General features: G+C 41.6%; 4 protein-coding genes across 8 annotated transcripts in view; 2 read left to right on the forward strand and 2 right to left on the reverse strand.

Moving 5' to 3' along the window:
• The first annotated feature begins 1948 nt into the window (after nucleotides 1-1948).
• On the forward strand, nucleotides 1949-173716 carry MCU (mitochondrial calcium uniporter). The gene is made up of 8 exons (XM_089670731.1): nucleotides 1949-2105; nucleotides 161182-161251; nucleotides 163390-163560; nucleotides 165413-165517; nucleotides 165618-165778; nucleotides 167867-168070; nucleotides 169759-169875; nucleotides 171325-173716. The coding sequence occupies exons 1-8, from the start codon at nucleotides 1995-1997 to the stop codon at nucleotides 171403-171405; spliced, it is 1020 nt and encodes a 339-aa protein (XP_089526857.1). The 5' UTR covers nucleotides 1949-1994; the 3' UTR covers nucleotides 171406-173716.
• Nucleotides 173717-203919: 30203 nt separating this feature from the next.
• On the forward strand, nucleotides 203920-241004 carry OIT3 (oncoprotein induced transcript 3). Its single transcript, XM_089670751.1, has 9 exons — nucleotides 203920-203977; nucleotides 206776-207150; nucleotides 208503-208613; nucleotides 216145-216267; nucleotides 219197-219319; nucleotides 223799-223959; nucleotides 226813-227228; nucleotides 230023-230122; nucleotides 239110-241004. Exons 1-9 carry the CDS (start codon nucleotides 203920-203922, stop codon nucleotides 239281-239283), a joined length of 1641 nt encoding a protein of 546 aa, XP_089526877.1. The 3' UTR covers nucleotides 239284-241004.
• A 3510-nt stretch (nucleotides 241005-244514) lies between these two features.
• On the reverse strand, nucleotides 244515-282796 carry PLA2G12B (phospholipase A2 group XIIB). Of its 2 annotated transcripts, none has more exons than XM_089670733.1 (4): nucleotides 282495-282796; nucleotides 275452-275528; nucleotides 250603-250768; nucleotides 244515-247288 (listed from the first exon to the last, which is right to left on the reverse strand). In XM_089670733.1, the coding sequence occupies exons 1-4, from the start codon at nucleotides 282724-282726 to the stop codon at nucleotides 247170-247172; spliced, it is 594 nt and encodes a 197-aa protein (XP_089526859.1). In that variant the 5' UTR covers nucleotides 282727-282796; the 3' UTR covers nucleotides 244515-247169. The 2 variants fall into 2 exon arrangements, with proteins under 2 accessions (XP_089526859.1, XP_089526858.1); XM_089670732.1 differs by having other exon boundaries at nucleotides 275440-275528.
• Nucleotides 282797-286242: 3446 nt separating this feature from the next.
• The window catches only part of P4HA1 (prolyl 4-hydroxylase subunit alpha 1), an 86059-nt gene continuing 83943 nt past the window's right edge, over nucleotides 286243-288358 (reverse strand). For all 4 annotated transcript variants that reach the window (XM_089670737.1, XM_089670738.1, XM_089670734.1 and 1 more), the window contains exon 15: nucleotides 286243-288358. This exon is cut by the window's right edge and continues 1778 nt beyond it. The gene's annotated coding sequence lies outside the window, so the exon portion shown is untranslated.

Below are 288358 nucleotides of genomic sequence, written 5' to 3' on the forward strand. Positions count from 1 at the left end.
CCATTTAACACTGACAGGGGTGCTTACAATGGTCAGTTTTTATTCATTTATGAAAAACCTTTATCCCATAAAGAAAAAAATAACTTGCTGCAACTCCCTTGTTAAAGTGTTAGTTGAACTTCAGCTTTATCTTGTTAGTCAAGTCCATCTAAATCCACCACCACCCATTCCCCACACTGACAGTGCTGCTGTTGAAAGGTGTTGCTGTGGTTCCTCAAGAGTCTCTAGGACAGAATTTGTTTTGGTGACAGGATCACCGTGTGAAAATAAATGAAAAAGACCTAAAAATGAAAACAAAAGCAGCCGCCACATGTAAGAATTGGTATGCTGCAACATATAAAAATGTTGTTTTTGGATTCAATACTGCTTTAACCAGGGGCGTCCCTAGGGTTGGTGTCACCTGGTGCGGTAACACTTGGTGTCACCCCTCCGACGATCCCCGCAGGATGGATCAGATCTGCGGATTGAGCATAATGGATCACAGTCCGATCCATTATGCTCCCCAATCCGCAGATCCGATCCATCCTGCGGGGATCGTCGGCTTGCAACTTATACAGGGTTAACTGATCTCTCCACAATCTCCACCTAAAGGTAAGTTTTAAAGCAATCCGACGATCCCCGCAAGATGGATTGGATCTGCAGATTGGGGAGCATAATGGAACGGACTCGGATCCATTATGCTCAATCCGCAGATCTGATCCATCCTGCGGGGATTGTCAGCTTGCTTTAAAACTTACCTTTCCGTGGAGCGGGTCTGGTGTCACCCCGTGCGATAGGTGTCACCCAATGCAGTGCGCACCCCCTGCACCTACCAAGGATGCCACTGGCTGTAACTTAGACAGAGTTCCTTCTCTTGCTATCAGCCTCCTCCAAATTCCCAGATTTCTTTTTTATTGCAGTTCTCTGACTTCCTGTCTGAGGGTGGCTACGTTCTTTTTCCATGACTCCGCTGTGTATAGAAATGTGGCCATCCTGTATTACTGGCTCCCAAGATGGACTAGGGACTAGCGACTATGGGAGGTATAGTGTGCAGAGCAGGGGCGGACTGACCATTTGGGAACTCGGCACTGCCCAAGGGCTCAGGGTCAGTAGGGGGCCCCATGAGATGCCCCTGGTACCTTTCATAGGCTTTTTTGGATGTGGTCTGAGTGTGGGTGAGGACACAGGAGCCCCATGATCCCCTATTACCCGGGGCCCCCATGAGTTGTCAGTCCGCCCCTGGAGCAGAGAGCAGTGCCCATGACCACAACTAACATACACTGCTTGTTCAATACAAACACAAGTCAGTGGAAAAGGAAAGGTTCTGGAGATCATGAAGACAAAAGACACAAATGAGTTCATGTAAAAGAGATTTCGGGTGATTAGGTAATGGATGTGTATGGATTATTTGGGCAGAATGAGAACATCGTTTAGTGTCACTATAAGGTCATCAGATTCATGTTGCCATTTGCCGATCTCTTTCCATCCGATCATATCAGCCGATTGATCTGTGTGTGTGTGTGTGTGTGTAATATTTCCAGAAAGCTTTGCCACCCAGGGGTTAAACCTGCAGGAACGGAGTGCGTGGACACGGCACTTGTTGCCGAATGTGGACGATGAGAAAGCACTTCTGTCCACCCAGAGAGGACATGCATGTGTGGAGAGGTCCGGGCTACACTTGCGATTCTAGATGGGACCCTGTCAGCCGGCATTCTCCGCTAGGATCTGCACTAACTCCCCGTCTTCCTTCACACTTCACCATCCCTGGCCTCCCCAGACACATCCCCCGGTGGGCGGTCCGCCCGATGACAGCCTCTGCTCCAGCCCCGCCCACTTCACTATAGTCCCAACAAGCCTCCCAACACCTTCACCGAGCGAGTTTCCCCACTTCGGCCACGCCCCGCTGTCACTGCGCTCACTCGCTCATTGGCCCCAGCACTTTTGAGCGGCGTGTTTTAGTCCCGCCCCAGCCAGCGCCGCTGCGCGCCCAGGTCCGGAGCGCTTCCAGTTGAGAGATGGCGGCCGCGGCAGGTAGATCTCTGGTGCTGTTGCTCTCCAGGAGCGGCGGGGGGCTGGCGGTGCGCTCTCCCGGACTCGGAGGCAGCAGGCACCGGCCTGACAGGACGGTGAGTGAGGAGCGGGGCTGTGACGGGGGAGCTCCGGGCCGGGGACGACGGTGCGGTCTGCTGTGTCAGGACGAGGAGGGAGGCGCCCCGGGGCGGGGTGTCCAGGGAACTCCCGGCTTGTGCTGCAGCGGTTGCTTTAGTAACTCGGCGGGGCTGCTGCTGACAGCGGGCAGGGAGCCTCCCTGACTGAGGACACTTCGTACTGCACGGCTGTCCATCCATGTGCCGCCCCCGACCTGCTCTGCTACTAACTTTACCGATCCCGGCCATGGCACAGTGCTGCAGTACCGGGCTGTCCACCTGAGGGGGGCTCTCCTCCCTGGGATGGGGGGCAGACCTGGCATCCTTCACAGGGATCCCTGCAGTCTCAGCTGTCACTGCTCCCTCCATCTCCTCCACTGCAGTCCTCTCCTGTGATGGGGATCCAGCAATGTGTGCCCCCAACATTCCCTGCATCGGGGGTCTATGGGGGAGTAGACATTGATCGGGGGGGGGGGGGGTGGCAGGCCCCCCTGCACACAGCCGGCTCATGCATGGGCCCCAGGACATGGGAAATCAGGAAGTATGATTGGCCCTCCCAGGAAGGGGCTTATGTTTGCAGATCATGTGCAGAGCTCCCATCTCCCTGTCCTGGGATCATTGGATCCAGTGCTGCTTCCTCCTCTCTGTACATGGAGAGCTGCACCATGCCTGCACTCTGCTGGGTGGATGGGAGACATCTGATCACAGTGCTACTTGTGTCTGACAACTGTTATTATAGGTGCTCATAGCTGGCGCTTCTGTGTAGTTTGGTTTTTTTAACTGGATGATACTAAAAGATACATTTTTATTTTTTGCTACACTGTTTCTGTAGCTCAGTACATTGGTGTGGTATGGCCGGCCAGAGAAGTGGACACAGTGTTGGTGTCATGTGATGAAATCATGGTATTGCTGGGTTGCTACACATTTCTGTATTGGATTGAATGTAATGTCTGCCTGTTCAGTTACAGGTATAGGCCCTGGTCCCTCTTCTACCTATTCCTGTAAAAAAAAAAATTAAAATTAAATATTGATATGTAGAAAAAAAAATAGAGGTATATATCAGCAATACACTAAATTAGCCAATGCCTGGCCCCTACTAGCAGTATACTACGAGGCCAATGCCTGGCCTCTGCGGGCGCCGTGCAATGCGGCCAATGCCTGGCCTCTGCGGGCGCCGTGCAATGCGGCCAATGCCTGGCCTCTGCGGGCGCCGTGCAATGCGGCCAATGCCTGGCCTCTGCGGGCGCCGTGCAATGCGGCCAATGCCTGGCCTCTGCGGGCGCCGTGCAATGCGGCCAATGCCTGGCCTCTGCGGGCGCCGTGCAATGCGGCCAATGCCTGGCCTCTGCGGGCGCCGTGCAATGCGGCCAATGCCTGGCCTCTGCGGGCGCCGTGCAATGCGGCCAATGCCTGGCCTCTGCGGGCGCCGTGCAATGCGGCCAATGCCTGGCCTCTGCGGGCGCCGTGCAATGCGGCCAATGCCTGGCCTCTGCGGGCGCCGTGCAATGCGGCCAATGCCTGGCCTCTGCGGGCGCCGTGCAATGCGGCCAATGCCTGGCCTCTGCGGGCGCCGTGCAATGCGGCCAATGCCTGGCCTCTGCGGGCGCCGTGCAACGCGGCCTCTGCGGGCGCCGTGCAACGCGGCCTCTGCGGGCGCCGTGCAACGCGGCCTCTGCGGGCGCCGTGCAACGCGGCCTCTGCGGGCGCCGTGCAACGCGGCCTCTGCGGGCGCCGTGCAACGCGGCCTCTGCGGGCGCCGTGCAACGCGGCCAATGCCTGGCCTCTGCGGTGTTATCCTACATAATAGTCTGACCCAGTGATTTTCTGCCTTACGCAAACTGATTATAATATGTACAGATATACATATATTTATGGTCCTCATGTGTAAGTCTGAAATTCATTGAGTTAGTCTTATGCGTGGTGTAGCCCGGCGCTGGCGGGGGCCGGCCAGTGGCCACGTAGCCCGGCGCTGGCGGGGGCCGGCCAGTGGCCACGTAGCCCGGCGCTGGCGGGGGCCGGCCAGTGGCCACGTAGCCCGGCGCTGGCGGGGGCCGGCCGCTGGCCACCTAAGCAGTGCTGGTAGAGGCCACACTGTGTTTGCAGTTTCCTCTTCTGGCACTTCTCAGTCTGCACTCTGCCAGACTTGCATTTCAGTGCTATTTTTGGTAGGAAGCATCTCATTAATAAAAGATGACAGTGTTAATATGGAACATCTTTTTGGAAACGTCTTTCCGTGAATGAGCAGATTTAGTGTTTGCTGATGGAGTTGCTGGCTGCAGCGTACAGGAAATGACATTTTCATGACCAGGCTGGGTCAACAGACGCTTTGCTGTGTCTCTGCATGCTTATATGTCATTTTTTTCTCTGCCTGTTCAGATGATGGTTTCTTTTATATGATTCTTCGTTTTCTTAGACTTGGTAGAGAAGGATGACAGGTCAAGTCTGCTTGTATAATAGAATTTTAATGTTGAGCTATCCAGTTTTTGTTCTTTTTAGCTGGTGATGGAGGTCAGTGTGGTCGGCTGTGTGATATATATAATTGGTGTGCTGATATATGCCATAGGTTGGCAGGAACATGCTACTTCATGGAACTTGGTACTTTATTTTAAAGCTGGTGATTGTTCAGAATATTGCATACTAATATTGTATTAATAATCCTCACATGCTGTAATGTGTTGGCCAGAATTTAGCCCCCCCCCCCCCCCGAAAGCTATTAATGTAATGTTTTTCATGTGTTTTACAGACTGAATAAAAACTGGACATGCAAAATATAGAAGATGCTCGTGCTTATTTTCACTTTTTCTGAAACTGCTAGCTCCCTGGCTGTCATGCTGAAGCCCTGGCTTCATTGATTTGTTTTTGTTGTTTTTTCTGGGGCGGGGGGGGGGGGGGGTCCTCATTGATTTGAAAATCCTATGTGGGTCATAAAAGCTGAAAGAAATGGCCAGAAATCTTTATCTACAATCCTGACCAGATCAGTGGCTCAGTGTATTGATGCAAGAGGTTCATTCCAACAGCCAGATAATTGGCTTTGTCAGTCAAGCAAGGGTAGCATTCATATTCCTCACATGAACATTTAAAGTGAACCTTCGTGTGCTAGGTTTGCTTTACTCCCTCCCCACCCTTCATTCCTTAGTAGTGAATACTCATCTGTACTTGCCCCCCACTATGTTCATCTGCAGGTAGTGAAGAAAACACCAGGTACTTCTGGATATAGAGGTGCATGTGACTCACTTCATGTGAAAGTACTGGCCATTTGGGGAGAGTTCATAGCCCTTTATAACAGGCCAGTTGATTGAGTTATGGTTTACTCAGGTCCAGGGGCAGACTGACAACTCATGGGGCCCCCGGGCATTAGGGGATCATGGGGCCCCTGTGTCCTTGCCCATACTCCAAAAAGCCTATGAAAAAGGTACCAGGGGCATCTCATGGGTCCCCCTACTGACCCTGGGCCCTCGGGTCGGGCAGTGCCCGAATTTCCAAATGGTCAGTCCGCAACTGCTCAGGTCAGCTTTGCCCTGCATGAAGATGAACTGGAAACCTCAACCAGGTGTAGAAAATCCAGCCAAGGGGTGATCTGCACCAAACTGCAGAGAGGTGTGTTGGCGTTTACCATAGTTGCAGGCCTTAAGTGACTGCCATGCTTTCCTATATACTAATCAAGGAATTTGGTCCCTGTTGAATGTGGTGGTTATAGTCTAGCTTGGACCTTCAGTTGTACATATTTTAATAACTAAGCATGTCCAGAACATTACTATGACTAGTAGTTGGCCACATTCAGTTGGACTTGTTATGTGAAATTGAAGATGTTTTGCTAGTCATCCAGGAAGGCATCCTCATCTCTTGAGACGGGTAGCAAAAAGTCTTCAACATTGCAGAAGAAGTTCAGTTGACTTGAACAAACTACTTCCAGCTATACCATGACCTGGATAAATTAGAACTTTCAAAGACATCACTAAACTGCAGTTGTAGAATTGATTGGCCTAACACAAGGGTAGACCACTTCGGCACTCCTGCTGTGGTGAAGCTACAAATCCCACCATGCCTCTTCCTCTGGGGGTCATGCCTGTGGCTGTTAGCCATGCAGTGTCCCTTTAGATTTTCACCACAAATGGCTTGCTGAGGTTGCCTACCCCTGGCCGTAGTATATTTTCTATCATATCTGCCCACATTTTACTAGTAGCACTTAGCCCAAATGTTAGGGAGCTCAACCAACTGGATTCAAAGTGAAAATTAAACCAGAGAAGTGTACAGAATAGTAAAGGTTATTGACCAGCAGGACTTACAATTGTATGAATTTGCTAGCAGGTTCACTTAAAGGGTAAGACACCTTAAAAAAAAAAAAAAAAAGTGAGGCTAGTCAAGAAATATGGATATCCGGATGATGACTATCTCTGCCCAGGGGTGGACTGACCATTTGGAAACTCAGGCACTGCCCGGGGTCAGTAGGGGGCCCCATGAGATGCCCCTGGTACCTTTTTCATAGGCTTTTTGGAGTTTGGGCAAAGACACAGGCCCCATGATCCCCTATTGCCTGGGGGCCCCATGAGTTCTCAGTCCGCCCCTGTCTATGCCCTTAATTTTTTCTGCTTGGTAAGAGAACATTTTTGTGTCTTTAGCACAGAAGTCTTGGATTGTGGAGCACTATTTGCGTATCTTACTTTTTCCGAGAGAGACTGTCATCTTGGCCATTCAGGCTACTTTCACACTGATCCTAGTAAAAACATTTAAGTGTTTTTTTTTTTTCCACGTTTATACCACATTTTTTTTATTGACCATGACTCAAACGCACTGCAGGTATGTTTTTGCTGCATTTTTGCTGCATTTTCCATTTATTCAATGGGAAGGTGTGTTTTTTGGTGCTTTTTATTTTTGCACACCAAAGCTGCACTAAAAATGCAGCAAGCAGGATGCAAAATAAAAACACACCTAAACTGCAATGGATCAGTGTGAAGATTTCCATAGGAAAAAAGTGGGGAGGAAAACGAATCTGTGTGAAAGCAGCCTAAATTGACAGTTTTTATGAAAGTTTTTGACTCCACTGAAAGTACATGCTCCTGTCATTGAAGAATGAGTAGGGATCAGATGTGCCCTTTCAGATGCTTATGGACCTTCTGATGGAAAGTGAAGGAAGGATGTGTCCTCACCTGTTCCTCAGATATGTGAATTGGCCATATTTCATTCTAGGTCTAGTTGGTGAGACCTATTCTGTGTTAATTCAATGCTTTAATATAGGCTACTGTATAAAATGTTAAACTATTGCTTAGTAAAATATTAAACTACTATATGAAATATTAACATTTTCTGCAGTTCTCATTCTTCATATTAGTTATGTAATCGGCCATTGTGAAGTAAAATGTATATTAAAGAGGACATGGGAATGTGTAAGCCTAGATCCGCATGTGTTTGACAATCCAAGTTTGGGATTTTGTTTTCTATTCTATTGTGTGAAGTTTTGACTTTGTTATAGAAGAAGATTGTTACTTGAAAATATCAGTAAAAATCAATGAAACATTGTTTCAACCTTAACAATAAATACAGGAAAGTGGAGATTCTGATGGCTGCATGACATTTGGAAGAAGATCCTAAGGTTGCATCTTGGTGTCACACACCAGCAGTTACATTTAAGTTGACTTTCTTCTTCACCATGATTAAGGCTCTGTTCACACTCTTGCAACATAAGATCTGACTTGTGAAACCCAAAGTCGCAGGACATAGGAAATGCCATGTATCTCTGAGAGCTGTTCCAATTTTCAATTCTGAAGTCACTGCGACATAAGGTTTTCCGCACTACTTTGATGCGACATTGATACGGCTTCAGTGCCAGTAGGTGTAGTATTATTATTATACAGGATTTATATAGCGGCAACAGTTTGCTCTGCGCTGTACATAATAATGGGAGACAGTACAGTAACAATACGATTCAATACACGAGGGGATCGAGGGCCCTGTCCCTTGAAGCTTACAATCTAGGAGGTGTAAATGTCTTAAAGTCGCACTGAAAATTGTGCGACTTTAAAGTCGGCTAGTGTGAACTGAGCATAGGAAAGCATTACTCTCTAGTAAAAGTCTATAACAATGTTGTTTAGTATGAGCAGTTAAAGCAGAACAAAGCCTTTTTTTTTTTTTTTTTGTTTTGAATTGCAAACTATCTAAAAGTGCGAGTTAGGCTCACTTCACACTAGCTTTGTCAGCAGGCGTCAGACAGGCGTTTGGGAAGCGTTTTTAACGCTTCTCAAATGCCTGTGAAAATTCTGCACATGGCAGCACACAGTGCTGTTCACACTGAAGCATTAGTGTTGCGTCCTGGCCAGGGCGGACTGACCATTGGGGAACTCGGGCACTGCCCGAGGGCCCGGGGTCAGAAGGGGGCCCCATGAGATGTCCCTGGTACATTTCATAGGCTTTTTTTGGGTGTGCTTTGAGTGTGGGCCCGGGAGCCCCATGAGTTGTCAGTCCGCCCCTGGTCGCAGCAAAACTGACGCCTTGGGGTTTATTTACTAAAGCTGGAGAGTGCAAAATCAGACTCCCTTCTGCATAGAAACCAATCAGCTTCCAGGTTTCATTGCCAAAGCTTCATTGAACAAGCTGAGGTTAGAAGCTGATTGGTTTCTATGCAGAAGGGAGTCTGATTTTGGACTCTCCAGCTTTAGTAAATAAACCCCCTTGTGTCCAGTCAGGAGGAGTTGAAGCCTCCCATTCAAGTCTATGGTGCTGCTCTGCAAACGTCTGGCAGGCATTTATGGTGCGGTTGCAGAGCGTTAATACCATTTAACTTCATTATAGGTGTTTGTGGTGTGGTTTTAACGCTTGGCAAATGCCTATCAACCGCCTCAAAACTGAGGGAGGTGTTCTGTAATCTTAATACACTTCCTTTCCTGGATCACAGCACTGATCCTCCATAAACCGTACAAAGAGTGAGTGTTGTCACCCTTGGACAGGAAGTGAATTAATGTCAGACCGGTCAGGTGAAAATAAAAGGGTATGGGAGCCTAAAATGACAACTTCATGAAAACAATGCAGTGTCCATAGCAACCAGTAAGATTCCACCTCTTGTGTTTCTAGGGCAGGCAAGCTTGAAAAGTAAGTTTTCATTGCTCTGGGCAACTTCAGTCTGGAGATGGTGGCCAGCAGCGTCTTACAAACCTTGATCTGGATGCCTGAGAGACTTTTGGTGAATCCTGTTGTGTTCTCTACAGCAGCGTTTTTCAACCACTGTGCCGCGGCACACTAGTGTGCCGTGAGATATTGTCTGGTGTGCCGTGGGAAAAATTCCAATTTCATCTGTAACATGTGGCTTCGGCTCACAAATAGACCAATCATTAGAATCTAATGATTCAGTGGTCGGCAAGCCGCGGCTCGCGAGCCACATGCGGCTCTTTACCCAGTCTAATGCGGCTCTTCTGTGTGCCGGGCGCCTGCTCCCCTCCCTCCTCTCGGTCGGCCGCTCCCCTGCCTCCTCTCGGTTGGCAGCCCCAAAAGTCCGCGCGGACCTTTTAATCCGGCTTGCGGATGTGGCTGTCAGGATGTGTGTAGGCGGGGCAGCGTGCCGAACGTGAGGGGAGGGGAGCTAGGCTCCTCTCACAGTCCGCCCTGAAGACCCGAACGGCGCGGGAAGACAGCGAGAGGAACGCAAAAGGTAAGTGAATTGACACGGGGGACTTGGCTTACTAGAAGGGGGGGGGGGAATAGTACTGTGGGGGATGAAATACTATATGAGGGATGAATTACTTTATGAGGGATGAAATACTATATGGGGGGATGAAATACTATATGGGGGATGAATTACTATATCAGGGATGAATTACTATATGAGGGATGAAATACTATATGGGGGGATGAAATACTATATGGGGGGATGAAATACTATATGGGGGGATGAAATACTATATGGGGGGATGAATTACTATATGAGGGATGAAATACTATATGGGGGGATGAAATACTATATGAGGGATGAAATACTATATGAGGGATGAATTACTGTATGAGGGATGAAATACTATATGGGGGGATGAAATACTATATGAGGGATGAAATACTATATGAGGGGATGAAATACTATATGGGGGGATGAAATACTATATGGGGGATGAAATACTATATGAGGGATGAAATACTATATGAGGGATGAAATACTATATGAGGGATGAATTACTATATGAGGGATGAAATACTATATGGGGGGATGAAATACTATATGGGGGGATGAAATACTATATGGGGGGATGAAATACTATATGAGGGATGAATTACTATGGGGGATGAATTACTATATGGAGGATGAATTACTATATGGGGGATTAATTACTATGCTTACTATGGGGGAATATTACTATACTTACTATGGATGACACATACACATCATTCATCTACTCTTGGTCCGGCCCCCGGGTCCAATTATAAAATACTTTATTATTTCATAATAAAGTAATTATAAAATAATTTCTTTGTGTTTGATTCCTATTCAAGAGAATTACTTTATATATAGTCAATATAGGCACAGAGGTAAATTTTTTTAACATTTTCTAATGGTGGTGTGCCTCGTGATTTTTTTCATGAAAAAAGTGTGCCTTTGCACAAAAAAGGTTGAAAAACACTGCTCTACAGAGAGAGGCCATGGGTCTAAAAGAAACAAAGTGTCCATCTGAGCCCCATGTGTACATTTGTAGCATGGTTTCCCCACAGTAAGGGAGTGTTAACTATAGAGAACAGTTTGCAGTAATCGCTTCCCATTTTTTTTTTAGACTTATTTTTCTATTACAGAAAGCACTTAAACAGTAATGGCTTTAATGCATATTCACCCCTAGGGACTAGATGGTGCCAATTTATCACTGCTAGTAGAAATACTAAACTGTACTTTAGTCATATATTCCTTTTTGGATTAACTGTGTCCCACATAGTGTTCCTCCTACATTTGTTTGATACTAAAAATAATTTTTTTAAATGAAAAATGTGTTCCTTGCCTTCTCTGAGCAAGCATGTAGACCCAATCCTCCTCTTCTCAGGTCCCCTGCTGGTTCTGGCTCCTCCCTCCTGAGTGCCCCCATGGCAAACCACTTGGTGTGGGAGCACTTGTGCATGCTTGCTTCTGAGCCCTGATCTGTGTGTCCATAGACAGTGTGGCTCAACCCTGCTCCACCGCTTCCTCCTTACTGGCTGTGGTTGACACAGCGGGAGCCAGTGTCTGAGCCAATGAGGAGAGAGAGAGTTTCTGCACTTGTGTACATCACTGCATCGAGATCAGGCTCAGGTAAGAGGGGATCTGGGGAGCTGCATGCAGAAGATGCATGAAGCTAAAAAAAACTTCAGCCTTTAGAGTCACTTTAAAGTGGTGCTAAGGCCTTTTTTGCTTCTTCTGCACTGCTTTCCCAAACTTACAATCAGGGAACATGCTTTAATAGCATCATCCCTATTCCCATCTTACTACTCTGGCCTACAAGTCCCATCGTTTGTTGTGCCAGTGTGCATACATGTCCCTTCATTCAGACCCAAGTATGGGAGTACTTCAAAAATAAGACGCGCCTCCAAGAGAAGTCATTGCCGCTGTCTCCTGAGGCAGCATGGTCTGTCTCTACCTTTAGTGGAGGAACAAAAACTTTATGCCCCGTACACACTAGAAGAAAATCGTATGAAAATTTTCATATGAGGACCAATCATCCAATATTTGGATTGTTAGTACACCGCTTTCGAGAGCCAATCACAACAATTCATGCGACAATATCCGAAGGGATAAGTGCGAAAATTTTTCTTGTACGATACACATTTAACCAGTACAGTAGTCATCCAAATATTCAATACATCACTGTCGAAATTCTTTTCTTTCATAGGAGAATGTTCGTATCTTTAGTAACCTTTTCACTTTTGATGGGAGACTAGCAGGCGAAATAAACTGGTGATCATTTGTCCGATATTCTCTTCGTGTATACGGGGCTTTACTCTTGGGCTGCCAGAGTGTGTCAATACAGGTAGTAATCTTAGGTCTCCCTGTAATCCTCTCCTGGGAGTGTTCATGAACAGGTGAATCGTTTGGTTGAACGGTTTTGGAAAGTAAATAAAGACTAAGCTCTGGATGACTATGCCGGACATTACTGTAAGTTGGTTAAACAATATGAAGAGAGAGGCTGGGGTCAGAAACACACTGTTGCTAGGATGCAGAATTTGTTACCCATGTAGAAAGAAATGACTGTTTCCTACATCCTAACGAGCTCAGCATTGCACATTTAATGGTTTCCTTCTGTATAGAGGAAATAATCCTAGTACTCCTTCCGTTCTTGATACTGTTAGCGTATTCCTTCATCGTGCATGCTATTCCACTACGGTCCTAATACATTGAGAAATTGCCCTTTGCCTTTTAATGCAATCATGGTTCACATAGTTGGCAATCAATATATTAATCACAGTAAGTAATTGATTTTTGTATAATGACTGACCAACCACTTCTTCTAAACCAGCCATATGTGTAAGAGGCTTTTCTCAAAATTAGACTCTTAGGAGCAGACGTCCAGCTCACATTTCTTTCATATTGCCTGTTCTTCATTAGCAAATAGTGGAATCAAAATAGACCAGAAATGCCCGTATGCTTTGTTCTCCCAAGTCTATGTGCTGTTTTGGAGTCTCCAGCTGTCCAATTGCTATTGCTTTGTAAATTGAGAAACACTATTTTTTTTTTTTTTACTGTTCCACCAGTCTGGGGGCTATAAATATCTATTTGATGACCCTATTTGGGATCAAAACGAATATGTTGCATGCCTAGCAAATATATCCATCTGTGCTACTACAGAAACAAAGTGCATCTGAAGCCTAACAATAAACGTCTCTGATTCTTGCTCCCTTTTGGTCAGTTAGGCCTCATTTACACGGGCACTGGGACCCATAGTCCTTGAATGGGTTGAGTAGCTTGAGCTACCAGGTACTAAATACAGGCAGCCTATTCAAGTTTACGAGGGCTCTTGTCCATATTGACAGGCATGTGTAAACATCCTCAAGTACAGTGTCTCCTTTAATGGCTACTCACCTGCACACCTGTCAAATTTAGATGAGTGCCTGTGTCCAAGCAGCTGCTGCATCCCTATATCCATGGAAGGACTGCCTGTATGCAGCACCTGGTGGCTCATGCTGCCTAAACACACGGGACTAGTCACTGACTTACAGGTCTTGGCAGCCATGTGAATGAGGCCTTTAAACCATCGAAAGTGTTTGATTATATGTGTTTGATAACGGAAAATACCTGTTGACCATGTCAAAAAATCAGTGGTGCTACAACCCTCATAGCATGTTTTCCATAAGGAGTATATATCTCACCGTGCAACTCTTGCAGTTTCCATCTGCTGAACCAGTAAATCAAATCCTATGCATCTGAATAAAACTTTCTAAAATTCATCTTCACCTAGTTGCAGATCCTAGAGTACAAATAGTTCCAGAATGCAGGCAACACTAGAGTACAAATAGTTCCAGAATTCAGTCAAACAAGACCTTACTCATAGCAATCATTACTATCAGCCAGCTTAGGCAAAAGATAACTGGGTAGGGCTGACACCTTTCAGTCCACAGAAATGCTGTGTGTTATCGGCCCCCAACAGAACTTTAAATTCTAAGTGCATTTCTTGTGGATCAGCATGTATATTTCTGTAGCTGCTGGGTCTTTAAATGAATAGAACACTTTATGGTCTTGTGTGAATTTCTATGTATCCATGTTCATGAATAATGTGCTGCGAAAACATGGTAAAGATCCCCATAAACTGGTAGTACACAGTTCAGTCTGATTGAACAGGTTTTTTTTGTTGTTTTTATACAGCCACACTAATATCTCTACTTAGACCAGCCATTGTCAACCAGGGTTTTGTGGGACCCCAGGGTCCTCCAGAAGTTTCTAGAGGTTCCCTGAGCTGTGGCTGATTGACCTCCCATTCGAAAGTTCCTGTGTAGTTCCATAACCAATGCCATTTGAAAAACCAGCTGCATAGCACCGGTTATCTTTTTGGATGTAAAGTGGTTTTCTTCCTATTGGCCACCAATGTAAGGGGCATGTTCCCTATAATCTCTAATAAATTGGTTTTAGCAGAGGTTCTCCAAGACCTAGAGATTATTCCAAGGGTTCCTCAGAGGATAAAATGTTTGAGAGGCTCACTTGGACCAAGTAAAGTACTGTGTGGTACAGGGAAATATGCACAAAGAGTGAATAATTTCTATCAGGGCTGCTTTGTTCTTGTCCAAATGCTTGTATGTACAACAGTCCTGTAAATGAGCAAAATTGGATTTGTATGGGAAGTTCTAAACTCCTGATCCCTGAGATGATCACTGAAAACATCTGCCTGTAAATTGCTCTAAGCATGGCATCGCTCAGAGTATCGGCTCAAAGCTAGAGATTACCATCACATAGCTAATGTAAGGATTAGTAGCACTGTGCTTCAAACCAGACCTTGTGCAGACTGCTTAGTCTCTTATGTTTGTGCATGACCCCTCTTTTATTAATTGTTTTTGAATGTTTTATACATTTCAGCATCTGCATACACTAATCCAGGGCTTGACAAGTGTGCTTTGAATCTAGGAGCCAGCTAAAAGTTAGGAGCCAATTTTTTTTTTTTTTTTTTTTTTTCATGGGTTGTCATCACCTGGGGTAAACCAAGTAATTTGTGCCTCATAACTTACTTGCAGCAGACAATAAAACCTTCTTCTAGGGGGAAACTCCTTATTATGATGTTATGCTGTTTGCCTTCTCACCAATTTTCACAAATTCCCCCTGGCATTCACCTCTTTGCAAATTCCTCTTCCCCACTCTTCACAAATCCCTCCATCTTCTTCACAAATTTGGACCCTACTACAGACTTTGCTCAGCTTCCATGGCTCACTCACTTCTACTCCTAGGCCGTGGTAGTCGGCTGGCCATGGATCTTCTGCCTTCTGCCAGATCCACTCCAAAACAGTCTGGGCATCTCGATCGACCAACACCACACATGCACACACCCTGATCTCTGACCCAGACCTGATCCCCAGTGGGTGACAGCAGGAACAGAATGGGTACTCTGGCACAACCTTTTTTTTTTTTTTTTTTTTAAATGCAGACAACTTTTATTGCCAAGATAATAAAGAAAATGGAACAGTCCTTACAGATACCACAATGACATTACTGCATCAACAGGATTACACATAAATAGAACAATGTGGATACGCAGATCCCGTAATGGACAGAATAACAGAAATAGCAATCAAACAAAACAGAGACCACAAGGATCCAAAGCCTTCTTGACAATACCATGCTTTTTCCTTTTTTTACCTTTTATTCTTTCCCGCCAAGATGTAAACATAAATGGGGGGGGGGGAGGATCAAAGCCAAAAACATGCCTTCAAACAATAAAAAAAAAAAATATCAACATCATCTGGTTCACCCGAGACATCTCATCAGAGAAAATGGGGAATGCACATGATCTCTCCTAAGGGGAGATGTGGATCCACACACCTGATATAAAATGTCACTCCTGCAAAAGTCGGTCTGCTATCAATTGAAGAGGGGCGAGCCCAGGTGTATCCAGCCAACCCTGCCATACCTGCTGGAACTTACGATAAGCATTGCGATGTTGATACGTGTGTTTTTCCTGCGGGAGTAACGAATTAACATAATCTATCCGTTGCTTACTAGTCGGCAGAGCCGATGATAACCAGCAGCTTGCTATCAACTTCCTAGCCAGATATAAAAGTCTCAATACCATAATATACACTCCTGGTTGGAACAGTTCTTGGTCCAGTGCCCTCAGTAGACATTGCAAGGGATCCTGGGGAACAGTATATTGCCGGCACAGCCTTTGAGGAGAGTGTAGGGAGGTCAGAGCCCGCACTCTTCTCTCATCGCCCTGGAATGGCTCTGGAAGAGTTGAGAGCTATCAGTCAGGCTCGTCCTTCTATCCCCTATGTCCACCATCTTGTCACATCTGTCCACCCCCTGGAGTGGCGCTCATAGATTGGTTGATGGAGAAGCAGTGGCTGGGAGCGGAAAGTTCCCAGAGAGCCTACACCAGTGTCGTCACTAGGGTTGGTGTCACCTGGTGCAGTAAAACATGTCACCCCCCCGCCCTTTCCCAATCATTTTATTTCTAATAAAACATGAGTCCTGTCTAAGTGAAACAACTACCCTGCGTTGTGTATAAAAAAGTAGTCAACAAATGTGTGAATAAAATGACTGCACTCACTGTGTTTTCACCAAACTAGGTGAAAAAATTTCAATGAACTGTGTTGTGCTGTTAAAGATGTTACATCAATACATAACTAGAATAATCTGATGAAAGTGCCTGTGTGAAATAATTCATGATAAAAATAAAAAGAACATTCATAATAATCAAGTGCCTAAGTAAGAATTCATAACAATAACAATTTTCTAAATGTCACTCATATTTAAATGTGAGTGGTTTAATGTTAAGGGTGCATACATCCCAATTCCTAGCCACGTTGTTCCATTATGTGACCTCACCTTATTTCTATAACTCCCCGGTAGCCTGGATAATTGATGGGTAGGTTATGTAGAATGGAGAACTGTGTGCATCTATAGTGACATCTCTAGGGGATATGGATGTTCACTAAATGCACTCCAGGGAGGGAAAACAAGACGCTGAGCTCTCTGTATGTTAATGGTTGTTACCAGGACAAGAAGGGGGAAAATCAGCTTTAAGGACCTCACAGATGCTCCAAATCTTCCCTGCTACTGACCTCTCCTTTTGAAATATTTTATTTGGCTGTTGCACCAATCCTTCTACCTTTGATACTGAGTCACTGGCATGTAGAGCAATCCTGAATTCACTTGCAGTATAATTGTCTCTGGCTTGAAAACGTTCCTATTCCTAAACATTGAACAGCTGAACATGGATATACTGTGTGTGTATAATATATATTATAACATTTTTTCCCCTAGAAGAAGGTCAGCAATAACAAGTTTTACACTTATTACAGTATTGGTTTTCTTTAACTCTCAGCTTCTCTAGTGATGACAGAATACACTGAAGCTCTAAGACTTGCACACCTGGAGCAGCAATTATGAGAATTGTCATAGAGCTGTGGGAACTTCTAAAATCACGGGAGACCAGACTCTGAACCAGGAACCGTAACAGAATTTGCCACTGGAGTCTCTTAGAAATGTAAAAAAAATCAAGGGGTTACTTAGACTACATTTTTACTACATAAGTGAAAAACCGCTAAAGGATCCTAGCTTTTTAAAGCAGGTCTCCAGGAAAGGAAAATAAAAATGTTGTTCTATCCTAAATTAAGCGTCTTCTGACTGGTCATGTGACATACATGGGTCGTCTCTCTCCTCTCACTGTGATGGTGGTGGGTGGTCTTCAATATTGCACTGGAAGGTGGTAACATAACATTAGCTCTGCTCTCTGCAGTTCTGTATTTTGAGCCAAGGCCAATGTGGTTGTGTTTTCCTCTTCCCTGGCCACAGAGTTCTGGTGCTCCTCTGTCGACAAGGCAGGTATTTCTGCAAGAACTTCTTTGTTTTGTTATATACATGGATATTAAAGTGGAGTTCTACTTTAAACTGCGCCATCCTTTTTAGCACTGGTCACCATTTTCACACATCACTATTATGACCTTTCAGTTCCATTGGAAAATCCATTCTAAGCTTCAGCACAAAGTCTAAAAAGTGGCTTGTGGTTGAGTACTCCACTAACAAGCAGTTTGTTTCTTTTTCGGACAAGTAGTGGCTTATTCAGAGGAGCGTTGTATATTGCACTGTACTTTCCTGCTATGCAGTGTACTAAAATAGGTGTACAGTTATTGAATAGTGCACTGCATATAGTTTGGAACACATTTACCTCTACTGTAAGCTGCTGTTTTGGATGTGTGTATGTATGTGTGTGTGTGTGTGTGTGTATGTGTGTGTGTGTGTGTGTGTGTATATATATATATATATATATATATTGTATTTGTATGTACAGGTCATCCAGAAAGCTCACAGCGCTTAACTTTTGCCACTTTTTTTGTTACAGCCTTACTCCAAAATTGAATAATTAATTTTTTTTTTTTCCTCAACATTTTACAAACAATACCTCATAATGACAACATGAAAGAAGTTTGTTTTGAAATCTTTGCAATTTATTAAAAAAAGCACATGTACTTAAGTATTCACAGCCTTTGCTATGACACTCAAAATTGAGCTCTGGTGCATCCTGTTCCCACTGATCATCCTTGAGATGTTTCCACAACTTGATTGGAGTCCACCTGTGGGAAATTCAGTCGATTGGACATGATTAGGAAAGGCATAAACATGTCTATATAAGGTCCCACAGTTAACAGTGCATGTCAGAGCACAAACCAAGCCATGACGTCCAAGGAATTGTCCGTAGACCTCCGAGACAGGTTTGTATTGAGGCACTGATCTGGGGAAGGGTACAGAGAAAATTCTCCAGCATTGAAGGTTCCAATGAGCACAGTGGCATCCATCATCCATACATGGAAGAAGTTTGGAACCACCAGGAATCTTCCTAGGCCAAAATGAGCAATCAAGGGAGAAGGGCCTTAGCTAGGGAGGTAACCAAGCACCTGATGGTCACTCTGAAAGAGCTCCAGCATTTCTCTGTGGAAAGAGGAGAACCTTCCAGAAGAACAACCATCTCTGCAGCGCTCTACCAATCAGGCCTGCATGGTAGAGTGGCCAGACGGCAGCCACTCCTCAGTAAAAGGCAAATGGCAGCCCGCCTGGAGTTTGCCAAAAGGCACCTGAGCGACTCTCAGACCATGAGAAACAAAGATCTCCGGTCTGATGGAACAAAGATTGAACTCTTTAGCTTGAATGCCAAACGTCATGACTGGAGGAAACCAGGCACCGCTCACCACCAGGCCAATACCATCCCTACAGTGAAGCATGGTGGTGGCAGCATCAAGCTGTGGGGATGTTTTTTTCAGTGGCATGAACTGGGAGACTAGTCAGGATTGAAGGAAAGATGAATGCAGCAATGTACAGAGTCATCCTTGATAAAAACCTGTTCCAGAGCTCTCTGGACCTTAGACTGGGGGACGGTTCATCTTTCAATAGGACAATGACCCTAAGCACACAGCCCACATAACAAAGGAGTGGCTATGGGCCAACTCTGTGAATGTCCTGGAGTGGCCCAGCCAGAGCCCAGACTTGAACCAGATTGAATATCTCTGTAGAGAACTGAAAATGGCTGTGCACCAACGCTCCCCATCCAACCTGATGGAGCTTGAGAGATACTGCAAAGAAGAATGGGAGAAATTGCCCAAAAATAGGTGTGCCAAGCTTGTAGCATCATGCTCAAAACTATTTGAGGCTGTAAGTGGTGCTAAAGGTGCTTCAACAAAGTATTCAGCAAAGGCTGTGAATACTTATGTACATGTGTGGTTTTTTTTTTTTTTTTTTTTTAATAAATTGCAACGATTTCAAAACAAACTTCTTTCACATTGTCATCATGAGGTATTGTTTGTAGAATGTTGAGGGAAAAAAATAAATTTAATCCATTTTGGAATAAGGCTGTAACATAACAAAAAGTTAAGCGCTGTGAATACTTACTGGATGCACTGATATCTAAACACTCGTAAATGTGTATACATTCACATTAAGAAAATCAAAACCTGAAACGGTGTGTAAATCATTTATTTTGTATGAAATGCTTGTTAGTGTATTCAACTGGATTCATATACCTGAAGAATGGAAGAGGAAATTCATTTAAATTTACATCAAGAGAAAAAAAACACAATTTGTATGCATTAGCCACCTTGCTTTTTATTAACTGCATCTAAGTGTATTCCTGTTTATTAATATATTTAAACACATACATGGAAGTGGAAATGCGTATAAATTCAAATGAAGAAAATAGAAAAAAAATCTTCATTTGTATGCATTCGCTATCTTGTTTTGTATTAAATGCGTAAACGTGTACCCTTATGTATTCATGTATTAACAAATCTTGTATAGTCACATCAAGAAAAAATATTAAAAAAATGCAGGCTATGCAAACAATTTATTTTTTAATTTTCCTTTTAACATGCTTTTATATAACGAGGATAATCTTGTTTAGAAATCTTTTAGGTAGACAGATATAAGAAATAATGTTGTGTTGCAACTTTTATTAAAAATACATCAAAGAAGTTGTTTGGTTTTTGTTTTGTTGTTTTCCATTTACGTAATGGTGACTGGAGCAGTGACCTGTGTCTGGGTCCTAGTATCTATTCTTCTGATTAAATGGAGATGGTTTAGCAATAAAGACTTGAATACATTATTCTCAATGGGAGTCTTTAGTGGCTCATTAATGTCACTTTGCTTCTGTGTGCTCCCATTATTTGTCATTTAAGGCCTTATTAAATGACACGGTAAGGATTTTAAATACAACGCAGTGTTCTGAAAAGAAATCACACAATAGCAGAACGTCTTGCAAAATAACTTTCCAATTGTGTTCCCTGGACAGGCAACTCTGTCCATAGATTGCAATAGCTTTCCTCTAGATCTCTCCTGACCAGGGGCGGACTGACCATTTGGGAACTCGGGCACTGCCCGAGGGCCCAGGGTCAGTAGGGGGCCCCATGAGATGCCCCTGGTACCTTTCATAGGCTTTTTTAGGTGTGGTTTGAGTATGGGTTAGGACACAGGGGCCCCATGATCCCCTATTGCCCGGGGGCCCCGTGAGTTGTCAGTCCACCCCTGCTCCTGACTAGTAGATCAGGCTCCTTGCATTGCGTTGCGTGCTGCTGTCTGTCTCTCCTCTGTTTTCAGCAAAATTGTATTCCTTTCTGGAAGCTCTCTGATGTGTGGGTGCATTGTGAAATGCTTTAATAATCCTAGTGGGATTGAATTTGAATAGAAAATCTGAGCAGTGCAATTATACACTAGTGTATTGGATTCTATGATACTTTAAACAGTGTTGACATAACGAGCATATTGGAAAATGTACATTTCCTATCGGTGCAGCTTATTGCAAATCAGATTTATCATCTTTAGGGCTTGCACTGGGCCATCCTCTAACGAGACATCACTATGTATTGGCACAGGCAGTTAACAAATGGATTCTAAGGTTTAAGAGATCCTGCCACCAGCTTGAAAACATTGAATTACAGACATTTCCAGTAATTTATGAGCACTCTCAGCATTTTATTTTTTATTTCCATAAAAAAATGTTTGCTTGACTGCCAATTACCCTTTGTACTTGCTAGGGAATTTACATTCCAGACACTGTCAATTATTTAGCACAACCCCCTCCTTCCTTGCACATCCTAGTTCTCTCCTCTTCTGGGAATGTCTGGACCAACCTGAGGCCCAGGTGCTATGTGCAGCCCTTTGTGACTTTTTGTGCAGCAATTGGAGCCTTTTCAGACATTCATCTGTGCTTTTCTTATTGCCCTGTAAAGTAGTGATTTTTAGCAGCCTCATATAATTTCCAGTCTGTCTTCTGAAGCGTGTTCCCAATCTGCAGCAACTCCTATATCATGTTCAGTCTCTTGACAGTCTCCTACAGCATGTCTGCAGTCTCTGACCATCTCTTGTATCCTCCATTGCCTGCAGTCTCTGACTATATCCTAGTGTGCCTCTGCAGTCTCTGACCATCTCATGTATCCTTCATTGCCTGCAGTCTCTGACCATCTCTTGTATCCATTGTCTGCAGTCTGGCTATATCCTATTGTGTCTCTGCAGTCTCTGACCATCTCTGGTATCCTTTGTTGTCTGCAGTCACTGACCATCTCTTGTATCCTCCGTTGTCTGCAGTCACTGACCAGCTCTTGTATCCTCCATTGTCTGCAGTCACTGACCATCTCTTGTATTCTCCGTTGTCTGCAGTCTCTGACCAGCTCTTGTATCCTCCGTTGTCTGCAGTCACTGACCAGCTCTTGTATCCTCCATTGTCTGCAGTCACTGACCATCTCTTGTATCCTCCGTTGTCTGCAGTCTCTGACCAGCTCTTGTATCCTCCGTTGTCTGCAGTCTCTGACCTTCTCTTGTATTCTCCATTGCCTGCAGTCTCTGACTATATCCTAGTGTGCCTCTGCAGTCTCTGTCCATCTCTTGTATCCTTCATTGCCTGCAGTCTCTGACCATCTCTTGTATCCATTGTCTGCAGTCTGGCTATATCCAATTGTGTCTCTGCAGTCTCTGACCATCTCTGGTATCCTTTGTTGTCTGCAGTCTCTGACCAGCTCTTGTATCCTCCGTTGTCTGCAGTCTCTGACCAGCTCTTGTATCCTCCGTTGTCTGCAGTCTCTGACCAGCTCTTGTATCCTCCGTTGTCTGCAGTCTCTGACCAGCTCTTGTATCCTCCGTTGTCTGCAGTCTCTGACCAGCTCTTGTATCCTCTGTTGTCTGCAGTCTCTGACCCTCTCTTGTATCCTCCGTTGTCTGCAGTCTCTGACCCTCTCTTGTACCCTCCGTTGTCTGCAGTCTCTGACCCTCTCTTGTATCCTCCGTTGTCTGCAGTCTCTGACCAGCTCTTGTATCCTCCGTTGTCTGCAGTCTCTGACCAGCTCTTGTATCCTTCGTTGCCTGCAGTCTCTGACCAGCTCTTGTATCCTTCGTTGCCTGCAGTCTGGCTATATCCTGTTGTGTCTCTGCAGTCTCTGGCCATCTCTGGTATCCTCGGTTGTCTGCAGGCTCTGACTATATCCTGTTGTGTCTCTGCAGTCTCTGATGAGTGTTTACTGAATTTTATATGCAAGCCTTTGGTGATATTGGGGGACGTACTTGAGTAGGCCACACATCAAGAAAGTTGACCACCACTGCTGTAGAGTGACAGCTCTGAGCCTGCTAGAGCTGCTAAAATGACATCCAAGATGACAGTACCCAGGAGCCATCACAAGGCTTTTTGAAAACTAAACAAGGAAGTCTTTTGCTGGTAAATTCCAAAATACATTAAAGGTACTGATGGGAAGATTGTTGTCGAAATGATCTGTTCAGTGATAGTCTCTTGTGATACAGGCAATATGTGAGTTTTCATTGCTGACTTGGTTGCTAAAGAAATAAAGCAATTTGAATGTACTATCTAGAGCCAATTGCTGTCTCCCCTCACTCTAAACAAGTTTGTAATCTACTTGTGTGAAAAGGCCCGGATTACCCAGGAAGCCCTGTTTCAGAACCAGGCACTGTTCCAGGCGACATCTTGTAGATGCGTTGGGCAGAAGTGCTTTTACTGATGCACATGTGTGCAGCCTCACACAGACCAGGAGTCTGATAGGATATTAAGGCAAACTGCTTTTCTTCCCCTCTCCGTGATCATGTGACCTGTCACATGACTGAAGAGACAGGAAAAATGGCAAGCAAGTGCTGGCCCCTGGCTCTATCTTTGCCATTCTGAGAATAGATGCTGAATGTACTCTGGTATGGTGCATAAAACACGCAGTGCACCCAGAAAAGGTGCAAAAGAGACTTGCATTTCTATTTTGATGGAGATCATTGGTCATTTTTAGTTTGAGAGACTTTTTCTCTTTTAAAGTTGTTTGGTAAAGCGAAGATCTGTCATTTAGCAAGGCCAGAAGCCCATAAGTTCCCTTAAAGAGCACCCAATAAGGAGCCATTGACATCTGTAGAAAGTGTGCCAGTCAGAAGTTTAGACGTATCGACTACCAGGATTCTGGCATTTGTTCAGTCCTCCTTGTTATGTAATTGGAAATTAGATCTAATTGTATTTGTGGTTAATCCACCTCCAAACTCATTTAATGGCCTTTTTCAGTCCTAGACAACTTGTGATGAGCCATCTTCCATCTCCTTGACCCACTCATTCAGTCATTAAATTTAATTATAGACCTCAGATTCAAAAGACCTGTTATTGTCATTGCTGCAGCCTTCTTCACTGCCCAACAGTGCGTAACACAGACTTTCATTATACACCGTGTCCAGGCCACGCAGCTGCTGAGGGGACACTTCACGGTGTAAACCTGCCAGGCAGTCAGCAGGCTGCAGATGTGAAAAAATCTGGTCGCATATATCTGGGGCATTTTTGAAGAGAAAGGGAGCCAGGGGCAAGAATGCGGTTTTTTAGATTTGATTTCTTTTTTCCTATTAAGGAACTGGGATTATCCTTCAGTACATACAATTTTATAGAAGTGTTATCAATTGTATTTTTATTTCAGAACCACTACTTGGTCTACTAAAAAGCCAAGATAATTATGAAAATGGAGCTTGTAGATCTTCTTTACATGATCTGATAAGCACAAATGATAAAGAAGCTATGGCCGTTGCTTATGACCGTTCATGTTTTAGCTGGAAAAAGTGCTTATCACATGCAAAGTTTGTTAAACTTGATATAATATTTTTGCATAACTATGTACTGGTATGAAAGGACGGTCAGTACTACATCCTGACTTGGCATTAAGTTCAGCATGGATCTTCTGCCATCGTTCCATGCGAGAGATCTGCTTGTATGTAGCGAACCCTAGTTCTTGAGGGATTGTAACTGGTGTAAACAATGTCTTGTGTAATACTGAGTAAACTGAGCCTATGGCATTGTACTACTAGGTTGTTGAATTAATAAGCCTGTCACAAGGGATGTTTGGCATCCTGGTGTGTTGTGTTAACACTTTTTTTTTTTTTTTTTTGTCACAAAACTGTGTTGCATTAAAGAAGTATAGCTAAAGCTATTTTGGCTGAACTTCTTCTGGGGATCATAAGAGCGCCGTTCATTCTTCACTTCTGTGACCCATTTTCTGTGGGATTCACCTGTTTTCAATCAGGATCCACCCAGATGCTTGGACTGGCAGCTGGCTCCATAGTCCGGTGCTCCAGTGAGTACTGGAGGGGAAGAGAGCCGGTGACTTGACAGTCACCAGCTCTCTGCTAGCTGAGAACTGAGAGATCAGTGCTCTTTGATTGCTCCGTTCTCCGTCTTGGAAGCAGCGGTGGACAGATGCAGCATCGGATCAGTGCTGCATCTAACTAGATGAGTGACTTTTTTTTTTTTTTTTTTAATTCAAACCCATATTTCTCTTTTAATGCAAGATATTCAAATGAATGAGCTAGCAATTCACTAAAACATGCACCATTTTTGGTCAAAGCACAAAGAATAAAAAATTTTCTATACATTTTTTTCATTGGTTCTAATGTGCTGGGTTGCCTTAGAGCAATGCATGTTTAATGCTTGCCATAGCACAAATTTACTTTAAATGCACAGCCATGGAACCCTTTAGTTGGAATGGGCCTTAAAGTGACTCCTTTACAAAAACAATTGCTGAAAGTTGTATTTTTAGAAAGTAATCTTTTTCTGTAACTTTTTTTTTTTTTTTTACCTGAGTAACATTTAGATTTCACCTCCACATTTTTTCTTTAGATGCTATGCCCTTGTTGTGATGGTAATTTCAATACCGGTTTGTTGTCTCACTCTAGTCTGCACATGCTACGTGTTATAATTGATCTGCTTGCTAGATGACTTTGGAAATGATAAGCAAATGGATGAAGTGTAATGTGTCAAAACAAAATGCAGTATAATATATGTTCTGTGCAGGGAAGAAAGTGAGAGCCTTTATTTCTATGCTTTTTTTGGCACTCCTAAAGCTTTCTGGTTGTTACTAACACATAGGTGAGAACAGAGGCGTCTCTAGGGTTGGTGTCACCCTGTGCGGTAACACTTGGTGACACCCCCTCCGATGATCCCTGCAGGATGGATTGGATCTGCGGATTAAGCATAGTGGATTGAACGCCGATCCATTATGCTCCCCAGTCTGCAGATCCGATCCATCCTGTGGGGATCGTCAGCTTTCTTTACAACTTACCTTTCCGTGGAGCGGGTCCGGTGTTACCCCCGTATAGGTTCCATGCCGACTATCCCCGCAGGATCCATTATGCTCCCCAATCCGTAGATCCGATCCATCCTGCGGGGATAGACGGCATGCAACCTATACGGGGTGACACCGAACCCGCTCCTCGAAAAAGGTAAGTTGTAAAGAAAGCCGCCGATCCCCGCAGGATTGATTGGATCCATCCTGCAGCGATCGTCTGCTTGCTTTACAACTTACCTTTTTTGTGGAGCAGGTCCAGTGTCACCCGTGCACCCCCCCACACCTGCCTCGGGACGCCACTGGGTAAGCGCCCACTATTTTGTGCATTCATTTTTCTTATAACGTAGATTATAAAGCTTAAATTAGATTTTAGTAGTTGGGTTTACATGTTGTCTGGAGGTACCCCCGATGACGTTACATTTGACAAATCGTACGTAGGGTGGAGTCAGAAGTCGTGCTGTCACAATGCATGTGTGGCTGCCATTTGTACTGTTGGAATTGTAGTTTGCTGGATGTTGATTGTTTACACATTTGGTAAGTGCTTTTACCATTCTAATAAACTTTTCACTATGTGAGCCTGGCACTCCTTGATTCTTTGTTGTTTTGCAGCCTCAGTCCATAGATGTCTGCTTAGACTGAAGTGGCGGTGATTCCTTATACATTGCTGACAGATTCATTTGTTTAGCACTGTTTGACTTCAGTCATTTGTATTGTGACTTTGTATTGAGTCATCCTGTTTCTGGTACTCTCATATGTGTGGTGAAACAGAGAGCACTGGGTGATCCACATAGGAAGAGTGCTGTATTACATGGAGTGTACATCTTCAGTTTTATAGATTCACTTGGTGTATGGACTTTTGTTGCTGGCTTTAATGATGATTTACCTTTATTGGCATATCGCACTTTATTTAAAGTGATTACATTTTATTTAAGTGATTACATACATTTTTATCATTTCCATGTAATATATTTTTTTCTCCTCCTTTTGTTGCATTTTAGCATGGCTGAGCATGTGCAGCATCTTTGCATCCATTTCTTGTTTACATGCGTGCATTATAGTGAATATCATCTCTCCAGGATGGTTTTTCTGATGGTGACAACAAGAGAACATGCCTAGACATTGTGTATTGCCACTGCTGGTTGCAATGTTTCTTTAGTCTAGGTTCACACCTATGCATTTTTCAGAAACGCACAGCAGTCCATTTAACATGATTTCCTATGGGACAGATTCACATCTCCGCGTTTTCACCCTCTGTGTTTTTTGGAAAGGGACAGGGACTTTTTTAAACACAAAATGTTGCATTTGTGGTTCTATAGACTTCAATGGAGATGCTGCAGAAAAGTATGTAGTGCATTTTTGATCCATTTTGCGTTTTATTTTGCCGAGCAATAAGTGTGTGTGTGTGGGATTCTTCATGTTTTTTCTCATGGTTACTGTGAACTTGTGTGAATGCATCAATGCAGTTCATGTTATCTCAGCTTTCGGAGCTTGGATTCATTGAATGAGTTTACCAAAAATGTAAATATTGCAGAATATACAGCCTCATGCTACATAACTAAGCTCTGTTTTCATGCTGAATAAACTAAATTATTAATTTATCTTAAATAAAAAAAAACTGTTTAGATAGATTTATACTCTAAAAGCATTTTATTAAAATAAATTTGATTACAAATCTGGATTTTTTTTATTTTTAAAACCGCTTCCCGACCATCCTATAGCAGAAATAGGGTGGCAGAGGTGCGCAAAATCACGTCTGTGTGTGTGTATATGTATGTGTATATATATAATGTGATTTCGCATTTCCGGGTAGGGGTGCACGCGCGCCTTACCTGCACCACCATTTGTGGCTGTCAGTCATCGGGTCCCGGCCCATGATTACTGAGGATCACCGATGGGGAGGAGAACTGTTTTGTTTACGAACAGTTCTCCCTGTCAGCTCGGGCACACTGCTTTGGATGGCTGTGCACAGCATAGCCATCCAAAGCACTGTGCTTACAGTGAAGCACACAGTGACACCAAGTCAGTTCCCCCCCAGTGTCAGAATCCCCACTGCAGTCCCGCTATAAGTGGCTGATTGCTGCTATTACTGGTAAGAATTTAAAAAAAAAAAAAAAAAATCCCAGTGTATATGCCGCCATTTTGTAAATGCTGTAACTTTCACTTAAACCAATTAATTTACAGAATACATTTCGGCCTAAACTTATGACTAAATTTTATTCTTTTTTTTTTACTGGATATGTATATTAACAAAAAGCAAAAAAAAAAATTATATATATATATATATATATATATATATATATATATAATTTTTTTTTTTTTCATAGCGCAAAAAAAAGCAGCATTGCATGACCACGCAATTGTCAGTTAAAGTAATGCAGCACCATAACGCAAAAAATTGTCTGTTCAGGAAGGGGGGAAATATTTAGGAGGGCAAGTGGTTACAAAAAAAAAATAATCGATTTTTATCCACCCTGAGAATTGCTAACATTTAATGTGATTGGGTTTACATACTGTATATTTTTGTATACTGGTACTGCATAAGCTGTAGCTTCCCTAAATTTCATAATATTTCTCAAATGTTTTTCTGCTCTATTTGGGTTGCTGCCAACTTTTTAGAGACAACCACACATAAACATTATGACATATGTAGTGAGAGTGTGGGAATATAGGTTATTACTGCCTCCCATAAAAAATCATTTTCGTACATTCTCGAGATAGTAAGATTAATGCAGACTCTCCACTAGGAGTAAACACTATATTATACCCTTCCCCATAGAAGCCTATAATGTTTTTGTACTGTATTCTGATTATTAAAATGTGTTCTGATTGGAGCAATTTGTTCATATTCTGTGGTACGTTTTCGTTTTTTTGTTTTTTTTTCCTAATGTAGCAATAGAATCACTCGAACAGCAGACTAAGACCACATTCACAAGGGCATACTTAAGCGTACACCCTTGTGAGGGTTGTGTTTTGCCTTTATGAAATGCACAGCTGTTCAATGCATCTGCATGGAGGCAGTCCCAGTCATGTTTATTGGGATGCAGCAGATGCAAGGACACAGCCGCTGCTCCCAATTTATTTGTGTGAGTTCAGCCTAGAATCACTTGTTTGACCACATGTCTAAAATTTGATAAGGGCTAGTGAAAGTTACCTTGTGCTCCTGGCCTAGTGCAAAATAAGAATCTTTGCTTCTCACAGGACTCCTCACAATAAAATTTTATATATATATATATATATACATACATACATACATACATACATACATACATACATACATACATACATACATACATTTTTTTTGTAGTGTGTGTGTTTGTAAACCCTCACCTTGTAAAACATCCCATTCAGTTTACAATAGAAATGAAAAGCAAAACAATTGTGTGTGTATATATTAAAAAAAATCATACTTTTTCCATTTAATATAGGTGATCATATACCCTCAGCAGCACACTGATATTCCCAGTGAAAGGCTGTGCATGGAAGGGGGGGGGGGGTGCTGTCTGGAAAAGTCTGATCATTGGAGGAGAGACCTGACCAATGTGTGTTCTCCTGCTTAGTGTGGTCAGTTTTTAATAAGAAAGCAGAGGGACTGGCAGGAGCATCAGGATACATGGTATCAGGAATATGAAATGTTGAGTTAACATTATTATTCTTTAAAGCCAGCTTCTAGAAGTAGTGATTTGTATACTGGACTTGTATCATCCTGAAATAAAGATCATGAACTTCTAGAAGGCAGACCCTGCGTACGTTTAGCTCTTACATGTCTATACCCCATTGCATGTGATTCTTTCCTTGTCACTGTTCTGGTCTGGAGATGTATTGCATACTGTGCAGTGCCATCTTAAGGCAGACTAATGGCAGTCCTCACAGCATAATGAAAGAAAAGGCAGACATAGGAGGTAATATTCACAAACTGGTTTTTTTTTTTTTTGGATATAATAATAGGGCTAATGCTTAGTTTTAAAACCCAACTTGCTATACCTGCTTTTTTTTTTTTTTTTTAATTTTTTTTTATTTGCCCTGGTGTCTGCTGACCACTCGCAAGACAAGCAAGGTCTTAAAGTGTTTGTAAACCTCAAACTTGAAATATGAACAAAGCATACCCCTATAGTGTGCGCGTATCTCAATCTAGAGCACGAAGTGTCATTTCTGCCTGCTGCCTTGTTCATCTGCTATCTGCATGAGTCACATCTGATGAGTTTTCTTGACACCAAGATAAAAATGGTGACAGGAGGGCACGGCCTGTGATCGACAGCCTCAGGTCTTTCCTTGGGGTGTGTTTCATCCTTCAAATCAGCGCTCATAACTCTTGAACAGTGTATAACTGCAGCTCCTTGCCCCTGCTGTTCAGAGATGAGAGATTCTGTACTGTCCTAATTCTGCACTTTGAATGGATGAAGCGGACAGACAGCGGCAGATAAACAGGTACAACTTATGTAGGAGGATTTGTTTCATGTCTGTGTATCACCTGAGGCCAGTCACTTCCCTGGGTATATGTGAGGGTTTACAACCACTTTAATCTCCATTGGTGGGTTGTCCTAAATACTGCAGAGAGTCAAAATCATGTTGTGCCATTAGTGCCGTTTTCTGCATCTGTGAGCCCAAGTCGATGTGATGATGCATCCCCAAGGTGGGCCGTGTCCATTATGCCCTGGGCTCCCATAAAATTGATTGTTACACTGGGCATTGTTTAACCCACGGGTGTCAAACTGGCAGCCCTCCAGCTGTTGTCAAACTACAAATCCCATGAAGCATAGCAAGATTGACAGTTACAAGCATGACTCCCAAAAGCTGAGGCATGATGGGACTTGTAGTTCCGCAACAGCTGGAGGGCCGCCAATTTGACACACTGACTTTGGAGTCACTTTGGGTGGGGGGCCCATGGAACCCAGCTTACTTTGGAGAGGTGGGGAGACCCCTGTCTCGGCTCGCCATATCCCTCTTATGTGTAAATCACCCTGTGCATGTTAGGGGTACAGGGTGATCTGTCCTAATATTGGGGTGGGGTTGTTAATTGTTTGTTATATGGCTGCATCCCATTGTTCTATTTGTCTGGCTTGGGAGCAAACTATTATGTGTTTATGTGTATTAGCTTGGTGGGGGGGGGGGTGTCTCCAGCAGCCCTCCCTGCTGATGGGACTGTCTGCTGGTGTGTAGTTTGAATACCTGTGTGTCTCTTGTTACTAAATGTAGATTCCCTTCGCCCTGTGTCATTATGCAGGGGGGGGTTGTCCCCTGAGTGTATATATCTTGTATCTGTGTTCAAATAAAGTAGTCTACCTCCTGATTTGCTTCAAGACTGGTGTCGTTTGGTCTTGTATGGTCGGCTGTGGTGTCTGTTGTCGGTGTTCGGATGGGGAAGCGGTATTCCAACGGAAGTACTCAAGTGCAGTGTGGGTCGGTTCCATTACAGACACCCCTGGTTTTACCCCAAAAAGGAATTTTAATACATGTTAGGCAACTTAACTTTAATCTTTTTTAAAAAAACAAAAGCTTTGGAGTTGAGCTTAAGCCTGGGTTTACACCAATGCATTGCGGGAAACGCTGCAAATCCTGTGTGTTTCACTCACCGCATTGCAATCACATCGCATTCATGCAATCTGGTGCTGGTGTCAATAATAAATTATGATACCACTCATCAAACAGATCACAAAATGAGATGCGATCACATCGCATGGGTGAGAACACCCTTCAATTCGGGTGCGGCTTAAAAAAAAAAAGGGGGCCCTGCACTTTTCTGGTGTGGATGTGATGCGATTTGAGCCATACAAAACGTGTGGCTCAAATCGCAGTGCATAGACATCGCATGTAATTTGAACAGGAATCAGATGGCATTTCTATGTGAATTACATGCAGTGTCCTGCACCGCATAGTGTGAACCCGAACTTAAGGAATTTCAAAATACAGTTTCAGATGTCAAATTTCAGTATGCTGCCCCAAATCTGGGAAACAAATGAAATGATGGCTATTATGGACTTCTAAATGAACCTTGTGTAACACTTTAAGTCAGCCTTGTGATGGAGGAGGTGATAGTGAGCAGTTCCAGGCAACAGCTGAAATAAGTCGGTGAGCTGCCAAAGCTGTCCATAAACACAACAATTCTACTATCGTCCGAAAGTTCAGTGTAGTGCTGTGTAATCTCCATAGATGGTCAGGCAACAGAAATGTATTGTTCAAAGCCTGGAATGTGTGACTTCCGATTTGTACATCTCTAATCACACTCAAACCTACAGGGTCAATTTTGGGTCTGATTGGTGGCTGTGACATTTCTATTAGTAGTGGTGTTTTTACAGCAGGCTGTCTTTGAGGGAGGCAGCAAGGAGGATGTGCAGTATCAGTGATAGCATGTCTGGATCCTTACATTACGCACAAGAGATCCGGGAGGACTGGTGTAACATTGGTGCCCAACTGCAATCTATGGATGGAAAACGGAACATGGGGCTGTGATCTCTGATGTGTTTGCTCCCAATGCCAGGATCATTGTTTTGTATCAATTACAGCAAAGCTAAACCCTTCTGTCCACCAAGGACGGTGCCAACTTGGCATCTATTTAGATCAGTGGTGTCCAAGGTGCTGCACGGGTGACCAGCTATGACTCCAGCCATTTAATGTCTTGAAAGACCAGTTGAGAGCGACAGAAGCACAATGACCACTAAGCATCATTTCTGTCTGCTGCTTAGTTCTTCTGCTATTGAAATTAATCCCTTCTGACAAGTTTTCCTGACACCATGAGAAAAATGGTGGTGGGGGGGACCTCCAACAGATTAACAAGCCTCAGCTCTGTTCCTTTGAACTGTGTGAAGTGGGTGTCTTTTCTCTCTAATCAGCTTTCAGAGCTCTCCTTGCTGAGCTATGCTGAGTGTAATTTCAGCTCTTAACCCCCCCCCCCCTTTTTTTTTTTCTCAACTCTAAGACAACTTTAAAAATTCAGCACTTTGGATGTGGAGAAGAGAAGATGCAGATAAATAGGTACAACTTATGTAAGGATTTGTTTCATCTCTGTGTATCACCTGAGGCCAGTCACTTCACTGGCTATATATGAAGGTATACAACCACTTTACCTGATATGAGGCATGGAGGACCTCAGCTATGGGGAAAAATTAGCTGTACTTAATTTATTCTCCCTTAAGAAGAGGCTATTAAGAAGGGGATAGGATTGCCGTATATTAATGCATTAATGGTCTATCTAGAGAGCCTAGATCAAAGTTATTTACTTTGGTATCCTTGCATATGACAAGGGTGCACACTTTGCATCTGGAGGAAATGATTTAACCTGCATGTGGGAAGGATTTTTCATAGTAAGGGCTGTGAAAAATATGGTTTCTAGGGGATGAGGACATTTTTATTTTTCCTTTGGTGGAGCAAATTAGATCATGCTTTTAATTTTTTTGCCTTCCTTTTAGACCAGTCTCTAAACTGTGACCGAGTGCTGGATATGGCCCTTTGCATGCTTTTATCCAGCCCTTGTTCCTACCCATGATACGAGGTTCTGCTACTCCCACTGGTAAGAGGCACGCTTCCTATCACCAACACCAACAATGAGGTACCTTTCCTTCCACTGACACCAATGATGGGGCACTATTCCTTCAACAAATACCAATGATGGGGCACTATTCCTCCCACTGATACCAATGATGGGGCACTATTCCTCCCACTGATACCAATGATGGGGCACTATTCCTCCCACTGATACCAATGATGGGGCACTATTCCTCCCTCCTCCTACTGACCACTAAGTCTGAGACACTGTCTGGTCCCACTGATGCTGGGGCATGTTCTACTCTCAATGGCCACAGTTCGGCTCTCCTAAAGTCTGAGGGACCGTAATCTGGCCCTTTGTTTATAAAGTTTGGGGAACCCTGCTCTAGACCACTGTTTCTCAACCTTTTTCACTCAAGGCACCCTTTAAAAATATGGACAGTCCTGAGGCTCCCTTTAAAATTATGGACAGCCTTGAGGCACCCCATTCTAAAATGTGAAAAGCTATTCTAATAGTTTTATATAATGCAGCAACATCCACACATGTAGGACACCCAACATTAGAGGGGATTTATTCTTCCAAAAGAAATGCACTTCTGTACACTGGTACTGACCAGTATTCCAGTGTTTCTCTTCTCCCTCAGCTTTTCTCCATCACTGAGCTAATGTGATGGAGAGGGGCAGGAGAGGGTCAAACTAGAATGCTGTGCAGGTGGCTGACAACCTCCTTATCAACTGATGATATCATTAGTTGTCAGGATGCCAGTGGCTACAATCTCGTAATGGTGCACAATGAAAACCCGTGGCTTTGTGCAACCAAAAGGCAGGCTTCTTCCACCCGCTGGCTTGTATACAAGTTTTGGGCAATTTTAGGCATTTTGACAAGGCACCCCTGAAGAAACCCCAAGGCACCCTGGTTGAGAGAGGCTGCTCTAGACTGACTGTGGGAATAGGGTATTGTATATGGATATTCTCTATTTATTTCTTCCTGTATTTGTTGATTTTTTTTTTTTCTTCCCCCCCCCTCAACCTTACCTATAACTGTATAATGTAGCATGCTCTAGTACAGAAATCCACATTGGTTTGTTTGATTATAAATGAATAGCATCTATTGAACATTTCTAACTTGAGCTTTCTTTTGGAAAACATTTAAGTCGGTGGGCTTGGTTACACTTTATCTGTAAAAGATCTGTTATCAAAATGCTAAAACCTAACAAAGATGGGTGCTGAACACACAGATCTTTCTCTGCACCCCATGTGTGGGAAAAAAAATGAAGATTATGATTGGGTGTGGATGAAATGTGCAGTCTTTGTAGCCAAAATGCCAGGGGTGTAACCTTTCTATAGAAATACCCGATGGCTAGAGGTTGCCTGGAGCTGTCTGGTAATTCTGTAGTTGTACAGTATGTTTTGTTTGGGTTGTATCTGACTTTATGATAAATCCAGTTCTTTCCAAATTCTAGACTGGTTTGTCTGATACCTCGAAAGTGAAATGAAAGGGTTGTGGATTATAGTGAAGGACTGCCTTCTTAGTGTCACATTATTATCACATGAGTGTTCTCATTTAACACGCAAAGTGGATTTCACTGACAAAACATACGGGGTCATATAAATGATTGATCCAGATGGTTGGCAGAGTGCTGATTGCAGTTTACAGTTTTGCTAATTACTTCAACAGTGTGGTTTTAGTCTTCTTTTCCTGTAAATGATGTCATTGTTGTCCATTGCTTTTCCTTTTTTTATAGCACTTTTAAGAGGCTGTATTTCCAATTGTGGTGATGTAAGAATTTGTAAAATCTTTTATAAAACCTCCAAGTTTAGGCATCAGTTGGCAAATGGCTTCTTGTGCTGCATGCTTAGTCATTTTAGATCCTTTCATAGGACGTATACAAGGGCCTGAGGACTATTCTTTTCTCGCCAGTCTCGAAGATGTGAAATTCAGATTCCAGACTAACGACGTCGTCTGAGTCATTCTGATAAATGAATGTTATGTGGAATACAAGGAAACCCTGCAGCCATTGGTAGTCTTCAGCTCTGAAGTCCTCTCCATGCAATACATTGTATCTTTGTCCAGGAGAGGGTAGTTGTGCCAGAGCTCTGCCCTTCCAGGTGGATTTAGATATTTACATACTGATGCCATGGGTTTGGGAGCTTCCAGAATGGCCTGCAGGAAAAAAAGTATTACATGCATCTCCTAGCTGCTTTCATTTAAAATGGAGCCTCACCCAAAAATAACTACTGCTCAGCATCATTCCTTTCTACCCCCTGGCCCAGGGGCGGACTGACAACTCATGGGGCCCCTGGGCAATTGGGGATCATGGGGCCCCTGTGTCCTTGCCCAAATTCAAAAAAGCCTATGAGAAAGGTACCAGGGGCATCTCATGGGGTCCCCTACTGACCCCGGACCCTCGGGCAGTGCCTGAGTTTCCAAATGGTCAGTCTGCCCCTGCCCTGGCCAATTATAAAATTACGATTTGTGTCTGCCTGGGCCAGGACGATGTATCGTTGGTCCACTGCATGCTGGGATAGCAGCCTCACATCCCAAGAGGCTACAGGACCAGTTTCCCTGCAACATACAATCTCACCCATGTTCAATAGGAGGCTAACAGTGGGTGATAAGAAAGTGACAGCCGGCACCCATATTCAAGATGTCAACGCAGAAGATCTGATGCCCTGCAAACAGTCTGGTGCATGCAAGACATTGCTGGATTTCATGGGCTAGTAAGTATGCATTAAAAGTCAGCAACTACAGTATTCAAGTTGCTGGCTGTGGCTTTGTTTTCTTATAGCTGAGTGAAGTTCCTCCTCCTCCTTCTTCTCCTTCTCCTTCTTCTTCTCCTTCTCCTTCTCCTTCTTCTTCTCCTTCTTCTCCTTCTCCTTCTTCTCCTTCTCCTTCCTCTTCCTCTTCCTCTTCCTCTTCCTCTTCCTCTTCCTCTTCCTCTTCCTCTTCCTCTTCCTCTTCCTCTTCCTCTTCCTCTTCCTCTTCCTCTTCCTCTTCCTCTTCCTCTTCCTCTTCCTCTTCCTCTTCCTCTTCCTCTTCCTCTTCCTCTTCTTTAAACTGGTCTGTTTTCACTTTTTTTTTTTATAACTGTACCAAATATACTTTGTGTTTGAAAAGGCTGCATATTGTAGCTGCATTAACTGCTTCCCGTCCATCCTATAGCAGAAATACTGGACGAGTGTGCATACTCACGGCGTCGTTTGAGGGTTTTGGTGTGATCAGTCTGCCAGGGCTGGAGCGGTCGGAGTCTGATGTTGCGTGTGGTTAAAGGCGCTAGTGAGTCAAGGGCTGCTGACAGCGCGTTGTTGTAGGCAATCATAGCCAAGTCGGGGCAGGACAGGGGGAGGATGCGGTCGTGGAGTTGATCAGCTGCAGAGTGGAGGGGGGCAGGGTTAAGGTTGCGGAGGTTACGGCTGGTAGTAGTGTGACATTTGGAGGGGTAGGTGTTGGAGGACGAGGAGATAGAGAAGGTGATCAGGTTGTGGTCAGAGAGAGGGAAGGGGGTGTTAGTGAGGTTGTGGGGAGCGCAGCGGTTGGAGAGGACAAGATCAAGGATATTACCGTCGGAGTGGGTGGTGGATTGTATGCACTGTGCAAGTGCAAAGGAGGAGGTTAAGTGGAGGAGACGGGCTGTGTCCGGGTTGTCAAGGTTGACAAGGATGTTGAAATCCCCAAGAATGATGGTGGGTAGCTCAGAGGAGAGGAAGAAGGGTAGCCAGGAGGAGAAGTCTTCCAGGAAGCGGGGTATGGATCCAGGAGGCCAGTATATCACAGCAATATTCAGGGGGGTTGGGGAGAATAGTCGGACGCAGTGGGCCTCGAAGGAGGAGAAGGATAGGGAGGGGGGGTTTGGGAGGACTCGGAAGGTGCTCTGCGGTGACAGGAGCAGACCAACCCCACCACCTTTACGACCGTTAGGTCTGGGTGAGTGGGTCCAGGTGAGACCTCCATAGGAGAGTGCAGCAGGGGAGGTAGAGTCAGTGGGCTGGATCCAGGTTTCCGTGATCGCCAGGAGGTTGAGGGAGCGGGAAACAAAGAGGTCGTGGATGGCGGTAAGCTTGTTGCACACCAAAACCCTCAAACGACGCAGTCGTGCCCTGGAGCGACTATGGCGCAAAACAAAATCCCAACAAGCTTTCACCTGCTACAAATCTGCCTTCCGCACCTACACCTCCTCCCTCCACGCAGCCAAACAAGCCTACTTCCTGACCCTCATCAAGGCCCTCTCCTCCAATCCTCGCCGACTCTTCTCCACCTTCAACTCTCTACTCTCTCCACCCCCACCTCCACCCAGCACCTCACTCACCGCCCTTGATATTGCCAATCACTTCAAAAACAAGATTGACACAATTCGCAAGGACATTGCCGCAACTCACACGCCCTCTCAACCCGTCCCCTCTCACACAGCTACCCCATCATCCCCCCTCCCCCTCGACATTACCCGCAGGGACTTCGTCGCTGCTCAAACTCCCTCCAACCCCCTTCCCCCTCACTTAGCTACCCCCTCTTCACCCCTCTCCCACGGCCTCACCACTGCTCTGACCTCCTCTCCCACCCCACCCTACATTCCTCATACTGAAGCTCCCCCAACACTCCGCACCTTTGACCTTACTATCATCGAGGAAGTCTCCAAGATCCTCTCTGATGCCCGCCTCACCACCTGCCCCCTCGACCCTATCCCCTCACAATTCCTACGACCTCCCTCCCCCTCCATCCTACGCTCCCTCACCCACATCTTTAATCTCTCCCTCTCCTCCGGCACTTTCCCCTCCCCACTGAAGCATGCACACATCACCCCCATACTTAAAAAGCCCTCCCTGGACCCCAATGACCCGAACAACCTCAGACCCATCTCCCTGCTCCCACTTACATCTAAACTCCTCGAGCGCCTCGTCTACACCCGCCTATGCTCTCACCTCAACGACAACAACCTCCTCGATCCCCTACAGTCTGGCTTCCGCCCCCTACACTCCACCGAAACCGCCTTACTCAAACTCTCCAACGACCTTCTAACCGCCAAAGCTAATGGCCACTATTCAGTGCTCCTACTCCTTGACCTCTCTGCGGCCTTCGACACAGTTGACCACCCCCTCCTCCTCAAAATACTACACTCCCTCGGCCTCAGAGATTCTGCTCTCTCCTGGCTCTCATCCTACCTGTCACAACGCTCTTTCAGCGTTACCTATAATGCTACCACCTCCCCCTCACTCCCCCTCTCTGTTGGGGTCCCTCAAGGCTCTGTCCTTGGGCCCCTTCTCTTCTCCATCTACACCTCCTCCCTTGGCCAACTCATACACTCTCACGGCTTCAACTACCACCTCTATGCCGACGACACACAAATCTATCTCTCAACCCCCCACCTCACCCCCTCGGTCTCTGCCCAAATCACACACCTACTGAGCGACATATCAGAATGGATGTCGCTCCACTTCCTTAAACTGAATCTCTCCAAAACCGAGCTCCTTGTCTTCCCCCCAGCCCGAACCCCACCCCCCATTGACTTCTACATCACATCCAACAACGCCAATATCAAACCCGCTCTGCAGGCCAGAGTACTTGGTGTCATTCTGGACTCCAACCTATCCTTCCAGCCCCAAGTCCAATCTTTAACAAACTCGTGCAGACTCCACCTCCGCAACATCGCCAAAATCCGCACATTCCTAACCCCAGAAACCACTAAACAGCTCATCCACTCCCTCATCATATCACGACTCGACTACTGCAACTCCCTCCTCACTGGCCTGCCTCGCCGCTGGCTATCCCCGCTTCAGTCGATCCTGAATATGGCTGCCAGACTCATTCACCTTTCCAAACGCTCCGTTTCCGCCACCCCCCTCTGCCAATCCCTCCACTGGCTTCCGATTGCGCAACGGATCAAATTTAAAATCCTAACACTGACGTACAAAGCTGTCCACCATACTGCCCCGAACTACATCACTGACCTAATATCCAAGTACCACCCAGCACGCACACTCCGCTCCTCACAAGACCTCCTTCTCTCTAGCTCCCTGGTCTCCTCCTCCCATGCCCGCCTCCAGGACTTCTCCAGGGTGTCACCCATCCTCTGGAACTCCCTGCCCCAACCCATCAGATTATCACCTACTCTCCTCTCCTTTAGGCGCACCCTGAAAACCCATCTCTTCAGGGAAGCCTACCTCACCCCCTGCTAACTTGCTGACCTCCTCCACTCTTCCTACCACTCATCCATCCCCCACAGCTATCTCCTCCTGTACCACTATCCCATCCCTTCTAGATTGTAAGCTCGAAAGAGCAGGGCCCTCGATCCCCTCATGTTTTGCATTGTATTGGTATTGTTCTGTCACATGTTCTGTCCCCCTTTGTAATGTACAGCGCTGAGTGAACTATTGGCGCTTTATAAATACTGTATAATAATAATATATATATATATATATATATACAGTCAGGTCCATAAATATTGGGACATCAACACAATTCTAACATTTGTGGCTCTATACACCACCACAATGGATTTGAAATGAAACAAACAAGATGTGCTTTAACTGCAGACTCTCAGCTTTAATTTGAGGGTATTTACATCCAAATCAGGTGAACGGTGTAGGAATTACAACAGTTTGCATATGTGCCTCCCACTTCTTAAGGGACCAAAAGTAATGGGACAGAATAATAATCATAAATCAAACTTTCACTTTTTAATACTTGGTTGCAAATCCTTTGCAGTCAATTACAGCCTGAAGTCTGGAATGCATAGACATCACCAGACGCCGGGTTTCATCCATGGTGATGCTCTGCCAGGCCTCTACTGCAACTGCCTTCAGTTCCTGCTTGTTCTTGGGGCATTTTCCCTTCAGTTTTGTCTTCAGCAAGTGAAATGCATGCTCAATCGGATTCAGGTCAGGTGATTGACTTGGCCATTGCATAACATTCCACTTCTTTCCCTTAAAAAACTCTGGTTGCTTTTGCAATATGCTTTGGGTCATTGTCCATCTGCACTGTGAAGCGGCGTCCAATGGGTTGTGAAGCATTTGGCTGAATATGAACAGATAATATTGCCCAAAACACTTCAGAATTCATCCTGCTGCTTTTGTCAGCAGTCACATCATCAATAAATACAAGAGAACCAGTTCCTTTGGCAGTCATACATGCCCACGCCATGACACTACCACCACCATGCTTCACTGATGAGGTGGTATGCTTAGGATCATGAGCAGTTCCTTTCCTTCTCCATACTCTTCTCTTCCCATCACTCTGGTACAAGTTGATCTTGGTCTCATCTGTCCATAGGATGTTGTTCCAAAACTGTGAAGGCTTTTTTAGATGTCGTTTGGCAAACTCTAATCTGGCCTTCCTGTTTTTGAGGCTCACCAATGGTTTCCATCTTGTGGTGAACCCTCTGTATTCACTCTGGTGAAGTCTTCTCTTGATTGTTGACTTTGACACACATACACCTACCTCCTGGAGAGTGTTCTTGATCTGGCCAACTGTTGTGAAGGGTGTTTTCTTCACCAGGGAAAGAATTCTTCGGTCATCCACCACAGTTGTTTTCCGTGGTCTTCCAGGTCTTTTGGTGTTGCTGAGCTCACCGGTGTGTTCCTTCTTTTTAAGAATGTTCCAAATAGTTGTTTTGGCCACGCCTAATGTTTATGCTATTTCTCTGATGGGTTTGTTTTGTTTTTTCAGCCTAATGATGGCTCGCTTCACTGATAGTGACAGCTCTTTGGATCTCATCTTGAGAGTTGACAGCAACAGATTCCAAATGCAAATAGCACACTTGAAATGAACTCTGGACCTTTTATCTGCTCATTGTAATTGGGATAATGAGGGAATAACACACACCTGGCCATGGAACAGCTGAGAAGCCAATTGTCCCATTACTTTTGGTCCCTTATCAAGTGGGAGGCACATATGCAAACTGTTGTAATTCCTACACCGTTCATCTGATTTGGATGTAAATACCCTCAAATTAAAGCTGACAATCTGTAGTTAAAGCACATCTTGTTTGTTTCATTTCAAATCCATTGTGGTGGTGTATAGAGCAAAAAATGTTAGAATTGTGTTGATGTCCCAATATTTATGGACCTGACTGTATATATATATATATATATATATATATATATATATATATATATATATATATATATATATATAAATATAAATGTGTATGGGATTTTTGCATGCCCTGCCGCACTGCCATTCGCGGCCGCCACTGTGAGTCACTGGGTGGCAGCCGGTAATTACTCGCCGGCGCCCGGTGATTTCTGAAGATCTCTGACTGGGAGGAGCACTGTTTTGTTTACCAACCGTTCTCCCTGTCAGCTTGGGCACACTGCTCTGGATGGCTATGCACAGCTATCCAGAGCAGTGTGTTTGATCACCCCTCATGTTAACCCCTTCTTGCCCAGTGCCATTAGTACAGTGTCAGTGCTTTTGCTTTTTTTTTTTTAGCACTGATCACTGTACTGGTGTCACTGGGGACCTCAATGACACCAAGTCAGTTCCCCCCAGTGTCAGAATGTCCACCGCAGTCCCGCTATATGTTGCTGATCGCTTCCATTACTAGTAAATGTTACAAAACTTTTTTTTTTTTTTTTAAATCCCAGTATATAGATCGCCATTTGTAGATGCTATAACTTTCACGTACACCAATTAATTTACACCTATTTGGATTTTGTTTATCAAAGACATGTAGCAGAATACATTTTGGTATAAATTTATGACGAAATTTGAGTTAATTCTTTTACTGGACATTTCTTTTAATAGCAAAAAGTCAAAAAATATTTTTCCTCAATTGTCGTCGTGTTTTTTTTTTTTTTTTAATAGCACAAAAAATACACAGGCGAACAAACACCACTGAAAGAGAGCTCAATTTGTGGGGAAAAAAAGGACATAAATTTAATTTGGGTGCAATGCTGCATGACCGCGTAATTGTCAGTTAAAGTAATGCAGCACCGTAATGCACAAAAAAATCACCTGGTCAGGAAGGGGGGTAAATCCTCAGGAGGGCAAGTGGTTAATGATCAAAAAAACCCGAAAACCTGTAACCTGATAATGTTACCATAGTAACATTGTACTACTTTGGGGAAGTGATCAGTATTTTTTTTTTTTTTTTGCTTATAGCAAAGAATTACTTTGCTTTGCTTTGCTATAAGCAAGCATTTATACTAAAAATCACCAGCGCCAAAAACGTAAACGTTAATTACTAAACAAATGCTGCTGCTCATTAGTGTAAACACCAAAAAAAAATATAAAACATCAAAAACCGCGCAAATATATAAATAAAATAAAACATTTTTTAATATAAACTACAAAAAAAAAGTAGCCAAAAAAAACTTAAATATAATAGATAAGTCCCACTCCAAATCAATAAAGTGAAAATTAAATTCATAGAAGTCCTTTTCCAGAGAGCCTTTGACCCGTGCTGACACCTGAAAACGCCCTGGAGGAGGGGCGAAACATGTTGACGCATTTCCGGCTTCGCCGTCCAATGTACCACGTCATTTCCGGTGAGTGGAGCGTGCGGCACTTCCGGGGGCCATCTTGCTTGAGGGTGATTCTTATGCTGTCATATGTTGCGGACTATGAGATCCCAAAAATACCCTGGTGATGTGGTGGTTTGGCTGATATATTTTAACAATGTGAGTGGTTTGGTACTTGGAAATTGATTCTGCCTGAGTATTGCAGTATTATACTATAGATCTGTTGTTTTTTTTTTTTTTCTCTGCATCATTCATAACTTTTCTTGGCGAGTGGTGTCTGTTGATCCTCGAGGTTGGAGGCTGGTTTACATCCTTATCTGGAGTAGGGGAAATCCATTAATATCCGGTGATTGGAGGCTTATTGACTGACTGGGCGTTTTTTCACCAATATCTGGTGAGTGCGGTATGTTATCTGAGCACTATTACAGTGTCGGCACGGGTCAAAGGCTCTCTGCAGATGGACTTTTATGAGTTTAATTTTCACTTTTATTGATTTGGAGTGGGACTTATCTATTATACCTTTTTTTTGGCAAATTTTTTATTGGAGTTTATATTAATTATAAAAAAATTTAATTTTATATATTTGCGCTGTTTTTGATGTTTGAAAAGCAAGCATTTACCTATTCCGCCCACTGATACCAACGATGGGGCATTGTCCCCACTGAGGCTGGGGCATTTTCTACTCCGTGACACCAATCTGGCTCCCCTAAAGTCTGAAGAACATTAAACTGCCCCATTGTTTAGAACGTTTTGAGACCCTGTTCTGAAAATGAAGAGCACAAGTCACTTTTTTTTTTTTTTTTTTTTATATACTTTGTAAAGACCAACCCAGACATTTTTAATGTGTTGCTGTGGCGATATATCCTACAGTCTGAACACTTCTCCACAAAACAAAGTATCTCCTAGGAATCCTACTTCTGGAAGCATGGGAATATTTTTCACCATATGTGAGGGATTCTACCTTGGAAGATCTGAGCCCTCTACAAAATAATTAGTTGATTAATTGGAGTAGTTATTGCTACCATGTTTATCTATGTCAGTTTTAATTCTGTATGTTTCAGAATTGTGATTAAACCTGACTGGTCCACTGTGTGGGTGCATTGTTGTGCAGAACCATATGCATAGTATTTCAGTGGTGTGAGCACTAATTACCAAATTACCAGCATGCAGTTAAATACATGGTTTGCTTTCCACATTAAACTGCAGGAATACATTTCTAGTGAATTGGCATCTTTTTACTGTCAGGATATACTTATTTTACAGTAAAAATAACCTATCATTTAAGTGCAGTTGAAGCTACAAATGCAGATTATTAGCTGGAGCGTCTGACATGTGATTGCAGAACGGAGGACTTGGGTTTATTTTGTTGGGTTTTTTTTTTTTTTTTTTAAAAACCACCATCCAGCTCACAGCACGCTGGCCTGCAGATATCAAAGGCTGTCTTTTATAAAGCCTGACATCCCTTAATTGCCTCTGATACAGTGTGAAGAAATCTATTAATGACAGTAATGAGCAATACAATAGTCATTTATTTGGCTTTTGGATTATTTTTTTTTTTAAGTTGTTATCCACTTTAAAGAAGATTAATGTCAAGATAAATACTGGCTCTGCTTCTTCACGTTTGTAACAACTTTTATTCTTTATGGAGCTTTGCTGCAGTCTAAATGGCTCTCTGCCTCAAGCTGACATTGTAGTTGTGTATGTGTGAGAACACTGGCAGGCTGAACTATCCATGGGTTCTTATATGATGTACCTAAAACGAGCCTAAGGCTATGTTCACACTGGCTTTGTCAGCAGGCGTCAGACAGGCGTTTGGGAAGTGTTTAACGCTTCTCAAACGCCTATGAAAATTCTGCAGTGCTGTTCACACAGAAGTGTTAGCATTGCCTTGGTCATGGCAAAACTGCCGCCTTGTGTCAAGTTGAAGCCTCCCATTCAAATCTATGGTGCCGCTCCGCAAACGCCTGGTAGGCATTTGCGGTTGTGTTGCGGAGCGTTAATACCATTTAACTTCATTATAGCCGTTTGTGGTGCGGTTTAACCGCCTGAAAACTGCGCATAGGGTGTTTTGGGAGTGTTTGGCAGGCATTTGGAAAGCGTTTTTAACGCTCCTCAAACGCTATAGGGGCGTTTGGCAAGAGTTGGAAACAAAGTCAAGTGTGAAGGAGCCCTTTATAGTGCCTTGAAAAAGTATTCATACACCTTAAAATTGTCCACATTTTGTCATGTTACAACCAAAAACATACACAGTGGCACATTATTGTGTAGTGGAAGGAAAACGATGAATGTTTTACAAATATCTGGAAAGTGTGGCCGGCATTTGTATTCAGCCCCCCAGAGTCAATACTATGTAGAACCATCTTTCACTGCAATTACAGCTGCAAGTCTTTTTGGGTATGTCTCTTCCAGCTTTGCACATCTAGAGTGAAATTTTTGCCCATTCTTCTTTGCAAAATAGCTCAAGCTCTGTCAGATTGGATGGAGAGCGACTGTAAACAGCAATTTTCAAGTCTTGCCACAGATTTTCAATTGGATTTAGGTCTGGACTTTGACTGGGCCATTCTAACGCAAGAATATACTTTGATCTAAACTATTCCATTGTGCTTTGGCTGTATGTTTAGGATCGTTGTTCTGCTGGAAGGTGAACCTCCGCCTCAGTCTCAAGTCTTTTGTAGACTCTAACAGGTTTTCTTCTAAGAATGCCCTGTATTTGGCTCCATCCATCTTCCCATCAATTCTGATAAGCTTTCCTGTCCCTGCTGAAGAAAAGCATCCCTACAACATGATGCTGCCACCACTATGTTTCACTGTGGGGATGGTGTGTTCAGGGTGATGTGCAGTGTTGGTTTTCCGCCACAGATAGTGTTTTGCTTTTAGGCCAAAAAGTTCAATTTTGGTCTCATCTGACCAGAGCACCTTCTTCCACATGTTTGCGGTGTCCCCACATGGCTTCACACAAACTGCAAACAGGACATCTAATGGCTTTCTTTCAACAATGGCTTTCTATTTGCCACTCTTCCATGCAGGCCAGATTTATGAAGTGCATGACTAATAGTTGTCTTGTGGACAGATTCTCCCACCTGAGCTGTGGATCTCTGTAGCTCCTTGAGCATTACCATGGGCCTCTTAGCTGATTTTCTGATTAATGCTCTCCATGCCCGGCCTGTTGATTTAAGTGGGCGGCCATGTATTGGTAGGTTTGCAGTTGTGCCATACTCCTTTCCCCCCCCCCCCCCCCCATTTTCGGATTATGGATTGAATAGCGCTCAGTGGGATGTTGAAACGTTGGGCTATTTTTTTAATAACCTAACCCTGCTTTAATGTTCACAACTTTATCCCTGACCTGCCTGGTGTGTTACTTGGCCTTCATGATGCTGTTTGTTCACTAATGTTCTCGAAGAACAAACCTAAGGGCTTAACAAAACAGCTGTATTTATACTGAGATTAAATTCCACACAAGTGGACTCTATTTACTAATTAGGTGACTTCTGAAGGCAATTGGTTCCACTAGATTTTAGTTAGGGGAACTAGAGTAAAGGGGACTGAATGTAAATACACGCCACACTTTCCACACATTTTAATTTGTAAAAATAATTGAAAACCATTGATTATTTTCCTTCTACTTCACAATTAGACCAACACAAAATTGCACATATTACATAAAATCCAAATAAAATACATTTACGTTTTTGGTTGTAACATTACAAAATGTGGAAAATTTCAAGGGCTTTGAATTCTTTTTCAAGGCACTGTATTGGCCAGTGATTTTGAGGGGGAATGGCAGTCAGACTGGTTCTGAAATTTCCTCTAAATAACCTTCTTTTTTTTCTTTTTTCTCCAGTTGGTCTGCCCACGTTGAAGGGGTCTTCTGCACCTCTTGCCTGTACCTCCACATGGGCCTTGTTACAGTGGCGGTTTTGGTTTTTTTTTTAGCCAAGTGTTGACTGGCACAGATGCATCAAGGAAGTTGGATTGTGTCTGTACATCACCTGCCCTTTAGTGTCTATGGCCTGCTTGATACAAGCAATTGCAGCATGACATAGCACCATAAGCATTCTTGCCTCATCTTTTTGTTGCCATTTTATAGTTGTGAAATTCTTTTGTATTCTACATCAAACAAATACAATACATCAATATCTTACCAATGAAGTCCTTTTCTTCCAGCTGGCATCTACAACAGATCTACGGTATCAGTTATAGGTGGGCTGACACCCCCCCGTATGAAGTGACAGCATTAAAAGACCCATTGATATAGTCTAATACTGGTTCTTCCTTAAACTTGCAGGTATTTTGCTTTGGTGTGTTACAACAGCCAAAAAGACTTCACTGTGTATTTGCTAAACTCAGAAAATCTGATCTTGAACCAGTAGCTTGTGTATATATATATATCTGCTCACGTCAAAACCGATCGTTAAAGAAAACACCTGTCACACTGTCAGTGTATAAATCAGTTCTCGGGAGCTGGCTAAATTTGGGGGTGTTGTACATTCCTCAGACTCCTGAGTAGGCTTGGCTTCAATGTGTGTTAATAAAACACCCTAGATGTTGGAGGCATGCTGATTGCATGCAGGGTGGCTTAACCAGTTTTTCCTATATAGGTTCTAAGTAACAATGAATCGGACACTTATTATAGAACCAGGGTGACTTGAACTAGGCTGGCCTTTATTCTACATTCCATTTTTACTGATTTACATATCAGTCTAATTTTGTTATACTTGTTTACATAGGAAAGACTTCTTTTACAGTGGTCACAAATCCCACCAATTACACATAGTCAAGTTAATACATTTGTGTTAATGAAGAGATAAAATGCTTGTGGATAATGGCATTGTTGAGAATTGAGACCCGGACATGGGGCCTGCATGGTATCACTTCCAACCTGTTATTGAACCAAACAGTTTAGTAGTCTTTCTCAACCTTTTTTTTTTTTTACTGCAGATGGACCCAGTAAATTTTCTAGTCTTGGGGAAGCCCAACTGAAATTAGATAATTGAGGTTAGAGGGAAGAAAGTCCCTTTTTTTTTTTTTTTTTTCTAATAGGTGGTCAATTGGATGTATGCCACTCTTAAAAACGGATCTAAAGATCATTGGTACAATGCTGCCAGCTCTGTCAAGTGGCGTTGGACTAGGAACTATGCAGGCACCAACAGGAGTGAGGTTAATGGCCACAGCTCAAGGAATCGGTGCCAACCTCTGGAGGAGAATGGTTGCAATATAGCATAACTGTTGTGCAGTGCTTATCGGCAGTTGCATGCTGATTTTACTGCCATCATTGACCACACACCACAGCCATGGATGTTGGTGCAAGGTCTGTCTGCAGCACATTACAGTATATGTAAACCCAAAACCTAGATTTCAATATGTATGGAATCATGCCAGAATGGGGCTTTAAATGCATTGCACTCACAAACTTTCACAGGCTAATTCTTTCTGAAAGTAGGATGGGCACAGACAGCAAATTATTATAGTCGTCTATTGCACTTCACTAGATTGTACCCAGTTTAGCTGTTCTAGGTTTAAAGACTGGGATTAAAGTATTAATGGGCTACAATTCAAAATCTAATAGTAATAGTATCCTTTGTATCCTTTTCTTCATGCAGGGTTATGGTTTGCATATTTTGTTTGTGGTTTTTATGACTTGTGAAATTGTAATTATACACATAATACAGTAGCTTGACTGAGTTTTGGTTAACTCCCTGTCCCTCTACTAAGGTCATTGACTGTTCCTTCTGGATTTCCTGTCCCTTCATGGATGTCAATCGCCCAAGGTGGCAAACAGCAACTACAATGGAGGATTTTCTGTCTATTAGCTATTTTGCAGGCCTGGGCAACAAAGGTTGGCTGTTGAGGAATGGTGTTGGGATGTTTTGTTCCATATGTTTTGTGGAATGTGAAATGGAATTGCTCATTTTTACTATCGCTTTTAAGTTTGGGTTTTTTTTGTTTTTTTTTTTGTTTTTTTACAATATAGCTGCAAATTCCCTTTAATATCAACCAGTAGGAGACCACATAAGTTGTTCTTAGAATCCAAGATGAGCTTGTGCTTTTACTTGTGACCGGTGTATAGTTTGTACTGATTTTAAAAAAAGGACAAGAGGAAATCTTGGTTACAGTGGCTATTTATGAACCTGATGGGTTAGGTTTTTACTCAGAACAGAATCCAGTTCCACAGCCTTTTTAGAAACGAGACACCAAGTCCTACAACTTTCTACAAGAACAGCTCTTCAGTGTGACATTCTGTGATTTTTAAAGGTAACTCCTCTTGGTAAAAAAGTAATTGAACGTCGTCAAAGCCTAAGGGATTTTTTTTCTTTTACTTGATTCCCTGGTCTTAAGTTGTGAAAATATTTTAGGAAAATCTAATTTTCTAAGTGGTGTCATAATTTCAATCAGTAGGCTGTGGAGCACTAGTACCGAAAGTTCAAAAAGATTTCCGTTCTTTCAACATGAATGAAACGGAGATTATCCCTGCAAGGGGCAGCTGGCTTCACAGCATGTAAATATAAGCCGAACATTTGGAGCAAGTACCGTGACAGAGCTGACGGCCATATACAAGGTCTTCGCACTGTTTTGTGATGGAGCTTTTACAGCAGAAGTCTTGTTTCCGAAAAGTGATGTTTATTTAGCGCAAATAGTAAGATAAACTTTGAAAAACTCCCCAGTGCTAGTACTTTGACAGTTTGTTATACTGGCTTCTGCCATGTGAAAAATCTGAAGATATTCCCTAAATGAAGATGTGCAAACTGGCAGGTGACCCTTGGTGTGTGTGTGAGGTCGTCTTTCACATTGCGCGCACCTCTCATCATCCTCTCAGGTTCTCATTAGTGTGAATGCTGTGGAAGGCATTCAGCGGAGGTGTGCGCTTCTGCCAGTCTGTTTTACCCTGGCTTTTGAAGTAGCGATTGTAGATGTAAGCAGAGAAACCACAAAGCAGAAAGTATTTTTATCTAATCCAAAGAAGAATGAATTGATCGCATAGGTCTATTTTTTTTTTCTTCACTGTATCTGAATTGAGTGACACACACTTACACACACTTACACTTTGCATTTTTCACCTAATTGTTTGAAAAACTGTTCTTTACCAGTCAGAGAATTTTGATTCTGTATGGCCAATTTTGTGATTTATAGACATTTTCCACACTGTAAAGTCTGCAGGTGAAACATGTAGTACCTAACTGAGCACCTGAGGTTTACTGGTCATCTCTGAGCAGGGAGCTGGCCAAGGAAGCAAAAAATTGAAACCAGAGAGTAACAGAGTCATATTATTGACTGGCAAATACGTATCACAAAATTGGTTGGATGTAACTAGTAACCATTTGCAGCGTAAATACATGCAGTATGTTGTACCTTCTTATTCTTTTTTTTTTTTTTTTTTTTTTTTTAAATGGTTTTTTTCTCTGTGTTCACATATGTGTATTTAAATATTTTCATGTACTTCTTCCATCTGAAGTACCTGGGTGATTCTGCCAGTCACCTTACTTTCTTGTTCTAAACTGACCACACAAAGCACAGAAGCTGATTTGTCTTAGTGTGGTCAGTTTTTATCTTTTAGCTGGCCATTCAGAGGTACATGACACTGTGCAGACACACAGCATGCCTGTATTGGGTAGTTTGATCAGCCAACACTCCTCTGGCCAGTCATCGCCTGCCTCTGACTCATACTACTCCTCCCAATCACAACTTGCCTCTTGAACACGCCCCCTGCTGAGGCACAGCCTGCATCTTGCCCCAGACCAGTGGCGTCCCGAGGCAGGTGCGGGGGGTGCGGTCCGCACCGGGTGACACCGGACCCGGTCCCCAAAAAGTGAAGTTGTAAAGCAAGCAGGCGGGGATTGTCGGCTTTCTTTACAACTTACCTTTTTTTGTAGCGGGTCCGGTGTCACCCCTTATAGGTTGCATGCCAACAATCCTGCGTGGATCGTCAGCATGCAACCTATACGGGGGTTACACCAGACCCACTCCAGGAAAAGGTAATTTGTAAAGAAAGCTGATGATCCCCGCAGGATGGATCGGATCTGCGGATTGAGCATAATGGATTGGAATCCGATCCATTATGCTCAATCCGCAGATATGATCCATTCTGCGGGGATCGTCGGAGGGGGTGTCACCAAGTGTTACCGCACCGGTAACACCAACCCTAGGGACACCTCTGCCTCAGACTGAACAGACTATGGAATATAGGCATGCTGTGTGTCTGCACAGTGTCACGTAATCCCCTCCCCCCACTATTGCATGGGCACATGACAGAAATTTAACCTTGTAAAAAAAAAAGGTAAAGGTCATTCCTTCAACTGAAGCAAAAGCAGTTATGGTGCCTGTATAGTTATCACTGTATTATACAGTGTCTATAACATTGTACAGTATGTTCACAACTACTGTAGAGGTTATCTATACCCAATAACAAACATATACAGTGTATCGAAATTTACTGGCCCTTAGATTTGGGGAATGCTTTTATGCTTCTTTTTTTTCATTTCCCCCCCTCTATTTTCACTTGGTGATTCTACCAACATCATAATTTACTCTTTTGGGGTCTCAAAGCTCTCGATGTACTGTATCTACAGAGGAGTAGCAGTATCAAGCTAGGGGGAGGTGTTCTGTAGTCCAGAAGGGAGAATGAAGGAGTGCAGTAGAAGCAGTGCTACCACAGGAAGTTAGGAGGTCACTGGAATTCTGACAGGACCAACAGCCATTTTGTCTTTTGCTGTGTGTTTAAAGGGATAAAAGGCAAGGAACCATGCGTGTATTGAAGAGATCCTGAATACAGATTATTATCATCAGAAATAGACTTTAGGCAGACAGTGATTACATATCAGTGGATTGAATGTTAAATCTGATCTATTGTTTCTTTTGATGTTTGTGGCTGTCTGTAAGTGGACTATATATGTCTAAACACCTACTTTACCTAAATGTGTGCACTGTTTAACTGTAAATGAAAAGCCACTAAAAAGAAATGAAAACATCTGCACTTAGTGTTACTAAACCCACAACAGTAAAAGCAGTCTGTATATGCAGTAAGGCATGCTTGGTATACTCACTGTGGAACCTAAGGGGTTAATCCTCTGCATTGTGCAAAAAATGCTGTTTGATCCTGACTTCTCTGCTCCTCCTCTTATTCAAATGTACATTTTTAATCTCCTGAGAAGACAGACTGAACCATAGCCATTCTGCACATGCTCAGTTTTTGTATTGCTAGAGAGAGTTAATGTGATCCGCACAAGGCCAATCCGCACCCTCCAGACAGAGGTCAGGGGTTTTACATCCTTCTAGAGCAGAAAGAAATCTCCTCCTACAAGCTTTGACCTGTGCTCTGATGGATACTGATAGAAGTCCCAAGACTGCTGATGAGAAAATGTATTTATCAGTTTATATTTACTAAAATAATTGTATTTTCATGTTCTGTGTACTGTTGGAGACCAGATATAGTGAATGCAGGGTCCTGGGTTTAGTAACACTTTAGTTCTCCATTACGTTTGTGAAGCATTTACTAGTTCCAAATTAAAAATTAAAGACAAAGTATTTTCTGACTTTGTTTGGTTTTTTTTTCACTCATTATGAAGTGTCTCTTGTTCTGCTGGCTCCTGGTTAGTTAAAATCTTCCTCCTGTGATCCTGAGGAAGATTTCAGCAAAAGTAAGAGTCAGCAGCACAAGGGATACTTTGATAGTATTGCCCCTTGTGCCATGCGTGTGTTTTTTTTTTTTTTTTTTTTCCTCTCCTTTTTTTATTTTATTTTTTTGGCACTAAACTTCGTATTTTCAAAATGAGAGAATAATACTGGTTGTCTGCGTATATTACTCAGTAAATGTTTCTTCTAGTCCAGGGGTAGGCAACCTGCGGCTTTCTAACTGTTGTGGAACTACATTTCCCATGAGGCATTGCAACATTACAAAACTGACAGTTACAGCTATGACTTGCAGAGGCATGATGGAACTTGTAGTCCTGCAACAGCTGGAGAGCCGCAGGTTGCCTACCCCTGTTCTAGTCCCTTGCACAGCAGAAGACCGATTAGAAAACTGTCACTTCCAGCCAAGCAACCTATTTTACATGATGCGCTGTGTAATACTTAACATGCACTGCTACTCCTTTACTGTCCTGTCAGGAGGAGTGACAAGAATGTATTCCCTTACTGTAATGGAGAATTTGGTTTTGACCACCTGGCTGTTCTGTGTGACGGGAGTTTGAATTAGAAGAATAGCTGAACAGAATCAGATCTTTTGGTAAATGCTGCACATATATGTATTTTGGGTGTCAGCTTTTTGACCAAGGTTTAAAGTGATATTAACCGCCTCCCGCTTGCCATATAGTAATGACGGACGCAAGGTGGTTCTCTCGTTCTGGGAGGACATCATATGACGTCCTCCCATTCTAACCGCGCATGCGTGGCTACCGGAGCACGCGGCGATCAGCGGTGTGCTGTGTCCCTCGGACACAGCGGATCACCGATCCACGTAAAAAGCCGACTATGTCGGCTCGATCATGTGATCAGCTGTGCCCAATCAGAGCTGATCACATGTAAACAGGGAAATGCCGGTATCGGGGAGAGCCGGTAATCGGCATTCCTCGGAGGGGACATGTACACAGATCATCAGAGCACTGATGATCAGTGTGCCCTGATAATCTGTGTAGCCCCAGCAGCGCCACCTGTCAGTGTCCATCAGTGCCAGCTCTTAGTGCCCATCTGAGCTGCCTTTCAGTGTCGCCCATCAGTGCCACCTATCAATGCCTATCAGTGCCACTTATCAGTGTCCATCAGTGCCCATCACTGCAGCCTCATTAGTGCACATCAGTGAAGGAGAAAAATCACTTATTTACAAAATTTTATAACAAAAACTAAGACATTTTTTTTTTCAAAATTTTCAGTTGTTTTTGGTTTAAGAAATAAAAAAACCCAGAGGTGATTAAATGCCACCAAAATAAGGCTCTTGTCACAAAAAAATTATAAAAATGTCATATGGGTACAGTGTCGCTTGACCGCGCAATTGTCATTCAAAGTGCAACAGCACTGAAAGCAGGAAATTGGCCTGGGCAGGAAGGGGGTACAAGTGCCCTGTAGGCTACTGGTTAAAGGCTCAAGGTGTGGGGGTTTTTTTTCTTATACTTGCCAGCTCTGTGCAATGGTTTTGCACAGAGCAGTCCCGATCCTCCTCTTGTCGGGTCTCCTGCTGGCGCACCTGTCTCCTTCCTTCTAGGTGCCCCCAGACCAAGCCGCTTGCTCTGGGGGTACTTGTGCGTGCTCTGTAGGACCCCCCCCAGCAGTGGGAGCCAGTGGTGTGCCTCAGCAAATGAGGAGAGAGAGACCTGGGAGAACTGAGGCCCCTGTTCAGAGCTGGATTGAGAGTGGGGGCTCAGGTAAGTATTGGGGGGGCTGTGTGGGGAGCAGCACACTGAAAGTTTTTTACCTTCATACATAGAATGCCTTTACAACCACTTTAAAATGGGAATATTACAGTACATGGCAACTGATCAAAAGTCCAGGCACAAGCAGGCACTTCATTGCCATCTTTCAAATAGTGACAGGGTGTCCTTAATGAACTATACAGGAAGATGCATTTTATGGTTTGAGACATGGAGAAAATAATTTCTTTGGCTCTTGTTTTATAGCACAGAATAAACGCCAGTTTTGGCTTAGGAGTTATAGCCTTCATGTAAGGCATTAAAGTGGTTGTAAAGGCAGAGGGGTGTTTTTTTTTACTTTACTGCATTCTATGCAATAAAGTGGAAAAAAAAAAAACCTGCATGCAGCTTCCTCTGTACCCCCTTCAGCCTTAAATACTTATCTGAGCCCCAGCTTAATCCAGTGATGTTCTCAAGAGCCAAGGTTCTCAGCTGTCACTCATTGGCTCAGATACTGTAGCAGGGACCATTGGCTCCCTCTGCTGTCAATCAGAGCCAGTGATGAAAGAGCTGGGGGAAGGAGCAAGCCCGCATGAGTGCCCCCATATCAAGCAGCTTGCTGTGGGGTAGATCGCTGGTGGGGGACCTGAAAAGGGGAGGGTCAGGGCTGCTCTGTGCAAAACCATTACACAGAGCAGGTAAGTATGCCATGTTTGTTTTTAAAAAAACAAAAAGACAAAACCATAAGAAATTAACTTAAAGCTGCTTGCATGGAGAGTATGCAAATATGTGGCCTCTCAGCAGGTGGGCCTTGACACCAAGAGGCTGCATATTTGTGTACCTAAAAGTAAAATAACCTGTGCTGAGAGCTTGGGCTTTGCATATGTGTAACCCAATTGGAAGTTCAGGGAAGCATTGGTGTTTAATTAAATATGTAGGTTCTTACATAAAAAAAAAAAAAAATCAATGTGTTACAGGGCATTGTTATAATATTGGTTAATGCTGTGTTGGCATAAAAAAAATAGACCATTTTATATAAACACGTAAAAGTAGGTGTGTGTGCGTATAATATATATATACAAAAAAAAATTTGGTTTGTTTTTTTACTCCAATCTACCTCCCATTCTGCTCTTGGTGCCCATTAACTTTCGAATAATTGCTTTTCTGTGGGACTGGATACTTGAAAACTGCCACATTTCACTCCCCTTATATAGCAGATACTTCTACACTCTTCTAATCTCCCAGAAGGCAATGCTGTTTTATGGATGGGGGCCCGATTGGGGTGTGGTGGCAGCATTTAGTTGATGTCATCTTGGTGCTTTTGTGCAGATTTCGCTGAAGGGTGTTTGAGTGCATTGAGATCAGGAAGCCCACTCTTAGTAACTCCAAAGGAGGGAACATTCAGTAATGGAGACTTTTGTTGGTTTTGAAAGGAAGATGGCGCAGTCTCCCAGCAAATACGAGAGTGGTAATAGACCATTATACTGAAACAGGTTGGTTGAATTTCAAAAACTGCACAGCTTTTGGAAGCAACACTTAAATTCTAATGATTTGGAAGAATATCTTCGTGTATGTGGATGTTAAGCTCATAGTTTTACTAGCCAAGGCATGATGAAAGTTTTGTGGTTTTAACCATTTGACAACCGCGCTATAGCCGAATGACAGCTACAGTGCAATTGTCCAGTTTTGGGAGAGCGTCAAATGATGTCCTCTTAGAATGCATGGTGCGCACCCGGCACTGTCAGTGATCACTGTACTCTACGGACACAGCTGATCACTTGACTAAGTTACAGGCCAATCACAGCTGCCTTTTGCCACGTGATCAGCTGTGTCCAATGACACGGCAGATCACAAAGTAAATATGGTTGCCGGTTATAGTCGGCACTTTCCTCACGCTGTCCCTGCGTGAGGAAAGTTCTGCCGATAACCGGCAAATGTCAGAGGACATCCGCACTGATAATCAGGACACTGATCATCAGTGCCTACTCAATGCCCACCAGTGCCACCTCATCAGTGCCACCTCACCAGTGCTGGCTATCCGTGCCACCTCACCAGTGCTGGCTATCCGTGCCACCTCACCAGTGCTGGCTATCCGTGCCACCTCACCAGTGCTGGCTATCCGTGCCACCTCACCAGTGCTGGCTATCTGTGCCACCTCACCACTTTCCTCACGCTGTCACTGCGTGAGGAAAGTACTGCCGATAACCGGCAAATGTCAGAGGACATCCGCACTGATAATCAGGGCATTGATCATCAGTGCCACCTATCAGTGCCACCTATCAGTGCCACATCATTAGTGCCTACTCAATGCCCACCAGTGCCGCCTCACCGGTGCTGGCTATCCGTGCCACCTCACCAGTGCTGGCTATCCGTGCCGCCTCATCAGTGAAGGAGAAAAATTACCTGTTTGCAAAATGTTGTAATAGAAACAAAGAAACTTTTTTTTTGTTTGTTCAAATTCTTTTGTTTATAGTGCAAAAAAATAAACCCCAGTGGCAATTAAATACCACCAAAAGAAAGCTTTGTGTGAAAATAAAAATGTTATATGGTTACAATGTTGCATGACCGCGCATTTGTCATTCAAAGCGCAACAGCACTGAAAGCTGAAAATTGGCCTAGGCACGAAGGGGTTGAAAAGTGTCCGATAAGCAAGTGGTTAAAAGGAGTTGATTATCCTGCGTCAGATGTAACTTACTGAAAGCAATGTCACCATTGTGAGTGTGTAGGGAAAGTATTTTTGGATAGTTTAGAGAGCGCCCTTTTTTTTTTCTCATGATGGCCTTCCTAAAAGTACCGTACTTCTTGAATCACATCTGTTATGGAAAGGGTTTGACCTTTTTCAGTTAAAAATAGGAAGAGTCTGCACTTGCTGCTGTTGTAGATGGTTCAAGGTCTTTCAGTAGGAAATAGAGAAAACATTGCTATGATCTGGTTTACTGCAAATACACTTTTGTAAAGTTGAACTTCCCTTTTAGCATAGCTATGTAATATGAATTGCATGTCAGAGCTGGAGAAGAAGTGGTTACAGTGTGGTTTCCAGCCATTGATGTTCACGTTGTGTCCTCCTTGTGCAATGCATTGAGGACATGAGCCACATACAAAGAAGCTACAGGCTGCTAATCTAAGGTGGTTCATGCTGTATTAGTGAGTTAATTTAGTTCAATGACTTTGCAGTGAACTCTGCCAGAGAAGCCCAAGGCTGAAGATGTGGTGGGTTTTTTTTGCTTTGATTGGCTCTGTGCAGCTTTTTGCTATTAACCTAGCTTGCTTGACTTTCAAATCTTTTAGGCTTTAAGGAGCAGATACAATTTAGTTCCGCACATTACACACAAATAGGCAGATTTTTTATGTACAGAAGGACAGATCTAGAACTCTAAAATGGATTTAAAAGCATGTCACTTTTATATGTTGTGTAGTAATCAGCCTTTGGCAACAAATATCCAGTATTCGGTCTTTCAGCTGTTCGCGGCACTGTTTATTGCGATTTCGATGGTGTAAAACACACAGGATGTGGTGGGATTAGGGCTGGTAAATGTTTTGCTGGAAGTTGCAGCTATATCGCTCCTCTGCTGTTAGCTGGGAATGTTGAATCTTCTTAAGGCTCAGTTCACACTAGCTTTGTCGGCAAGCGTCAGACAGGAGTTTGGAAATTCTGAAGGACCCTCTGCACACTGGTATATACCCTTTCAAGCAGACTATGCAATAAATAGGGATATTTAGTTCACACATATTGCAATACATGCTTAAGCTGGCCAACTGCGTCAAAGTAATCCCTCTATGGCCAGTCCTACTCTGCTCTGCCTACGCAAATGCTACTGTGGACACAATGCTAGCATAGGGGAAAAGACAGGAGTTTGGGAAGCGTTTTTAACGCTTCACAAACGCCTATGAAAATTCTGCACATGGCAGCACACAGTGCAGTTCACTGGGATAGCTTTGCATCGTGGCAAAACTGACGCCTCGTGTCGAGTTAGGAGGAGTTGAAGCCATTCAAGTCTATAGTTCCGCTCTGCAAACGCCTGGCAGGCGGTTGCGAGGCGTTAATACCATTTAACTTCATTATAGGCATTTGTGGTGCAGTTTTGACGCTTGGCAAACGCCTGTCAACTGCCTCAAAACCGCGCATAGGTCATTTGAGCAGCATTAACGCTTTCCAAACGCCTGTCTAACTCCTGTCAAACGCTATAGGGGCATTTGGCAAGAGTTAGAAATAAAGTCAAGTGTGCACGAGCCCTTAGGAAACAGTGGGAACCTATGACAACCAGCGCTTGCCTTTGCTGTACAAGCGTCAGAGAAATGTAATCTGGTTATGAGATATAAGTTCACTTGTCAATTTGTACAATTTTTAAAAGGACAGAGCTATGTGGGTGATCATTAATAATCATGCTACTAAAATCGATGAGAATCCATTACAACGTGTAGTGATTGATTACTAAGCAGCAGGCAGTAGTCATTGTGTGATCTGACAGTGCTCCTTCATGCTGTTTATGTAGCTGTCACTATGGGGGGTCATCTTTTCTTTAGCAGTCGGATACTTCCTATGTATTAATCTCCTCCAGCAATTTTCTTAGTATGATTCCTGAATCAAATGAAAGCAGTCTGCTTTATGGCTTGTACCTGCAGGTAAGCCTATAAGAAGCTTAACTCTAGGTACAGTGAATGTCTCCTACAGGTGTACAATTTAGGAAATATTCACATTTGTAGAGGCCGGTGATGTTACGGCACATAGGCACTCTACTCTGAATGGACGGCATACTAAAGTGAGCCGACCACTGAGAGTGCTGTGACTCCGCGTGGGAGTGACCGTCATTGCAGCCCAGCCATTCAAACAGCCAGAGGCCGCAAACTCTGAAGGAAGGCCTGGTGAAGATAGAAGCCCTGTCAGCGGTGACAGCGTGACTTTGGGGGGGCTTCGTTAGAAGGTAAGGCTTTAATAATGTGCTAGTATGCAGTGTGACTTCGACCACCCAGGGCCCCAATTTTTTTTTATTCTTAGTGTTGCTAAACCCACAACCGTAAAATCAGTCTGTATATGCAGTAACGCATGCTTGTTATACTCACTGTGGAACCTAAGGGGTTAATACTACACATTGTGTAAAAAGGCTGTTTGGTCCTGTTTTCTCTGCCTCTTCTCTTGTTCACCTGATTGAACCTGAAGTCACATGCTCAGTTTAGTGTGTATTTCTAGAGTTTTTTTTTTTTTGGGGGGGGGGGGGGGTTTCCTTTGGAGAGTGCATGTGATCAGCACAAGGCCAATCTGCACTGTCTAGACAGGGGTCAGGGGTTTTGCATCCTCCTAGAGCAGAAAGAAAACTCCTAAAAGCTTTAACCAGTGCTCTGCTGAAATCACAAGACTGCTCTAACTGCTGATGAGAAAAGGTATTTAGCAGTTTATATTTACTAAAATAATTGCATTTCCATGTTGTGTATCCTGTGGGAGACCAGATATAGTGAATGCCGGGTCATGGGTTTAGTAATACTTTAAAACCTTCATATTCAAACTTCAAATTCATATTTTAAAAGTAATTGAAAAACTATGAGCAATACTATGAAATGTCTTCTAAACTAGAACAAGTCATGTTACATGGCATTAAAATAATATGGCCTGTTCCGTTTTTTTAGATTTTTTTTTTTTTTTTTTTTTTTTTATGCAAAGAAAAAAACGGTTTTTTTTTGTTTTTTTGTTTTGAACTTTCTTGTGTGCAATTTGCAATCAACAGATAAATAGATATTAGCAGCTGACAAGAGCAGACCTGCCATAAAAGACGGAATATGACGAATACCATGCAGAGTAGTAATTCACTATTCTAGTGGATGCAGTTATTTTTATTAAGATCACATGGATCATGAAAAGGTAGACATTTATATCATGGTGAACACCATGTCAATCATTAAAATAAAATAAAAATATAAAAACAAAAAAACGGTCTGCGTTTTCACTTAGCTGCATGTATGGCCAAAAAAAGCCAAATTTGTAATCAACACTTTTTTTTTTTTTTTTTTTTCTTTTGTTTGTTTACCAACTTGCTAAAATGGATCTTTGCAAGTCAATAAATAGTCTGTTAATGCACTGAGGAAGTCCTTTTGGGTAACCCTGTTTATTTTCCACTGCTGTCATATAATGAATTTGTTTGGTAAATGGGCTTTATCATTTTGTTTCATTTTCAAAATCTCCTTTTACAAGCTTGTCAAGTATCGGTTACATCTGGGTTTGTATGTGGGACATAACTGTGTGTGTCCTATAGATAGGATCACATTGCATACTTTAGTTTGTGAGTGGTCTGCCATCCATCTTCAGCCAAGATCAATGCATTTTTCATGTCTCCATGAGGACAGCACTATTAGCAAGTGAGAAGATGGAAAACTGCCCACCAGACAATTTCCAAACTCTGATGTATGAGCCATGTCTGAATATTTAAGATGCTGTGTTTGATATGTGCCTAGCAAAGGAGACCTAACTGAAGGCTATATGATTTCTTTTATTCTACATGCAGGGAATGTGGATTTACCCAGTTATTGATTCAGTCATTGATATAACTGGATTGCCGGTCTTCTCTGGATGTTGGGGAGGGGGTGCTGTGTAATGTTATATAATGCTGACTGTACTTGTACTGTCTCCCTCCCCCAGTGTCATTTTCTGTCTCCTCTTCTGTCCCTCTTTATGCTGGCACAAATGGGCCTTTTAAAATGTTCTTTATGTTTTGGAAGTGTTGCTGTCCTTAAAGTGGAAATACACTGTATCTGAGCACCACAAACCAAAAATTCTATTCAATTCATTTTTGGTTATTAAAAGCAAATAGCCCCATCCATCCACGTCTCGATGCTTTATTTTGCTGAGGAATCACTTTGAAAGACACCCCTATCATTTCTGGCCATGGCCATCTGGAGTAAGGGCAGATGATTCATTCAGCATTTACTTCCTGGAATCCATCTGCCCTTAGCTCAGGCATACAGGCAGGAGAGTGCTTATCTCGGCAAACTCCTCCTTCCCTCCTGAGGACTCTTGGGATGTATGACATCATTTGCCTATGCACTGAAACCAGGACGTTACTAAGGAAATGTTAGGGAAAAAAATACAACTTTAAAATAAGTAAATATGATCTACTTTCCTCTCGATTTACTAATGCTAGCAGCATAGGGATTACAAATAATCAATGTTGACTGAGAGTGAAGTTCCACTTTTTAAAGTGGAATTAAACCCAAAAACATGTATTATATTGCAGTTTACCAATTCTAAGATGTGATGATGGCAAGTTTTTTTTCTTCTGTAGGCTTGCTTTCTTCTATTTTCATCTGTTGATCTGGCTAGTAAGTCTGTTGCAGATGTTATCAGAGGGATGAGTCAAACCATTCAGTACTGACAGGGGTGCTTACAGAGTCCAGTTTTATTTATTGATGTAAAACCTTTATCCCAAAATGAAAAAAGCTGTTTGCTGCAACTGCTTGTAAAGTGTTCGCTTCTGCAATATACAGCCATCCTGCTGCGTTTTTACTATTACACTTTAGCTCCACTTGAACCTCTTGTCATCCCTGTAACACATATGTGCAGTGGCAGAGGATGGGCCTTAATGTGTTACTAAACCCACAACCATCAAATCAGTCTGTATATACAGTAAATCAAGGTTGTCATACTCACTGGGGAACTTAAGGGGTTAATCCTCCACATTATGTAAAAGGTCTATATAATCCTGTCTTCTCTGATCCTCCCCTTTTTTATTGTACCCGATCCATTTGCTGATATTACAGTGCCCTAGGAGACGCACTGCACATTCTCAGTTTGGTGTGTATTGCTTGAGTGGTTTTTTTTGTTTTTTTTTCTTCTAGGAGAGTGCATATGATCGGCACAGGGCCAATCAGCACTGGTCAGTCAGAGGGTCAGGGGTCATACAACAGTCAGAAGAGAATGAAAACTCCTCCTACAAGATTAACAGCTGCTCAACCAGTCCCTGATAGAAGTCACTAGACTGCTGATAAGTTATTTAGCAGTTTAAATTTACTAAAATAATTGCATTTCCATATTCTGTGTACTGTGGGAGACCAGATATAGTGAATGTGGGGTCCTGGGTTTAGTAGCACTTCAATGCTCACTTGTCACACACATGCATCTATGGACGGCTGAGGCTTCTCTGCTGAAAGCGCACCCCCCCCCCCCCCCCCCCCCAGCGCAGTGAGTTGTCATGGACGGATCCCAGTCTCTTGATAATTGGGAGGGTCATGTGACCACTGATAGCCAATCAGTGGACACCAGATGGAACAGTCTTTCTCACGCATAAAGACCCAGATAAATGGATGCTGGGCAGGAAGGGGTTAATATGGACCTGTGGCAAGGCTGCTGACATTACAATATTTCTAATTTCTTAACAAGCTTCTACTAACTACAGGCACTATGGAGTATGCCTTGTATGTTCACAGCATGCTCTACCACACGGGCTACTAAGCAATATGATAGTGTGACAAGGACACACCTATCTGAAAAAGAAGGTTTCTAAATAATCCACGCGGAGTAATATGAATTCAAAGGAATTTTAACAATACTTTATTTGATCACATAGATCATAGGGAGGTTTAAACATGAGCACGGTGTACATATGAAAAAAATAAAATCATGTTAAAAAACACTACCACACGGGTGCCTGAACCCATGCAACATCGATTCGGACATTTTCCCCCAGTAAGCTTGTACACTATATTCATTTTTATGTGAACACTGTCACTTACCCAGAGTGTAGCCATGCGCAGCCATATGCAGCATATAGGATGTCCATGTGGGGTGTGGGAGGGGGGTGCTGGGTTTTATGTTCATAGGCTTAGGTGCACACACTTTGGTTGGCTGTCAGCAGCTCAGTTACCCCCTCACCTGCTCTGTGGTTACGTTTAGAAAGCTGATATCTGCTGAGTCACTACACTGGAGAAGTTGCCTAGAGGCTTCAGTGCCTCTGGCTCAGTTCACACCACTGTGAATTGATGGCATGTGTTGAGAGAGTACAGCATGCAGTATTTTTTTTTTTTTTTTTTTTTTTTGGGCAGCTTGGTTGCCAGCAATCCCCACAGTGCACCCAGTAGGCCTTAAACAAAAATGTCACTTTGTGACATTTCTTTAAAGTTTAAAAAAGATAGATCTTTATCTATCCCATCTATCTATCTGTCTCTTAATAAAGCTCAAAAACCTTCCAAATCAAAACATGAAGAAAAATATATCAAATTTGTGTTGTTCCTCTAAAAAAAATTAAAGAAAAGTGAATATTAGACTGTTCAAAAAAATAGCAGTGTTTGTATTCTTCTTTACAAACTCAAACATTCACTTTATAAACTGAAAAATGTTTGAAGATTTTGCTTTCCTTTGAATCACTTAATTAATATTTAGTTGTATAAGCACTGTTTCTGAGAACTGCTGTACATCTGTGTTGCATGGAGTCACCCAACTTCTGGCACCTGTGAACAGGTATTCCAGCCCAGGATGATTGGACTACATTCCACAGTTCTTCTCTATTTCTTGGTTTTGCCTCAGAAACTGCATTTTTGATGTCACCCCACAAGTTTTCTATTGGATTAAGATCTGGGGATTGGGCTGGCCACTCCATAACGTCAATCTTGTTGGTCTGGAACCAAGATGTTGCACGTTTACTGGTGTGTTTGGGGTCGTTGTGTTGTTGGAACACCCATTTCAAGGGCATTTCCTCTTCAGCATAAGGCAGCATGACCTCTTCAAGTATTCTGATGTATTCAAACTGATCCATGATCCCTGGTATGCGATAAATAGGCCCAACACCGTAGTATGAGAAACATCCCCATATCATGATGCTTGCGCAACCATGCTTCACTGTCTTCACAGTGTACTGTGGCTTGAATTCAGTGTTTGAGGGTCGTCTGACAAACTGTCTCCGGCCACTAGAGCCAAAAAGAACAATCTTACTTTCATCAGTCCACAAAATGTTGCGCTATTTCATTTAGGCCAGTCAATGTGCTCTTTGGCAAATTGTAACCTCTTCAGCACATGTCTTTTTTCAACAGTGGGACTTTGCGGGGGCTTCTTGCAGATAGCTTGGCTTCACATAGGCGTCTTCTAATTGTAACAGTACTCACAGGTAACTTTAGACCTTCTTTGATCTTCCTGGAGCTGATTGTTGGCTGAGTCCTTGCCATTTTGGCTATTCTTCTATCCATTCGAATGGTAGTTTTTCGCTTTCTTCCACATCTCTCAGGTTTTGGTTACCATTTTAAAGCATTTGCGATCATTTTGGCTGAGCAGCCTATCATTTTCTGCACTTCTTTATATGTTTTCCCCTCTCCAATCAACTTTTTAATCAAGGTACGCTGTTCTTCTGAACAATGTCTGGAACGACCCGTTTTCCTTAGAATTTCAGAGAGAAATGTGCTGTAACCAGCATGTACAACATTTGCTGCCTTCCTTCCTTAAATAAGGGCAATAATTGCCACCTGTTTTTCAAAGAATGAATTACCTCACTAATAGAACTCCATACTGCTATTATTTTGAACATTCCCCTTTCAATTAGTGATTCATTTACACAGAATCGGCAGCATGCATGTCATGACTGTTGGGTCTGTTGGATTTCTATTACTCTACTACACCTGCTAGTAAATTATTTGCTATGTAGAAATATCTTTTCTACCAAAAATCGTGATTGATCAGGTTTGTGATGTCTGACTGCTATTATTTTGAACACAATTGTGTATATAATTTTTCTTTTTTTTTTTTTCACAAAGCATATTTATTATGGTATTTGCATTTTGTCTAGAGAGACCTATTCAGTAATTGAGCCAGTCCTTGAAACAACAAACACCACAATTAGATATAGTTACCCATCAACTGTGATAATTTCGAATTGCCATGGTTGCAGACTTTGTTCTTTTTAAGTAATAAATGTCAAGAGTCATCTACAACTGGATAAATGTGTTGTAAATATGGTGCCAAATGTCTTGTGGAGTAGTTAGAGTTCTACATGGTCAAGTATAAGACAGGTTTTTTTTTTTCTTTTTTTTTGCCAAGAGGTGCTATAGGGACTACATTGTTGTATGTTTTCAAGAACGTTTCCTGGTTGTCCTTCTGTTCAAGTGTTCAACAACCTCCTTGTTTTTTTTTTTTTTTTTTTTTTTTTTTTTGTTTGATTCAAGCTGTGAACATGGTCTCTGACTCTTAACCAGCCAAAGTTGGCCTCATCCTTCTTTTATTCAATTAAAAAGAAAAAAAAAACTGCTGCATTCCTATATCAGCCTGGGGTAGTGTTAACACACAGAAGATCAATACTAGTTCCCTTACAGGCCAACTTTTGAAAGGTTGTTTTTTTTCCGATCACGTATATCATATTGCTAAATTGTACCTTGTACAGCACAAGTTCAGTATGTACTTGTTCCATTTGCTTCTTTCTGAACCACTTTAAATAATTTAAAGCCTTCAGAAATGTATTCTCCATATAGTTAGCAATACTGGCAGGCTGGAGAGTGACTTTTTATTTATTTTTTTTAAAGAGAGTGCATGTCACTATTTATGGGTTGATTTTGACCTCATTCTGTGCTCGCAGTGCAGATTTGACATTCAATACTGTATTTCGAAATTCTAATTTTACGTATGTTTTTTTTCCATAAGCTCAGAGTTTATACTCAACACCAATAACTAGCACACATAACCTTCAAATTAAGGGGACAAATCCATCCTAAATTTACTGGGGAATCACCCACTGACTTGTTTATAATGTTTTTGTCTTCTATAGGGGGTTTCCCCAGCATAATTATTATTATTATTATTATTATACAGTATTTATAAAGCGCCAATAGTTCACTCAGCGCTGTACATTACAAAGGGGGACAGAACATGTGACAGAACAATACCAATACAATGCAAAACATGAGGGGATCGAGGGCCCTGCTCTTTCAAGCTTACAATCTAGGAATGTCTTGCTTTGTTCCAGTCCAATTTGGAACTTTGAATGTTCCCGTCCTGTATGGGCTGTTCCCACTCATCTTGTTTGTATTCACCAAATTCTAAAGTAAATAAAAAAAAAAAAAAAAAAATTCCTACACCACCTTCTCCTAATACCTACTGGAAGATCTACAGGCCTGGAATCTGGAGCACAAAGTTCTCACCATCACTATCCACTAGCTCCCAAATAGTTTTTTGTGGACTGACCCTAATAATCGAAGGGCATTAAACAAGGTATAACTTGGAGTTATTTTTTTGATCAGCACAGGTCTAGTACATATTTTAAAGGACACCTACATCAAGAAGAGAATTAGCTAAATCTGGCTCTCTGAACCAAATCTGAAGATTAATGAATGCCTAAAACATGATTGGTAAAACGTAACCCAGCCAATGGTTGTTATATTTGTTTAATTACTTAACTTACTGGAAGGCTAGCTGGAACAGTTTGGATATGGAAACTGGTCCATACCACAGCCCACACTCTTGAGTGTTCATTACTGGATTTCCCCTGTTTTTTTGGTAGCCGTAGGAAGCCGTAAAGAATACAATCATTTTTATTAGAATCAAGCCTATTCACTGCCGACGTTCAGGTCCGTTGTTTTTAAAGAACAAGACTGAGCACATTCTGAGCAGAAAAGTGAGTTTGTAATTTTAGTTATGCTTCTTCTGCCATCGAAACTTGCAGGGATTTGAATATTTGTTTCAGTGTGTGGCCACATTGCTTAAAATGACACAGCCAAGCATACCCTAAGAAGCAAAAAAGATCCTCACAAAATTCAACCTGAAAAAGATTGCAGTGGAATGCAGGTTCCTATTGTAGTGCTCCGAGTATGAGTGCAGTTGTGAAATAAAGGATGACGTTGATTGACTGGAAGATCACTAAGTGCTAAAACTAGTTTACTACAAGTAAGACAATGACCTAGAAAGCTGCATTCCTTGCAGGGGTGTGCCTTACAAGTTTAGCATTTCATTTCCCTTGAGAATGTCTGTCTGTTATGGATGTGCTTTGTGAAGTGGGTATTCCTTAAAAAAAAAATTATTGCTTTGCTGTGATGACATAGAATATTCTTTGACAGCCAAACAGGAAACCAGCACCCTGCGCTGATTAACATGTTTGTCTTTGATTTATATTTTTGTGAAAAACCATTGATCTCACCATCTTTTTGGAAGGGTTAGATGGTGGGATTTGAACTTTGGCTCCTGTGTATGGCCACTCAGCAAGTCCAGATGTTTCTCCATTCTGTGGAGAAGTTTATAGTATTGTGATATGGAATGCCCCTCATTTGCAACCAAATCTCTGTCCTTTCTGCCTCTTCCTTAAATGTCCCACTTTCTTAGATGTCCCTCTTTCTGGTCTAATTGGACCTCCTATACAAGTGTACTATTTTTAGCTTTGAAAAATATTTCATAACCTTTCATCTGGTCTTCAAATTGATACGCTATTGGTATATCCCAATCTTCTTTTCTTTTTTTTTTTCTTTTGTTTTATGGCATTTTAATCTGCATAACTGTGGCTGTGTCATAGATGTGTATGTTTTGCCTACTTACTTAAATCCCCAATCCAAGCAAAATATTCCCAAGTATAATAGGGACATGTGACACAGTATCGCTCTCTTTTTTGGTCCATTTACCTTACAGCAGCATCCTTCACGTCAGAGTATTCTTGAAGGTCTCTGCTCAGAGACTGTTTAGCTTTAGCTTCCTGTCCAAAGGACCAGACACAAGTGGTTCCTTTTTCATTATCATGGTGGCCAATCCCCTCACTATCGCTCTGTAGTTCAAGCAGCTCATTGGCCAATGTCTATGTCAAGGAAACATTGGGTGTGCTGTTATTGGAGGTGGTGACCAAGGACAACATTTACTCACCATGGTTTGAGAAAGAGAGGCAGCCCTGCCTCGAAACATAACCACGCACCTGACTATCACTTCTTGAGCCGCATATTATCCACCATCAACCATCTTCTTGTCTCCAAGGCTCCCATCCACATCCATAGGCTCCATTGACAGCTGAACCCTGCTCGACTTTCCTACATCTGGATGATTCATGGACAATTGGACCCACTAGAATTGAAATACCCATCCGTTATATGGCTCTTACCCTTTACCTCTGTGAGTTGCTATTTACATAGCTTGCTTTTCATTCACCTGTTGCTACACTTAGTCTGCTGCTCCTGGTGGTGTCTCCTTTGCATTACAGCTACAGGTGTTATAATCCTTTCCAAAGAAGCTCCTCCTGTTATGTGAAGGTTCATTTTATATGTATATGCCTTATTTCTCATAAGTTTCCAATTGTTGTGTTAATACATGAGTTTTTACACTGCTACCCTCTGCTGTCCTTAATCTATTACTCCCCATGACACCCCTCATAGACCTGCCCAAGTAGTACCCAACTGGGCAACATGGGCTGTGTAGTTTCCTGGTGTCAAGGAGAGAGAGAAGGAACTAAGGCATGTCCACCCACATAGACTGGGGGTAAAAGAGAGAATGGGAGGATAACTACACAAGTACCTAATAATATATCCATATTTTATCAGCTTTGGAGGTTGAATGACCAAGGGTATCTTAGTTGGAATTTGGGGGACCAATAGGAAAGATTACTGGTTTTTGTGAAATCTATCCCAAAGTACTAAATGGAGCCCCCCCGTTCTTATCTTTAAATGTTGGGTGGTATGCATGCATAATCCATCATTCATATTTCTGCATGGCCTGGTGAAGGAACTTCTCTTTGAGGTAGGGTAGATTTTTCCTTGCCCATAATTATTAGAAAAATATGTGCTTTTCATTATCAGGATGGAGAAATGGGAACAAAGGGGAAGTTTGTGAGAGCCTCATACGGTACTCTATTCTAGCTATACTCCCTTTTTTATTATAATTAGGGGTTAATTGATTGTGTAGAAATTGTAGCAATTCAATAACAATGCTCCACTTTTTTTTAATTGGACTGGATTTCTTTTATTCTGTGAATGGCGTCCAATATAAATACAACCAGCATGACATGAAGGTGATTTAATTGTTTTTAATTCATATATGTACACTGATTTTGCATAATTAATATGATTTTAATATTTCAAGATAATGCAATTTTTTACTATGGTACATGTTTATAGAGCTCCTCCAGCAGCTTTGTACATCTATTGAAACAAGGCCAAGTTATGTAGTCTAGCAATGTCATTGAAGGAGACAGAGATTCAAATCCAAATGATTTAGTAGAAATCCATTTATTGTTTGTGCATAATTTTACCAAAAATAGATTGCAAGCTCAGTTGTGTGCAAAAAGCTCTGCAGTGTTTAAATTAGAGCGATTTGGAAATGTACAATATAAGGGAACGTTACAGCTGCTCATCTCGGTTTATTTCATGCCCTTGTACTTTTTATTTCTATGCTTCTCAATTTTATTATGCTCTGCTGCTCGTCCCCTAAGAAAAAGAAAATCTATCCTGCAAGATCTATTGTTCAATTTATGCAGATCTAAAGCTTTATCACTTAGTCTGCGATGAAGAATGCTTTTTATTTATTTCCACAAACGGCACTGTTCAGCAGAATTGTTGCATAATTGGCAGCCGGCTGATTTAGTAAAATAGATTTCATCGAAGGCTGTGAAATACAAATGGGTGGAAAAACTTTCAGTTTCTTGAAGAAACATTTAACTTGTTCTTTAATGACCTTATGTTGTCATTTTTTCAAGTATTTGCTCATCTGCGAAGACCAACTGCATTAATAGACCATTGTGGATATTACTTAATCTTTTTATCATTTTCATTAAAATGTTTTTCTGATCAAGGCCTAGATATAATGCCAAGAAGAAGAGTACAGAAGTAGACACAGATTTTGGTGTAGCAATGATCTTTGGATCGTGGAAATGGTATGTTGAAGGGTTGGTCTAGTTTTGCGCATGGTCTACTATCTTGCTTCAGTCCGTTCATGTGCTCTTCTTCCCCTGGGTCAGCCAGTGCTGGAAGCAATTGAAGAAATGTGTAAGTAGAAAAAAAAGTAAATATGGTATACTTTCTTAGCTATTTACTAATATTAGCATAAGGATTAAACATAGTCAATGTTGATTGAGAGTGTGAAGTTCCACTTCATTAGTATCAATACAAATCTCTGTTAAGCTGTGATTTTATCATGACTTGGCTTGTTCTCTTCTCATTGACTGGTTGTATGTTTGGTTTATATATGAAATGTTTCACAGAGCTGGTATGAAACCTGAGAATGAGCAGTAAGCACGTGAACTTGTCCTCATATAACTGCTTGGGAATGTACCTGGATTTGGTTTCATGTGGTCAGGAGGCATGCCATGCTGGGGAACATCAGTCTGTCCTGGTCTTCTCATTAAGACCTATTTTGGTTTTTAAAGTAGTACTTAAGCCTAAATACAAAATACTCTTCTAAATTACTATATGGCAACTGTTTTCAGTGCAAAAAAAATGTAATCCTGTTTAACCACATTTTTTCCTACTGGTATTACAGTGTACAGCCATGGAGTGACACTACCATTAAGATCTGCAGTTCTAGCATCAGCAGCCTTTATTGGTGATGTTGCAATTTCTCCTTAAGGCGTTTAGTGTAAGCTGCCTTAGGCCCCCTTCAGGGGGAATCCTTTCTGATATTAATAAGCATGAACAGACCTTACTAAGTTGAAGGTCAACCAACTCTGGTGAGTGAATTAGAGAAGCATTGGTTTGGGGAACACGCACTATTTGGAGTGGTTTCACAAAAGTGGTGATAATCTTGGGGGATGCAAAGGAAACACTAAGGCTAGGTTCATACCTGTGCAATTTGTGATTGATCCGTTTCTGCATTGAGTTTTGCGTTTTTGCAAATGCATTTTTGACACGTCTTTTGTGTCTTTTTCTTGTTGCTTTAAAACGCAGCAAAAACGCACTACATGCTTTTCTGCAGCATTTCCATTGCAGTCTATAGATCCAAAAACAACTTTTCCAAAAAACGCACCTGGTGAAAACGCACAGATGTGAACTTGTCCCAAAGGAAATCATGTTAAATGGACTGTAGTGCGTTTCTGCAAAACTCTTAGATGTGAACATAGGGTAAGGGCTGGTTAAAACCCGAATGTGCTGCAGGAAAGTTGTGTTCAGCGCGCATTTCCCGCACTGAGCTCAAAATGCACTGCCTTCACAATCTGCTGTGGGTGCTGTATAATAATGACACCCTTTACAGATCTATGCTGCACCTGGTGATCATATTGTAATGATATTTTAAATACCGTATTTTCCAGCGTATTAGACGACTGGGCGTATAAGACGACCCCCTACTTTTCCTGTTAAAATGTAGTGTTTGGGCTATACCCGCCATATAAGACTACCCCTCTTCCACTGCACACCAGTGGGAAGAATCATGCCCCATCATTGGTGTCAGTGGGAGGAATAGTGTCACATCATTGGTGTCAGTGGGAGGAATAGTGTCCCAACATTGGTGTCAGTGGGAGGAATAGTGTCCCATCATTGGTGTCAGTTGGGGGGAATAGTGCCCCATCGTCGGTGTCAGTTGGGGGGAATAGTGCCCCATCGTCGGTGTCAGTTGGGGGGAATAGTGCCCCATCGTCGGTGTCAGTGGGGGGTGGAATAGTGCCCCATCGTCGGTGTCAGTGGGGGGTGGAATAGTGCTCCATCGTCGGTGTCAGTGGGGGGTGGAATAGTGCTCCATCGTCGGTGTCAGTGGGGGGGAGGAAAAGTGCCCCATCGTCGGTGTCAGTGGGGGGGAGGAAAAGTGCCCCATCGTCGGTGTCAGTGGGGGGGAGGAAAAGTGCCCCATCGTCGGTGTCAGTGGGGGGGAGGAAAAGTGCCCCATCGTCGGTGTCAGTGGGGGGGAGGAAAAGTGCCCCATCGTTGGTGTCAGTGGGAGGAATAATGCCCCATCGTTGGTGTCAGTGGGAGGAATAATGCCCCATCATTGGTATCAGTGACACCAATGATGGGGCACTATTCCTCCCACTGACACTTGCTGACCCCTGTTCCAGTATAGTGCTGCTGCAGCCAGCATATGTGGTTGCAGCAGCACCTAAGCACGGCACACTTACCTGCATCTCATTCACTCGATTTTCGTGGGGCTGCTCATCTCTGCCTCCTCGCCGGTGATTTGCCGCCTGTGTGTTTTTCCTGAGCTACAGTTCTGGCGGCCAATCACCGGTGAGGAGGCGGAGCCGAGCAGCCGCGCGAACATCCAGTGGACGAACCGAATGAAGGAGCAGCCGTGCTTCCTGGACCGGATCGTCGTGGGACCGGAGCTAGGTAAGAGACAGCAGTCCCTGCCCACCCCTGTACTTGGTTTCCCTTCTGTTGGAAGGGGGAGCGGCGGCGGCACCGCCCCCCCTAAAAAGTGTCAGCATGCCGTTACCGGCGTATAAGGCGACCCCTGACTTTTGAGAAGATTTTCAAGGGGTAAAAAGTCGTCTTATACGCCGGAAAATACGGTATATTTATTCTGAGAACTTGCTTTTTATAGATTTTGGCATTATTTGCACAATGAATGTAATGCTTTTCAATTAGTATGAATGGCCTTTTATTCTTATATTTGCTGGCTGTACTGTAAGCAAAAAGCTGTATTTTTGCACACAAAAAGGAAAAGGACAAACCTCTAAATGTTCCTCTTTGTCCCGGACTGAGTGCTTCTGTCTGAGCTCAGCTGTGGTGAGGACTAATCCTTTCATTGTGACTGCACATGGTACAACAGGTGTGGAAAGTTGATATTTGACCTTACATACAGGACATTTGACAAATTCTTTGGAGAGCAGGATCTGCCGACTGAATGAATGAAAAACTTGACATTGTGTGTAAATCTAGATGCGGCTACTGCTGCATAAACATCATGTGCATTCGCTCAACGAAAGGGTTTTGTGCATTTTTATCTTTGAGATCAGAGGTTGGATCCTGACATTTATCTCATTTTCATAGGTTGGATAAATTGGGCTGTTTTTTAACTCTCGTGTGGTAAGGCTCAAATTTATTGTGGGCCGGGAATGGGCTGCTGTGCCCACGTTTCCTACACTGGAAGAGGTGATGCACATTTTTAAAACCTCTGCCACTCTTTTTGACCATGCGGTTTTCCCTGCGTGTCCGGAAAGGCCGCTGCAGGCTGAGATGCATGGGCGGTGCCATTCAGAATGAATGGCAGCCTTGTATGTCTTGTAAGAGCAGCATGATTCAGCTGCGGGTAGTTGTGTGCGCAAAAACAGATGCGATTCCTGTACACTCAACCAGCCTGCACAGTGTGAACCAGGGCTTTAAATGTATTATCTGTGGGATGACTATCCTGCCTGCAGTGTTCTCTACCCAAAAGGCTCATCTTAGGCAGGCCAAGCTGTCAAAGTCCACAATCAGAAAGGCTTTTGTTTAACCCCTTGCTGCTGGCACCTCCCGGCCCTTTAAGGGTTTTGGGGGCGGGGTTTAGGGTCATGCATTCACGGCGGTCACATGATCGGGAAAGCTCCTGATTGAAAGAGGAGGTCGGGACCTTTTCCCTTAGTACCGGACATGTGTGCTGGGAGCGCGCAGGGCACTCTCAGCGCGTTTTTTTTTAATAGAACTCAAATGTGCGGCCGCTCGGCGTCTAGGCCCAAACGCCGGGAGGCCACACATTTACGTTCGGCCGGCACCAAGAGGTTAAGATTTGTTGTGTGGTTGCCTGTTTGTTTTATTGGCAATGGACTCCTTTTTTTTTTTTTTTTTTTTTTTTTTTTTTTTTTTTTTTTTCAAAGGATAGGCTCACCTTTCAGAGGTGAGTGGGGGGAAGGAGTGCTAAAATACATGTACCCTGTGTGCGTTTGGGGATGGACCATCAGCAATGGGGGTAGTAGAAAGTCCATGTGGAGGTGGTGCCCATGTCCATCTGTAGTGGGGTGCTTATGTTAGTATGGACTTGTCCTTTGGAGGCAGCCGGCTGTAAGAGCTTGTAGATACACCTAATGAAGGTAGAGAAGAGAGACAGTAGCGCCACTCTAAGTGTAGACGGTTAAAATCAGGCAGATTTGATGGTAAAATTGCACTCACATAGGTAACAGGTAGGCATGTGAAGTAATGGAGGTCCAGTGGGAGCATCAGGTCCTTTGGCCATGCTCTGGGTGTTATCCCGCCGCTGCGGTGGGGTCCAGGGCTCGGGGAGTAGCAGAGGGGCGCCGGGAGGCTCTCAGGGATGATGTCACCACATGGACTGGGTTTCCAAGATCGCGCACGTTCAAAGCAAGCTCACTCTTTCCTAAAGTTATGTTTTACAGCCGTTTTCAGGATGTAACATGTTACAAAAAAAAGTGCATTTATTTTTTGTTAAAAGGTGAACTTTAAACAAACGGCAGAATTCATAAATGGTGGCCTTTAGAATTCTGTCGTGGTGCAGCCACAGTGTATGCGCCTAATTCATGTTCCTGTCATTTTGGACCCTTCTTCCTCCATGCCATATCTCCTGCCCCCCCCCCCCCCCCATCCTCAGCCACTGCGCCTGTTAGACAGGCTTGGGATGGAGCCATAGTGACAAGTTCCTAAAGTGGCAATGCTGAAAAGCTGCCTGAATTTTCAGCGTGTTTCAGTACGGTTACCAATGCTGGTGCAAATTCTTGCTTTAATTAGGATTAGGTAGTTCTTAAGGGGACTGACACCAGAAAATTGTGTTTTATGGCTGTTTTGAGTTCCCCTGGATAACCTGATATGAAATCCCAATTAAAGCAGAACTTTACTCTCAGTCGACATTGACTGACTATTTTTAATCCTTACGCTGCTAGAATTAATATATAGGAAAGTATATCATATTTACTTGTGTTTTTTAAGCTTTTTTTTGTTTTAATTTCTCCAGTTACTAACTGGTTTCCATGCCTCGCAAATGTCATACATCCCAGGAGTATTCATGAGGGGAGGGAGGGGTTTTCTCCACTAAGCACACCCTCATGCCTGAGCTAAGGGTAGATGAATTCCAGGAAATGGTAGAAACCTGTGCCGTTAGGTGGACATGGAGAGAAATGTTAGGGCATGTTTTTCATAGTGAATTCTCACCAAAATAAAGCATGGAGACATGGATGGATGGGGGAGTTTGAGTATTAAAAATGAATTAAACCATGTTTTTGGTTTGTGGTGCTCAGATGCGGTGTAGTTCTGCTTTAACTAGTCAAAGGAAATTTGTATTGAAAATAGGTTCATCTTTTGACATTATGAACATGGGGCAATTATGCAAATCAGGAGGACTTTTGCTCTTGAAATTACTTGGTGAATGCTAGTTTAGAGTCCGTAATAAAATGCTATAACCAATGGCGCCTACACATTTCTCTCGGGTTTCTTTGAAAATGACATTGCTGCAGCTGGCATGTTCCCATGAGATCAGCTTTCGTGTAAGTGTGGTACCATAAGACTTTGGCCTGTTAATCATTTGGCTTGTGTCCTCCTAACTGCTTGTGGTATGTTTGATTTGTTGTCCAGTTAAAGAAATACAATTTTGCTGATTGTATGCGTTTTGAATTGAGACAGCAGGTCTGTTTTCTCTTTAGGTAGGAATCTGAAAATGATAGTTTCCTATACACTCAATATGGAAGGACATTGGGGATGGGGTTTCCTTTTTTAAAGCTTTTTGTTTTTTTGGGGGTTTTTTTCTCTTTATGGTTTTGTTTTGTGGTTTTTTTTTTTTTCTGTTTCAACACACCTGATGTCAGTCTCTGAGATCTAGAGAGACTGGTACTCAACCAAGGAGTTTAGGTTTAGAAAATAAAGATTTGTCAGCTGTAAGAGGGTGATTACAGACATTAGGCAGGTATGGCATTTACCATGCTTGCAATCAAACATACACACATAATGCATTTAGTAAATACAGATTATTTGGAGCCAATTTGATTATGGGTTTAACAGGCCTGTACTTGACTAGCCCGGGGTTGTTATTGCACAGTGGCTACACAAAGATGGGTGGCTCAAACCAGCTTCAATCATTTTCCCTTTACTGCAGTTAAACCAGTCCTGGACAAATCTGACAATCTAGGAGCTAGAACTACACAACCTGCCTGTGACTATATAGGTAGCTGAACCATGGATAGTCCAGCAACAACTAATAGGAAAGCATTTTGTTCTGTTAATTTGGAACTTTATTTTCACAATTAAATTAACAGCAATAAAAATACCAAGCAGATGTTACTACAGGGGTGTCCATCCTTTTTACTCTCCGGGTCCACTTTGGAAGAAGTGGAATTGTCTCGTGCCGCACATAAACACTTACAATAAGGCCCCATTCACAATTTTAAATTGTGCTTCTGCCCGTGATTCAAAATTGCAGTGCAGTTGTGACAAGACGCACCACACATATTTGAATGCCAATATTTCTTAATGACACCTCAAATGCGGTGCAGAAACGCATCATGCAAAGCTGTTGCCCAACTTTTTGGATAACAAGCTTTTCATGGTGTATTTTGCCATGATTGCAGTGCGATTTGGAATTGTGGGCAAAGTCGCAGGGTTTCTGCCCGAGATTCAAAACTGCGACGTGTGAATGGGGCATAAATAGCTAATGAGAAAAAAAAGTTGGGAAGATTTTTGGATTTCAACTTTAGGTTGTGTGTACAGTGCAGGAATCTGAGACCGCTAGGCACAGTGTCAGGGGTAGAGGGGGGGTTTGGGGGGTGCACCCCTAGATCCAGCCATGCTGCATTTACTTGGCTGGTACTAGCTAGTGGAAGTCCCTGCATATGCTGCAGGTACTATTGCGAACAGGTTATCCCCAGCATCCCTCCAGGCATTCCTGGACCCTGCTTGTCTGTGCCGGCCACAGCTGCGGATGCTGAGCCAGTCTTGGCATCTCTCCAGTCGTAAACTGGCCACATTTACAGCCACAAGTTTACAATTTTGTGTTGGGTTGTATTCATATTTCTATTGGGCTGCATGAAGGTCATCGGGTGGACACCCTTGATTTTTTACTTAACCAGTAGAACCACCTTAAGTCAGATAGTACTATAAACCATGCCAAAGGTTCCCATGGTTTCCTCCATCTTTTTAGCCTCATGCACACAATGCATTTTTTTCAGTGACTTTTAGGGGTGTCAGGCGTGGGGTTTCTTTTTTTTGTTTTTATTTTTTTTTTTTTTTTACTGCTTTCAAACGGCTTTCCATATTATCCTATCTGTCCATGCACACACAGACTTTTCGTGGCAGTAGCATTTGCTAGCAGGAAAAAAAACCCAAAGGCCATTGCATCCAGGAGCAGCCGTGTTTTGGTAGTAAAACCACTTGGTGCATGTAACGCGTCTAGATGCTTATTAACGCTAGGTTCGTTTTAATTCCTGAGAGTTAATTTGTTTCAATGGCCAGAATAAATTATAATTTTGGCTAATGAAATTAAGCCCTGATTCACATATATGTGGCTGTGCAGGCTCGGTTTTGCCTGGGCACGAGAGCCCATTCATTTGAATGGAGTCCCGTGACACGCAGGGAAAGTCCCTGCACTTCTTTGGAAACCGCAGCCTGCACGGGAACCTCGGTTCCCAGTGTGGTTGTGATCTCCAGTGCGGGCGGCGTGCCATTAGAATTAATGGCACCCGCCCATGGGTCCGCATTCTTCTGTGCGGGTAGTGCGGCTGCACGGATTTTCTTGTGGATCTGCAGCAGCACCACCCGCACAGATGTGAACCTAGCCTAATGCCCAAGTGCTTGATGCCTGTAAACGTACCTAAATGCTTGTCAAAGTGTCACACTTTGACAAGCATCAGCCAGTTTTTTTCTGCCAAAACGCTGCTGCCAAGAGGAGCATTTTTAAAATGTTCAGTGTGCGTGAGGCCTTACAGTGCATGAAAGTCATAGTCCTGGAGGTGACAAATCTTGTCTTGTAATTGGGGTGAATATTTGGGTATGGGGTTTTACCCAGCATGCTAATAACGTCATGTAAATTCTTGCAGAAAAAAATGCTGCTTATTTCCATTAGCCCATGTACATGAAAGCTTTATAGCAGAGCACGAAAGTTCCTAATTATCTTAAGCAGAATATTTAAAAATTATAATTAAAAATCAAAATAAAACTATTGACCTTAATGCTTTAAATAGTTTGTAGCAGAGCTGTAAGTTTTTGTAGATTTTTTTTTTTTTTTTTTTTTTCCTTTCTCTTTGGTTAGAATGCTTTGCTATGAGAATGTGTAACAATAACGCTGTGGTATAGCAGATGCCAGTGCTATTTAGGTTGTGTTCCTTTATGACCTTCATCTCATACCTGGCTAGTGAGACATTCCCCACCACTCATTTCTAATGAATGTGCCTGTGTTCCAAGTCTTGGCTGAATCTGCCAAGGCAAGGCTAGGGGACCGCAGTGCTACTGGCAGCCTGCATGGTGTTTGCATGGATTACACTTCAGATGCTGAGATTATCAATGCTTTAGGCTCCTTATCCCTCATTTCCTTTGTGAACATCATTAATTTCTTGTTATTTTTTTGGCCTTTAATGTACCAGATGTCTTTTTAGATGTTGCCTTTCCTCAGCCTAATAAATTGGCTATAATTTTCAGCCTCATAAATGTAAGTTCATTTTTACAAATAAGTTGCTTGCAAAATGATCGAATAAATATTGGATTCCCTGGTGGGCTGCTGGTTGACTCCTTCTGCCCTAAGGTTATCTGTGTAATATGGACGTTTGTTTCCATCAGAGGTGATTTTTACTAGTTAATGGTCATAGAAAAGAGCAAGATAAATGCATGTGAAAGCCTGCTGTATTCACCTGTCACCAAAGGAAATGCAGCATTGGACCAACAGAAAAACGTATGCTATAAATACTGTATTCTTTCATTTGTTTCCTTTTTATTTTACCATCTTTCTTAGACTTGTAATTGTAGTCTGTATAAAATGGTGCATTCTGACCACGTTGAGCATACAGGTATCTCTATACCAATGATTCTTTTAGTGTGCTTCTTCTTGGCTCTTATCTCCGAACACAATTAAATGAGAGACAGGTTTGGACATTGGCCTGTTGTGGAGGGGAATGCTGAAGTGATAAAAAATAATCAATAATCCGTCTACATTTCTAGATCCTTGTATCCTTGTCTGGTGTATACAGACATATTTGTTTGATAACCTGTGGGTTTTCTATATGCGTGGCTCGTTTTCACCCCACACAGTACTTATTAATAAAAAAGCATGTTTATAAACGGTCTCCCTGCTTGATAATATTTCACCGTACCGTCTAGTTCCTCCATAATCATTGGGTAGCAGAGATGAAGGAACTGCTGCACCTAAACCAAGAGAGAACACCACATCCGTATGGAATCAACTTGGGCCTATATATAAAATCTCTTGTTGTGATTTATATTTAACTCCAGGTAAACAGCCTAATACACAGCTGAAAATACATATGTTCATGATTTTACTTGCCAAAGCCAAAGTATTTGCAATTTTAGTGAGCCTTTTTTATAATACGCATACCTACCCTAGTTAGGAATTTCACCCTTCTGCATCCCAGGCCAGTCATACTCGTTGGACAGAGCTGTCCCCTCTTTGTAATTGTGGTACTTGGAGGCATTCTGTATGTGCAATGTGTACACAACTCTTCAGGACACTTTATTTTTTACTCATTTACTTCTTCAGCAGGTTTTTTTGTTTTTCAGCAACTAGAACTATGCATGTGACTATAGCATTGAGGAAGAAGGAAGCTACTGGAATTCACCTGCTGGAGCTTACAATCAATTGTGCTAATAATCATTGCATGTATACATTGGATATAAAAAGTCTACACACCCCTGTTAAAATGTCAGGTTTCTCTGATGTAAAAAAATGAGACAAAGATCAAATATTTCAGAACTTTTTTTCCACCTTTTCAATGTGACCTATAAACTGTACAACTCAATTGAAAAACAAACTGAAATCTTTTAGGGGGGAAGTAAACATAAAAAACTAAAATAATGCAGTTGCATAAGTGTGCACACCCTCTTATAACTGGGGATGTAGCTGTGTCCAGAATTAAGCAATCACATTCAAAATCATGTTAAATAGGAGTCGGTACACACCTGCCATCTTTTAAGTGCCTCTGATTAACCCTAAATAAACTTCAACTGTTCTAGTAGGTCTTTCCTGACATTTTCTTAGTCACTTCCTACAGCAAAAGCCATGGTCCACAGAGTGCTTCTGAAGCACCAGAGGGATCTCATTGTTAAAAGGTATCGGTCAGTAGAAGGGTACAAAATAATTTCCAAGCCATTAGATATACCATGGAACACAGTGAATGCAGTCATCAAGTGGAGAAAATATGGTGCAACAGTGACATTACCAAATATTGGACGTCCCTCCAAAATTGCTGAAAAGACGAGAAGAAAACTGGTCTGGGAGGCTGCCAAGAGGCCTACAGCAACATTTAAAGGAGCTGCAGGAATAGCTGACAAGTACTGGCTGTGTGGTACATGTGACAACAATCTTCTGTATTCTTATACAGGATTTATATAGCACCAACAGTTTGCTCAGCGCTTTACAATATAACAGGAGACAATACAGCAACAATACAGTTCAATACAAGAGGGATAGGAGGACCCTGTTCCTTGGAGCTTACAATCTAGGATTCTTCATATGTCTGGGTTATGCGGTAGAGTGGCAGGACAGAAACCTTTTCTTACGAAGAAAAACATCCAAGCCCTGCTAAATTTTGCAAAAACACATCTGAAGTCTCTCCAAAAGCATGTGGGAAAATGTGATGAGGTCTGATGAAATCAAGGTTGATCTGTTTGGCCAAAAGATATGTTTGGTGCAAAAGCAATGCACATCACCAAAACCTTCAAGCTTCTGCTAGAAAGCTGAACATTAAGAGGAACTTCATCTTTCAGCATGACAATGAGCCAAAGCATACATCCAAATCAACAAAGGAATGGCTTCACCAGAAGAACATTAAAGTTTTGGAATGGCCCAGCCAGAGCCCAGACCTGAATCCCATCAAATCTGTGGAGTGATCTGAAGAGGGCTGTGCACAGGAGATGCCCTCGCAATCTGACAGATTTGGAGCGTTTTTGCAAATTTACAGATTTGGGCAAATATAACCAAGTCAAGGTGTGCTATGCTGATGGACTCATACCCAAAAAGACTGAGTGCTGGAATAAAGTCAAAAGGTTCTTCAACAAACTATTAGTTTAAGGGTGTGTACACTTATGCAACCATATTATTTTAGTTTGTGTACTTCTTCACCTGAAAGATCTGTTTGTTGTTCAACTGAGTTGTACAGTTTATAGGTTACATTAAAGATGGAATAAGTTCTGAAATGATTTTTATCTAATTTTTTTTACATCACAAAAAACTGACATTTTAACAGGGGTGTGTAGACTTTTTTTATCCACTGTAAGTCTAATTATTCATTAAACAGGTGTCCAGCAGACTGTTGATTATAAAAGAGCATTACTTAACAAAGAAAACCCCTTCCGATTTCATGGTATCCGTAATGACACCATGTGGAAGAGAAATGTCTCTTCCACAAGGCCTGAAAAAGGAAAATAATTTTTTTACGCACGAAAGGTGAAGGATACAAGAAGAGCAGCAAAGCTTTACTTAGAATATTGTAGCAAAATCTTCCATCTATATGGGGATTATTTTATATATATTTTTTTCCTCACATGGGGCAAAAGTGAGTGAGTCGCGTTGTCCTCTTTACCAGCAGGGCTTAAAGTGAACCTTTTTGCTTTTCCTTGCGAGGACAAAGGTTTAAAAGCTATCACTATGTAATGTGTATCTTTCCAACAGCAATACACATGACAGCAGTGCCACCCTATAAAGAACTTAAAAAAAAAAAAAGGACATTTTGTTGTTGGAGTCCTACTTTAAAATGCCTTAGTTCTTCCTGTTGCATCCAGTTTACCTAATTTTAAAGCCCCTTTTAGTTCACTTACACAGAACTGAGGAAACAAAAAGCAGTCTGTCTCATAGCTGAACAGAATTTCCACTACTGGGCAGAAAATAAATAATATGGGGTGACATCTTTCCAGATGGGATGTCTGCAGTGGTTGCCCTCTTATGCATAGATGACTGTTATACTATTTATTGATTTATCTTTTCTCACGATGTATGATACAGAGAGCGTAGGCTGATGTTCAGTAATGAATAGGAAGACCTTGAATGCTGAGAAGGAGCTTCTTGTGCAGACTCCTAGAAATATATCCTCAAACATGTGAACATGACGTTATAAAACAGTTGTCAATGGAAACAAACCCTCTATAACAATTTGACTTTTTGTATCTGCTGTGTGATGCAGAAAGACTATTACAAAGTGTTTGTAAACCTGGCCACACATGCATTGGATTGTCATTAGATTTCATCTGTTGGGTTTCAAAAATTAACCACTAGCGTTTGTGGTTTCATGGTGTACCTAAACAGTTCATAGAATGTCCATTCTGGTAGGTCCTCATACTACATACACTATATTGCCAAAAGTATTGGGACGCCTGCCTTTATACACACATGAACTTTAATGGCATCCCAGTTTTTTAGTCCATAGGGTTCAATATTGAGTTGGCCGGCCCTTTACAGCTATAACAGCTTCAACTCTTCTGGGAAGGCTGTTCACAAGGTTTAGGAGTGTGTCTATGGGAATGTTTGACCATTCTTCCAGAAGTACCATATTTGCCGGCGTATAAGACGACTGGGCGTATAAGACGACCCCCTACTTTTCCTGCTAAAATGTAGTGTTTGGGCTATACTCGCCGTATAAGACTACCCCTCTTCCAATGCACACCAGTGGGAGGAATAGTACCCCATCATCGGTGTCAGTGGGAGGAATAGTGCCCCATCATTGGTATTAGTGGCAGGAATAGTGCCCCATCATTGGCATTAGTGGCAGGAATAGTGCCCCATCATTAGCATCAGTGGGGGAATAGGTGCCCCATCATTGGTATCAGTGGCAGAAATAGTGCCCCATCATTGGTATCAGTGGGGGGAATAGGTGCCCCATCATTGGTATCAGTGGCAGGAATAGTGCCCCATCATTGGTATCAGTGGCAGGAATAGTGCCCCATCATTGGTATCAGTGGGGGGAATAGGTGCCCCATCATTGGTATCAGTGGCGGGAATAGTGCCCCATCATTGGTATCAGTGGCAGGAATAGTGCGCCATCATTGGTGTCCGTGGGAGGAATAGTGTCCCATCATTGGTATCAGTGGGGGGAATAGTGTCCCATCATTGGTATCAGTGGCAGGAATAGTGCGCCATCATTGGTGTCCGTGGGAGGAATAGTGCCCCATCATTGGTATCAGTGGGGGGAATAGTGTCCCATCATTAGTATCAGTGGGAGGAATAGTGCCCCATCATTGGTATCAGTGGGAGGAATAGTGCCCCATCATTGGTATCAGTGGGGGGAATAGTGTCCCATCATTGGTATCAGTGGGAGGAATAGCGCCCCATCATTGGTATCAGTGGGGGGAATAGGTGCCCCATCATTGGTATCAGTGGCAGGAATAGTGCCCCATCATTGGTATCAGTGGGAGGCATAGTGCCCCATCATTGGTATCAGTGGCAGGAATAGTGCCCCATCATTGGTGTCAGTGGGAGGAATGGTGTCCCATCATTGGTGTCAGTGGGGGGTGGAATGGTGCCCCATCATTGGTGTCAGTGGGGGGTGGAATGGTGCCCCATCATTGGTGTCAGTGGGGGGTGGAATAGTGCCCCATCATTGGTGTCAGTGGGGGGGGGGGGGGAATAGTGCCCCATCATTGGTGTCAGTGGGGGGGGGGGGAATAGTGCCCCATCGTTGGTGTCAGTGGGGGGGGGGGAATAGTGCCCCATCGTTGGTGTCAGTGGGAGGAATAGTGCCCCATCATTGGTATCAGTGGGAGGAATAGTGCTCCATCATTGGTATCAGTGACACCAATGATGGGGCTCTATTCCTCCCACTGACACTTGCTGACCCTGTTCTAGTATGGTGCTGCTGCAGCCAGCATATGTGGTTGCAGCAGCACCTCTACACTGCACACTTACCTGCTGCTCCTGCACTCGATTTTCGCGGGGCCGCTCGGCCCTGCCCCCTCGCCGGTGATTGGCCGCCTGTGTGCCTTTCCTGAGCTACAGTTCTGGCGGCCAATCACCGGTGAGGAGGCGGAGCCGAGCAGCCGCACGAACATCCAGTGGCCGAACTGAAGGAGCAGCCGCGCTTCCTGGACCGGATCGTCGTGGGACTGGAGCCAGGTAAGAGACAGCAGCCCTTGCCCACCCCTGTACTTAGTGTCCCTTCCATTGGAAGGGGGGGCGGCGGCACTGCGCCGCCCCCCTAAAAAGTGTCAGTATGCCGTATACCGGCGTATAAGACGACCCCCGACTTTTGAGAAGATTTTCAAGGGGTAAAAAGTCATCTTATACGCCGGCAAATACGGTACATTTGTGAGGTCAGGCACTGATGTCAGATGAGAAGGCCTGACTCGCAGTCTCTGCTCTAATTCATCTCAAAGGTGTTCTATCGGGTTGAGGTCAGGACTCTGTGCAGGCCAGTCAAGTTCCTCCACTCCAAACTCTCATCCATGTCTTTATGGACCTTGCTTTGTGCACTGGTGGGCAGTCATGTTGGAACAGGAAGGGGTCATCCCCAAACTGTTCCCACAAAGTTGGGAGCATGAAACTGTCCAGAATGTCTTAGTATGCTGACACCTTAAGAGTTCCCTTCACTGGAACTAGGGGGCCAAGCCCAACCCCTTAAAACCAACCCTACACCATAATCCCCTCTCTACCAAACTTTACACTTGGAACAATGCAGTCAGGCAAGTATAGTTCTCCTGGCAACTGCCAAACCCAGACACATCCATCGGATTGGACAGAGAAGCGTGATTTGTCACTCCAGAGAACATGTCTCCACTGCTCCTATAGTCCAGTGGCGGCATGCATTACACCACTGCATCCGACACTTTGCATTGCACTTTTAAGGCTTGGCTGAGTTGCTGTTGTTCCCAGTTGCTTCCACTTTGTTATAATACCGCTAACAGTTGACCCTGGAATATTTAGTAGCAAGGAAATTTCATGGATGGACTTATTGCACAGGTGGCAACCAATCAAAGTACCACGCTTAGATTCACTGAGCTCCTGAAAGCGACCCATTCTTTCACAAATGTTTGTAGAAGCAGTCTGCATGCCTAGGTGTTTTGATTTTATACACCTGTGGCCACGGAGGTGTTTGGAACACCTGAATCCAATGATTTGGAGGGGTGTCCCAATATTTTTGGCAATATAGTGTAGTTTTTGGTCCGTTCGTTCAACAGATGAAATCTAATGTAAGAATTGGTAAAAGAATAGGTCTTGCACTAAGCAAGAGAAATCAAATTCCCCTGCTAAACACGCTAAACAATGTGGATGAAGAGATCTCCCCTGCTGGTTGTTGTGTTTAGACAGCCTCCGCACCTGTGGCTGCCTGAATACCTGAACAGTGACTGTATCTGATACACTACAGTCACTATTTGGCTGACAATTATCCACTTGGCTCCTCCCCCTTTTTTTTTTTTTTTTTTTTTTTTTTTTTTTTTTTTTTTTTTTTTTTTTTCCCTGTCGGTTTTTTTTTTTTTTTTTAAACCCGGTGATCACAAAAGGCTTTGGAGTTTTGTATGACCAGCTTTTCCAGGACATTTTTTTTGGCTGCACGCTTTATGTATATACTTTCTGCAATAATTTCATGTTAGGCTTTAGTCTAGGTTCACACCTGTGCAAGGGGTTGCCACTGTGGGACCCACACCTCTTCCTGGAGCTTCAACCACCTTCAGTCATATGCTGGAGCTGAGTGCAGATGCCATCAATCCTATTGGCATGCTGCCCCCACTGGGAATCGCACTGTAACTGCGATTACCATGCGGGCTTTGATTCTAAAAATAGTGCATGGGCTTTTTTCCTGTGTGTGTGTGTGTGTTGGTTTTTTTTTTTTTTTTTTTTTTTTTTGAGGCATAGCAATCCATTCAAATGAATAGGCTGCCTTGCCCATGCAAACCACAACCCACACAGCTGCAAAGATGTGAACTTGGGGACTCTTTCATACATATGCCAGAAAATGCCATGTTTTTAGGCATTCAGGCTTGTTTTTCTTTTTTAAATGACCTATATGCAGCCAATTGTTTTTTAAAGGCCTGTACACACAGGTGCATATACTTGCACTGCGTATAGATCAGTATGTATGGACAGAAAGAGCCTCGCTGTTGATGCCTGAGTGAGATGGTATGGGAGTGTGCTTTTATAACTGTGGGGAAATGGCTCATTTCCCCACAGGTATAAAAGCACACTCCCATACCATCTCACTCAGGCATCAACATCGAGGCTCTTTCTGTCCATACACCATACATCAGCATCAGAGGTTGGTCATCAGCTCTGAGGAAAGGGATTCGTCCCTGAAACGCGTCAGCCATTTGACCGCACTGACAGTGAGAACACATTGCCCACCGTTGTGGCCATTGTCATTTTTCTATGCTTTTTAGATACATGCTTTGTCTGTGAGTATGTTTTTATTATTTCATTCCTACAATAAACCTTGGATAATGCACTAGGTGTGTGCGCCACCTATTTTCTCTCAATCTGTGATCATGTGCCTAGGTGTAAAGGGCTAATCAGAGTGGCCTTTTACATGTGATCAGCTGTGTCCAATCACAGCTGATCCGTGTAAATAGCAAATGCTGGTTATTGGCAGTCCTCTCCTCGCGCTGTCAGCGTGTGAGTAGAGCAGAGCTGGTTAGCGGCATGTCTCGGAGGGGACATCTACACTGATCATCAGTTCCCTGATGATAAATGTAGCTCCATCAGTGCGACCAGTAGTGCCTATCAATGCTTGCTATCAATGCCTCCTCATCAGTGCCCATCAGTGTATAGCTCTTCAGCGCATATCGATGAAGAATAATCACATATTTACAAAACGTTATAACAAAGACTTTTTTTCTTTTTTCATTTGTTTAGCAAAATAAAAACCCTGGTGTTGATTAAATATCACCAAAAGACAGCTCTATTTGTCTCCAAAAAAGAATAAAAAAATGAATTTGGGTAGTGTTGCATGAGCTTGCAATTGCCATTCAAAGTGCAACAGCGCTGAAAGCTGAAAATTGGCCTGGGCAGGAAGGGGGAGAAAGTGCCCAGCAGGCAATTGGTTAAATGAAACTTTGAAGACTGTGTTCTCTTTAGAGGCATTGCTATGTTAGATTGGAAGATCACTCATGGCTTACAGCAAAAGATCTTACTATCATCAATTTTTGCAAAGGATGTTTAATTCCATGAATTTTCTCCTTTTATGAACAAGCGAATTTCTAGAATATTGGAAAGAGATAAGTGGAGTAATACATAGTAATGAAGAATCAATCCAGTGACATTTGAGCTTGTCACTATTGACTTGTAATAAAATGTACATTATAGCCGTTTTGTAGCTTGCAGACAGCTCAGCCAATGTTCAAGATGCTTATGTAGCCATAGAAACTTTTTTGATTGATTCTATTTAAATGTGTCCTATTTTGATACAGTTGAGTTGTTTTCTAATCGCACACCATATGGCGTAGTGGAAATTCCCTAAAATGCTGGAGGAAATGTTGTGAATGCTTTTAAATTATTGAAGTCCTGCTTGTATTAAACTGCCTCTTTGTAAAACGCCAGATTCTCAAATACGGGACAAACTGGTGTGCAGAATAAAGAGTTGAACATTTTACAAAATTGTGTTTTTTGTTTTTTTCCCTTCACAGAATATTTTTAGATGTGTGAAGCTGATATTGCTGTTTCGATTGTCGTCAACGCTTAGTAGTAGAACGGGTTTCTGTGAAGTATACTTGTAGGGTGTGAACAATATTTAGAAGCTCAGCTGTGGAGGATTGCCAAGCTCAGTAAGTCCGTATTGCTTGGCTTTTATCTGAAGAATAAAATGACAGGCTGCCCACAGGGTTTAGGAAGGTGGTCAGATGAGTGGACATGATCTGTTCATCTTTGGAGAACTAAATTGGAGAACTCGCTATCAGTTTTTCAGATTTCAGACCTGGAATTCACATTTTCTGCAGAATGGTTGTCTTTGAAGCTGCCCTAGATAGAAAATGCTTGGCCTACCCAATAACTACAGCCATATCAGTAGTTATTTCATGTCTCTGGATTACTCCTATGCTTTTTAGTAATACCCACCTTCCATTGTTATCTTTGGCCTACTTTTATGAAAGTTTTTTTTCAAAGCTACTGGAGATCTGCCAAGTGTCAATTCATCTAATACCAGCTTTGGGGTGGATTATTAGTCGGTTACACCATCACCTGGTTTTCTTGATGTATGTAAGGCCAGACAGGTGTGTTTTTGTTTTTTTTTTTATCTGTCTGTGGAGGGAGGTTCCCCTTCACTTCTTGCCAGACACAGGGAGTAACAGGAAATTTCTCCAAATCAATGCATTTCAATGATCCCCATTAAAAGATATAAACCTGTGACAGCTCTAAAAGTCTGCATTTCATATCTTCTGTACTAAAGACAGTGGTCACCAGGGCAAATATTGAGGGGTTAGTCTCCCCAGTGGGGACTTTAAACAGCAATGAAATCTTGACCGGATTGTTCACTTCCTCCTCCTATCCAGTACTAAAGTGTTTTTTTTTTATTTTGACATTTTAAAGTGATGTTAAATACGCTGTTATTTAAAAAAAAAAAAAGTTCTTATCTGTGCTGTGGTTTTGCACAGAGCAGTGTCAATCCTCCTCTTCTCGGGTCTCCTGCCAGTGCTTCTGGCTCCCCCACCCTGAGCAGTGCCACCATAGCATGATGCTTGCTATGGGGCACTGATGCATGCTCACTCCTGTGCCCCAATTTCTGCGTCCATAAGACACAGCAGGATGTGATTTGGCCCCACCCCTTTCCTCACTGGCTATGTTTGACTGCAGCGGGAGCCATTGACTGTGAGTCAGCCAATGAGGAGGGAGAAATCCAGGAGAGCTGGGGCACCAGTACACATCACTGGACCAAGATCAAGCTCAGGTAAGTATTAGGTGGTCTGAGAGGGCTGCTGCACACAGAAGGTTTTTTACATTTATTAATAGAATGCATGAAGGTTTAAAAAAAACAAAAAAAACACCTTCAGCCTTTAGAACCATTTTAAATCTCTCATAGACTCCACTTAACCCCTTGGTGCTGGGCGAACGCAAATGTGCAGTCTCCCGGCGTCTGGGCCTAGACCCTGAGTGGCTGCACATTTGTGTTTATATTAAAAAAAGATCAAGCACACATGTCCGGTTCTCACGGAAACGTCCCGATCTCCTTTTTCGATCAAGACCTTTCCCGATCATGTCACATGACTCTAAACCCCGCCCTGTCTCCCAGCTTCTGAAACCCTTACAGGGCCAGGAGGTGCCAGCCCCAAGGCTACATCTGAGCACCCCAGTCTACCTTCCTGTTGGCACTTTTGGGGCTCATTCCCACCATATGTGATCAGGTATTTTTCTGTCTATTGCATCATAAGCAATAAAAAAATTCATTGTTTTCAGTAGTTCATGTGATGGCTTTCAGTGCTTTATGCACAGTAGATATGAATAGCGCTAGATAGCAGCTTACTGAAGATGCCAAGTACAGTGAAATGCGTTGATAGGATTTTTGGAGAAGTCCACATCACTTCCAGCCAGTGGAAAAAACTCTGCTTCTGGGTTTCTGGAATAACGGCAACTGGATCATACAGTATTGTTGGAACAAGCTTAGTGCCGGTCTATGACATGTTATCATGTGAGTGCAATAATGTGTGGTTAATGGATGCATGTTGGCTAAAGTTTAATAAAAAAGGTGAGTTGAGCTATGATGGTATTTGCGGTCTTTTCATCCCTTTTTATGAGCATATGAGAGTCCAGAAACTGTGGGGAGACCTGAAGTGGCATTGAAAGAGAGGTCCCTATGTATCTGTATGTGATACATATGTAAATCCGGTGAGTCTCGGTCTGCACAGGTGTGTGTGGTGACACGGTCACAGACAGTTTAGGTGGAGCACGTTCACTTATTGATTAATCATTGGCCATGGACGCTAATTATTATTATTATACAGGATTTATATAGCGCCAACAGTTTGCGCAGCGCTTTACAATATTAGGGAGACGGTACAATTACAATACATTTCAGTACAGAAGGAATATGAGGGCCTGGCTCGTGGAGCTTACAATCTAGTGCGCTAATGGTGGACTATAGTCTGTAAATAATGGTGGATTAGACTTTGTTATAGGTTTTTTGGTTCAATAGGTTGGCAATGTTGTTTGAGATACCTAGCACCATTCATATCTACTTTGCATTTGAGCATCTGTGTTTTATGGATGGTTGACACAGTTTGGAGTGGCAGCTGACATTCATAGTTTTTTTGTATTCTTTAGATTTTTTTTTCTTCACGGTTTGGTTTATCCTAGGCATAGTTACTATTACATTTTTTTTTTGTTATCAGTGCTGTATGCTACACTTAGTGTTTTGACATTCTATTTTGTCATTTCAAAGGGATCCCTTCAAAATGCAGAACACGTCCACAAAACACTTTTTTTTTTTTTTTTTTTTTTTTTTCCCCATGCGTTCTGCTGAGAATGAGCCCTCAGCAATATCTCTCATTCCCACTGTTAGTTTCCATTAGAAAGTGGAACAAGAATTCCTTTTGTTAATATCAGAGGAGGCTAGAGAAATGATTTATGGTGAGGGGATCCGACCACTGCAGTGTCCCAAGGATGTATAAGTTTAAGTGCATGATTCATCCCAAGAGTAGCCACCTATTAATAAAAAGAAATGTGCTCCATGCTACCTCTACAACCCCCCCCCCAAAAAAGATGTATTCAGCCTGAAGATGGAAGACTGAAGATGAAGCAATGCACTGTGGCTGCAGATGAACCCTTTATAGTTGTGCAGTGCATAACGTGAATTTTCCCAAACAGGTAAGCATCAATAGCACTTTTACATACACAAAGACGTAAATACCAGATATGGCACATTCCTACGGTAGAAGTGCTTAGCAAAGCATCACTTTTACAGCTCTTCAACTACTTCTGGAAGGTTTTACCCTATTCATCAATGGAGCATTTTTTGCTATTCAGCTCTGTGCTACTTTACCTGGCAATTGCCCAGTCTTACAACACTGTACCAAAATGAAATTTTATATTTTTTAATTGGGCCCAATTTGGACATTTTCACTTCGTGGTGTACTCACTTATGTTGCCAGCTGTTTAGACATTAATGGCTGTGTGTTGAGTTATTTTGAGGAGGCAGCAAATTTACACTGTTATACAAGTTGTACACTCACTACGTCACATTGGAGCAAAGAGTTATTTCTTCAGTGTTGTTACATGAAAAGATAGAACAAAATATTTAAGAAAATATGAGGGGTGTACTCACTTCTGTGAGAATATGGAAAAAAAAGTATGTGTGTGTTTATGTATATATGTGTGTGTAAATATATATTCTAGATGGAAGCTATAGACAGTATACTTGTATTGGCAGTGATCAGCGACTTAATGTGACTGTGATAGTGTGGTGGGAAATCTGATGCTACCACACACTGGCCAGAGGGAAATTGAGACTGATGTCATTGATGATACTGTGGACTGTACTAATGACACTGGTTGGAAAGGGGTTGGGATCTAGTGGAAATCAAGGAGTCCCAGCAGTTCCAAGACTGGCTACTGAGCAATCACATGACCACTGATCGCTCTGTTCTCAGTGTTCACTGAACAGAGAGCGATAACTGCCAGTCACCGCTCTCTGCTCTTGCCCCTCCATCGCTCACTGTCACCCACCAGACTGGGCAGTGGGCAAGAGTGGCTGGCTCAGGCTCTCAGCGGCAAGCTGAGAGGCTGAGCCAGCTGCCTGTCCAGGCATCTGGGTGGATCTCGAGCTCTGTGTTTTTGAATCTGTGTCACAAGTGCACCCCTGTAACTCAGAAGTATGATCAAAAGAGCTTTGGCCCTACCTTTTAATTTCAATGTGGATTGCTGCACCTGAAACCCCTGTTCATCAGCATTGTCCACCCATGCCAGTGCAGCCACTTTATCCAAGAGCTGTTATTGTGTTGTATGTGTTCAGACCTATAGGTTTCTTGGCTTATGTGTTGGTTACCTAATTTTAATGGTGATGTGAAAAGTGTGTCATGGGTGCGGGTACCATTCTTAAGTAGTTTAGTTTAAATTTGTGTTTACTTGGTTAATGCTGAACTTTATGATTGTTAGAAAATCTACCCTTGCAGTATTTAACCTGCACTGTAACCTGTGCCTGTACTGCAAGACTTTACATGTTCATTAAGTCAAGGGGTAAGGGGATAGGTTATAATACTTGGCCCATACCCTGCTTCAATCTTCTCTCCTCTCCAGTGCTCCAGGTTGTGGGTGGGCCCTCCTCATCCTCACCATCAGGGCTATTGGTCCTCCGCTGTACTTGATGATGTCAGCATACAACCACCAGCTAGAGCATCTTAGAGAAGAGCTTTCAGGCTGCCAGGGCTACCAGTCTCAAAGTTGTAGGTAGCTTTCTGGGCAAGGAATAATATACGTATTCTAGCGAATACCAGTAAAAGTAAAAATTCTCCCTTGTAGCAGTGCTGTGCCTGATTTAAATACTTGATTCAGTCTATGGCAGCCTTTATCAGCCAGGGTACCTTGAGGCTTCCTCAGGGGTGCCTTGGCAAAATGTCTAAAAATTGCCCAATACATGTGTACAAGACAGCGGGTGGAACAAACCTGCCTTTTAGTTACACAAAGCCACAGGTTTTCATTGTTCACCATTCCGACCTTCTAGTCGCCCGCATCCTGACAACCAATGATATCAGTTGATGAGGAGGATGTCAGCTGCCTTCACAGCATCCTAGTTTGACCTTCCCCTGCCCCTCTCCATCAGTATTGGGATCACATTAGCTCAGTGATGCAGAAAAACTGAGAGAGAAGAGAAACACTGGAAAACTAGTCAGTACCAGTGTCCAAAAGTGTATTTGCTTTGGAAGAATAAATCCCCTCTAATGTTGGGTGTCCTACATGTGTGGATGTTGCTGCATTATATAAAACTATTAGAATAGTTTTTCATATTTTAGAATGGGGTACCTGAAAACTGTCCATTTTAAAGGGTGCCTTGACTGAAAAAAGGTTGAAAAACACTGGTCTAGGGGATAGGAAAGCATTTTTACCTACCTGAGCTTCTACTCCCCCAATAGATGTTGCCCCCCCCCCCCCCATTCTCTAGTAGTGGACAGTTCCTCAGTGTCTTCACATCTAGTGCAGGTCTATGGGCTGTGCAGTGGATGACATCAGAGGACCTTAGACTGCTGGAGTGCAGGGGAGAAAAGGCGGCCTGGACCAGTCCAGCAATGCAGAAGAGCTCACAAGAGTGTAGGATCAGGTAAGTAGAAGTGCTTTTCTAATGCCGGCCATAGACAGTTCAAAAATCGGCTGATTTTCGCACTGTTAGTGGGTTAATTGGTCAGGCGTTTTTCGGGTTTTTTGCACTTTGAGATTATCGGTCATGTTGGAAAATTTGCGGCCGATTTGGACGATCATCTGATTTCCCGACAATGCTGGCTAAATCGGCCGATCGTTTTTAATAATAAAAAATTGGCGCATGAGCAGTGATCTTCAAGGGACAGAAGTTATGGGGTTAACTTTGATTCAGTCGGCAGATCTTTTTTTTTTTTTTTTAAACCATTGGTGGTAACGGCGGCCAACGAACGACCGATTTTTCGTTTATCGTTTGAAAAATCGACCGATGTTCGACCCATCTATGGCCTGCGTTAGTCCCCTAAATGAAAACTTGCATTTAACCCTTGCATTGCGGATACAGCCCCACTAAAAGGAAGCATTTTTATTATTCTCTGGAGTTCAGTTTTAATTGGCATTTAACTCCCACACAGAGGCCTTCCACAATGTAAGTGTATTTTTTTTTTTTCCTGTGTGGTGCAGGGCTTTAGGGCTTGTTTACATCAAATGCAGTCGGTTGTGTTTGTAGGTACACTGCAAATACATATATGCAAGAAGAATGTATTTCAGTGAGCCAAGTTTACAGCATTGCAGTGCTTTCATACGCATTAAGCCTGGGTTCACATATGTGCGGTGTGGTATATTGTATGTGATTCACACAGGAACCGAAACGCATTCCTGTACAAATCACATGCGTTTTTGTGTGAAATGCAATTGGAGCCATACATTTTGTATGGCTCTAATTGCACCTGATCCGCACCATTAAAGGTGCAAGACCCTTTTATTGGTCCGCACTAGAATTGGATCGCCTGGGTATTCACACCTATGTGATTCGATTCTGCACATCGCACCGTATTTTGCGGACCGCTTTCGGGGTGTTGTTAACTTAACCTACACACCCGCATCGCTTCACATGAACGGGGTGCGAATCTGATGTGGTGCAAAATTCGCACAGAAAACGCTGCAAATTCCGCAAACTAAAAAACTAAAAAAAAAAGTACAGCATGCTGCATGTTTCTGCATTGGGGGACATGGCAAAGGCACATGAATGCACCCCAAGCACATGTAAATGCTACTTGGTAAGAAAAGAAAAGAAAAAAAAGTTTGAAAAAATGCACTGCCAAAGCATGTAAATGCAGAAATGCACTGTAAATAGTGGGGTTGGGTGTAAACAAGCCCTAAGATTTGTATGATTTTAGTATCCAACTGGCACTGTATATAAAGATTTCCTTCTGTCTATATAGTTTCCATAAATGGCGATACGAGTTATTCATTCCAACAGTTTCCAGATCGCACAGTCTGCCTGTACAGCTGCAAGTGGTTACTGTGATTTTTGTTGCTATCGTTACCATAGAGAATCCTATTTAAGGATGTGCGTTGGGTCATATGGTCAGGTTTGAACTTGTGTGGTGATTCTTGACATTGTTGTGGTTACGTCAGGAATACCTAGCTAAAGCAGTGTATGTTTTTACATTTTAACCCTTTGGCGGTATTCCGGGGTGGTATGGAAACAACTGCACACAAGTGTTTCCCTTGTTAGGAAATCTTCTGGAAAGTGGAGCGTCATGTGTTCTTCCAGCACGGTTCTGCAGTCTCTACATATGCCAGTACTGTTCTCAAAACGGTAATGGTCACTGACATTTTTTTTTTTGTTTAGGAGGGACTGCTAAAACTACAATAGCAAAGACAAACGGCTAGGCACTAATGCCCTCAACCAATACTGGGTAACCAGGAATGAAAGAGAGGCAATCACTACAAAAACAAAATCACTACTGAAACTACAATAGAGGCTGCATTCTCTGCTGCTTCTTCCCTAAAGAAAAAAATTTTTACTAATCTTCTTCCCTAAAGAAAAAAATTTACTAATCATCTATAATTTTTTTTTTTTTGCATGGGTAAACACATAACTGAAAGGAAAACGCCTTAAAGTTTATGTAAACCATGAATTCCTCATTTTTTTTTCTCTATAGGTCTGGTAAATGTAGAATATACATTTTGTTTTGTTTATAACTTTTTTCAAAATGTAAAAAAAAGTTCTAGTTTTTGCCAGAAATCCAATAAACTTTTAACTCCTTGTAATGAGATGACAGCTCTGCACTGAAATCCCAAGCCGTGTTAATAGCTTCTACTAGTTTACGTATGTGAACTACAGAATACCCTTCTGCTCCCTGTGCTAGGGTGACAACTCTACTCCTCCATAGATACAGTACAGATATTCAATAGAGAAGATGGGACTTTCAGGGTGCATTAACATGAATACCAAACATATTAAAAAGTTATCTAATTTTTATTGTTTTTTTGTAAACACAAGAAAGGAAAAAATACAGAAACATAAAAACAATTTCAGTACTAAGAGTAAAACTGAGATTCAAACTTGGTTATGTAATTGTTACTCCCTACATGTTTCGCCCTCACGGGCTTCTTCAGGGGAGATTTTTTGAAGAAATTTCTACCGCCGAGGCAGTCCTAAAGGTACAGTACAGGTAGTGAGCATTAGGAAAGAAGTGTTACTGGCAGGATCACCAATTCAAAATGAGGACAAAATCCTGTGGTCCCTTTTCATGCATGCAGACCGTTTTTCATCCATCCATTGACAGGTGAAAAACAGACATCAATGCATCTCTATGGAAAAACGGATGTAAACTGATGATCATCTGTTTTAAAAAAATGGATGTTTGCGTATGTAAAGGATGAAAGCCCTATTTTTGTTTAAAAGAAAAAAACTGATCTGACGAAATACTTATAAACAAAGGGTCAGTTTTTGCATTCTTTCTTACATTAGAGGATGTAAAAAAACTGATGGTGCATTGATGACCTGATTAAACCATGTTTTTTTTTTCTTTGAAAATCCACACGTGTGAAAGGGGCCTAAGGCATAGTGTCCCATCATTGGTGTAATTGGGAGAAATTGTGCCCCATCACTGGTGTAATTGGGAGAAACTGTGCCTCATCACTGGCTTCATTGGGAGGAATTGGGTCCCATCATTAGTGCCATTGGGCCCTATTGGTGTCATTGAGAGGAACTAGGGTCCATTATTGGTGTCATTGAGAGGAACTATGGTCCATTATTGGTGTCATTGAGAGGAACTGTGGTCCATTATTGATGTCATTGAGAGGAACTGTGGTCCGTTATTGATGTCAATAAATGAAATGGTGCCCCAAGGGCTGGATAAAAGCAAGCAAAGGGCCGCAGTTTGGAGACCACTGCTATATACCATAGTTTGTAGATGATCTAACTGTCACACAAACCAATTGTTAAACGTATTGGGTTTTTTTTTTTTTTTGCCAAAAAATTTAGCAGAATGCATTCTGGCCTAAATTTATGAAGAAAGTTTATTTTATTTATAGAATGTTTTATAACCGTAGAAAATATTTTTTCATTAGCCCTTTTTCATTCATATAATAAAAAATAAACACTATTATTTGTGTGAAATACATTTAATTTGGGTACAGTGTTGTATGACTGAGCAATTGCCACTTAAATAGGCATACTTCTGAATAGCAATCAATGCCCTATTCATGAAGGGGGTGAAACCTTCCAGGGGTCAAGTGGTTAAATTCATTAAAAACATTGCACCTGCAGAAGAAATTGCCTAATAGCAATCATTTTTACCCCGCTGGCACAGAACAAATGTACTTGCACTTTTACTGGGCAAATTACTATGCAATTTTCTATAAATACACCCTTTGGGGTTTTAAAGATATGCTTTTATGCTCTATTGATACTCCAGTGATCTGTGTATTATAATCAAGTGCATCCGGTCATGCTTTTTATTGTTAACTTGTATTATCTGATTACATTAGTAACAATATCATTCTGAATGATAAACTTTTTATATTGAGTCACACTAATAATTTATCTGTATGTTTATGGACTATTATTTCTAGCATACAACTATCGCTATATATTTAATATTTTTAATTATCTCATTTTTATTATCTATTTTCTACTCCTCAAGATCTTATTATATTTTATTACTCATTGTGAATATCTTGCTGGGTCTGTTTATATACTGGGTATGCCATGATTATTTTTTATTAAACATTACATTTATAGTATGTACGAAGACTTCTTACAATGCACTTTCTTAAATAGAGGTTTATCTTATGTGATTTTAGGTCTATGTAAGGGGGTATTGTGCCACCAAAACATGTTGGCTTTTTTTTTTTGGTGACCTCCTGTCATATGCATTTAAGAAATCCATTTTACCGGACTTTCATTATATCTTTGCCACTCTCATCCTTTTTTATATACTTTGTACCAGATATTCTCCATGGTGGTTCCAAGGAATTCTGGGATTCTTTGAGCTGTGACTGTGTATTGGGTATGGCAGGCTTAATAACTATTTAAAAGTAGTCTAAAACCTAAACCATTTTAAATTTTAGAATCCATATCACTCCTCCCCCCCCCTCCCTTTTTATACTTGCCTCATTTGATCCAGTGCTGCGCCCGTCTGTAGCGGCTCTCCCCACTCGCAGGCTTTGTTGAGGCAATGGGAGCCATTAGCCCCTTTTGCTGTCAGTCAAATCCTGTGATGAGGATCAGGGGGCGGTGCTAAGCCACGCTCCCTGTGTCTATGGATGCAGGCAGTTCGGCTTATCGAGCCTGCACGAGTGCGTCCATAGCAAGATGCTTGTAGAACATTATTATAAAAAAAAAAAAATCCTTTACACAAAAATGACCTGCTAATTTCTTCAGTGATCGTAAAGTGATAAGAGATTTGACTGCCTGTGTCTGGTCTCACTACTGTGATGTGCAGATGTATTGAACACTCCTTTCCTAGTATTCCATTGCAACAACCCTGTTTAAATTTTTTTGTTTTTTTTTTCTTCAACAGAAGCAGTTATCTGAAATACAGCAGTCTGCAGAGCTCTGACAGGTCTTTTATGAACCGATCTGTCATTGAGAGCCTTGGTATCGCGTGCTTGCATTTTTTTTTCTTCCCTTGTATATTTTGGTAGTCCTTAATATCCTGACCTGCTTTTTCCAGTGTTGTATAGCCCTTTATTCTCTCCACACTTTGAGCCATACACATTATTTCATTTAACCTCTGTCATAGTGCTCAATTGTGTGTGACACTGGTCCTCCAGCCTGCTGTATATACATGCCACTGGTGGTAGCTCAGCAATGACACACTCACATTGAAGGAAATGTTCAGGATTTCCAACGGAACTCACCTGCTGCCTATTAAGCCTGCTTTTGCCCTTAGGAAATGACTGCTTTTTTTTTTTTTATGTCCAGGACACACAATTAGATCAATTACAAGCCGTACCGTGGCTTGGATTTTTTTTTTTTGTTAACAGAACCTTCGGGGTCTTTTTATCCTCCTGGAGGCAAGTGTCTGCTCCCTTTATGTACAAGGGGCATCGGCGCGGACTGCAGATCCATGTTGCGGCAGAGTGTGATAATCATTACTGTGTACTGCTTGAGCTCACCCTTCTTCCTACGCACTGCTTGACTCTAGATGTGATGTGATAGAGAGGGGAAAGCCAGACTTGTCTCATCCTGTAACATATCAGATGACTGATGCTGCTTATGGCTAGAAGAGTCCTGAACAAATAAAGGATGTCATCGAAGCTTGTGTCTGTATCCATGTCCAGCTCTAACCTCACGCAGCTGAAATATTGAGGTTTCCCGAGTAAACAAGTAGTTACTACTTGGATGAACATGCTGAGGTTACATTGCTGCAGCAATCTATCATGGTTACATCTACTGCTTGTAAATATGTATTCCTCATTTTTACTATGGTGTATGCATTGCTTAGAAGCAGGTTAACCCCTTTTTGGCCTTTTCCAGGAAGGCACAAATCACTAATCCTTGGCAATCAGATTTAAAGCTGAAGTTGAGGGCTAGTTCACACCCGAACACGGTGCTGGAAACCCATGTTCCATACGTGTTTCCCATACCTCATTCAGAAATCACTGTACTTGCAGTCTGAAATGGGTGTCAGTGTTAACTTAAAGTGATTCTAAAGGTTCAGAGCAGCGCTATCATCCCAATGTGCAGGATTTCATCCATGATCTATGTTCACTTTAAAGGGGAGAGCAGTTTGGGAAGGAGAGGGGGAGCAAAGCCTACATTTGTACTAGGAGAGGGGGTAATTTGAAGGGATTGAGCACAGCCCACATTTGTGCTAGGAGGAGGGATTTGTGCTGGGAGAGAGGATTGGGGGGAGGCGTGGCTTGCGCTAGGAGGGGGATTTGTGCTGGGAGAGAGGATTGGGGGGAGGCATGGCTTGCGCTAGGAGGGGGGATTTGTGCTGGGAGAGAGGATTGTGGGGGAGGCGTGGCTTGCTCTAGGAGGGGGATTTGTGCTGGGAGAGAGGATTGGGGGGAGGCTTGGCTTTTGCTGGGGGGGATTTGTGCTGAGAGAGAGGGTTTGGCCTGGCTTGTGCTAGGCGTGAGGGATTTGGGAATAGGGATTTGTGCTAGGAGAGGAGATGGGGGCAGAGTTTCCACTAGGATTGTGCTAGGAGGGGGGATTTGGTGGGGGATTTATGCTAGAAGGGGGAATTTGGAGGGGCGGTGCTAGGAGGAATTTGGAGGAAGGAGAGTTACAACCCAAGATCACTGAACATTAAAAAATGCACCATTTTCGAACATGCAAAAACAGCGTGTGCTCAGATGCGCCTCCTGGTGCGAACGAGTTCTTAGACTGGTGTGCCTGGGGATCGTCCACAGTTCAGTTTTTTTTTTTTGTGTTTTTTTTTTTTTTTTAAGTCCAGTGTGCACAGAGTCTACGCTAGCCTGGTACCTCTTAGCAGCAACTTATAACCTCTCCTGAATGTTTGTTTATTTTCTCTTTACTGTACTTTAGAGCAGGGCTTAAAATTTTAAGTCCTGAACTACTAGCCAGGCCTTAAGAGTTACTCGCCACCAACAAACACACAGACACCTGTACACACACACACACACACAAACACACATACAGACACGTATACACACACAGGCACGTGCATACACACACATACAGAAATACACACGCACACACACATGTACGTACATACATACACACATGTACATGCACACACATGTACATGCATGCAGACACATGCATACACACACAGAAACACACACACATGTACACACGCACGCTCTTAAATGCTCTCTCCTCTCCGCTGAAGCCACCACTGGCTGACATAGTGGATCATGTGACCAGAGTGAGCTGAAATTAGGTAGGCACACACACACACACACACACACACACACACCTATAAAAAGTTGCAGTACTTCGTTGTTCACTCACAGAGCCGGGTACTGCAATCTAGGGGGAGGCAGAGAGCACAGCACACTCCTTGCTTTGCTTTCACTGCGCTCAGCTATTGAGCAGTCTGGCTCCCAGTGCCAATGACAGATCTGGCCTGAGCTCCGAGCCTGCTCAGCAAGACAGCCCTGGGGGACACACTCTCCCCCACCATAATTTCCACTCGCCATTGGCGAGCAGGCGAGTGGAAATTTCAAGGCCTGCTTTAGAGAATACAGCATGAGTGACAATGGTCTGCCGATAGAAAACGGAGACTGATTAGGAGTGGCAGTGTTGGAGACTTTAACAAGATGAGCACACTTTACAAAGCCATGGGTGACGGAGATCTGTCCACCAGTAACGAAAAGTTCTAGTTAGGCTAATGCCTCAATTCCTATTAAGGGCTTTAAAGGTACAAATGTCTTCATTTTCATATTTCATCCATCACCAATGATTTGGATTTTCCTAGGAGAAACAGTTTTAAGAATCATAAACCCAACCAGTTAAGAAAACCCCATTGAAAGACACCAGCATAAATTATTTAAAAGGGATGATCTTCATCCTTACCGTTTTAAAGTCCTGGAATGAGTTAAACATGGAGACTGCCACAGGTGTCTTTTAGGGTGTACACTAGATATCTTGATTTATTTATTTTTTTTCCGCACCTTCTAGCAATAATGCATTGATTCGCTTTCCTACAGCAAGTAAACACATTAGGAAGTCAAGGGAAAAAAAAATCAACAATCCTGCATAACTTTTTTTTTCTGAGCCTGTGACCTAAGGTTGCTTTCACACATGGGTATTTTGAATCGCAGCAATTCTGCCCACGATTTCAAAACACTCTGCTAAAATAACAAATCGTGGAACTTTATGTCCAGGTGCCATTAATGGCACCTGAAAACTTGGTGCAGTTCTGGCGCTTGATGAATGGCGCTGCAATCGCAGCAAACAGCATCACGTGAAACATGTCGCCTGAAAGAATACAGTGCGCTTTTTAAAGGGGTTTGGAGTGCGAATTTGAGGTGCAATTTGTGCTTTGACAGCTGCAATTGTAATGTGATTTTAATAGTCTTTGGAGCTTAAAATTGCACTGCACTAAGCATGCACAAGACCATTTTTGTCCCAGAACTTCTTTTGGACGACACGCTTTGTGCGTTGTGGTTTTCCACCATTATAGCATGATTTATCATTGCAGAACTGCACCACATTTTCAGGTGCCATTAAAATAAATGCTCCTGAACACGTGATTCTGTGACTTGTCATTTTAGCACAGCGTTTGGAAATCACTGGCAGAATTGTGGCAACTTTGACCCCAATTCAAAATGCCATGTGAACGGAGCCTCCAGAATCAAAGTTAGTTTATCGGTGTGATAGCCAGGCAACTGGTGTTTTCAAAAGTTGAGCTTGGCAATATTTATCTCAAGTTGCATTCTTATGTCATTTTGTATCTTTCAACACTGCTTGAACATTTTGTGTTTTTATTTTTTATGTGTATATGCACATTTTGCTTTTGGGTGTGGTCCACACTAGTGCAAGTTTTCCTGCCTCTGCCATCGCAATGCACAAAAATAGAAATCATATTCTTTTTCATAGTGCCCATTCACATTAGCGCAACATGATGCAGTGTGGTTTTTGAAAAGATGCAGGTGATTCTTTTGGTGCAGCATAATGCATTTTTTGGCCCATAGACCTCAATGTGAATGAATGAAGTGCGCATTTAAAAAAGCATTTACGTGGTTTTTTTTTTTTGGCAGTTTTTTGTGTTTTTTAATAACCAGCAAAAATGCATTGGAAAATTGATTATGCAGCATCTCTAGCAGGGGCGGACTGACCATTTGGGAACTCAGGGTCAGTAGGGGGCCCCATGAGATGCCCCTGGTACCTTTCATAAGCTTTTTTGGGTATGGTTTGAGTGTGGGCGAGGACACTGGCCCCATGATCCCCTATTGCCCGGGGGTCCCATGAGTTGCCAGTCCACCCCTGATCTCTGAACCTAGCCTTAATGGGGTTTATGTACTAAAGCTGGAGAGTGCAAAATCAGGTATACTTCTGCATAGAGACCAATTTGATTCCAGGTTTTATGGCCAAAGCTTAATTGAACATTGAAGTTGGTTGGCTACCATGCACAGCTGCACCAGATTCTAAGCGAACCAGCTTTAGTAAATCTCCCCCACTGTGTATGATTTTGATGTATATAGCATACCGATATCTGACTCGATATACAGTATCAGTGTCCTTGGTGCTGCTGTTGAAGTAAAACTTGTTTATCGCTTTGCTTATTTGTGACTGCTAAGAAAGCACTTTCTGCTTCATCCCGAAATCCATTGATTGTTTCTGCTGTCAGGACACGAGGACAAAATTGTTTAGGGCTTTAAAACTGAGCAATTCAATCTCTATTAAACCATGGGCATTAGAAATGGACCACACGTTAAACACATTCAGAATACAGTTAATCAATATTATGCTAGGGGCAGTGTATGGATCCAGCTGACATAGAGAGGGCTTTCCCTTCCTAATGTAGGCTTTTTAATGAAAATTGTATTTATTGTCTAGAATGGGATCTCTGGGACATTAACTCTTCCACTCAGCCATGGAAAGATGTATGAGAAGACAGATGAGAAGAGCCTCTGTCGTGTATGATAAATGAAAGGGATGTGACAAATTGTGTTTAGTAAATATAATTTGTGCTGTAATAAAATCTCTGGTTTAGTAAATATAATTTGTGCTGTAATAAAATCTCTGGTTTATGTAAGGTTTATCATAGAATAAAATTTGTTTGGCTAGACAAAAATATTTTTTGTAAATCCGTATTTGGTACATCTTTGATATTCTAAGTAAGTTGTTGTGCCTTTTTTTCCCCTCCTTAAGACACATTGTATTTTTTAGATGCTTTTTTAAATAAACTTGAAATATACATATAGGTAAAGTCCACAGATTTCTGTATTGTCAAGCTTCGTGATGGCACCTGATCAAGTTTTTAAGTCTTTTAATAGTAAAGGTCCCACCATTATCCCTGTTTTCATGGTACAGTCAGCTTCTGTTCTGCATGCCGACTGCTGCTGTTATTGGGCTCATGGAAGGACTAAAATGATGCAGGGAGCAGGCAGCAATTTAGGAAGGAATGAGAGGAGGATGTGTGGCCCTGGGGGATAAGATGGTGGGGATGGGATAAAGCCTGGGATGAATTGGAGCATCTGAGAGAGTGGATGAACAAGTGGATGCAGAAACCAGATAAAACCTTTAGAGACTCAGACTAGGCAACATACAGTGTGGGGGAAAAGCTTCCTCCGTGCAGGCAGATCTGGATGCCAACCACTTTGGCTCACACTGATTCAGGATAATGGGCACCCACCTTTTTGGGTGTCTTGAGTAGGCCAGTGAAAAAGATAAGGCAGCTAGGTGATGGGGATCTATGGCTTACAAACGGGGATGTGGATGTGTGAGTAAGGTTTTAATGTGAGTTAATTCCTATGGGGATAGAAAAGTTGTCCTTTGAACCTGGAAGTTTACCATTTACCTGTTTGAGGATCTAAAGGAAGTGCTTGGATCATGGGTCACTCTTTATCTACTGAGCTTTCATCTGGATTTAAAACAGGAAGACCTGCAAGCCTATTGGCCCAGCAGAATGGGTCTAGGATAGAAACAGATGAGTGGGCTTATGAAGGAAGCTGCTGTGAGATGGTTCTCTGTTTGCGATCGTCTTTCATGATGATGGTAATGACCTTACTAAAAGGAAGTCACTGCACCTGATAATTGATATAAAGGCTGACATGTACAGGACATTCGTGAGGTGGCTGTGAGTGTTGGCAAAGTTTTCTGATCCACATTCATCAGTAGAAGGTTATGATCAAAGCATCTCTCACGGCGATCAAGAGGTCAAGAAAAAAAAAAAGTGACTTGCACTGGTTGGTTGGCTGACTCCACAGGAGTCATGATGTGTACCTTTCCAATGTTAGTTTGAATGTTTTCAACATTGAAATACAAGGCGACTTGGAAAAGTGGTGTACAGGTTGTCTGTGACTTTTTTGTCCCGTCATTCTGGTGCAGATTAATCTTAGTTTCATCCGTTCAAAGAATGCTTTTCCAGAACTGGTCTGGCTTCTTTAGATGTTTTTTGGCAAAGTCTAATCTGGCTTTTCTATTCTTCAGGCTTATGAATAGTTTGCACCTTGTGGTGAACCCTCTGTATTTGCTCTTGCGAAGTCTTCTCTTAATTGTAGACTTTGGCAATGATATGCCCACCTGCTGGAGAGTGTTCTTCACTTGTCTGGATGTTGTGAATGTTTTTTTTTTTTTTTACCATAGAGAGTATCCTGCGATCATCCAACACTGTTGTCTTCCATGGACTTACATGCCTTTTTATTTTGAGCTCACCAGTGCGTACTTCTTTCCTCAGAATGTACCAAACTGTTGATTTGGCCACTCCTAATGTTGCTATCTCTCTGATGGATTTGTTTCGTTTTTGAAACCTTACAATGGCCTGTTTCACTTGCATGGACAGCTCCTTTGAACACATGATGTAGGTTCACAGCAATAGATTCCAAATGCAAATACCACACTTATAAACAACTCCAGAACTTTTACCTGCTTAATTTATGAAGAAATAACGAAGGTGTTGTCGCAAACGTGCGCAGCAGAGACTGATGCAGTCCTCCATTTTGTTAAGAATGTTGTCTCTCATTTTTTCCCCCTTTCCTCTGTTAATCCACAGGGACATGTGTGTGTTGGAAGGGTCACAGGCAGGCTAGAGCCAGCAGGGAGCCCAGAGCTATAAAACACCTCTCTGAGCCAGGGCCTAGCTGTCTATAGAACCTGTGCAATTTAACACCTCGTATAAGATAAGGCAAGCTTTCCCTGGAGTTCAAAGACATTCCAAGGAGGCACACCAGGTAACTTTTTTTAAAAGATCCATTTTTCCCTTATGTCTCCTATCTTGGAATATGAAAGACTTACATAAAAACCAGACATATCGTCAGATTGGCTAAGAGGAGCCGAACAGTTTGATAGGTCACTCGCCTTGTCTCGAATACATAGGAAAGCAGAAAAATAGATCTCCTGAACCATTCAGTGTAGAATTTCACAATTCATATCTAATTAATCTTCAGACATCTCTGCATAATAATCTACCCGTGGGTGGAGTGTCACTTATGCATATGGAAAGGTATGAACCAAAATATGAGTTAGGAAAGATTTTGGCTCTAGTTTAGGGCTCCGCCCGACGATCCCTCCCTAAACGGGGCATTGGTCCTTGACTTCAGAGACAGACTTTAGAGACTGCTAGGGAGCTACAAAATGGGTTGTCAGGCCTAAGAGAAAAGAGTTGAAGACGTCTCCCATTTTAACATCAGTACCACCTGGGGAGACCCGTGCCCTTTCGCTCTGAAACTTGGATCTGCTAACCCAGGACTTTGGCAACTACCTTAACCCTTTCACCTCTCTCTATCTCTTTGTTGTGCTGTTAGTCTCTGTATATTTATATATATATAGATTTTAGTTACATCTTTTTCTTTCTTTTTTATTGCCCCCTTTTGACCTTTTTAGTAATAAATCTTTCCTTCTGAAAGTGTTGAACTGTTTCTATAGCGCTTTATTGCAATTTACGAATTCCTGCCTTTAAAGAGAACGCTACTGTGTTTGTTTAACCCTTATGCAGATGATTATCTCAACCATTGTAGTGTTTTAGCTGATATCGCCGAGTTTCCTCTTTCTCTGTACAAAAAAGGAGGTGGTGGCAGTGTGAAGGGTTAATTGCGTAATTAACCTGACCCAGTAGCGATCGCTCAGGCTGCTGGTACATGGATTGTGATCCAATTAGCTGGAAAAGCGTTGTGCAGGGTGTGGCATTGTTACGCACGTGATGGCACGGTTTTAGATTGGCTAGTCCTTCGGTCACGAGTTTGGTGAGAAGGTCTGGGGTCTGACGCCGCGATCGTGACAGGTTAGCCCACACCTGGCCATGAAACAGCTTTTTATTCAATTGTGCAATTAATTTTGGTCCCTTTGAGAAAGGGGGGATGGCTACTCTTAAGAGCTGTAATTCCTAAACCCTTCCTCCAATTTGGATGTACATACCCTCAAATTAAACCTGAGTGTGCCCTTTCAGCCCATATCCATTATATAACTATAGCTTGAAAATGTTTTGGTAAATCCTCGAACAAACTTAAAATTGTGCCTGTGTCCAAATATATGGACGTGTGTGTGTGTGTGATAAATACAATATACACAATGTGCAGAAAAAGAAAATGGTCTGTTACTCATGAGGGAGGAAAAAAACTAACCAAATCAACACATAACACATTACCTGCCTACGGGAGGGAGGTAAGCAGATTAGCCTCTGCGGCAGTGGTCTCCAAACTGCAGGCTGGATGTGGCTTTTTGCTCGCCTTTTCTTGGCCCTTAGGTCACTATTTTTCCCACTGATAAAAGGTACTATTCCTCCAACTGACACCAACAATGGGGCATAATTCCTGACACTAATAATGGGGCACTATTCCTCCCTATGACACCAGTGATGGGGACACTATTCCTCTCTCTAACAATGATGGAATACTAATCTTCCTTCTGATGCCAGTGATGGGGCATTCATTCTCCCTATGATACCAGTGACGGAGCACTATTCCACTTGTACCAATAACGGGGCACGGTTTTATCCCACCTATATAAATGATTGGACACTATTCCTCCCACTAACAATAGTGATGGAACAGTATTCTTCCCCTGATGCCAGTGATGGGGCACTAATCCTCCCAATGACACCAACAGGAACTATTCCACTGCTACCAATGATGGGGAAAACATTTTATCCCACTGATACCAATGATGGGGCACCATATCTCCTATTGACATCAATGATGAGGCACTATTCCTCCAACTGATACCAGGTATCGGGCACTATTCCTCCCACTGATCAAAGGTGCTATGTAATTTATTTACACTCACTGGCCACCTAGTCTGAGGCATTGTTTATTCCCACTGAATCTGGGACATTTTTTACCCCCGCTGGCCACAATGCAGCCCCCTTAAATTCTGAAGGGCAGTAAACTGGTCCTTTGTTTAAAAAGTTTGGAGACCCCTTCTTTGTTGCAGTATGAAAAAAAATTGTTGCAGTATGATCCCTGTTAGAGAATAAGAATTGCTGTGTCCTGCCTGCAACAGACTGATGACATTTTCTTGGCTTAGGCAAAATCCCTTGACTGAAACTCAAGGAATGCTTTGTAATAATACTGCTTTTGATAGTTACTTTGGCTGCATATTGTAAGGCATCTGGAATTTATTCATGCTTGATATAGAGGTTTTCAATCGATTGTGGTGCGTTAAGGCACCCTATTGAGCTTTCAGTGCACCACAATGGATTGTAAAATGCACATGGCCCTTTTTTTTAGCATTGCAGCACACCACAACGCATGGTAGGCATGTTGACATGTTGTGGTGTGTTGTGAACCGCTCCCTACACTGCACACAGAGAAAGTGTGTTGCTGTAATACACACATTTGTGAAGTACACAAGTCTGAATGGGTCCCTAAAGTTACTGACGCACATGATTCATAAAGTGAAAAAGCCAGCTAGTTTTATAGGTAGGATAGTGGAGTCACTTTTTAAGCTGGAGGTGTATAGGGTGTTCTTTGGATATTTTTTGTCTTGTTTGTAGAAATAAAAAAATACAACCTGTTTAATTAGGAAACACTAAAATATGTACACTTAATTCCTTTTTGCAGCTAGCAGATGGCAAGTATCTTTAGGATTTCAGATAGCTGGTTTACTGCTGTGCTGTGAATACTGACCTGAATAGCATATCATGTTACAAACACACGTGATTGAATCAGCTAAATTACTTTTGACATCCCTCTTCCTCCTGTTAGTACAGGCAACCCCATATAAAAGGAGCACAAATCATTTTTGCGTGTAGAATTGTATTACAATATTGCTGGGCAAAAAGTGATTGAGCCACTAACCACAGAAGGGTTAAAGGACTAGAAACATCCAGGAATCATTTGTAAAACATGTCTTTAATTGCAGTATGTATGAACATAATTTCTTAACACTGCTTAAAAACACACACAACTGTTATTTCCAAGTGGAAAGGTGTGAATAGGCCTTCAGGCTTTTGCAGCACAATTTTGGACTGAGTTATTTTTTATTGATGCATTAAAATTCACACGATATTGATTTGCATCTTAATATGTGTAAATCTCCAACATGGTGTGGGCTTTATTGCTTTCTCCATTGTTTTACTCTCTAGTTGGAATGAACTGTGATCAGGCTTTCTATTCGATTTAATCTCTTGAAAGGTATAAAATGACCCTTGCCAAAAGTTCAGATGCGCCATGGCTGCTCTCATAGAAACATCAGTTTATTATTTTCTGTTTGGAAAGTCTTGTCTATTGATTTACATTCTCCGTGCTTTGTTGCTCAGCAAGGCTGATTCTTGTTTTACAAGTCAATGAAAACAAATTAACAGGTTATATCTAACCAATGGGATTGAGCCAGTCTTCTCAGTTTTATGATCATTCGGTTGCATTCATTTACATTCTGTAATATAACCCTTTTACTTCCAATACAATGGCAGTTACCCTGTACCCTGCTCACTAGGGTGCTGCAGGGGAAACTGAAGTTTTATTTTTAACCACAACATTCTTTTTGTACTTTTCTTTATTATTAATAATAATAAAAAAATATATATAAATCCTCATGCACACAGTGCTTTCTTGTAGCCAGTTTTAGGGGCACCAGGAGTTGAGTGGGTTTTTTTGTTTGTTTTTTGTTTTTTTCTTTTGCTTCCAAATGGCACATATAGACTTTTAGAAACTTTTAGCAGCAGTTTACCAGCAGGAAAAACAAAACAAAACAGGGCCACTGTGTCCAGGACCAGCAGCGTTTTGGCAGAAAAAACACTTGACACATGTTAACTTGTGTTACCGCTAGGCGCACTTAGCGCTTGAGCATTTATTCATTTCAATGGCCAGAATAAATTATTATTCTGGCAAATTAAATTAAAGGGTAAGTTCACCTTTTGTAACATGTTACACCCATATTCATGCACACTGGACTTGTTACGTGTTTACAGCTGCTGTTTTTTTTTTTTGCTTTTGGCATATTTTTTTTCTACAGCATGTAAACTCCCCAGTATGTTATCCTATGTATCCATGCACACAGACTGTAATCAGCGGTTTTTTGGCAGGGGTGTTTTTTGGCTCGAAAAAACCCCCCAGAACTAGTGGGTTTCTAGATGAGTTTTTTAGCTGAAATACACTCTAACGCTGAAAAATGTGGCAAATCGGCTTTTTTTTTTTCTTGGTAAAAAAGAAAACCGCTAAAAAAAAAACGCAGATGCAAAAATACACAGCTAAACGCTAATGCAAAAATACTGAAAAACGCACGTTTTTAACATGACTTTACACAGCTAACATTACCAGCGTTGTTAAAACAGCCAGTGTGCATGGAGCCTAAATGTGATGGCTTCATTAGTTTTTCTCTTTTTCAGCTTTTTCTCTATTTTCCACCTGGTTATCCGTCCAGTACCACATTTCTGCTCCACTGAAGTGGCAACTGACACTTCCTTGGACAGCAGCATTGCCAATCTGGGGAGTGGATATTATCTTAGATATACTAGCAGATTTAGATGGACCTGATATACATTATTAAGCTTCAGTTAACATATATGCAGTGCGGGAAACCTGTGCGTTTCCCATGTTGCGTTGAAATTGCACCACGTTCATGCGATCTGCTATGTGTGTCAATTTTAAATTAACGACACTCCAAACCAGTTCACACCCATGTGATCTGATTTTGGCAAATTTACTGCGTTTTGTCAACACCCAGCAATTATAGCAACCTTTTTTTTTTTTTTTCCTCCTTTTTGGGTAAAGGTTTTACATAAATAAAAGCTACCCATTGTAAGCACCCATCAGTATTAAATGGTTTGTCTCCACCCACTGCTACATTGTCTGGTGGATAGCTTGGTCTGCTAAAGGAAGTTGAAAAATAACACTTACTGATTTGATCCCCAGGTGAAAATAAAGGGGGGGGGACCTAGAAACATAAATGAATGCATCCACTACATCTAAGAATTGGTAAGCTGTATTATAATACAGTTTTCGTTAGAATTTATGATGTTTTATGAATGGATGAGGTGGCGTGTGAACAATTAATATGCAGTGTACTACCGCCCAAAAGGACATCTTTCAGAGCTGAAAGTTCAACGCTGAGGTTTTGTTCGCATGTGGGCGTTTTTAAATCGTGGGCAGAATTGCCACTTTTCTGCCTGCGATTTCAATACAGTCTGCTGAAATGACAAATTGTGGAACCTTGTGTTCAGTTGCCATTCATTTTAATGGCACCTGAAAATGCGGTGCGGTTCTGCCGCGAACAGTGTCGCCAGAAAGTTCAGGAACTTCTTTTGGGTGATGCGCTTTGCAGCAATTGCAGTGATATTATCACGGCAGAACCTGAGTGCGTTTTCAGGTGCCATTATGATTGAATGACACCTGAACACGGGGTTCTGTGTTTTTGAAATTGAGGGCAGAATCACTGCAATTCTCATGATTCAAAATGCGCATATGTGAATGCATCCTTAAGACTATGTCCAAATGAAGAGTTTTTTTCTCCATGCAGCAGCATCCACCAACAGTGCACCCATTATTGGGGTAAATGTTTTGCACATAACAAAATGTGCAAATGTTTTCCCCCAGAGTTCAGCTTTAAATAAGACCCTTTTATAGTACAAGTATGTATTTCATTATAGCATGCATAGTTACTTGTCCAGTTGCTTGTTAACATTAGTGGGGCTATAAAACCTTTAAACCAATGTGAACGTATAGCTACCCAAAGGAAATGGCCATTATTATTATTATTATTATTATTATTATTATTATACAGGATTTATATAGCGCCAACAGTTTGCTCAGCGCCTTACAATATAATGGGAGACAATACAGTTTAATAGAGGGTTAGGAGGGCCCTGCTTCTTGCAGCTTACAATCTAAGAGGGAGGGTCTGGTAGTACAAAAGGTAAGAACTGTGGGGGATGGACTGGTTGGAAGAGTAGAAGATTCCATTATTAGCTGAGGGCAGGATAGGCTTCCCTGAAGGGATAGGTTTTCAGAGATCGCCTAAAAGTCAGCAGAGTAGGCGATAGTCTGATAAATTGGGTTAGAGAGTTCCAGAGGATGGGGGAAGCTCTAGTGAAGTCCTGGAGATGAGCATGGGAGGAGACATGGGAGCTAGAGAGCAGAAGGTTGTGCGAGGAGCGGAGAGTACGGTTTGGGTGATATTTGGAGACAAGATCGGTGATGTAATTTGGGACAGAGTTATAAATGGCTTTATATGTTAATGTTTTTTGAATTTTATCTGTCTTAATATTCTTTTTATTTTGCTCATCATTTATAGTTTTTTGTCCTAATAACTAATAGAAAAACTCTGCCTTGATCACATTAGAAATGGGACAGCTGTTATGGCAGTCATAAGAGCAATCTGGTTTAGTGAGTAGCGGGGAGTATGAAATGGCTGAGTAAACAGATTTGTTCTGACAGCCAGGGCTTGGCTTTACCTCTCATTCAATCTATTTATTTGGCATTACTAAAGGAAATAAAATGTTATATGTGCAGTAGAATAAAGCGGACTGCCTCTCTGGTGTCCTAGTGATCACATGGAACAGATTTGGCATATTAATGAAGGGACCGTTCACATTGCAGTTGGCAGGAGGTGGTTAAATATCACTCTAAGCATTTGCAAGCACTAACTGTTTGCTCTGTGCCCCTGGTCCCCCGGAGACTAGGCTACAGGAGAATTGACTCACTGTTTGCTCTTTGGCTTGGCAGGGCTGACTTATGGTAACCAGGTGCTCCGGTTTACTTGAATGCATTGATCTATTTAAACTGCTTGAATAAGGTCTTGCTGCAAAAAAAAAAGCGTTATTTGTTATAAATGTGATCCTAAAGCTTTCAGTTCAGTCTACAGAAAGTCGGCTTGCACACATGATGTGCAGATGGAACATTTGAGCAGCACTACTCATTTGCATTTTTTACTTAGTGGAATCCTCTCTTCGTCATACACAGGGATTCCTGAGACGTGTGCAGTTTTTTTTTTTTTTTCCCTCCTCCTCCTTCTCTCCCTCTAGCCTGGCCCTATTTATTTTTTCTGTTGTACTCAGCATGCAGAGGGAGCCTTGTTCTGCAGAAGTCGCTCTTCTTTCCCCAGCGATCCTCGCTCACAGATGAGCAGGATAAAATGAGAGTAATGGCAATGCTGTAACCTTGCAGCCGTTCAAACCAAGGTTATCGATGGTGTAAAAGCTGCAGCTTTTTTGCTGGATCTTGTTTCAGAGGAACAGGGATGGCTGCTTATGGAAACTGTTATTGTGGGGTAGATTAAAGGCAAATTTAACTCACAATTGGCCTGCATGTTTGCATGGACACACGGCAAAAGTCAAAACGGAGAGGATGTTGATGGGTCCAAGATGGAATTATTTTGATTGAGATGTCTACCTTTTGACAGAGTATTTATACACAGGGAAATTCATAAAGTGTCTTAGACACTTTTTAGAATACTTTTTGTATAAGGCCCCATGTACACGGGACACTTCTGAACGATGGAAACCGACTGCTGGAAAACATAGGTTAAAATAAGTCTTTAGTCGCATTTGCATAACACGTTTATGCGCATTTGCGTTTAGAAGCATTTTTTAAAGATAAGCACAGGAGAACCTACCAAATGTCCAGAATACACTGAAAAGTGGTAAATTATTAAAACTGTTTCAGAGAAATACACAGAGTAGAAGCAGAGACAGCAGTATGTGTTGAGATTGACTTAGATGTGAGTTGCTCATTAACATTTCTTTTGTTTCCAAGGGTGGAAAGGTGTTTGCTGGAGTGGATCATTAAGGCCACCTGGCAGGGGGTCTTCATGAGGAATTTGAGGTGTGAACGGTCATTAACATATATTTTGTTTCCAAGGGTGGGAGAGGTCTGAGGTGTGAATTTGTCATTACAATGTGTGACAAGCTTGGTAGGAACATCCTGTTTTCAGTGTTTTGTCCATCTGACTACCCTGAAAACACTTTGCATGCATTTTTCATGATGAAAAAAGGCTCTGGACAGCATTCAGGAACTGGAAGAGTTAAAAAATTTTCAGACACAAACGCTCATAAACGCGATTTGCCACGTTTACAAGCATTTTGCGTTTGAAAAGCTGATAAAATCAGCTGCTGAACACAAGTTTTCTGCATTCAAAAAACGATTGTAAACTCAAATACCTGTAAACAACTGTAAATGACTATGTGTATGTGGACACATAGGAAAACATTAGGGAGAGTTCAGGGGCTGCTGAATAAAACACTGAACAGCTCCTAAATGTGCGTTTATCAGCTGCAGTGTACATGAGCCCTAAAGGTGTGTAAATTTGGGGCCAAAGCTAGATGAGATTGGAGTGTTCATTCAGATACTCCCATCCTCGATGCGGAGGAGTTTCATCTTACCACTGTAGCTCTCACACAGTGCAGCAATGGAGGACTTTTAAATCCCTGATGGGGATTCATAGATACTAGTTCCTCATCGGGCTTCTCTCCTTATGAATGACAGCAGGCAGTGGGCTGATCCATAGCCAATGGACAGCCTGCTATTGGTTGTAGAATCTGCCCACGTCTTCTGTCAACTACAAGGAGATAATGAACCTGATGAGGAACTAATGTGTCTGATGTTCCCTTCAGGCTCTGCCACTGTTGGCATCACTGGTTGCTAGGAGGCTCTCAGCTCTGAAGCATCCTTGATAACCAGTGAAACTTAGGACGAGGAGGAGAGAGGGTAGCGGCAGAAAATATGCCACTTGGATACACAATGTACAGACAGGCACTTTGCCTTAGAGCTGGTCTTAATTACCTCCGAACTGGGTGTAATTTTTTAATTTGGTGCAGTAATAGTACCACTTTGTAAAAGTAGCACTATTAAGAACTACCGGAATCTACCACATGTTTTGGTAGAGCTACCAAAACTAGCAGCAGGGATTGTATAATCTGGCACAGGCCATTTTCAAGTGGAAGACAAATCAAACTCGAAGTTTAAATCTACACCCACGCCTATTCTATCTTCCTTGTAAAAGAAACCTGCCTATACTCGCCTTTTTCTTCAGCTGGAACTGGGACCTTAGTCAAGGTAGAGGGAATTATGAACATTTCCAAATTCCAGTGCATATTGGCACAAAACCTTCAGGCTTCATACATCCAAATCAACAGAGGAATGGCTTCACCAGAGCCCAGACCTGAATCCGATCGAAAATCTGTGGGGTGATCGGAAGAGGGCTGTGCACAGGAGATGCCCTCGCAATCTGACAGATTTGAAGTGTTTTGCAAGGAAGAGTGGAATCAAATCAAAAGGTGCTTCAACAAAGTATTAGTTTAAGGGTGTGCACACTTCTGCAACTGTATTATTTTAGTGTTTTTTTTATTGTTACTTCCCTCCACCTAAAAGATCTCAGTTTGTTGTTCAATTGAGTTGTACAGTTTTATAGGTTACATTAAAGGTGGAAAAAGTTCTGAAACTAGTTATCTTTGTCTCATTTTTTTCATCACAGAAACCTGACATTTTAGCAGGGGTGTGCAGACTTTTTATAGCCACTGTATAGACATCCTTCCTTTTATAGAATAGGTATAGAAAGAGATTTGCTATTGGGGGCACTCAACTGGAGGAAGGAGCCAGGACTGCTGATGGGGGACCACAAAAAGAAGAGGATCAGGTTGCTCTTTGTAAAACCATTGCACAGAGCAGGTATATATAATGTGTGTGTGTTTTTGACTTGCCTTCCACTTTAAGGGGCCATACTGCTGGGAGTTTTTGTTTATTTCAGGTACTTATATAGCGCCGTCAATTTATGCAGCGCTTTACATATATATATTGTATATTCACATCAGTCCCTAACCCTCAAGAGGTGTACAATCTAAAGTCCCTAACTCACATTCATACATACATATACTAGGGCCAATTTAGGGCCATGTCTTTGGAGTGTGGGCGGAAACCGGAGTACCCGGGGGAAACCCACGCAGTCACAGGGAGAACATGCAAACTCCAGGCAGGTGGTGCCGGGGTTGGGATTCGAACCAACGACCTTAGTACTGCCAGGCAGAAGTGCTAACCATTTAGCCACTGTGCTGCCCCAATAGCCTTAGTTAAGTTTCTTTAGGGCTTTTTTGAATTCCCCTGAGTAAGAAACGTTGCAGATTTTCATGTTGGTTTGCCCAATGAATGATGAGTATTTGTGAACATGAGAAGTGATCTTTGTTGCACATGTTTTTGACAAGTTGGATCTGTGTGGGTGGCAGTCCATCTCTATGGAAAAGGAGATGATCATTGCTCTGAGCCTGTACTATGTATCTGTATGTTGACTGAGTGAGGAAGATTAAATGTCATGTATCCTAAACTGAACCAACATGTTGTATGCAGATTGTAGAATTTCTTTTGAATGATCTGTGATTGAATACAAAGTAAATGCATTGTTTCTAGAGATCACATTTATAGTTTGTCTATAAATTGTGCCACGTGCCATAGCGTGACCGTTCATTCAAGTTGCACCTACAATGCACTACGCTCACAACACACCCGTAGTGTACAGGATTGAACATTCAGTCCCTTGCCCTGCCAGATCTGTAGTATATAAACTGTTTTACTATTTTTGCCCTTGGGCTTTAACAATTTAAAAGCAAATAAATCATCAACACCGAGCACATTGATTTTTACATTTTTAGATGATTAATATCTTGTCTTACGCTGATAAAAACAGTCAGCAATTTTTTTACTTCGTATAATACTTTTCTATTAGCTCTGCTGAGCAGTGCCAGGATTTACAGTGGGAGTTGCAGTTCTGGCTTCATCAGAACTGGGTCTATTACCAACACCAGTTCCAGTGTTCGATCTCTGCCCCATCACTCTGTTTAACCATTAAACAGGCACAGACAATGGTGGGTCCTTGAAGGTATGTATGACAATGCTCGCCGTGATGAGTGAAAGTTGGTGCCTGGGGAAAATTAGAGACCTGCAGCGGGACTGGTAAACTATCTTTTTGTTTTTTCTCTGCAAAAGAAAACAAAAGAAACAAAACCAAGCTTAAATTTGGAGGGAAAAGGGGAGGTATTGTTTAGCCAAAGTTTCTGCCAAGGGGAGTGCTTATGGCATCTTAGCCCAGGACATGCTTGCCTGTTCTTTTGGGGGCTACAAGAGGGAGCATTCTGGTCCCTAGGAGTGTGATCGGCCAATTGGGTGTGTGTGCTTGGCCATGGGGCACGTCCACTTTTGACGGGCATACGCGCGCATGAGGATCTCATGCGTTTGTAGTGGATGGAAATGGACGTCGGCCATATTTATCCATCAGGAGACCTGGGCACGTTCGTACTCCCCTGAGGGAGAAGAAGTGTTGGTCGAGTCAATCAGGAGCTGCCCTTGGTGGCTCATAAGGTCAGCAATTTGCATTGAGTGTTTTTTTCACCACACTACTTGCATAGCTGTATCTTGCGGTCTTTGTTTAATATTGGAGGTGCACAGATTTTACCCTATATGAAGTAATATCTTCCAGAAAGCGGAGTAGGGGAGGAACAGCAGGAAAGGGCACTAATATGCCGTCGCCAGGTCCTGAGGAACCTAGCCAAATGTCTGCTGTAATATCCTCTCCTGAGAGGCCACAAGCGTCTGGGCAGTCTGAGCCACTGTGTTTATCTGGCATTGTGACTACTACTGGGGCATCTTCCTCGGCATACAGTATGTGACCAAGGATTAGCTTGCTTCAGCCTTAGCGGGGCTAGAGGTTAAGATCGCAGGGATGAATTCAATGGTTTCTCAGGTGACTAAGAAATGGTAGAGATACCTGTCGCTAGAACCACCAATTCTGGAGCAGAAATGGGTGGTACCTGAGGATGAGGAACTGGAGGAAGGCAGGCAGTAGAGTCTGTCTGATCTCATTCGTCCAGGACCTCACTAATATGGTACCATCTGGATTAAGACTACCTCCAATAGAAATCTCTGAGGTTACTTTTTCTTCTCTGGGCTGTTTGTAGCCTCCACATATGAGTACTCAGGCTTTTCCGGTGCATCCTCTTCTGGGGCAAATTATGTATGCTGACTGGGATCACCCAGACAGGGTTTTTGTTCCATCAAAGAGGTTTTCTTTTCTGTACCCCATGGCAGAGAAGTTTAAGAAATGAGGTATGTCTATGGTAGATGCAGCTGTTTCATCCCTGAATAGATCTTTAACATGTCCTGTGGATAATATCCAGGTCTTCAAGGTTCCAGCGAATATGAAGAAACGAGTCTCTCCTTAAGGCCTCCTTCTCCCTGGCAGGTTCTGCAGCAGAGCCAGCAGTGGCAGCTATTGGCATTTATAATATATAAAACTTTTCTTATAAATAAAGAATCCTAAATCTCAAAACACACCCCACTCATATAAACAAATATTCAATAAACAAAAGTTCAATAAATGTCTTGAAAAAGTCTCTTTACTTCTTTTCCACGAAACAATTCTTTTTCTCAACACCCGTACATTCTGATGCCCTTATACCTCAAAAAGAAAAAACTATATATAGTGTCATACCTTTTAAGTAATCAAAACACACGTGCCCTTAACAATGTACCATGCAATACTTGTGAAACACTCCAAAAGGAGGAAAAAATAAATAAATATATATTATTATAAATCTCTATGTCACCAAATCTATAACCAGTGCGACATACCCGTATCACATCCACTATGTGAATCTGTGACACTTATAACACTGCAACTTAGTGACACTGCACTTAATATATGAAGTGATCAAACACACATCCCCAGCCAAAAACGTGATCTCCAACTCCTGTGTAAGATGGATAATTACCCTATATCACCAAAACCAGGGCTTAATATAGGTCTCCTTAGATGTAGAAATCCATCCAATATTAGGTCCAATAGAGTGATTTGACTTCCATTCTCCTCATAAGAAAATCCAAGTTACATATGGTAGATTCAATAAATGACAGCCTTTATTCAACAACTTACATTGCAGTAAGATTACACCAGCTCCTCCTCATCGAGATGTACAAGCAGACTCGGGAACACTAGCCACATGTTCCCACTTCCAAGATGGCCGCGATCGCACTTCCTGTTAACGTCGATGCGTCTGACGTCACGTGTGCCTGACGCGTTTCGTCACTTCCTGTGACTTTTTCAAAGGATAAAGACGTCTGCGCATCAGCCCCTTATATACTGCCCTCCAGCCATGACTAACGTCACAGATCGCCATCTTGGAAGCTGGAAAACAGCCACCCATACCTATCTGCATGCCATCCCACTCTCACCAAATCACATAAAACATTGGGAACGATTCATCACAGATTATCCACCTCTATGTATACCCTATCCCTGGAGTACATGCAAATACTCCTCCACTATACAGAGCATCGCATACAGTATCCCATATCATCAAGTGACAATACACAAAATATATAATACATACACATATACATAATTGTAAATCTACTCTGTCTTCCAATCTCTGTATGATATATACCTCTCTCCATCTATATATACATATCAGTATCCCTATATAATATTACAACAAAAATCCCAATGCTCCCTCTGCTGGTCACAATCTAAAACACCCACAGTTTATTAAAATAGACATAAAATTACAAAAAAAAACCAATCTCGTTAATAACATATTGATATCGATATATAAATATATATTCTCTTTCCCCTCCTCTTAATAGCATATTCATATCTAAATATATCTGACTCCTCTACTCTTTATTATCGGTCACAGTCTCTATTACTATAATCAGATACCTATAATTTATCTCTTTTTTTTACCATCATATTAACTTAAGATACAATACATAAAATTTATCACTAAAATTAATAAATAAAATTCATAAAAATAGTTACAAATATACATCAATTCATTACTAGAACTCCAAGCGATTATTTTCTCACATTTTAAAATCATATTACATTACCTCCATCTGTCCAAATATAAATTTCATAATTTCATATACACTTCCCTCAATAGAAATAGGATTAGTATAATTTTCCTATAGGGTAAATAACATTAGATTAGAACTCATCTAGAATATTTCCAATAAAATCTGATTAAAAATCTGAGATGAAACAGTTCAAATCTAATTCTATATTTAAACCATAAGGCCTCAAAGTATTCAGTTTGTAAATCCAATAGGTCTCATTCTGTGAAATACTTTTTACCCTATTACTACCCCTCCAATGAGCATCCACCATATCTATACCACAAAACTTAATACCCCTAGGGTCAGAATTATGATATTCTTTAAAATGTCGTGAAACACTATGGTTCTTTTTGCCTTTCATTATATTGGCCACATGTTCCTTTAATCTGACACCTAGGTTTCTTTTGGTTCTACCTACATATTGTAATGGGCAAGGGCATTCTAACACATATGTTACATACTTAGTGTCACATGTAATACATTTTTTTTTATATCAGAATTTTCCCCTGTACATACGGATTTACAACTTGTAATTTTCTTATCCTTAATACCTGTTACCCTACAAATCCTACATTTTTTGCAAGGGTAGAAACCCTGTAAGTCAAACATCCTAGTTTTTTTAGGGGGTGAGATGACATTTATTGAACATTTATTGAACTTTTGTTTATTGAATATTTGTTTATATGAGTGGGGTGTGTTTTGAGATTTAGGATTCTTTATTTATAAGAAAAGTTTTATATATTATTCTGTAACCTTCAAGGGTGGAGGTAGATTACTTTTCTGGGTATTTTTTTGGTGTGTGCTTTGTATTTGAGAAATAGCTATTGGCATTTGCCAGAGTCTTACTGACCTTGTCAAATGACTGCTTGGAAGGCCATCGGTGCAGGGGGAATGCTTGGCTGAGGATTTGGAGGATGTTCCATGTGCTTTGTTTTGCGGTTGATGGTCTTAAGGATTCAATTCAGTAAATTTCTCGCTTAGCTTTCTTATCAGTACACACACACAGGGTTGTGTGGTTAAAGAGTTGGCAGAACTCCCATGCAAAAAATTATTGGCAGGTTTTCCCTTTCATGGAGAACAGCTATTTGGGGAAGATTCAGGAAATATATCCAAAAGATCTCAGGGGGATCTTCTACCCTTTAAAAGGAGATCCAAGTGCCCTTCTTTTAAGGTGTCAGGGGCTTCAGTTGCTGGCCCCTCATCTACCATGCAGTCATTTAGCCACACACAGGTCCCAGCCTCCAGGGGTAGAACTCAGAATCAAAAACCAGAGAAGGACCTGGGTGCAAGTCATCCAAGGCAGATTCAAAGACTGCCTCCTTTTGAAGGGGAGCACGCTCATTCGGGCGGGGGGAAGGCTTTTGAATTTTGTTGCTGTCTGAAGGGCTCTAATCCAAGACAAGTGGGTCATTTCCATGATTTCTCTCGGGTACAGACTAGAGTTTCGGGTAACAACCCCCTCCCAGTTTCTAAGATCAAATGTACCAGTGAATCCAGAGAAGAGCTTTGTTACAGGCACTTTATCGCCTATGGTCTCAGAGGTTCTAGCGGACAAAAGGTTTCAGGGGTTTTATTAAACCTGTTCAGTCCCAAATCCAAATAGGGATGTAAGGCCCATTTTGGAGCTCGAGGCTAAATCTGTTCCTAAATGTCCGGTCTTTTCATATGGAATTGGTTTGGTCAGTAGTGGCCTCTTTGCAGGAAGATTTTTTTTTTTTAGCGTCCACAAACATCAAGAAACAAACAAGATACCTGTGCTCAAATCCCAAGAGCTAGTGCATACATTTATCCATCAGGTGCTAAACATCAAGGACGCATACCTACATCTGCTGATATTCATTCCTCACCTAAGATTTCTGTGGTTTGCAGTAGGGGGTTCAGCATTTCCAGTTCATAGTACTACCATTTGGGCTGACCATGGCTGCTAGAGTTTTAACAAAAATTCTTGCTCCGTGGTTGGGGCTGCCCAGAACTCGGGGGAGGGGGGGGGGGTATCTTTCATAGGTTATCTAGATGATCTGTTAAGAAGTCGGTCGGTGCCAGGTCTGAAGCAGCATGTGTTCCTTAAGATGCAGATCCTGGAACAGCTGGGCTGGGTGCTCAACTTCAAGAAGTCAGCCCTGGAGCCAGTACAGAGCCTGGCATATTTAGGGATGGTCCTAGATATGGTTCAGGGAAACATTGCACCCTGAGAAATGAGGTTTACACATTAAAAGCCAAGAGGTATCCTTCAATTCACCACTGTATGAGGTTGCTGGGGAAGATGGTGTCCTCATTCAAGGCTATTCCCAATGCCCAATTCCACTCCAGACCTCCGTGGAAGGCCAAATTCTAGAGTGTATTTTTTTTTAGTACTTTTTAATTAAGTTATTAAAGTGTCACTAAACCCTATATGAAGTAAAGCATGCTTGTTATAATCACTGTGGAACCTAAGGGGTTAATCCTCTGCATTTTTTAAAAACACTGTTTGATTCTGACTTCCCCTTCTTCCAGTGACCCCCTCTTATCTCCTGATAAGACATAAATCGTGTAGTTAAATGCACATGCTCAGTTTGGTGTGTATTGCTGGAGAGGTTTTTTTTTTTGTTTTTTTTTCTTGGGAGAGTGCATGTGCTCAGCGCAGGGCCATCCGGCAATGTCCAGACAGAAGTCAAGGGTCCAGCATCCCCTACAGAAGAATGAAAACTTCACCTATAAGCTTTAACCAGTGTCCGGCTGGACACTCATAGAAGTCATAAGACTGATGAGAAAAGGTATTTAGCAGTTTATATTTACTAAAATAATTGCATTTCCATGTTCTGTGTACTGTAGGAGACCAGATATAGTAAATACAGGGTCATGCGTTTTAGTAACTTTTTAAATTATTTAGTAAATGTATCATTTTTAATGTGGACTTTGATTGTAGCCATTGTATTTTAGAGCAGATGTTAGTGGCATTTTACAAACCTGAAACACCATGCTATGGAAGAGGGAAGACATTAACCTATATCTGTCTGCACTTCTCAGATGTAATGCTTTTAATAATTTATCATTTGACTGTGCCCTGCTTTAAAAGCAAGAATGGCCAGTAAGCACTTTTACAATGGCAAATCCAATTTTGTCATTCTCTGCAGGCAAAAGATAGGAGATTTCAGTAATGCCTACAGTTATCTCCTATTATGTGTGGTGTTTTTTTTTTTTGTTTGTTTTTTTTTTTTATAAATATATACCAGAGTGTTAAATCTTAAACATTTCCTGCTGAAATACAGCTAGATGTGTTTTAAAGATTAAGAGCTCGTTTACACCTGCAGTGGTCTTTGAAGAGTGATCAGCAATGGATGGATTTTCAGAGAACGATACAAGCACAGCTGAAAGCCATTCAAGATATGCTACTGCCGCCTTCTGAATGCATTTGACTGCCAAACAGGGTTTTTGAATGGGAATACAATGCTGCAACCACAAACTTAGCTTTTGGCTCATGGTTGCAGCCCCATTCACTTCAATGGGTCAGTTTGGCAGCAGTACTGCCCGTCGAACATGTCTGAGAAGGATCATTTTTGCCATACTACTAAGCATTGCCTTTGCATCTTAAGGTGGGGGGAGGTAAAAAGTGTTTTGGCTGCCTGTTTTTACTGTCCCACACCAGCCACACATGTAAACTAACACAAAGTGCTTCCTTGCAGTAATGCAAATGTATATGTTTTGGTGTCCCACACAACTGATTAATACAAGCAGATTTAGGGCTCTTTTTCACATGGGCAATTCTGTCTGTCCATTTTTTTCATCTGTCATCCGTTTTTATTCTGCTTCTGTTAGGGTTGTTTTGCTTTTTTTTTTTTGGGGGGGGACAAGTCTGCATTTTTGTTCCATTTTTTGTCAAAAAAAGAATGTAAATGGATGAGAACTAAACAGAAGATGGATGCTAACTGAATCCATTTTTTTTTTTTTTAAATAAAAATGTGACTTAAACTCCCTGGAGGTATTCCCGAGTGTAGCTCGGGGTAAAGTTTGAATACCACAAGCGGTAACCCCGAGCTACACTCGGGCTTACCATGCGGCGCTGCTCCGCAATCCCTCGATCACTTACCTTGTCCTGTGCTCCTGCGATGTCCCTCCTGCAGTGTCCCCTGTAATGTCCTCCAGTGGATACCGGCATCTGTCATCTGGGTTCCATCCCCTGCGACGTCAGGACGTACGGGGACAAAACGGCAGAAAATTTGGAAATGACAAAAAGTGACATTCACTAAATTCACTAAAATCAACATGGTAAAACATTACTGTATCAAACCATTTCACATACATTTTGTCCCGAGTGCTTTGTCCTGTGCCCTGCCTGCATTATTACTGTTCTTTCTGCCTGGAAACTAAGAAATGTCCATGGCGTCAAAAAGCGTCCCTTTAGGTCAAAAGTGGTTTTAGACCAGCTAGAGAACAGCGATCGTAAATTAGAACTACTTGCAGAATTGAGTGATAATGATTTGTGGGGAAATTCGTCATCAGACACTGAAAACGATTTGGCGCTATATTTCAAATTTCATTGTTTTTGGTTTGATTGTATTATTGAATTAATTTTTGATTATTAAATTTATAATTTATGATTTCGTGTTTAAAACTTTCATACCCGGGATGTTTACTAGACTCTTGTTCGGACAGATTTCAGTGAGGTAGTCCTAAAAATGACAGGCCTACAATAAAAAAACATATTTCCATGCAAAAAAAGTACCGCTTTGAGCACAGAAATATGGACATAATCAGACCGCTAGGGAGGTTAATGGATAACACCTGTATGAAAGGAGGGAGTGGGGAACAGGGCTGACCAGCACTCTGCGGTGAACCCCTCTGACACCAGATGAGTCATGGTTGTTAGACGCCGACTCCTTGACGACTAGCTATAATAAAATACATTCTTTAAATATTGCATGTCTGGACCACTTATTTCCTTTTAGTGAATTGACTTTAACACTGTTTTTATGCAGTATTTACTAAGCATTTTGCTTTGAGGTAAATGCTGGATAAAGGGATAGCGAATCGACATTTGTATCGTCACATGCGGTATTTGAAGGAAAATGTGTCGGATCACCTAAATACCACATGCAATCTGCTTTAGTGAATTCAGCCAACAGTATTGAACCTATTTTTTTCCATTTATTTATTTATTTATTTTTTTAAAAATGAAGATTTCTTCACATTCAATAAATGAACAAAATCCACCTAAAAGGAAATCTGCATAAATAACAATGGGGTCAATTCACTAAAGGTTACCTCATGCGTTAACATGGTCATGTGACTCATTTTCATAAATTATCGCATGCAATCAAATGCCCAATTCACAAAAACATTAAGTGTTCTTGAACGCATGTGCAGGTAAATATCGCAAAAACACACGTGGTAAGCTAACAATACTAACTCGGCAACCCTAAAATTAAATTAAATAAAGTAGTACTGCAATCACCCTTAAAAGAAAAAACACACTTTCACCTTTGAAAGCAAATACAATATTCAGCTTTTTCCTTTCCCTATACTCCCAAACCCATATATGAAACTCAGACAAATAATCAAAGTTCCGAAATGACAAAATAAATAAAATAAAATGTCCAAAAATTACATAAACGTCAAATCAATAGTCCACCAAAAATATCTTCATCCAATGTGTATGAACATTCAATATTCAATCCAAACCTCGTGATACCTCAAAAAAAAAAAGATAAAATATAATAGTGCCCTACCGTCTTAAAAAAAAAAAAAAAAAAAAAAAAACCTAAATAAATATACCTACAATATAAATATATTTAATGCAAACCATAAATATGTGCACCAAATTTTACTCAGATTTAACTGGGAATAACACGTGAATCATGCAAAATCATTTAGTATACACTCCAACAAGAAGTAAAAATTTTGTGAAAATAGTGGGGGGGGAAAAAAAAAATATATTTTTTATATATATATATATATATATATATATATATATATATATATATATATATATATATATATAATGTGATAATCTAAACACAAAAAGTGAAACTAATTCAGTGAACACTACAATGAATACAGTGAACACTCCGTGACCACCTCCACATAGTAAGATTAAACACAATTACCCTCGGGGAGTAATAACAAGCTTCTCTGGCTATTCCTGGTATATATAGCAACCACTTCCACGCTTTGCTTCATATAAGTTGTTAATCTTCCATATACCTCATATAGTAAAAAAGGAGACTTATGTAGCATATATGTTAGAGTATAAAGACATTTAATGTAGTATCTTACATTGGAGAATAGTAAAATCAGCTTTTAGCCAGACAAACCAGCCTCTGCAGCTTCCTTGTATCAGAAACCATGCTTTCCAGAAACCAAAATGGCCACTTCTGGTTTAGCGTGATCACATCAGACGTCACGTCCACTGACGCGTTTCACCACTTCCGGACTTCTTCTGAAGGGATCTATATGAGGTATATGGAAGATTAACAACTTATATGAAGCAAAGCCTGGAAGTGGTTGCTATATGTACCAGGAATATCTAGAGAAGCTTGTTTTTTTTTTTTTTCTTTTTACTAAGTTTTCACTTCTTGTTGGAGTGTATACTAAATGATTTTTGCATGATTCACGTGTTATTCACAGTTGAATCTGAGTAAAATTTGGTGCACATATTTATGGTTTGCATTAATTTAGTATATTATACAGTATATATGTTTAAGGTATATATATTTTTTTTAGAAGGTAATGCACCATTATAGTTTATCCTATAGAAAGTTAAAAAATTGCGCTATTTTTACCACCAGGGTACGCTGTCAGTATCACATGCGATAGTTTTTCAGAGCTGGTTGTTAAGGACGCCGGCCACTGAACCCTTATCAGATGACTCCTCAGCTGTCATTGGGTTTCCCAATGACCGCTGAATTGCTGGAAATTATAAATAAAAAGGCATGGGGTCCCCTCCTTTATCCATACCAAGCCCTTCGGGTCTGGTATGGACTTTGAGGGAAACCCCCACACAAATTAAAAGAAAAAAAAGTAAAACATTGTGGGGATCTCCCCCCAAATCTATACCAGACCCTTACCTGAGCATGCAGCCCAGAAGGTTAGGAAAGGGGGGGGGGGAAATGAGCGCCCCCTGAACCATACCAGGCCACATGCCCTCAGCATGGGGGGTGCTTTGGGGCAGGGGAGACAAGGGCCTCTAACCTGCAACCCTGGCCTGTGTTTGTGCTGGTCTGCAGGTGGGGGGGAGGGGGCTTATGCTTATCAAAATCTGGAAGCCCACCTTAATGAAGAGGCCCCCCGATCCCGCGACCCCCCCATATGTGACTGAGTATGGGGTACCATGGTACTCGGTGTAGATTCATCATCAATCACAATGCTTGCTGCCCCCGACCCATAAAAGGGGAAAAAAAAACCTGCTCCGCTCTTGGCACTGGCCCCTGCTGTCTAATAGCTGAGCCGGCCTAACCAGTCTTAAATTTCTAAGGGGCGGGGCCACCCAGCGATGTCCCCCAGCTGACCCTGCCCCCTTGTGACGTTATCTACCCAGCATGCCTGGGTCAATAATGTCACAAGGGGGCAGAGTCACCCGGCAATATCACCAGGTGGCCCCGCCCCTTAGATATTTAGGAATTGTCAGGCCAGTGGAGCTGTTAGGCAGTGAGAGAAAATGTCAAACGGAGCCTTTTTAAAAAAAAATTTCCCCTTTATCAGGGCGGTGGCAGGCATTGTGATTGACAATGAAACTACATCACAGGACAGTTTATTTTTTATTAATAAAGGACTTCTCAAAGACTGCCTACTGTGCTCGTTTACACTGCACTTTTTGAGTTTTTGAGTAGTGGTACCATTTACTCCATACTCATTCACACAGGGGACAGGATCTTGGGGCCCCCTTGTCAAAGGGGTTTCCAGATTCTGATAAGGCCCCCCCCCCCCACCCACAGACTCCCACAACCATCGGCCAGGGTTGTGGGGAAGAGACCCTTGTTCCCATCATGTTGACAAGGTGCTTTGCGGGGGAGGAGCAAAGCAACCCTCCCCCCTCATGTTGGTTTGGTTCGGGGGGTGCTGGCTTGTTCCCCCCTCACTCAATTTCCTGACCTGCCAGGCTGCATGCACGGATAAGGGTCTGGTATGGATTTTGAGGGAGGCCCGATGTTGTTTTTTGGTGTTGGGGTTTCCCTCAAAATCCTTACCAGACCTGACGGGCTTGGTATGGATGGGAAGGGGGACCCCACGCTGGTTTTTAAATACATTTATAATTGACCGCAATTATTTTTTTTACATTCATCTGTCATCGGGAAACCTGCCAACAGCTGATGAGACATCTGTTGTTAAGGACTCAGGGGCCAACTTCCTTAACAACCACCTGCCATGCGATAAATTACCGCATGAAAATATTTGGTAATTACAGCAAAAACGATATTTAGCGCAAAGTTCTTAGTGAATTGCACATTTAGGAATTGCAAGGTGACTAGACAGGATGTCCTAGCATCTTATATGATTCATGGTTTATATGTAAGTCGTACACAGAAAAAGAGAAGTAGACTTTCCATGTTTAGCAATGATGTGCAGCACCTATTTGATGATTATTTAAATGTCCCAGTTAAGATGACATTTCAGAAGTGCACAGTACTGCATCTTCACTATGACAATCTTTAACTGCTGTTAGGTAGATTAGACATGCGTGACCAGTTTCCTAACCTTTCATTTAAAACAAAATGTCAAGCCTCTCCTGAATCGGGCTATAAGACCTGAAAACTGAGTCCTGGTGCAGATACTTGATGAACTTTTGCTAATACATTTTAGTCTAAGCCCTTTTCCTAACTGGGAAACAGGAGGTGGACTGTCATATAGCCCATCAGCCTACTAAGGGCCAAGCTGTAAAACTGGGTGAATAATGCTCATGTATAAGCAATAAAAACGGTCTATAGATTATATTATTGACATTGCATTCATTTTAGGGTGCATGATGCTGAGCAACCAGTAGGAGCCCCCAAATTCCCCAAATTTAAGACCACCCTGGTCACTGTAAACCACAGTTCTTATTGTATATAGCCGTGTGTGTGTGTGTATATATATATATATTACACACAGTACTGTGCAGAAGTTTTAGGCAGGTGTGAAAATTAATTCTGGAAATTAAAAAAAAAAAAAAAAAGCTTTTAGAAATGGAAGTGTTGCTCATGTATTTTTATCAATTAAAAATGAGTTAAAGATAATGAACAGAAGAGAAATCCAAATCAAATCCATATTTGTGGTGACCACCCTTTGCCTTCAAAACATAATCAATTCTTCTGGGTATGCTTGCATATATGTTTTTGATGGAACTTGGCAGGTAGGTTGTTCGAAACATCTTGGAGAATTAACCACAGATCTTCTGTGGATGTAGGCTTCCTGTGTTCCTTCTTTCTCTTCATGTAATCCCAGACAAGCTTTGTTATGTTGAGATCAAGGCTCTGTGGGAGCCAAACCATCACTTCCAGGACTTCTTGTTCTTCAGACTGAAGATAGTTCTTCATGACCTTGGCTGTATGTTTGGGGTCATTTTCCTGCTGTAGAATAAATCTTTTAAAACATTTTACAGCGTTTTGTATTTTCTCTGTTGTCTAATTTTTAGCCCTGGTGAAAGGGGAGTGTTTCTCCCATCCTTTTAGAAATGTAGGAAATTTCTCTGGGAGTCCAGCTAGACCCCTCAATGAACAATCTGTATGACCAAAAACCACCCATTCTGTTAGAACACATCTCCATAATGTTTAGTGCTCCCACATCACAAAGATTGCCTTTTCCTAACTGGGGGACAAGGGGTGGACTGTCATAGACCATCAGCCTATGAAGTGACTAGGTTGTATAAAACTCGCTTAATAAGGCTCATGTACAAGCCCGCAAATTCTCAGTTAGCCAGTCAGTGGACAGTGGACACCAAATCCCTATTCCCCATTATATTGTTGCTGTGAAAGATGTTAGATTAGTTTTATCAGGGAGCAGAGAGTCTAAAGTTTGTTGTAATTATAGTAGTAGCTCTTCTAGGGTTTTTTTGGCAAGCCATCACCTTTACAGCCAGTCTACAAACGGTCTTTTCATCCTATACATTTCACTATTGTGTTTCCCATTTTGTGTTTACTGATGGCTCTGATGTGAAATTGGGTATTGTCATTTCACATGGCTGAGAGAGAAAATTTGATTTCAGGGTCAAATGCTCCTGACATCCTTAAAAGCTTGGTGACTTCTCATGTATTGGTTGTAAAATCAATATGTTCAGAATGATCTCCTTTTCCTTTTGTCACTGCACAAATAAGGATGAACATACAGGGCTTAAAGGAAAGTTACACTACAAGACATACTAACCTTGACACTTTTGGCAGCCTTAGTACTAGGTACCTGGATTTGTGACAAATATGTATATCGGGCAGAATGAAGTCTGAAATCTTGGTCTGCATACTTTGTTCTAAGTCAAGCAAGTACTGAAACTGTTGGGTAAGCATGACTGACTGAAAGCTAGCATTTTAAGGCCAATTGGTCTGCAGTGGTAGCCTCCATACATTCTTCACTTTAGGGTTTCTTTAAAGGAGAAGTTCACCTTTGGGAACATGTTACATGGTCCACCCGTCTTTTTGATGGAACATGTAACGTGTTCCAAAGCTGCAGCCGTGTCCACGACCCACCCTCCCTTTGACAGTACGGGGAGACGTTTCCCTATACGATCTGTCAGATTTGAAAACAGTCGCACCATTCCGTGATGGATGGGCTTCCATGAATGAATGAACCGCAAGTCCCGACAGCCTTAGCGGCTGTGGGCTTGTAGTTTTCAATGAACTACTACAGTGCTGTGGAGCGCCGTGGTAGTTCATTCAAGCTTCCTGTTAGGATATCTGCTTGGTCATACACCCTGTATGGCTAGCAGATATTCTGACAGGTCTGCAGGAGACCTGCATGGCATCAGTTATCTACTGATCGCAGGTGCAATGCTTTCCAGGCTTCTTTGGACAAAAATAATAAATGCATGTTTTTTTTATCTGCAAAAAAAGTGCATTTATTTATTTTTGTTCAAAAGGTGAACTTATCCTTTAAAATAAAGTTGGAAAATCAAGGTGACCTTGCTTTTTGCAACTTGGAATGTTTAAACAGATTCGAAATAGCAGATTCTCCCAGCCTAATTTACAAAATCTCCAATTACATTTTCTAATACATTTATTACCACTATTGTGGGAAAATTTGCAAATCTGTATGAGAATTTGAATACTGAAAATATGGAACAATATGTATGTAAAAATATGCACCACTTTCCTAAATACACAATATTCTGTAGCACAATTGTGACATCAATATGTATATTACATAGGAACTCCACAGATCATTTTGCTATAATCCTTTTGTATGTTTTATATAAAGGTTTTGTTTTTTTTTTGGTTTTTTAGAACTTCCAGTCCACTGGCAGTTTAAAGTGTTACTAAGCCAACAACCGTAAAATCAGTCTGTATATGCAGTAAAGCATGCTGCTTGTTCTCACTGTGGAACCTAAGGGGTTAATTCTCTGCTCCTCCTCTTCAAATGTCCACATCTTATTTCCTGATAGACTACGGTTCAGTCTGTCTTTTCTTCACATGCTCAGTTTTTAGTGTGCATTGCTAGAGGTTTTTTTATTTTTTTGGGAGCGTTCATGTAATCAGCACTGTCCAGACACAGGTCAGGGGTTCTGCATCCTCCTAGAGCAGAAAGAAAACTTCTCGTACAAGCTTTAACCAGTGCTCTGCTGAACACTGCTAGAAGTTGCAAGAATGCTCTAACTGCTAATGACAAAAGGTATTTAGTTTATATTTACTAAAATAATTGTACATCTGTGTACTGTAGGAGACCAGATATAGTGAATGCAGGGTCCTGGGTTTAGTAACACTTTAAGGGCCCATTCACACTAGGAACTGCATATTAATCACACAAGAACACTGTGTAGTTCCTGTGCGATTACCATGCAGTTCTGTACAGTGCGATTTCACATGGTGTAGTGCACGTTTGGAGTGTCGTTAACTTTGAACTGAGACCCGCAGCAGATCACAAGGCAGTACGATTTGGGATGTGATGTGGAAAGCCGCACTGGAACACTGCTGTCCTGCACTGCGCTTTAGTGTGAACAGGCCCTTACTGCACTCTCTGAAGATCAAATGGTGCAACGTGCAGGTTACAAACTGACAAAACACAGATATCCAGCTTTTATCCCTGGAGCTTCTGCAGGTGAAGTTCTGCCATAGCTGCAGGACCTAATCATGTGACATTCCTATGTACCCTATAAAAACTCAATATATACATTGCAATATCTCTGAAAGTCAAACATACCCAAGGGCTGGCTATGGCCCTTCCATCTAGCAAGAAATTATTGCAATCCTTCCTAGACATTTACACTAAATTCACTGCGTAAAGGAAAAAAATAGTAAATTATGCAAATATTCAACCAAAACTTTTTTTGTATTGCATAGAGTGTGGAAGGATTAGAAGCCCCTCTGGGCTGTTACTGTTATGGGGCATCTGTTTGACTTAGGGAAGGCTAGTACTGAAGTCTGCATTTTTTTGCGGTCTCCCTTCACTTCCTGTTTGATGAAATCATGGTCACGTGCAGTTTTACCCCCGGTTCACATATATGCGGCCATGAGGGCCGCGTTTTTCGCACACACGAGGGCCCATTCATTTGAATGGACTCCCGTGTCCCATGACACAGGGAAGAAGTCCCTGCACTTCTAATGAAAACGCAGCCCGCACAGGAACCTTGGTTCCCAGTACGGTTGCGGTTTCCAGTGCAGGTGGTGGCGTGCTATTAGAACTAATGGCACCTGCCTGCAGGTCCACATTCCTCTGTGCGGGTGGTGCGGCTGCATGGATTTTCATGCGGATCCGCATCGGCACCACCCGCACATATGTGAACCTAGCCTCAGTGAAGGGTATTGTCTGTAAGGGAGCCCTGTATATTAGCAAGTGTACCGTCTTCAAAGAAACCCTGTTTAGTGGTAAAAACGTATAGGTGCTTTAATCCTACCCAGGGGCGGACTGACAACTCATGGGGCCCCCGGGCAATAGGGGATCATGGGGCCCCTGTGTCCTTGCCCAAACTCAAAAAAGCCTATGAAAAAGGTACCAGGGGCATCTCATGGGGCCCCCTACTGACCCCGGGCCCTCAGGCAGTGCCTGAGTTTCCAAATGGTCAGTCCGCCTCTGATCCTACTTCCAACATTTCCATAACCAAATAAAATGGCTGGAATGCATTTGAATTTGTGCTAGATAGACCCTTAATTGTGTTGGCGTCTTGCTCCTAAATCTCCACTATCTTGTGTAGTGGTGGCCATATACCAGAAGTGGTGGCCACTTAATTTACGCAAAAGCTACAGTGCTGTAGGAAATGTAATGAAATAGAAAAGTTTTTTTTTGTTTGTTTGTTTTTGCTATTTATATCGAAATGTGTTTGGTGCCTCAGGAAATGCCTTTAAATTGGACAGAATAGTCATGTAAAATCAAGAGGCAAGCACAACCTGCCTAGCTGGCATGGCTGCAGAGCTTTAATTTGACTAACAGGAAACACCTTTGCCGGATCCTGGCCCTGATCCAGCCCTAGCTTGTGCAGTATTGATTGAATAGAGTGGTTGATGAAGTTTATGATTTTGTGGCATTGTATTGATTTGGTTTTATCTTTAGCACACCAGTTTTCAAATATGCAGATGTGTTTTCATACACCTGTGAATGAATATTGGGGCTGATCTTTGAAAACTGGAGTGATTTAGTGTTTTCCATAGCAATCAATCTATTGTCACAATGAAATCTCCTCTAAAAAGAACAGCAGGACAATGATTGCTGATAAACAGTTGTGGTTGATGCAGATATCCTAAATACAGTAAAATAGGGCCCAATTCACTAAAGGTTACCACATGCGAAAACACGGTCATGTGACTCATTTACATAAATGATTGCATGAGATAAGAGTCAATTCATCAAAGTAAAATATCGAATGTGAGGTAAGTACTGCACATTTGTTAACCGCTTTACCGCCGCCCTATAGCAGATCTACTGCTACAGACCGGCAGGGGTGCGCAAAATCACATGTGTATATATACATGGTTTTGCACTTCCGGGTAGGGGGCGGGTGCGAGCACCCTACCCACGCTGCTATTTGCGGCCTCGGCTGTCAATTTTATTTATTTTAGGGACTTATATAGCGCCGTCAATTTATGCTGCGCTTTACACATATATATTGTACATTCATATCAGTCCATAACCCTCAAGGGGCGTACAATCCTAAGGTCCCTAACTTACATTCATACATACACATACTAGGGCCAATTTAGACAGGAGCCAATTAACCTACAAACATGTCTTTGGAGTGTAGGAGGAAACTGGAGTACCCAGAGGAAACCCACGCAGGCACAGGGAGAACATGCAAACTCCAGGCAGGTGGTGCTCGGTCCCGACTGTTCATTATTCGCAGGCACCCGGTAATCGAACAGGATTACCGACGGAGGGAGAGAACTGTAGGTAAACACAACGGTTTTCTCCCCTGTCAGCTCCTGCACACTGCTATGCATGGCTTTGCATTGCAGAGCCATGCATAGCAGTGTGCTTACAGTGAAGCACACATACAGCACACTGTAAAACAGCACACAGTTAACCCTTTGATCGCCCCACAGATAACCCTTCCTGCCCAGTGCCATTACTGTAGTACAGTGTCAGCACTTTTTATTAGCACTGATCACTAGGGATGTCAGTGACACCAAGTCTGTTCCCCCTCCCCCAGTGTCAGAATGCCCTCCGCAGTACCGCAGTCCTGCTCTAAGTCGCTGATTGCTGCCATTACTAGTAAAATTTAAAAAAGAAAAAAATCCCAGTGTGTGTATCTATACCGCCATTTGTAAATGCTATAACTTTCATGTAAACCAATTAATGTACACGTATTGGAATTTATTTTATTTTTTTTTTTGTAGCAGACATGTAGCGGAATACATTTTGGCCTAAATTTATGACGAAATTTGATTTTTAAAATGTTTTCACTTGACATGTTTAATAGCAAAAAGTAAAAAAATATTTGTTTTTTTTCTCAAAATTGTCTTTATTTTTTTTTTTAATAGCTCAAAAAATAAAAACTACACAGACTATCAAATACCACCGAAAGAAAGCTCTATTCAAGGGAAGAAAGAGCGCAAATTTCATTTGGGTGCAACGTTGGATGACCGTGCAATTGTCAGTTAAAATAACAGTGCCATACTGCAAAAAATGGCCTGGTCAGGAAGGGGGGTAAATCCTCTAGAGGGCAAGTGATTAAAATGATGAAAAAAAAAAAATCATTAGTCCTCATGCACACTGGATGTTTTTACAGCTGGTGTTTTTGGCTTTTGGCATCTTTTTTTATTTCCTACAGCCAGTAAACTTCCCATCATGTTATCCTATGTGTCCATGAACATAGACTGTAATCAGCATTTTTTGGCTGGAAAAAAAACTCAGAACTAGTTGGTTTCTAGAGAATTTTTTTTAGCTGTAAAAACGCTCCAACGCTGAAAAACGTGGTAAACCGCTGTAAACCACAGCAAACCAGCATTTTTGGACTTTTTTTGAGTAAAAAAAATTTTGAGGAGTTAAAAGAACACTAAAAAACGAAAGTGCAGAAATACACGGAGAATACGCAACAAAAAAAAAGCCGGAAATGCAGCAAAACTCCGCTAAACGTTAATGCAAAAATGCTGAAAAACTCATGTTTTTAACGTGACCATACAAAACAAAGGTTACCAGCGTTATTAACCACTTCCAGTCCGGACACTTTCACCCCCTTCCTGTCCGGGACAATTTTCAGCTTTCAGCGCTATCACACTTTGAATGACAATTGAGCCGTCATGCAACACTGTACCCATATGAATTTTTTAGCATTGTTTTGAGAAGCTTTATTTTGGTGTTTATTCACCACTGGGATTTTTATTTTTTTTTGCTATGTAAATGAAAAAGTCTAGAAATTTTGAAAGTGTTTTCATAAAATTTTGCAAATAATATTTCATCATAAATGTTGGCCAAAATTTATTCTGTTTTTCTTTTTAGTAAAAACAAATAACCCAAATTAGTTTATAACCAAAAATTATTATAATTTTTAAACTTTTTTTTACATTTTTTATTTTCATTTTTTATAATTTTTGTTTTTTTTAACACTGATTGCTTTTACACCCATAAAGGCTGTAAAAGCAATCATCTCTCCTTCTCTCTGGCTGCATTATTTTCAATATCAATGCCAAAATGTCACAATTTCTGCCAGGGTATGTAAACTTGAGCACAACTGTATACAATGTATCATTAAAAATGTTCTCCTCTGAGCTCAGGAATGAAAATCAATTGTAACATTTCATCAGAGGGAGATCATTTTTGAATGAAAGCACACTACAATGTTTTAATAGTTTCCAGTATTGATGTGTACATTCTGGTGCAATGTTAGCCTGTGAAAAAACACCAAAAATAAGGCAATATTTGAGTGCTAAATATTGCAAAACATAAATATTTAATGCATTCGGTAAATATCACTTTTTTTATTTAAGTTATTTTAACTCAAAAGTGCATGCTGTATTTATCTTGGTGAATTGACCCCCTTGAAACTGCCTAGGATAAAATGTAATTTAGAAGTGTACCTTAAAAGTTTCAGTAGATTAAAAGATATAGTAGATATAAAATTGCACCCAGTTTTCCTGTTGTGTATCCATTAATAATCCTTATATACTTTATAGAGAACCTGTGCTTTGTCTATGCAGCGCAAATCAGCATGTTCACTTTAATGCGGTCCCCTATTGCATTTACTTTCCTTTCCCTTTTGCTCTTTTACCACTTTATTCTTCTTTGTGAGAGGCAAAAAAAGCCCTTTGTGATAGCGAAGACAATAAAGCTGTACATATTATTGTAACTGCATCAAAACAAAAGTGTTGCGCTGTATGAAAAAATACACAAATATATGTACCTAAAAAACTGAAAATTATCAGTGAATAAAAGTGAAGTGTAATATGATACAGCCCATAAGTATGACCAACATTCACTACATATCAAAAAAATTTCTATAAAAGTAATAAAATACGTGCAGTCATTAATAATGGTGATTAAACAAAGTCAATTTAAATGAAAGTCCTTAATGGAATAAAAGACCTCCAAATTCAGTGCACAAGAAGGAAAGAGGTGCTCAGTGGAATGAATGACCACCCCCAATGCATGTGAACTGCAGTCCTGGGTAGAGTAACAACCAAATGTGGGGGGAAAAAAAGACATCCACCAGAACTAAGATCAAAAAGGCATGCAACAAAAAGTACTCCAAGGAAAACCTATCTCCTCCTCTCAGGGCTGGTACGTGGCCATCAGTGTTATGTCCTGAAAACCGAGCTCGCCCAAATAGATGTACATAGTGTAGGAATTTATTCAAAATCGTAACAAACATACAATCTATGTGGAGTTTAAAAAGCTGCGGCCACACTACCTAGTGGGTCTGAGAACATGTCTGTGTGTGCACAAAATGCGCCAGTGGAGCACATGCGCTGACGTCATGATGCCGAGTCCATGTTTTTTGGTCCGGCAGCCATCTTTGTGTGCGGTCACAGCTTTTTAAACTCCACGTGGATTGTATATGTTTGTTTCGATTTTGAATAAATTACTACACTATGTACATCCATTTTGGGCTCTGTGTGGTGAGCTCTGTTTTTCAGGACATACCACTGATGGCCACGCACCAGCCCTGAGAGGAGGAGATATGTTTGCCTTGGAGTACCTTTTTGTTGCAGGCCTTTTTGATCTTCGTTCTGGTGAGTGCATAGTGGTGAAGGATCTCATGGATGTCTTTTTTCCTCGCATTTGGATGTCACTCTACTCTACCTAGGACTTTGGTTCATATGCATTGAGGGTGCAGTCATTCATTCCACTGAGCACTTTTTTCCTTCTTGATGCAATAAAAGACCTTCAAATTCAATGCACAAAGACTTTTCATGGACTGTTTAGTCATCATTATTAATGCTTGCACATTTTATTACTTTTGTATTCATTTTTTTTATATGTAGTGAATGTTGGTCACACTTATGGACTACTATATTATATTATATTACACTTCACTTTTATTCACTGATCATTTTTCAGTTTTTTAGGTGGATATATTTGTGGATTTTTTTCATATAGCGCAGCACTTTTTGTTTTGATGCATTTATTGTGATATGGAGTGGGTTCACCATATGTGCTAGCTGCTGCTAGTTTTTCTTAGCGCTCACTATATATAGTTTGTTCTTGATATTATTGGAACTACTTGATATAATCCAAAAGAGGCTCTACTACTCCGACAATTGCAGTGATCCCACTTGTATGTATTTGCTGTTTGTACCAGTAGGAGGACCCAGGAACAATAGAGCACATTTTTTTTGTCTTTCCTAAAACACACTGGAGCCAACCTTGGACCTAATCTAGCTTTTTTTTTTTTTTTTTTTTTTTTTTTTTAAGTTCTCATCTAGCAAGGTGAAAAAGATACAATGTATTTTTCTCCTTTCAAGAGGAGAAATAGTAGCAGAAGGCTGTACAGTTACTAGTTACATAGTGTACGGTCACTATGATTGTGATCAAGAGTCTGTCCTTCCAGGTCCGATCGTTAGTACAAACTGTCGATGACAGCTGGATCTTTGTGCTGGGGCACTGGCAGGAAAGGATGAGGTCAAAACTTGCATTTTACTAATTTTTTTTTTAATCTTTTGATTCCTTTTAAAATTAACTTCTTCCTTATGTATAGCTTCATCATATACTCAGTTTGTATTAGGTTCACTTTTAAGCAAGAATTAAAAAAATACCCAATTTGCTATGAAGACCCTTTGAGAACCTATGTTAATTAGAATTTAAGTGTAACCATCTCAAGGTGAGTTCGTCTGGATTTGGAACGTGTCCCGGAGTGGCACACTTAAAAACTGTACTCCTAGAATTCACTTTGTTCCTTGTTTCCTTATTCGTGTCGACCTGAGGATTTTTAATTTTATACAGTTTACTAATGCTTTACTGAAGTGTGAAAGCCCTCTAGTTCTTTTGTGCGTGTGCCAAAATTATATTGGCAGAGTGATTCGAGCACTTCCAATCATTACACTTGATTTCTCATGTCTCTTGTTTCAAAAATTGTGTAGTCTGCAAAAAATAAATTAGAGCTTTCCTTGAATTAATAATGAAATTGACTGCTGCCCTTACTAATGCTGATGGTCTTAAAGCCCAACTGCAGCCTAAATATGTGTTTTGTCTTGGAACTTCTGTCAGGTTTTCATTTGGCCTGTATCCCAATTGGGAAGATTTCCCTTGACTTCTTGTTGGGATAAGAACTGAAACAAATGAAATAATCCCAATGGCTTCACAGATGGTCATTAAAATATTGACAGATGTATTTACTTTTCTCATGTTTACCCAAAACCTAAAAAAATTTGGTTGGCTTTTGGCTATTTTTAATGGGGGCATACTTCTATCTAATAATAAATGTTACTCTTTAATTTGCCTCCTCCACATTTTCCCCACCATGTTTCCCAACACTTCTGCCATCATTTTCTATTCTTTGGGATTTGGCGAATTAAGTCTTCCACTATTTGCAGCCATTGATCATGTAACACCCTGCACATGCTCAGTGAAGTTTAAATTGTCATGGCACCTGGCTTCTACTCAACATCTTTCAGCTAGTGGCATGTGCACTACACTGACATTTCAGTGTAACTGGGTGGTGTTCCCTCTGTGTCATGTATCAAAGTAGAAATGGGGAATAATGGCCATTCTACCACAATTTTCAAACCACTATGGACTCCTCATTGCAAAATAATAAATATATATATATATATATATATATATATATATATATATATATCTATATATATATATATATATATATATATATCTCCTAGGTTTTTCACTCCCCGGGACCAAAAGGGGGCCAGAGCAATGCCACAGCCTTCTCAGTCAAACTGCGACCTCCTGCATCATTCACTTTCCCCAGAAAACATCACTACTAACATCGCTACCCATCTTGACTGGCATTACCTTAATGGCCTCAGATGGTAATAACGCCCACTCCACTTGGATCAAACCACTATATCCACAAGATTTAATGGGGGGGGGCTAAGGTGGGCATGCTAGCAAATTTTGTTTTTATTTTGTTTTTTTTCTACGTTTGTTCTGCGTAAGGCAAGAATCTGTCTGCAATACCAACATACAAACAATTGTAAAGTTAAAAGGAATACACGTGTCCAAAGAAAGCTATCTCCCTTGAGCCTATCCCTTAATTCTATTGTTGTAGAGACTTTCACTTAGCCCATTTAGGACAAACCACAGCACCACCTGCCTGCAGTTTGAATGTTCTCCCTGTGCCTGCGTGGGTTTACTCCGGTTTCCTATCACACTCCAAAGACATGCTGATAAGTTAATTGGCTTCTGTCTAAATTGGCCCTAGTATGTGTATGTATGAAGGTAAGTCAGGGACTTTAGATTGTAAGTCCCTTGAGGGTTAGGGACTGATGTGAATGTACAATATACATGTAAAGTGCTGCGTAAATTGACAGCGCTATATAAGTACCTGTAATAAATAAATAACATGGTATGTAAATAGACCCCCAGACATTTCTTCTGTGCATTTCTATGCCACTCTGTTGGAGTCTTCCCTAATGCTTCTGCTTTTGATGGAAATCTTTTGACTATACTGTCAGTTACAGGAATGCACTTAACTGAATCTAGGCTACAGATGTGCAGAGCTGACAACAGGCTAAAGCCTGATGTCACAGAGCTGGTCCAGGTCGTGCAGGGATCCCGACAATGTTGGGATCTGTCCAGATGCCTGTCTGGCAGCTGGCTCAGCCTTTCAACATGCCACTGAGAGCCTGAGCCAGCCACTCGCGCATTCTCCCCCTCCTGTTTGCACTGGAGGGGCAGAATACAGAGCAGTGACTGATAGTCACTGTTCTTTGCTCAAAGCTGACTGAGAACTGAGAAACCAGTGGTCTTTGATCACTCAGTGCTCGGTGTAGAGTCGGCGGCGGGCACCATACTCAAGTAAGCAAGTATGAATGTTTCGTTTAAATTTTTTTTTTTTTAAGCTCTGACACCATCCAACGAACAGCCTGCACAGGTTTAGGACTCGGCACTCTGACACAGGAATGGTATCTTTGTAGTAATGTGTGAAATCTCCATATTAAAGTAGCCCAGTACCTTTGCAGTGTTGACTTTTTATAAATGATTGTCTAAATTTTCATCAGTCTTCAATAGTCCTCATACAAGACTGTTGTATATCATTTTCGTGTTATCACTTATTTTGTTGTTGATCACTCCTGTGGTTGAGAGTAAGATCCAAAACTGCAGTATGTTTGTCTGTGATAAGAGATTAGGCACTGGCAAGAATACACACTTCCTGGAGCTTGGTATGTGATGTCTCATACAGAACTACATCTGCAGTGATCGTTTGCTACACGAGCAACCATTATATGATTTTTATGTTTTGCTAGATCTACAGTTCCATCTCTCCTTTTAATGCACTTCATGGCTTAGATCACTCTTTTAGCCAAATGAACATAAACAAGTTGGCAGTTTAATTGTAATGAGAAAAAAAAATATTTTTACACTGTTCAGTGTGTGTATAAAGGTGGTCTTTTCCATTAACTATAGCATATAGTAGGCAGTGGGAATGGGAGAGGAGCTAGAAAAGGTCCAGTGTAACACTTATAAATTGGGACATCAGTTAATCCAGGGCTTAACAAATTTTCTTTTAATCTAAGAGCTAGCTAAAAACATTAGGAGCCAATGGTTTGTTTTGTGTTTTTTTTTTCTCTTAGCATAGCAAGGGTTGTAGGCGCTCCGGGCAAGGCAACTTTTGGGCGTCAAACTTCACGCGATGCGATTTGTCACCTGTCAATCACAGCAAAAGCACATCATTTTCAAACTCAGATTCGTATCACAGGCTAGATATTTCCAATTGAGGTGGTTCACACACATACGATCCACTTGCTTTGCATTTTGAGTGCCATTACGTAAAGGGTCCTGTGAGAGTTTATAGCGATGCATTCCACTAACAAATGCTAGAGTGGAGTGGCATGCATTGATAAGTGTTCACAAAGGATTGCTATTGACAGGAGTTTTTCGAAGTCTATTGGAGGCAATTTTGTATCGAAGACTATGGGAGGCAGTGTGTGAACCCAGGCACCATGATGCAATTTCTAGTCAGATTTGTCAAACCCCGAGTTAATCTATGCTGGCAGGGAGGCAAAGATCTTAAGGCCTTTTCACAAATTCCTATGTGCATTAATGTACATTGAATAAGGTATCTCAGGTGTTTCACATTAACAATGAATGAGCCTCAATGCATGAAAAAACGCGCTTGCACTATTGTTTGCATTTTCTTTACATCTATGCATCTCTTTACATCTGTGCATTGCAGAGCTCCTTATTTTGGGGTGTGTTGTGCTCACTGTGTGTTAAATTTAAAGTGGTGATGCACATATACGATATGTTTTTGTGCATTATGGTAATGGTGTGAATGAGGCCTTCATACATACACTATATTGCCAAAAGTATTGGGACACCCCCTCCAAATCATTGGATTCAGGTGTTCCAATCACCTCCATGGCCACAGGTTTATAAAATCAAGCACCTCGGCATGCAGACTTCTACAAACATAGGTGAAAGAATGGGTCATTCTCAGGAGCTCAGTGAAGTCAAGCCTGGTACCATGATAGACTGCCACCTGTGCAATAAGTCCATCTGTGACATTTCCTTGCTACTAAATATTCCACGGTCAACAGTGATATTATAACAAAGTGGAAGCAACTGGGAACAACTGCAATTCAGCCACGTGTTAGGCCATGTAAAATGACAGAGCAGGATCAGTGCATGCTGAAGGTCACAGTGCTCAATAGTCGACAACTGTCTGCAGAGTCAATAGCTAAAGAACTCCAAATTTTGTGTGATCTTCAGATTAGCCCAACAGTGCACAGAGCTTCATGGAATGGGTTTCTATGGCCGAACAGCTGCATCCAAGCCTTACATCACCAAGTGCAATGCAAAGCATTGGATACAGTGGCATAAAGCATCCCACCACTGGACTCTAGAGCAGTGGAGATGTGTTTTCTGGAGTGACGAATTGCGCTTCTCTGTCTGGCAATCCGATGGAAATGTCTGAGTTTGGTGGTTGCCAGGAGAACGGTACTTGCCTGACTGCATTGTGCAAAGCGTAAAGTTTGGTGGAGGGGGATTATGGTGAGGCGTTGTTTTTCAGGGGTTGGGTTTGGCCCCTTAACTCCAGTGAAGGGAACTCTTAAGGCGTCAGCATAACAAGACATTTTGGACAATTTCATGCTCCCAACGTTGTGGGAACAGTTTAGGGATGGCCCCTTCCTGTTCCAACATGACTGTGTACCAGTGCACAAAGCAAGGTCCATAAAGACATGGATGAGCTAGTTAGGGGTGGAGGAACTTGACTGGCCTGTACAGAGTCCTCACCTCAACTTGATAAAACACCTTTGGGATGAATTAGAGCGGAGACTGTGAGCCAGGCCTTCTCGTCCGACATCAGTGCCTGACCTAAAAACGCACTTCTGGTAGAATGGTCAAATTTTCACATACACACTCCTAAACTTTTGTGGACAGCCTTCACAGAAGAGTTGAAGCTGTCATAGCTGCAAAGGGTGGGCTAATTCAGTATTCAACCCTACGGACTAAGACTGGGATGCCATTCAAGTATATGTGCGTGTAAAGACAGGAGTCCCAATACTTTTGCCAATATAGAAGTGTACTGTGGTTCTAGATAACCAGATAGCAAGAGCAGCCATATCTTTGGCACTGAACGGTGCTACAAAGAAGGTAAAACTGGTAACCTTCACCATATATGAAATGAAAAAAAGGATTATCCTGCATTGATTACACAACATTATTATAATATATATATTAAAAAAAAGTGCTGCGCAATATGATGCTAACAAACCAATATCACAATGTACCATATAAATTATATAGAATATAATAACGTGTAATCAAAAATTGGAGTCCAGCATTAAAAACCATCAGTCCTTAATAATACACCATCACGTGTATATATATAATTACATTTATATTCTCACATCACATTGCGCTGCACTTTATTTTGATTTTAATTTTTACTGTGTGTGGGAACGCATTTAGTATCAGTAGCAGTATGCTGTGTGATACAATAAGTTGTATTAATTGCGCTAAGGTACACTGGGCACAAAACTTTGTATATTTTTCTAAGGAAAAGCTTTATAGTTGCTACTGATGGGTCTGTTCTGTCTGCATTTAGCAAAATTACACATTGCAGAAAACCTTGTTTGAATTCAATAATCAGAGTTACCGAAAAAAAAACAGTTGTACATTGGTATGGAAATGCATATAAAGCATCTGCATAGAAATGAGCATTATAAAAGAACCTAAACTGTAACAGTCCTTTTTTGTGTGCTTTCTCTTAAGAATATTTTAGCCTAATTTGTCCATTGTTCCTTGCCTAGCGCCGTGTTTCTCAACCTTTTTTTCAGGTACAGCACCTTTTTAAAATTCTGCACAATCTCTAGGCACACCATTTTAAAATGTAAAAAACTAAATGAATAGTTTTATAGAACGCAGCAAAGTCCACACATGTAGGACACCCAACATTAAAGGTGACTTACTCCTAAAAAGCAAATGCACCTTTGCAGGCTAGTACTGACTAGTATGCCAGTGTTTCCCTTCTCCCTCAGTTTTTCTCCCTCACTCAGTTAACGTGACCCCAGTGCTGATGGAGAGGGTCAGGGGAGGGACTAACAAGAAACACCTGACATGCTCCATATCAACCAATGATGTCATCAGTTGTTAGGACACTGGCAGATGGTTGTAACACTGCACTAAAAATGGCTTTTGTGTAACAAAAAGGCTAGTTTTATCAACTTGCTGGCTTGCAGACAATTTTTGGGCAATATTTAGGCACCCTGGTTGATAAAAGGCTGATATGGTATAGCAAACAACTAGACATGAGGTGTGCTGGGAAGATTTGCAGTTGAATAGTGAAGCATATTGCATGTTGCCAAAACTTTGAGATCTCTGGACCTCTCCAGATAAGGGGCCTGAAATCTGCCTGGGGTTCTGTACATCATATACATTTTGGGTTGGCCATATGGCCTGTGTTATAAAAACGAATAGGAAGTGGGTATCTTTCACAGTATATAGTCAACCACTGACTAAATATATATAAAGATGTAAGTAGTTGTTGTTGCATAGGCATATAGGCAGAAATGTCCACTAATAGTTTACTAGAGTGGTCTCCATACTTTCTTTTTAAAAAGAATCCTTTTTGTGTAGCATAATTGTAACCTAGTCATATGGGATTATCAGACATGCTCCCAGGCCATATGATTCATTCCAGTAACTTCTGCAATAATGGAGGACTTGGCTTCATCACAGGCTTTGGCTAGTTTTGATCAGCCTGAGTGTATTTTTTTAATAAAGGAAAGAATGGATTTAAGTGCATCCCAAAGAAATGGCTTCAGTGCATCCCAAAAGGCATTGTGGGCAGTAGAGTCACCATGGGTTTTCTAAAATAACCGCAGCCAAAAATCTATTTTCTACCTCCATCACCCTTTCCCTTACGTAGGTCTTGACGAATAGGGCCTATGTCACCACCTAAGTATAACTTTTTTTTTAGTTTTGTATAGTGGAACACCTGTCATGTTTTTATCTATTTCTGTGTCCCTGTTAGGGAGATTCATCCTCTTTTATTTGTACTGTTTACACTGAAAGTGGAAGTAACATTTTGGTTATCCCTATAACAAAAATATGGGGAAAACCTTCTAATGGGGATGCCAATTCTGGTGACAACCAGGGGTTTCCTTTTTTTGACTATGGGACAGGAAGTGAAGGAAAATCTCCCCATTGAGACACAGATGGCAAAAACCTGACAGGGCTTATTCCCTTACTCTGCCCAAAATGGGGGGGGGAGCTGTGCCTTTTTGTTCTATTACAACGTTCCCTATTTCTCAGATATAGTTGTACTGCAAGACATGTCAGTCTTCTAGGATAAGCTTCTAGGGCTTCCTTGACGCAGCTCTCCTTCACCGCAGGTTTACTGGCATCCAATGCTATGTGGGAGCCGCTTCTAGTGTGATGATTGCTGTGGCTGCCATCATAGCGGTCTGAATTCCTTAGTGTTAATAAACCCAGGACCCTGCATTCACTATATCTGGTCTCCCACAGTACACACAACATGGAAATCCAATTATTTAAGTAAATATAAATTGCTAAATACCTTTTCTCACCAGCAGTTAGAGCAGTCTTGGGACTTCTGTCAGTGTCCAGCTGAACACTGGTTAAAGCTTGTAGGAGGAGTTTTTTCTTTCTGCTCTAGGAGGATGCAGGACCCCTGACTTCTGTCTGGACAGTGATGATTGGTCCTGTGCTGATTGGTCCTGTGCTGATCACATGCACTCTCCCAAGAAAAAAACCTTTCTAGCAATACACACCAAACTGAGCATATGCAGAGTGGCTCTTATCAGGAGATGAGAGGGGGACACTGGCAGAAGGGGAGGATCAGAGAAGTCAGGTTCAAACAACACAATGCAGAGGATTAACCCCTTAGGTTCCACAGTGAGTATAGCAAGCATGCTTTACTACATACACAGACTGATTTTACTGTTGTGGGATTAAGCCACTTAGCAGTTGAATGTCCTTTGTCATATCTGGATTCTACAGGGCGTCTGGCAGCAGTTTGTTTGTATGGTTGTATGGACGTTCAGTCTGCAGGAGTTTTGAGAATTATAAAGCACTTAGTGATGTCTGTCCATGCTGGTAGTAGCCGCAACAGCCCTCCATTGCAGCTGTTTTTTTTTATCAAATTCTTTGGTACTGCAGTACAATGAGACTACAGAGATTTCATGCACAGCACTCGGTCTGATAAAGCTGCATATTTATTTTTCCTAATAGCTTGCTATTATGGGAACTACAGGAATCTTCTATTGAGCACACTGTAATACAATTTGTACTTTTTTTTTCTTTTTTTATTAAATGCAAAATTACTTTTAAATCTGCATTATGCAAAAGGCAGTATTTATGTAATGTTTAAAGCCACAGAACATACTAAAAATTGTGATTTTAAGTAGCTGAGTTGCATTACATCTTAAAAATGATATTTCGTTGATGACAAAAAAGCCAGCATGTTGGAAAATGTAGGCAATTTGCCTTGTGTAGCAGTTTTAATGGTTTTTAATAGTATAGCTGGCCTAGTCTCTAACCAAAGATTGCACTGAAGTTGATGGCAAACGTCCAAAATTTTCACATGTATGGCTGATTTGGGCTCGTTCAGACATATGATATGCCCTATCAGGCAGAGGAGCTCATCATCCTGCATTTCTGTGCACATCACTGTGATGAATGGAACAGTTATTGACTGCACAAGTACACAGTGGTAATTAAAAGTGCATGGGCGTATGTCCTTGTGCACACCAATGTCCCTTAACCTGGTGACAAATGTCACAACCTGATCGATCATACAGTTGCCTTTTAATTTACCCTTTGCAAAGGTCTGCCTGATTGAATGAATTGTTTACGTATGCCCTCTCTCTACATGTGTAGAGCCTTCTATATGACCTTCTTCAGTAGGTTTGAACCGCTGTGCTCCTAAACATCTCTGCCTTTCAGATTATGCTCATCTAATGGTAGTCGGTGAGCCCTGCGCTGTTAGGTGAACTAATCAGATGATCAGGGGTAGAAATATTGTTTTGGTTTTTTTTTTCACTACTGCAGAGAAGTCACTTGTAGGATCTGCCTACTTGTTAGTAATTTTAAAGATTGTGCAAGTTTTGTACCCTTAGATTGTGGTGTGTGTAGCCAGTTTTAATTTACTTGCTTGTTCATGCAATCCAAGAATCACTAGAAGAGCATCCTTTAATATCAATGTTTGCCTTAAGGTTTCAAACATAAAAATTTCAGATTTTTCAAATCTGGACAAAGCTTTTGTTGAACGGAGCAGCTCTCAGTACACAAGGTAAAATGTAATTCTTTATCATACTGTTTTCTTCCCTTTTTTCTGCTTTATCTTTATTAGTAAATCCTTGTCCTGGTGATTAACAAAGATTCAATTCTAGAGTTGATACACCTTGTTTGTGTAACAGTCATAAGCAAGGTGTACACGGACCCAACATCAGGAGGTTCAGCAGGTGCCAGACGAATTTCGGTCCGTGTGTACCTCTCTGTTCAACAGAAGCCATTTGTTAAAACTGTCCTGTTAGAAAACAAGCATTTGATCAGCACATGCAGCTATGGCTGGGGTGCTGATCAGTGAATTCTGATGGGAGATGGTGGGGAGTGTAGCAATCGTGCGCACAAAGATGGACGCGAACGTCCATTTTGCTAAAGATCCTCCATCTTGTGTCATTTTCACTCCAAAATCAGCCCCCCTCCCTTTCTGTTGAGTGGCCGGTGGTCGGTGTGTGTGTTAAGTTCAGGAGTGCACAGGGCACAGCTGGATACGCTTCATGGTTATAAACCCAATTAGCTGGTTCCATGAAGTCTGGCAGACTCTTGCTTTGAGCTGATCGTAAAGCTATAAACCCGTCACTGGACTTGAAAAGCATTCCGATATAGCAGTAAAACATATATCTCATTTGGGAAACCACTTTTTCATACACTTTCATAACTTATCGTAGGAAATACATACAATAACACAGAACATATATTCAGATTGGTCAGTTTACTGCGAGTCACCTGATACCTTACACCCCTAGATTGTCTACCCGAGAGCAGAAAGCGATATCTCCTTAACCGTCCCAAGCTGATATATCATATCTAGTATCTGGACGTTCAGAATATCATTATTATCCTACCAGTGGATAGGATGCTACATGTGCCTATGGAAGGTTATTGACCATGATATAAACTGGGAGGGATTTGGTCATAGCCTGAGTTCCCCGCCTAAACACCCCTCCCCAAATGAGGCGATTGGTTCTCTGTTTTAAGGAAACACCCTGCTGGGTTCCTAGAAAAAGCCTGTTATGCCTGGGGAAGGAAGATGAAGAGATCTCCCTTTTTAACTTCAGGAACCAACTTTGGGAGAAACGGTACCCTTTTGTTCAGGACACCTGAACGCTGCTTAAACCAGGACTTCTGCAAGTATTCTACCTTCTTAAACTTATTTCTTTATCTCTCTGCTGTGTTATTGCTCTCTGTATTTTTATATATATGCTACATCTTTTTCTGTAAATATTTTTATTGCACCATTTTGACCTTTTTAGTTATAAATCCTATTTTCTGAAAAGTGTTGAACTGTTTATAAAGCTCTTTAATGCAAACTAAGAATCCCTGTCTCTGAAGAACGCTACTGTGTGTTTTAAACTTCTGCATACATCTGCCTGCGGTGACAGTGTGTATACAGATGCTTATTCAAACATCATAGCGTTACTGCTAAGATTGGTGAGTACAAAAAGGCAGTGGTGGCAGTGTGAAGGGTTAATTGTGTAATTAACCTGACCCAGTATCAATCGCTCTCAGGCTGCTGCACATAGCTTGTGGTCCAGTGAGCTGGAAAATCTTTGTGCAGGTTGCAGCTGAGTGTGGCAGTGTTACGCACGTGACAGCGTGGTTTTAGATTGGCTAGTCCTTCAGTCAAGAGTTGGTGAGAGGGCTGGGGGTCTGACCCTGCGCCTGCCACAGGGAGTTCCTTTGTTGGAATACAATAGCGCAGCAGGGAAGATCCTGTGTCCATATCGCTTAAGTGGATATGGGGATCTGAGGTTTTTCGTTTTTTTTTTTCTCAACCTGTTGGTTGAATGTAAAAAAGTCAAGGTGTATTCCCTGCTTTACCTAATTGGAGATATTCCAAATGAAATGGGCTGACCTCTGGTTGGTTGCTGTGAGCTATTGCGCTTAAGACCTTTATTGGACACGGTTAACTGTGTCTGCTCCAAAACATAAAATGGAGCTGTGAGTTGAAAAAAACTATTTCTAAAGGAAAAGATCATTTTCACTTTAGCAATATATATTAATATACAGTATATACACCAACATGAATGTTCACTTAGCTTAGTTAAGAAGGTGAAGTTGTGTTCACACAGTGAAAATACACAGCACAAAAAAAAAGAAAAACAACATATTTCCTTGAATGTGATTGGATGAGTAAAGTGAACATAGGTTTACTCAGTTTAGTGAATACGGTAAAGCTATGTTTCCAAAGTGGACATTTAGGGCTCATTCAAATGGGGATGAGACCAGGAGTGACAGGTCAATGACAGACTGACAATGGCTGTACATATTTTCCCAAACACATGAACATTTCCATCTGTACAGGTACAGATGCACACCACTAGACGCAGACAAACTCTGACTAGGGCCAAAGCCATGCATGTGTCTCCATACGGATGTAAATGCACGGATGTACTGAAAGGTCCATACAGCCGCACCTGTCAATGATTTTTAACAGGCATCTGGGGTGTCTGCACAGAACGCATTTCACTCCCAATCCCATAAACATATGGTGTATGGGCCTCTGTGTCAATGAGCCCTTACTGTGCTAACTGTCTGTATTACTTTAGTAAATCAACTTTAATAGCACCCTTTGCCCACCACTGTTTCTCGATGACCCCAGTATGACTCCACTTTTTTTTAGGACTTCGCTCTGATACATATACAGCTGTGAAAGCCACTGCAGTGTATTCTAGACTCTAATTAAATGGTAATTTCTCAGAGGGAGGTTCCATAATCCCACTTCCAGTAAATATTTTTACAGAACTGTATTAGAGAGCTATGTGTTTGGAGCTGTGTTGTGGCTGAATTTACAACTCTGTGTTTAGGATTTATAGAAATCAGCTGTTTTGTTTAGACAGAAGGAAAGCGCAAGACATAAACAAACCCGAGCGTTCAGTGTGGTGTTGGCGCACTGATGGAAATGAACAGCAGTTAAAACGAGAAAAACATTTTAAAAAGTTGCCCGGAATTGTTATGGATCGCATATGTACAGTTTGTTTTTTATCCTTGGGTTTTTCAACACCATATTGACAGTATAAAAATCACATACATGGGAATTTCAAAGTCCAAACCTGGCGATAGATTTTAAATGGTACTCAGATGTTTGCATGATTTGCCCTTACAGGTTATCGGAGAAGACTCTTCTTCTCTTCTATGTTCACTCACTGGACACCTGGGGACATCACCCTCCATCCTTAGGCTGGCCATACACTATACAAGTTTCTTGAGAATTTTGCATTAGATTTACCAAAAACCATATAATATGAAGTCAAACCTAAGCAACACCTTCAATTGTATCCAATTAGGCAGGCCCTTGTACTAAATAGTTATTTATTTATTTCAGGTTCTTATATAGCGCTGTCCATTTACGCAGCGTTTTACGCACACACACACACACACACACACACACACACACACACACATATATATTGTACATTCACATCAGTCCCGAACCCTCAAGGGGTGTACAATCTAAGGTCCCTAACTCCCATTCATACATACACATACTAGGGCCGATTTAGACAGGATCCAATTAACCTACCATAGTTGAAGGTAAATCTAAGGGAAATTGGACAGAAAATTGTATTGTGTATGGCCAGCCTTACTCTGGAGATTTGTGATCAGGAGTTGCTAGTATCTTTTGTTACCCATGAGATGCTAAAATCAACAGGATTAGGCGATCATCTAATTGTTGACAACAGTTTATAGAATCAATAGAACCTGATTTGTCTGAAAATATACCTTCAGCCTGATTTCTTGTGAATAGAGAGTTATAGATAAAGATCCTTTATCAGTTTAGGAAAAATACAAAACATTTTTTTTTTTTTTTCAACGAACATTAATTTTCTTCCCTTTTTTTTTTTTTTTTTTACCTTGAGTTTTTCACTTGAAAGTTCACCCAGGCTTCATACCCTTCAAGTAGCAAGAAATGACTAATCCCCTTTGTATGGATTTTATAGGATTGGTTACTGCAATTATATCCTAAATGACAGAAATAATTAAGTGAAGGCAACACTGATTTAAGAGGCTTGTTAGCTTAGTCTTTATGAAAGGGATGTCTAATTTTAACATGGACAACCTAATTATTTCACTTGAGAGAACTGGAGACATTTGCATTCTTTCTGAGTAGTGTAATTCCATATAATATTCAGCTCTGTATTAGTATGTAAACATTTTGTTATTGTTGTAATATAATTTGCCAGGTCAATCGCACTCTGCACGGGCAGCACAGTGGCTAAATGGTTAGCACTCCGTTGGTTCGGATTCCAACCAGGGCACCACCTGCCTGGAGTTTGCATGTTCTTCCTTTTGCCTGCGTGGGTTTCCTCTGGGTAAAATAAACTATACACGCTACATATGTATTCCCAGTAATTTATACTGTTATAGTGAAGGTTCCTTACTCTGGCGCAGTAAACCTTCTCAACACAAAGGATCTTTCCAGCCCCAGGGAAACCCTGCTAAAACAAATTCTAGATTTCCATTTCTGGATGATACATTTGTGTGATGGTCAGTGAGAAAATGCTCCTTACGCTTGTGGTCATTGGGAAGAATTACCCCCTTATAGATAGCTAAAAAAGACAAATGATGTCAGTGGGAACTTGTTTGAGAGGTAGAAATTGCTCATTTCTCGAACCCCTAGCAACCTCTGGAGGAACCCTGGTTGAGAGACCCTGCTTTAGTGAGATATTTACAGTGAATATTTATTCATCTTTATGCTGTTTTATTGATTGTAGAGTTTTTCTTCCCAATGATTATAGCTACGGAAGTGAATGAAGGCTTTTTTTTACTGCTTGTTCACAATATGTAAATACTTTATTCATAATCTGAGCACAGGTTCAGCTTAACCATGAAAGAGTTAATGCTAACCTTTTTGCAGAAAAAAAAGGATAAAAATATTTCCACCGCATATAATTTCTCCTTATTGTGTTACAAACACTCCTGTTTCTGCATTTTGTATGCACCGAATAATTTTCACAGCATATGAATTGTTAAGGTTTCTGATAAAGCACAGCTGACAACCTGTCCATGCTGCGATTTTCCTGGAGTACATGACTATTACATGTAAGAATTCTCTGAATCTTAATATAAAGAAATGCTTTTAGTTCATCTTCTCACAGCTGGATTCATTTATTGTGTTCTATGCTTTTGAACTGCTTGTTGATTTTATACAAATGGCTATTTATAATGAGGGCGGAAATAATCAGGCAAAGGTAGACTAATGAACTGTAGGTGTTTTTTAACCCTTAAGTTAGGTTTTCTTTTTATGAGTATATTTTATAGATAATTGCAGTTGTTTAACCCTATAAAACTACTAAGTGTGTTGGCATATATGAAAACTACATGTGATATATAGATCTACTAAATAAGATGTTGCAAGGAGCAGTGTTTAATAGAGTACCCTATAGCTAGTGGGACCACCGTGACCCCATATAGTCTGAAGAAAGCTTGTGTTGCTTTTTAAACGGATCACAGTGATTTGGAATTAGTCGCTGCTGGCCCTGCATTGGATTGAAGTAGATCTAAAATACCCCTATTTATTCCGGTTATGTGTTTAAAATATATGTCTAGCCTAAAACCACAGTTGTTATACTACCGTGTATTCTTTGTACACCAATCTATACTGTGCACTTAGTTTGCTATTTGGGGGGGGGGGGAGATCACAAATAACTTGATCAGTGAGTTCAACTCCTTCACTATCCAGTCACAACCATGATCACGCTTTATTGCTTTTACTTAGATCAGGGGTCTCCAAACTTTCAAAACAAAGGACCAGTTTACTGTCCTTCAGACTTAAGAAGGTCAGGACTGTGGCCAACAGAAATAGAAATTTTCCTGGCATCGTTGGGAGTAAACCTTGCCCCATCTTAAGTATTAGGGGAAGGAATAGTCCCCCATTGTTGGTGTCAGTAGGAGGAATAGTGCCCCATTGATGATGTCAGTGGCAGGAAATATGCCTCCTTGGTGTCAGTGGGCAGAATAGTGTCTCATCTATGGTATTATGGGGAGGAATAGTGCTCCATTGTTGGTGTCAGTGGCAGGAATTATGCCTCATTGTTGGTCTCAGTGGGCAGGATAGTGTCTCATCTCAGTGGGATAATTGGTGTCCTAAGTGTTAGATAAAGGAAAGCAATGGTCCACATCTGGCCCCTGGGCTGCAGTTTGAATGGAGTGTTTCTTAGATGTAAGAAAGTTAATAGTCGGGCCCTTGTATAGTATATAGGAAACAAAGAGAGGGCGCACAGGCCTAGTGCATTACCTTAAAAAGTGGGATTTATTAATAAATAGTAAAATACTCACAAAGTAACATAAAATCAGATTAAAATGGAAAGCATGTCGCAAGGTATGCAGAGTGGTTCAGGAGGGAGGGACTGTGAGCCTCTGGGTAGCTGGTGGCTGACGCGTTTCGTGGTTGTGCCTCTTCCTCAAAGCCAGTGTGCCTGATAGTGGGGTATGCGTTTAGGCCCAGTAGAATTACACATTTCTGGCAGGTATGAAATTCAGATTTGATTTCATACTGGGTATTCAGATGTGTGTTTCACTTACACTTTCATAGTACAGTTCTTCACGCTGATTTACTTTAATTTTTAGTGTCATTCTTTGCTGTGCTTGGCGAACAATAGTTGTAATTAATCTCCTTGGAGAAATGGTCTTTTTGGGATAGTATCAATTGACCTTTGTCAGCTTTTCACCTGGGAAATTACTAGCAACTTTCTTGGTTTTCTGTGAATAGTTTAGTAGAAGTGTGTTCTGGTTCATTTCCCATGCGCACACAGTTGGTAAACCACCATTCAATTAAGATCTGTGTACACTGTCTTTTTTTTTTTCACTTTATTTTTCTGGTATCCCTATAGCATTTGTGTAAAATTTGCTGCATCACTTAGCACATTAGATCAAAACAACTAACAATTTCCAGGGAAAGCTTTTGCAAAAAAATTGTTTGCATGTGAGCTATTGTGGGGAATTGGTTTAATGTCCTGCATTGTGTAGAATCTTCATCAGATGAGATGATAAATCGTTACGTCTTCGGGGGGCTAAATATGGTGAGATACTCAGATTGAACAGTGAATGGCTGAATAAATATATATATTCCTAACAAGTCACTATATACAGCAAGTGTCATTTATAAACTTGGGCACACCCCTAGTGTATTAAGTGTGACACCTTAGATTCCATAAACAGGCCTATCGGGGTTGCCAAGAGTAAGAGAAGTCTGGCTTTCCGCAAACAAGAAGTCTTCTAAGAGCAACCTTCAAGATGCTCTGTTTGCCGAATACCACACTGTTATTACCTTTGGCCACCATTTGACATTTGTCATTGGAACAAGCATCAGAATTGGAAGATTTCCCCCTATTCTTTTTCTGGTTCAACTCAAACCTTTGGATTACCCTTACTTTCATTCCCAGTGGCATTGGTGATCTAGAGAGAGCCAATCTCCCTAGAACACAGTAGCCACAAAGCTATGGTTTTTATCCCCTCACTACTATATCCAAATCTGGAAGAAAAAGTTTTGTCTTCAGGTATACTTTAATTCTACTCAAAAGTTAAGGTTCTATTTAGGAAAATGTCATTCAGAAGGAGAACTATGTTTTTGTATAGTTTCTAATCACTGAATGTGGACCATTCACAGATCTTTTAGCACTATGGGCAAAATATCTGCCTTTGTAATGCCAGTTTATAAAGAGAATGTGTTTGTTTAAACCCATTTATTAAAAAGACCTTACAATACTTGGTCAAGCTTGAAAGGTATTGTACTTGGGTTGAGGAAATAATGTGATTTTTGAAGTTAATTAACTGATGTATTCGCTTTTAGCCACTATAAGATAGCAGTCATCTGCACACATTCATTCACTTGTTCATTAGTTACTCCTCCACTGGAAGGGGCTGGCTGTACAATGTAAACACTACACTGTTTACATTTGTGATCACTGTGATTGGTCATCATGGTGATCACATGATTCAGAGCTGCTTAAATCTGCTGTATACAGTACACTGTGTCTGAACCCAGCTGTCCCTTGATAGCTCAGCTAAAGCTGCACCAGTATATGCATTTCACCTGTTTATTTTGCCTGAAATTTAACTTTAAACATGAGATTTTTAATAGTGGTTAATTCTGGTTTACAGAAGAAAATTAAAATCACTACAAAATATTTTGTTCATACTTTTAGTATGTCATCTGAATTCCTTCTGATATGTTCTAGACAGAGGTGATCTGTCTGCATTCATTTGCGCATTCAGAATATAAATAACCTGTCCAGACTTTGATGTATGTATGCGTTATGCCTCTTGGAAGTTCTGCGGCATTCCGGCACATAAACATCTCTGTATGATATTCTTTCATCTCCATGGATCATGCACATCTCACGATCTAACGTCCTTCTGCTCTGTTTTACGACTGTTCTGTAGCCCCCTATGGAAGCCTCCAGCCCGGCACAGCTGTCTTTCTGGCTGTGTGGATAAACACAAAGCCTGCAGTGAGCCTAAATGGTAGAGTGGGTGAAATAAAATGGGATCACTTCTACTTTGATTGGGTTAACTTTTAACTATTAGCCACAGTATAATTTGTGTTCTGTGCCTAGTGTAGATGTTTCTGATACGCGGATATGTGTTTTGCAGTCAAGTCTTCAGACAGGAATCTTGTTTTATAGAATTCGGTTTTTGCTTTGTTGCTCTGGTTGATATTTGCAGTATAGGATTTTGAACTCTTCATACAGTTTGGCACTTACTTGTTGTTTGGCACTTTTTTTTTTTTTTTCTTTTCACATGGACCTCTGAATTTTGACCACCCTTGTTTTGTTGGGGTTCCCCGTTTTGTGGAGAGCTGCTGAAGCCAAGCCGTTAGGCACAATTGATGACTCCTCGTTATGGGTGAAGGACCTTTGCCAAACGCCGTACCCCTATCTTCCTTTTGACCTTCAGTTTATTCATAGGGACTGTGCTGGAAATAATATGCAGGTCACTTTGACCTCATTCTTTCACATCTTGTTATACTTGTTTTCAAAAGTCAGTGCCATGAGAACTAACTTAAAGTAGTGCCTGATCTTGGTATTTCATAAAGTTCTCTTTTTCCACTTTTAAAACCCGATATGAAAAAAGATCTAAAATATTGAGGGGTTTTAGATGGCAAGTAAAATGCTCTTTTCGTTTTGCTGCAATTCGGTCATTTGTAACTTCTTGCCTGGTTTTCATCCATTTTACAAAGATTTGATGCAGGAGCTGCAGGGTGTCAAAATGAGTGTTTAAGGTGGTACTGCACTCCCTCACCTAACACTCAGTATTTTTAATCCTTCTGCTGTAAACATTCGTAAATAGTAACATATATAATATTTACTTGTTTTTAAAACTTTTTTTTTTTTTGTTGAATTACTTTCTGGTTTCTAGCCCAGGAAAATGATGTCCTAAATTCCAGGAGGGGAGGAGTGATTCTCTCAGCTAAGCACACCCTCCTACCTACATGCCTGAGCTAAGGGCAAATGAATTCAAGGATATAAATGTTACTTTAAATCACCTACCATTACTAAAGTTGGCCACGGCCAGAAATGCTAGTGGGTGTTTTTTTAAATGATTTTTCGGTACAATAGAGCATTAGGACATGGACAGATGGATGAAATTGCTTTGAATATTAAAAAGGAGTAGTGGTTTTGGTTTGTGGTGATCAGATGCAGTGTATATCCACTTTAATAAACCTTGTTAAAAGTAGACATGTGGATGAGAAAAAAAAAAAGCATTGGGTCCCAATTACATTTGTTCAGTGCACCAGTACATGTTATGGCACACTTTACCGTATGTTGGATTAAGGCAGCCTCTTAAAATCTATGGCTACTGATGCAGCAAAACCTGCCAAATATCAGGCCAATAAGGCTCTTCGCCAGAATGGCCTGATATAATGAGAAACTTGTCCTTTATTTACATAAAGCAACAGGTAGCGTCAATTTTTCAGGATTTTACAGGATATTTTCTCAAAGTACTTTGTTTTGAAAAAGGGATCTTGCAAGGTTCCAAAAAAATGACTTGCAATGCTTGTTACTTTATTAAAGGACCAGATTATCTCTGTACCAAGCTGTGCTGGTGTGGCTAGGCTCACATCTGTGTAGGTGGTCCCTGCTACTGGCCCACACCTGTTCACAGCCACAACCAACCGCTCTGGATGCACACGGGTACCATTAATCTTAAGGGCATGCCTCCTGCACAGGGAATCGCACTGCATGTGCATCTCCCGTGCAGGCTGCAATTTCTAAAATGCTGCAGGGACCTTTTCCATGCATTTCAGGGGGCACAGCAGCCAAAATAAATGGGCTACCATGCCTGCACAGAACGTGCCTTGCAGAGCCAGGTATGTGTGAACTTGGCCGTAAGAGCCGTCTTTTCCTATGATTTGTATGGTGGTAACGTAGGTTAGTTCAATACAGCACCCTGCGCTACAGAACCCATGCAAGCAACAAATTCCCTTCTTCCAATAATGGACAATTTACAAAATGTTTCTGCACTATGGTGTGTTGCAGCACATTGCGTTCGGTTGCTATTCAAAATGAATGGCACTGCAAAGTGTCAGCACTTGTAATATGTGTTGCAGTAATACGTGCATTGATGGAAAGCATACATGTAAATTGACCTTTAAAGGATAAGTTCACCTTTGGTAACATGTTACACCTGTATTCAGGGTGTAACATGTTACCAAAGAACTCCTGATCCCTCATTGTGACAGCAGCTGGAGGATCTTCTCCCCTCACCCGCTGTCACAATTCAAATACCGCCTGGCTGTGCAGGGCACCGCCTACATGGCAGCATTGATTTAGTTTTCTGTGAATGAATGAACTACAACTACTGTCTGCCTTCACTGCGGATGGTTTGTAGTTCTCAATGAACTGCAAGGGCGTTGGTGAGAACTCTTAGTTCATTTATTCTTCCTAGACTTCTGCAACTGTCTGCTTAGGCTACGTTCACACTAGCCTTGTTAGAAAGCGGCAGACAGGCATTTGGGAAGCGTTTTTACCGTTTTCCAAACGCCTCGGAAAATTCTGCACATTGCAGCACATAGTGCTGTTCAAACGGGAGCGTTAGCGTTGCGGCAGAACGGACGCCTCTGGTCGAGTCAGGAGTTTAAGCCTCCAATTCAAGTCTACGGTGCTGCTCCGCAAACGCCCAGCGTTTGCGGAGCGTTAACACCATTCAAACTTCATTATAGGCGTTTGTGGGGCGTTTTTAATGCTTGGCAAATTCCTAGCAACCGCCGCTAAACTGCTCATGCAGAGTTTTTGGAGCGTTTGCGCAGCGTTAAAAACTCTCCTCAAACGCCAGACCAACGCGTGTCAAACGCTATAGGGGCATTTGGCAAGAGTTGGAAAAAAAGTCAAGTGTGAACAAGCCCTAATATGGGAGGAACTGGCAGACAGCTGAATGAATCTGCAGGATCCTGATGTGGCACCCACAATCTGATTGCAGGTGCAATGCTTTACAGGCCACGGAGTAAAAAAAAAAAAAATGCGTATTTTTACCTGAAAAAAAGATGTGCATTTAGTATGAATTTTTCTACAAAATGTGAGCCTTTAAAGTTCTTAAGCTTCACTACATCAAATACTGTATAATTAATCTCAGGTTTGGTATGAAATTCTCAGAAATTTGAGTGAAAAAACAATAAAAAGCCTTTTCGCACATTGAGATCTTGTTGTGCGCAATTCTGTAGACGTTTAGTGAGCATGAACTCACCAAGGGCAAACTTTTATCACAGCTTGCATTTTCAATGTGAAATTTTTTGGTTTGTGATTTTTTTTTTTTTTTAATAAAATCTCATGATGCTTTAAATTAAGTGGCTGGATCTTGGCCTTTTCTTATGATGGGGAAAAAAACCTGCTATGATGTGAGCCTATGCGTGTTTCCTATATGAGGTTATGCGGCTTTCCTATATGAGGTTATGCAGCTTTCCTCTATGATCATTTACAGTGAAGGAAATAAGTATTTGATCCCCTGCTGATTTTGAATGTTTGCCCACTCACAAAGAAATGATCAGTCTAAAAATCGAATGGTAGGTGTATTGTAACACTGAGAGACAGAATAGCAACAAAAATTCAAAATAAATGCATGTCTAACAAATTATGCACTGATTTGCATGTTCATTGGGGAAATAAGTATTTGATCCCCTTCACAAAACATGACTTAGTACTTGGTGGCAAATCCCTTGTTGGCAATCACAGAGGTCAGACGTTTCCTGTAGTTGGCCACCAGGTTTGCACACATCTCAGGAGGGATTTTGGCCCACTGCTCTTGGTAGATCCTCTCCAAGTCATTAAGGTTTGATGGCTGATGTTTGGAAACTTGAACTTTCAGCTCACTCTACAGATTTTCAATTGGATTAAGGTCTAGTGACTGACTAGGCCACTCCAGGACCTTAATGTGCTTCTTCTTGAGCCACTCCTTTGTTGCCTTGGCCGTGTGTTTTGGGTCATTGTCATGCTGGAACACCCATCCACGACCCATTTTCAATGCCCTGGCTCAGGGAAGAAGGTTCTCACCCAAGATTTGATGGTACATTGCCCCTCCCATCATCCCTTTGATGCGGTGCAGTTGTTCTGTCCCCTTAGCAGAAAAACACCCCCAAAGTAGAATGTTTCCACCACAATGTTTGACAGTTGGAATGGTGTTCTTGGGGTCATTGGCCTCAACGCGCCGTGTTTGGAGGAGGAGGAATGCTGCCTAATAGCTTGATTTTGGTCTCATCTGACCACAACACTTTCAACCAGTCCTCCTCTGCATCATTCAGATGTTCAGTGGCAAACATCAGATGGTCCTGGACTTCTGCTTTATTAAGATTAGGGACCTTGCGGGCGCTGCAGGATTTCAATCCTTGTCCGCGTAGTGTGATACCAATTGTTTTCTTGGTGACTGTGGTCCCAGCTGCCTGGAGATCATTGACAAGATCCTCACGTGTAGTTCTGGGATGATTCCTCACTGTTCTCATGATCATTGACACTCTGTGAGGTAAGATCTTGCATAGTGTACCAGATCTAGGGAAACTGACAGTTGTTTTGTGTTTCTTCCAATTGCGAATGATTGCACCAGCTGTTGTCACCTTCTCACCAAGCTGCTTGGCGATTGTTTGGTCACCCAGTCCAGCCTTGTGTAGGTCTACAATCTTGTCCCTGACATCCTTGGATAGCTCTTTGGTCTTTGCCATGGTGGAGAGTTTGGAATCTGTTTGATTGCTCTGTGGACAGGTGTCTTTTATACAAGTAACAACATGAGATTAGCAGCACTCCCTTTAATAGACTGCTTCTAATTTCAGCTTGTTACCTGTATGAAAGACATATGGTAGCCAGAAATCCTGCTGAATGATAGGGGATCAAAGAACATGCAGATCTGTGCATCATTTGTTAGACATGCATTTCTTTTGAATTTTTTGTTGCTATTCTGTCTGTGTTACAATACACCTACCATTTGATTTTTAGACTGATCATTTCTTTGTGAGTGGGCAAACATTCAAAATCAGCAGGGGATCAAATACTTATTTCCTTCACTGTATATTGTGATCTCCATCATGAGATTCAGTAGTGAGAAAACTATAAATGTGCCTGAATGACAGAATTACAGTCAGTTTCTTTAGTTGTGAGTCCTCTGGTACAGTTAAGCATTTGACTTGATTTCTTTTTATGTTAGCACCTTTAGCTCAGCTGCAGGGTCATTTCCTGATGCCTAATAGTATTTTTTATTTCAGGTGCGCCAGAGGTTTCCTGCATGGCCGTGCCAAAGAGTAGTATTTTGCAGTACAGCATCGCCCTCTGATGGTGAGTAGATGTATTTGCATGTTGAACTTTAGCTGGTGCTTCCCTCCAGAGAGCTGTAGTGGTCTATCCCAGTATTCTCACCACAATAATAATTTAATAAATTAAAAATGCATGGTGAAAACAATTATTTAAAATTTTATTTTTAAAGATAAAAATATATGCCAGTCACTTCAGTAATGTATGTCTTTGTATTATATAAAATATATAGCCCTATGCTTATGTTCATTGTTCTTTTTACAATTACATAATTTATTTACTTTTCCCCTGTATTGGGAAGCAAATAACCTCCAAGGCAATCTTTTGGCTATCCATGTGGGTAACAATCTTCCAACGCTGTCTGCAAATCCTCACAACAGATTTATCTGCATATATACAAAAAAAACACAATTGTCTCATTTACAAGGTTCTGTTTGCAAATGCTAGTTTTATCCATACTCAGGGCTAGTGCTAGACTATTTTTGCCCTAGGCAAGACCAGCTACTTACTGCCCCCCCCCCCCCCAAAAAAAAAAAAATTAAAAACAGTTGAAAATATGAAATCATCAAAACATGAAACTGCTAAATTTCTTTTTAACTTGCAAAAACAAGTGCCGTAAGCTGCAACCAGCACCAATATTAAAGACCAAATCAATGTCACGGACAGGCTGTAGCTCGCAGTGGCAGGGTGACAGTTGCAGTGAGTGGAGGATGATGGATCCACACTCTGGCAGATCCCAGGCTAAAATTCCCCATGCAAAGAGGGGAGAGAAAACCGCATCCCAGACCACACACACACACCACCTGAATTGAGCGATCCCACACAGTGACAGATCTGACACAACACATCACCACCAACACAGATCAGCAGGCACTAGAAGAGCAGGCTTTGGGATTGTGATGTCATCACTCACTGACACATTGCACATGCGATGAATGGCCAGCCAGGTCACACTCACACAGACAAGTGACATCAGAGTCAGACATTACCTTCCTTCGCAGGCACAGCTTCGCCTCTGCTGATCAATGGGAAGAGAAGGGCTGGAACTCCATAGTGATCAGCAGCCACCAGCCAGATTGCAGTAGGGGAGTCTGAGAGGAACACTGGGGCCAGTGTAGAAGCTGAGCTGCTGCTTCTTCCAGACACTGGGCATCTTCCTCTGTCCTTCTCCCTCCCCTCTGCCGCCCCTCCCCTCAGCTGAAGGTTCATTCATGATGTGGCGGCATCCTACACAGAGAGTGTTGACCTGTGCTGTTCCCAGGTTCCCCTAGGTGGCAGTGCACCCTAGGCGGCTTTCTAGTTTGCCTAGTGGAAGCATCAGCCCTGCCCATACCCATAGTTAGTTAGTTTTACAGACACCAAAGCTTTGATCATGAGGAAGCCTGTAAACATTTTTCAGATAAAATGAATATTTCTCATTTTCTTTTAGATTCTCATAGGTAATTTTATGTTTATGCTCAATAATATTTGCCAAATGCAGATGGGAATATATCCACAAATATTGTGCAGTGAACTACTAGTGAACTTTTAGCTCCGCTTTGTAAATGCAATACATTTTTTTTTTTTAAGCTGAATAACAAGGAAAAGGAAAATTCACCAAAAAATTTAAAAAAAACCTAACATAACTTGCTCAGAAAAATGGCAAGTATTTGGCCAAAAGATGAAGAAAAGGCTCCATAAATAAGCCTCCAAGGAGTCACAGACTGATTTGCATCAAGGCTGCTAACTATTAGAGTAAGAAGAGAAGTGTTATAGTCCTACCAATACCTCACCTTTCCACTCTATTTTTCATTGAAATACTGGAAGCAAAAGTGACATGTAGTGAAGCTGGATTATCCTGTTGTAGACTCCATGCCAGGGGCGGACTGACAACTCATGGGGCCCCTGAGCAATAGGGGATCATGGGGCCTCTGTATCCTTGCCCAAACTCAAAAAAGCCTATGAAAAAGGTACCAGGGGCATCTCATGGGGCCCCCTACTGATTCGGGCAGTGCCCAAGTTTCCAAATGGTCAGTCCGCCCCTGCTCCATGCCTACAATAGAACAGTATATTTAATATGGTGAATGATATGACCGGCCTTGCTTGCATTTTTGGGTAAAAATTTGAATGTGTAACCGTATCCATTTGTCCAGCTAATTCCGGTTCTTTCTATTTCTTCTTAGATGTTTCTGTGATTTACCAAAACGGGTTGCCTGTGATAACCTTTACCCTCCCATCACGGCGGGAACAATGCAGATTCACTCTAAAGCCTCTTTCAGATACAGTAGGAGTATTCCTTCAGCAGGTTCAATCAGAAGACCGAGGAATAGACAGGGTGGCAATCTACTCCATAGGTATGTAAGTGGCTGTCTCTGAAAGCCTTAACTCGATTTGCTGCTTAGATTTTTTTATTTTTTTTGTCTGTCTGAAAAATATTCTTCTGCTTGATGCATTTAAAATGCTTTAGAACAGGGGTGTCGAACCTGCAACTCCAAAACGGCTGTGAATGTTGCCCAATACAAAATCATAAACTTGCTTAAGAATGTTGATTTCTTCTTCTTTTTTCTTCTTCTTCTGGGGGGGGGGAATTTGTAAAAGTGCGCTTACACTTAGTGAACGCGTGGCCAAAGAAAAAAATTTGACTGTCTCTTTTTCCTGGACTTTTATAAGTTTTATCTTCCCAAAGAAAAATATCCCACTCGAAACAATCACGCCTTATTCATCATGTCATCCGTTTTCGGCAGCACCTGTATTTGTGAGCAGCTGTTTTCATGGATGAAGCACACAAATATCTCAGGAGCACCTTGAGAATTCATTGAGAATTGCTACTACATCCATCGAACCAGATATATTGATGTGTTAGTTTATCAAAAACCGTGTCAAATGTTGCGCTGGTTTTATGTTGCCATCTTCTGTTTATATAATAAAAATATTACAAAAAATGAAGTGTATTACTCAGGTACATTATCTATATACGTGATTGTTAATTTGTGATCTGCCTAAACCTTTGCTGCTCAGCAGCTATTCCTATTGGTAGTATATTTTATGTGTGGCCCAAGACCATTCCTCTTCTTCCAATGTGGCCCAGGAAAGTCAAAAGGTTGGACACCCCTACTTTAGAGTGCACCTACAGTGTATGCCTCTATAGGGTTACTCTATTTTATTTATTTATTGCTTGGATGGTGATAAAAGGGGGGGGAACCCCCACGTATTAATTACCATAGCCCCTTTTGCAGGTTTCCCGGTTTTTCAGCAACAAGAAGGATCTTCAGTGCTCCTGACATTATTGGGGACTAATTTCAGAGGCATTAAGCAACACTTTTGGAAATTATTCATTTCTGGGTGTTTGTAATATTTATATTGCAGATCTTTAAATCCAATACAACACTTGTTGGTTATTTCCCATATCACACAGTATTTGTCCATTCAGAAATGCACAGAGGGTGTAAGGCTAATGGTTCTGGTCAGCATATGAAGCACCTTTTATCTGGCTTCATTAAAATGTGGAGTACAACTTGAGCCAGTTGTCTCCAAGAAATGCATGCAAACCTCTTTTAAAAATGAAAACCTTGCTAGGAAATTGCCCCAGTTTTATTTTTTATTTATAAGCATGACATGGCCTTTTGGTAACGTGTCTGTCCACTGTGATTCTTCACCTACTTCTGTACAGCATAGGGCTACTAGGTTTGGCACTTACCCAGGAGGGCCAGTAGGTAGACATTCAGCAAAGGCCGTATGTGTTTTTGTTAATACATAATGGAATTTTCCTGTAACCATGAGTTTCTTCAAACTTTTCCTTTTTGGCTTGAAATATGTGCACTCTGCAGTACTCTTTCTGCAGCCTATTTGGTCTTACAGTAATAATCTAACAATGTGACTTAAGAACTCTTGTAATGGCTAATAAAGAAGAAAAATGATCTCCTGGGGAAATTCATGTTTAATATGGGTATACCAAAAACCTTATTCAGACTTTTTTGGTAGGAAAAGCCAAGAAGATTTTATCTGGACAGATATTTTATTCTGTAAAAATGTACACATCGCGAGTAAATGTAGGTAACATAGTCTCATTATTTCATATGTGATTTGGGATTTATTTTATTATATTTCAAATGTCCGTTGCTGATTTTCATTTTTAAACTGTTTGTTTTTTTTTTTGTTTGTTTTTTTTTTTTGTTTGTTTTTTTTTGTTTGTTTTTTTACTTTCAGATGGAGAACGTATATCCTCTTCCACAAGTATAGAAGTTCTTCTATTAGATGATTTTAAATTGACTATTAATGATAGAAGCTACCATGTGCGGCCGCCAAAACGAGGTATAGTGTGTCACAAAACAGTTAATAAACCCTGGCTTACTTTTCCTTCACATATATAATGTTACTCTTGGCCTTCTGCCTTGTTTTGCTACATGCTCAGAACTTTTAAGCCATGAAGATGCAACAACAATGAATGACTTGAAGACCCTTGTACAGCAGCTGTACAGCTCTATGCGAGTTGAAGAACACCAGCTCGACAAGGAACAAGAACTTTGTCGTCGGCTAGAGGTCCTTCGAGAGCAGCTGGAGCCTCTTGAAAAGGTAGACTAAAAATCTGTAAATTATCAACCAGATTATCTGGTAATCTGGGAAATTTTAGAATTATATAAAAATCTTAACACTTGCAGTGATTAGCACTACAGTAGTAGTGCTCAACAAGCAAAATAAATAACCTATTCTCTATTCTGGAGCACAGGAGGCTGCATGTCCTGTGACAGAGGCTTTACCTGACCTTGGTGCTGGGTATTGTGGGAGGGGTGCTTGATGCTGTGTAGTGTTTGGGGAATCTGCGGGTGAAACAGATTGCAGCTGCCGACATGAACTCTCCTCTTGTGCTTCAGTAGGTATGTAGCCTCAGTGTGTTGGGATGCCATTTGAAATTCGCATTCTAGGTGACCGTTATTAGAGCAGTATATGAGGATTGAGGGATCACTTTGTCTTCGGGGCAGAATCAGGTATTGCCTACCTTTCTGACTTGAACGTTCTCACTAGCTGGGACACTGCTAATTAAAAGCTAGTTATGTGCGATTTTGTTTCGTTCTAAATTCAGACAAATTTTTCGTTTGTTGGAGATTTGATTTGTATCCGAATTACATTAGTAATGAATTTAAACTAATCCAAAATAACGAAACGAAATTGCATCTGAAATTCAATTTTGAATCCAATTTGAGAACGAAATCAAAAACAAAAATAGAATAAGATAAAATAGAAAATAAGAACTAGAAAAGAATAGTGTAAAACAGAATAGAAAATAAAGGAATAAAAGAAAATAGGTATAGAATAAAATACAAAAGAATATAATAGAATATAAACTAAAAATACAATAAAATAGAATAAAAAATAAGGGTATAGAAAATAAAAGGATAGTCAGAGTAGAATAGAATAACAGAATATAGCTGCCTTCTGAAGTTCGAATTTCGGAAAGAACAGAATAGAAAAGAATACAGTAAAACAGAATAGATAAAAGAATAAAATAGAATCTAAAATAAAGAATAGGATAGAAAAAACATAGAATATAACCCCCTTCCGAAATTCAAGTTTCAAATAGAATAAATTTGAATATGAATGCCGATTCGATACTTCGACCTTAATAGGACAATTCAAATTGAATTTTAAATTAATTTAAATGAAATTTAAGTAATGAATCGAAACTAAACTATATTTTTTGTTGTGCTCATGTCTATCAATATTATCTGTTTATTCATTGAACGATCTGCTCTGCATGATGATCACTGCTGATTGCACATTGTCGATCATATGCAATCGCCACACAGAGCACATCCCACAGTGAAAGAAAAAGTTTTGCTGAATATCTGTTCTCCAGCCACAGTGAGAGCAAATCAGAAAGTTAAACAATGCTTGACCCTGCCCGGCAGACATGAAGTGGTCCACAAATCCCCCACATACAGTTCTAATGACTTCCACCCAGGGGCGGACTGACAACTCATGGGGCCCCCCAGGCAATAGGGGATCATGGGGCCCCTGTGTCCTTTCCCAAACTCAAAAAAGCCAATGAAAAAGGTACCAGGGGCATCTCATGGGGCCCCCTACTGAACCCGGGCCCTCGGGCAGTGCCCGGGTTTCTAAATGGTCAGTCCGCCCCTGCTTTCACCTAGAGTACTCATTTTTGAATGGCATCTCACCACACTAGGATTATCCACCTGCTGTAGCACGCTGCAATGCATGGTATTGTTCAGTGTTCGAAAACAAAAAGAGTTATGTGCAATTTTAAGCGTATTGGGGTGTGTTGGCAGCCCATTCATTTTGAATGGACAGGACTTGCAACCTGTGCTGCTGCAGTAGTTAGCAGGTCATGTACAGGAGCTGCACTTTGACCTTTTTGCCCTTGGTGCTAAAGGACCTTGTTTTGGCATTGCTTGTGCATGTTGGTGTTTCTTGCTTCTGAAACGTTGCATTCTAAATCCATCATAACTTCTTCAAAAACATGGGATTTTTTTTTTTTTTTTTTTTTTTTTTTTAAATTAGAGCAGTGTTCACTTGCACATATACACCAGATGCATATGACTCAAATGTGAATGTTCAGTCCTGTCCTCACAAAAAACTAGAAGCAGCTTACACATTTTGGTCAAAAAGTATACCAATTTTTTTCTCCTTTTTTGTAAATTTTAGGTTCGGCTTCATATTGCTCGACGAGCAGCAAAGAAGACAAGATGGGCTCAATGGGGAATGTTAGCATATATGTCTGTACAATTTGGAGTCTTTGCTCGTTTGACATGGTGGGAATACTCCTGGGATATCATGGAGCCGGTCACGTACTTTGTCACCTACGGCACAGGCATTGCAGGATGTGCCTATTATATTCTAACAGGCAGGGTAAGAATGACATGTCTTTGAATAGAGCTGAAGCTCTAATGTGCTGTTCATGGAATGGGCTTGCAGTGCAGAGTTTTCTGGTGACTTATTCCTAAAGGCTCCTGTATGACAGTCTAAACAAGTACCAAATCCAGTTACTATGTGATGCACAAGCCTCATGAAGTAAAAAAAGACTTACTTTACCTTCCCTGACCAGGTCAAACCCTCCTGGATTTCTGTTTCACATGCTCCCCCCTCTGACACTACAGCTTACAGTGGGAGTTTTTCAACAACAATGCTGTCAATCCAGAAAACAGTGGATGGCACTAGGTGTAGTGAAGTGCTGATTGATAAGCTACAGGCTTGAGAGTCAGCCGTGACAATGCTGATGGGAACTTCCTCTACAACATTTCAAACTCTGCTCTGAATTCAAGAGCAGTGCAGCATCATTGCCACACCATCACAGGAAGTTGCATTGGTTAGATTTCATTGGCAGGATCAATAATGCATTTGTAGACTTTGCAGGGGGGGCAAAACAATCTGTAATTAAAAATACATCTGCACTTAGTGGCTCTTTAGCCTTTTTTTTTTTTTTCTGTTTTTGTTTTATTAAATGTAGCGGCTACAGTTTTTGTAGCTGCTGAATTAATTTTCACTGACCTGTCCAGAGATTCAGCGCTATGCTCTCCCAAACGATTTTGCTCACTGCTCTTCTGTCCCCATTGCCAGCATCCTAACTGTGGGCAGCCGACTGTGATTGCTCATAGCTCCACAGCAAGCTGCCCACTATGCATCTGCAAGCCACACTGCGCCTTGTGAATGATCCCGAAGTCTCTTGAGGCCTGTGACGTGTCCCAAGAGGCTGCAAGGAGGTAAACTTCTGCTTTAATGACCTAGGCAGTTGGCACAAAAGTGGGAGCGGGTATCTGTCAAAACCCGTTCCAGCCCCCCCTAAAAAAGTTGCCAGTTGTGACAGAGGAGCGAGGAATAGGGAGGAACAGTGGATCTTCCCCTTTTTGAGTTAAACTTTAAGTTCTGCAGTAAATATTTTCAGAGCATATTGGCAGAGCATAGTTCTACTCTAAGGCTCCATTCAAACATTGCGATTTGGAATCGCAGGCAGAACTGCCACAATTCTAAATCACGTGGCAATCGCTGCACGGCTCACATTTGCGTACCATTATCCTTTAAAGGCACCCTAAATGCAATGAGATCCTGCCACAATTGTTGCATGACGGTGCCACAGCAAAAAGCACCTTTAAAAATCTCATCACCCAAAAATGAGCATGAGCTTCTTTTCAGGTGAAAAATGCACATAGGGCAGCCCAGGAAATGAATGGGCTGTCCTATGTGCAACACACAAAATCGCGTGCAAATTACTCAACCAAAATCGTGAGTGGGAATGTGTGAAAGGGTGAATGCAGCCTTATGTGTGTGTTATCTGGGATATTTCGAAGCAGAAATACCTACTTTTATAAACAAACCTTTCATATATTGTCCTTTTTTAAAGCCTGTGTATGAAAAGTATTCCACCATAAACATTGCCAGCTCATGTATTGGTATAAATCATGCTCATTAACACGGTTTCCTGCACAGGAAAAATAAAAACAGACATTTATTTGGTTAACAGAGGCAGCATAGTACAATATGTGTAGCATGAATGCAAACTCTTAAACATATACATTTTTTTTGCTTTTTTTCCTTTGTAGGAATATATGTATGCAGATGCCAGTGATAGACAGTTCTTACATTTTTTCCATAAATCGGCCAAAAAAGAAAAATTTGATGTTATAGAATATAATCGACTCAAGGATGCCATTGCTCAGGTATGGAAAAAATTAGGATGATTTGATTCTTAATCTACTTTGCCTGGCATGATATGTTTTTAGTACACAACTTTTTTTTTTTTTTTTCTTTTCTGGACACACAGAGCCGACTCGAGTTTTGAGCGAGTAAAAGTGCCCCATAGCAAGTGCCTGGCTATGTGGGCAGTCAGCAGGGGAGAGGAGCCAGGTTTTTTTTTTCTCTTTTTTCAATGGACACACAGAGCTGTCTCGTGTTTTGAGCGAACAAGAGTGCCCCATAGCAAGTGTTGCTATGGGGGCAGTTGACAGGGGAGCCAGAAAGTTTTTCTTTTTGTAATCACTTTAAGCCAGCTTTCCTGAATTCACACATGTTCACAGATAATGGAATGTGTTGCTGTCTTGTATCTTCTGTCTTGTATCTTTCTAGTTTACCAGTGCTTTGATCCATTTTAGTTGCTCTCTATTCTGAAGATTCTCACAATTTTCATGTAGACCAAACTGTAGAGCAAAGCTGACAGATAGGGGTTGATACAAGCTAAATAAACAAAAATTATGCTTCTTTCATTTTGGTGTGCATACCATAAACACCTATTTCATAGGTGTTAATGGTACTTAATGAAAATACACCAACAAATGGAAAACATAAATGTGAAGTCCAATTACTGGCAGGGGTGCCTTCAAAGTACCCATTTTATTTACATGACTTATATTTATTAAATAAGAATGTTTTTGAAGTTTCTCAAGCACCCCTGGCATTGAGTGAGAGCTGTATTTTCCACATATAAAAAGTTCCAGACTGGCACTCTACCTGCCAGTGCTATCTGTTTGGTTCCTCAGTATTGCTGCGACTGCTTTTTTTTTTTTTTTTTTGCATAGTGGATTGTGTAATGACATTTTTTTGACTCTAGGTTGAGTATAGTGTCATTTTTCCTAGTCTTTTGTCCATCTGCGTATACCGATCTAGCAGGGAAACTGTATCTTTCAGCCTCTGCAGCTCCATGATATCTAGTTAGGAAGCCAGTCATTTTGAGTTGATGGAACTAGCAGTCAGGGTATGATTTATCCAAATCCTTGTCCTTTTTTTTTTTTTTTTTTTTTGTTAATTGCTCAAGCTACATGCGTAAAATATAGCTAAAGGCATGTAAAAAGAAAAAAAAATGCATTGAATGGATCAGCCACATACAGTTTGCAGAATACAGTGAGTTTTGTGATAGTTATCCTTTAAAATTTGCAATGTGTAGTTTAAAGGAATGCGTAAAAACATATTTTCCACTCTCTGGAATTAGGTAGTCTTTTAGTACATTTTTATAGTTGCAGTTAACCATATGCAGCTGTTCCCTTTGCTTAAGCGCTTATAAATATTCCCAAAATTTAATTTGCAGAACATACGTGACATACTTACACATTATATTTAGCATACCTTAGAAGTTTATAATAGGAATAATTACATATTTATTTTTTATCTCTTAGGCTGAGTTGGACCTTAAGAGGTTACGTGACCCCCTGCAGCTACATCTTCCAATCCAACAAATTGAAGATGCTAAGGATTGATCATTGTACAACTCTTAAAATCCCCAGCAAAACCTGTGGATATCTCTTGCCTTTGAAATAAAAGCATTATAGGTGGTAGCTGGGATATGATAATGGGATGGGTGATCATTTTCCCCCCCCCCTTTTTTTTTTTCTCCCTAAATTTTTAAACCTTTTGTTAAAAAAAAAAAAAAAAAAAGCAAACGGAAGATTAAAAATGAAATTTAATTGAAGGTTGGGGCCTTGACCTCTTTAAAAGCCTATTTCAAAGGGCTTAAGAAATTTCTTATTGAAACTATATATATTTTACTTGTTGGTGAATGAAGGTGAATGGTGAAATTTATGGACCAGGGTCCCAAAGCAATTAAATGTTCATTTTTTTTTTATTTTTATTTTTTTTTTCATTCGCCTGGTTTTATGACAAGTTAAAGTGCGGCAGAGTGCCTATTTAAAACAAAAAGATGGATTATTAGTTTGCTGAGCCATTGAAGGTACGCCAGTAACATAGCGCACAACTTAATGCCATTTGGAGAAGCGTTGGACCAGAAGTCACTGCAGCATAACGCTTTTCTCTACCCTTGAGAAGCATCTATCGAGGCTTGGTTGAGGTCTTCTTGCCTTCTTCTGATGAACTCCGGGTTCGTGCACATGTCATGTTAAGGTGCAACACTGTCCCATTTTAATCCAAGTCCCAAACACCGTGAGACTTTCTGCTATGCATTAAAAAAAAAGAGAAAAAAAAAACGCACGTGATTTTTCTTGTAATCACTTTCTTAAATGTCCCTTGTCCCTATTTCTCCCACAGCCTTGGCTATATATATTTCAGGGGCTCAATGCATGATTGGTTTTTATGTCTGTTCTTTTTGGGAGGGAGATGTTCCCCTGTCCCGCACTCTTGGGAAGTGGCTTAGTAGCATATCAGGGTTGCATGAAAAAATCAAAAGGGTTACCACCTCATTCTATCATGATTTATCAAATAAAGTCATAAAGATTTACATTTTCAAGTTGGTCTTCTGCTGGTGGAAATACAATTTCTTCCTGGATGAAAACGCCACCTAAACCGTCCAGCTTTGTCTACATTTTGTTTATCTACATATCACTAAAGAGCTGGAGAGTGGCCAAGGCCGAGATATAACCTCCATCTTTGTTCCAAAGATTTCAGGGGGTTTTCGTTCCTTTTTTGTTTTTTCTTGGAATACGCTGCTCTTCCACAGACTTTCAATATCAAAATGGTGCAGTCTCTTGTTGGGGGGTGTTGAAACAGGGCAAATGAGGGAGTGTTTGGGCTACAAGTTTGCAGAGACATTTTTTAAAGGACTCCCACTGTGAAAGGCTCCTACTTCAGGGATAGGATTACAGAACTAAAGAAGTGAAGCCAGTTGACTGGTGCCTTGCATATAATGAAATCGAGAGGAGAGTATATGTTCTCTTCATGTATTAATTAATAGCTGGCAGTTATGCTACCAAGGACTCTTTGCCAGCCTAAATCTTGAGTCCACGTGGAATATAGCTGGCACATGCTGCCGTATAAGTCTTAATAACTGTCACCTACTTCTCTCCTCTCAGGTGGATTAAATCTGTTTTCCATCATGTACTTGTTTGTCTTTTATGTCTTGTGTTTTGTTCAAGATTGTAGATCCCTGCAGAACGTAGGCCTCAAAGCACAGGCAATAATAAATTTCTTGGTGGTAATGTGTCATTCCCATTACCTTTCTCTCTGGTGGGATCCTATGCCTTGATCTGTATTTTCAAGCAGTGCCCTAGAAATCATGTTAATGAATGAAGCAAGGGTGGCTGATGTGATATAAGCACGATTGACAATCATCTCCATGGAGAGAGACCCTAATTAAGAGTACAGAGTATCACAAGTAGTCCTTTAGATTCCTTGTTAAAGGCAGAGCAGCTAAAATGACAAGGTACTCAAATGTTCATGGTATGGCCAAAGCATAATGACCCTTTGCCTATGTTTCTGCTTGGATTACTGTGATCTTGCACAGGAGATGCTCTTTTTAACACTAATTCAACGTAAAGCTCTTCTTTTTACCATTTGCACTTCTGCTGCTGATGGGGGTAGGAGCAGTTGCCCATTGGGGCACCTCCTGCAACAAATGGTCTAGACATGTTTGTATGAAGTATTTCGAAGCAGTAAAAACACAGGAATTGTCTCAAAGGGTCGGTTGAGTGTGAGTGTGCGGGGAGGTTTGGAGCATGGAGGAATGTCCTATAAATAAGCAAAATATAGATGTGTAAAATCCTGTATCATTTATGAAATATGTATAAAAGAATCATGTAATTCTGCAACAATAAACACTTATTCTGTTTTTCAAGTAAAGTTGTATGTTTGTGTGTTTCTATGTGCATTCATGAAAAGCTAACCTGTGGCCAAAACCGCTAAATACACGTGACCTGCCTATAGATTTGCAGCTGCACCTATAAGAAAATGACTTGTTGAAGTAAGATGAGCTTTCCATCTTTGGATGTGGGAGACCTAAAAGAAAGGTCTTTGTGACTAGTTTAGATGGAGACTTCACATTACTCTGTGATAATTAAATATCTTACAGAGAACTCTGATCTTTATACATTAGATTCATCCCAAGCAGAGTTGCCGGTCTTTTAATACCCTTCCTGGATAAATGCACTAGTTTACCTGGCATCATGTTGTTGGTCTGCAAGAAGAAATGCAGTTTTGAATATGTAAATTGCAATCCAATGAAACGAATAATCATTTTTTGTTTTGCTTAATCTATGTACTGTTGAGTTTTTAGATGTCTCATAAAGTAAAGCTGTCTTGAGATGAATATGGGGCCTACCATCGCTGACCTCCTAAAAATACTAGTTGCCTGACTGTTCTCCTGACCTATTGGCATCAATACTGACCTGGAACCAGGCACATCAGAAATATAGAAGCCCTTATCTTGTCCCTCATTATTGACTCCAGGATGTTGAAAGAAGAGGGCCACAATAACAGCCAAGCAATGATGGCAAGCTCCATGTTTCTCAAGATAGGTATCCTTTAAACTTTAAATATATCTTTGCCTAAAGAAACCTACCAGGCACATTATGCAATGTTTTTCTAATGTATAGAACAGCTATTAATCACTTGTTTTAACTTATTATTTTGTTATATGATCTGATAATCAATTTATTGATGTCTCTGAGGTTGTGTACAGGTTTATCATGGGTTTTTGTCATCCTCAAATCTTTAAATGCAACAGCTTATTCTGTAAGCATAGGAAAAGAGACACCAAGTATGCTGCCCATACATAACCATAGGAAAAGAGACACCAGATATGGTGCCCATAATCCTCAAACAGGTTCTATCTGTCATTATTTATTGCATATTTGGAAATCTAAATCTACCACCTCATTGAACCCTTCAGTTTCTCCTAAGAATTCAGACTGGAAAAGATCGGACTGTCCAACAGTACGTGGGGATTGTCACAGCCTATAAACCCTCGTCACCTTAGCCTGCTGCTGAAATATTAGTAATATTAGTAATACTTGACAATGCAGTAGTTACCTGGTCTAGCAGACTATATATTTGGTTATAATTCTTTTCTCTTTTGACTGCTTATACATCAATATGAATTTATCTGGGTACCTGTGCATGTAAAGATTGGCAGCCTAATCGTAAACAAATTTTGACCAAAAAAAACTAGATAAACCATGTTCCGTTACCAGAATTTATTGGAAGGTATAGGAACTTAGTGCAGAAGTCAATTGTGAATTGTGAAGGAGAAAATAGACATAATTGCCACGTGGCCACTTGAACTGGCAACTCTTCATTTCACTGCATAGCTTAGCAAGGATAATGGGTTCTCTTGTTAGAAATAAGTGAAATTACACTTTAAAGCAGAACATTACCCATAACAACTTAATAAAAAAAAAAGTTGTTTAGCAAGGAACATGCATTCCACACTAATAATTATGCTGCTAAAATTAATATGTGCTGTAAATTGCTTCCAACATTGCTCCTGTCTATTCTTGCTGAACCCCTAAGTAGCAGTAAATCTTTAGGCTGTCAGCAGCACAGTGCCAAAAAATTAGAGCACAACTGAGCAATTATTGAATTTGTAATGGCATAGGCACTTTTTTACTGCTACAGGACGGCACGGGTGCACAAAACCACGTGTGTGTGTATATGTATGTGTGTGTGTGTGTGTGTATATATATATATATATATATATATATATATATATATATATATATATATATATATATATATATATATAATATGATTTTTATTTCCAGGTAGGGGGCGTGCGCATCCTACCCGCGGCTGTCAACTACCGGGTCCCGGCCAGTGATTGCCGAACATCTCCAACGAAGAAGAGAACTGTTTGTGAACAAAACAGTTCTCCTCACTGTCAGCTCGTACACACTGCTTTGGATGGCTGTGCTATGCACAGCCATCCAAAGCAAACCCGTGTGCTTACAATGAAGAACACGGACACAGCACATAGTGAAACAGCACACAGTTAACTCTTTGATTGCCCCTAATGTTAACCCCTTCCTGTCAGTTCCCTCCATAGTCAGAATGCCCGCTGCAGTCACCGCCATTACTAGTAAAAATTAAAAAAAATAAATAAAAAAGAAAAATCCCAGCATATATACAGCCATTTGTAAACGCTATAACTTTCACGTAAACCAATTATTTTACATGTATTGGGATTTTTTTTTTTTTTTTTTTTAAGTAAAGACATGTAGCAGAATCTTCTTTGCAGAACTGCTCGAGTTCAGTTAAATTTGATGGTGACCATTTGTGGTCTGCAGTCTTCAAGTCATTCCACAGATTTTCAATGGGGTTTAAATCTTGGCTCTGACTTGGCCATGCAAGGACATTCACCTTTTTCTCCTTCAACCACTGTGTGGTAATTTTTGCTGTGTGCTTTGGGTCTTTTTCATATTGGAAGTAAAATATTCTTCCCAATTAAATGTTCTGGCAGAGGGCAGCAGATTTTCCACAAGAATTTGACTATTTTGCCCCATCCATTTTTCCTTCTATCCTGACAAGTGCTCCAGTCCCTGCTGCAGAGAAGCATCCCCATAACAGGATATTACAACTTCCATGCTTTACTGTAGGAATGGTGTTATTTGGATGGTGAGCTGGATTGGATTTCCACCAGACATATTGATTAGTTATGAGGCCAGATAATTAAATTTTAGTCTCATCTGACCAGAACACCTTTCTCCATGGGGTCTTTCTTCCACATACGAGCCATATTTGTGAAGAAGCCAGTTTGGAGCGACGTCCTGATCTAGGGATGGTCAATGTTGTACCAAGTACTATCCACTTCTTAATAGATTTCACTGTGTTTCTAGGCATTGATAAAGCCTTTGAAATTTTTTTTGTATTCATCTCCTGACTTGTACCTGCCCACAGCTTTATCCCGGACATCTTTTGACAGTGCCTTGCCTCCCATAGTTTGTTTCAGTTGCACTCCCAGGAATTGAAATGCTCCAGGAAAGCTCTTTTCATGCTGAGCTAATCAAAATGACCACAGCTGAAAATTAAATGGCTTTGTGTGGAATTGAGAAGGTGATTAGCTACACCTGATTGAGTTTACAAGTAATTTTTAGGAAGGGGGTGATCCTTTTTTCCAATTTTTTGGAATTGTGTAAAAAAAAAAAAAAAAAAATTCTGATGTTATATCTTTCACTTGGAATGTTGTATGTTGTATGTTGCACTGAGTAAATGCAGCTGGATAAAACAATAATTGTGCCTGTCTTCATTTCAGGCTGCAAAGCAACACAATATGATTTTAAAGGGGGGTGATTCTTTTCTGTACCCACTGTAGCTATACCTGCAAAAGGGACCTGTCTGATGTGATCTAGCAGGATTTAATTTTCGGAATACAGTTCCACTTTAACCATTTGCCCTCTAGAGGATTTACTTTCTTGACCAGGCCATTTTTTGTGTTATGGCACTGCATTACTTTAACTGACAATTGCACAATCATGAACCGCTGTACATAAATGGAATTTGTCCTTTTTTCCCACAAATAGAGCTTTCTTTCTATGGTATTTGATCACCTGTGAGGTTTTTATTTTTTGCGCTATAAACAAAAAACCTGACAATTTTGTAAAATATACAACATATTTTTGACTTTTTGCTCTAAAACATATCCAGTAAAAACTATTTTTAAACAAATTTCATCACTAATTTAGGCCAAAATGTATTCTGCTACATGTCTTTGCTAAAAAAAAAAAAAAAATCCCAATACGTGTAAATTCATTGATTTACATGAACATTTTATAGCATCTACAAAAGATGGTGTGTGTGTATATATACTGGAATTTTTTTTATACTAGTAATGGCAGCGATCAGTGGCTTATAGCGGGACTGCGGCAGGCATTCTGACACTGGATGAGAACAACTGCCACTCTACCCGAAAATGCAAGTCACGTATTTATACGTGATTTTGCGCAGCCCTGCTGCCCTGTAGCAGACATTCTACTATAGGGAGGTGGGCAAGCGGTTAAGTAACAATATTGCAGAGGCCAAGTTAAATTAGAGAACATTATTAATTGAATAAATATATTTAAAGTGGTTGTAAACCTAAGAAATTAAAAATGAACAAAGCATATCCTATAGTGTGTACATGCCTCAATGCAAAGCACCTAGTGTAATTTCTGTCTGTCAGATGTAACTGTAGATAGCGGAGGAATGACAGAGCAGTCTATGCCAATGCCAAGCAATCCTTGGACACAGTCCTGCTCCCCTTCAGCACACAGTTGATAGCCTCAGCTGTGCATGTTTCCCTATAAGTCCTCATGCACGCTGGCTTTTTTGTTTTTTTTCCTACAGCCGGTAAACTCCCCAGCATGTTATCTATCCTATGTGTCCATGCATACATAGGCTGTAATCAGCGTTTTTTGGCTGGTGAAAAAACCCAGAAGTAGTGGGTTTCTAGAGGAGTTTTTTTAACTATAAAAACAGTAGAACACTCAAAAATGTGGCAAACCTGCGTTTTTGGACTTTTTTTTTTTTGAGCAAAAAAAAAATTTTGGGTGGTAAAAAAAAAAATGCAAACAAGGCTAAACGCTAATGCAAAAACGCTGAAAAACTTGCATTAACATGACTTTACACAGCTAACGTTACCAGCGTTATTAAATGCCCAGTGTGCATGGAGCCTAAAACTGTGTGCGTGTGGGGGGGAAGTCCATTCTCTCTACTCAGGTTTGACACTGCATGCATTTTGTTGAGTTAGCCTTGGGGTGCTATACAAGTCTTTTAAATGTGGTCCATCAGCAGGTGGGTCCCTGTTTCTGAAGACCCCTTCAGAGGTTTGCCTGTTTATGAGGTCAAAGCCAGGATGTTGGCTTGTCCCTTTTAATTCTGGTCTGTTACTTAATAGCTCTGCTGTTTCCTAGTGTGCAGTCTATGATCACTATGGGTTTAGCAAAAAACAGGTTGCTACATATTTAAATGTTGTGTAGCAGTCAGAGCCAGTCTATTCAAATTTGTCGTTTTGGGCCCTTGTCTATGATTAATCTATCCCATGAGTGCTGATTGTGCACTAGCGTGGCATCCTTCTATTGGCCATACAGTGCAGGCCGTTTTAGTTTGGGTGTTCATTGTTTTCCTGGCTTGAATCATTATCTCCCAGCTCCCATACAAACTAGACAATAACCCTTGAATGCCCTCTGGGTTACCAGCAGATTACCAGCTGTGCCTGGCACATAGGGCTTATCCTGTCTTCTCAGCACTCATGGATGATAAATTTACCCATTTTTGGGGACACTGAGCATGCTAGATTGCAACGGAGAGAAAGTGGGTCAGGGGTCTCACTCAATTGACAACTTGGGTAGGGGCGATAGCCTTTTTCAACAAGGCCCTAGTCTCCCTTGGTATGATTCTCTCCCCTCCTGGAGGTTTGTCTGCCACCTAGGGCACACACCCCACCTCATTTTTGACTAGAGGAATTCCCTGCCACTGTGTCTGACTTTATAGATAGGATCTAGGTCCCCTTAGTGGTTTTTGATTGCAAAGGTCAGAAACAGGCTCCTTCAGTCTCCACACTGAGGTCAGTTGCTGACGGTTTTCCTTGTGGCCATTGTGTTGCATTAGGAAGGGTCAAGGAGTCATGTGCTTGAGAAGAATTGGACTCAGAGGAGGCATTCTCTACTGATATCTTCTAAACTAAGAAATACCATGTCAGTCATTATCGACAAGTTGTCTTCCTGCTTTGCCTGGCTGGGGTCAACTTAAGTTCTCTAGCATGGGTCTGAAACTGTCGTAAGACCTTTCCTGTTAGCGTTTAAAACTAATGGTGTTTGGTGATTGGACTCAACATGAAGAGATTTTGCACACATCCAAAACATTTTTCATAGCATTATAATGGGTTCAGCCATCGCTTTAACAAAACCTTAACAGTCCCTGTTGAGGATGCCCCAGTTCTGAAGGACTCCATAGACAAGAGGCTAGTAGCCCCCTCTTTAAGCCTTGTTTGCCCTAACTAGTCTTGCCATTCAACCTATTCAACCTGCTGTCACATACACAGCAATTTGCTAGACCTTGACCATCTGGACTAGAAAGGATAGATGTTTATTCTGCAAAGGATTCTGTTCTTGAAATTCCAGTCAGCAGAACTCCAAAGCATGCCCTTTGGAGAGCAACCTCTTTAGACGACATACAGATCTTTAGGGGTAAGAGTACTTTCTTCCTCTAAACAAGAAACCTTGTGCTCTTGCAAATATGCCTTTGGCTCCCATGTCTAGGAATAGACATTTCTCCTCTCAGTCCAAAGTTGGAGTTCCATAGCTTCTGACAGATGCCCTAAGTCTGGGAGCAAGTCCTTCTCACAAAGGGCACCCTCTGCTGGTTAGGGTTGGACACAGCCCTGTCCAGGATCCTTCTGCCTCAGGACAAACTCCTGTACCTCCATTCTCTTGCTTGGACCCTCTGGTCCCAAAGCCATTGCTCAATTCACACCTGCATAAAGGATTCGGGTATGATGTTGATCTCCTTTGGTGCATTTGCCCAGTTTTACCCTAGACTGTCGTAACTCAATATTCTGGCTGTGTGAGATAAAAACTTGGTCTCTTGATTACTGTATGCGTCTGACCTGCAAGGCCATTTGCTCATTGCCCTGGTTGAGTTCCAGTCCAGTGTTGAAGTCAGAGAAACCTTGCCCCCCAGGATTTGGAAGGAAGGCATTCTGGTGATCATCATTGCACACAACTGGCCCTGGAGGGTATGGTACTCAAACTTGCTTAGACTCCTCACAGATTTGTTGTAGGCCCTCTTGTCCAAAGCAAGTTAAATATCCACGCGTTTTGGTCACTGACTTTAATGGGGTGCCTTTTGAAACTCAGGCCCTGGGAGGCAGGGGCTTTTTAGATTCAGTCATCCCTACCCTCCTGTAGGCTAGAAGTTGACTTCTCACAGACTACCTCCACACCTGGAAGGTCTACTTCACATAGTACAAGGCTAAGAAATTCTATCCTAAGAAGTACTCCAGTGGGATAAATCCTGCCCTTTCATTTAGTGTACTCTAGACTAGCATCTGGCATCTGGCCTTGGGTACCATCAAGGGGCCAATCTCGTCCCTCACTGTTCTGTTTTAGAATGGTCATTGCATGCATGACAGCAAGAAGTTAAAATAAAATAAACTTTCCCCAGTAAAATATTTAATATTCTTACCCCAGCACTTGCCATTTACAACTGTCAGTGTTGATGGCTCCTGCTCTCTGTGCTGCGTCCCTGAAAAGTATTTACAGTGGGCAGTGACTCTGGGCAGTCTGCTAGCTTAGAAAGGAGGGAGGAGCAGGGATGTGCCTTTCCGGGGTTGTGTGTTTCTTTTGGTGCACGCAGTGTAGAAATGCATAACTCCGGTCTCTGCATACAAGGTTGGCTCCATTGGATGCTGCAAGAGAGAGAAACTATTCTGGGGGAAGTGGTCATAGCACTAGCCTAAACATAGGCTCAGAGTATAAATCTTTTTTTTACTTTTTAAAGTACTTTTTCAGCAGCAGATCTAATCACTACAGAGGGGTTCACTTTAACTAGGCTTGATTAGGGAAAATAAGGTTTCAATACAAAGATTCGTTTTTTTTTTTAAAAAAGTATGTTTATTGGGTCGGTTGTTTAACTGACATCCTATGCAAATCAAAGGTCACCCCTTTGACCTGCAAATGAATGGAACAGTACATACAATATTGTCACATTGTATTTCTGAATGGTGTTCAAAACACTGTTCACAAGCTGTTTTACAGCGCAGCAGAGCACGATTGCTGTAGCATCTGCCATTAAATCCTAGCTAACAAAAGGGACAGGAAGCTTTGCATAGCCCCTGTGCGTGTGTGCGTGTGTGTGTGTGTGTGTGTGTGCGTGTGTGTGTGTGTGTGTGTGTGTGTGTGTCATACGGACACCCTGAAAAGTTTCAACAACATCCGCCAGAAAATTTGGAAGCTCTTAGTCCTTCAGACAGGTGCTGGCACGGTACTGCACGAAGGATGTGTTTTTGTTTTGGCATCTGCATCCACCCCCATCTGTGTGCCGGCAGCCTATAGACGTGGAAGCAGACACAGTAGCTGGATGTACACAGCCATACGTCAACATTTGACAGCCATGCAGGAGTAGTTGTACGGCCCGGAACACATCCTGTCTGCATTTGGGACTATGTAGCAGCTCTTGCACAGCTGTCAAATTTTAACACACAGTTGTGTCTGTGCAGTCACTTCTATAGGCTGCTTGCATGTGTTACGGGTGCTAGCGCCCATCTGAATGAGGCCTTATAGTTTTAGGTCATATTTATTTCCTTTGTTTAGAATTAGAACTGTTTTATATCTTCACTTCTTTTTATATAAAATCTTTATTTTTTAGGGATCATTTGATATAAGGCGCATGCAAGGCACTTGTATAACAGAGCACTATGGGTTTTCTAGATGGAGAATAGCAATGAAAGTTTTTCAAATGTTCGCTTTCTAATTGAAAGTCTTCAGAAGGCCCTACATAGCATGAAATGGGGACAGGGATGAAATGCAAGTTAGGTCTGAGTCATTCATCTTTGGGTGTAATATGAGGTTGAGTCATGTTGGCAGCTATCTTTTTTCCAAAAGCACACATGGAAAGGGCATAGAAATCACTCTGCGGGCTGAAAAAGTGTGATAGCATATACCCCATTTCATATTTAGGATAACTCATTGTTTTTCAACCCATTGAAGGTACATACATTTTCTCTTTTTGTTTTGCTAGGTGTTTGTTTTGGTTTGAACAAGGACATTTTTACTATAAGCGTTCGTTTTCCTCCAAATATTTAGAGTGGTGGATAAGAGAAGCTAATTTGGGGAGTAGGAGGTGTAGTTTGCATGAACTTTCCTTCCCACATACTAAAATGAATGACTTGGTAATCTATGGAGTTGGTAACCTTTCAATTGGTCTCTAAAAAAAAAAAAAAACCTGGTTATAAAATATTGGAGGATTTAAATCTAAATCAAAAATTGTATATTTTCCTCAATTTTTTTTAAATCCCTTGGTTTTATAGATATTAGAAAATAATATTCATATGGAGACTTTCATGTTTGTGTAATATATTTATACTAATTAGCACTACTGAAGTTGCTCTGACTTTAGAAAAGGGTTCCTGTACTACTTCAAGGTGACTTCTGTCTGACTTGTGCCCATAGACTTTAATAGAAGTCATCTCCAAGTCGAATCCTCATCTATATTGATGTCATTTGGATATGACTTTACAGGAAGATTACCAAGGCATTCCCTGAAAGATGCTTCAGAGTAGTACTCAAGTTGCCTGGCAAAGTTGCACTGCAAGTCGCGCTACTTTCAGGTAACAGTAGTGTGAAGCGACACTAAAAGTTTTGTACAATGAACGTGTATATGTTTTGTATATAAATTCTGGTGTGGTACCTTTAACGTCCCAGTAGTTCTAACTGGTAGGGTCTTTTTCTTACTTTTTTTCTTTCAATAGGGCTGCCTCCCACAGGTAATCGCCAGGAACTCCTGGGGTTCTCATTTGTAATTGGTGTCAGGCTCATTCGATGGTACAAATGTGGCCTTAAAGAAGAAAAATGATTTAGCCTCAAGACAAATCACAGTTGCCAATCTGAAGACCTTAGATGTGCAAGACACACCCTAGAAAACATAGATGTATGTGTTTACCTTGGACACCCAGGGCCTCCATTCCCTTAACAGCTATTCTACCTGGCATATTGGCTAGGGGTGACTCAGTTTGACAGGCAGGTCAGATTATGTGTATCAGGAATGCAGAGGGCGGTTTCTGTGTGAATGAAGCCTGCAAACAGTGTTTTCAGGCTTTATTCATGTTTTTAACAAAATTTTAGTCTGTCTTTTGATTGGTTGTGTTCTGTGCAAATTGTTTTTATTTTGTTTTAGCATTGTGGAAAAACAGAATCCCGTATTAATGCATTTTTCATATGTAAATAACTTTGCCATGCTTTGTGCCAGAAACATAATTTTAGACTTCTCTTAAACAGGAATAAGAATAAAATTTGCACATTTTATCAATAATAGCTGCTATAAAGCAGTGAATGTGTCATTCATCAAACACTCCCTGCAGGTTATACAGTCACTGTAATTTAAAACGCATGCACCAGGAAATTACAGATGCATAGAATATCACGTTACTGCTTTATACATATGCCCTTAGATGGTTTAAAATTAACACTTGTATGTCAAACTAGAAAATGGGCTTGGATTACATAGAAAAGAACATACATTTTGAAAGCTAGTATTGCTTGAAACATTGATTTAAAATAAATAAAATACAGGTATTACATGGTCAAATCATAATAAAGTAATCAGATCAAAAGGCCCATAACTGAAATGTTAAAATGGATGTGGCCCATAAGGGCTATGCAGGTGCCGGAGATAAAGCGCTTAAATCAAACTTCGTACCAAACTCAAAATCAATTAGCTGTTTAATTGGCTATTGACTTGGCCCTGCTTTCATGTTTCAACATATTATTTGTAAGAAGACATTATTTCTCTGTGATGCTAATAATCTGTACTAGGCTTAGAAGCACCATAATGTTGTTGCACACAACTCTTTCCAGGGCATTCTTTTTAAACTTCAGGACAGACATGTCTGCAACTCATATAATATGCATATGTTTCAAGTGTACAAAAACATGGAAACAAAAAGAGGATGCAAGCGCCTGGTGCATTACCTTAAAACAATTTATCAAACATAAGAGACAAAGGTTTTACTCACAAACCGAGTAGGTAATAGGCATGTGGTTGCCTAAACACACAATGTGGACCGCTCTCCACCTCGAACCGAAGATGAGATAGTGTGAACTGCTGACACGTTTTGGGGATCCTGTCCCCTCCCTGAGAGCCAAGACTGTGTGTGTGATAGGAGTCACTTTGGGTGGGGGGGGCCCATGGAACCCAGCTCACTTTGGAGAGGTGAGGAGACCCCTGTCTCAGCTTCCCATTATTCCTCTTATGTGTAAATCACCCTGTGCCTGTTAGGGGTACAAGGTGATCTGTACTAATATTGGGGTGGGGGGTTGTTGATTGTTTGATGTTATGTGGCTTCATCCCATTGCTCCCAAACAATAGAACAAACTATTATGGGATGTACAGTTGTGTTCAAAATAATAGCAGTGTGTTGAAAAAAGTGAATAAAGCTCAAAATCCTTCTAATAGCTTTTATTTCCATACACACAAATGCATTGGGAACACTACACATTCTATTCCAAATCAAAACATGAAGAAAAATAGATCAAATTTGTGTTGTTCCTCTAAAAATAATTGAAGAAAAGTGAATATTAGACTGTTCAAAAAAATAGCAGTGTTTGTATTCTTCTTTACAAACTCAAACATTCACTATATAAACTGAAAAATGTTTGAAGATTTTGCTTTCCTTTGAATCACTTAATATTTAGTTGTATAAGCACTGTTTCTGAGAACTGCTGCACATCTGTGTTGCATGGAGTCAACCAACTTCTGGCACCTGTGAAGAGGTATTCCAGCCCCTGATGATTGGACTACATTCCACAGTTCTTCTCTATTGGATCCGGGGATTGGGCTGGCCACTCCAAAACGTCAATCTTGTTGGTGTGGAACCAAGATGTTGTACGTTTACTGGTGTGTTTGGGGTCGTTGTCTTGTTGGAACACCCATTTCAAGGGCACTTCCTCTTCAGCATAAGGTAGCATGACCTCTTCAAGTATTCTGATGTATTCAAAGTGATCCATGATCCCTGGTATGCGATAAATAGGCCCAACACCGTAGTATGAGAAACATCCCCATATCGTGATGCTTGCGCAACCATGCTTCACTGTCTTCACAGTGTACTGTGGCTTGAATTCAGTGTTTGGGGGTCGTCTGACAAACTGTCTCCGGTCACTAGACCCAAAAAGAACAATCTTTCATCAGTCCACAAAATGTTGCGCCATTTCTCTTTAGGCCAGTCAATGTGCTCTTTGGCAAATTGTAACCTCTTCAGCACATGTCTTTTTTTCTACAGTGGGACTTTGCGGGGGCTTCTTGCAGATAGCTTGGCTTCACATAGGTGTCTTCTAATTGTAACAGTACTCACAGGGAACTTTAGACCTTCTTTAATCTTCCTGGAGCTGATTGTTGGCTGAGTCCTTGCCATTTTGACTATTCTATCCTTTCAAATGGTAGTTTTTTGCTTTCTTCCACGTCTTTCAGGATTTGGTTGCCATTTTAAAGCATTTGCAATCATTTTAGCTGAGCAGCCTATCATTTTCTGCACTTCTTTATATGTTTTCCCCTCTCCAATCAACTTTTTAATCAAGGTACGCTGTTCTTCTGAACAATGTCTGGAACGACCCATTTTCCTCAGAATTTCAGAGAGAAATGCACTGTAACCAGCATGTAGAACATTTGCTGCCTTCCTTCCTTAAATAAGGGCAATAATTGCCACTTGTTTTTCAAAGAATGAATGACCTCACTAATAGAACTCCACACTGCTATTATTTTGAACATGCCCCTTTCAATTAGTGATTCAATTACACAGAGTCAGCAGCATGCATGTCATGACTGTTGGGTTTCTATTACTCTACTACACCTGATAGTAAATTATTTGCCATGTAGAAATATCATTTCTACCAAAAACAGTGATTGATCAGGTTAGTGATGTCTGACTATTATTTTGAACACAACTGTATGTGTTTGTGTATTAGCTTAGTGGGGTTGTCTCAAGCAGCCCTCCCTCCTGATGGGACTGTCTGCTGGTGTGAAGTTTGAATACCTGTGTGTCTTTTGTTACTAGATGTAGATTACCCCACCCTGTCATTATGCAGGAAGCGGGAATTGCCCGAGTGTATATATCTTGTATCTGTGTTCAAATAAACTAGTCTAACTCCTGATTTACTTCAAGACTGGTGTCGTCTAGTCTTGCATGGTCAGCTGTGGTGTCTGTTGTTGGTGTTCGGATGGGGAAGCTGTATTCTAACAGAAATACTCAAGCGCAGTCTGGGTCGGTTTCGTTACAGTCTGTTTATGCAAACACTGAAGAAGGGAGTACATCTCATGATGTTGTCATACTACAAGCTGGAAACCAGTGTGACAGTCCGAATAAACAGTAATCTAAGTCTTGGTTTGTGAGTATACACTTTTGTAATTTTAAATAAATTACTTTTTATCACGGTAATACACAAAGAGAGTGCACACCTTCTTTGCTTTCTTCCAGTACCCTCAAGATTCCCTGATGTTTAGAGGGCTGCACCCCAACAAGTGACTGTTACTGTGGTCCTGGGAGGCTTACGGACTTGAGCGCTTGTGTATGGTTCTTCTTTCTCTTGACATGCCTATTACCCACTTGGTTTATGAGTAAAACCTTTTTCTCTTATTTTTGATAAATCCTTTAAGGTAATGCGCCAGGCGCTTGCGCCCTCTTTTTGTTTTCATGTTTTTTAGTGTTGGATTTCCTCGCTCTGAGGAGGGCTGCACCTCCTTTTTCATTCCAGTCCTGGCTATGAAATGTCCATGGTGATACACCTAGAGTGATGGTATCCATTTCTGAGCGTCAAGTTTGACGATTTTTCTATTTATTATACATTTCAAGTGTACCGAACCTGATATTACGCAGGCTAAATGACAATTTTAGTTCTGATTGAAGCTTTCTGTGTCCTGATACCAAACACTCAGCAAGAATGAAAGATCATGGATAAGAGCCATGAATGTTAGAGATAATCAGAAATGTGCTGGAAGATTTGAGCTACCTTAGAATGGAAAGTGTGTGTTGGGTTATTTCTTACACTAAATAAAATATGATTGTGAAGCTTTCATGTTTGCCAGGGGGGTTGTTCCTTATAAATATTTCATTTTTCTTATCTCAGTTTATTCCCTGTAGATTGCTTCCTAAATTAGGGAAGAGGTGATGTTGATTTTTAAATCTTTCACCAACAATTATATGTAGCTTATTTTACAAAAAACAAAAACACAAGGGAGGACATTTAATTAAGCAATTTAGCGACAGATGCAAATCTCATTTAGCAAAGTCTGTGTGACAGTTTTTCTGTGGATTTGTAACCCCCTGTACCTGTAATACCAAACAGGATATTGAGGCAGGTTTTCATAGTTCAGAAACAGATTTAGCCATAAAAATAATACAGATTTCTCACTCAAAATGATGCAAAATAAAAACTAATTGGTCGGGTGCTTTTCTCTTGCAGATCTACTTTAAAGCTGCAGATGGGGACATTTACTTTCCACTTCCATAGCCTACATATCAGAAAAGAGCATACAGGAAGAATACAGTGGATTTGGCTATCGCATATACATTTCTCAGTGTAGCTCAGATCATTTGCAGGATGGTAATGCTTTGGCAACATGCAAGTATTCCATGATCCAAAGTACATTGGAAATGGCAATAGCTCAACTCATCCTATGACAGAGTTGCTAGCATTTCTCAGCTGTGATTAGAAATCCTTAAAGCCTAACTTCAGGTTTCTTGTGCCTTTTAGAGCAAGCTGGTCCAAATCAACTATTTGCTTTACTAACAGAGAATATATATGTGTGTGTGTGTGTGATTTTGTGCAAAGGGTTAACATGAGGGGCAATCAAAGGGTTAACTGTGTGCTGGGAGTGTTTTACTAGAGGGCCGTGTCAGTGTGCTTCACTGTAAGCACACTGCTGTGGATGGCTGTGCTGTGCACAGGCATCCAAAGCAGTGTGACCGTGCTGACAGGGAGGAGAACTTTTAGTAAACAAAACAGTCCTCCTCCCTGTCAGAGATCCTTAGTAATCACCACTAATCAAAGCTGTTATGAATTAATCTAATTCATAACAGCTGTGTTTTCTATACAGTGATTAGCCTACAGCTATTACATGGTACCTGGGTCAGTCACAGAATCCTGTACCATGTGATTCACAGCTGTCATGAATGTAACTCGTTCACATCAATTCAAAACATTGCTATTAAAAAAAAAAAAAAAAAAAAAAATCCCTGACCAACACCCCCCCGGAGTTGTACAGTGTCACTATGGTGACACTGAACAACTATCGTGAAAGTATATAAAAAAAAAAGAGAAGTTAAAAAAAGTCAAATTTTTCTTTTTTTGTTAATTTAACATGCTGTTGCCAGTCAGTGTCCCTGATCACCGCCACACCAGTCATATGTTGACACTATACTGCGCTGGTGACAGTAGGTAATAGAAAAAATTGCGAATAGAACCCCCCAAATTTTATATAATTTCTTAATTTTCAAAATATGACAAAAAATTACAACTTCTAAAACCTCGTCATGCCTTTTACTTAATACCTCATACTGTCTACTTTCCAAAAAGGAGTCATTTGGGTGGTATATGTACTGTCTTGACATTTTAGGGGCCTTTGATTGTTTAATATTTTTTTTTATAGGGTATGTTTCATAAGAAAGTAGAGAATTTTTTTTTTTTTTTTTTCAAAATTTCCGTTTTGTTTTCATTTATATAATAAAAAACCCATGGTGATTAAATACTACCAAAAGAAAGCTCTATTTTTGTGAAAAAATTATATAAATTGAATTTGCTTACACTGTTGCATGACCACGCAATTGCCAGTTAAATTGGTGCAGTGCTGAAAAGCAAAAAATGGCCTGCTCATGAAGGGGGTAAAATCTTCCAAAGGTCAAGTGATTAATAAATCTAGAGATGGCAGCCCAGGGGTCTCAATCCACTTACCCCATATGCCATTGAATTTATCAGGGATAGGTTTGGCATAAATGTTTCTCCATCTGGATGGTGCTAGAAAATCAAAAATATTCTTTTTTTTTTTTGTAATTCTTTTATTCATGGCATTTTGCATTTGAGACATAATAGCCAGAGAAAAATAAAACATTATAAAAACGTATAAAGACTACAAAGTAAATGGCAGGAAACCGGTCAAGAGAGACCAATAGTCAGGGAAACAATCGTCAATGCAATATAGGGCAGAGTAGGCAGGAACATATAGAGAACCGCTACATGGTACTATGTGGATCCTAGCAGTAGAAATAGTGATGGTGCACAGACAAATATCCAATCGGACGACAAAAAATATTCTTAATGTGAAAATTTTCTAGAAAAACGACCTGTACTGAATTGCTTCTCAGAGGGTGGTGGAAAAAAAGGTTACAGGTGTTCAGGAAGCAATACTGTTACCTTCTTTTTCCCCTAAATTGAGATTTTGCATTGCAGACCTGCCAAGCATTTGGCTCCTGGTGTGGTACAGTCCTATTTACTTCTATAGGGAGAGTAAAGGACAACATGTATTAAAATTGTTGCACTGCTAATTGAAGCATTGCTGCCATGGCGTCCCCTTGTAGGTGGGAGGTTGGGAGCAATAAAAATGCAGCTCAACTGCCTGCTTTTACTGCCCACCCATGTGACAGGAATCTAAGTTTCCGATCACACCGAATCCGACTTTGAAATCATGTGACTTCATTTGAATTTGCACGATTTCAAAGTCGCATGTCAGTCCGACGTCAGGCGACTTAGGAGACATCTGTGCGACTTCTTGCACAGATGTCTATGCAAACTGCACCTGAACACGCAAAGAGTAGTGCATGAGGTACTTTGAAAATCGGTGTGACTTAGACGGAGTTGGAATTTCACCGATATAACCACTTCCATTGTGGACATAAGATTATGACTTTTAAACTGTCAAATCGCATGACAAGTCACAGCAGTGTGACCTGGGGACTAAGGGCTTGACTAAGAGCCTTCAGCTTTGGTAACTGCTGCTTTGGCATTCTCATGGTCTTTGACATGTATAACAGCTGACAAGGTGTTTGCATTAATAAAACTGGTTTCCCTTTGCTGTGTGCTGAAAGTAATCGATTAGACTTCATAATTAGCAAATGAAAGCCATGAGTGTGCCCTAACAAAAAGTAACCAAATTGATGTTTTATCCGATTATTGTGGACAGCCTCACTTGCACTCCTGAGGGTTTACCCCCTTCCTGACCTGGTCCTTCTTTGCATTACTGCACTGCGTTACTTTAACTGACAATTGCGCGGTCATACAACGCTGTAACCAAATGAAATTTAAGTCCTTTTTTTTCCCACGAATAGATATTTCTTTCGGTGTTATTTGATCTCCTATGCGGTTTTTATTTTTTGTGCCATGAAAGGAAAAAAAACGACAATTTTGAGAACAATATTTTGGACTTTTTGCTTATAAGCATGTCCAGTAAAAAAATTTGAAAAATCTAATTTCGTCATAAATTTAGGCCAAAATGTATTCTGCTACAAAAAAAAATTCCAACACGTGTAAATTAATTGATTTACATTAAACTTGTAGTGTCTACAAATGGCGGTATATGTACTGGGATTTTTTTTTTAAACTAGCAATGGTGACCATCAGCGACTTATAGCAAGATTGCAGCGGGCATTCTGACACTGGGGGGGGAACTGACTTGGTGTCACTGACATCCCCAGTGACACCAATAATACAGTGATCAGTGCTAATAAAAAGCACTGACACTACTAATGGCACTGGGCAGGAAGGGTTAACTGTGTGTGTGCTTTCAACTGTAAGCACACTGCTTTGTATGACTCTGCTATGCAGAGCCATACAAAGCAGTGTGCAGGAGCTGACAGGAGAGAATATATATACATGATTTTCACACCCCTGCCACCCTGTGGCAGTTTATCTGCTATAGGGCGGCAGGAAAGCGGTTAACCACTTGACCCCCAGAGGATTTACCCCCCTTAATGACCAGGCCTCTTTTTGCTACTCGGAGCTGCACTAATTCAACTGATAATTTCCCGGTCATGCAATGCTGCACCCAAACGAAATTTACGGCCTTTTTTCCACACAAATAGAGCTTTCTTTCGGTGTAATTTGATCACCTGTGCGCTTTTTATTTTTCAAGCTATAAACAAAAAAAAGCCAAACATTTTGAAGAAAAACAATATTTTTTACTTTCAGCTATAAAAAATATATTGTAAACTCAAAGTTGGTTATAAATTTAGGCCAAAATGTATTCTGCTACATGTTTTTGGTAAAAAAAATCCCAATGAGTGTATTGCTATTGATTGCTTTGTGTGTTATAGAGTCTAAAACTATGGTATAAATACTGCAATTTACGCCATTTTTCTGCTATACAGCGCTGCGCTAGTTTAACGGACAATTGCACGGTCATGCAATACGGTACATAAATTAAATTTACATCCTTTTTTTTCCCACAAATTGAGCTTTCTTTTGGTGGTATTTGATTGCCTGTGCGGTTTTTATTTTTTGCGCTATAAAAAAAAAGACTGACAATTTTGAGGAAAAAAAAAACAATATTTTGGACTTTTTGCTATAAAACATGTCCAGTAAAAAAAAAATGCAAAAATCAAATTTAGTCAAATTTCTGCCAAAATGCATTCTGCGACATGTCTTTGCTAAAAAAAAAAAAAAAAAAACAATACGTGTAAATTAATTGGTTTACGTGAAAGTTATAGCGTTTACAATTGGAGGGAAAGATACTGGGATTTTTAGTTTTTTTTTTATACTAATAATGGCGGCAATCAGCGAATTATGGCGGCGATCAGGGACTTATGGCAATGACCAGCGACTTATGGCGGGACTGCGGCGGACATTCTGACATTGGGGGTTACTGACTTGGGGTCACTGACATCTCCAAAAACACTAATACAGTGATCAGTACAGAAAAAAAAAACACTGACACACTACTAATGGCACTGGGGAGGAAGGGGTTAACTTTATTTTGCAGGGAAGGGTTATCTGAGTGAGGGGAGTGTTTTACTAGAGGGCGGGGGTGTGTGCTGGACGGGACAAGGCTGTTCGAAAGAGAGAAACTCTTCTTTCTTGATCAGCTCGTCCTCGAGCTGTCAGGGAAGTGACAGACAGCACAGCTACTGCAGCTGTGCTGTCTGTCACTGTTTGCTGCCGATCGCCGGGAAACAGCCGGTAAAGACGCCTCGCGCGCGCCCCCTATCTCTTTACAAAACACGCATTTTAAAACGTGGTTTTGCCTGCCAGTGCTGCCCTGCCACCGTATTTCTACAGTGGCAGGGCGGCAAGTGGTTAATGTACACTCACCAGCCAACAGATACACTTGTTCAAATGTTTGGTAACGCAAAATGCTAATCAGCCAATCACATGGCAGCAACTCAATGCATTTAGGCATGTAGACGTGGTGAACATGACTTGCTGAAGTTCAAACTGAGCATCAGAGTGGGGAAGAAAGGGGATTTAAGTGACTTTGAACGTGGCATAGTTGTTGGTGCCAGATGGGCTGATCCGAGTATTTCAAAAACTGCTGATCTACCGGGATTCAACCATCTTTAGGGTTTAGAGAGAATGGTCCGAAAAAGAGAAAATATCCAGTGAGTGGCAGTTGTGTGGATGAAAATGCCTCATTGATGTCAGAGGAGAATGGGCAGACTAGTTTGAGAAGATAGAAAGGCAACAGTAACTCATGTCAATATGGACCAAAATCTCTGAGGAATGTTTCCAACACCTTGTTCAATCTATGCCACGAAGAATGAAGGCAGTTCTGAAAGAAAAAGGGGGTCCAACCCAGTGTGCCTAATAGTCCTCATGCACACTGGGCGCTTTAAAAATGCCAGTAGTGTTAGCTGTTTGAAGTCATGTTAAAAATGTGAGTTTTTCCCATTTTTATTAGTGTTTAGCTGCGTTTTTCCATGTTTGCGGTTTTTATACAAAAAAAATAAAATTTTTGCTGAACGAAAATGCCGGTTTGCCGCGTTAACCAGCATAAAAGCATTTTTACAACTAAAAAACTCCTCTAAAAACCCACTAGTTCTGGGAGAGGGGGGTTTCCAGCCAAAAAATGCTGATTATAGCCTATGTGTGCATGGACACATAGGATAACATGCTGGGGGGTTTACTGGCTGTAGAAAAAAAAAAACCCACCAAAAGCCAAAAATAGCCGTTGTAAAAACATCCAGTGTGCATGAGAACATAAAGTGACCGGTGAGTGTATATGGACTTGCAAGTGTATGATCCAAATGCACACGTTCCTGCATTAAAAATGGCTGTGTGTATAAGTGGGTGCTGCATTGACCGTCGGCTGGAACCGAACAAAATCGGCAAGAAAAAAAGTCACCAGCACACCGAGGATCACCAATATGGGTCCAAAGGTTTTAATAAACCATCACATAGTTACAGCAAGGTAACTTTTCGGAGTCTCGCATGACCCCTTCATCAGGCATATGACACATGCCTGATGAAGGGGTCCTGCGAGACTCCGAAACGTTGCCTTGCTGTAACTATGTGATGGTTTATTAAAACCTTTGGACCCCTATTGGTGATCCTCGGTGTGCTGGTGACATGTTTTTCTTGCTATTTTTTTCTTGTATATGGACTTGTTCACACAGCAGTACTTGTTTTTACATCTATTTCTGTGGATGTTTAGTGATTTATATGCAGATCATATGTAATGTAACTTCTAAACATGGTTCCAATATTTGGCTTGCTGTAAAGAAATGAGGATTTTCCTGTATAACACTTAGTTTGTGCTGTGTTGATAACCAATGACATTCATCTTCACATTTCTGACAGGTTGTTTACAAGAGCTTCACGGAATCCTTGACTGGATAACGGCAAGTAGGAAATGCTACTTTATCTGCGAATTGTTGTACATCCTCAAGATGAGGCCCCTTGTAAATACAGCATGATAGTTCACAAGGTGACACGTGGCACTGTCTGTGGAGACAATGTATCAATCTACAGGATCCTGATCCTTCTATGGAGTACGGTTAACATGACATAATCTGGATGGTTGGATATTACATAAATAGGTTACAGTGCAGAGGTTGTGCACTAGCCTAATGGGAAAGCAAGATTAAACAGCAGTGTCACCAAGATCATTTCATACATACAAATAATGCTTTGGTCTCCTTTTAGGGGCCCTAGGTCTAATAATTCCAGCCATCCAAACAAAAAGATGCATGAAGGTGAACGGTCTTAAAGCTAAAGTGTGGATTTTAAAAAACAAATCTCCACAGCTTTAGTCATATTTACCTGTAGTAAAGTGTGTCCCTCCTTGTACAGATAGTTGGGTTCTGGAGAAATCTTCATTGCAGGGATGCCCCGTCCTCTTCCTTTTTCTGAACCTCTGGCATGGCAATGATTAACAGCGTTGGGTCTTTAATCAGCAGTACTGATGGTCCAAAGGAAACCTGTCTCTTCCTCTCCATTGATAAGTTATTTCATTCATTACATTGCAAGTAACATTAAATATGAATAGGGAAGAGTCTGGCCGGTCACAGGATTCTCTGATTCACAGATCATGTTACAAGCAATGTAAACAATGAAGGGGGAGATAAAGGGGACGTGTCCATGTCAGATCATCTATGCTGCTTTCTGCCTGATGATACCAAGTTGGTAACCATTGCAGTGTAGGAGGTTCAATGACAGGAAGAAGACAGGCATACCTGCAGTGATGATCATATCAAGATCTGGGGAACCTGCACATTGTCAGCTTTAACTACATGCCGCCCAGCCACTGTACATATATGGCGGCAGGGCGGCACTCGCAGGCAAAACCACGTTTTAAAACGTGTGTTTAGTAAACAAATAGGGGGCGCACGCGAGGCGCGCTGCCGGCCTATCTGTCCCGCGGATCACCGCCGCAGATGTCAGTCGCCAGCTCACAGCCGCTCCTTAGTGGCTATGTCCCGGCGATCGGCGGCAAACAGTGACAGGCAGCACAGCTGCAGTAGCTGTGCTGTCTGTCACTTCCCTGTCAGCTCGAGGATGAGCTGATCGAGAAAGAACAGTTTCTCTTTCTCAATCAGCCTTGTCCCGCCCAGTACACACCCCCGCCCCCCAGTAAAACACTCCCCTCACTCCTATAACCCTTCCCTGCAAAATAAAGTTAACCCCTTCCTCCCCATTGCCATTAGTACAGTGTCAGTGTTTTTTTTTTTTGCACTGATCACTGTATTAGTGTTTTTGGGGATGTCAGTGACCCCAAGTCAGTACCCCCCAATGTCAGAATGTCCGCCGCATTCCCGCTATACGTCGCTGGTCGCTGCCATAAGTCCCTGATCGCCGGCATTATTAGTAACAAAAAAAACCCCCTAAAAATCCCAGTATCTTTCCCGCCATTTGTAAACGCTATAACTTTCACGTAAACCAATTAATTTACACGTATTGGGGTTTTTTTTTTAGCAAAGATGTCGCAGAATGCATTTTGGCAGAAATTTATGACTAAATTTGATTTTTGCATTTTTTTTTTTTTTTACTGGACAGGTTTTATAGCAAAAAGTCCAAAATATTGTTTTTTTCCCTCAAAATTGTCAGCCTTTTTTTTTTTTTTATAGCTTTAAAAAAGAAAAACCGCACAGGCGATCAAATACCACCGAAAGGAAGATCAATTTGTGGGGAAAAAAGGATGTAAATTTCATTTATGTACCATATTGCATGACCGCGCAATTGTCCATTAAACTAGCGCAGCGCTGTATAGCAGAAAAATGGCGTAAATTGCAGTATTCATACCATAGTTTGTAGACGCTATAACTTTCACACAAAGCAATCAATATACATTTATTGGGATTTTTTTTACCAAAAACATGTAGCAGAATACATTTTGGCTTAAATTTATAACCAACTTTGAGTTTACTATAGATTTTTTATAGCTGAAAATAAAAAATATTGTTTTTCTTCAAAATTTTTGACCTTTTTTTGTTTATAGCGTGAAAAATAAAAAGTGCACAGGTGATCAAATTACACCGAAAGAAAGCTCTATTTGTGTGAAAAAAGGCCGTAAATTTCGTTTGGGTGCAGCATTGCATGACCGCGCAATTATCAGTTGAATTAGTGCAGCGCCGAGTAGCAAAAAGAGGCCTGGTCATTAAGGGGGGTAAATCCTCTGGAGCTCAAGTGGTTAAAGTATTTGGAAATGTAGAGCAAATTGAGAAAAAAAAATTAATACATGACTTTCTACCAACTTTCCTCTTTCCTCCCCTCCATTCCATGTTCCACAATGTCTATTATCTATGCTAAAACTTTGTGTGTTGAGCCACTGCATATCTGTAGTTTCTTTATACCCTGATCTTCTCACTGAAGTGCAACCTGATGCTGAAAAATAACATACATACAGTATTACAATGTAGTCACTCTACTAGCTTTGTATTTTGTAAGAATATTCCTGTGATACATCCTTCACTACCCTATGACATATTTGCAATCTGTAATATGCGTTTGAAAAAAAATTGTATTGAGCCATAAACATGAACATACAAGTCACCATCCCTAAGCATTTTGCTCCATTTTCAATGCTGAAAAAAGTCTGTAAATACTTAATTTTTGATGAACTTTTTTTTTTCTCCACCTCTGGGCTGGAGAATCTGGAGGGAGAACACAGCCAGTGAAGGGCTGACATCGCTCCTTCATACACTGGCCGTCTGTGTGATGAGATGATCAGCGGAGAACATGTTCTCCATTGATCATCTCTGTTTCCTAAACCACTAATGATCTGAGATCAGCAACGATCCTCAGGATTGCCGCTGATCTCAGTTTCATAAAAGGACACCTATGTAAGATATGTCCCCTGACTTTAGAAACATTCCCCTCTTAGACAGTTGTCATCATATATTTGTCCCCATTAGATAATCCATCTCTCCTCTGTTGACAACTGTACACTTGTAGATGTCTCCTTTTTTCAGGATTGGTGACCAAGACAAAGGGGTTTCCAGCATGGACATGGCCATTGAAAACTTGACAGGGAGTATAATCTTTCCCCATTCAAGGCAAAAACAACAAAAATGTCTTAACATCAACTTTTAAGTTATGAAAAATGCCTCTCCTCCTGAAAATTCTATTTACTCGGCTGTTTTCTTCATTTATTGGTTATAGTTTTTTGAATCCCTGACCTGGAACAAGAATGTGTATCAAGTGTTTTGACATTTTTCCTAACTTCATGTAACAGTCGCCAGTTCATGTCTGAAAAATAGTGAGACATTTGCTGAGTTTTACCTATAACAGCTGCCTTTCCCTTAAAGTCAATATACTTACTACTACTTGGATGTCTCAGATGCAGAGCTATATTTTCAAGACCAAGATGCTCTCCAGGAAACCTCAGAGAGAGAGTTCACTTATAATGTCAGATGGCTTCACAAAGCAGCACAGGTACCATATGCAGGAGTAAACGGGACTAGTGAATAGTACAGTAGTCAGGACTAGTTGGCAGTGAACAGAGGCAGAATCTGTTATCTCACCAAGGTCAGGGCAGGTGGCAATCAGAGTAATCTGTTATCCAAAATTGAATCTGGGCAGGCAGCATCAAAGAGAGTAATTCAATAGCCAAATAGGGGGGTCAGCAAAAGGAGAATCCAGAGATGACAAGACTTACAAAAATGGGCAAGATAAGGTAGGTAGCAAATGCTATCACAAGACAAGCTCTGTGCTTGTAGTTCTCAAATTGAGCACCAAAGCACTTCAGGCAATGAGAGGAAAAGATGAGGAACTGGCAGTGCCAAGACACTGCCTAGCAATGTGGACATCATATCCCACTGCTGATCATTGACAACCCCCAATGTTCTGCCAAGGAAAGATGTTTGGTTGGGTTGCAGCTACGGGAAAGAGGCAGTGGGAGCATGTCTCTCCCTCCCAACACTTCACTGACTGCATCATTGTTCCATCATTGTTGTGGATAGGTACAGCTCTCATTATAAATGGTATAAACAAGTCCTGTCATTAGGGCAGCACAGTGGCTAAATGGTTAGCACTTCCGCCTGGCAGTACTAGGGTCGCTGGTTCAATTCCCGACCACCTGCCTGGAGTTTGCATGTTCTCCCTGTGCCTGCGTGGGTTTCCTTCGGGTACTACGGTTTCCTCCCACTCTCCAAAGACATGCTGGTAGGTTAATTGGCTCTTGTCTAAATTGGCCCTAATATGTGTATGTATGAATGTGAGTTAGGGACCTTAGATTATAAGTCCCTTGAGGGTTAGGGACTGATGTGAATGTACAAAATATATGTAAAGCGCTGCGTAAATTGACAGAGCTATATAAGTACCTGAAATAAATAAATTTAATGCAATGTATTGGTGTGATACAACATGCATCACCCTTGTTATATTTTCTAAATAACATTCACCGAGTAGCTTATATCTCAGTTTACTAAACAAGCACAGTGAAACACAGCTTGGGGTATAGTTATAAAGTGAAAATGGTAGGATTATGTCCAGAAAACACAGCTTATTACTGAGAGATGGCATTTCAATTAGAATTAATTTCAGGAAATCGTTGGGGAATGATTTCAGAAAGTCGTTACTGCAAATTTCCACGCAAGTGATTTACTGGTTGTTGGTGTTTTACTTAATGAAACAAAAAAATAAAAGCAATAAAATGTCACAGACCAAATCCAACTAGCTTAGATTTGCCGTTGTCATAGGGTTAATGTTACATTTTGGTTGGCTGGTTCTCGGGTAGCAGACTGAAAAACACAGTTTGGGGTATAATCACAAATTGAAAATCAGTAAGTTTAGGTCCAGAAGATGCATATAATTAAATACTCAATTTCCATTTTATTCTGTGCTTTATTTAAAAAAAATGTAAAAGAAAAGCAATAAAAATGTGCACTCCATATCCCATCAAGGTTTATATTTTAGAGACATTTTTTTGATCTCTGTTAGTTGGTTGATTTGGGTTGTGTACCTAAGGTATTTTTGAATTTATATAATTAACAAATAATTTTATACTATGTGACATCATGTTCTACTTCTATTCAATCCTTTTCTCTATATAGTAACTCCTGAAGAAGCGATACAGTCACGAAACATATCGAGTAACTATCAAGTTATTACCCATATCAGCATTCGATTTATGTCTTTTGATACCTTTACCGGGATACGGTACATTTGTGTCAATTTTAATAATTTTTGACATGTTTTGGAAACAGCATAGAATACTCTACAAACCCCCCCCCTTGTGGGGTTCTTGCATTCTTAGCGGAGTAATATGTATGTGATTGCTATGTAATGGTCTACATTTCTACAATAAAGTGATTTTAAAGATATCTTTGTTACCATGCCTCTAAAGTCCGCAATTGGCCTTTTTTATTTTCTCTTTGGTTCATTCTGCTTGATTTAGGTTGTGGACATAATTGTTTCTCGTTCTTTGTTTTAAAGCATTACAGGGCTATGCATGCTGTTAACGTTCCTGATATTGATTAGTCACTTGATATTATATAACAGAGTATGGGAGTCTCCACAATTGTATGGTGCATGGTCTACACAGATTATGGCTAGGTGTTTTGCTCCAGTGCCTAGTAAGAAAATAGAACACCCTTGTTAAGTTAGATTACCATTATTTCTAGAACTCAATAAGATGCCAGAATTATAATTACAATAAGCTTCTAGTTGCTTGTAACAATTTTCAAAATGTTGTTATTGCTGACCTTCAAGAAACAACAATCTTCCAAGTTTAAACTATTGGGCACTAAGGTCACACAATTTCTGAGGTGTGGTCCTCTCCATCTATCTGGATGTGTAGCACTTTCTTTCCCAACATTAATCACAAGCACTGGGCTAACCAATACTACTGCAGGCTAAATATACACTTTACTGTGGCATGATTGGTTGAAACAGTAATATCACCACAGCCTTCCTTCAATTTCACAGTATTCTCCTCAGTTAACCACTAGCCTACAGGGCACTTATACCCCCTTCCTGCCCAGGCCAATTTTCAGCTTTCTGCGCTGTTCCACTTTGACAATTGCGCAGTCATGCAGCACTGTACCCATATGAAATTTTTATCATTTTTTTGTGACAGAGCTTTATTTTGGTGGTATTTAATCACCTCTGGGGTTTTTATTTTTTCATAAACCAAAAACCACTGAAAATTTAGTTTTTGTTATAACATTTTGTAAATAAGTGATTTTTCGCCTTCACTGATGTGCGCTAATGAGGCTGCAGTGATAGGCACTGATAGGTGGCACTGATGGACACTGATAGGTGGCACTGATGAGGAGACACTGGTAGGTGTCACTGATCGGCATTGATAGGCATCACTGATGGGCACTGAAAGGCAGCACTCATGGCACTGTTAGGTGGCACTGACTGGCACTGTTAGGCAACACTGACAGGCACTGATAGGTGGCATGGACTGGCACTGATAGGTGGCATGGACTGGCACTGACTTGCATTGATAGGTGGCACTAAAAGGCAGCTCAGATGGGCACTGAAATGTGGCACTGATGGGCACTGGCAGGTGGCATGGATGAGCACTGACACATGGCACTGATGGACACTGACAGGTGGCGCTGCTGGGGCTACACTGATCATCAGGGCACACTGATCATCAGTGTTCTGATGATCAGTGTACATGTCCCCTCTGCGGAATGCTGATTACCGCCTCTCCTCTCCTCTCGAGCTGTCAGCGTGACAGCTCGTGAGGAGAGAAATGCCAATAACCGGCATTTCCCTGTTTACATGTGGTCAGCTGTGATTGGACCCAGCTGATCACATGACCGAGCCGACATCTCCGGCTCTTTCTGTGAATCGGTGATCCGCTGTCTCCGAGGGACACAGCGCACTGCCGATCGCCTCGCTGCGCGCTCCCAGAGCCGCGCATGCACGGTGAGAATGGGAGGCCATCATATGACGTCCTCCCAGAACGAGAGAACCGCCTTGCGCCCGTCATTGTAATATATGGCGGGTGGGAGGCGGTTAAAGCAGACCTCCCTCCCCCTCCTTTATTTTTTTTCATAATACATTTTTATTTGGTTTTACAAATATAGTTACAACAACAAAATAACAAAAATAGGACCATGAAAAGGTACACAATTTCCAGGGAGTGTGCACAAGCAGGGCCACCCGACCCTGCACTGCCACTGTCCATCCATTTATATAAAACGGTCAGATGGGAGGTGGTTAAACATAACATCTTAGGTTACAGTTCTGAACCAGTCAGGCCAGGGTTTCCAAGCTTTGTCATATTTGCCCCTCCTTTTATTTACCTGTCCTCACCAACATTATCTGCAGGTTTTTGGAAAGTCCTACACAGGGTTAGAGAAGGAAAAACTATAAACCAAAAAAAGACTGACAACATGGGCAATGGGAACATTGGTCCAGCAGGACCATAAAATACATTTTATTTACCTTCTAACTACTACTAATTAAATACAGATAATATTGAATTTGAAAAATCCCCTGATATATCAACAATTAGGGACTCCCAACATGTTGATGTAGTCTTTATAATTGTAAAATTCAGCACTGGACCCTAAATACAGGAGGGCAGAACACAATAACTTTTTATATCTCTCAGAGCAACAATGACTGTTCAGGCTAGGAAGTAGTCTGCTCAAATATCTATTAATTCATTCTTCTAATCAATACTGTACATGTTTCTTACCAGCTCCTGCTGCTGATATTATTCATATTGTTTATACATAAGCCTTGATATCAATGCAGGCAGAATGTAGGTATATTGTAACATCCAATGGTAGTCACCAGGTAAAAGAAATGATTAAGCAGTGTATACCTGGCCACTGAAAGGCCAGTTTTATTCTTGGATAATAGGCCTAGTTGCTGTTTGCCTATCATTTATTTTTACTATGGGATAAGGGGGATCGGTAAATGTGTATAATATGAGTTGATCTACGTTCACACGGTTATTGCACAATTCTTTTTTTCTTTTAAACAAAGCAGCAGCGTGAAGGCAAACATAAGGCAGCTCCAAAAACAAATGGTCGATAAAAGGCGAATGCTGCACTTTAAACGCCTCAAAATGGAAATAAAGGCCATGTCAACAAAAAATATAAAGTAATATACCCCCCAGAAAATTAAACCCCCAAAATACCCACTTAAAACATAAAAAAACACTTTTTTTAAACAAAAGTCTCACCAGCAAAAAAAAGTAGTTTGTTATAGGACAGCAGCTAAAAGTGGCTGCAGCCCTCATATCAATCACAAGCAAAAATTAAAGACAGAAAAGCCCCATATAATAACAAAAACAACCAACAAATGGGTTGATTGTCCAAAATGCTAGCAATCAGAGTTTGAGCACAAGTTGTCCCCTGAAGATTTCCACTTGCAGACAAAATGTGTTTTGGGCGAGGCCAGTGGCCTGTGACATTATTATGCTCATCGGTGTACAATGGCGAGGAGTTAGATGCTTTATGTACCCTGTGATTTTTGTGACTATAATGTGTATATAATAAACATTGAGGTTTTAGCGATACTACTGTATAGTCTCCTACTCTTCCCACTATCCCTGAGGAAAAACTGTGTATTGTTGTGAATCAATGGCCAGTGAATTGTGTGGGTACACTGTTAATCAGTGGTGGCCAGTAAAGTATATGGGTGCAGTGTTCATCAGTGGTAAAGCCAAAGCAGGGAGATCCTTTCTTTGCAGGTCTTCAGGTACAGCTTCTCTTCCAGCAAAAACAGTGAGCAGCACAATAGTGACATCACCAAATCTCATTCTAGTGAAACAATATTCATAGGCAGCAGTAACTTTGGTAACCTTCTACTGCACATATACAGCTATGAGGCTCAAGGCACAATAGTGCCTTGCTATTTTTCAAGAGGAATTGAAGCCAAATTGTAGATTTTGTTGAGCACTGCTTAAACAAGATTACCATTTCTAGATGTTCCCTATAAGATAGCAAATTTAAGATTAGTGTGCACGCTGTGTAAACTTTAGTCTGTTCATCACAGAAAAAAATGCTTCCCTTATGGTAAATTAGAAGGACAGTTTGGGGCTGTGAATATTCTAAAATTGGATTTGGAAGGTGTATCAAGCATGTGATTTAGCAGGACAAACGGAAGGGCTGACTTCAGTCTAATGAGCTGTCTCCTGGAAGTCCATCCCCTGTGTTCCCCTTCGGATAAGCCTGTATCATTTTGAGAATTCCAGCCTGTAAAGACAATGGGAGGATGAGGCTTGAGGATCAATCAGTAAAAATATTCTTGTTTACATGGCAGAACTTGGTTAGAAGGGTCAGGGGCTTGGCCCATTTCATCAACTTCCTTCTGATAATGTATCCACTAGACATGATAAAGAAGAGGTCATAGTGATAAATAAGAATAACAAAATCTTCAATATATTGCAGATAGCAGCAGAACACTCTTCTAAAGCTCCTTGCACAAAGGACCAAGTCCTATTTTCCCATTTGCACAAAGAATTTTACAATGCTATTTCTTTTGACTTTCTTTTTCTACTCCAGACTGAGCCCAGTGACTCCATTGGGTAAGTGGCTGCATCTTTTAAAATGTATTCGGTAAAAATGTAACAGTCATACGCCTACTAATGCTGATCAATGTAATTTAATTTTAAACACTTGTATTGTGGATAAAAATGGTTTTATCAGAAAGCCATGTGTCATTCTTTTAGCAAGCTAGTGGCAAGGATTTGTTGATGAACTGTGACTACTAATATTTCTACTGTTCAAATAGTGCATGTTGCATTGCTTTTTGAAATGGATAAGTAGTGTACAACCCAAAAGCGAACATTTGCATCATATATGTGATGGCTGCATTAGTTTTCTTTTTTTAGGCATTCTTTCTTCTATTTTCATCTGGTGATCTGGCCAGTAATTCTGACATTTTTCAAAAGAACAAGCTCTCTTCTGGATGTGCCAGTTACAGGGCAGGGCTGCTTACAATAATAATTTTTTTGTTATGTTAAACCTTTATGCCAAAAGGAAAAAAAATGATTTGCTGTAAATGCTTATTATGTGTTAGTTGGTGTTTGGCTTCATCTTTGTTAATGTATCTATATCTGGTAGTGCATCTAAAACTAATCTCCCCCCAGATTGACAATGGTACTGTACAAAGGTGTCCCCTGTGCTCATTCATCCAGAGTGGTGTCTCTCTAATAGTCGAGGTATGTTCCTAGTCAGATCACCAGGTGAAAACAGCAGGGAAAAAGCCTAAAGAAATCCAGTGCAGCCACCACTAATAATGATTAGTAAGCTGCGACATATTACATTTTTGGTTTTGCTTGTAATACCGCTTTAAAGTGCTGGTAACTTGTATGCGTTATTTTTCTTATCAATATCTTATTTGTAGTCTAAGCTATTTCTAAATTACAATAATGGTGGTTTTCAAGGCTTGCTTTGGGGTGTAGCTTAAATATTTTATTTCCCTTGAGCATTAAAGTCATCATCTGTCTTGTGTATATATAATGTATTTTCATTTTACCACCAATGCTATAATGGTGGAATAAATGACAATTATGTTTTGCCTGGTCTGCTTACTTTTAAAATAGTTTGTAGTTTTAGGAAATTTGAATGGTTTCTGTTCCTACAGGACCCCCCCCCAGCTTGGGACTTTAACATGGAAACACAATGATCTCATAAACCCTTTGTACATCACAAAATTCAGTGAGACCTACACTTTTTAAATGCCATTGTATACGAAGGGATAAGCCTTGTCTGCCTTGTCAATGTAGGCATTACTGAGACAGGACTCCTTCAATGACTTGGAAAAGGAGTGTGTTTTGGAGGGTGGTGCTAGTAGGGGTGAAAGATTAATATTAATTAAGAAAAATTTGATGTGTCAAATTTAGGAGAACTTCCGGTCTTGCGCTTGCCTCATGTATTAGGTACCCACATGAAAAAATATCGCCAGACAGCAATTTTTTTTTTCAAAATTTATACTGAACCATTGAACACATTTTCTATATTATTCCTTATGAGAAACAAATCCTGACTAAGAGGTTGGGCAGTACAACTCTTGTTTCCTATGTGGCAAGTACAGCAATTAACACCTGGTATAACACCTCCATTGTTGTCAGCATAGTAAATCAAGAAAAAAAAATTTGCACAGTAGTGTCCTAAAGGAAATATATAGCTACATTAGGCTGCTGAATTACAACACCCAGGATAAGTGAGACATTAGGGTTGCATTACTAAAACTGGAGAGTGCAAAATCTTGTGCAGCTTTAGCTATTGACTCTGCAGATGGTGACTTCTGTGTGCTTCAGCATGCGCTGACCCCGCTCTGTCATTTTACGTGGCCTACCACTTCGTGGCTGAGTTGCTGTTGTTCCCGGTTGCTTCCACTTTGTTATAATACCACTAACAGCTGACCGTGGAATATTTAGTAGCAAGGAAATTTCACTAATGGACTTATTGCACAGGTGACAACCTATCACAGTACCACGCTTGAATTCACTGAGCTCCTGAAGCAGCACAGCAACCTAAAAAGACTGAGTGCTGTAATAAAATCATTTTATATTTGAAGGATATGCATAGAAGTAATAACCTCTAGTAAGGCAAGCTGACTTGAATACATTAATTAACCTAAGATTAACATTATAATTTAAAACTAATTACAAGTTAATTTAGCTTAGAGCTGACTTTGATCATTTAGCAAATGACTTAATTTGTCATAAATGCCGAGTGATACTTGAAAACTGTTAGAATCTGCAGGCAAATAAAAAGGAACATGTATGCCCTGTTATAACTGTTTTTTCCTATCTCTTTTGGATATATGGGGGAAGGGTTACAACCTCAATTGAGATGGTATTGCTGATTTTGTCCTGATCTCAGAGATTTCCCCTTACTTCCTGATCAAGTGATAATTATTGAGGTGAATAGGAAGGGATGAGAAATATTTTTAGTAGAGCCAAAGACAGCAAGGTTTTTTTATTCCATGAGCTCATATGTACAGCCATTCAGCAAACCGGAATATTGGCAATGATAAGGATTTACTAGAGGAGCAATCAGATGTAGAAGATGAATGCCTTGATGCATATAACTGAACAAGGTGTAGGTTGCGAGACAGTTTAAGTGGAAAATGTTCATGTTTGACTGGAGTACACACAAAGCTATAAATCTGCCCACTGTGGACCTAGATAGCACTACAAACCTGAAGTTGTCCTAACCCTTTCAAATTCTATCTAAAACATTTTCAAAAGTTGGCTGATTGAATAGATAATAATTGGTTTACCCTACATAATGTAATACAATGGCAAACGTTTGTTTCTGTGTGCAGTTAAATCTGTTGCAATGGTCTCTAATGATCTCATTTCATTCTCACAAGCTCTAGATCCGTGTTCGGCTTATATAAGCCTGAATGAGCCTTGGAGAAACACAGATCATGTGTTCAATGAGTCCCAAGACAAACCAATGTGTGACAACCATTTAGATGGGGAGTGGTATCGGTTCACTGGGATGGCTGGAGATGCTATGCCTACATTTTGTATTCCAGAAAATCTTTGTGGCACTCATGCACCAATCTGGCTCAATGGGAGTCATCCAAGTGAATCAGAGGGCATTGTGCAAAGACAAGCCTGTGCCAGCTTTGACAAAGACTGTTGCCAGTGGAATACCACTGTGGCCATCAAAGCCTGTCCAGGAGGATATTATGTCTATCAACTTACTAAACCAAGTGTCTGCTTCCATGTGTACTGTGGTCGTGAGTATTTCCCCACATTTTCTCTAGCTGTTTTTGAGAATCTACTGTTGTGTAAATATGGCTGTTCCATAAATCTCACAATACACATTGACTTAGTAGTTTTAGAAAAAGTTGGTGTCAGTGGGAGGAATAGCACCCCATCGCTGGTGTCAGTGGGAAAAAAGCATCCCGTCGTTGGTGTAAATGGGTAGAATAGCGTCCCGTTGTTGGTGTCAGTGGGAAGAATAGTGCCCCATTGTTGGTGTCAGTGGGATGAATAGTTCCCCATCGTTGCTGTCAATGGAAGGAATAGTGCTTCATATCAGTGGCAGGAAAAGTGCCCCAAGGGCCAAATAAAAGCAAGCAAAGGGCCACAGTTTGACTCCTGCTCTAGACTTTAGAAACATTTGTAGCACTACAAACCCCTACCATGTTTCTGTGATGTGGTAATTGGTAAATGTACACTGGAAATATCTCCAACAATAACTATTGACATAATTATATGAACGCATAAGGTTCTTCTATGTGATTCAGAAGATTGTTGTAGGATTGATGGAGTGATGGTCTTACATGGATACATACTGCTAAACAACATAAATGAATGGGAAATGAAGTTCACTCTTCCATGTTTAATACACAAAACATTTAACAGAAATGTGTGAGATTCAGTGATAAAAAACAACCAATATGAAATTATGTTTCATTGAACTGACAGTAAACTGATATTTGAAATGTTCTAAGGGGTAACTGTACTGTGCATTCTACTATTCCTATGTGTATGCATTTGACTAACATAAAGTGACTTAAAGTTTTTTTTATAGGAAAGGTACAGTTTATTGTGTGATTGTAAAATAGTCATCTGCTTTTGTTGTTCCATATAGACAGATATATACTGTACATATACACTGTATATTCTTAGAGGTAAACGAATTCTTGCACGTGAATTCAAATTGACTTCAAAACTATGGAGCACAATGTAATAAAGTATAGATATTTGAATTTTCAAAGCTGCTCTGTGAGCCATAGATTAAAGTATACCTAAAGACAAAACTTTTTTTTTTTTTAGTTTTGGATTGATTGGAGAAGAGTAAGAACACCTTTGAGTGAACATGAAAGAACATCTCAAATTTTGAGTTGTCACCAAAACAGAAATAAAGGGGGAATCTTCCAATGGCTTAAAAATCAGATAGACACTTATATACAAGCTCAAACAGAAAATAGCTCTCCATACACAAAATATAATGTTATAATGTTTTAGGGCAATTTTTGTTGCTTTTATTCAATAAATATACTGTATAAGTTCTGTCTGATTTCACAAAGCAGGTTTTCTTTTGTGAAAATGTGAATTTGTGTTTTTATCTTCCTTTATTAAGACTTTTATGACATCTGTGATTTGATGGAGTGTGGAGGGACTTGTCTGGATACTGGAGATTGCATTTGCAGCTCTGGAACAGTTCTTGGTCCTGATGGACAAACGTGTCTCGGTAAGAGAATGAACCTAACTACTTAGTAACCACCCCATCATTCAGCAATATTTTTCCAGTAAAGTGAAATCAAATGAGTTGTTATAAGGCCTGGTGCCTTACTTTATATAGCTTTGCTGTTTGCGCTGCAATAACCAACCTTCCCCTTTACGATACCTCTAGCACTCTCCAACAAATTTCACTCATCTAAATAAGAGTGCAAGTATAAGTCTGCATATATTTTGACTAAAGATTTTTGTTTGCATTGCACTTTTCTGTTAAAAAAATAGTGATCAGCGGTAACTTTCTTGTTCTTCACTTTTTAAATTACCGTATCATACCTCATGTTTACCTCTAAGGCATTGCTTGTTTTTTATTATATTTTCTCTCCTTGTTAGAGCAGAAGTGTCAGACTGTAAGTCATGTCTCCTGTACAAACAAATGGCAACTGCCCCAATCTATAACTTGCCTTTGCAGCAAGGAGCACATGGAAGGGCGACACATGTCAAACAACAACAAAGAAAAATTCCCAGCTCAACTTACCAACCAGCCTGCAATCAACCAAATTGTCCTGTCTAACAGATCTCAGTGTATCCAATATTCTGCATTTGCTTCTTCTATGGAGGCTCTCAAAATTTATAGAATTAGGACTGCAGAAAATACTGGGGTGCCATGAAGACGCTCTGCAGCTTACGCATGTATTTACAAATGTGTTCAAACTAAACCCCTGTTTGTAACGTGAACTGTTTGACAGGGCAATTTGGTTGGTTGCAGGCTGGTTGGTAAGTTGAGTAAGTCCTGTGTCCTGCCTGAGATCAATGTGGATAATAGATACTCCAAAAACTGACACATGACAAGGCGCTGTAAATATTATATGAAAGAAAACTAAAGTGCTGTTATTTGTCAGGTATACCTTCCTCCACTAGCCCAGACAAAGCCAGCTATCCGCATTGTGCCCATGGCAGATGACAGGTCAGTCAACACAGTGGGCTTACAGTCTGATTTTGCATCAGGAAAAGACTACTAAATACCAACAGACACACTCTTGGAGGCAAGGCTGTACTAGCATAATCAAATCTTTTTCACAGTGCTACAATACTCATCCTTATGTGCCTACAAATTACAAATACCAAAATATCATGATCTCTCAATTATAAATGCTAAATTCATAAATTGATAATCTTTCAACTGTAAGTGCTTTGTGCATAAAAAAGTCCATTGATAATATTTTGTTTCCCAAACGCAAGTGCTCAGTGCAAAAAATCTATCCATAAAAGGAACAAATTCTGCTGTGTTCTCCATGGCCCCCCTCAGGTGCTCCCACTCTCACTGGAGACTTATGACCCTTGCTACTAGCATGGGAGTCAAAAACAACTTTTGGATGATATCCCTCTTGGGCTTCTCTCCACACTCCATTGTGGCTCCATTATTATTCACTTTGGTAAGTATCACTCCTCAGTAGTAGTACTGTACTGTGTAATCATTTTTATTTAAAAATGAAAAGATAATACCATTCCACTTACATAAAAATAATATCTCTCATGAATGGAGTGTGCACCACAGGCCGGAAATGAGGTCGCTGGAAACCCTGCCCAATTCGTTTCTCCACTCCCACTGGGCATCCTCAAGAACAGCTGGGTTTCTGTGATGTAATTTTTGGCCCGGGGAGCACACGCCGGCTGCCGCACTTCCAAGTCATTGATTGTAATGATATTATTATTTCATTTGAACTAAAAATGACTACACAGTGGTAGCTTCTTCTTCCCTATTGTTTATAATGCAGTCTGAGTACTGAGTAGTGACACCTACCAAAGTGAATGCCAGAGACTGTCAAGGAGAGTAGTACGCAAGCAAGCAACACAGCACAGAAAAGAGTCTAGGAGGGCTATCATCTAAAAGTGATGTTTGACTCTTATGCTAGTAACAAGGGTCATAAGCCTCCAGTAAGTATGTGAGCACCTGAGGGGGGGGGGGGGGGCATGGAGAGCACAAAAGCATTTGTTCACTTTATTGATGTATTTTTTTGTACTGAGCGCTTTCTTCTTTTGGGAAAAAAAATTGTCATTGATGGACTTCTTTATGAACCAAGAACTTATAATTGAGAGATCATGTTATTTTGGAATTTGTATGCACATATAGAGAAGTATTGTAGGCCTGTGAAAAAGATTTGATTGATATGCTAAGTGAGCTCAAGTCACTTCTAAGCAGCAGCTACAGAATTTTTTTTTTTTCCTTTTTCATGTTTTTTTTTTCATTTCATTTTTATTAGGGCATAGCACAGATTTTTTTTTTTTTTATTGAGACTGCACTAGTTTAATAACTTTTTGGTGTTTACATTTTTTACATTATATCCATTCCTACATTATTCTTTTTAATGCTGCTTCTTTTTTTAATTTGGTCTTTGGTCTGATCATTTGACATGATGCATCATATTTTTTCCTCTTTCCTTCTTTTCCTCTGGCAGAGATAGGGTCCTGAATGCTGCAGAGAATGGCACTAATGCAGCATTCTCTTGTGAGCCCAGAATGGCTTGCTGACATGCCCCAAGGTGCTTGTCCTTGACACTCTGGGCTCAGTGCTGGACTATAGAAGAAGACCTAGAGTGTGAAGAGGGTGAGTATTGATTGGTAAACATTATTTATACTGGGTGATTCAAAAATCATGTGAATTTATCACACATTTAGGAAACAAAGTTTAAGGCTGGGGCATCCACATTTGACCAGAGTAACTCATTCTATAGTTCTCAATGGCTCAGGCTGTACATTTTGATTTGGAGCATTAGTCTCTATAACAGGCCTCATTAAACTCCCATCTCATGCGGAAGTGATGTATGGGGAAAAGCAGTTTAAAGCTAAGTGGATAATCAGCAATGCCTTTTTGCAGATAAGGAATGAACAGACTATAGCAGTGTTCATGCAGGACCAAGAATATTTTTAGCTTCCATCAAGCAGGGGAGCAGAATCTGAAGACTTGCCGATTGATGGCTCCCATGAATTGATACACAATGGAACAATCTTCCATCAGCTGCCATTACTGATTCATTAATTTACTCCATATGAATCCTGGTAGAAATATAATAAGTCCATGGGAAATGGGGCAGTGGAGAGCTGTTCATGCAGCTTGAAGAGGAGGTTTAGGAAGAGATATGATATAAGGAGGGAGAGAGGACAGAGTCCTATACCGAACAGAGTGCAGCTTGAGAAATCACATATATAAAATTAGCACTAATTCAAAGTTCTCTCAGTAAGAATCCCTGCAGACACATACACACACCACTAAAACTGACTGATTACACAGATTACAAAAATGCATGTTAAGCAAAACTTCTAGTCTAATCAAGTCAAACTATAATAGAGCTTTTTCCTTTCTTTCTTTTTTTATTACTGATATGTTATTTTGTGCACCAGCATTAAATTTAGATTTTTCTCTGGGGCCATGTTTTGCTTTGTCTTTTAAAGTAATTTTGCAGTAAAAGTATAAATAATTGTAAAAACCTCTGTAGTGTATTAATGTATTTTACTAAAATAAAAATGCTGTATATATAAATTACTTACAATTTTGGGAAAACAATACAAGACTTTACAAAGTATGACAGATATACATACTACACATGCACACACTACTTAACCTTCCTAGGGAATATGAACAATGGTCTGTGTACAGACATCGGCTTAACGATCTCGGTAGGCAACCAGGGCTCCAGGCTTATTCTACAAGCAACTGCAGGAAATCATTGTCATCCCCAGGTGTTACTTCTTTTTTGCTTCTGTGAAGTTCTCCCTGGCAGAAATCTTCCTTATTGGTTTAGAAGCCCCCCGTCAGCTTATGCTGCTGGCCTATTATTTTGAAAGTTAGGTAGACATTCCCACCTGGGTGTACCTTTTTCTATACTTGTCAGGTCTGGGAAGTACAGTGCCACCAGCAGGTGATCCAGCACCTGATAAGGATATTTTAAGGACTTGTTTAGGTCACATTGAGTGTTTTAGAGCAGAACACAGCACATACACATTGCGTGTAAACTGGAAGTAGTATGGTATACTGGGAACAGTGCTCTGTACCAGTGTTGGCAGATACTGTAGCTGTGGTGCACTCTCATGGACCACACCCATATCCCTGCATGCGGGATAACATTTACAAAGAGTACATAGAGTGGAGTTAAATGCCACCATGTCATACTCAATATGAGAACCTAACTTCTGTGCGATTTCTCTGAGTAAAATCTAAGGGGAGGCTGGATAATTGATATATGCTGCAGCCGTGACATTGTTCAACTGTACCCTTTCTGAAATTTCCTGTAACTGAGTAGACCTATGTAGAAGAACCAGGCAGCTTGCTTGCTTTTCCAGAATATTGATGGATAATGACTTTTCCTGTGGAGACCAAGCCCCCTGCACTGAAAGGTGACCCAGAACTCCTTCCCAACCTGTCTAGCTGGCATCTGTCATCAGCACCTTCCAAGGAAGGGGGAGAAAAGAGTTTCCTGTCTCCAACCTTTGGGGAGACATCCACCAGTCTAGAGACCATAGTGTGTTGGGATGTAGAGACATTAGAGTCCATTGACTGAGTTCTCCTGTCCCATGCCAACTGGACATTTTGCTGTAGTGTGCCCACCAAGAACAAACCTGAGTCAAAAGAACTAACAGAAGGTCCCAAATTGGCTCAAATTGTGGTGTCTATAAAACTGAAAGCACCAAATTGAGATCTAATGGCCGACAATGGTGACTTGCCATAAAGGTGAACATCCCAGAGAGTTTAGGAGTAGATGTACTCCTTTAACCCAAAAATGCTGAAGAGCCTGCCCTTTGTCTCCATGATGTCTTCACCTGTACTAGCTTCCCTGCTTCTCTGTGCCTCCCCCTCTGCTGTCGCTGTGCTGCCTCACTTACTGAGAGTGAGACTTTGACCAGCCAACAAGGTTGTCATGGACAAATTCAACCCAAAGTAGCAGAAAATTGAATGTAAGAATTTGAAGTGGGGCAAAGTAAACCTTTTTAAAGAATCAGTCGACCAAAAGCCAATAACTAAGCAGCCTTTAGAGGATGGAGGGTTCATGATAAAATTTAGGAGCAGATGTTCCCAGGATTCCTTGGGAATAGGAAGATGCACTTAAAGGTCCTGTGACTGCACAAGAGAGGACTTTGCTCTGAGAAAAGGTGGTAAAGGCCACCACAAAGTCTTTAACATTACTCTTCACTCCTGGCCACTAATAGTTATGGGATAGAAAAGAGAATGTCCCATGGACCCCGGGGTGACCTTTTAGTTTTGAACTGTGTGCCCAATGGTGAATCTTGGTCCTGAGATTCAGTGCCCCAGGATTTTGCCTGAAGAAATTGGGATTTTCGAGATGAAGGTTACTGCCAGAATTTAACAGGAGGAATAATGGGCTGCAGTTTAGAGGAGTACTCTGTCATTGGGACTGAAGAAGCAGAAGAGTACATTGGCTCTGGAATTAGTTGGCATAGGTTTGTTTGTGATGAAGAAATTAAAACAAAAAAAGAAAGGGAACCAACAAGCTTGAGCCATCGAGCAAACTATTTTGTGGGTTTTTGTGATTGGTAAAAATAGACAATGTAGAGTTTCTGCAAGAAAATACCGCCAACTGATGATCCTCAATACCATAATTCTTTTTTGTTAGCATAATTTTTTTTTTTTTTTTTTTAAAGAAAGCTTTTTGCTTTGGATAGACTGCAGAAGAACAACATCAACACCCATGGTGGATACATTAATTTCCAGATAGAACAGATATCAGTGTCCAACCAATGTAAAGCTGGTCTGATTAGGAAGGCATATTTCAGGGCTCCTCCTAGCAAAACCCCTCCCAATCCCTCTCTCCTTGCACAATTTTCCCCCCAATCCCCCTCTCCTTGCACAATTTTCCCCCCAATCCCCCTCTCCTAGCACAAATTCCCCCCCAAATCCTCCTCTCCTAGCACACAATCCTCCCCCAATCCCCTCTCCTAGCACACACTCCCCTCCAAATCCCCCATCCTAGCTCAACACCCCCCCCACCCCCCCTCCTAGTACGAATCCCCCCCAATTCTCCCTCATAGCACAACCCCCCAAATCACTTCTATCACAAATTTCCCCACAATCCCACCTCAAACACTAATCCCCACATTCCCCTCTCCTATTACAAATCCCGCCCAATCCTCCCTCCTAGCACAAATCCCCCCTCCCAGCACCAATCAGCTTCCTTTAATCCCCCACCTAGGAAAAATTCCCCCAAATCCCTCCTATAGCTAAAACCCCTCCAATTTACCTTTTTAGCACAAATTCCCCACAAATCTCCCTCCCACTCCTAGCACATACTCCCCCATTCTTTATCCTAGCACAAATTACCCCCCCAATCATCCCCATTACCCTTCCCAGCACAAATAGCCCCCGTCCCCCCTCCTGCACAAACCTCCCATCTTAGCAACAATGATTGTTACCCCTCCCCCCTCCTTTCATTGTACAGTTGTACAGTTCCCCCAGCCTGTAAGCACCCCCCACCCTGAACTTACAGGCAGGAAACCAGGTAGAGGAATGGGTTGTGCTGTGCTGTCACTCCTGTCAATGGAGTGATCCCCCATACAGCAGAAGACACAGGATTGCTCTTGGATCGAGCTGTACACAGTTTGATTACCCCATCCTCTATCACCTCCAATGACCTCTCATCTCTTGGCAGAAGGGAGCCAGGGAATGAATCAAACATTGAACATGCTGATGTAAGAGTGATCCTGTGTCGTCTGTTTTATGGAGGATTGCTCCACTGACAGGAGAGTAGAGCACAGCCTGCACCTCCCGGCTCTCTACTGTTATTTCTCCTTTGCAGGCTGCACTGCTGTAGGTTAGTCTCCCCTTTTCCCAGCTGTGAGTGCGGGAATGGGGGAAAGCACTCACCAACCAGGCACAGCGTTCATGGAAAGACTGGCCTTGGGGAGGGAAATCTGCTCTGAAATCTGGGGGGCATAGCCCATCCTAGCACCCCCTAGATCCGGCCATGGCACAGAGTAGGGAAACCAGTGGCTGTGGCTACCTAGTTTGCCTAGTGGTAGTGCTGGCCTTGCATACACCATACAACCTAATTGTACAGTCTGTACATCTACAGACAGGAATAGGATTTTACCAAAATCTGGAGTTGGATGGTAAGAGCGGGAGCATTTAAGGGTGAAGGAGAATGGCTTTGGAGCCCCTTCCCTCCTTCATGCCCTCCAGCTCTTCTTTAACATGATTGGACAGCTAATGCCAAAAGTTGACCACTGGGGCTTCATTTTCCAGACCAACTTTCTTTGAAAAGGTAAATGTCGACATAAGCAGTGTGGGAGGCATGTACAGACTTATTGAATATGTGGTGAAGAGCAACTTGGAACTCTATGTAGTCATAGACCTAGATCTCCTCACCCCCACCCCCCCTCATTTTCTGACATGTACTTTTCCATATGTGAAGGCAACCTAAAAGCACAGTTCTCACAGCTTTTCTAAACCCAAGTCATTGCATGACCATTCAAATGAATATTCTATGGGATAGAAACTAACTACTATTTTTGCATGACTTTTTCAATAACTGCAGATGAGAATGAATGTGAGGAGAATAATGGAGGCTGCAGTGACATCTGTATCAACCTGAAGAACTCCCATCGCTGTGAGTGTGCGAAAGGAAGGTTCTTGAAAGAAGATGGAAAGACATGCGAAGGTAAATTGCATATTGGATGTTTGTTTTTGGTTTGTATTTGGTTCCTGTACTGAGTATTGGGGAGTTGTGAAAGTTCACTTGTCCTAGTGCAATAACGTGCAGTTTGTGTCCAGTATTCATAACATTGTTATACAGATTATACAAAAATACCAGAACTATTTCTCCTTCTCATACAAGCTGCTTTCATGGACTACATGCAGCAAAATATATTTTTACTTAGTTTGGACATCTCAATGTTTAGATAAAACCATGGTTATGATTAAGGTTTTGATAATTCAGTAAGCACAAATATGCATCCAGTGAAGCCTTCATGAATAGAGGAGATAGTGCAGGTATTTTTGAACATGTATAGTACAAACTTTATTATAATGCTAAACATTTGTGCCAACCTAAGATTCTCTTCCCACTACTGAGAATGATTTGCTGGTGTAGTAATTAGGAACTGTGCACTGAATTCACAAATTCAAATAGCTGTAGTAGAAGAGACAAACAGCAATTCTTGATATTAAGAGTTCCCTATATATCCCCTATATCATCAGTAAGGTTTTTGTTGCTGTACCTGATGGGTGTCAGTGGGACAGGGATACACAGCTATTAAAACCTAATACAAGTTATAAACTTTCCCTGCTCTACTAAAAATGTTTGTGTTGATTTCACTGTCCCATTGGAGAGATTTCCTATGACTTCCTATTTTTATTATTTGTGGAAATATCAGAATAATAACAATATGACAACCCTTTGTTATTCTTCAGTAAAACCTCAATATGAATCAAAACTTTTTTTTTTAGTTTCGGATAGTGTGGAACTATTCTGGGGGCTATTTACTAAAACTGCAAAGTGCAAAATCTGGTGCAGCTCTACATAGAAAACCATTCAGCTTCCATGTTTTATTGTCAAAGCTGAAGTTAGAAGGCTACCATGCACAGCTGTACCAGATTCTGAGTCCTCCAGTTTTTGTAAATCTCCCCTATATCATCAGTAAGGTTTTTGTTGCTGTACCTGATGGGTGTCAGTGGGACAGGGATACACAGCTATTAAAACCTAATACAAGTTATAAACTTTCCCTGCTCTACTAAAAATGTTTGTGTTGATTTCACTGTCCCATTGGAGAGATTTCCTATGACTTCCTATTTTTATTATTTACTTTATTTTATTTGCTGCAGTTAGGCAAGAAAAAAAACAATATACTTTGCTTCTACCTTGAAAGTTGTGTTTAACTAATGCATTCTGTTCCACTTCACATATAAGTCTGGAGTAAAAAAAAAATATTGGTGAGAAGTCTCAGCCAAATTTGAGCATTATTCACTTGTCTACCAAGAACAATTAAGGAAAGTTTAAAATAATACAGAACAAAAACTGCAATTTTGTTTTGGACAAGAAATAAAACCTATTATGTTTGTGCATTAATGTTTATTTTTCAAAACATTTTCGACATAAAAGCATTCATTTTCACATGTATTGGTTATAGTAAAGGTCAGTATTATTTTTGCAGTCACAGATGTAGACATTGTCCAGTGCATATTTGCTTAAACCATTAGGAAAAGAAAAAAACCGAAGGACTTACGAAACACTTTTATTACCTTTTGTTGTTGGGCAACTAATGTCTGTGATTTCTTTAAGATTTATTCTTCCAGTCCTGTGGTCAAATATACAGTTCTCAACACAAATTTACCAACCACTACTGGTAAAAATAAAAAAAAGAAGCTAAACAAATACGGATAATTTTCTTTACATTAGTAATGTTCATCAAGAATAAATGCCCCCTCATATTTGTGTATTACTGTTTTTCCAGGAGTTCTTCATAGATATATTAAAGAATTTTGGTCTGCACATTATGCATAACATTGACAAAAAAACTATTCTACTTACAGTATCTTGGGAAGCTGCATAGGCGGCTCAAATAACTATTGAAAAAGGAAAGTGGTATTTTTTGTAGTTTTGTGAATATCTTTTCTCATATAGAATGTAAAGCCTTGTATTCAATATGCAGTAATCGGGAAGCTTTTATTGTCTGTCTGTTCCATATTGTCACCTTCAATCAGATTACACAAACACGTTCTCTACTAAATAAAAATTGCTGTTGCTTTTTTGGGTAAGTGTGCTCTTTCTTACAGTCAATATAAAGCAAATTGACAATGTTCTAGTCTGCAGATACTGAATTACCATGAAACAGTACATGTCTTGTTAATAATATTAATAAATATGAGTTTTGAAAGCAGGCAATCAGTTTCTAAAATGAAAGCTGGCAGTCGGTATGGCACTAAGACATTTTATTTCATTCACACATCATTTTCAATAAAATGTGGGAGATAGCAGTAAAAGTAATACCAGAAAATATATGGGCAACAATAACAATTTACAGTTTATAAACTATGCAACAAGATATTACCAGAATTAAGAACAGGCTAAAATATTCAAGAAGGAAATACCCTGATCATAGTTATTGTACATGTGCTTAATGAGATTAATGAGGTTAGAAATTAAAAATGCCCATGCAGTTCTTGTGTAAGTCTATTAAAACTCATCCAGCAACAGTTTGTGAGACCCAGGACAGGAGAGATTTAAGTATGGACCAAAGCAGGGACAATGAAGGAATTCATCATGTAAATTCCAAATGTATATTTACTCTGCTCTTCATTAATGATTAGTATATTGTAACCTGATAATCATATAATTATGTCTTTCTCCACATATTCTTCCTGCTTATACTTTTTCTCACTTTTAGAGGCACATATAATTAAAGGAGCAGTGAGATACAATTATATATGTTTTTTTTTTTTCAAGCATACTGTTGGTAATGAGATGTGTCTTTTGGTTATTATTTTTAATGCATATTATTTGGAATGTATGGTTACAAATGTGCTCATATATTTCAATCTTATTTTTGGCAATGCTGTGTTGTTATAAATCAATAAAATATCTCTCTTAGATATTGAAGGCTGTCAAAATAACAATGGAGGTTGTAGTCACAGCTGTGTTCCATTTGGTGATACCTACCAGTGCCAATGCCCACGAGGACTTCTCCTGTCTGAGGATAACCATGCATGTCAAGGTGTGTTTTTACAAAATTGTAATTATTTTTTTTAGTTTTTAATGTAACCTTCGGTCCACAAATTTACTAAATGTTTTTTCATCATTTACTGGCCACATTTAGTGAAGTAGTCATTTATAATTCCAAAGCCTTTCCTTACATTAAATGAATGTTCTTCATCAGTAGCAAGTGACATGGTGGAATTATACTTTTCATAACATTACCTGAGTTCTACATTACCTACCAACAACTTTAGAATTTTTATTATGTATTATCCAAGTGTGTCTGTGAATTATTTACACACAGCTCATGAAAAAAATTAAGAATTTAAAAAGAAGAGCTTACAAATAAGGAAGCAATGACAAACATGGCTCCACCTGGTTTTTATCTCTTTATTGGAGTTTGTAAAGTTTTATCATGTATTACATATAGTCCTGTCTTATATTTTGTTCCCCTAAACTTCTTTACCTTCTTCTTTCCACTTGTAGCACCCACTTAGTTAGGTTGCTAATAGGATTAAGTACATTTAGTTTCTGGGTTCCTCTGTAGGGAGTGGAGCAAGTTTTGATTGCTTTTGGCTGTTCTGGGTTCTGCTGGCTGCAGGCTCAACTGCTTCCACCTGTTTTCTAGAAGTTATGGAACATAGTGGGTTGAAAGAAGCAGACCCTGGGCTGAATATTCACGCAAGCTCAATCAATGCCTGGTCAACAGAGTGGCCAGCAGGGTGCTGAGGTGTGCATAAATAGTCAAGGGCCCAGAACAGCAGGGTCCTTGTCCTGGGGAGAGAGACCCAGCCAGGAGGGGCTGTCTGCCCTCCTGGGCTGCTTAGCTGAAGACTACAGGAGGTTCATCAAAGGTCCCATCTCAGGGAGAGCTGAGGGCCTGCTATTGTAAAGGTGCTGGAATTTATTTAAGTGGAGTCCATTGAGGATCTGGCCTGGAGGCCCGCTGTACAGTGTCTGGCAGGCATTGGAAGGAGGAAACCAAGTACACAGGAACACAGTGAGTAAAGGCCTGGGAGAAAAAGAGATCCTAGTGCTTTAAAACTTTGAGCACCTGCTTCAGAGTAGCTGATTTTGGATTGTGCTTGTGTCTGAAGTCCCTGAGTTGCAGCTTGTCACGGAGCTGGCCCTTCCCCCACATCCTCTAGGCTTGCTGCCTACCACCCCCCACCCCTCAGCAGCCCCTCACTCTTCTCTCCCGTCCATGCTGGGACTCCTAGTCCTCCGTGTCCCTGACACAGGCAGCCCTCAGCAGCCCCTCACCCCCCTCGCTTGCAGTCTGTTCCCCTGCTGAAGGAATCCACAAACAGGCCCCCTCCTCCCTTCCCCCTCATGCACATCTTCCCAGGCTCCCTGGGCGGGTCCAGAGACCTGGGAGACAGGGCCCATTGCCATGGTAACCCGACAGGAAGTCTCCGGTTACCAACAAGGCTCCCAGCTCTATACTTAAGGGTGAGCAGGAAAAAAACCCTTTTCTGTTCTCCTGGCTGCGTGTGTGAGGGAAGACTGTGCTGAGTGCCAGCTTCTCTGATACGACCATCCCCCGTCCTCCTCATCTCCCTGACTGACTGGACTGTCCATCTGCTGCTGGATCCTCTCAGGTGTGGGGTGAACTCAATGCTGCCTGGAACCCCTTCCCTGCCTGGACTTACCTCTTGTTCCCTGTGAGCCTGCAGGCCTGACATCTTCCCTGGCTGGATTTAAATCTTTGTTGCCTGTGAACCGAACTGACTTAACCCTTCCCTGCCTAGAGCTGCCTGTGTGGATTAACCCTGTGTTGCCGGTGTGGACTGTAGCCCTCTGTGTCTGGCTCCCCGCATCCAGTAAGTGGACTAACCTCGTGCTGCCCAAAGGACTGAGTCCAATTCTCCCCAGGAACCCGAAGTCCCACAAAACCACCCTGCCCTTGCCTTACTGAACCCTGTAGATTACCATACCCCTGTTGTTCCATATTGCCTTCCAAAGTACTGTATTGTGTTGCTGTGTCTGGTGTGGATCTGTGGATTAAAGGAACTGTTGTCTGTGTCCCAAAAACCTCCCCAATAAAAGCCTGCATGTTGGGTTCCGTGAAATCTGTCTCTGTGTGCTCTCTGGTTCTCTTGACACAGCTCTTCTATTCTTAAAGTGGTTGTAAAGGCTCAAGGTTTTTTACTTTCATGTATTCTATGCATAAAGATAAAAAACCTTCTGTGTGCACCAGAGCACAATCCTAAAGAGTTTAGCAACTATCCGAAAGTTTCAATAAATCTACAAATGACACTTTCTGCCTGGTTCCCTTGTGATGAGAGACTGGGAAACTACCTTGTGCCTGGCTGCTTGTACTCACTATGGAAGAGAACTCGGGACAAGTAGCGTGGCCCATCAGGGGTCTGACTTACGCTGACTTATGGCATGATACTTAGTGGCCTCTTAATATATTATCCAGCAACTTCTGTTATATTATTTCACATTGAAGATATGTTGACTATTGCCACATATGTGTTTTTAATGAAGGACAATTTATAATACTAAGGGGATGATCTAATAAAAATGGAGAGTGCAAAGTCTTGTGCAGCTCTGCATAGAAACCAGTCAGCTTCCTCTTTTTTTTCTTCAAATCTTAATTAAACAAGCTAAATTAAAAGCTGATTGACTACCATGCACAGCTGCACCCCATTTTGCACTCTCCATTTTTAGCAAATCAACCTCAATGTGTAATACAGTGGCTACCTGATATGATTTGTATTACCCAACATGTGCTTGTAAATAATTGCTCACGAGAGCATCTATATGCTATTAGTTAGTTTCCCTCGCTATTATATAGAAAAACATACAGTATATTCCAGCCAACCAGAAAAATAAGCATAGATGTCATTGTTTCTGGGCAGATTTTTGAAAATAAAGGCAAGTTTTACATAGTTTCACAAATGTAATCCAGGGATTACTAGAGGTTTGTAACAAAACAATAGCAGATTATATTCACAGGTAGAGTTGGATAACTAATCAAAATACTTTAAATGTACCTTCATGTTTGCTGAGAAAACATGATCCTATCTGCCTTCATATTTCCTGAGTGCTGTGTGGTTGGCTTGCTATAATCACATGACCAGTACCACTGCTGGGAGAGAATTGCTGAGAATAGCAGTTAGCCAATCAGCTGTGTGTAAAATTACATTTCTGGTGAATTTCAACAGTATACAAATGGTGTACAAATCAAGAAAGCCAGGTTTAATTTTCTTTCACAGTGTTTGAAAATCATAGCAGGTAGAGGATTGAAGTAGAAAGGTATATGTTTTCACACAAGATTCACATAACATGAACATTTTTCATTTGATATAACTTGAAAATGAGTGAATTCTTGTTTTTTTTCCATTTTGGTTAGAGTAAGGGAGGGTTATAATAACCCCTGTCTGATGTTTTTTCTCCATCTGTGTCCCATTGCGGAGATTTCCCTTCATTTCCTGTCCCATAGCCAAACAGGAAGTGAGAGGAAATCCCTGCAAATTAAGGGAATTTCTTGGCCCGCCCCCAGGTCATCAGAACTAGTGCCCCCATTGGAAGATTTCCCCTCAATTACTTTTCTGGGGATAATCCAAAATATGGGATTTTTTTTTACTTTTAATGATAATGGTAAACAGGACAAATAGAGAGGGTGAATCTCCCTAATGGGGGCACAGACAGCAATAAAAACTGACAGGTGTTCTAATCCCTCTCCACTATAACCACGTTTTGCCTTTGGTTACACTTTAATCAATTGTATTTTTACATTTTAATCTGCAATCACAGATACTGAAAAAATGAATGTCACAGTGGAGAAATTTCTTCTCATCTTCTAATGTGCTTCAGGGACAAAAAGTGAAGGAAGATCTCACTAATACCCAATGCGTGTCCGGTAAATTTACCACAGGCAGCAAGGTGTGACTTGGAGAGGCAGATGACATTTTCGAATCCATCCAAACAACATTATTTAATGTTAAGGTTTCAAGTTGTACTTAGTTTTACTCCATACACAGATTGTTAGATGATTTCAGCAAAATTGTCTTCAAAGTGTAACAGCGTGTATCATTTTTTTTTATATGTACCTTAGCACCTGGTAAATGTTTTTCTGCATACTTCCCAAACATTTTTTCCCCACAAGCTATTAAGTTTCTGGATTCTGTCTGAACCATAACTTTTCCCTGGCTGCACAATGACATTGTTAGAAGTACTTATCATTCATAGTAAGAGCTGGTGGGACGCTATCGCTGCACCATTGACCTGCAGCAGAGAGTGATCGCTCTGCTCTGTTCCTGAGATCTGTCTCCAATAGAACATTTAATCCTGCCACTAATAACCACCAGGGATTTTCGTGCTAGAAGAAGATAGACGTTATCACAAATTGTATTTTCTAAACCTGCAAAGTGCTTCTATATACCTTGTGCTCTGATAGAATGGAGATGTGCAGAACTGAAAACTTTTTTTTAACTCAGCTACTTTTGCCATAATATTGCTAAGAGTTTTATTCTGCTTTTTATTCCAGTTCCAGTGATATGTAAACCCAGCAACATAGAAGTCTCTGTGCCAAAGGAACTAGTTGGGGGTCTTGAGCTGTCACTTACCAACTCCTCCTGCAAGGGAACATCCAATGGCACCCATGTCAATATTAACTTCAACCTGAAAACCTGTGGGACTGTCATCAGTGTATGTAAATATAGAGAATGTGCTGTCATGTCTTGGTTCCTGTCAGAGGGAATCTTCATATTAAACTGTGAAGAATCTCCGTCTTCAAAGTTCCTGTCAAAGTGGCTTCAAAGATTTGTTGCTTGTAGTTTATTTTCCATGGTTGATGAAAATTATATGAAGGGTGAAAAAAGGAAAATAAAAAGGGAAATAAGGACACAGGCTGCAGTTTTCAGGGTTCTTCATGAACACAGATGACCATATGGGATTCCCAAAGTCACAGTTAGGCTGCTTTGTTTACTAAATCTGCCGTTCATCTGTGCACTGCCTACCTATTCTCTGTCTCACATCTCAGTAAGCCTCTATTCAATACATAGGAACCACAAGCAGTTGACACAACCTTCTTAAGACTGTATATTGCCACTTGCACATCTTTCATCTTATGTTTACATGTAGTTTCCCATACAGTCTATGGAAAAAGCAAACTGAAGGCTAAGATGACTCAGGCAGTAATCTTATACCCTGAGCATACAGAGGCTCTCCCTGCTCAATGCAATGAAGCCTTTTTGAGGGTCTTCTCAGTTACATTCCCCATACAATGCACATATGTGGCCCGAACTCCATAACTTCATAGAAAAGCCCACAGCTGGTCACCCCGTTGAAGGGATAACAGTTGCAGCGTGTGACCTTCCCCTGACTGATTACTATTATTATGGACTAAATGACTAACCACAGCAGTTTAGTCACTTCTTATTATGGAATAAGTGACTAAATCGCTGAGGTTTAATGTGTGGGCAGCTCTCCATTCTGGCTGCAATAATCCGGGACCACAATCTAGATGCCACAACCTGAGAGCAATTGTAACTGGGCTAAGTAACTAAGCAATTAACTCTTTAAGCTACCACCACAACCTTTTAACTGAGGAGGAAACTCATAATCTTTGCAATAACAACTATGATTTTAGAATACGTGTGCAACATGCACTGTTACCCCAGACGGGTATGTTCAGAGATTTGTAATACAGTAGCACTCTTTTCAAAAGACAGGGATTCTTTTATTTTGCATTAAAAGCCTCAGGTACAGTTTTGACACTTTTCAAAATAGGGTTTAATAATGAAAAGGTCAAAATGGTGCAAATAGAATATTTATAGAAAAACAGTGTTACAAAGAAGGATTAAAGCAACAGAGAATTTAAAAGTATTTGAAAATGAAGAATGCTTGCAGAGTTCTTGATTTTAGCAGAGTCCAATTGATCAAGCAAAAATGGTACAGTGGCTCTCTCAAATCCAGTTAGGTGTTCCTTAGTTGTTGTTAAACAAGAACTATCAAGTCTGCTTGCAATCTTTTTTTTATCAGACATAAAGGGGGGTATTGACATAGGCCATCTGACCATTTACCCAGTTTAAGGGGTGGTGGCTGGGAGGTCACCCCTTTATGACTGTATCGGGCCCTCCCTTACATGCAGTTTTATACTGATATTAATATCTTCCACTATGTACAGGTTGCATTCTGGAAACTGGTAGATTATTGTTCAGCATTATATTTAGTGTCCAGGGATACCAAACAGAGTATTTTGGATGGGTCTGTAACCCTGGAGGTAGGAGACTTGTATCTCTCCTTTCATATGTGCTAGCTTAGTCATGTTTAACCTTGATTTGTTCTGTATCATATTTCCCATTCAAATATATAGTTAAAATTAATGTGTCTTGGTCCTGTTGGATTTTATGAATTGTGTGCGGATTTTGTTAAGTTGTGAATTGGGCAGAGGTTTCAGAGAGGTCGCCCACACCTGGCTGCTTTCTGGATAGATGTTTTATGGTACACTAAATGTTCCTAGTGCTTTATTTTCCTGCACATTATATTTGACAGAAGTACAGATTTTGTCATAGTTTTACAATAGGACAGATGGAATGTTAATCTGTAGACTTTTTTATGGTCTGTAGAAACTAACAGACATTCTACTAGAAATCAATTAGCTGTTTAGAGCTCTGACTAAGGCCTGTGTGCTGGTGTCTGTTGTCCCTAAGATGAGGTAACAGGCTCTTTTGAGTTGTGTTAAAAGTTATGGCTATGTATTCAATAAATTTCAGGAGGAGGGAGGAGATAACATCACTGGACTATGTGAACCCTGAACAATATGGGACCTGAACAAGATGGATGTCACCTACAGCTTCCATGTGCCTAATGCGCACAACCATTACACCCAACATGACACTTCATTCATGTCCCTGCACAGCAGCGTGGCACACTGTGCTGTTGTAAAGTGACATGTAATCCTTTTGTGCATGCTGCAATAAAATTGTTTTCTATCTGCCCTTGGGGTGACCTGTATTCATGCAGTGTGGTAAAACACATTGCACTTTGAGGGCAATTTGCTAGAACTGGAGCACTTAGAATCTGGTGGTATTGCGCATGGTAGCCAATCAGCTTCTAGGCTCAGCTTGTTCAGTTAAGCTTTGGAAAGGAAGCCTGGAAGCTGATTGGTTTCTATGCAAAACTGCACCAGATTTTAGTAAATCAACCTGTATGTGTTACCAGAGGCTAATGGTTTTCTTAGCTTTTTGGTGTGATAAGTCTCTTGTTTTGAATATAGTTTGTACAGTATTATTTTGTTGGTGTATCCTTTTCATTAACAATTTCCAATTTGGTTACAGCTCTAGTTTTCAAATTACATAACTTGTGTAATGTTTGCAACTAGCCCATGTCCTTATTATATGAATACGTTTGTTAATAATTACAGGTAAACTGCTAAATATTTCAAAAGCTAGCTGAATTGGCAATGCTCCTATGATTTACATAGTTATTCTGGACCAAATCAGTTTATTGTAAAACCGAGATGACATCTTTTACTGTATTTATCTCTGTGCCTTACAGGTAGTAAGTGATAAGATTATCGCAACCAATCTGGTGACTGGAATGCCAAAGCAGACTCCGGGAAGTAATGGTGACATTATTATTCGTACCAGCAAGATCATAATTCCTATAACATGTGACTTCCCCAGACTGTACACCATCTCAGAGGGGTATGTACCCAATCTGAAGAACTCACCACTGGAGATAGTGGGACGCAGCAGAGGCACTTTCCCATTTAGCCTGGAGATATTCAAGGACAAAGACTTTGATGAGCCTTACAAAGAAACAAAACCGGTGCTAAAGCTCAGAGATTCCCTATACTTTGGCATTGAGCCCCTTATGCGAGTGAATGGTCTGGAAACATTGGTGGAGAGTTGCTATGCCACACCTACTTCCAAGATTGATGAGATCCTAAAGTACTACTTAATACAGGATGGGTGAGTATTACATTAATGGTTTAATAATGTACCCTTTAGAAAATCACACTTGTACTGTTTTTCCTAATGGAAAATTAAATGTTTTAGTACAAGTAACAACAAAGTCAACATTTCTTTTCAAACTAAACTCCAACCAAAAATTGTTTTCTAGTTTTGGATAGAGAGTGCAAGAGAATTTTTCTGTTTTTTTTTCCTCTGTCTGTGTCCCCATCGGGGATATTTTCCATTGCTTCTTGACCCGAAAGGAAGTTAGGGAAAATCTCAACAACAGTGATGCAAACAGCAAAAAACTGACAGACTCTTTCTCTCTGTCCAAAATTAAATACAAACTTTTAACTGGCAATGGACTGTCATACTGTATAAATGATATCTCAGAATAAAATCAATACCTCTAAATATTTTCACCATGGAAAATAAATTCGAACAGTTTTGCCTGTTTATGGCTTTATGCAGTTGTAGTTTCTCCACTTATTTTGAAAAGAGAAAAGTTTTTTGTAGGTACATTTTTATAGGGTAACTATGATCCACTTGTACTCCAAATAATTAACCTCACGTTGACCCCATCCTAAACTGACCATAAAATATTTCTGTGCAGTAAGTTTAAAGAGGAACTTTTGTCAGAAACTTAAGTCCAGGTAGATCAGTTCAGGCTGCCCCCTTTTGCAGGTATATCTATGTAAACTTTAAAAATAAGTACCTATTCTGTTTAAATTCCAGTAATACACTGGGGTTTATTTACTAAAGCTGGAGAGTGCAAAATCAGGTGTACTTCTGTATAGAAATCAATCAGCTTGCAGGTTTTATTGCCAAAACTTAATTGAACAAGCTGAGGCTAGAAGCTGATTGGCTACCATGCACAGGTGCACCAGATTCTGAGTGCACTGGTTTTCGGAAATCTCCACTGTCTCACTCTGCCCTGCACATGCCCAGTTGCTCTCTATTTTTGGTACTGTGCCTAAAATCAAAGGCACTAGAGGCCAATCTGCTGACAGCCTAAATTACTTGTGCTCTGGGCTTCAGCAAAATTGCAGCCTTCAGTAATAAGAAACAATGCTGGAGGCAATTTACAGCACACACTCATTTTGATAGCATAATTATTCATGTGGAATGTATGTTCTTTGCAAAAGAATATCATTTTTAATCAAGTCCGTATGGGTAAAGTTCCAATTTAAAGCTGCACTCCAGGGATTATCTATTTTGTAAATTTACAATGGGCCAGCTTGGTTACATGCTCACTCCCCTACTTCTGTCTTTTAGTAAATCTGTTGTATTTTTTCAATAAATACAAAGAGTTCTGCATTTGGACAAGGTGGTGATTGTGAAGTCATCTGCCCCTCCTCTCCAACCATCAAAGAATACCTGGTATTCATTTTAAAAAAATGCAAGATATTTACCATGGGAGCAAGTGACTCCCTGTGTTCAGTGTGCAGGTAGCATGTGGCTCCAGCAGCACCAGGAATAGGATAGCACTGACTGTATATAGCACATTCTGCTACAGTAAATTTCACATAGAAAAATACATGTAACCAAGCTGGCCCAATGTAAGTTTAAGATAATTCCTGGAGTTGGCTTTAATATAGCATTGTTTTAATGTTTGCTATATTTCACCATATTTTTCATTTTAACCTGTTTAGCAAAACTTTCTATGGCAAACTTTTAAGTGGCAAAAAATGATAACCTTAACAAATGATCACCCCAAGTCTGAAGCGACTTTTTTTGTGGCCTAAACCACTTTATGTACTCGGTTTATTTGGAATTTGCACAGCCCTGGGTTCTGATGATTTTATAAGTTTCTGCTGAATTGATAAACTGCATTCAATGCAATGTGCCTGCAACAACCACCTTGGCTTTCTTACTTTAAAGGTTATATTAATATGTATAGGAAAATAAATTATCATCTGGCTACTGCCATGGAAAGATGGAAATAACATAATTTCATTTAGAGCCTTTCTTACCTAATAACATATTGCAGCTAATGTTTTTGCAAAAGCATCACTTTTTTCAGGTTGGTACAGTATATGGAAGAAGTTATAATAAAAACAAATGTAAAATAAAAGTTGATATTCCCATAAGCAACAATAACAATTTTTCCAAGGCAGTTTAGAAAGGGGATCTAGTTGTCTTGGGTAACGGTCCCACTTTTGGTTTCCCTGGTTTTTCACTTCAGACAAAACTTTTTTCTATTTTGGATATACTGGATATATTCTGGATATATTTCTGTGGGCATATTTGAAAGATTTCCCCCTATGTCCTGGCTATGGCAGTTGATGGAACAAGTAGTGACTGGAATCTCTGGTAACTGGTCTGCAGCAGGGGCAGTCTGACAACTCATGGGGCCCCCGGTCAATAGGGGATCATGGGGCCCCTGTGTCCTCGCCCACACCCAAAAAAGCCTATGAAAAAGCCAATGAAAGGTACCAAGGGCATCTCATGGGGTTCCCTACTGACCCCAGGCCCTCAGGCAGTGCCCGAGTGCTCAAATGGTCAGTCCATCCCTGGTCTGCAGACAGCAAAAAAAAAAAGTGACAGAGGTATTCACTCCTCCTGATGATATTGCTGTGTGCTCCAATTTGAGTTCTTTGTGACCACCAGCAATGGGAAAGGAAGAGAGGGAAATCTTTGCAGTGGGGACACAGACACCAATACAAAACTGACAGGTGATGATCTTTACCCACTCTATGCAAAATGAAAAAACAATACATTAAAAAAATATTGGTTGGATTCCACTCTGGTAATGTTCTAAAAAAAATGTAATGCGGTGCTATTCTTCATCTTCCTTTTACTTTTTTTCTAGGTGTGCCTCAGATGATGCTGTGAAACAATACATATCTAAAGATCATCTCGCCAAACATTTCCAAGTTCCTGTATTCAAATTTGTGGGGAAAGATAACAAGGTAACGCCAGAAGCTTTATTATTCTGGGTTGTAGTCTGATACAACCTTAGTGAGTAAGGGTGACAAGATGACTGAAATTTTATAAAAGGGATCTTGGTTTTCATAAAGGTGAAATATCCCTTCATTTGGGAAATAATGACTAGTGGCAGGTTTCGCCATTAAAACCCTCATCAACACTCCTATATGAATCTTGGAAAACACATATTGTATTCTCCGTTAGTTCCAAATGTTTAGCATTATTTCCAGCCAAATAAGTCTGTCAGATCCTGACAGATCCAAGGAAGCCAAATGCTGGAAGCAGATAGGTCCTGACAGATCCAAGGAAGCAAAATGCTGGAAGCAGATAGGTCCTGACAGATCCAAGGAAGCCAAATGCTGGAAGCAGATAGGTCCTGACAGATCCAAGGAAGCCAAATGCTGGAAGCAGATAGGTCCTGACAGATCCAAGGAAGCCAAATGCTGGAAGCAGATAGGTCCTGATAGATCCAAGGATGCCAAATGCTGGAAACTGTGTTCCTGAGAAATCCAGTATAGCCAAAGGCTGAAAGATTACATGTTCTGAGAGATCCAGAGAAGAGAAATGCTGGAATTAGACATGTCTTGAGTGATCCAGTGAAACCAAATATTGGAAGCTATGGTCTTGATTGATCCAGGGTAGTTTAATGCTGGAATCTGACAGGTCCTGAGTGATCCATTGAAACCAAATGCTTGAAGCACTTGGTCCTGAGAGATCCAGAGTAGCAAAATGCTAAAAGCTGAAAGGTTCTCAGAGATACAGAGAAGATAAATGTTGGAAGTGGACAGGTCCTGAGTGATCCAGCGAAACCAAATGTTGAAAGCTGTGGTCCTGAGAGATCCAGGGTACCCAAATGCTGGAAACTGACAGTTCCTGATAGATCCAAGAAAATAAAATTTTGGAAGTTGACAGGACCTTGAGAGGACCAGGGTAGTTAAATGCCTGGAAGCAGACAGGTCCTGGGAGATCCAGGGTAGCTAAATGCTAGAAGGTGGCAGGTCCTGAGAGAATCAGGAAAGCCAAATGCTGGAAGCAGATAGGGCATGAGTGATCCAGGGAAGCTGAGTGCTGGAAAATGTGATCCTGATAGATCCAGGGAAGTCATATGCTGGAAGGAGTCAGGTCCTGAGAGGTCCAGATAAGCCAAATGGAAGCTGACAGGTCCTGGGATATCAAGGGTAGTTGGATGCTGGTAGCTGATGACATTTCCGGAGACATTAAGAGTAACTGGATTCTGTAAGCTGAAAAAAAAAGGCATAGTGTTCTCTGAATGGTGCCTATGTTGAGCAAGTGACCTCCTGTGCAACTAAGCAGGTAAACATAAGTATTGCACACGTCACCATTTTTGTCAGTAAATATATTTCTAAAGGTGCTATTGATATGAAATTTTCACACATGTCGGTAACAACCCATGCAAAGAAACCAAAACAAATAAGTTCAGAAATTAGGTTCTGTGTAACAAAATTGAATGACATAGAGAAAAAGTATTGAACATGCTAAATAAAATGTATTTAATACTTCATACAAAATCCTTTGTTAGTAATGACAGCTTCAAGACACCTCCTGTATGGAGAAACTAGTCGCATGCATTGCTCAGATGTGATTTTGGCCCATTCTTCCACCCAAACAGTCTTCAAATCTTGAAGGTTCCGTGGGCCTCATCTATGAACTCTGATCTTTAGTTCTTTCCATAGATTTTCTATTGGAATCAAATGAGGTGATTCTAGAAGCTTTATTTTCTTTCTTTAAAACCAATTGAGAGTTTCCTTGGCTTTGTTTGTGGTGATTGCCTTGCTGAAATTTCCACCCTCGTTTCATCTTCATCATTCTGGTAGATGGCAGCAGATTTTTATCAAGATTATCTTGGTACATTTTTCCATTCATCCTTCCTTCAAAGATACGAAGTTTGCCAGTACTGTATGCTGAAAAACAGCCCCACGCCAGGATGTTCCCACCTCCAAACTTTATTTAACCTCCAACCGTGGTGTGTATTTCACAGGCTTGTCTAAATTTTGTGCAGCAAACTTTAAACAAGCTTCAACATGCTTTTTCTTCAGCAATTGAGTCTTGCGTGGTGAGCATGCATACAGGCCATGGCGGTTGAGTGCATTAATTATTGTTTTCTTTGAGACAGTTGTACCTGCTAATTCCAGGTCTTTCTGAATCTCTTCACAAATGGTCCTTGGCTCTTGGACAACTCTTCTGATAATTCTTTTCACTCCTCTGTCAGAAATCGTGTGATAAGCACCTGGTTGTGACCGCTTTATGGTGAAATTATGTCCTTTCCCCTTCTGGATTATGGTGCGCGCTGGAACATTCAGAAGTTTAGAAATCCTTCTGTAACCAATGCCATCAGTATGTTTTGCAAGAATAAGGTTGCAAAGCTCATAATCCCCGTTGTAATTCATCCCAATGGTATTTTATCAGGTTGAGGTCAGGACTCTGTACAGGCCAGTCAAGTTTCTCAACCCCAAACTCGCTCATTCATGTCTTTATGGACCTTGCTTTGTGCACTGGTGCGCAGTCATGTTGGAACAGGAAGGGGCAAAACCCAAACTGTTCCCACAAAGCTGGGAGCATTAAATTGTCCAAAATGTCTTGGTATGTTGACGCCTTAAGAGTTCCCTTCACTGGAAATAAGGGGCCAAGCTCAACCCCTGAAAAACAACCCCACACCATAATCACCCCTCCACCAAATTTTACACTTGGCACAATGCAGGCAGGCAAGTAACGTTCTCCTGGCAACCACCAAACCCAGACATTTCCATTGGATTGCCAGACAGAGAAGCGTGATTCGTCACTTCAGAGAATGCATCTCCACTGCTCTAGAGTCCAGTGGCGGCGTGCTTTACATCACTACATCCGACGCTTTGCCTTGCACTTGGTGATGTAAGGTTTGGATGCAGCTGCTCGGCCATGGAATCCCCTTCCATGAAGCTCTCTGCACACTGTTGTTGTGCTAATCTGAAGGCCACTCAAAGTTTGGAGGTCTTTAGCTATTGACTCTGCAGACAGTTGGTGACTTCTGTGCACTGTGTGCTTCAGCATGCACTGACTCCGCTCTGTAATTTTACGTGACCTTCCACTTCATGTCTGAGTTGCTGTTGTTCCCAGTTGCTTCCACTTTGTTATAATACCACTAACAGGTGACCGTGGAATATTTAGTAGCAAGGAAATTTCACGGATGGACTTATTGCATCGGTGGCAACCTATCATGGTACCACGCTTGAATTCACTGTACTCCTAGGGCAACTCATTCTTTCACAAATGCTTTTAGAAGCAGTCTGCATGTCTAGGTGTTTGATTTTATGCACCTGTTACCATGGAGGTGATGGGAACACCTGAAACCAATGATTTGGAGGGGTGTCCCAATACTTTTTGCAATATAGTGTGGCAGTATATTGTACTGGACACCGGGAATTTGTCCTGGATGGCAGATACATTTCACCGATATTTGGGGTGTGGTCTCTTTAAGGAGGATAATTGTAGAGACATTTCAGTACTTTCTAGATGGTTAAATTTGCATTAGGGTCCTGACTAACAGGACTTTTGTCCCAAAGGGGTTAAGTCCCAGGTGAGGGAGACTTACATGGCAGCAGAGGGAAATCAGCAGGTGTGTCAGGGAAGTGAGTGGGAGAGAGACTCACAAACTGGCAAGTGGGAGCTCTCAGACAAGCTGAGACATGGGCTGCTGACCCCACAATGTGGCCTGCCTGGCACCTTTACTATGAAGGAGCCTATCCCCTGTATGAGACCAAAGATTAATGGTGAGCATGCGGTTTAGCTTCTGATACCAGGTTTTGGACTGTTTATAGACTTTGGCTGAAGTAAGCTGTCTTTTTTTTTATCCTTGTTCCAAATAAATAAACTGTTTTGCTTTCACCAAACTGGCTGTCGATCATTCCAGAGCTACCTCAGATTACAAATATACAGTCAGGTCCATAAATATTGGGACATCAACACAATTCTAACATTTTTGGCTCTATACACCACCACAATGGATTTGAAATAAAACGAACAAGATGTGCTTTAACTGCAGACTGTCAGCTTTAATTTGAGGGTATTTACATCCAAATCAGGTGAACGGTGTAGGAATTACAACAGTTTGCATATGTGCCTCCCACTTGTTTAGGGACCAAAAGTAATGGGATAATTGGCTTCTCAGCTGTTCTATGGCCAGGTGTGTGTTATTCCCTCATTATCCCAATTACAATGAGCAGATAAAAGGTCCAGAGTTCATTTCAAGTGTGCTATTTGCATTTGGAATCTGTTGCTGTCAACTCTCAAGATGAGATCCAAAAAGCTGTCACTATCAGTGAAGCAAGCCATCATTAGGCTGAAAAAATAAAACAAATCCATCAGAGAGATAGCAAAAACATTAGGCGTGGCCAAAACAACTGTTTGGAACATTCTTAAAAAGAAGGAACGCACCGGTGAGCTCAGCAACACCAAAAGACCCGGAAGACCACGGAAAACAACTGTGGTGGATGACCGAAGAATTCTTTCCCTGGTGAAGAAAACACCCTTCACAACAGTTGGCCAGATCAAGAACACTCTACAGGAGGTAGGTGTATGTGTGTCAAAGTCAACAATCAAGAGAAGACTTCACCAGAGTGAATACAGGGGGTTCACCACAAGATATAAACCATTGGTGACCCTCAAAAACAGGAAGGCCAGATTAGAGTTTGCCAAATGACATCTAAAAAAGCCTTCACAGTTCTGGAACAACATCCTATGGACAGATGAGATCAAGATCAACTTGTACCAGAGTGATGGGAAGAGAAGAGTATGGAGAAGGAAAGGAACTGCTCATGATCCTAAGCATACCACCTCATCAGTGAAGCATGGTGGTGGTAGTGTCATGGCGTGGGCATGTATGGCTGCCAATGGAACTGGTTCTCTTGTATTTATTGATGATGTGACTGCTGACAAAAGCAGCAGGATGAATTCTGAAGTGTTTCGGGCAATATTATCTGCTTATATTCAGCCAAATGCTTCAGAACTCCTTGGACGCCGCTTCACAGTGCAGATGGACAATGACCAAAAGCATACTGCAAAAGCAACCAAAGAGTTTTTTAAGGGAAAGAAGTGGAATGTTATGCAATAGCCAAGTCAATCATCTGACCTGAATCCGATTGAGCATGCATTTCACTTGCTGAATACAAAACTAAAGGGAAAATGCTCCAAGAACAAGCAGGAACTGAAGACAGTTGCAGTAGTAGGCCTGGCAGAGCATCACCAGGGATGAAACCCAGCGTCTGGTGATGTCTATGCGTTCCAGACTTCAGGCTGTAATTGACTGCAAAGGATTTGCAACCAAGTATTAAAAAGTGAAAGTTTGATTTATGATTATTATTCTGTCCCATTACTTTTGGTACCTTAACAAATGGGAGGCACATATGCAAACTGTTGTAATTCCTACACCGCTCACCTGATTTGGATGTAAATACCCTCAAATTAAAGCTGACAGTCTGCAGTTAAAGCACATCTTATTCGTTTCATTTCAAATCCATTGTGGTGGTGTATAGAGCCAAAAAAGTTAGAATTGTCTCGATGTCCCAATATTTATGGACCTGACTGTATATACATACATGCACACAGACCTCTCTGACTAACCAAAGTTCCCTTTGAATGCCTAATAGTTTTCTCTCTTTCTTTCACTCAATGTCTATATAGGATTTGCCATTGATGAAAATGCTAGTTGCTTAGCTTGTATGCTGATCCTCTGCTCCAATATTTTTAGCATCTCTGACCTGGAACAAGTATACAGATCAGGAAAGTCAGAACTGTCAGAAGTCCTTACCTGAACAGTATAGGCAGTGACCATGACAGCCAGGCAACTAAGAAGCCAGCCTCCATACATACTATTTACGTAGTGCTCAAAAAAGTCAATGCTAGAGTGCATGCATAATCTGTATAGTTTCAAGCATTGACTTGCTCCAGTACCAAGTGGATGGGGCTGACAGGGCCCTGCTGTTTGACTGACACTTTCTGCCTGATGATAATAACCAGAGGGTAGAGCTAAGCTCATTTGTTTGGTTTTACTATTTACTTATGTTGCATTAAATATATTATTTTTATTTTACTTAATTTAAGTTACATTTTATGAAATTGTTACCATTTTCGTAAAGGTTTATTATTCCTTGTTATGGTGTTGTGGTGTTTGCTCTTTAGCCTGTTCAATAAAAAGCCTCAGTACATCACAAATCAGTGAAGAGGGCCTGATACAATTAGCTGATTTTAGATAACACTTGTTTGCTGTGGGAATAAAGGTTGTTCTTAATCCAAGGGATGTGATAACTTGCTGCTCAGTCATCAATATTTAAAATCTAATTAACTAGTTTGTGTAAAGCATCTCCATTGTAAATGTGTGTGTGTTGCAACATCTCTTGCGTAACCGCTTTCCCGCCGCCCTATAGCAAATATACTGCTACAGGGCGGCAGGGGTGCGCAAAATCACGTGTATATATACGTGTTGTTGCATTTCCAGGTAGGAGGTGCGCACGCCCTACCCGCGTCGCTATTCGCGGCCTTGACTATCAATCACTGACCGTCACCCAGTGATCAAGGAGCATTACCGACGGAGGGAGAGAACTGGATGTAAACAATACAGTTCTCTCCTTTTGCAGCTCCTGCACAGCAGTGTGATTACAGTGATGCACACACTAAAACAGCACACAGTTAACCCTTTGATCACCCCCGATGTTAACCCCTTCCTGCCCAGTGCCATTAGTACAGTGTCAGTGCTTTTTATTAGAACTGATCACTGTATTGGTGTCACTGGGGATGTCAGTGACATCATGTCAGTTCCCCCCAGTGTCAGAATGCCCACTGCAGTCCCGCTATAAGTCGCTGATCGACGCCATTACTAGTAAAAATAAAAATCCCAGTATCTATACCGCCATTTGTAAACGCTATAACTTTCACATAAACCAATTCATTTACAGGTATTGGGAGTTTTTTAGCAAAAACGTAGCAGAATATATTTGGCCTAAATTTATGGCGAAATATTATTTTTTTTTATTTTTTTACTGGACGTTTGATAGCAAAAAGTAAAAAAAATGTTTTTTATAGCGCAAAAAATAAACACACAGACAATCAAATACCACCAGGATAAAGCTCTATTTGTGAGAAAAAAAGGACTTAAATTTCATTTGGGTGCAGCGTTGCATGACTGTGTAATTTGCAGTTAAAGTAACATAGAAAATGGCCCATTCAGGAAGGGGGGGTATCCTTTGGAGGGCAAGTGGTTAAAAAGGTTCTTAAGGCAGAATGTTTTTTACCTTAATGTATTCTTTGTATTATGGTAAAAAAAAAAAAAACCTGTGCGCAGCTTCCCCCCAGGTCCCCTTTATACTTACCTAAGCCCGATCTTGATTCAGCACTGTGCCCTAGAGCAACAGCTCTCTCGACTCCCTCACCTCTCTGGATATGGAGGAAGCAGTGGGAGCCATTGGCATCCGCTGCTGTCAATCACAGACTGTTAGGAGGGAATGAATGGGGGAGGGTGGGACAATCTGCTTCCTGTGTGTCAATGGATGTAACATGTTCAAAAGATGAACTTATCCTTCGACTTAATATATTAGCTTAGTATCAGCTACAGATCCTAGTGTTTATTTCCCAATTTGTTTTGTCCCATACATGGTCTGACTATTGAAATCTTGCCATGTACAAACTGTGGAATGACTCTGGGTTGGTACTAATAAACAAGTCATCAGTCCTGCCTACAAATATTTTAATGGCATTGTACACTTCCAAATGCTTTTGTTTTCCTTAGGTATTAGTGTACTACTGGAAAATGGCAACCAATCGCACTCAGAATGCCAACTCACTGTGACCAAAACTGAACCAGGTAGTGTAAGATGGCTTCAATCCTGCTCTACACCCGCAGAAAAGGTCCCTCAAACCTCTCCTGTGGGTGGAGAGCAGAGCTGAAGCCATCTTACACTACCTGCTTCAGTTTTGGTCACAGTGAGTCGGCATCTTGAGTGCAATCGGTTGCCATTTTTCTGTAGCACATTGGAGCCTGACAAGCTGTTTTATACGATTTGCACCAGTTCATTAAATGCCATGTCAGCTGATATTAGCGATAGGAGCATTAGCGCAGTACTTTTTTATGTTTGTCCACATGTAGCTATTAGTGTAGTTCTATTCCCTGTACTGTTTGTTTGCCTTGCCTTGTATTAATGTTGCGGCTGATTGATTCTCCTATGTCCATGTATTGCTGCAGCTAGCTTGTTCCTAGGCAGCAAAGGGCCAAGACAACTTTCTTTTCTGGGTCACACAGCATCCGATGCATGCTTCGCCATCCCCTTTGTGTTGCGTCACAAATATGGGGGTGATCACATGATGAAACACATCTCTAAACTGCAAGTGAGCTCTCTGTGTGCCTGTAAATACTCTTCCTGCTTGTGTCTGTCAGATATAATTACTGTGTAGCTCCCACCTGCACCACTGCTAGACTGAGAGACCCAGGGATTGGGGATATGTCAATTCTTCACAGGAAGTGTCAGGTATTATACTACAGACAATGTTCATGTGTTAACCTGTGCAGTGGCATGCCTCGTGCTTAAGAAATTGCTGATACAGGAATGTTAAGAAATACTCAACTGTGGGGTTGTTTTACTAGAGGCAAATAGACTGCAGTCTGCAAGCTGAAGCCCTGCTGACTTCCATCATCCAATCAAGTGCAAGCAAAAATGCTGCTTTTTTTAAATTTCTATTTCCTTGCACGTGATTGGGTATTTTTTGAAAAGTGAAGCTTTACCTCATTTACTAAGCTCTGGAGCAACTGCACTTGCAAAGTGCACAGTCTATATGCTTTTAGTAAATCCACCCCTGTGTGTACAGGGCAACTAGTGACACCAAGAATTTATATGAACAATGGACATATGTAGGTGAAAAAAACTTGAGGTGCAAGTAGAAATCTTTACCATGCCTTTAAGAAAATTACTGATATCTTTGCACATAGGAGGTGTTCCTTCACTGCCAGATTTTAGTGTGTGGAGCCACAGATGAGCGTTCACGTTGTGCTCAAGGATGCCGAAGACGGATGCGCAGAGAAGCAGATATGGAAGAGGAAACAAGTCACCTGTCAAACCACCTTCTCACTGGAGGACCTATAATAATAGACATGGAGGAGTAACTTTATTTCCAACCATATCCATCATATTGTACATACATACTGCTATATTGTGCTTCTTCATGTTTCAGCATCTCATCAGGCATTTTATTTATAACTCCTGCCTTTTGTCTTGTATTTCTAAAATTAACCCAACGATATTCTGTTTATGTATATAGCATGCCAATTTCCTACATTTTTTTGTTGAGGCGCGGGACTGCAATTTCCCAACAGCACAGCAAAAGTTTTATATCCAGTCTGACATTTTAGATCATTCAGTAAGGTAGTGAAAAGATAAATATTGGTTCAAAGTTATGATGATTGCAATTTAAGTTTAATGCCAAGAATAGTTATAGTGTTTCCAAATTCTAAGGACAAACCCAGGGCTAGCAGCATGGTAACTAAATGTTTAAAAATCTTATTTTGTAGCTCTGTGTTGGGTTTGACTTAACTTTACCTTCATGGAGAAACCGGATCACTGAAGTTGGCTATACATAGACTGAAATGTGGCCGGTTCAGCAAATTCTGATTCATCTATGGGCAGGGAGGTTGTACAGAAATCGATCTACTGATATAATAACTGTCCTGTCAGAATACACTAATCTGCATTGCAGGCTTTATAGCCTGCAGTGCTGATTGAGCAGAGAAAATCTAACAGCAGGGGAGGATTCCTCCATCCACAGCAAGTGTGTGGATGGGAGAATTGAGTGGTGTTTTTTTTTTTCTTTCAACCCACTAGCTGAATGAAAAAAAAAACTGACTGATCTTGACTTGCAATGTGTCGCCAGCAGAAGAACCGATTGTGTGACTTGGATCTTGATTTACTAAAGGCAAATAAACTGTGTACTTTGTAAGGGAATTTTTTTCAGAGATTAGTTGCTGAGGTGAAATGCTGCTGACTTCCATTATCCAATCATGTCCCAACACAAATTTTTTAAAAATTTGCTTTGCATGTGATTGGGTATTGTTTTCAAATTTCACCATATTCACTAAATTCAGAGGAAAATTTCCTTTCATAGTACAACTTTATTAGCGAAGTGAACAGCCTATTTGTCTTTAGTAAATTATTTACCTAATATGTGAGAGATACATTAGACTGTTAGCTTCCCACAGGGGATAGGATAGGATTTCTCCCTGTCCCCCATTTGTGCATCTACATCGGCACCCTATTGAGGATAGACATAAAACTGTCAATCCACCATTTTTACAATCAGAAAACCCATCGTGAGCAATGGCACACGGTCTTTCAGTCTGGAGATCACGCGTATAATATAGGGTGTGCAATAAATCTGTCATACCAGAGTACATTTTGATTTGAGGCCCTCAAGGCAATATTAAGCACAGCAACAAGGTTATAAATAGCAGGTGAGTAGCAAAGTCCCACTTAAAGTTAATGTAAAATATTGCCAACCATGCCCTATAAATTATTCACTTTTGAATGATATCTGGTGATATTTGGGCATGCATGGTAACAGATTTTTCCAGATTACCCAATATCCTAGTAAAAGCTTATTGACATTAAAAACGTGAGTAACAATTAAATTTGTCCTTAGTCCCTTCCCATTTGTGTGTGGTTACACTCATATAAGTCTGTATTTTGTGTTATTGAGTAGTATAAGTGGTTGTGTTTTGTTATTGCCAATTTTTATGTCATATTGTTCATCTGTAAATTACATGTTATACAGCTGTTTGTATGATCAAACGTTTTCTAAAGTATTTTATGATTATATTACATGTGCAATTCACTTTTTGGCATGATTTTGTTTATTTGGTAAATTATGGCTTTAGTGCACACGTAGGAAACATTTGCAATATTCTAAGAGTATATCATGAGACAGATTACATACTGATTGGGTGAGCTGTGCTAGATGACCAGCTCTTTACATCATCATTTTCTTAAAGAAACTAAAAGAATACTAATCACCTGACTGTCATATGCCTTGCCAATGACTTTGTCTAGACAATACTTGCACTGAACAAGCCTTCAGATGAGGAGTTCTGATATCACTCTGCGTATCAAAGTCCCATGCTTGTTTGGGGTCATTGAGTCAGCATGTATTAGAGCCAGCGACAGCCAGGTAACCAGTATTCCTAGAAAGTGGTTAGGATTGACAACCCCGTAATTTCTCTTAATAACTCTACTCCTCGTATCGCAATGTCATTATCAGCAATTGTTACCTGCAACTGCTGAAGAACATCAGGTTTCAAAATTCTCTACTAGGTATTAATTCAAATCTGGGCCAGGACATCGTTCTTTGATACCCAAGGAGGAGATGCCAAAGAGCTCCCCCCTAGCTTTTTAATTTGATACATTAAAAACTAACAAATACTAATTTATAAGATTTAAATACAAACAGAAAAAGTTAAGAGAATGTTTTGAGTTTTAATACAAATTTTGAGTTTACTCAAAGGTCCCAAAATCAAGTTTCGGATACAAAAAGGTTTTTTTGATTTGATGCTACAAAAAGGAACATGTGCTGTGTGCAAGTGGTGAGGTGGCTGGAGAGAGATACGATGTGAAGAGGGAGGTGGCCATGGAAGAATGCCCTGTGAATGGGGGGTAAGGAGGGTGACATGGGCAAGCAGGCATGTGCTATGAGCAAAGAAGATGGAAGAGAAGGGTGAAGTGACTGGATGAGATGCACTGTGACTGGGGTGTGAGGCAGCTTTTTGGGCTCGTTCACATGCGAGTCAATAACCTGTGTTTAAGTGGCATTTAAGCAGTGTTTTTGAAGCCTCTTAACCTTTCTTCAATGCCTGCCATAAATATTGCAATGAGCACAGCACAGTGTAGTACACACAGATATGGTAGAGTTGTGATGAAAAATGAAGCAGCATGTCACTTTCAGAAAGCATCGCCTCCATTATTTAATTGGTAGCATGCCATATCTGCATTTTAACCATGCCTATAGCAGTTATAGCACATTAGCAAAGCATTTATAAAGTGTTAGCTGGGAGCTGAGAAAGAGGCATTGGGGTCCTGTATCCCAGAATGCACTGGGAAATAAAGGACAGAGCAGCTCCAGCACCTTTCTGTTTGTACAGAGCAGCCATGTTATACCATTTGCTTTTGTGTGCAGACAAAAGGATGCCAGCCAACAAAACTGACAGTGTCAGGTAGGAGCATAGACATTGAGAATTTTTGCCAGTGGCAAAGCTTTTTATATCAGTAAAGAGTCAGTGACAGCAAGAAACTATGCTAGCAAGTGTTGGTGCCAAGTGACCAAGATAGTTTTTTCATCAACATCTTGAGCTAAACCAAGCCATATGTCAGAGATCAAAGTATACAAATCCATCTTGATAAATCACAAAAATGCCTGCTATCACACCACTACCTGACCATGACTCAAAGCAGATCATTCCTCTACATCGCTCACCATTTAAGCACTTGACTCTTGAAAAACAACACTTTTATGGGCATGTAAGCCAAAGGGGGTCTGGGCTATGCAAGGATGCGAGCATATGACAAGCGTTTTTGACGTTTTTTCAGCGCTTCAAAAACACAACAAAAGTGTGTGAAAAATACACCATAAAGGCAATAGGCATGTTATTGAGCATTGAACACATCCTGCATACATGCGCATGCACACACTACAAAGGGCTTCTGCTCTGCACATATTATTGAGGGTGTCAGCTACACATCCACATACAATTACTGTTCCTGTAGTCACAGGCTCCCCCAGATTGTCTGAAGAACCTGTTGAAGGTGGACAGTAAAGCACAGCCCAGTGGATGCACCTGTTATTGGCAGGCTGGTGCACACGTATTCATATACTCTGATTTCACTGCATCAGATGTTAACTGACAAACTAATGTGGGGTTATAGAAAGTCAAAAGTGAGTTGCATACATAAATGCCATTTTCTTGATGTACTCTTCAGAGTGGAGGGTGAACAAGATTCACTTCTATTTTTCTGGTGTGCTTTAAAATGTCTCTTGCACAAAGAATCCAAAGATATCTTTTGACTATAAATCTAATTTTTGCCATGCCGGCTCACGTTGTTAGACTCTGCTTGTTCCAGACATAAATAAGGTTTGTGGCTTCAGGCATAATGCGATTTATCACTCCAGCTGTGATCTCTGTAATGTAACATATACGTTTCTTCATTTGACCATAGATTCTCTGTAATTATGGTGATTATTTTAAGTGCCTTCCCAGAACTATACATTATTATACTTGGCTTTATCGGTTTATGTCTTTAGACATCATGCTCCCAATTTTTATAGGTGATTGGCACAAGCACAAACTTCTGTTTACTGTTCAGTGGTAATAAATTGTTACACAGACAGCCACCTTTAATGTATTTTCAGAGAGTTGTGAAGTACTAGCACCAAAAGGATTTAGCGGTCAAAGTGCTGTATCCTTTGTGTGCAAGGCACATGGGTCCCAAGAGGAATGGGACCCACTATGTTCTCACTCACTGTACATATATTGGAGGCTCAATTTGTGGCCACAATGCTGCCCTTGTGTCATTTACAGCTGAAGTTCAAGAGTGATCCATCCAGCACAGACAAATGATCTGGTGGGTCCTGGTCTCTAGTCTAGTCCTGCCCAACACTACTGTTCCCCCTTTTTTTTTTTTTTTTTTTTTTTAATTTAAATATTTATTAAATTTTTCATGTTAATACAAAAACTCAAAAAGGGAAGTAATTCTCATACAGATAGACATTTATAACATTTCTGCCTTTCCCTTACTAAAAACTCTTTTCTTTCCCATCCCACTACCCCTCCTTCCCACCCCTCCTCCCCCTCTGCAGACTCTAACCCATTCTATTCTCTTGAGGCTTTTTAATTTTTTGTTAACATCGTAGTTCATGTTTTCCTATATTTCTCTTTCAATCCTGCTCTTTCCCACTTTTCCCATCTCCTGAGATAAACTCTCATTCTATCTTCCTGCATATGATATGATCTTTCCATTCTACCTATCTGGTTTACTCTGTTAATCCAGTCCACCTCCTTCGGTACCCCGACTTTCCGCCAAAACTTGGGTATCAGCCCTTTCGCCCCTACTGTTCCCCCTTAGCCCCTTACCACTGTATTCCCGCAGTTCCATCACCCTATGTTGTAAGCTGTACTGTATGTTGTATATTCCATGCCACCTCTCTGTACACTGCCTCTGTCTATACTAAGCAAGACGTGGTTCGCACAGCACATTCCCTTGATCTTGCAGACAGGTCCACTGCAATAACAAAACACTCCTGATCAGGAATTTCCATAAGTTTTATATCTTTAAAAAAACCCATATATACAATATATATAACTGTGGTCACTTTTATTTGTGAAAATGTATCAATGCATAGAAGACTCAACAATTCCATAGATGTTTACAATTTTACAGAAGAATTCCAGGTATGGATATTTTACATAATTACAATGGTCTAGCTTGGTACAGCGAATTTCTGTTCACACTGAAAATTCAGTCAAGTGCAGATGAAATAAAGTATTTTTGAGCCTGCTACTATAAAACCACAGTGTTACACAGCATCTAGTATTTTACCACTCTAACTGAATTAATATGTTGAAAAAACAAAAGCTATTTATGTTTTTAAACTCCTTTTGGTTGTCATGTGACTCTTGATCTTCAAGTTGTTTCCATAGTGGGTGGGGCATGTCTGTTACATATGTGGGTGGTTGTAACATCACACACATCGGGGGGACGCACGTGATGCCCAACCTGTGCTCTCAGGGTCTCTGCAGACACTATAATTTTGTTTCTCTGTTGCCCTGTTTTTAGAAATTATCTTTAGCAGTCTTTTGTAATGTGTCTCCTTTCTGTTTCTCTTGAAGAATGTTCCCCATCTCCAACAACTATATCATGTTCATAGTCTCTGACCATCTATTGCACGGGAGTCAAACTGGAGGCCCTCCAGCTGTTGCCAAACTACAAGTCCCATGATGCAGTGCAAGATTGACAGTTACAAGCATGACTTTGAAAGGTAGAGGCATGATGGGACTTGTAGTTTCGCAACAGCTGGCGGGCCACCAGTTTGACACCCCTAATTTATTGCATCATGTTTATAGTCTCTGACTATCTCTTCTGTCATGCCTATAATCTCTGGCTATATCTTGTGTGTGCCTGCCTTTACTTAAACTGAATATTCATTTAATTTAATGTGTGGTGATGTTGGAGACCTCACTTGAAGCCCCCTATATCAAGAAAGTTTACCAATATTAATGTACGGTGCAGGGTAGCATTATGGACACTCCCTCTGCTGTCATTCAACTTCGCTATGCTTCTTCAATGAGACCTTCCATCTCCCCCCACTAGGAGCGGTCTCCAACTGGGAGACCTGAGCTATTCTCAGGCCTGAGTATATATCAACACCTGTGTACTCCAGATTGCAGGTGTCTAGCAAAACCCAGACACAGGATTGAATGTTCTGATCCAGAGTTGCAGAATCCAGAGAAAACCCATTCCACAGCTTTCTCTTCCCAGAAACACTAGAACATTACATTCACTCTAAATGCGAATCCTGTGTAACATTTTCCTATCTTCTCACAGTGACGGGTCTTGACCTGTCACAATATATTATATATGTACACAGTCACCCATCATATTCTAGATTTACAGTTTGTATACCCCTATTTAGGTGATAACATAGCTTTTTACCTGTGCTGTTAGAGATTTCTCCAGATATAGAGCCCATTGTTGATTCATTTTCTTCAACTCCCACCCCCATCACCTATTTTAATTGATAGATTTTCTAAATAAAGCAAATTCTTTATCTCTCTCTCATGCAATGTTTCATAAGTGCAACTGCTGGTGATGTAAGTAATGGCTTTAAGATTTCAATGCATGCCAGCTTCTTGAGTGACAAGTGCAATGTGCCTTAGCAATGCAGATTTTCTTTTTCTATTGCAGAGAGTCAGCACTGGATGTGTCAGGTAGACATGTATGTTTTTATGTGTAGGGGTGTGACTACAAAATTGGCTAAGGGAAATACAGGCAAACTGTTCTAGCAGCTATCCCCAGGATGCAAACTGACCACACCAGCATTAATCTGCTACTGTGCTAGGGGCTTGTCAGTTTATAATAGGTACCCAGGGGAAATGACAGAGTCACCAGATATTTAGCTGCAGCATACAAAATAAAAACATTATGGGTACATGCAATAGGTATAAATGGATTCCTAATTTTTGGTAACGTACACTTTAAATAAACAGAAATGTGCTTTTTACGTGGTAGGATAATTGAAGCTGATATTCACACAATTTATTGAGTGATGATTCTTAATTCCCTTAAACAGCCCAAAAAGAGTATGTGATGCTCCAAATTACTGAGATACAAGACCGTTTGTTCACAAACTTTTCTCTTTATTAAACATTGGCGGAAACGACCCCATGCAGCTCTATGTGTCCTCCACTTATTACAATGTGGCCATCATAGAGGTTAAAGTTTTATTTCATTAAATGCACATCACAACCTACAAGATACTGGCTTCTCCTATAAAGTACACTGATGATACTTCAAATGTCAAACACAGAACCCATTCAAATGGAGAACACTTCCATCATATTAGTTTGACTATTTAAATGTTATATTCTCAAAGGAGAAATACATCTCAAGAGCAATTCTTTTCTGAAAACATGAATTGTACAACTATAATAAATAGGCCGAACTGTGATTTTGATAGGGAGAGAACTCGAAACAATGGAATAAAATGTTTCACTTTGCCAGAAGGCAGAGAACAGCAATTCAGACACAATCAAATCTCCATATAGGTGGGCTTTTGAACATGCAGCTGGTCCTGCAGAACATATAGGCGAGTGGCCAGTTCACACTGCAGATAAGATGACAGTCACTACACACATGCAATGCTTCTGAATGCATTGTAACCCATGTAATCTTTATTGATCGACAGTCTTGTACTACAGCAATACTCCAGGATTACTAAATGGCTTTATTTTGATTATAGCTCATCCCGTTCCTCCTCATTGCAGATGCAGGATGCTCTTTGGCTATTCATGAAAGGTTTACATCCCAACGTCCAGACTGTGTTAAAGACTGTGTCAGCCACTGATTCACAGGCTAGAGGGAAAAAGAATAAATTACTTAGAGATGTAGTACAACAAAAACAGTTCACAGTTGTAGGGGCAATCCAAAGCCCCACAAAGTAATACAGTAATAAAGAAAAGTACAAACAAGGTTTACAGTGAAGATAGCATTTGGCATGTTTGCCTTATCTTTGAGTACACAGTGATAATAGATATTTAAAGAAGAATTATCACTTTTTTTAAATTGACATTATTCAGTTCCTGTTGGGACAAGGTACATGTAATACTTTGCCCCATCTTTCAAGTGCCCTGCAACACTGGCTGCAATGTTGGACAGTGCGGCCCCCCTTGGTGCATGGCTTCCTGATACCACAGCCAGGTAGGGGCTCTGTGGTAGGAAGGATGCTTTGATAGGAAGTGCTTGTCTAACAGGCAAAATGCAGAGGGATGGGAGGCTGACATGCTTAACATCCCTCTGCACCCCTCTGGAAACACTTAGCTATACAAGGTGATCATATCTTCAAAAATTAAGATTTTCCTTATGGTCCACTGTGCCTATGTTAATTTAGCTGCCCTTTGCATTATGAAATTACAGCACACCAAGAATCTGTCACAGAAGTGTGTAATGCAGTCAAGGCTTGTGCTATAATACAGGTGAAACTCGAAAAAGTAGAATATCGTGCAAAAGTTCATTTACAGGTGAAACTCAAAAAATTAGAATATCGTGCAAAAGTTCATTTATTTCAGTAATGCAACTTAAAAGGTGAAACTAATATATGAGATAGACTCATTACATGCAAAGCAAGATAGTTCAAGCCGTGATTTGTCATAATTGCGATGATTATGGCTTACAGCTTATGAAAACCCCAAATCCACAATCTCAGAAAATTAGAATATTACATGCAATCAATAAAACAAGGATTGTACATAGAACAATATCGGACCTCTGAAAAGTATAAACATGCATATGTACTCAGTACTTGGTTTGGGCCCCTTTTGCAGCAATTACTGCCTCAATGCGGCGTGGCATGGAAGTTGTTAGCCTCTGGCACTGCTGAGGTGTTATGGAAGACCAGGATGCTTCAATAGCAGCCTTCAGCTCTTTGGCATTGTTCGGTCTCATATCTCTCATCTTTCTCTTGGCAATGCCCCATACATTCTCTATTATTAGATGTTATGGAAGACCAGGATGCTTCAATAGCGGCCTTCAGCTCTTCTGCATTGTTTGGTCTCATGTCTCTCATCTTTCTCTTGAAAATGCCCCATAGATTCTCTGTGGGGTTCAGGTCAGGTGAGTTTGCTGGTCAATCACGCACAGTAATCCCACGGTCATTGAACCAGGTTTTGGTGCTTTTGGCAGTGTGGGCAGGTGCCAAGTCCTGCTGGAAAATGAAGTCAGCATCTCCATAAAGCTCGTCTGCGGAAGGAAGGCTGAAGTGCTCCAAAATCTCCTGGTAGATGGCTGCGTTGACCCTGGACTTAATGAAGCACAGTGGACCAACACCAGCAGATGACATGGCTCCTCAAATCAACAGACTGTGGAAACTTCACCCTGGACTTCAAGCATCTTGCAGTGTGTGCCTCTCCATTCTTCCTCCCACACTCTGGGTCCTTGGTTTCCAAATGAGATGCAAAAGTTGCTCTCATCAGAAAAGAGGACTTTGGACCACTGTGCAACAGACCAGGTCTGTTTTTCTTTAGCCCAGGTAAGACGCTTCTGACGTTGTTTGTTGTTCAGGAGCGGCTTGACAAGAGGAATAAGACATTTGAAGCCCATGTCCAGGATCCGTCTGTGTGTGGTGGCTCTTGATGCACTGACTCCAGCCTCAGTCCACTGCTTGTGAAAGTCTGCAACACTTTTGAATGGCTTTTTCCTGACAATCCTCTCAGGCTGCGGTCATCCCTGCTGCTTGTGCACCTTTTTCTTCCACACTTTTCCCTTCCACATAACTTTCTATTAATGTGCTTTGATACAGCACTTTGGGAACATCCAACTTCTTTTGCAATTACATTTTGAAGCTTTCCCTCCTTATGGAGGGTCAGCAGTCTTTCCCATGATTGTGATTCCTACTGAACCAGACTGAGAGACCATTTAAAGGCTCAGGAACCCTTTGCAGGTCCTATGGCTTAATTAGAGCGAGACACTTTGAGCCTAGAATATTGCACCTTTTCACAATATTCTAATTTTCTGAGATTGTGGATTTGGGGTTTTCATGAGCTGTAAGCCATAATCATTACAATTATGACAAATCACGGCTTGAACTATCTTGCTTTGCATGTAATGAGTCTATCTCATATATTAGTTTCACCTTTTAAGTTGCATTACTGAAATAAATGAACTTTACACTATATTCTAATTTTTTGAGTTTCACCTGTATATTCCTAAGCATTCAAAGAACTTGGATGTAACTTTGATAGACACCTTGAAAAAGAAGGCCATAGTGTCTACAAAACATATGAAGCTTTGATGTCTTCTATGCTAAATATGCTGCTATTGTAATTAAGAAGTCAGTAAAGATTTGTAGCCTAAGTGTACCTAAAAGAAAAAAAAAATCAGCACAAGGAACATCATATACCTTCAGTGAGCTATGTCCCTTGTGCTGCTGTGTCCTATTTTTGTCAAAGTCTTCCTCCTCTGATGTGCGCCCCCCTCCCTGCAAACTTCTGATGCTGCGGGGTTTAACAGAATTAAGGGGCTGTGACAGGACAGGCGCTCTTTAAGAATACCTGACTATGCCTGCCCTTTCCACCCATCTTCTCCAGTCATAAAACCCGTTACTACAGCTTTTATGAATGAAATGCGTTCTACGAATAGAGGGGGAGACCTATCAATCATCTGCTTGTCCTCCATTTTTAGATCCTATTTCATTCATGGAAGCTGTAGTAATGGCTTCTATGAATGTAGCAGCTGGGTGTAAAGGGCAGGCATAGTTGGGCAATCTTGATGAGTGCCTTGCACAACCCCTTTATTCTATGACGCACTGGGACAATTACCGCATGGGAAGGGGAAGGGTTCTCAGAGGAGGAAGGATTTGGCAAAAGGAGAATGCAGCATCACAAGGACTACATATCACTGAAGGCAAGTAAGGGCTTTGTGCTGATTTTGTATTTTTGTTTTAGATAAACTTACATTTGAAGGTCTTTACTTGCTAGTGTCCTGGCCAATTTTGCATTTTAACAATGAAAACCTTACAGCCTAACCCTCATCCAATTATACAGCAAAAACTGATTTAAGACACACTTTGCTATAAAATACCTTGTACTTAAAAATACATATTTAATTTTGGGACATATACAGTAAATTAAAAAATACGGCAGTGAAACATTAAGGGAGAAGAATGAGCTTACCTTCAACTTTGGAGACAAAGCCCAAGCTTTTCTTGAGATCGGAGCAGATGGAATGCAAACACCAGCGGAACTTTGCATCACAGCGGTACTTGTTGGCTCCACAGGTGTCATAACAAATATCAAGTTGGTTACAGCATTTTGTCATTGCTGGGATACCCATATCCAACTGGAAAGAAGAGTGATGGACAGAACAATTAGTACAACAAAAATAGCTGCTGGTAAGTACAAATTGTCCTTTGTTTGTTTACAGAAAGTAGTTGACGGTGATTAGCGTCTTCGTAATATGTTGTACATGAAGGCACAACAAATAGAGTAAAATAAAAATATTTAGAAAAATGTATTATTTTTGTTAATTGCTGCTGAGAAACTGCATCTGAAACTATGCATAAGCCATTCATAATCTTTAATTGTTTTAGTTTTCATTGAGGGAAAGAGTTAATCATTGTCAGGTATTTATTGCAATCCTTGTCTGTATGTCCATCCACATAGGGACATGGGCAGCAAAAAGTTTTATCAGAAATAACTGGAGTAAAACGATTAAACTTCTGCAGCAGATTTGAAATGGAAGCTTTTGAAATATGTTCTGTGTTTCTTCACATCAAGCCTGCTAATGAAAGCCAACATAGTCTGAACGCTTCCATGTCGAATCTGTTGTGCCAGCCATTAAACTAATCTTTTTTTATTAATGAGTAACAGTACACTATTTTGCTAATGCATTTTTGATCATTTCTACAGGCACAGTGCAGATTTATATGGCAAAAGGGGAATCATTCTTTCTGAGGTCAGAAAAACAGAAATTATAACCCATCTTTAAACTGTTTATAGACAACCAGAGTAAATGACAATCTTATATTTATGATTGGTCAAATTTCAGAATTTTATCCAATCGCCATTATTTCCCCTGAAATCCACAAGAGCTGACCTCGTGTCATGGCATAAACCTGCAATGTTCCAGTCCGAATGACCTCTTGAGATTTTTGGAATGCTTGAACATCAAGATAGCCTTTTAGATATGTTGATACCTTTGGCTAAACACACATATCTATAATAAGCAGCTCTGAATTTTAACAATATGCAAAGGACTGTGTGACAGAGCGCCTGGAACGCTGCTTCGGTGCATCTGCCAAACAGTGCCTCCTGCCCTCCAAATCCTTCCAGCAGACAGATAGCTAATACCAGCCCTTTACCACAAGCATTATACACAGACAGGATGTTGAGGTAAAATCCAAAGCAATCACTTTATTTAACAGAAATGCAGTTTTTTTTATACACTTCAGAAATAAAGGCTGTCACTACCTGAACAATAAAAACAAATATTAGAAATATTAAACATCCCACAATGATTGGGTAACAAGGTCAAGTTGACACAAGACTAATCCAATCATGTAGGAACGTCCAGGAGAATTAGCCAACAGACAGAAACACTAGTCGACTCAATTACCTCAACAATGGGAGAAAGACACAGCAGTAAACACATAACACCATATTTAACAGATTACAGCAGGAAACCTCAGCATCAGGTTGTTTTGAGCTGATTATAATGACATCTGCTGTGAGTCTCTAAGTCCAGGAGGGGGATGAAGCAGTCAATGCTGGTTTGGGCTGTCTATAACCCATCAAACCACAGAGGCCCCAAATCTGTATCCAGGTCCTCCAGTTCTAATAGTCTGCCTGTTTCTGGGGGACATTAAATTGAATCTGAAGTAAAACTACTCCAAAGATCCCCCAGGCCCACACCTCCCAAAGAATAGAGCCCTTTCGAATGCCAGGGCCCATGGTCAGTAGACAAGAGGCTGGCCTGTAGTCCCCTCCAAATGCCCCTCTGCCGGTTGGGTCTGTCAGAGATTAGCTATAAATGATCAATGCAAAATATTTTAGCTCAAGGCAAACTACCAGAATACGTGGAAGACAACTGGAATGGGCATAACATTACCAAGTATGTACATTAGAGATGAGCGAATCGAACATGACGAAGTGGAATTCGTTCCGAAGATTTGGAAAAATTCTATTCGCGACGAATCCGAAGATTAGCAAACTTCGGATGCACGAATCGAATTTTCCCAAAAATGGCGGCGACATGTATGGCGACAGGAGAAAATGGACAGAGAAGATGGGGCGGGGATCTCTGGGAAGGCGCGCAGACAAGGCGCGCTGACCCATAATGCATTCATGAGTCATGAATCATGACATGTGATCGCATTAGCCAATCAGCAGCCAGCCAGCACTGTGTAATGGTGGAGCTATAAATCGCGACCATCTTAGAATTCTCCATTAGCCTCCAGTCATTCAAGAGAGACAGACCTCTGTGTATTGAGGGACAGAGTTAGGGCCACAGAGACTTTAGGGCCACAGAATCGTTACTCAGGGACACAGAATCGTTACTCAGGGACACAGAATCGTTACTTAGGGCCACAGCTATCAAAGAATCGAAAATTTAAAGTGACATACACCATTTTTTTTTTTGGTGGCTGTCGTGCACAGTTGGTGCTGCAGTTTGCCGATTGTGTACAATAAACTGACTTTCTGCTTCACAACCACTATTGTACGTTCAAAGAGTTAAATCCATTTACACGCCGGCTGGCGGTAATATTTTTTGGGCGATTAGTGCATTCCAGTGACAGAAACGTACAGTTTCCAGCCGACGGCAAGCTGCAATTGACCAATTGTGCTAAATAAACTGACTTTCTGCTTCACAACCACTATTGTATGTTCAAAGAGTTAAATCCATTTACACGCTGGCTGGCGGTAATATTTTTTGGGTGATTAGTGCATTCCAGTGACAGAAACGTACAGTTTCCAGCCAACGGCAAGCTGCAATTGACCGATTGTGTACAATAAACTGACTTTATGCTTCACAACCACTATTGTACGTTCAAAGAGTTAGATCCATTTACACGCCGGGTGGCGTTAATATTTTTTGGGTGATTAGTGCATTCCAGTGACATAAACGTACAGTTTCCAGCCAACAGCAAGCTGCAATTGACCGATTGTGCTAAATAAACTGACTTTCTGCTTCACAACCACTATTGTACGTTCAAAGAGTTAAATCCATATACACGCCGGGTGGCGATAATATTTTTTGGGTGATTAGTGCATTCCAGCGACATAAACGTACAGTTTCCAGCCAACGGCAAGCTGCAATTGACCGCATGCGCAGTAGCGCTAAAATGACGCGAAAATGCGTCTTTTGTCAATTAGAGGTCCTCTATATATAAGGGACCATGGTTGAGAGGCACATTCCCTTTGATAATGTGCCATTGCCACGAAACGCGTTAGTATAAGGACACCTCTCAGACCATTGATCATCCACTTGTTTCATGCATCTGACTGTCGGCCATCTTTTTGGATTCTATGCATCAGCTTTTGTTGGACATTACCATGTAAGTGTATTACTTACTTTTTACCTTTGAATAAAAATACTACACTATCAAGATTTCTTTCTTTTAGGTCTTATTGCTGAGCCCCTGAGATGATCTCCTGATATGAAAGCACACCAATCCTGGCGATAGAGGATATAAAGTGATTTTGTGTTACTGTAAAGAGGCGCACTCCCCCTGGTGGTAGGAGACGGCAAGAGTGGTGCACTGGTGTTCCTGAGGGCTTCACGCTGAGTACCATCTGGCTGTGACCAGGAGTAGGTCATTATACTCCAATGCGCATTTACTTGCGCTATCTGGTTAGTGCATTATACAGTTATTCCCCTATCACGGAAGTCACGGATTTGTTTGGATACATCACAGAACTTATGACTTTAACATCCCCATCACTATAGGCACCTTGACTAGTCGGATAGATCTTCATTACTTATCTGATTACTGTTTACAACAATTTAAGAGTGTGGGATCTGGTGCATGTCGAAATATGAATGTTTAAATCTGCTATTGATGTTAATTCCCTGTATTATACACTCAAGCGCTGCAATTTTTTGTATTTGACTTTTGATGAAGGGGGTATACGAGGTTTACCTTTATGCTAGCAGCTTGAATCCTGTCATATCCAGCGCTCGTTCCTCTCTTCATATATTGTATACATAAACGTACAGTTTCCAGCCAACGGCAAGCTGCAATTGACCGATTGTGCTAAATAAACTGACTTTCTGCTTCACAACCACTATTGTACGTTCAAAGAGTTAAATCCATATACACGCCGGGTGGCGGTAATATTTTTTGGGTGATTAGTGCATTCCAGTGACATAAACGTACAGTTTCCAGCCAACGGCAAGCTGCAATTGACCGATTGTGCTAAATAAACTGACTTTCTGCTTCACAACCACTATTGTACGTTCAAAGAGTTAAATCCATATACACGCCGGCTGGCGGTAATATTTTTTGGGTGATTAGTGCATTCCAGTGACATAAACGTACAGTTTCCAGCCAACGGCAAGCTGCAATTGACCGATTGTGTACAATAAACTGACTTTCTGCTTCACAACCACTATTGTACGTTCAAAGAGTTAAATCCATTTACACGCCGGCTGGCGGTAATATTTTTTGGGTGATTAGTGCATTCCAGTGACATAAACGTACAGTTTCCAGCCAACGGCAAGCTGCAATTGACCGATTGTGTACAATAAACTGACTTTATGCTTCACAACCACTATTGTACGTTCAAAGAGTTAGATCCATTTACACGCCGGGTGGCGGTAATATTTTTTGGGTGATTAGTGCATTCCAGTGACAAACGTACAGTTTCCAGCCAACGGCAAGCTGCAATTGACCGATTGTGCTAAATAAACTGACTTTCTGCTTCACAACCACTATTGTACGTTCAAAGAGTTAAATCCGGTTTTATTTTTGGGGTGCTTATTGAATTAAAGAGTATGTCAGACAACACGCAGAGGAGTGGCAGAGGAGGCAATGTTTCAGGAGCGAGCAGACGTGGCAGCAGAGGAAGGAGTCGAGGCAGCACTAGTCGCAGCCAGGGGCCAGTGCTCCCGGTGTCATGCAGCGGTCGTGTCTCCACCGACAACCCTGCCGTCATCGATTGGTTGACTCGGTCGTCTTCCTCTTCCCAGGTCACCTCTGACACCTACAGCCAACGGTCGGTGGGTACGTCAGACACAACCGTTAGTTGGCATGGCCCGGGAGCAAGCCCACTGAAATCACGTGTCCTCGACCTGCCCCTGTCCTTTGGTGTTCCCTCACCAAGCGAAGTATCGCATGCTGTGGGCTCAGCCCCACTGTACAGTGAGGAAGAGCTAACAGAGGGCGGTCAGGAACGGGGGGAGACATCCGCCTCTTCAGCAGCCAGGCGAAGAAGTACTGGCGAGGAGAGTGGCTCGGTAGCCGGTCTAGAGACAGGTCTGTCTCCTGACCCACACGCAGCCGAGGGGGCTAGTAGTGACGCGGAGACCCTAATTGATGATGATGAGGCTGATCGCACTTGGCAGCCTCGTCGTCATCAGGCTATTGCTTCCGCATCATCAGGAGAAGAGGGTGCCAGCTTGCCAGCGAGCAAAACAGTCGGTGGGTTGCCCAGGAGGCAGCAGGGTCGCAGCAGTGTCAGTGGAGCCAAACAGCCACGGAGTAGAGCACCAGCTCCACTGCAGCCTACCACCACGGCCAGTAGTGGTGCCGCTGTGCATGGAGGAAGTAGCAGTCAGCCAGTGAGGAGTAGCGGGGGCAAAGTTTCCTACTCGGCGGTGTGGCAATTTTTCGTCAAGACGCCCGAGGAAGTAAACGTAGCCGTATGTCGACTATGTGGCCAGAAAGTCAAGCGTGGCCAGGGGGCCAATGTTGGGACTACAGCGTTGCGTCAGCATATGCAGCGTCGTCATTCGGTGGCCTGGGAAAACCGTGATAAAGATACGGCGGTTCTGCCTGCCCCAGCCCCCGCTCCATCACCCGCTCCATTACTTGCTCCGTCACCCGACGTCAATCACCCTCTATCAGCCAGTCAAGGCTCCAACACCTCTGCTGAGGGGAGTTGTCGCTCGTTGGCATCTTCCGCTCGTTCAGATGCTCCTTCTCCTGCTACTCCTCTTCACAGATTCCGTCAGCAGTCTTTCTTGGAATCCGTTTCCAAGAGACAACAGTTTGCGAGCACGCACCCGACGGTGCAGAAGCTGAACGTCCTCCTGTCCAAGTTGCTGGTGCTGCAGTCCCTCCCTTTCCAAGTGGTGGACTCAGCACCTTTCCGAGAAATGATGGCTTGTCCCGAGCCGCGGTGGAGAGTGCCAAGCCGGCATTTCTTCGCCAAAAAGGCAGTGCCAGCCCTGCATTCACATGTAGAAGAGATGGTGGGCCAGTCTTTGAGCATGTCGGTCTCTGCCAAAGTGCACGGCAGCGCCGACGTATGGAGCTGTAACTACGGTCAGGGACAGTACATGTCATTTACGGCCCACTGGGTGAACGTGGTGCCGGCACAGCCGCACCAGCAACTTGGACAGGTCACGCCGCTTTTGCCTCCACGTTTGCACGTCCTTGGTCCAGCAAAGATGTCCGCCTCTACCACCTCTTCTTCCGCCGTGTCCTCAGCCGCCACCCCCGTGCCAAGTCCCATTACCCGACCGGCATATCACATGTGCAGGGCGCAACGGTGTCACGCTGTGCTGCACCTGGTATGCCTTGGCGAATGTAGTCACACAGGGGAGGAACTTCTGAGTGTAATGAACAGAGAAATCGACAGATGGCTGTCTCCGCGCAAACTGAAAATCGGAACCATGTTGACCGACAACGGAAAGAACATGGTGTCTGCTCTGCGTCAAGGAAGGTTGTGCCATGCGCCATGCATGGCTCACGTGTTCAATCTGGTTGTCAAGCGGTTCCTAAAATCCACCATCCCACTGCAAGACATCCTTAAAATGTCACGTAAACTTTGCATGCATTTCAGCCATTCCTACACCGCAAAGCACACCCTCCTTGAGCTGCAGCGGCAGAACGGAATTCCACAGCATCGCCTGATCTGCGACGTTGCAACAAGGTGGAATTCAACCCTACATATGTTAGAACGCCTTTACGAACAGCGAAAGGCCATCACCGATTTCCTGATGTTACAAGCAGATAAAGGTACTCCCCTGTGTAACTTAGATGTCAGCCATTGGCAGCTCATGCGTGACACCTGCCACTTGCTCAGGCCCTCTGAGGAGGCCACGCTATTCGTGAGTCGGCAGGACTATGGGATGAACGACGTCATTCCTCTGTTGCACGTCCTGGAACAAATGCTGTTAACAATGGCTGGTCAGGGTGCGGTAGACGTGGCGCACAGATCTCAACGCCACATGACCCCTGTGGGGGCAGGACAGGAAGAAGAGGAGGAGGTAGAGGAGGACATTGGTGCTCAAGAATTATTGAGTGAAATGGGTGGTTTTTCCACTCAGCGGACAGGAGGGGAGGAGCAGGAGCATCTGGTAGAGGAGGAGGAGGAGACAGAGGACCCAGACGCACCGTGGCAGTATGCTGTGGAGATGGAGGCAGGGAGTCCCTCGCATTCCTTGGCACAAATGGCCCATAGCATGCTCGCTTGCTTGCGTAGCGACAGCCGAATAATAACCATCAGACAGAGGGATGACTTTTGGCTGTCCACCTTGTTGGACCCTCGCTACCGTTCAAAAATGGTGGCCTTTTTCACACCTGCTGAGAGGGAGGCCAAAATAAAGTACTATAAAAACCACCTATGTAGTCAGTTGGTCTCTGCCTTTCTGCGCCAACGTCCATCCTCAGACACTGTGGGCCCTGTGCGCTCGCGTTCCGCTGCCATGGCAGCAGGGGAGGGGTGGGGTGGTAGGAGCAGTGGCAGCTCCACCAGCAGCGGCTGCCTCAGTCTGCAGTCAATGATGAGTAGCTTTCTTCACCAGCGCAGTGAGGAAACTACTAACCAGCCGCAGCAGCAGCAGCATCAGGTGGACCTGGAGCAGGACCTCAAACAACAGGCTTGGGCCTAATTGGACAGCACCCTGCCAACCGAGGTAGACAATCCCCTTGACTACTGGGCAACGAAGCTTGACCTTTGACCCCAACTAGCTGATTTTGCCCTTGAAAGGCTGTCATGCCCGGCCAGTAGCGTGGCATCGGAGCGCGTGTTTACTGCGGCAGGAGGTATTGTAACTCCGCGGAGGACACGACTGTCCACCCAAAGTGTGGAGAGACTCACGTTTGTAAAAATGAATCAGGCGTGGATTAGTCTGGATTTCAAACCACCAGTTCCTGACACAACTGACCTAATAACCTAGCCGTTCAGGCCGCTCCCTGAACACCTTGGGAATTGCTTTGTATATCTGTCGCCTTAGAGGCCGCTGTCTGAACAGCTCATGAATTGCTTTCTATATGTGTCGCCTTTGAGGCCGCTGGCTGGACAGCTGATGAATTGATTTGTATATATGTACTTATTGTCCGCTGTCCGGACAGCTCATGAATTACTTTTTGTATATAGCCTTCCAAAGCACTCTCAGAATAAGTCATGATATTCATGCTGTGTATAGCCTTATAGGCCAATGGTCAATCAAGTCATGATTGTTATAGTGTGTATAGCCTTATAGGCCGCTGTCTTTACAACTTTATAATTCCATGCAGTATATAGCCCTATCGGCCACTTTCTGGCATCCAGTTGCTGTAGCCCCCATCACCACACTGTGCCACGGGCCCCTGTACCGCCTTCTCATACTGCTGCCAGATCCATCCTCTGCCATGTGTGTCTTTGTCGTCTGCTCACGCTGCTGGGTTCCAGTTTTAAACCTAGGCCTGTGTATGGCTTCCGAATACTGCTGCCTCCACCGCCACCCTGCGCCATGTGCCACTTTCAGGTCTCCTTACACTGTTGGTGGGTTCCATTTTGTGATAGGGTGCTGTATGGCCTTCCATTGCTGCTGCCTCCACCGCCACCCTGCGCCATGTGCCTCTGTCGTCTGCTCACGCTGCTGACGGCTTCCGCTTTTTAACCGAGGCCTGTGTTTGGCTTCCGAATACTGCTGCATCCACCGCCACCCTGCGCCATGTGTCTGTCGTCTGCTCACGCTGCTGACGGCTTCCGCTTTTTAACCGAGGCCTGTGTTTGGCTTCCGAATACTGCTGCATCCACCGCCACCCTGCGCCATGTGTCTCTGTCGTCTGCTCACGCTGCTGACGGCTTCCGCTTTTTAACCTAGGCCTGTGTATGGCTTCCGAATACTGCTGCCTCCACCGCCACCCTGCGCCATGTGCCTCTGTCGTCTGCTCACGCTGCTGACGGCTTCCGCTTTTTAACCTAGGCCTGTGTATGGCTTCCGAATACTGCTCCCTCCACCGCCACCCTGCGCCATGTGCCACTTTCAGGTCTCCTTACACTGTTGGTGGGTTCCATTTTGTGATAGGGTGCTGTATGGCCTTCCATTGCTGCTGCCTCCACCGCCACCCTGCGCCATGTGCCTCTGTCGTCTGCTCACGCTGCTGACGGCTTCCGCTTTTTAACCGAGGCCTGTGTTTGGCTTCCGAATACTGCTGCATCCACCGCCACCCTGCGCCATGTGTCTGTCGTCTGCTCACGCTGCTGACGGCTTCCGCTTTTTAACCGAGGCCTGTGTATGGCTTCCGAATACTGCTCCCTCCACCGCCACCCTGCGCCATGTGCCACTTTCAGGTCTCCTTACACTGTTGGTGGGTTCCATTTTGTGATAGGGTGCTGTATGGCCTTCCATTGCTGCTGCCTCCACCGCCATCCTGCGCCATGTGCCTCTGTCGTCTGCTCACGCTGCTGACGGCTTCCGCTTTTTAACCTAGGCCTGTGTATGGCTTCCGAATACTGCTCCCTCCACCGCCACCCTGCGCCATGTGCCACTTTCAGGTCTCCTTACACTGTTGGTGGGTTCCATTTTGTGATAGGGTGCTGTATGGCCTTCCATTGCTGCTGCCTCCACCGCCACCCTGCGCCATGTGCCTCTGTCGTCTGCTCACGCTGCTGACGGCTTCCGCTTTTTAACCGAGGCCTGTGTTTGGCTTCCGAATACTGCTGCATCCACCGCCACCCTGCGCCATGTGTCTGTCGTCTGCTCACGCTGCTGACTGCTTCCGCTTTTTAACCGAGGCCTGTGTTTGGCTTCCGAATACTGCTGCATCCACCGCAACCCTGCGCTATGTGCCACTTTCAGGTCTCCTTACACTGTTGGTGGGTTCCATTTTGTGATAGGGTGCTGTATGGCCTTCCATTGCTGCTGCCTCCACCGCCACCCTGCGCCATGTGCCTCTGTCGTCTGCTCACGCTGCTGACGGCTTTTTAACCGAGGCCTGTGTTTGGCTTCCGAATACTGCTGCATCCACCGCCACCCTGCGCCATGTGTCTGTCGTCTGCTCACGCTGCTGACGGCTTCCGCTTTTTAACCGAGGCCTGTGTTTGGCTTCCGAATACTGCTGCATCCACCGCCACCCTGCGCCATGTGTCTCTGTCGTCTGCTCACGCTGCTGACGGCTTCCGCTTTTTAACCTAGGCCTGTGTATGGCTTCCGAATACTGCTGCCTCCACCGCCACCCTGCTCCATGTGCCTCTGTCGTCTGCTCACGCTGCTGACGGCTTCCGCTTTTTAACCGAGGCCTGTGTTTGGCTTCCGAATACTGCTGCATCCACCGCCACCCTGCGCCATGTGCCTCTGTCGTCTGCTCACGCTGCTGACGGCTTCCGCTTTTTAACCGAGGCCTGTGTTTGGCTTCCGAATACTGCTGCATCCACCGCCACCCTGCGCCATGTGCCTCTGTCGTCTGCTCACGCTGCTGACGGCTTCCGCTTTTTAACCGAGGCCTGTGTTTGGCTTCCGAATACTGCTGCATCCACCGCCACCCTGCGCCATGTGTCTCTGTCATCTGCTCACGCTGCTGACGGCTTCCGCTTTTTAACCTAGGCCTGTGTATGGCTTCCGAATACTACTCCCTCCACCGCCACCCTGCGCCATGTGCCACTTTCAGGTCTCCTTACACTGTTGGTGGGTTCCATTTTGTGATAGGGTGCTGTATGGCCTTCCATTGCTGCTGCCTCCACCGCCACCCTGCGCCATGTGCCTCTGTCGTCTGCTCAGGCTGCTGACGGCTTCCGCTTTTTAACCGAGGCCTGTGTTTGGCTTCCGAATACTGCTGCATCCACCGCCACCCTGCGCCATGTGTCTCTGTTGTCTGCTCACGCTGCTGACGGCTTCCGCTTTTTAACCTAGGCCTGTGTATGGCTTCCGAATACTGCTGCCTCCACCGCCACCCTGCACCATGTGCCACTTTCAGGTCTCCTTACACTGTTGGTGGGTTCCATTTTGTGATAGGGTGCTGTATGGCCTTCCATTGCTGCTGCCTCCACCGCCACCCTGCGCCATGTGTCTCTGTCGTCTGCTCACGCTGCTGACGGCTTCCGCTTTTTAACCTAGGCCTGTGTATAGCTTCCGAATACTGCTGCCTCCACCGCCACCCTGCGCCATGTGTCTCTGTCGTCTGCTCACGCTGCTGACGGCTTCCGCTTTTTAACCGAGGCCTGTGTTTGGCTTCCGAATACTGCTGCATCCACCGCCACCCTGCGCCATGTGTCTCTGTCGTCTGCTCACGCTGCTGACGGCTTCCGCTTTTTAACCGAGGCCTGTGTTCGGCTTCCGAATACTGCTGCATCCACCGCCACCCTGCGCCATGTGTCTCTGTCGTCTGCTCACGCTGCTGACGGCTTCCGCTTTTTAACCGAGGCCTGTGTTTGGCTTCTGAATACTGCTGCATCCACCGCCACCCTGCGCCATGTGTCTCTGTCGTCTGCTCACGCTGCTGACGGCTTCCGCTTTTTAACCGAGGCCTGTGTTTGGCTTCCGAATACTGCTGCATCCACCGCCACCCTGCGCCATGTGTCTCTGTTGTCTGCTCACGCTGCTGACGGCTTCCGCTTTTTAACCTAGGCCTGTGTATGGCTTCCGAATACTGCTGCCTCCACCGCCACCCTGCGCCATGTGCCTCTGTCGTCTTCTCACGCTGCTGACGGCTTCCGCTTTTTAACCGAGGCCTGTGTTTGGCTTCCGAATACTGCTGCATCCACCGCCACCCTGCGCCATGTGTCTCTGTCGTCTGCTCACGCTGCTGACGGCTTCCGCTTTTTAACCTAGGCCTGTGTATGGCCTTCAATTGAAGCTGCTTCTGCTCCGCTACTCTGCCATTGGACTCTTGATAGTCGTCTCCCCACGCTGCTGCTGGGGGGACTTTTTAACATAGGCCTCTGTATGGCCTTCAATTTTAGCTGCTTACGCTCCGCCACTCTGCCATGGGCCCCTGTACCGCTTCCTCATGCTGCTGCCAGGCCCGTAATCTGTCATGGGCCCCTGTACCGCCTCCTCATGCTGCTGCCAGGTCCAGAGTGTGTCATGGGTCACTGTACGGCCTCCCATTGCTGCTGTCTCCATCGCCACACTCTGCCATGTGCTACTTTCAGGTCTCCTCACACTGCTGGTGGGTTCCATTTTGTCATAGGGTGCTGTATGGCCTCCCATTGCTGCTGCCACCACCGCCACACTGTGGCTCCACACTCTGGTTTTGGCCCCGTGACTGCCCAAATGAGTGAAGTGTGCGGTGATTCTAAGATCGACGGCACTCATCTGCATGTCATACTGACTGACAGTATTATTTCTCTTCCCCAGCAGACTCCAAGGGCATTTAAATTAAAGGTACAGTGTTCTGCACTAATATAAAGGCTCTCTGAAGCCTAGAAACACCCTTTTTATAAGTTAAATTCGCAGCGAATATATTCGGCTCGAAGCGAATTTTTTCCGCGAATTCGGCGAATCAGCCGAACCGAATTTTTGAATAATTCGCTCATCTCTAATGTACATGAATGACGCCATTTTGTATCTGCACCCCATACATAAACAGTTACAGGCACATGAGCTCTAAACCTAATCTGCTGAAAAACAGCTCTCATAAATAGTATTTATGTAACATAAGCACAATAAGTATGATTATCCTTCGTCATCCACTTGAGGCAATCAAAACATTTGTTCTTCTTTGCTATGCTTGGAACTCCCTGAGATGGCCAAACTTGTTTGTCACTTCCTGCTCATTCTCATTGGCCAAAAGAAATGTAGCCAGGTGAGCACTCTAACCCTTTAAAGGTTGTGGTTGCTCTGCTCGGGTTTCTGCCAAACCAGCCACATTGCTGCAGTCTTTGTCCTCTGCTGTGATTGAACTGGAAAACAGGACACAGGGAAGAGAGCTAGAGGAGGACTGCTACTGGCTGCTGAGCAGCTTGTGAAAAAGTCCCACCGACTGAATCAGGAGGAGGATGGGGTTGCAAAGACTCATGGGATATATAGTCCTGTGGGGACATAGCCAGCAGAGAAAGAGGAACAGGACTAGAACTCCCAGGAGGAGGAAAGCTGGGGAAAAGGAGAGGAGGACTGCTGTGGCTGAGAGAGCGAGATCACCATGAGGCTGCACTGAAAGGGGACAGTGATGTGTGACCAAAGTGTGCTATAGCTAGCAGGAGAGTAATGCTGATCACAGACTGCCACTGCTGCTATACCCAATGTTGTGCTGCCTGTGAGGGGACCTGTGCCTGACCACCTTTGGTGGTGATCTGTATGCCACTTGCTGGATGTTGTGAACTGTGGCTGACCCCTGACAGTCAGAAGAGGACCACTGAGCTCTGGCGCGAGTAGGAGGACCCTTTCACTGGCCTACATGGGAACACCATAAATTCAGAGACTGCCCATTGTAGTGAGAGGCCTCTTGACCACTGTCTTTTCTTGTATCATTTTCTATTGGATAGTTCTGTCCCAGTGGGATTGCCTTAACCCCTTTATTTGAGAATAATGCCTCTGGCTCTGGTATAGAGTGCTAAAACAAATGGTATGAAGCAGGGGCGGACTGACAACTCATGGGGCCCCTGTGTCCTTGCCCAAAGTCAAAAAAGCCTATGAAAAAGGTACCAGGGGCATCTCATGGGGCCCCTTACTGACCCTGGGCCCTCGGGCAGTGCCTGAGTTTCCAAATGGTCAGTCCGCCCCTGGTATGAAGGCACCTATGCCAGCAGGGTCATAGAGTGGAAGAGAGGTTTCTATTGTTAGGACCAACAGGAGTCTTTATGGCTTCCTTCATAGCAAAAATATATAGTAGCAGGCAATTTCACATTTATTTTGTGGCATGTGTTATATTGTGTTATCACTGTCATTTCTATATCGCACCACTGTATTACCATTTACGGGTTTGCACCGTGTTGTAATTGCCATGTGTAGATTGCAGTGCCACTGCACTTGTAGGTTTACACCTTCAAAAGTGGGCTTTTTATTTTAGCTCTCCATAAAAACCTGTTATATTCCTCAAGGTGTGTTCATGTATCATGGATCAGGGTGAGATAGATCAGCACTAGAACAGGACAGAAGAACCAAAGTAACACAGTAGCTCCTTATGTTGGGTGAATGTTACAGGAATATATATATATACAGTTGCAAGAAAAAGTATGTGAACCCCTTGGGATTATGTGGAGTTTTGCATGAATTGGGCATAAAATGTGCTCTGAACGTCATCTAAGTCTCAACAATAGAAGAACAGAGTCTGCTGAACATAATACTACACAAAAATTAGATGTTGCCATGGATTAATTGCACATAACGTGTAAACAGTCACAGTGCAGGGAGGAAAAAGTATGTGAACCTTTGGACTTAATAACTGGTTGACCCTCCCTTGGCAGCAATAACCTCAACCAATCGTTTCCTGTAGTTGCAGATCAGACCTGCACAATGATCTGGAGTAATTTTGGACCACTCATCTTCACAAAACTGTTTCAGTGTAGCAATATTCTTGGGATATCTGGTGTGAATCACTCTCTTAAGGTCATGCCACAGCATTTCAATCAGGTTGAGGTCAGGACTCTGACTGGGCCACTCCAGAAGGCGTATTATGTGCTGTTGCAGCCATTGTTTTGTTGAATTACTTATATGCTTTGGGTCATTGTCCTGTTGCATCACCCATCCTCTGCGGAGCTTCAGTTGGCGGACAGATGGCTGTACGTTTTCCTGCAAAATGTCTTGATAAACTCTGGAATTCATTTTCCATCAATGACAACAATCCGTCCAGGCCCTGAGGCAGCAAAGCAGCCCCAAACCATGTTACTCCCTCCGCCATGTTTTTCAGTGGGGATGAGGTTTTGATGTTGGTGTGCTGTGCCTTTTTTTCTCCACACATAGTGTTGTGTGTTCTTCCCAAACAACTCAATCTTGGTTTCATCTGTCCACAGTATATTTTGCCAGTAGTGCTGTGGAACATCCAGGTGCTCTTTTGCAAACTTCAAACGTGCTGCAATATTCTTTTTGGACAGCAATGGCTTCCTCCGTGGTGTCCTCCCATGTACTCCATTCTTGTTTAATGTTTTCCTTATTGTAGATGTGTCAACAAAAATGTTAGCATGTGCCAGAGATTTCTGTAGGTCTTTAGCGGACACTCTGGAATTTTTCTTTACCTTTTCTGCGCTGTGCTCTTGCAGTCATTTTTACAGGATGACCACTCCTAGGGAGAGTAGCAACAGTGCTAAACTTTCTCCATTTGTAGACAGTCTGTCTTACCATGGACACATGAACATCAAGGCTTTTGGAGATACTTTTGTAACCCTTTCCAGCTTCATGCAAGTCAACAATTCTTGATCGTAGGTCTTCTGAGAGCTCTTTTCTGTGAGGCATGGTTCACATCAGACAGTGCTTCTTGAAACCAGTAAACCCAAAACAGGTGTGTGTTTTTTAAGGGCAGGACAGCTGTCAGCAACACATCCAATATCATCACACTGATTGGAGTCAAGGTTGGCTCACTCCTGGCTCCAGTTAGCTCTGGGAGAAGTCATTAAGCTAGGGCCTCACATACTTTTTCCTCCCTGCACTGTGAATGTTTACATGTTATGTGCAATTAAACCATGGCAACATCTAATGTTTGTGTAGTATTATGTTCAGCAGACTGTGTTCTTCTATTGTTGTGACTTAGATGACGTTCAGAGCACATTTTATGCCCAATTCATGCAAAACTCCACATAATCCCAAGGGGTTCACATACTTTTTCTTACAACTGTATATGGGGTTGGAAGTAGTGGTAATATATGACATTACCCAATTTGGTTGTATTGGTTCTGAAGGCTGTTGTAGATATGTGCAGGCATGTCTAGGTGCTTGTCCAAAAAATAAATTGTAAACGCTATAAAAAATAAAACTATCATGTTTGGTATTCGATTTTCAGTTTGCCAGAACTCCAAACCTGACAGGTTACTTGTAACCTCACCAGTAACAATGGTTTCCTCCATGAATAATGTATAGATTTGTAGCACCCTCCTAGTTTAGTTAGGAGGAGCTAGATCCTAATGGTTAGACAGGAGCTGAATAGCAGCCCAGGTGTAATAGCTAGAGGGGTCAAATTGTGCTCAGGGCTGAGAGGCTTTGAAGGCCAGCCCCACTGGATTTTCCCCCTGCTCATGGGCTTTTGGAGGAAGGCCTTGGATGCTGAGGGTGGATCTAAGGAGTGGCTGGCTGCTCTCTTGAGGGGTCCTTTTCAATTCCCCACAAGAGGCTGGACACCCTTAAAAAGTGTTGGCGCCTGCTCAGTGGAAGGAGTGTGGGAGAGTCGAGTGGAAGAAGGATAGAGGAAGATGTGAGATTGTGAGGAAGAAGGCTGCAAGGAGACCCAGTGGGATGGGGCCTGCCTGCGAGTCTGGAAGAATTCACTGGCCCCTGAGAGAGGACCACCTATATGGCAGGGAAGGAGCAGCCCAGCTGATAGGCCTGGTAGCAGCAGCCAACCCACAAGTGGTACAGGAGAGGATTTGAGTGCGTATACCTGCACCCCCTGGGTGGATAGGGGAAGGAGCACTCTGCTAGGAAAGATCTTCCAAAAACTATTTACTGTTCTTTACTATTTTTAGTGAGACCATGGAGCAATGAAGTACAATAAAGTATATCCAGACTAGATATGCAATAATCAAGTGATCTTTTAAAGTGGAAAATTCATTTCATAATAAAGATATTTCAGCAACACATTGTTCAACATGGGTATTTATCTTATTCCAAGAACCTATATATGTACTTGTTAGTCCTCCACCAAAAAAGAATAAAAAAATCCCATGGGTTATTTTTACATTTACATTTCCAAAGAGACATAGGATTGAGGTTCTTTGTTTCAATTCCTATTGATCTACATAAGCTTCAGTGGCCAACACTATTGCTGGTTGACCTTGGATGTCAAGCATGAAAAATATTTTATGACTTCATAATTCATATATATATATACACACACACACACACGCACTACATTTATGAAGTACATGTAGTAAGTCATCTGCCAGTGAAATTTATCAGGCTGCAAATTAAAAATGACTTACAGCCCTCCCACTGCAATCCATGTGTACCTCCACAAAATCAATGCAATTTACTCCTTAGTCCATACTGCAGAAGCATTAATCATTGCTCTTACCAGCCACACCAATAAAATTCCTCTTCTATGTTAAAAAAAACCAAAAACACATGAAATCATAAAAGTTAGAGAGAAAATTTAAAAATGAGTGATGATGACTGTGCCTATGTAATATAACTGCCTCAAAAATTAAAAAAAGGTTCAAAAGTAAAGTGTAAACCCTGACTGGATGCACTTCATTTGCTAATCACCTTGGATCTTAACAGTTGCCATGTTTTTCCTTAAACTAAACTTTTCTTCATCTTGTTTTGCATTGTTATTGCATTTCAGCAATACCGCTGGCAGAGCCCTTAGGACAATGTAGAATTTTAACCACTTGTCACTCACCTGCACTTTACTGCAGGCGGGCAGATTGCAGAGGCACAATCACTTACCTGTACTTCAGCAGTGTCTTCTGGGTTCAGGGAGCATGTGCACCCCCCCCCCTCCCTGCTGTGAACGGACACAGCAGGATTTTGTCTGCAGGTTTCAGCTACTGATTCATGGCTGAGACCTGCTGATCAAATGTGTCCAGTTACAGCCCAGAGCCCTGTGTAGACAAACACACAGAGCTCTGTACAGAGGGCATGATCTATTAGTTTAGGTCAGTTTAGTTTAAAGGACGAAAATATATTTAGTAAAAAGCAGCACATATTACATATTATTAGGCACACAGTTAACACTTTGATCGCCCCTAGGTGTTAACCCCTTCCCAGCCAGTGTCAATACAGTGGCAGTGTACAGTAATATTATCACGGATCACTGTATTAGTGTCACTGGTGATGTTAGTGTCAGTTCCTGTACCGCCCAGCCAGCATCAGTTTCAGATTGCCAGCCGCACTATTATAGTCCCACTATAAGTCACTGATCACCGCCATTACTAGTAGAGAAAAACAAAATTCCAGTATATACCATAGTTCATATATGACTTTCACACAAACCAATCAATATATACTTATTATTATGATTTTTTTTTTAACCAAAGACATGGCAAAATACATTTTGGCCAAAATTTATGAAGAAAAGTTCTATTTAACATTTTTTTGCAAATTAGATATGTTTTATAGCAAAAAGTAAAAAAGATTGCTTTTGGTTTTTTTTTTTCAAAATGTTCGGTCTTTGTTTATATAAAAAAAAAAAACCCTTGGTGATCAACTGCCACCAAAGAAATCTCTATTTGTGTGAAAAAAAAAAAGATAAACTTTCATTTGGGTACAGTGTTGTATGACCATGCAACTACCAGTTAAAGTATTGCAGTGCTAAATAGCAAGAAATGGCCTGGTCATGAAGGGAGTAAAACCATCTGGAGCGCCCTGGGGAGGTAGATGGTTAAGCACTTGGATAGAGTTTTGTTCACTGTGAATCTTTGTACACATCACACATCCAATAACATACAGGGACATTTGAAAATGTAGAAGTTCTTGTTCACAAAACTGGACGTTGACCAGAACACAGGGTCACTTCACCTCACATCATTCTGTAGTAAATTGGGCCCAGAATCACCTTACACTATAGTACACGGGTGTCAAACTGGAGGCCCTCCAGCTGTTGCCAAACTACAAGTCCCAAGAGGCACTGCAAGATTGACAGTTACAAGCATGACTCACAAAGGTAAAGGCATGATGGGACTTGTAGTTTTGCAACAGCTGGAGGGCTACCAGTTTGATACCCCTGCTCTAGTAAATTAGGCCTACATTACCCCACATGTGCTCCTAGCAGTTTTCAGTGTATGGGATTGAATTAGGCCCACAACTCCCTCTTGTGCTCCTAGTAATTGTCTGTATATGGAAGTAAAATTGTCTCACATTACCCCACATGTGCTCTTTATAATTTTCAGTACATGGGATTAAATTAGGCCCAAATTTCCCACACATACTCCTAGTAATTGTCAGTATATGGAACTAAATAGGCCCACATTTCCCACATGTGCTCCTAGTAGTTGTTATTTTATGGAAGTAAAATAGGCCCATATTTCCCACAAGGGATTCTAGGAATTGTCAGTATATGGACGTAAATGAGGCCCACATCACCCCACATGTGCTCCTAGTAGTTGTTATTTTATGGAAGTAAAATAGGCCCATATTTCCCACCAGGGCTTCTAGGAGTTGTCAGTATATGGACGTAAATGAGGCCCACATGTGCTCCTAGTACTTGTCAGTACATTGAAGTAATATAGGCCCTCATCACCCCACACATGCTACCAGCATTTGCAAGTATATAAAAGCTCGCTTTTATATGTCAATGGATTGTGCCAATGGACTTTTGTTTGCTTCAGACAGGTTTTGTATTCCCATAAAAGCTTATGGAAATGGAAAACCCACTTGAAGAAGGTCAATTATACATCTGAGCCCAAAATAAACCCAAAAGCCATCAACACAGGCCCTTATTGTTGCACAAAAACTGTGTCCAACATCAAGCTCGGCCTAGGTTATTTACCACCCATACTCACATTTTACTACTTTTATTATTTCAGTTTACAGCAATATATACAATAAAATGGGAAAGTGATGTGCAATTGTAAAAGTATGTTATACCATTTTTCAAATAGTTGCCAGCTCCCGTCTACCTTGTAAACAAAAGGCAGCCTTATTTAGCCAGCAGCAGAGCCATACACTGTGACCTGTCCTCGAGGTCAAAATACATTCCTCAGAGCACCGAACACCTATTTATTTTAGCCAGACATTCCGATTACAGCAGTCCAAGCAAAACATTGGAAACCATCACAAAGTGATCTCAGTCTTAAGTCAATATTTTATTTTCTCTGTCTCTTCATAAAACGCAAACGCATTTGACTCTTCAGGGGTCTGGAACAGTAAGGTGCAACAAGTAATACATTTTGTTTTTGGATTGTTAAATAATATGTACATTTCTGGTGGATGTAGTAACACCATAGAAACCTTTATGACTAGTAATGACTTAAAGGATAAGTACAGCCAAAGCTCTTTTGGCTGTAGTTCTCCTGTGGATCACAGGAGTGCAGTTCCTGTGCAGGCTGAAGCCTGCTTTCGGCTGACGTCACTTAGCTGGCCCAGGCTGGGGAAAGATCCTGACTTTAAAGTTGAGATCCACCCCAGGGTCTGGAGCAGCACCTGGATCAGGATCTCAGCAAGCCACTGTCACCGCTCTCTGCTCACAGAGACGGTGAGAATTCAGCGATCAGCGGTCATGTGATTGCTGAGTTTTCACCCTTAGTGCCAGCGGCGGATATATGCAGCATCGGACCGATGCTAAATCCACCTAGGCAGGGGCGGACTGACAGCTCATGGGGCCCCCGGTCAATAGGGGATCATGGGGCCCCTGTGTCCTTGCCCACACCCAAAAAAGCCTATGAATAAGCCAATGAAAGGTACCAGGGGCATCTCATGGGGCCCCCTACTGGCCCCGGGCCCTCGGGCAGTGCCCGAGTGCTCAAATGATCAGTCCACCCCTGCACCTAGGTAAGTATAATTTGGGAAAATACCCAAACTCATACTTCTCTTTTAAATCTGATTGTTCGCTGCATTTTCCACATGATCATTGCTCTTTGCACTGCTCTGCTGATTAGGCATGCAAGTGTAAAGCATTGGCATAGGGTATTTGGCAAATAATGCTGGATTTATTAAAGTCTAATTGATACCACAGAACCAGATATTCTGTCAGACAGACCTTGTATTAACACCTTCAGTTTTCATAGTCTTACCTCCTCTTTCCTGTTATAATAGTTGCTGAGGATGTCTAAATACGAACCCAGTGCACTTTAGAATTTAACAGTCCTGGCATCGCTATGAAGGCCAGTCCTGGTCTGGCGTTGCTATGGGGGTGCAGACCACACTCAGGTGACACCATCAAGTAGGTATATTCTGTGCAATGACTGGAGGGAGGATATGAATGGTGGGTTCTCTGTCAACCCCATTTCTCTTCTTCCCATTGCAGGACAAGTCCGGCTTGCTTCTCCTCCTGGATGTAGTGACATCATCACGCAGTGTGCATGCCCAGTTGTCCTGGTAATGGGTGGCTGTTATCTAGGCAGAACTGAACGGAGTAATGGTGGCCAGGGGAGAGGTGGCAGACCCTCCTGAAGGAAGGAGGTGCAGAGGAATTGTATGCAATGTGAGAATATGGAATGCAGGGAAATTAAAATTGAAGGGGAGGATGCAGGGGAATTATAATTGTGTGGGTCTCCACCCTCCGGTAAATATAATTGAAGGAGGGGACTACAGGGAAATTATATGTAACGGGAGGATATGGGGGTGGGGGAGGAATAACAGGGTAATTTGAATGTGATGGGGCAGGGGGAAGTGCCAGTGGGTAATTATAGTAGTGGAGTGGGGGATTTATGATGGGAGGGGTATGCAATTGTAATAAGGGAAATATTATGGGGTAATTATAATTGGGGGGGGGAATTGGGGGGTAATTAGAACTATGAAATGGGGGTGGGTGTAAGTAATGGCGGAGGGGCATTTCACAGAAATTATAAGAGAGGAGGTTTTGTGAGGTAATTGTAATGGGGGGTTGTGGGGCAATTAAAAAATTTTGGAGGCGGTGACACCATGTTTTACCACACCAACCCTAGCCTAGTGATGCCACTGCTGAAACACCTCCTCTTTTCCTCCTCACAATGCATCTGTAAAAGGACAATTGTGGTGAGGGGTGTGCCCATTACTCAGCTATGCCAGCATAGAGCACTGCAGTGTGAGTGCAGGCACCACATTTCCACTAGGAGAGTAAGGTATTTTAAAGCATTTCCAAGCCAAAATTGGTTAAAAAAATGATAGGGGCCATAAAGAAATAAAAAGGTGTGAGACATCAACTGGACTTTAGAAGAAAATGTTGAAATTGATCCTGCTAAGATAACCTCTACATTTCCATACTTTACATTATGTACATGCAATACCTTTATTAAATCTATAGAGAAATCAACACGAGTACATACTTGGGCCTGGATTCACAGCTATGCATTACAAGTGCATAGTAGACTGTGTTTTGCTGCATGTTCCCACACCACACAGTAACTTACGAACCGCAGTGCATTGCCAATCATAATAACAACACACCACATCCAGCCCTATAGTTTCACATTGTTTGTGATTGAAGTAAGTGATTAGTAATGTGTTACTATTGCAAATAAAAAGTAGATACATAGGTGGAGAAAGAAGTTGCCATGATCAACTATCACACATTAAGGCTAGGTTCACATACAGTATGTGCGGGTGGTGCGGCTTCGGATCCGCATGAAAATCCATGCAGCCGCACCACCCGCACAGAGGAATGCGGACCCGCAGGTGGGTGCCATTAGTTCTAATGGCACGCTGCCCCCACTGGAAAACTCAACCGTACTGGGAACCAAGGTTCTCAGAAGACGTGCAGGGGCTTCTTCCCTGCGTGACACGGGGCACGGGAGTCCATTCAAATTAATGAGCTCTCGTGCCTGTGCAAAATGCGGCCCGCAGGGCAGCATATATGTGAACCAGGGGTAAGAACAGTATGATTCCTATAATTTCTATAGAAAGAAGCTTCTATAATTTGTATTACCAGTTACTACAGTTCTGGCCTAATCTTACACATCTATTCTTAAATGTAAGTTATGGACATCAATTCCCAAGAACAGAGGAGAACACATCCAGGGGCGGACTGACCATTTGGAAACTCGGGCACTGGCAGAGGGCCCAGGGTCAGCAGGGGCCCCATGAGATGCCCCTGGTACCTTTTTCATAGGCTTTTTTGAGTTTGGGCAAGGACACAGGAGCCCCATGATCCCCTATTGCCCAGGGTCCCCATGAATTGTCAGTCTGCCCCTGAACACATCCCAAATAATAATTCCAGAAATGAAAAACAGAAAATACACAAACCCAACTTCTTTGAAGCTGAATTTAGGAGAAATAGCTAACTACATAGGGTAAACTCACTCTCTCATCTAAATGCCTGAGGTGGAGGCAGGCATTCCAATAATGTGACCACTGTAATTGGCAGTCGCAGAAGTCACATGATCGCAAAGCTTCTGATCACAAATATGCTTCACAAGCTTTCAGATACCCATTTGTTTCTGTGCTGGGAGCATGCACATGCACAGTAAAGTGTTTACCTAGGGCCGTATATATTCGGCCACTCGGCGTTAAGGCCCACTTGCCCAGAGACCGCAAATATGTGCCAGGTCGGTGGAATGTGGTTAAATACATATATGAAAGCTGTCCTACCTGCCAAAGGATTTGTATTTGTGTCTATTTATTAACAAGAGTTACATTGCCCTGCCAGGCAACATGGCCAGCCTGGAGAACTTATTTACCTATTGCAGTTAGAGGAGCTCCAGTCCCCCCCCCCCCAAAAAAAATTTAAATTCAGCAGCTACAAATACTGTAGCTGCTGACTTTTAATATAAGGACACTTACCTGTTCAGGGATCCAGCGATGTCCTCACTGGAGCCAATTCATTGATCAGCTTCGGGTGCAGGCCGGCATGTTAGGTAAGGAAAGCTGGCAGTGAAGCCTTTTGGCTTCACAGCCGGTTTCCTACTGTGCATGTATGAACCGCGCTATGCTTTGTGAATGGTCCCACAGTCTTCTTGGACCTGTGATGTGTCCCAGAAGTCTGCGGTAGGGGGTGAAGGAGGAGGGGAAAAATGTTGCTGTGGTGATTTGACCGGAAGTGACGGTATGTACCTGCTCCCCCCCCCCAAAAACAAAAGTACCAAATGTGGCAGTGGAGGGGGGGGAGGGAGATGCAAACAAGCGGAACTTACCCTTTTGGGTGAAGTTCCACTTTAAGTAATAAAACTAGATCTGGTCTCCAACCTGTGATTAACCAGTAAAGTAGAATTACATCTCCCTCTTTTGTTCCAAGTACTGGTGTACTGGGGCATTGCAAGAGGCTGGTACCAAGACAAATGCAGACACTTACAGTAATTGCTTTTAAAAATACACTTAATGTTTTTTTAATGATCGCATGCCTGCATGAACTTTTTTTTTTAATCTGCCAAGAGTTCATTGCTGACCGTAGTCCTTCCCTTGAACTGTGACAAAAGTGTTCTTATTGCTGTCTGTGTCCACATTAAAGACATTTTTTGGCGAGAGCACAAATCAGGATGGGAAGTAAGAGGAAAATGTCCCCAGTGAGTACACAGGTAACCATAAAAACACGACAAAAGTTCTAAGCATTTCTCAGTTTACAACAAAGAAAACAAAAAATCTGGGCTAAAGTTCCTCTTTAAACTTTCCTTTAAAAATAAAATATACCTGAATGGTTAGAAAAAGCAGCACTTCCACTTTTTTCTTCAGTTTGTATAAATCATATCTTGTGTGCAATAGATTTGTAGGGAAATGCTCTGCATTGCCACCTACGTACTGTAGGCGCTTTTGCTTTTCATAGCCAGCCAAGAATTCTAGACATTTTATCTGCAAAGCATCTAGGTATGAAGTATATGGTTCATCTGAAATGGCTTTATAAATGGTTGTCTTGAGATAATGAGACACCTGTAAAGAAATGTTAGTACATAAGGAGCGCCATAGATGTTAGCTGTACATACACTCTCTGGTACCTTGAGACCCAGGAAATAGGAACTACAGCCATTGGGTTCTTGAGGTTTGTAGTCTGGTCTAGGAAGTGGAGCTTTACCTGAATTAAAGAAATCATAAAACATGTTAATAGAAAGCATCCAAAATATTATTTAAAACACCCACCTACACTACCACCAGTGTTTCAAAACCAGTACTTCACACTTAATTCAATAATAAAATCTCCTTCTAGCACCATATCACTGGAGTCATGTACAGTAAGTATCACCACCTACACTACCACCAGTGTTTCAAAACCAGTATTTCACAATGAATTCAATAATAAAATCTCCTAGCACCATATCACTGGAGTCATGCACATAAGTACATAAGCATCACCCTATCAGGGATATGTATCAAACATGTGCTAGCACAAACAAACAATTAGGGATGCATCGATATAGAGTATTTTCACTTGTACTCATGAAAATGCTCCCAATACTGGAAACCGATACTTTGCAGTGTGATTTGCATCAATATAAAATGCAAATAGTACCGCAAAGAATAGCATGCAATTTCAGCAGGAATGCAATTCCTGTCCAGATAGTATGCAGTTTCTGAACCGCACTTGTCATAGCCTGCGTTCACACAGGAGTGGTGTGGTAAACCTTCCTGCAACAATCCCATGCTGAGCGGAGAGTGGGAGAGAAGGGTGTGTGGGGATGTAAACCTTTGTGCCACATGCTCCAGATTCTTAGCTGTAGGAGAGGAGATAAAGCCGCAGAGATTCCAAATCTCTAAACCTGTGAAGCAGCTTTCTCTCCTCTCCTTGCAGGGATGACAGTACAGGCTAGATGGCTTCTGATTGGTCAGCAACATCCATGTGACTGTCATCCAATGGTCATCCCTGCAAAGAGAGGAGTGAAAGTCGTGGCTGAGAATCCGAAGCATTGCGGCAGCCTTCTCTCCTCTCCTATCTGGAGCATCTGCCTCCATCTGCCACATCCCCACACACCCTTCTCTAACACTCCCCGCTCAGCATGGGATTGGGTGCAGGAAGGTTTCCTGCACCACTTCTGTGTGAACTCAGGCTATGACAATCTGAGTTCACACAGGAACGGTGGGGAAACCACATGTGATTTGTACAGAAATCGCATTCCTGTTCAAATTGCAAACTATTCTTTGTGTTGTAATTTGCATCCATACATTTTGTATAGGTATTGGTACTCGGTATCGGTGAGTATTTGACCAAAAGTATCGGTACTCATACTTACCGATCAAAAAAGGGTATCGGTGCATCCTACAATTATGGTCTCCCATAATAATAAACTGCCAGCTGTAATTTCTATAGTGCAAAGGTTAAGATTAAACAAAAAATTCCAAGTGGTTGCTATGGGCAACGAGGCATTCCCTTGCTAGCCTCCTTTTGATACATAAACCCCTAAGGGTCTTATGGATCAAGATGTATGGTGGACTAGAGAAAGTTTTCATCGGTCTCCAAACAGATCAGACTTATTCTGAAAGTTTAAAATTGGTAAATGTGGATAACTGCCACCAGGCTACTTGGTAAGAGCCTGTTGATATGTAAGGTTCTAAGTGTTCACATCAGAACTACTTTTCTTCCAATACATGTCAGCGGGAATGCAAAAGCTCCTTAAAACAGCTATAAAGCTAAGGGAGAGGGCTGTATTGGTCATGTGCTTTCCATTCAAACACAGCGCTGCTTAAACAAATGCATTCAAAAGAGAAACATTCTTTGAATTGTAGGTCAAAAGCAGACTTTTCTTGACAAATGAACCTCTGTAGGACATGCTGCCTCCAAAGAAATGAAGCACAAAGCAGGTCAAAAGCAGCCCCTGAACGGTCACCTCCATTACTCCATTAAAGTCAATGGGAAAAACCTGACGTGTGTTTCGAACACACAAATGAGAGCTTAAGCAGTTTACAAGGCAATTAGAAGCAGCTTCAAAGGAACTGTGAAGGACCTCAGAAGCATCTCAATCTCATCTAGCTTAATGTGACAACATATGACGTTACATAATAGAACTAGAATAAATCTTATATGTTCCCCTGTGTTCTATAAATCTTGTCATTTTCTAATCATGTTAAACAGTTTTATTGGAAACAACTACAGACTAGTGGTTCTTAAAGTCCTACAGTCAGCAGATCTTTAAGCAATGTATTGCAATTTCTCCATACAATAAGGCTGCCCATGTATCTTGAAAGTTCTGTCGGTGGTCCATAATGCAACCAATAACTAACATGACCCATTTTCTAAATGTAACTTGCTGCTTTTTTTTTAGTGTGTGCCACTCAGAATGGACCAACTGGTCCAGGGGCTACAAGACTCGGGCAGTTACTAGTGCAAGGAGCTATCCTATTAGCTGTGCTTGTACACTGACATCCTGAAGCCAGTACCCTCAAGCTATGTTAGATATCAACTGGATGCAAATGGCTGGTGTTTTGGAGCACACTTCTACATGGGCATTAGCGGTTTAATAGTTCTGGTCTATGCAGAATGTATACTACTTATACTTTTTTTTTATAGAATACCCTTATCATAATCGTCACAACATTTGACAATTTGGAGAACATTTTTGGTCTGATTATGCCTGAGCAGAAATTGTATCCAAGATAGCTGGAATGCTTTCTGCAAACATCGGGAAACCAGGTCTGTTCATGAGCCCAGTGTCTGTAACCTCTAGTTAACCTAATTTGCGAGCTTGTAAGGCCGTCAAACAATTGCATCAGACAGTCCTCTTCCAATAATATGGTCATAGTGCATGGATAAAATCTTGAAAGGTCCCCCCCTAATCATCTTACTATATGTAGCTCACATTGCAGAAATTATGTACAAGTAAAAGTCAACTCCAACCAAAATTTTTAGTCAGTATCCCTATTGGAGGGATTTCCCCTTACTTCCTATTCTGTCTGAAATCTGTCAAAGAGACAGAAGTGGGGAGAAAAACATACCTATACAGGGTAATGCAGCCAGTAATACAAAGTAACTAAGGCTCTAAATCTTCCTCATGCTGTCCAAAACAAAACAGAAAACATGAGTGCTACCTCTGTCTTACCGTCCCCAATGGAATATCAAGATAATTGATTTTTCCACCATTTAAAAGCTTATTCTGCTCTAAGCATATCCAAAACAATAAGCTCTGTTTCTAGCTACTAAGGTTCACTCTGTACATGTAACTTTTGAAAAAGTCCATCTGAGGCAAAATTAAAAATTAGACATGCTACAGTCATAGCCTAAAGGTTTTTCATCCACTAGACCAGGGGTGTTGAATTAAAATTCACCAAGGTCTGGGCAGTAAAATTTACATGCCTCAGAGGTCTGCATCTCATGTAGGAACCTGTGGTGCATTTTCGTGTGCGCCAAACTACGTGTTGCTGTGTGGCAATTTTGAAAAAAAAAAAAAGAGTCGAGGACTTCTTCAGGTTTCTAGAAGGTAATGCTGACCTACCCACAACGTGTGCACCAAATGCGCATGCATAGCTCTGAACCTGTTCTCACATCAGTGTCCTCAACCCCCACTGCACATCATAGTCCCCTCCTCATTCACAGCAAGATCCCTCTTGATGAGTGTCTTCAACTCCCCCTTTACATCACCCGTCTCCACCCCTTTCACAGTAGTGTTCTCACACTTCCTTGAAATCAACCCCCCCAACAGTACTGTCCTCTGCTCCATTCACTGACGAGTAGTCTGCCCCTTTTTACACATCATCTCCCCCACATTAATGTCCTCAGCCCCCCTCCATGTTACTCCCACTTTAATGTCCTCAGCCCCCACACACCACAGTCTTTAGCCCCCCATTACTGTCTTAAGCCCCCCCCCATTCAGTCCTTGGCCCCCCTTCACATTAATGTCCTTAGGCCCTTTAACCTCCCCCCCCCCCCCCGCACTGTCTTACCTTACACAGACAGTGATTGATAGACATTGATTGCTAGGACTGCCCTTCCTCCTAGCAACCAATCAAGTGCTTGTTAACCTCAGGCAGCACCCACCCTCCATCCAGAACTGTCCTGCCTCCCGCTGTCAGCTCTGTGAGGATGACTGCAAGACAGCTGGGATAAGAAAAGGCTCTTAAATGGCAGGACTGCACGGGTCCAGATGGGACAGTGACTCGGTCCACATCCAGATCCCGGTCCGCCATTTAGTGACGCCTGCACTAGACTGTCCCAAATTAAAATCACCTTGTTGCCAGAAATCTGATGTTCTGGCACCATCAACTTGTTGCACAATATAAACTTTGGTGAATTATGTCAATCCATCCCACTGTTTTCTGCAAAAAGTTGGCGGATCCATCACTACGTATAGTCATACCCTTCCACTCTCCTCTGGGCTCTGTAATAGAGATAGTCTGGCTTTGCTCAAAAACTCCCAGTCTGTCCTGAATTCCCACTTAACATCAGTTAATTCCCACCTAATCAGTTACTACCTGCTAAAAACATGCTCCAATGGAAGGAGCGCCAGACCAAATGGCAAAAATGTCCAAACTGATTTATTGGTTTGCCCTAAATAATAATAAAAAAAAAAAGGCAAACACATTTTGGAGGTCAGAAAACACTCCCTTCTGTGCTCCTTTCATTGGTGCATTTGGTAACCTGCTGGGTATCCACTGGAGGGCAATTGTCTGTTGTGAGCAGCCCAACCTGAGGCAATGGGCACTCCAAATGTTTTTTCTTCTCACTACTTTGTATGAACTCACATCAAAATCCCAGTACATCTTCAATGTTTGATTTCTTCATTGCATTTACTACCTGCTGACTAGCCTCTGTAAGTTAGCTGCTTGGCTACCACCACTAGCTTGAGGCTGGCCCCCTATCTCTTATTAATAACTGATGTGATCCCAACAAGAAGCTGTTCTCAGAAGTGCTAGTGGTGTGATTGTAGGGAGACACTTAATAGGCATGTTCACTAAAGAGGGCACTTGATTACGGAAGCTGCTGTTCAACAAAGGCTTATAGCTGGTACAACAAGCAGGTTTTTGTTTTTTCTTTCAACCCAGCGGACTGAACAAAAAAAAAAAATGTAAGGGCTCGCTGTACTTTATTATTATTATACAGGATTTATATAGTGCCAACAGTTTGCTCAGCGCTTTACAATATAACGGAAGACAATACAGCAACAATACAGATCAATACAAGAGAGTTAGGAGGGCCTGATCCTTGGAGCTTACAATCTAGGACATTGCATAGTTAGTACAGGGAGCCCCTCCGTTTTTTTTTATGCTCAGCCCGCTGGGCTATTGTGTTCTGACAAGGGGACTGCCCCCCTGAACAGAACCAGAACAGACAGGTCAGCACTGATCAGATGCTGATTGGCAGATGTTTTTCCAGCATGCCTGTTTGACAAAAGCCTAACAGGCTGCTGTACACATGGGTGAATGTTGGCCGGTTTCTGTTGAACCAGGTTTTAACCTTGTAGTATGACAACTCTGGCAGCTGCCATAGAGGTACTATGTCTAAGCGCCTCAGTATATCCTAATACAGCAGCATTCCATTGACAATGTAATGTAGTCAAATGTGGGATCAGGTCCTGTTTATTACTTTCCTTATCCCTAAAAAAGGCATTAAACTCAAAACCATTGGATGTGATGGCTGCATTAGTTTTATTTTTTAGGCTCTCTGTTTTCACCTGGTGATCTGGCCAGTAATACACCTCCTGTATTAGAGTGTTCCCACTCTGGCTGAATGAGCACAGGGGGCACAATTGGACAGCAGTATTGTTACTCTGGAGGGAGGGGAGTGTTGGATGTACTAGCAGATTTAAATACACTAACACATAGAAGCAAAACTCCAGCTAGCACTTTATAAGCAGTTACAGCTTTTGGGGGAAAGGTTACATAAATAACGAAAACTGATCATTGTAAGCACTGCCAGTGTTGTATAATATATGTCTCATCCCTGTAATGGATACATCTGCAAGAGAGCTTGCTTTTGAAAAAATGACAGACGTACTGGTCAGATCACCAAATAAGAATAAAAGAAGGCCAAAGAAAACTAATACAGCCATCACATCTAAGAATAGGTAAGCCGCAATATAATAAATGTTTGCTTTTGGGTTTAAAATTGGTTTAATATGTCTGATTAAATATACACAGGTGAGCTTTACATAAAATCCCTCTTAGATACAACTAATCAATTCAAAGCCAGATCTTCCCTAAAGGGAACGTAAGATAGAAATATGGAAGCTGTGAGAATAAGCATGGAGGATGGGAATTCAGATTGTCAGACTGCATTGCTTGTTCTAGGTCAGTAATTTGTCAGGCTGCACTGCTTGTTCTAAGTCAGTAATTTACTACGTAGTGAAACAAGGATCAAGGTGACCCCCTTGGAACTTACATATGTTAAATCAAATCAGCTGTGGAAGCTCCAATACTTCTGTTCCCATAGATTCCATTTAACTCAATTAACATTTAATTAACATTAATAAACAATTACATAGGCCAATGAGCACTGAGGAAGAGTGCTTGTCTCTTGAAACGCATCAGTTGCATCTTACCCGATGGTAATGTGTCTGGTGGCAATTGGTCTATGATATGCTTGTGTTTTTTTTCTCTTTTGATATACATGTTTTATTCAATAAACAGTTTTACAATAATGTACTAGGCTGGTGTGCCTTCTTATGCTTGTTTATAGGCTTGGTTGTCCCCAAATTGAAGAGGGCTGCAAGGCTCCAGTGCATACATTGGTTCGTGATGGTGGGTGCATACAGTGTTCCATTTTGGATGTTCGACCTGACAGATTAGTGCATTTGGGCAACCTGACAATTGGACTGCCAGGAAGATTGCTACGCCTGTAGCGCAGACATTTTGCATGTTTGTAAAAGTTAAACAATACTGTTTTATTTATTTTTTTAAAAGCAAAAATCACACTGCTAAGGTCCCATTATCTATACACAAGGATTGTGAGTGGAATCTCTGGTTAAAAAATAACCCTCCAGATTGAAGCCTACAGCGAGGTATAAAAAAGTATTGTATAATACATATTTATTTTAAAGATCATTACCAATTAAACTTACTCTCTCTGTGACAGATAAAAAGCTTTGCAAGGAAAAAAAAAAAAAAAACGTCTTACCATAGCGACACTTGTATTGGCACACACCATTTCTTCCACCAAGGAGCTCCAGAAAAGAGTCAAAATAACCATTGACGGCTTCAAATCCATCCCGAACAGCTCCAATACCCCACTCAGAAGAGGCCTCCTCGGGAGGTATCTGAGTGGTTGTTATATTCTCCGCTGCTTCTTCTGTACTCAGTGCTATGCTTAGTGCTATAGAGAGCACTGTAATTCTCAGCAGAACCTTCATGTCTGTGCTAAGCTATACGATCAGCCTCTGTGCTGTACACCTCCAGTCCGTGCACTGTCTCAGAGTGGACTTTATACACTGGAATGGTGACGGAGGTGAGGTCACAGCAATAATAAAAATAAAGAGAACACACAGTTCAAAGGTTGGCCTTAGTGGAAGTCAGACTAAAAGCTGATTAGTCAGCCACTGAACTGGTGATATTTCCAAATTTGTTCAGCAAGTCTACTATCTTGGACTTGTCCCTAAAATTTCAAGGTGCACGTGATTTTCCACATGCACAAACCAATAGCACAATAATCAAATATTGAATGAGATATAGGTGGACAATGGTCTGTATTTAGGGATTTATTAACAAAATATTTTCAAATTTATTTTTTTTTAGCAATAAACTATATATTTTTGTATGTTTATGGAGACAAACTAGAAGGGTTGATTTAACAGGAGTAGAGACCATGGACTGAGCTAAATGACTATTCAAAAAGCTTATTTAGGCCTCATGCACACTGGGCGTTAAAAAGGCAATTTTTAGGAGCAATTGATTTTTTTTTTCTGACTCTAAAGTCCCGTCGTGTTAGCCTGTGTGTCCATGCGCACATAAGTGTTTACAGGCATTAGAGGTGAAAAAAAAAACCCCACTACCAGCGTGTGCAGGAGCGGCAGCATTTTGGAAGGAAAACTGCATGATGTGCTAAACCACATGTGAACATGCGTTAACGCTTGGCATGTTTAGTGCTTAAAGTGGTAGTAAAGTCTATTTTTTGATGTTTTACCTACAGGTAAGCCTTTGATAAGACTTACCTGTAGGTACTGTAAATGTCTCCTAAATGTGCACGGTTTAGAAGACTTACTGATGTCACCAGTGTATGCGCACTGCACTCTCAATGGAAGGCATTGCATCAACTGAGAGAGCCCTGCCGCGGCCAAGACTACCGCTCGCATGTGCTGGAGTGATGTCATTGTGGCTCGGCCAAACGGCCGCAGCCTATGAACCCAGAAGCCCTGGGGAGCTGTGACAGCACTTCACTGAAGGGCTTCGGTTTCAGGTGAGTCTTTCAGAATGTGCTAGTATGCAATGCATACTAGCATGTTATGCTCTTCACTTGCAGGGAGATTTTTTTTTTTTTTTAATTTTTTGCAGTTTACTACCACTTTAAGAATGACTCATTTTAATAGCCAGAAAAAAAAATTATTATTATGCCCAATTAAAAAACGCATTTACAAAAACACAAACACAGGATTTTTACTTGCATACTAGATTCTACTCATTTAGCAAATCACCATCAGGCAAGGTACAGTAACTTTTTATTGAATCTACACCTTCAAATAAAAACGTGTATTAATAGAGATAAGAAAGTTGCCTTTTTCTTGTGCCTTCTGGAAAGGTGAGTTCTTTATCTGTCTTTGCCTTTTTTTTCTGCCTTCTGGAAATATGTGTTCTTTATCCGTCTTTGCGTTTAGTAATTTCAGCCTGCTAGCCAGAACAACCATTCCAAAATAAATAAGTGATTTATTATATCAGAACTACTCTTTTGCATACTAGTTCCAGGTCAGGCACTCAAAAGTATTGAACCCTTAGAACCGCCATGACAGCTAAGCAACTAGCTCCAACAACCAGAAAAATGTATGTATAAGAAAAACAAAAAACTGTGGTTTAGAGCTATCAAACACCTGTCACTAGCCACAGACACTGATCATATACCTACTTATGTAAATGCTAATCTAAAAGTATAGATCTGCAAATTCTACAAACACTCCTATTAGATTCTCATTCTATGCAGTTCGCTTTAACACCCTTCCCCCAGAATACTTCCCTTTCCTGCCATTCACCAGAAGTCAAAGGAAATGCTCTATACTTATGGGTATGGAGAAACATGTGATTTACTCTGTGGGACAGCTCTGGGCCAATCAGTGCTCTCACAGGTATGTCCAAGGCCATGTGTAAGCTATGAATACTCTATTGCTCTTGGTAACTGAATGGGGCCATAGGGCAGAAAGGACAGCAAATACTGCATATGCTTTTGGTACAGTATGCATAAAGGGTTGATTATCTTCAGACACATACCCAAAATTAATAGGATAGATAAAAACTTTATCATAAACTACAAAGATTTGCAGAGTTGATGATTATTTCTAGCGGTCTATATCCACTGTTAGTTAACCCTTTATCCAGTTTTAAGCTGGCAGCTGAACACAGAAATGAAAGGATAGAGTAGCCAGATGAAGAAGTCAGGAAACTCAGCAAGAGGTCCTTATCAGTATATGACTGTCAACTACCCAAAGACACAGATTCAAGAGAATTTCAAGATGGTGGAAAGTTCTTACCAGGTTATTTGGGCAGGTAGATGGCTATGCAGATATGCTAAAGTTATAAATACCAGACAGCAGGTATTAACATAGCCTATGTATACTGTCCATCAGTATTGTATGTTGAGGATTGCAATATATGGTTTGATACAGAATACATAATTAAAACTGAACTATTGATATTTGTATTTCCGTAAAAATCCCACCCTTAATAAGATAAAGCAAGAGCAATGTACAACATGTTGCTGTGATTCTGTAGAACTTTATAAAGAACATTATGAGATTTTCTTCTGAGAACTGACTCACAGGACAAAGGTCTATAGAAAGATGAAATGTATTGATTACTACAGTGCCTCAGAGATTACCACATCTTCATTATATCTGCAGCTAATCAGGACTATTTTTGTCCTTTACAGCACTATTTGTTGGAATAAAGGTTACTGGGCCTTCTTTGTCCAGCTGTGCTAGCACATAATGGAAAGACAGTTTAACCAGTAGCAGATGATTGCAGCTGGGTGAATCAGGGCCATTATTCCGGGTCCTAGACTAGATTTAATTTGTGATACACTATCAATGTCCTGTCACTTTGAAAAATCATACGCCTGTATGAAAGGGGTTTTAGACTGAACCACAACATGTGTCTATGGGTGGGTAGATGTAAACAGATGTATATTCGTTTACATTCTTGTTGTTCAGGTCCATTTTTTTTAAATGAAACAACCGTGTCCAGATCTGTTGAAGACGAACAGAACCGATGTAAACCGAATGCCAGCCATTTGCATATGTTCTGTTTATAAACAACAATGTTTCTTACCTGAAAACGGACATAACTTTGTTTTTGTCACCTCTGATTGGTCTCTGCAACAACTAAAAAAAATGAATGCAAAACCAGATGTAGACTGAACTGAAACTAAAATCGGTTTTTAAACGAATGTGATTGAACAGATGATGTCCATATGAAAGGGCCTAAAGGAAATGTGTGCACAGCTATACACAGGGGCATATTTATAAAGCAATGAATCTGACATTCAGCAAACAGTCTCTGTAGTAGAATCTTCCAGGTCCATGTGTTTTAAATTACAGTGATTTTATTCTTCACTAGAGAATGTTTGGTGAAAAGTTTATAAATACTTATAAATGTTAATGTAAAAACAGAGTGCACATCATCTTCATTTGGAAACATGCCAAAAAAAAAAAAATACACAGGACACATTTTGATTTTCCATAGAAATGTAATTAGGGGCAGGATGCAGTGCATGTCGATACAAAGATTGCCATCTGAACAGAGAGACAATTCCATCAAACTGTTCTTACAACATTGTCTAAATACAGAACACTTCACATCCCGAATCCCTCAAAGACAAAATACAAAAAGGTCATCTAAAAAGGGTTATAAATAGGTCATTTGTTGCCACAAAAATAGATTCTGAAATACAAAAACATTTTCACAGAATTGTAGGAACATAACTGTACCTATCCAAATGGATTTATGTAGATTGTGGAGCACAAAATGTGATAACAATGACACCTTTTGAAAGGGCACATTTGGAAGAATCGAGGGTACAAAAATATAGGTTTTCTTTTTGTAGGACTCTTACAACCATTCCATGGACATACACATGGGAAGCTAAGGCACTGACCTGTCAGACAGTAGAGAACAAAAGCTGGTAACTAAAGCCATTTGAAGGATGCTTAGCAGGATACAGGCGATACTTTTGTATTGTTAAAGAACTCCAAGATGACAAAGTGATGACGGGAGCGTTGAGTACTTTGTACTTCTCACTGTGCCCTGGATTCAGAGATTTCCAGGTGCCAAGGTGAGGTTCTGGTGTGCTTTGTAAGCTAACCATTGTCTCAAAAACCCCAACAGACATCTATTGAGCACATAATTAAAATTTTGGCCAGTTGCACAGCACCTCACAGGGGGGGGAAAAGAATGCCAGGACCTGAACTTCACAGCTGAAATTTCTGGATTGGGGGCAGGGAGGTAAATAGAAAGCAAATCACTGCTACCCCAATCTGAAAGATCTAGCAACCCTGGTTTTCATAGAGAAATAGCTCTCCTTTTTGAACTTTCTAAAGTAAAAGTTCTGCCTAAGAGCAGACAGTGTAATGTGCCACTTACCTATATTAGCCAGGAAAGCCTCTATGTGCCCCTCCCTGACTTAGTTTTACTTTGTTACTGCGGCCCAAGTTTCCCTGACCTCATCGCTAAGCCTTGCCCATTGCCATCCCACTTAACAACTAGTAGGGGTTCTTATACTGGATAGTGGGATGACAATTCACAAAACCATCAAGTCGGGGAAAGTAAGGCCCCAGTACGAATGTGAAATTTAATCAGAGTCGCACATTAGGGGCTTTGCTGTCAATAAAGGTAAATCACAAGAAGGTAATGAAGAGTTTTAACATCAGATTTAACAAAGGCAGTGGAATGCATTTTTTTAATATATAGTGCAGGATATTGCCAAGCTACATCTTAAATGTCATTCACAAACAAACAATAGGGGGAGAACTGTAGCATTCCACCATAAAACAGCCACCATCACCAGGTTTGCCCTTCCTGAGGAATTTTAAATATAAAAAACACAAAACTGCACACCATTCAGCTTGATTTGACACATACACTTGCAGTGGAGATTAATGCACCCATTATGTGGCTGATTTTTGAACGCATGGTACATTTATTTTTTCCGCAAACATTGGACTAGTTAAATTGTTTCTAAAATATTGTACAGTTAGAGCAGAGTGAATCAATCTGCTCAGTTCCAGATCAGCGGGGAAGTGAGATTGTTATAGCCAGAGAAATTCATTGAATATCAGTTGATTCGCCAAACTCGTATTTTCAAACAGAATGTAATAGCCATATTTTTGTAACTGGTATCAGGGTCTCTCTCCCCTCCCTCAATTTTGCCTTATGTCAAGGACTAGGTGGCAAGGGGTCTTAAGGAATATTAAAGGGTTCAGTACCCATCACAATGCTGGCATTTAGATGGGAAATGCCAGATGTTATTATAGAAGTGATTAAATAATAAATATATATATATATATATATATATATATATATATATATATTTTATTTTTTTTTAAACAACACACGTGGTGCAACTGTGGAAGATCACATGAGCAGACCAGGCAGATTGCCTGTGGAGCTCATCTCTACACCATATAAGGTTGGGTTCAGGTGGACATGGCTAGGTATCTGTTACAGAAGTACTTGTGCACTGCTGCTTATAGGCTGTAGCTTTTACCTGATTTCAAATGTGTGAGTCATGGGACTCATCTTTAAAAATATATAGAAAATGCTAATACAGATGTTGACTTTCAGAAA

This window comes from Staurois parvus, unplaced genomic scaffold, assembly GCF_062004578.1.
Source record: "Staurois parvus isolate SC_StPar_1 unplaced genomic scaffold, SC_StPar_1.0 ptg000094l, whole genome shotgun sequence".
In the NCBI taxonomy this organism is placed as follows: domain Eukaryota; kingdom Metazoa; phylum Chordata; class Amphibia; order Anura; family Ranidae; genus Staurois; species Staurois parvus.

Bases quoted from the DNA above. Each gene is read 5' to 3' on its own strand.
- OIT3 (XM_089670751.1), top strand. From the start codon at position 203,920: ATGCTATTTCTTTTGACTTTCTTTTTCTACTCCAGACTGAGCCCAGTG. The intron at 216,268-219,196 runs GTAAATTGCATA...TATCTCTCTTAG, and splicing joins AGATGGAAAGACATGCGAAG to ATATTGAAGGCTGTCAAAAT. The intron at 227,229-230,022 runs GTGAGTATTACA...CTTTTTTTCTAG, and splicing joins TACTACTTAATACAGGATGG to GTGTGCCTCAGATGATGCTG.
- MCU (XM_089670731.1), top strand. From the start codon at position 1,995: ATGGCGGCCGCGGCAGGTAGATCTCTGGTGCTGTTGCTCTCCAGGAGC. The intron at 165,518-165,617 runs GTATAGTGTGTC...CTACATGCTCAG, and splicing joins TGTGCGGCCGCCAAAACGAG to AACTTTTAAGCCATGAAGAT. The intron at 168,071-169,758 runs GTAAGAATGACA...TTTCCTTTGTAG, and splicing joins ATTATATTCTAACAGGCAGG to GAATATATGTATGCAGATGC.
- PLA2G12B (XM_089670732.1), bottom strand. From the start codon at position 282,726: ATGAAGGTTCTGCTGAGAATTACAGTGCTCTCTATAGCACTAAGCATA. The intron at 275,529-282,494 runs GTAAGACGTTTT...TCTTTAATTCAG, and splicing joins CCAATACAAGTGTCGCTATG to GTAAAGCTCCACTTCCTAGA. The intron at 250,769-275,439 runs GTATGTACAGCT...TCTTCTTTCCAG, and splicing joins GTCTCAAGGTACCAGAGAGT to TTGGATATGGGTATCCCAGC.